At 39.2% G+C, this 230,961-nt stretch overlaps 5 protein-coding genes across 14 annotated transcripts; 3 read left to right on the top strand and 2 right to left on the bottom strand.

Moving 5' to 3' along the window:
- Positions 1-31,923: 31,923 nt before the first annotated feature.
- Positions 31,924-188,878, bottom strand: vti1a (vesicle transport through interaction with t-SNAREs 1A). 3 transcript variants are annotated; one of them, XM_042507708.2, is made up of 9 exons: positions 188,638-188,878; positions 182,121-182,179; positions 181,091-181,201; positions 161,612-161,689; positions 156,226-156,246; positions 147,487-147,571; positions 99,748-99,818; positions 93,841-93,913; positions 31,924-33,574 (listed from the first exon to the last, which is right to left on the bottom strand). In XM_042507708.2, the coding sequence occupies exons 1-8, from the start codon at positions 188,729-188,731 to the stop codon at positions 93,848-93,850; spliced, it is 585 nt and encodes a 194-aa protein (XP_042363642.1). In that variant the 5' UTR covers positions 188,732-188,878; the 3' UTR covers positions 31,924-33,574; positions 93,841-93,847. The 3 variants fall into 3 exon arrangements, with proteins under 3 accessions (XP_042363642.1, XP_042363640.1, XP_042363641.1); XM_042507706.2 differs by having other exon boundaries at positions 93,852-93,913; positions 188,638-188,841; XM_042507707.2 differs by lacking the exon at positions 156,226-156,246 and having other exon boundaries at positions 93,852-93,913; positions 188,638-188,839.
- A 68-nt stretch (positions 188,879-188,946) lies between these two features.
- zdhhc6 (zDHHC palmitoyltransferase 6) lies at positions 188,947-196,268 on the top strand. 7 transcript variants are annotated; one of them, XM_042508581.2, is made up of 11 exons: positions 188,947-189,092; positions 190,751-191,296; positions 191,476-191,567; positions 193,145-193,304; positions 193,434-193,592; positions 193,689-193,742; positions 194,107-194,274; positions 194,497-194,538; positions 195,198-195,343; positions 195,472-195,518; positions 195,600-196,268. In XM_042508581.2, exons 2-11 carry the CDS (start codon positions 191,030-191,032, stop codon positions 195,698-195,700), a joined length of 1,236 nt encoding a protein of 411 aa, XP_042364515.1. In that variant the 5' UTR covers positions 188,947-189,092; positions 190,751-191,029; the 3' UTR covers positions 195,701-196,268. The 7 variants fall into 7 exon arrangements, with proteins under 7 accessions (XP_042364515.1, XP_042364512.1, XP_042364514.1 ...); XM_042508578.2 differs by having other exon boundaries at positions 195,195-195,343; XM_042508580.2 differs by having other exon boundaries at positions 191,473-191,567; positions 195,195-195,343; positions 195,603-196,268.
- A 2,138-nt stretch (positions 196,269-198,406) lies between these two features.
- Positions 198,407-207,649, top strand: coasy (CoA synthase). Its single transcript, XM_042507261.2, has 10 exons — positions 198,407-198,563; positions 200,433-201,191; positions 201,275-201,489; positions 202,550-202,681; positions 203,890-204,079; positions 204,847-204,911; positions 205,014-205,098; positions 205,301-205,398; positions 206,206-206,352; positions 206,468-207,649. The coding sequence occupies exons 2-10, from the start codon at positions 200,507-200,509 to the stop codon at positions 206,552-206,554; spliced, it is 1,704 nt and encodes a 567-aa protein (XP_042363195.2). The 5' UTR covers positions 198,407-198,563; positions 200,433-200,506; the 3' UTR covers positions 206,555-207,649.
- Positions 207,650-208,514: 865 nt separating this feature from the next.
- Positions 208,515-221,342, bottom strand: LOC121959160 (myosin light chain kinase, smooth muscle-like). 2 transcript variants are annotated; one of them, XM_042508365.2, is made up of 18 exons: positions 221,200-221,342; positions 220,640-220,777; positions 218,680-218,826; positions 218,381-218,533; positions 218,138-218,272; positions 217,730-217,783; positions 217,511-217,641; positions 217,250-217,406; positions 216,204-216,515; positions 216,023-216,122; positions 215,739-215,942; positions 214,697-214,914; positions 213,894-214,017; positions 211,581-211,733; positions 211,134-211,263; positions 210,879-210,960; positions 210,552-210,692; positions 208,515-209,190 (listed from the first exon to the last, which is right to left on the bottom strand). In XM_042508365.2, the coding sequence occupies exons 2-18, from the start codon at positions 220,773-220,775 to the stop codon at positions 208,985-208,987; spliced, it is 2,583 nt and encodes an 860-aa protein (XP_042364299.2). In that variant the 5' UTR covers positions 220,776-220,777; positions 221,200-221,342; the 3' UTR covers positions 208,515-208,984. The 2 variants fall into 2 exon arrangements, with proteins under 2 accessions (XP_042364299.2, XP_042364298.2); XM_042508364.2 differs by lacking the exon at positions 221,200-221,342 and having other exon boundaries at positions 220,640-220,912.
- Positions 221,343-225,600: 4,258 nt separating this feature from the next.
- Positions 225,601-229,372, top strand: LOC121958448 (CD63 antigen-like). Its single transcript, XM_042507372.2, has 7 exons — positions 225,601-225,723; positions 226,365-226,553; positions 226,722-226,796; positions 227,310-227,420; positions 228,373-228,510; positions 228,602-228,685; positions 228,992-229,372. The coding sequence occupies exons 1-7, from the start codon at positions 225,667-225,669 to the stop codon at positions 229,061-229,063; spliced, it is 726 nt and encodes a 241-aa protein (XP_042363306.2). The 5' UTR covers positions 225,601-225,666; the 3' UTR covers positions 229,064-229,372.
- Positions 229,373-230,961: the final 1,589 nt, after the last annotated feature.

The raw sequence follows: 230,961 nt of genomic DNA, 5'->3' as shown, positions 1-230,961 counted from the left end.
TTGTGTGAAGGAATTATTTTCTTAAGTCCTTGAGTTTAAAAAGCGAAATGCTCAGTGTTATGTTGACCAAAGCTTTAAGAACTGAGGGCAATATCTTTTCACATATAGAAACTGTAATTGTTCATGCACATGTATAGAAATACAGTGCTTTCTGAAATTAAACAGCTGGACTGCTGTAGTTTTGCAGGAGCATACTATTATTGAAAAGCACCTTATTGTAAATTAGGCAAGATTTTCTGTCTCTTCACAGATCACAATGAAAACAGCGGAGGAAGAGAATAATAGTATAATGAAGAGTGAGTCACATTGGCCTGTGACTCTGCACTCATCTAAAATCAATATCCCCCTCCAGAGACGTCTTGACTAATATAACAAACAGCTCAACAAGCAATTCATTAGGTTAAAAGTTTATGAATCGATAATCAAAATCTCAGCATGTAGAGCATCATTCTTCCCCTCCTAGAAAAAAATCCCAGGAGTGGGATCAGGAGTGCTCTTGTGAACAGCCCGGACGCTCATGATTAATGTAGGCACACTGCTTTTCATATCACTGAAGGACTCGAGCAGGAGCCGAGTGTCTCCAGAACTCATCCACACGCAGCAATCGTGGGAACCGTATTAAGCCAGCTACGTGAGCTGTCTCCCGTCGCCTCCAAAACAAACAGCCAAGCGTTTTTCAGAAATGGACGCGATAGTCATTAATCAAGGTCCGAGGCAGGTCCTGAACTCTCTAAACATGGAATCCACCGGAGAGACGAGGTAACCTACAGTATGAACTCCAGCACAAACACAGCTCACCTGTCCGTCACGGCAGCATCTCGCAGGGAGTGGAAAGCCAAGCCACCGCTGGCTGGTAAATGTTACTTAAAGGTCAGTGGTATACACGCCAGCGGGTTAATGGTTTGAGTCATATTTTCACACTGGCTTTACAGTCAGGTAGCCAAAGGGGTTTTATATGCTGATTTATTTGATTGGGAGAGAAGATGATGCGTGTTAGACTCAATGCAAACTCCAGTCACCCTCCTGCATGCCCTCATGACAGAGCACAGTGTTGATTTTATCACAGAAAATCACTGACAGACTGTATAATGAAACCAGAAAAGGAATCATAGATGGATAAACCCCCCACGGGTGCTCTTCTTAAGAATGTGGCCCCTTGTGAAGAGATGAATATTGAGCCTTTATCTCAGTGTTTCCAGTCTTGATTGCAAGATGAGTTTAAGATGTTTGGTTTGAGCCACTAATGCAGAAGTCAGACAACAAATGTGATCTCTGACCTTTGTTTTCAGGGGTGCTGCAGTAGGGGGGAAAATGGGACTGATTACCCAGCATGGATGTAATAAGAGAACTGGATACAGCATTGAACACAGGATCAGCTGCCACGCATAAAATTATTTGGATGACATGGGGATGATCCGCAGTACTTCAGCACTGTGCGGCCCAAAGAGCAAAGTGCACTAGAGACTTACAGCGGACGGAACTGCCGAGTGCAGCCGAGTTGCTAACTTCCCCCAGATAAATTTCTGGTTTAACACTCAGCTAACTTGAATGGGGGAAAAGTGATTTAATCCTGAAACTCTTCGGCAGGGGAACAGCACCAAATTCTGGGCCCTATGCATAAGCAGTTTGTTTTCTTCCCCATTCCTTTCCTTTCCTTTCCTTTCTTTTTTTGAAACCATGATTTGCCTTTGTTGAGGAAAGACATGACAGTGTACGTTGGTGTTCTAGCAGCATTAGTTGTAAGTCACTTGGTGTTAGCTGAGTTTAAAGATGAACCCTAGAACAATTTTGTCATTTTTAAGGAGTGAAAGGAGCCTCGGAGAGCTCTCACTATTTTTTTTTACACAAAGTTCAGACTTTCTACTGGTTCATCCAGCCAATTTTAAAATAAAAAGTTCAAACAAGACCAAACTTTTCATTTCAGTTTTTTTGAGGCGCCCCCTTCTCAACTACAAGAATTGATCAAATCCTGATAGTGAAACGAAGCATTTTGCAGGGATTGTGACGTCTCTCTCACCACGCAAGTCGATGGCAAAAAGTCTGGGCCACAAGGCATTACATTACAAACATTACATACATTACAAAGTTTGGGCTGTGTTTGCAATTTTTTTTGTCTAATAAATTTGTGCCATAACTAAATTAAAATTGGCTAAACAAATCGGTGGAAAGGCTGAACTTTGTATAAAAAAATAGTGGAGGCTCTTTAAGACCCTCCTCACCGCTTAAAGGCGCAAAATGCTTTCGTCAGCCCCTGCACCAGGATTTGTCTCTGAACGAGCACAATGAGTCACTGTGAATGCTGCTGGAGCACAAACGTACACTGTCATGTGTTTCCCCTAAAAAGACTGCTTATGCATTAGGCCCAGAATTTGTTGCTACACCTCTGTGTGTTTATAAAACAAAAAGCCAAAAGCAGATGCACAGGACAAATACAGAGAAAGTGACTCCCTGTTGACATCTGCTTTGTGTTCGAGGACCAAATAGGAACTTTCCCTTTCTCCAATGGCCTTGTATGCAGGGGCCTCCGTGTCTCTTGGCTTTTAATGAGGGGAAAAGCCCTTTCTGACTGTTGGTTAAAAGACTGGGAGCATCTCCTAGGTGGTACTTTCTCAAAACAGGAAGCAGGAGGCCTTATTGTGAGAGAGGTAAAAGAAGGAACAGTGTCTTCACGTTCCTGACAATGGGGCCATAATTAAAACCAAAGTGTGGGCATGTTGACCTTTCGGAGCCTGAATGAAGGGTCATTATGTGCATGATGGAGGCAGGTTGTCTTTGTCAGAGACCATGTGTGAGTTTTGAGCAAAATGTGGTGCACATGTGCTTTCACTTCAGGCTTTACTGAGGGTTTGTTCTAGTCATCCAACTTTGTACAACCAATGAAATCATATTATATTTATATGGAAAAACAAGATATTGTGCTGCTGTGACTCAGAGTAGTGCTCCTTGAATTCCAGTGCACATTAACTGGTATTAAGTCTTTTATCCAAGATATTCAAGATACTTTTGGTTGAAAATTTTATGCTCACATTATTTCATCATCTTTATAGAAAGTCAAACCACAAAGAGGAATTATAGCAAACATAAATTCACCTTTTTTTCTCCCCTGATCTTGTCACTGCGGCTCGTTTGCTGAGTTATAAAGTAGCGGCTGTTTTTCTTTCAATGCTATAAATTATCGGAAAAGCGTCAGTACAGAGGAACAATTCCATCTTTAACGCTCAGCATGCATGCTCATTAACGAGCAACACAATGGAGACGTGACCTTGAGGCAAATGAGTTGCCTCTCGGTACAAATCAGAGCTCCGTCGTGTTGATTTAAGACTTTTGAACTGTTGAGCTCCTCACCTCATCACTTGACACTCTACCATTATAGCATCAGTTTACCTTTATACACTTTATTTACTCTTTTACAAACTGTTTATACCTCTATGTACAAATATTTATCAGTTCTAATGCCAGAAATACATTATTCCTATTTATATTCAGTGTGTTTATTTGCAATGCTGTCTATACAAATTAATATTACTTTATTTTAATGATAATGTTTATATTTTAGCCTTATATTTTAACTTTAACTATTTTATGTCTGAGATGCAGATTTTGTTTTTACATGTGTGATTTTATAAGGATTGTTGGAGGGAGCCTGAGACCTAAGATTTTCATTGCCAGCAAATTTCTCTGTAATTGTTGTTCATATGATAAGAATAAAGAACTTGAACTTCATCTAGCTTTGTTTCCATTAACAGAAGATGAGCGCTTTAATGAGCCATCAGTCTACATTCTTTGTATAATACGAGTCAAAAGAAAGCTAAACATCCTCCAAGGTTAAGTTGTGAGCAGGTTATAGTTGATGCAAAGGCTCATAATTGTCACATGTTTTTACCATTATCTCCTAACAAAGAAAACTGAAAAATAGCATCTACATCTAAACTAAAATCAATTCATCAGACTATGAACTATGGCAGAATGTATATAAACTCTTTTTCATATTTTATAGTTAAGATTTCACAAGATATTATAAATATGGCTGAACATTTTGAGAATCAACCACTTAATTTCCTGCAGTGGGTTGAGTTTTTTTGCACTAATTTGTGTCTTTATTAAACAATATTGTATTACACATACTTTAATACCTCATACTTCTGTATACCAGTTTGATGCTTAAATTATGTATGCTTTTTTTTTCAGAAGCACATGCAAACTTTTGTATATCGCAAGTTGTTGGGCACATCAAGGTATGTATTGAAGGTTTTAAACCCATTATATCATTAATGCAGTGGTTTGCAACCTTTTTCATTTTAAGGAACCTTAAATTGATAGACATAAGGTTTTGGATGCTATTTTATTAGATTTTGTTCCCAGGTTTTCCATCTGAAAAGATTTTGGTAGTTAGACAGGATTGAGAACCACTGCATTAGTGTGTGATTCAAGCCAGATATAGTATTCAAATAAAAATAATGCATTCAAAATCTTAAGTAAAATTACACGAGTTTCAGCATCAAAATGTACCTCGGTATCAACAGTAGAAGTGCTCATAATGTCCCTTTCAGAGTGTTATGTTATTATATTGATTCATTGGATGATTATGGCTGATGCATGTGAATACTGCAGCTTGTTAAGGTGGAGCTAATTTAACTTCTCTATTTGGATAGTAAAGGGGGGCACGTGTAATTCTTTAGATTTAGAAGTACTACTACAGTATTTTAGACATACCTCTTAAATCCACTTGAATAATGTTCCGAGTTACTTTCCACCAATGTCCACACTGTCGGAAATGCAAGAAGAGTTGAGAGTGTTAGCGGAGGTTATAGGGAAACAAATCAAGCAAAAAATGAATACATTTTAAATGCACAACTTTTTGCAAAACATTTAAAATTATGAACAATACTTACTTTCTACATCACTATGAAAAGTTTGTTAACTAGCTTTGATCTGAAACTACTGTCTTCAAAGAATCCCCAACCTGTTGTCCAGCGAATGGACACGGCCCTCAGCAACAGCTCAACAGTTGTTATTTTTCAGGTAAAAAAATAAAAATAAATAAGAGTATGAAAAGCAACAAGAAAATCAAAATACACTAAACTACACATTTAGTGGTGTGATTCCTCTCATTTTGCTGGCACACTAAACACTCAAAGCTGCTCTGAAAGGTCTTTTTGCCTTTTGTTTTAATGTTTGGATGCGAGCGTGTGAAGTTTAAGGGCACAGTTGGCTCAAATATTGATTACCTCTCAGGTATTTTTTTTTCCTGAAAATTGATCCCAAAATCGTTCTTCATCACAGTTCTGGTTTAGGCAGATCAGATATGGCGTGGACACATACTGTACGCACTCACACACACATCATTAAGGCCCCAAAGCTTCATGCTTCAACCTCAACTAGAGTTTTTTGGCTGCAGCCCTTGTGGTCTTCTTCAAGGATCATAATTGAGAAATTAATGCAGAAAAATCAATTGGCCTCAAGTTTTTGTGTCCAATAGACTCCTGAAGGCTTCAAGCAAGCAGCAATCAATGCTTTCCACATGGGCGGCTCCAAAGCCCCCTCACTCTTTTGTTTATGAGTTCATAGCTGGAGGATTTTGATATGTGAATTTCAATGAAATAAACACTAATGAATTTTCCACCTTTCGAGATCCCACCTGTGATACACAATGTATATTCCGGGGCATGAAATGATCTCTTTGGTCAGCACTTAAGTATCGCTTAACACGAACAAGCTTTCTAAGAATTGGGATATATTGTGCAGAAATTGTGCCCTCACCGGCAACACTTTTGAGCCGGCCTTATTTACACTTCAAAATGAGGATCTTTTAACATTCTGTGATCATCCGCGGCATTGTTGGCGGATGAAGCGGCGTGTTTTGTGCATCCCTCTTGCCTAGAGGACATCAGCTTATTTAGGGCCATTTTAAAGCACTGCACATCGTCATCAGGTCAATGAAAAAGCAACCTTGAATTCCCTTTGACACGTCTGTCTTTTTTCAGCGAGTGTGCATCACTTTGTTACGACTCAAGGCAAAAGGCAAAACGCAGAAAAACGGCCATAAGAGAAAGAGGCTAAAATCTTTAAGTATTTTAACATTTTTACCTCAAACACGACTGCATTCATCCTGCCCTTTTTATCCTTTGTGGTCAAAATCCCAACAAGAATAATCGGACATTTGCTTGCGGTTGTTGCACGGAGGGGAAACGAGTGCCATGTTCTTCTTTGTGCTCGTTAACCACCTTCCAAATTCATCATAAGCCCAGAGATCAGATCACAGTAATATTTGATCAATATTAATAAGGATAGGCAAACTCCTCCAGTAATTACCACAGTCTCTGGGCTTTGATTTCGACCATTACTAACGCCTCTGCATCTTTAGATTAAAAAAAGCGACCCCCTTTTATTTCATAACATTAAATCCCGACATGCATCTTCTAAAAGCTCTAATAAGACAAAGATAAGATTTGCATCCCCATACAAGTGTCTTTTTCAATTGATTATGAAGCCGCCATTGATGTGCGAGAAATTGATGTTTTCCTCTGTTCTTAAGGGCGGCTAATAGAAGGGGCGGGCTTCGAGGAGGAGACTTTGCTACTTTGATCTTCAATCAGTAAAAAATCCCACTTCTTCTTTGTCAGACTATATTTGGTAAATAACAGTGACAATCTGCAGGGCCTAGAGATGGAGAGAAGGAGAGAGGGAGAGGAAGAGAGATGTGTTGAAGTAATGAAGAGGGGTTGGTGAGTGGGAGAAAGAGGGTGGACAATGGCAGAAAAGGCCATAAAGAGGGAAAATCTCGCTTGTTAAATTTAGAAAGTCAAACTGAACATAGCTCTCCCCAAAAAAACACCAAAGTACTGAGTGATACAGTCTCAAGACGCCGAAATAGCTGACGCCGCCTGATGTTCTCACCTCACGCAGCCGATGACGGGAAATATTTCTTGTTTATTTTGGGCAAATCAAATTTTACACAACTGCCTCTGTGTTTCTGTGAGTGACGTTACATGATGACACACGCAGTAGGTTTCTAATTAGGCTCTATGAAAAACAACAGGTGGATGTGAAAAAAGTAATAAATCATTCAGCCAATATGGCTGCCAACAGGACTGTTTTTTTTCTCTCTTTATGTGTGCGAAGAGGAATCGTTGGTGGACAGATGCACAAGATGATGTGTGCATCCCACGCATATTTTACAGCAATTCATTTCTGTGTGTGTTTTGTAATCAAATTCTTGGTGATGTTGCTCCTGGCTAAGTATGTGGACCCTTGGCATAAGAAAATATGTCTCCCATTCTGTGTGTGTATATATATATATATATATATATATATATATATATATATATATATATATATATATATATATATATATAATAACATATAAAAAGAAATATGCCACCTTTACATTTCACAGGCAAAAGAAAAAATAAATTCCAGAAATACTCTTATTGGCTTTCATCTAAGATTTAGATGAGCAGATTGATACCACGCTCATGTCTGTGTGATAAATATGTAGCTGGAGCCAGTAGTTAATAAGTGGTATGAGTGTTGGCGCCACCGCCACAAAAAACCCAGATTGGTTTCTGTTTTCCACAGAGGCTAGCAAATGCCACTTTTCACAGTGGCTTTTGTAATTGTTGCGTTCACGATTTCCACTACTGGGAACAGTAACTGCAAAGAACTTATCAACCCACTATCCTCTTCCTGTTTTGGTTGTGCAGTTGTTGACGTACTTCCTTTGTGCCATAAATCAAGTTCTCATTTTCCTGGTAGACTGTACCTGATGGCAGACAGAGTTCCACAGTAAAAGCACGACTTATACTTAAACTCCCCCACACTAAAACTTAAGTGTGAAAATGACAATTTGTGGTTTTGGAAGTGTTACAAGTTCGACTTCTTGGCTAGGGTCAGTTATTACTATTAAACAGGTATATATTGTGCTTAAAAGTGAGTTTTAGAGGTTCTGGTTGTGTTTTGTTTATGCTTTTTTTAACCTTTGTACAAAGTCGAGCTACAAATTTCCACCTGCTTTTACTCTGTGAACTGAGCTGTCATGAGAATGGTGTATGGCTGTATTAATCTTCAAAAAAAGAAGGCAAGGGTATCACATGACAAACTATTCCTTTAAAGGTTCGATGTGTACCGTGGCCCGAACTTTAGTTCAGAACATTAAAAAATGAACTAACATTGTCAACAGAATGTGAAGAAGTGCCAGTTTGGCATTAAGTCAGACGTGTGTACGTATAGTGTTATAGGTATTTACTGAAATAATCTCACTCTCATTACTTTTACCTCATAGTGAATCGCTGTAGCGTCCAGTCTGATGACAGACCAACTTGAGAGGATGAAGAAGTAGAACTGCCCGAGCCCCCAGTTAGTGACACAGCAAACACTTCGTTCAGCAGCAAAGAAAATAAGTAAAAGAGGCAAAAACAAGAGTAACCATTAGACCAGTTTTTCAATGAGAGCAAAAAACATTTCAAATGGCATCAATATGTGGTTTATGGGGCTATTTTGGTTCCAATTTTCTTGCTAAAACTGCCATATGGATTAAAGATAACAGCACTATTTGGTTGACCCTCAGATGTATTAGCAATTAGTTATAGTTAGCAGTTGGGGACTGTGTGATGACAGTAAATTCAGATTATGTGGATCCTGTAGAAGACAAATGAAATGCTGTCCCTTATTTCTTAGGAGCATGTGGCCAGGCATTACACACATCACCTTTAAGATTTACCACTGTTAAATTTAAAATGCCTTTTAAATAATGTGCAAAAATGTATTGGACCAATAAGTTTTCCATATAATCTACAAGACATTCTTCTGTAATGTTCTCAATTACCATATGTATGTACATATATCTTAAGATAATTAATCCTAAAAACAAAGTTGTTCCAACATTTTTTTTACATTATTTTAAAGGAACTTTAAAGTGTGAAGCTACATTAATTATCATTATAAATTTTAAAAAGCAAAAATTGTCATTATTATTGTCATTATTATCTAATTTAGTGTCCAATTTCTAACTATAAGGTGTGATTTCTTAAGAGCAAAACATAAATGAAACACTGAGTTTGCAATATTGCCTGTCTCCAATTAACATAAATGCTGTAATGCGCACAAAAATTTAAGCATTTTGTTGTTTGTTCTACTTTGATCTATATCTTTTGGAGAAGACACATAAGCAGACAGAAGCTTGAAAACACCCATGAGAGTTGTGAAGAGGACTCGTTCTTGATATGCTATCAACAGGTGAAGTTTAAAGTAGAACAATTAGGCAGTGAAAATTGTCTGAAATGTGTACGTATACAACCAGGGAAAAAGAAAACACATCACCTGTAAAAGAAATAATATACTAAAGCCAAAGTAAGAAAAAGAACAAAAAAGCTACATAAAAATTAGAAATGAGGGAAGGCTGAATGACAAAGACTTGAATAGACGCTGATAAAAATATAAAAATAAAAAAAGCTCACAGTTTAGTTGAAAGGGACATGAGACGGGAGGCGGGAGCTGCGATGGTGAGCTGGATAGACAGAGCTGGAGATGAAGCCAGAGACAGAGGGAGCTCAGTGGGAGGTTGTGGAGAGGCTGGGGGCAGGCTCCAGGCAGAGGAGAGGGCAGGGAAGGATTCATGGCCCAGGATCAACAACAGCACACTCAATAAAACCCCCACAGACACCAGGGAAAAAACCTAATATGCCTTCAACACATGCAAGCACTCATTTACAAATGTTTACAACCTTAAAGGAACAAAAAAAAGGTGATTTGATGCTGTTCGATATTACCTTGCAACAGCCAAACAGCATACTGGGGATAACCTGAAACAGAGGGCAAATACAGCAGACAGTTGTTTATTTTTTGGCATTTAATATTATTTTTTGCAGCTTTTTTCACCTTTTCAGTTGTCAAATTGTCAGTGGAGAAAATGAGAACAATCAACACAGAATAACGAAGGAGGGAATGATTTACACTTACTTTTCAAAGAAGCGTATGAAAGTAGTCATCTATAACTTATGATATTCAAGTTAGAAACTCACAACGTCACAAATGACGAAGAGTTTTAAAAAGTTTTTGAGACATCGCAACAAGCAAGACCTGACAGAGAACACCAGAGGATAAAAGTTAGAGGGTTTGATTCTCTCAGTACTCTAATTCTGTTAATGTCTGTTATATTATTATAATTTACATTCAAGAGACATTTAGGCTATAAATTAATAAACATCAAATATTAAGATGAGATTAACCATTTGTAAACTGAGCAAAGTGGCTTAGTTTCTTTGGAAAGCATGGAAAGAGGGTGATGAGCAGCTGAAGAAATTACCCCCAAATTTTCAAGAAGAAAAATACCTAAAACTAAAAAGAAAACAAACAAAACGACAAAAAAAGAAAATGAAAAAACAGTAGTTTTCTGGGTATTTTCAGCTTGTTTTTTTAAAATATCAAAAAGCTAATTATCAGATCATTTCCTAATCACTTTTTACCGAGTTGCTCATCATGTTTTTTTCCTCTTGTTTTTAAAGAAATCAAAACTATTTTCAGGTTTTAGAGGTTTAAATGTCAGTTAAAGGCGTATGAATGCAGCACAAGAAAACTGATGTTGATTCATATGTTAAATGGTTAATAAAGCTATGGAAGCCCTACGAGGCAAGTGAGAAAAAAAATCCTTATTCTAAGTCTGATTGTTTGTCTTCTCGCCTGTTTATGACTTGAGAACAATTGAAACTCTAGCTACCATTTAAGCAAAAGTAAATATTACGGTAATGTTAGTCATGGTAACAAACTGTCCGAGTAATCCTGACTAATGTTATAGTAAGGTAAAGTTAGTTACCTGCGGTCACCTTAACCTGGTTGTATTTGTTGTATGGTCGCATGAGAGGGTCTGTGGTTAACTTTTAAATGGGCATAAGTACATATTTATGCAATATAGTTACTGATTCATATTATTGACAATGTAATGTATGTATTTACATGACAAATACATAAATTGTTTTCATTAAAACACATTTCAACTTGTCATCTGATTCCCCACTATCCCCACTTTCTGTGATATGGTGCGGTCCATCTGACAGCTTAGGTCAGAGATGCACAGCTAGCCAGAAGACACAGATATGGTATTAAACTAGATGACCTAAGGCATCCATTGGTACCACCTATGTCATGCAACCTTGATGGAAAGGGGGCTTAATGATGCTCCAAAGTTGTGCTTAATTTTAGCAAGAGGGTGGTGCAAATCAGGGGAAGCGCTTCAGATCATTTTTTTAAACACTGGGGAGGGAGTTATGTTTTTTTGATTTGGCCCTGGGACAATCAACTTTAAGTGGTTGTATTTTGTAATCAGTACTCTTAACTGGGTTTTAAAGGCATGTTTTCTTTTAAAAAAAAATCCAAAATTACACCATTTATCATAGCCTGAAACTGTAAAATGTGGTAATTTATGGTAAAGGGAGGGTCATGCATTTTGACAGAAGATCTGATGCATATTCCTGTTTGCAATGACCTTGTGTTCATTACAATCATTTTTATAATAGTTTATTTATTTTGTGTTTAGCTGCATGTATGATTCTAAATAATGAGACCTTATGACCTCACTGCAGTGTAATTGTAGTGTGATATTGATTTTTAAAATTATAAGCGATTTATGAATATGGATTGAAAGAAAAGGCAACAAAATAAAATAAATAAATAGCATTTTAGACAATAGCAAACAGTGCTGATAAGTCTGACTTTATTCCCTCCCTAAGGTTGTGAATGTGGCGAGGTGCTGCTGCAGCTGAAAAGCTCCGGTGAGGACTGAGGGCTTCGTGTAGTGGTTACCGGCTCACTGAAGCCTCTGACCCAGCGACCACCAGCCTCTCAAAAGTAACTCAAGCCAAAAGTGAACATAAGAGTCTCTTTCTTCCAGCCCTGTTAGAGCTCGCATCCATAAAAAGCTCTGCTGGTTCACTCAGTCTAAAGATGGGCGACTCCACCAAAACATCTCCGACCAAAACTATTCTAACTCTTCAGAAAAGAACCCCACAAGCAGTCCCTGTCCCAAAAATGTTTTATATAGAGTAATGAGGGCTTGATAAAAGTGTCCCGTGGCTTATACAGCAGAAAGAATTAGTTTTTCAGCGCCTTTACTCTTAAAACAAAGCGGAAAAGTGCTCATTTTAGTTCTGCCTTTTACCGAGTAGCTTAAATTTAAATAGTAACACACAGACAAAGAAGGTGTTGAAGAAACTTTGTCGTCTTTCTCAGGGAATGAAAATTTCAGAGGGGCTGTTGCTCTCCGATCCCTGCAGGTCCATTAATGGCCCCCGTACCCCACCACGACGGGAGAGAAAAACCTGTGTCAAAAAGTCTGTTTTCTAACGGAGCCTCATCTGCATATTTGAATAATACATAGTGCTTATAAGCATATTAAATGGAATGTGGCCACGCGTCATTTGAAGGCAGAGATTAGACCTTCCCAGTTAATTATAAAGATGTCAAATGTCAGCGGGTGAACCCACGCCCTGGGGTCACCCCCTTTAGTTTAGTGATTATATGCACAAACTATAGATAAAGTGTCATCATACAGGCTATTAAGGTGCTGAGGCTTAAAGAGAGGCTTCCCCTCGCCTTTATTACTATGCAGAATCTGTCAGGGGAGGAAAACGAGACCACGCACTCTTAATGGTTTCTCAAACAGCTACTACACTCAGCCTTATATTTCCCTCACACACTTTGAAACAAAGATTAATAGGGAGGCTCAACTGATGTTAACTTGCTAAATTAGCTGGCTTAGACCTTTAAGTTTCTGAAATCTTTTGAGATAAGGCGCCCTTGGCTAAGACAATAGTGAGGCTGTGTGTGTGCATATGTGTGTGTGGGCTTGTTTTGGTCATTACTGTACCATTAAGGCCCAATCAGCTCAGCAGGGGCAGCCTTGTGGAAAGCAGCGCGGGGCCTGAGAGAGCACCTTGGGTTCACCTTGACAGGACCGCCAGTCAAACGGGGCAGCCCTCTCTGTGTTCCTGTCAATCTGACTCCCCCTCTGAAGTTCATTTAAAGGGAGGAGCAGCGGCTCACTAGCTCCTAACAGGTAAGAAGGGCTCATATTATCAGCCCTTAGAGAGAGCAGGGCAGAAGTCTGATGTGCTCTTTCAACTGTACTAAACTGTCTGTACTGTAGCTCAGCTCGCTGACTGACTAGACACACACACACACACACACACACACACACACACACACACACACACACACACACACACACACACATACAGCAGCTCTGTCGGCTGATTGGAAAACAGAGAGAAAAAGAAAGAGCAGAAAGTGAAGGCGAACAGGCAGAGAGATGAGAAGAACTGATTTGCATGGGGAAATGGAGATGTAAAGAAACGAAAAGATTAAGGGTACGGGAATAAGTACGAGATTAAATCTTGGAGAGCCCGGCTGGTGTGTAAAACAGAGAAGGGGGTGGGGAGCGGGAGGGGGAAGAGGGTGAGAAAACAAGAGAGAGAATGGTATATTTTCAATGGAAGGTATATTGCAATCCACTTTTCTGATTTTAGGAGTACACTGGGGGACTGAAGAGTTTGTTTTGGTTTGGGGGAGCTGACACAACATCCACTGCTTCCATCGTCAGGCAATCCCCACCATACACACACACACACACACACACACACACACACACACACACACGCACGCACGCCCACACACACACACACACACACACACACACACACACACCCCTACATGAGGCCCCAGCCCAGCCCTTCCAGCTTCCTCAATATTTCATGGGATGAGCCCGTGCTGACTAACTCAAGGCCATGCAAGCAACACTCCCCAACCGTCCAAAGCGCTCGTAGTCTGCTGAGGTTCCCAGTTGCCAATATCCACGATCGTGGAAACAATAACATTTAGCTGCAGTTCCCAGGAATCAAATAAATGAGACAAAGAGGAAAACACAGTGAATCCAAGACAACTGCCAGAAAATGTAAATGATGTTATGTTTTTCTTTTACAGCGCAGAAGAAGTGAAGTGTTAACTGGAACCACAACAAATTTTTTAGTGAGGTGCAAAATAAAATAAAAAAGCCAAACAATTTTAGCACATTTTGGAAGGCTGAACCCAAACACAATTACACGAAGGCTCATCTTTGATAGCATCCTGTGGGTCTCAAATAGGTAAAAGTTCTTGAGCTCAAACTTGTTTTTTTTTTAAGTGATTGCGTAAAGTTACCTCATGCAAGGTTCTTCAACTTTTTCGGGGGTGAGCTTTTTGTCTCCTTTTTTGGCCTTCTGGTCTTCCTTTGCAAACCCAGATTTTTATTCAGAAACATATTAAATAAAAAAAAGCCCTAACTGATCACATGCACCAGTGAATTATTTAACACACTGAAACAAAAGGTGCTGATTCTGTGAGTGCTTGGGTAGACAATGGCACTAACACGGACAAGATTTGTAGTTTCATCCCAACTGGAGCTCACCAAATGGTACATAGAAAGATGGGCAGGAGACATAAAACTTGGAGATAAGCATTTTACTGCTCCTGATTCCCTTGTTTTTGAATGGGTTTTGGTTAGATGCCTAAAATAAGGTCTGTGGTTAACACAACTTTAACAGACACTCCCCTTTTGTTCTCCAACCTAATTTGCATCAGTAAATACCCCACATTTAAATTTTGAAGCCTTAACCTGTCTTAAAAAAAAGACCGCTGCTAACAAGTGGTTAAATGAGACTACAGGATGAGATGCCTGATCAATGCACTTGATCAGGCAGAGCACTTTTATCAGATTAAAAAGGTGCATCACATGTCTTTCTTGCTGAAACCTCCAGCCCTGATAAGACTGTTGGTAGGCATCCACCGAATCACCTGTCCTTAGCCTGACTGTTATTTTGCTGTGAAGTTAACTCACAGATTTGTGCCTTTTACTTTATATTTGGCTAGTTAGCTAGTTAGTTAGTTAGTAAGTAAGCTAGGCATAATTACTTAATTACTTACTTATTTACTTACTTACGATTGGTTACATATCTTCGGATACACAGCAACATCCACCGCTCGTTTGTCCTCCATGTTGTCTCTGCTTGTTGTTGTCACCACCACAGAAAGTCCGCCTCTCCATCCATCCATTAGCACTGGCAAAAATGCGATTGACGTTGGCCACTTTTCCGCTCTGAGTTGAAGTTATGTCAGCTGGAGGTGTTTCTGAAAAAAAAAACCAAGAGCAGAAATTAAAAGTTGCTCAGCAACATGAAAGCAGTAAGCAAAAAGTTAAATTCTCATTTAAAACAATGAAAAGCGATCTGTCTAATCGGACTCTAAAGGAATATTTCTGTAAATGTGTACTTATTCCATGAAAAACAACACTGCCTGACTTTTTTTAGGTTGCATCCGACAATGTGGTTACAATAAAAGAAATACAAGTTTTAAAAACAGGGGAAAAAATATACTATTTCATTTTTTTTAAAAGGCCAAATAATTGCCTTAAACATCTGGGCAAAGTAGTTTTTGGCAAATAAAATGCATCATAATTGTTAAATGTCCTTTCAGCCAGGTTTGGTGCACTTCTAAGTATTTATGGCACAAGGCTGGCTGAAGTGCCCATGTTGACCGTGATAACATAGCACAACACTGTGTGTGAATGGTGTATTTACAATAGTTTTTTGGGAAATATTGGAGCTCTATTGCACAAAAGAATAGACTAATTCAGGATTTGGTTACACAGAGGGCAGCCTACTTGTAGTAGGATGAGGTCATTGTTGTTTTATGCATGGGATTTGTTGACACTGAAAATATGTATATATAAAGTATCACCACACTTATCATTTAAAAGTAATCTGGAGAAAGTGTAACATCAAGTGTTTGGGGATAAATGACCAGTGGGCCACAGCAAGGTAACCTTCCAGTCGGTGAAGGTGACATACAGCAGCAGTTTATCTCCTCAGTGAGACTCTGGAAGACATGAGGATAAAGATCACTGTGTTGTTTGTAGATTTTAATGAAAAACCTGAAACTGTATACAGTTTTGGCCTGATCTTTGTTTTCGAATCTATTCAGCGCGAATATCAAACCATCAAACACTCCAATTTTCGCCACTCTGCCTTGTTTTGTCTAGATTTTCTTCAAGCCGAGTGTCATTGGAGAGTAAACTATGTGTATGCTTTCAGTCCTTTGTATTTTTTTTCCCCTCCGCCTCCCTTTTCTCTCGCCGGATGTGCGCGAGAGAGCCAATGCGCGCTTGTGTGTGTGCGTGTGTGTTTGCAAACGAACGTGTGCAGGCTTTGTTTTTCTTTTGAACATCCCTTTGATGTTGCTGTTTATTTATTTATTTCTCTTCCTGCGAAGGCCCTTTCTCGGTGGTTAGGGCTACAGCGGATTGGGCGCGCGTTGCTCTGAGTGCCATCCATCAGCGAGGAGCCTCTCTGACGGATGAACCAGTGACCTCGGCTGCCTATAGCACATCAGCTTGAAGCTGGAGCTGCGCTGGGGGATTTTTTTGTTTTTAAGGAACGTAGTGTAACCAGGAGGGCCTCTGCTTCATCACCACCCTGTCTGGCTGGGTATCAGTGTGCGTCACATGTAAAACAACTATTTCATCTTTGGCCAGGAGGTATTGCTTTACTTTGGTCTCCCAATGATAATGGAGCACTTGTAGTTGTGGGTGTACTTTTTATGGCTGATTTGATACCTGTGTCTTCTTTGCTCAGTTTATGGGCCTTAATATGGTGGGGTTATGGCTGAGGCCAGTCCAACGAACATTTGTAATCATTCTCAGAGCCAGATGGAGGGCAGACCATAATGCTTCACCAAAAAATTTGAAGGTTCCCCAGAGAGACAGAATTAGAGCAGAAGGGACGCTTTGGACATAAAGACATTTTCTTCTCCAATTCCTCCCTCTGAATTTTGCTGGATCTGTCCATGGTGCTGAAACGACCTGCCTTGTGTCAAATGGGGGGTGCATTTCCTGGAATGCAATGGATGGATGGGCAGACAGTTTGGACATAATGAAATACAGAGTCTCTAACCAAACTGACAAGCACGTTTGTTTTTATTCTACAATGTAATGGTACTTTACACTATTTTGTTTTTTAATTAAAGGGATAGCCCCCTTCCCAATCTACACTGTTTTAGTGAGAGTTATTGAGTGTCAGGTTATTAGAGTGTACACATTAATGGTATTCTCCACTAGCTAAGATTTTAAATAACAAAGGACAAAAAAACACAGGACTTTCACCCACGAAAACGGCATTTGCATTCTGAGGTCAACTTTGATTTCCTTTAATATCGACATAACCTAGTATGCTAGTATATGTAGCATGGTATGCTAGTGACATATGTGACATGATGTATGTGACTTGGCCTTAGTGACAAAAATATTTATTTAATGCCAAACCATGATGTTTTTACTAAACCTAACCAAGTAGTTAAGGAGAGGAAATGCAACTCTTTAATGACACGAAAAACATATTTAAAGCATCAAGTGGTGATTTATGTATTTTTGCGGCCTGTCATATGGAATTGGAACTGTTCTGTTTTTTATGTAAGAGAGAGAGCTGGAATAAAAGCTTTCTTGGGTTTAGGTATTTAGATCGAAGAAAACTTCCATGGCTGTTGTGTTTGATTGCTTATTGGTGCTGGGTAAGCTATCAGTAGATGCATGCTTCCCTCTTATATTCAGCAGAAGGCACACTTCTCTCTGGAAAACATATCATCACTTGGCAACTCACGCCAAAACAATATAGATTGACAAATGGTACTATATCAGAAAAAAATTGTATTTTTGATTATGGGCTGAACTGTTCCTTTAATCGACTTAAATTATTTTGCTGATAACTTTATAAAGTTGTATGAACCTGATCTGCACACACACTAAGATGAATCATGTCGTACCCATTATTAAGTAATCTTTAACTTTTAGTGGTGTGCACAAGCAACACATTGTGGAGCATGATGCATTGATTTAAAAGCTAAACCAAGCACATAAATCAAAGACTTCCCAATGGCAAAAAGTAATTTGCTGGCGCTACAGATAATTTCCCCTTATACACATTCATGGAAAAACTAACAAATCACTTTTACTACAACTATACCTCAAGGACTTTCATAAAGTATACGCATGCATCAAAACTTGACCTTCTTTCTCCTCAAAGTTCAGATCCCTCCTTCCCTCTACGTTGAGTTCTTGTTCCTCGAAGCAGATCTCTCAGACCATGGCTTCCAGGCTCATGTTCCGCTTGTCTTTGACCACGTGTCTGGCATTCCTTGGATGGTGTCTTCTCTGGTGGATAGCCATCATCCATCAGTCTGTATGTCTTAACCTGTGGAGTTAAACCTCTGACAGACACCTACCGAGACATCCTGACAGCTGAAATAAACCAGGGCCCTTGTGTCCTTTTGTCTCTGCTTACTCACAGAAGTGTGTCGACTGACGTGCATCAGTCATTATTTAAGAACACAACGGGTATGTTTCAATTTCTATTCAGTTTTACATTTATTTGTGGGTTATTTATTATCCTACTACTGTAAGAGTACTTCAAAAGCCATGTGAGTGTAAGAGAAAGTATCAAGGCTGTTTAATGCACGCTTGAAAACTCCTCCTCAGACGCAGCTCTATTTACTTAGTCCTGGAATTTAAAGCCTTTCAGCACTACACTCAACAGGTAAGGATACATATATAACAAACTACTTATCATTAGATCCCAGAAACTTGAACTCACTGGAATTCCTGTTGGTGCCTTATCAGTGGCTGGGGCCATTTCGATGCCTTGTAAGCTTTTCCTTCTCCGAATTCGAGTGACCCCTCGAACCTGGTGGACAGAGGACAGACGTATGATGCTGGATTTCCTCAGTGCCGCTGCCTTCAGGTGCTGTTAGAATGAGTAATCAGCTTGAGTTCACACAAGTTTTGATAAACAGGTCAAGTTTTCTTTCATACCTGAGTCAGTTCTTCGGGTAAATTCAGAGGGGACATAGTCAAACACACACAGTTTTTTCAGCCTCTGTTTTCACTGCCCAGGAAGCAGTATGACGTTATGGTGTCTACTTCCTGTTCACAAACTCGCTACTACAACTAAGCAGGGTCTCTTGATCAGATTTTGATCCAAGTTTGAGAGAAGGAGAGGGAGGGGTGAGTAACTGTCTTAACTAGCTCCATACTCTTTGTCAGCACAGATAGTGGCACGGTTGGCGGGCAATATGGAAATGCTGAAGTACAGCCTGTAGTTTGAGCAGCAGACAGAGAGCCAGCAAAACTGGCTAAGGGGGGAGATGGGATATTGATGAAGCTTAGATGGAGGGAAGTTTACCACCTTTCATCTACACATACTACCCATATTGTTTTCAAAGCTGGTTGATAATCAGCAAAATATCACTTTAATGAACTCGGTCACTCTTCAGTGACAACAGAAAAGCATCTTTCCTAAACTACTTCATTGTCACAAAGAAAAACTGGGTTATGATAGAATCTCGGTTGCAGGCGCGCTGTCATGTGAAAAATAAAGGTAACCCTTGTGACAAAGCCTCAACTCGGCTAAATGACAGCCATTATTCCATTATTGTTGGGGTTTTTACTTTGTTTAACTCCGCTGACAACAAAGACACATGCTTACCTGAAAGAGTTTAGTGAGAAATATGGAGAGAAGACGACCTGACCGTTAGTCCAATGTATTGAACACAACGGTGCAGATGTCCTCTCTGCGCCAATAGGAACCCAAGGCCACAATCACACAGCACTACACACCGATGGAGAGGAGTGCTCCAGCTACTGACCTCTCTTCATTTTCTATGGAGTGACAGGTACTCACCATAAAAAGTTCTTAGTTACACCATCTTCCACTTTTACTTACTTTTCCATTCTATTGTCCCGTTTCTGAGAGAGACACCAAATGAGAAGACGTTTTCATTTTAATGAGCGCCATGAGTGTCCATTGAAAGGGAATGTTTGCAACTGTAAGATCATTCCCTTTTTAAAAGAGCTGTCCTTCAACCACGGCCATCAGCTCAGCATACAAGATCATATTCGGTTTCAATGGCCGCTAACAGTCGCTTGGTTGAATAAGCAGCTTGTCTTAAAAAACTCATGAAAGAGATTTTTTTGTCCACTGGCATCATTTCTATGGGCTGTACATTTCAAAAATACTAGAGAGCTTTTGCATTGACCTTTGTGTCCACCTCAGTGCGAACATCCTCTGCTACCTTTTGTGTCCCCCACTTTTCCTGAGTCATTGATAAAACTTCCAGACTGATTCAATGTTAAAGATTTATAAGATATATAGAATGTAAACAATTGCCATTTGTGTGGATTTGGAAATGGTGATAGAAAACAGCACATTTTTCTACAGCAACTCAACCAAATTGGAAATCAACAGGCAAGAAACAACAGCCAGTGCTTCAGCCACAATGCAAACATAAGACATTTTTTTCTTTAGAGACAAAGCAAAAGGTGTTTTTGTCTGCCAAAGACTGTTTGACTTGGTTTGAATTGCTTTTGTTCTCATGGTGGTTTAGACTGATTTCACAATATCATTACACAAACAAAGACACAAAAGGAAAATCCTAAATAAATCCATGTGGTTTCAAAGTCTGGCTAAATATTTGATGGAGCTTTCATTCTTAAAAGGCAGGTAAGACAAACAAAATGTCTACCACTGATAGTCAACACTTAAAATAACTTAATGGTACTGTTAGTTTTGAGTCAGGGCACACGTGGACTTCAGTTTAGAACAAGAAGCTAATCCATTTCCCCTCACATACTGTTGACCTAATATCTTATCATTGCGATATTATTCCTAAGATGAAAGTAGGGATGCATTTAAGGACAACTACGACTGGAAAAAATCTACCAGGCCAACACAGAAACTTGTAAAGACTCCCTCCACCCAAAAATGTGTACATATAGCCACAGCTGGCACATTAACAAGTAATAGATACTAACTACAATTACGTCTGCTAGTCAATCATTTTGGCACACAACAGACACCTCGTCTACTGAGGCTCAAACATGCATGGCTAAATATATTCGAAGTTTCCTGCAGCGCTAAGGTTGGCCATGTTGATCACTGCTCTTTCACCTGTCAACGAAACACAAGTTACTGTGGTGAGCGAAGCAGAGGCCACATCCAGCATTTTTTAATGGGGAGAAAGAGTAGGTCTGCTTCCAGCCCCTTTTTAAACTTTTTTTTTTTTTTTAACATTTTACAACCATGTTAAACAAAATATTAATCATAACACAGTACATACTTAAACATTTCTTGAGGGGAACTTCAATTTTTCATGTAGTTACAGTACACAACAGTCAAAAGAGTAGACAGAAAGGAAGAATTTAAGGCAGGGGTGTACAAACTTTTTTGAATGGGTGCCAGATTAGAAAATGCAAAAAGTACCTGGGGGCCAGCTGCTTCTTGCATCAGCTAGGTTATTTTAAAAAATTACAAACAAATGAGACAAACGCAACTGTTTCATTGTTCAGTAAATAAGTATTTAACTTTCCACCGCTCCTGAAAGCGACGGTCTTCACCGTCAACTTTATGCCTCTTTGCTGTGGCCATGTCTGCTACAAAGTAGGAAACGTCTTCTAGTAGGCAACCGTTTCGTTTGCTTGTTTAATGTCTGTTTATGAAAACACATCAAATCTGCATGTATATTGTCTTCCTGTTGCATGTCTACAAATTGTATGGAAGTCCTACCATTGCGAGGTAAAGAGAGAAAATGCAAATATTGCTTGATTAACTAATATTGTGTGGTGGGCCACATTAAGTTAGACATGCAGGGTTTAAGGAGTTGAACGGGTGAATATATTTTAATTATAACAGACGTGGCCTGGATTAAAACCCCAACTCGTGCCAGGGAGCTTCCTACCAAGTCTCAACTTTTCAAAAATTTGACTTGAACTAAAACACTCCTGAATGTTTGTTTAACATCACTTTTAAAAAGTGAGATATATTTATATCAGTTCTGTGCACAGAGCAATTTGCATACCAATCTGTGAAGGAGTAACTGAAGAAAGCTGTCAATCTTCTGTTCCCTGAAATGTCCAGAAAAAATAGGCGGTTTGATCAGTTAAGTTGTCTTTACCTTAAATTACCAGACTAGGCTGCATTGAGAAGTAGTTGGTTCTCCCCCACATTGACGAGGAAATGACCACATTTTATGTTTATCTCTGTAAACACACCTAACTATGGTTTGAGGAAGGGTGATGCTCATTCACATTATTTTTGTATCAGCTATAATGAACGAAACTAACATGCCTTGTTGTTGTTTTGCACCAACTCAGACACGACAGAATGAAGGGGATTGCGTTATTTGGTTGCCAAAGACAAAGCACAAAGTCGTGAGAACCAGACTGCTGGTTGGTGTGCAGAATCTGCCTGGCGAAGGTCTCTGGACATTTTTTCCTCTTTCTCTCTCTCTCTATCTCTGGAGGAGTGTGTGAGAATTCAGCATTTTGATCCCAGAGTGTAATCGAGCGTCTCCTTGTCTGGAGAACCGCTGAGGGATTGAAGCACGATCAATCACCCCTCTCTGGACTGTCCGGCCGTTTTACATGTGGCTGCGTCCAAGCTGCTCGCTGGTGGGAACAATGAAGAAAGAGGGCGTGAAAAGTTTTCAGAACCGTCGTGACAATGCTTGCGTACAAGCAAAGCTGATGGTTTTCTGATCACATCAATGCAGCATGACGTTCTCTTTCACTTAAAAGAATATTTATTTTGTGCACCTTCAGGAGCTTATGTTGGATTTAAACCAACAGTTTATGCTAGAAATATTTGCTCTTCGCTGTATGGAAAAATAAGTTAAAATCTGATAATCTCAAGCAGCATTGTCCCATGAAAGGTCCTCTATTGGGTCAATCTTTGTGGTTCACTTTAACAAGCATGCCAACAGAATAATTAATGCGTTTTGACCCCCTCCTCCGCCGGTCAAAGGAAAGCCTATAGGCCAAAAGTGTTGTTGGCCTGTTTAGCATAAAGTGAGTGCATTAATACCTGGAGACTCAATTATTTTGCAAATGCTTTGGTTGACACTACAGGTTACCAGAAGCTGCCAACTTTGAAGACCTCTAGCTAGACACAGTGCAAGCATTGGCACTAATTATAGATAACAGTATGGCATGGATAACTTGAAATCCTTTTTTTTAATTTAAATTTAATAAATTAATTGAAATTTAATTCAACTTTGTAATAAAACTCACAAATAAAAGGTATGTTATATGCAAATGTAGGGATCATCATTATGTGACTAGATATTTTTAATATTAGGAATCGAAACAATGGAATTCAAACATCACTGGATTTTGTGTAACTGGGAGATTGTGTTGTATTGACATGATTTACGCTTGTTTGCAATCACGTGTCTATTATAACGCGCAATAATAAGATGGGTGCAGGAAGTGATGAATTCAAATACTTTGTGAATTAGAAAAAGAACAACACTACATAAGAGGTTTAGATGAACCTGCAGGCAGCATGATTGTGAGAAAATGGAGCTCATGATGGACGTGACCCAATACAAAATGAAGAGAAGTTATTTTTACCACATCTTGAACAATTTTCCTGGTGTGGACAAGATCATCATTTCAAATTACCTTGTCCTTCAGATCTCCAAAGGTTACCGACATTACATGGCAAACCAATGAGAGCCTACACAAGTCTCGTGGACTATATTTTGAGTGTAGTTGTGTCCACAACTGTAACAACTGCTGTCTTGTCTCTCTTTGTCTCTCTGTCTGTAGCTGTCAGACAGCAGGCAGCTTTATTATCAGTGCTGCTGCATTCAGGGTTTCTGTTATTTGGCACCAGGAAAATCTGTTGAAGTCTGACATATTTAAATCTCTTTTGTCATAATGTCTGGAAAAATATTCCCCTCTGCAAATATGTAGTTCTAAAACCGTGTCATTCTGCAATGTCATGTAAACAAACCACTGTACCTGTCAGCTGTGCGCTCATGTAAACAAGCCATGTAGGTTATCAGCTGTGTGTTCCAGATCATATTGAAGAGGTAACTACTTAAAAGATTGGTAAGTACTTGCTGTCTATGTTTGTACTATTTAAATAGAAAACACACATTTCACATGGAGAGATTTATTAGATATGACTTAGAATTTAGCCAACAGCAAGTAGGTTGTCAGTGATGCTCATTATTGGAACCTCTCAGCCAGTTTGTGGCTTTGTGGTTCAGGTCATTGATTGTCAAATGTTTATAGATTGGGTAAAGAACTGTTATGGCAGTTGATAATGCAGCAAACGTTCACCATTCCACCTTTTTTCCAAGCTGGATAAGATACAAACTTAACTGCGTCATCTACTAATAATCAGTCTGCAGTAGCTGCCGTGTCCTAAAGTCCCGCAATGCTTTGCATTGCTCAGTACGCTCATGACTCAATTCTCTACTTTCTGTCTATTACTGTAATGCTGAATTCCGTTCAAAGCCGTAATTCCCTTGTTGATTTTTTTTTCTGGGCCTTCCAGGTGCACAACACCAAATTACAAGAAAAACATGACAGACAGTGATGAACTAGTGTTTTGTGGCCATAGACAGTTGCACTGTCAGAGGGGCTGCCTATTTGCACATATGAGCGAAACATAGGAAAAACTACTAGGTTTTACTATATGATAGTAGATGTATTCTCTTCATCAAATACATGCAAATATACTTTCCGTTACCTTTTAGTTGATTTCTTACCATTTACAATGTGCACCTCCGCGACCTCCATGGATGCTGCCATTGTTGAGTGATGCCAGATCGCTTAAGTCAGGATACATGGATTTGCAGAGGTTGGACTATGTCCACTTCCGAGTTGTCTGGAGAGCAGCATAAACATTACAAAGATTTAGGACTACCCCTGTCAGCCTACTGCTACTAGCTAACAAAAGCTAGTATTTTTTATCTACAAGTATAATATTACATGGATTTATAGCTGTTAAGCTAATGTTACCAGCTAATAATAGCTAGTATTTTGTGTAACGTTATGTGATTTCTTTTACTGTGAAGACGGCATAACTCGCAATATTACATGGATTTACCATAGACTGTAGGATTTAATGCTGCTAGGCTAATGTCACTAGCTAATGTTGGCTAGTATATTTTACCTTCTTGTGTAACATTACATAGATTTACTGCTGTTGGGCTAATGTTACTAGCTAACGTTGGCTAGTATTTTTTATCTTCTTGTGTAACATTACCTAAAATTCTTGCTGTGAAGCTAATGCTACTAGCTAACGTTGGCTAGTATTTTTTTAACTTCCCTAGCTAAAGTTAGCTATTTTCTACATAGTGTAACGTTGCATTGGTTTAGGCCTACTGCTGTCAGGCTAACATTACTATTTAACAAAAGCTAGTATTTTAACCTCCCAGTGTAGCGTTACATGGATTTACTACTATCAGGCTAATGTTACAAGCTAACATTAGCTATTTTCTTCCAACCAAATCAACTATTCCCAGAGGTCTTGTGAAATGAATAAAATAAATACCATAAATAAAATAAAAATCTGGGTTATGGCTAAAAACACAGAGAAGTCATCACAGCACATTTGAATTGCAAATGCATTAGGCATTTGTGTAGTACTGTTAATGTTTACCTCCAGTTTTCCCGCCCTCCATCTGGACAGCACACCAATGTATGATGTCATATGCAAAAAAAAAAAAAAAGCTGGGAGAGTTTTAAAGTACAAGTAAAATTTCAGTCATCACGATACAGCTCATATGTCTCAAAAACTTTCCATCCCACTACAGCGTTATGATTGCTATGATTCGGGTTCAATCCCACCTCTATGTCAGGTCTTCACTCTTGGCCGGTAGATCCAGACGATTCTCTTTACCCATAATCCCCCTGCTGACTCCTTCCCCTTTCTCTCACCTGATTAGAATTTCTGCCGTGGCCTCTGGGATTGGACGATTTCAACATATTTTATTTAACTGCTTTTGTAAGCCCTAATATTCAGCAGCTGTGATCTATGGCTGAATTACAATTTTCAGGGTCAAGGAGGGACTTGGCTGTGGAAAAGAGGTGGCTACAACTGCTGCACTGGTGGGGGGAGTGTGTGTATGTGTGTGTGTGTTGGGGGGTGATGGTGTTAGTGGGGGTGAAGGAAAAACGAAAAAACAGAGAGAAAAGGGGAAGGAAGAATCTCACGAGTTGTCTTTAAAAATGAATGAGAAAATGGGTAATCCCAGAGTCACAGCATGAAAAGAGGGAAAATCAATATGGCCTCTCAGTTCACTGGGGCCCTCACAAGTCCTTGAGATGAACAAAAAGTTGTGCATTTTGTTGCCACATCCATACGTCTCAATAGAGAGGTGTGTGTTTAGTGCGTGTAAGCCTAAGTGAGTGTGTGTACAGTAAACCTGTCTGTTTTAGGGAGGCATGTGTGCAAGGCTACAGTGAAGAGGCCTATGCGTGCAAGGTATTCCAGGGAAAGTTTGGTTCATAATTTGGAGCTTGAGTGAATTACATGAGTAAATGGGACTCGTGTAGACAAAACTGAGCTTGTTCCAACTTCTAAACTGGTCAAAAGGTTCTGAGAAAACATCCGCCTTATAATGAGAAACAGATAGGGATTCTGCCTTGCACCGTACATGGTGAGTGCATCACTATTTTTCCGATAGGCTTAGGGATATGAGAAGACATCATACAGGTTTTGTAACCTTTGGACTCCTGATTTCATTGACTCCATGCGCCAACCTGAACCAGGCCCCCCTCATAAGAATCCGATTCCACTTCCTGGCCTACGTGGAGAAAATCGTCCGCCAAGCTCCGGGATTGGACGCCCTCTCATGAATAATTAATTGCCACCAACCATCTGAGGCGGAGGTTTTGTAGAAGGGGGGGGGGCTAGGTAACAGGCTGCTGGGGGTATCAGAGGGGGTGCCCTTTTTTCCAGACAATGCAAACACATATCCTGTCTCCCTCTCATCCAGCCACGCTTCCATCCACCTGCACGTCTAGGAGTGAACAAGCACACCTCCATCCATCCATCTGTCCATCCATCCATCCCCCACTCTTCTCCTCTGTGCTGTCATGCTAAGCGATGCCCCCACCTCCCTCCCCTCCCCAGTTGATTAGCGAGCTCTTCAGTAGCCTGTCATGGCGGATGTGCTCCATCAAAGCTGATCGGCTCCCCGTTTTTCCAGAAAGATGTCGCGGGTTATCAGCACACGCTCAGATCTCCGGCTACGGGAGGAGCGTGACTGGCAGGCTGTCTTTTGAAGACAGTGATTCCTCCACTGATGCCTCCCAGTTGGAAATTTAGAATCGTGTCTGCTAAGACACCATATGCAAAGTAAATTACTGTACAGGGGCGAGCTCGGTTAAACCCTCCTCTCTCTGAACGTCCAGGCCACTGAGTGCCTCCAAGGCAACCTCACCTCCTTTGCGCTCACCCTCACTTTATCTTCTCATTTGTCTCTTACTATCAGCCGTCCACTTTTGAAAATGGACAGCAACACAGGGCAAACTGTACTGAACCAAACCAGTCATGAATTTACTGGGTAATTTTGCTTGTATGCAGGGGAAATCCACTCACCAAAAAAGACATTAAAAAACAAATTGTGAGTGTCAAGAACTTGGTAAAATCAACACATTCTCACTTTCAACTCTTCAGATATAGACACTTAGCCAATGGCCCTGCATGTCAAACTATGATGCTACAGGTATCCCTCCAGCATCAGTGCATGCATGCAGTCTCTGTTCAAAATACGCTTCCAATATAGGAAAAAAATCCTTCATTTTTAGGTTTGGGCAACAAAAGCACATCGTTAGGTCTAAAAAAAAAATATCATAGTTTGACTTTAAAGGAATACGTTTCAGGGGTGAACTCTAGCTCACCTGGCAGAGTGTGCGGCCCATATGGCTGAGGCTTCTGCAGCCGCCTGGGTTTGATCTCAGCATGTGTAGCTATACTAGCAATAAAAGAAAAATGCCCCCAACATTATTAAAAATGATGTCTCTTACAACCGTTTTCTAAAATGCATGACATTTGTTACTAGTGTAGTATGCTACACATACAAGCACACTACATTGTTATTAAAATAACTTGGTTGACTTTGTTTCACTCTGGACACCAACTAAGGTCTTCTGGGCCAAAGTCCTGAGTATGTTTGACCCATCCACCTCCTATTGCACCCATGCAGACTTCCTTGCTCTTTATACTACAGCAGTTACTTGGAGCATCAAAATATGGCCCTGCCCAGTGTATCTCATACTGCTGCTAAAGGGTGCCTCTGTGCATAGGTATCTGACGCAGAGGGTCACTGACCACAGGTCGATATTTGATGAATTGGGAATAGCAAAATATGGAGAAAATAAGTAAGTAAATACACCACCACACACTTCTGGTAGGTCATAAGTGCAATGGAGAGGGATCACTTTTGTATGAGTCTATATTGTTTTTTAAGAAAATCCAGAATAGTATACCTTTAACATCCACTTGGGTGCCGCGTGCATTATTTACATACAGTAACAATTTAATCAAAAGGGCATAAAGCAAACACATACTGACAAATAAATAAATAAATGGAAGCAAAAGCGTCTGCCACTATGAAACAGCTCCATTTTCTCCAACTCCCCATTATCATGCAAATGACATTGCTGGTTACAACTGTATGTCTTTGTAGTGGTAAAGTGTTAATTTCAGTTCAAAGGCTGTGGCAGTATTCTACAGGGAGAGAGATGGAGGGTAGGATGGAGATGGAGGGGAGAGGAGGAGGGAGGGGGTGAAGCTGAGTGGTTTACCCTGGCTCAGCCTAGCTCTGACCCGGCTCTTTGTGTTTCTATTGTCTCCGTGGCAAAACAGAATTAGAGAGTCTTCTGCACAAGGCTAGGTGTGCCCTTAAAATCAAAAAGCAGGCAGAAAGTGCTGCTATAGGTTTGAAAATGTCAGCTTCTGGCTTTACCTCCTTACTTCCTGAGGAGTCAGTCTGGTTCCTCCCCGAGTGTTTTTTTTTTTTTTTTTGTCTTGTCTGTTCAATGACAGCACACGGCAGCTAGAGGAAATGCAAGTTATGACACAGCGTCTTGGTTACTGAGATTCAGAACTGCTTTAATGACAAGATGTTAAACAACAGCGACACTGACAGAGATCACGAAAGTCATCTTTATAGTTTTGGGAGCAGCTCCGAGTCTAAGGGAGACAAGATGAACTCCTGGTCGACAAGAAAAACGAGTCAACGGACAGTCATGGACGGACACAAACAGATCTTCGTTCATACACGCAATTCCACATAGTACTTTCTGCACCATCTCAGGGGGACATCTTGCATGAAACATGCACACAAACACATCCATGTAGTATGTGCTGGCGCAGCCCCTGTGACTTCCACAAATAATGGGGGGCATTGTGATTTCTTTGCAAGCACAAACACCATTAAAACGGTCGACAGCGCTGATGGGGGCGAAAGAAAAGACAGATAAAGGAGCGAGGAGAGAAAGAAAGCCATTCTGCTGCGACTGGTGGCGTGTACAAACAGAGAACATGGCTCCTCTTCTAACAGTCGCACACTGGAGCGTGTGTGTTTCTTTTTATCGAGGGGGGCGTCCACCATACGTGCAGCGGCGCGCTTTTTCTGTGCACGCTGAATCAAACAGTGGAAGATTCATTGTAGTTCTCAAACAGTGCCATTGTGGGTTTTTCTTGGGTAGCTGTTGTTGCACGGCCTCCTTTAATACGTGTGTTTGTGTGTGTGTTGAGGGGGTTGGCAGCATCACGGACACTCCTGGAGATGAAGCGCCCACCCTCCCGTCGTGATCCCGCCGCTGGAGCTGTTTATCCCGTTTAAGGCCCGCCCTTCGCCAGGGGACAGACAACTCAAACGATGCTTGTCACAATCCCTTGTCGTCTTAAATGGCTGACAAATATCGGGCTTTTTGTAATGGTGGTGCATCACAGAGGTTCCTTGTTGACGAACCTTCTTTTTAACTTTTATGTAAAGCTACTAAAAAGGACCAGGGGAGGAACAGGAATGACTGCTGAGCCGAGCGCGAGGAGCCTCCTGCAACATGGAGGTGTAAAAGACAATTCCTCTGGAAAATAATTTCAGCTGATGAAATAAAGAGAGCATTGCTATAAGATCACTCGTGTTATCATTACCGTATCAAGCGAGGCACAGCGGAGCGAGGATCTGAATGCAATTCGAGTGGTAATGTTTGAGCTCTCGCAGGACGGCCATGCCGAGGACGTGGTTGGTGTAGGAAATGAACAGGGACACCCAAAGACTCGTGCCTCTCCGTGGCAAACGGGAGAAGGCAGGGAGAGCTTCAAAATCACTTTTCAGACATCAAATAATTAATTTCTCTTCCCTCTCGCTCCCCCCTCGTTTCTCTCCTGGTGTCTGTATGGAAGACACAGCTCCAGTCACTTAAGGAGGGTTAACACCCGTCTAAATTAAATATTAAAAGGTGTCTGTACCTGCTGCTATTGTTGCCCCTTGGAATAAGATATAACCTATTTTTGACAAGTTTTCATCCTCAGCCTTCTACGGTGAGACGCTTGTCGAAAACCAAATCAGCGGACGGGGGGAGTGGTAGCGGGGCGTGGGGGGCATTGATGAATAATCTAGTTCATATTCCGATGACACCCGCCGCTCAGAGGGAGAGAAAGAAAGGGATGAAGAGAGGGAGAAAGAGACGGGCAGGTGGAGAAAAAGAGAGATGGACAGAGGAGGGGAAGATAAAAGCTGGGGGGGAAGTGAGGGATGAGCAAAGAGGAAAAAAGGAGGAAAAGAGGAGAAAAAAGGGAGGAGTGGCAGATGATAGCCGACGTCTGCCAAGGTATCACATGACAGTGCTCCTGTTTAAATAATAAAACAGGACGGGGGCTCTAAACAAATCGTTATCTTCCCACCTCCATACATCCTGCCTTCCCTCTGCCCCTCCCTCCATTTCCCGGCTTTTAAAAACTTGTTTTAATGCCATTTCTTAATGAACATAATAGCTCAGCGCTAATAATGAAAAGAAAATAAAAACATCTAAAAACGCGAAGGGGCCCCCGAGTTGTCGCCGGCGCTCAATTATTTCCTTGTCAAGTGGGTCTGTTTTTAATGAGGCCCTGTGGGACTGACGTCTGTCAGTCAGCCCTGACTTTTTGACACCATTACAACTTCAAATAGAAGCCGCCGCCACGCTGCCTTCCACCGCTCACTCGCTAGCTACTGCTCCGCTCATCTGACAGGCTGGGAGGGAGGGAGTGAGGGAGGGGAGGACAGGGGGGAGGAGAAAAGGTGGCAGGAGAGGTAGAGAGAAGAGGGAGGGGGGGCAGGAGGGAGAGAAAGACAGAGATAGAAGGGGAGAGGAGGAGAAGAGAGCACATCGGCACGTAGGTAAGCTGCACACATACACACACACACCCACCCACACACGCACACACTCACACACTCACACACACACACACACTCACACACTCACACACACACAGGGTGAAAAACAATCACTGAGGGTCATTACCAGATGAGGTTTGTCAAACTGCCAGAGATTTCACCCCCTACGTCTATGCTTCCTTGTTCACTTCCCTCCTTCTCTGCTTCCTTCCTTTTTTCATTATTCCTTCACTTTAATGATAAGTCTTGGTGGGTCGGCCCCGCATGGGACAGTCAGAGGCACACTATTTTGTTGGCCATTAATTTGAGGCTTTGAAGCAGACGGCGGCGCTGCGGCTAGTGAGGGCCTGTGAAATAGTGGTTGGTAGGAGGAGGTGTCGAAAAAGGGCGGGCTTGACACCCCAGACACCCCCGCATCGTGGAAAATGAAGACCGTGGCCCTGAAACAGAATAGCAAATGTCCTCGCCAGGAACCACCACACCGACCACAGGAGACACACTGCAATACTCCTGTGTGTGTGTGTGTGTGTGTGTGTAAGCGTGTTTGTGGCGTTACCTTCATGCATCTCAACTTCTGAAAATCCTCCAAATATGCTCCACACAAATTTAGATTTTCCAAGACCCCCTGAAGAATGGCTTTCCCCTGAAGAATTAAAACAGCAGTAGACTCACTTGCGTCTTTTTTTTTTCAAACACCTGCAAATGTATCACATCATAAGTCGGCGTACAGATAAACACAGAAACAAGGACTGCGTCACAATCTTCAGAACTCGACAAGAAAAAATATAGAACAAAAAAGTGCCAGTTCTAAAACAACTTAGATCCATTTATAAGAACAGAGGAAGAAGAAAAAACATTTATAAGACAAAAAACTTGAAATCCACACATTTCTGTTGGTCCTGGTGTACAGTCTGCATTTTAGAGTCTAATCACTGAACACTCAAAAATCAAGAAAAATAATGCTTAATGTTAATTCTGAATAGCTTTTATAAAATATACAGTCCTAACACGGTTAATTGCATCTGCATTTATAAATAAATAATAACAGAATCACTTGTATTGAGAGCAAAACACTATACATGATGTTAGTACACACAGTTGGACACGTATTATTACATTAAAAAGTCTGCAGGAATAAGTTGTGAAAAACTGTGTTCGGGAGATGAGGGGGAATTATAATGTTCGAAGAAACCTTTTTCTGCGTTGTATTGTATGTGCAAAGGTTGGAGTCAGTTCCCTGTTGTGTTAAAAACATTAAAACAGTCGATTTAATTCATTTTTTCAATCTCAAAACTTTCTTGAAATGTTAACATACTTTGTGGAAACGCTGTGATTGAAAACAAACAAACCTCTTCACCTTGATTGACTGAACAGAAGCTGAACTGACCTTAACCTTTTTTTTTTTTTTTCCTGTGCATCCTCTCTTTTCAAGGCAGCATCTATTTTTGGGCTCTGCTGAGCTTTTTAAAGAAGGAGTGTGAACAGCATATCTTATCTGAAGGCACTGTCCTCTGTGCTTTGTCGGGGCTACATGAAGAACAGCTGAATCATTTAGTTACAGAAGCTCATACATACTACAGTGTGTGTGTGTGTGTGTGTGTGTGTGTGTGTGTGTGTGTGTGTGTGTGTGTGTGTGTCTACTGTTGGTGGTAATAACAAATACCCCCCCCCCTCGATATCCAGGACTGTCACTCATGCACATGCGAATATACATATGTGTGCACTCTTTTCTCTCTGTCTCTCATGCACACACGCCGAATAACACTTGACCCGCCTCCGTCACGAGAAAAAAACAATCTGCATATCTGAATCCGCTTTGAGTTACAAAAAAAAAATTCAAAATCCCCAGGCCTTGTTCACCTGGGGACATGATGGGCTGCAGAACCACGTCGAGGACGACACCATGAAAAATATAAACTATCATAAAAACATCTCCCTCCTATTCTGATCCCTGGAGATGTATGAGAGAGCCTGACAGAGAGAGAAGGAGGAAAGAAAGAAGAAGAAAGAGAAGCGCAAAGTGGACAGAAAGAGAAAGAAACAGAAAAAGGAGAAAGAGACTGAGAAAAAAAAAGCTCCCTGTCAGGCTTTGGAAACTGTGATTCATGGGGACCATTTGTCCTAATTACAGCAGAACAACGCTTTTGTCGCTATTAATCACGCGTGTGTGTGTGTTTGTATTTGTGTCAGGGGAGGAGTGAGGGTGCGTATATGTGTGTAGAGGGGAGATCAGTGGCCCCGCAGATTAAAATAGATGGCCAGGATGATGGTGAGAAGGATGATGGCTCCGAGGATGAAGACCAGGACTCGATTCTGGATGATCCTGCAGAGAGGGAGAGAGAGACGGAGAGAGAGATCAGGCAGAGTTCACAGAAGTCATATTGTGTCTACAGAGAACGCGTAAAACAGTCACATGTTTATGTGCAAACTAAATGACCAGTCATCAACTGGAGGCTTATCGTGTTTAATAGCTACCATGAGGTCTGCATACAGGGTATTTACTAGTACACAATCACTGGCATGGGAGTGTAAAACACACACACACACTTGCAATATTTCTAAAACTGCATCACTTTTGTGTCTGACAAATTATTTCTGACTCCAAATGCACTCTGTAAAAAATCTCACACACACATACAAAAACACTCACAAACAAGCACAAACACACACCAGCTCTAAAACTTTATTTGCACAATAAAGTGGAAAAAGTGGCTCAGTGGTCTCCTGGAGGTAATAAAATCACTGAATTACTGATGGAATTTGCCATAAAACGACTCACTCTTTTGCACATTTAAATGTTCCCACTGTGACCTAAGTAAACTTGACAAGAGGGGGCTTTGAACCAAAAAAACACAAAGCTGGCAAAGAAGGGCTGCAGAGAGAGAGAGAGAGAGATGGAGAGACAGAGAGAGAGAGGGCCTCATCATCAACTCGTCTCATGTGTGTGTTCCCCCAAATTCTCCAGAGTTTGCATCACCACACATGCACGGACAAAACACACAAACTCCGAACCCTCCGCTGCTCCTGACAAATGAGAGAATTATCACATTTGCTGACATGTGGAGGGGTGGAGGAGAGGCCGAGGAGGGGGGCACTGTCCACTTCTCTAAGCAGGAGATGAATAGCCCATGCTGTGGCCATTTATCACCGGGGAGGGAGGTGGGGGAGCTGGCTGGTTGCTCAGTCACCCTGCTACCCTCTAAAGCCCATGTCTGAGCTTGCGGCCTCCGGTCCACCAGCTCGGACCTGCGGCAGCCTCGACACTTTTAAAACCCACAGCTATGGAAGAAAGGATGACAAAAATGCATCACAGCGATGCTTTAATGCTTACACCTTCCCTTTGTGTATGCTGTTTACAGAGAAGTGTATGTTCAGATGCACAAAGGACTCCGGCCACTTACAAAAATCCAATCACCAATCCCTTAACTCACCATGAACGAGGAGCAAGACACATCTCACTGGATAACACCAGAGAGCTCATTGCAACTACTGTTTGTAAGTAGCGCTGCCTTATAAGAAGACAGTTTATCCTTGAATAAATGCATATATTATCGTGAAAGTGTCATGCTGTATACAGTAAACCTTGTCTTCGCGCAACACGAGTTACAGTTATGATATATTTTTAAATCATGCTCCTGTCTTAAGCCATGCAAGAGTTCCTAAGGCAACACAAAAAAACCCAACAAAAATTGTAATAAAACATCAAACTGCATGTGTCATATTAGCACATGTCTATGTTGTGGTAAGAGTTCGGGATGCTATGATGAGGCGGAGATGATTGGCTGAAGTCAGCTGGGGAGGAGATCCCACTGAAACACTAATCAGAGCATGCTTAGCAAGGCCACGTCTCCCCCTATTAATTGACATTCATTATTTACAATGATTATTTATCCCAGCCAAATACCCAGAGGAGGTGCTTGTGTGTGTGTGTGTGTGTTGGGAGATCGCTCTGTGTTGTTTGTTACTTTTTCAGCTAAGGAAAAGAGGGGAGGGTGACGCCAGGCCTGGGGGTGGAAAAATGAACAGGAAGTTAGTTTAAACCTCACGGATGACGAGCTCAGGTGCTTGGAGAGAGACGGGGGGGTTCAATTATGTAAAAAAAAAAAAAAGAAAAAAAAAGCATTCATTAAAAGGAGTCTGATTTGGTGGCAAACAACGCCGAAGAACTTCAAACACTCAAACGTTCAAAGCAGTAAGAAATATGACAGAGCTGCGATTTAAGAACTTTTTCTCAGGGGACAGATATTCTAAAAAATACTTTCTTTGACCTAAACTGATTCTCTGTGCACCAATCTAACAAAACGCGTCTTGAAGTCTAATGTAAAATAGCTGATCTTATTTGCAGCAGCTAGAACCCTTAAACAGAAGATGGATGCAAATGCAGTACTGGCCAATCAAAAGAAACTTTTAAGGTTAAATTCAAGTCTGCCTTTCACTTTTCTTGCAGTGTGTTTGAATCCACTGTGAGCGACAAAACGTCAAGGCTGAACCAGTAATCATAAGCTCTCACATCTCTCCTCTAATGTTCCCAATAATTCAAGAGAAACTACAAGATCTTGTGAAGGTTATTCCAGTGGCCCTGAGAGCTCAACACACTGCAAAGTAAGAAAACTCAAGCAAACAGACGCAAAAAAATGATGAGACATCTTCCACTTGACGACACAAGAAAACATCATATCATCGAAAGCCGAACATCCATCAAACATTAATTAACCATTTAATTTTTAAGGAAAAACACAAAATTTAATACAGCACACTTTTACTTTTAGCCCAGTGCGCCATTGACTCGGTGAGCTTTAGCACCAAATTTTGAAGCACTTTTCATTTAGAGGTGGTGAAATTTGAATGTTTTGTGATATGAATGTCTTTTCTTTTGTTTTCTGTTGGCTTTGCTGTTTGATAACCAACTAAGCAAGTCAGTATGTGTTAACACGCCTGCTGCAACACTCTGGTCTCCACTGGTTAGGCCCAGGAGAGAGCTAGCTAGCAGCGCTCATCCCAAATTCGACCCCATGGTGGCAGGATGGTGTTGCCAAGCTTCGGTCTCACCCCAAGTTGCCACGATGAGTAATGATAATAATAACAATAACAATAACAATAACAATAATAATAATAATAATAATAATAATAATAATAATAATAATAATAATAATAATAATAATGATAATTTTATAATACCTTTAAAAACTGTTGTTTACAAAGTGTTTTAACAGACACAAAGCAAAAGCAGGAACTCAGGGAATAATAAAATAAACATCAACAAACATGCCAAACAGAGAAAGGCCTAGAAAAGTCAAACAAAAAGGCACAAACAAAATATGTATACAAAGGGTCAACAAGAATAGAGCAAATAAAAGAAAAGTAATAAAACTGCCAGATCCCTAAGGCAGCTAAAGTACTAAATGAATGAAGTTTTAGAAATTATAAGAATGAAAACAATAAAAGACGATAAAAATAATATAAGAAATAATATAACAGGATGACATCACATCGGCAGGGATGAAAGAAAAATAAAAACAGGTGAATAAGAGATACAAGAACAAGTAAATTAAAACATGAAAAGATGGTAAAAACAGGACATCAGTAGGATAAAAACGGATAAATAGAGTAAGAGCAGAAAAATAGAGGAAGAGACATTATATAAAAGCAAATCTGTAAAAGTGGGTTTTAAGAAGAGGTTTAAAAGAAACGACTTAATTCATGTTCATTCCTATGAGAGCTGCTAAGTGGCTCATAAAGCAAAAAATGCTTTATTTTAGCAGGGGCCCCGACTTTCAACATTATTGGGCCCATAGAGAATGGGCACTGGAGACTTCCATTGGTGGAGCAGCTGACTTTCGGTTTAGCGCTCTGCTAGCTTGAATCGCGATCAAATAATTTAATCTTTCGGCTCCTCTAGACTTTCTGGGTTTTGTCAAACTGAATGGATTAAATCTTGATAAAATGAATCATTTCACTGAGGTTTTGACACCCACAAAAACATACTCATTGATTTACAGACATCTCCCAATGTAAGTCAAAAGGGAAAAAGTCTTTCTGGGCCCCGTGACATCACATGACGGACCCAGATGCTGTAATTCCACTTTTGGCCACTATGTAAAATTAGCTTCAGAGCCTGGCGCACTCGGTAGGGCGGGATCAGGCTAAACACTCTTGAGAAAAAACATTGCACTGGACTTCTTGAGGATTATGAAATTATTGAAGTCGGTTCTAGCCAGACAGACTGGGATGAGTTACATAGCAGTTATGATTCACTTGTGTAATGATGAAATCTATCTAAGCAATCATTTCTGTCATCCCGCAAAGAGCCACAGCCTGTTTTTCTCTGGCTGCTTGAGAAGCAAAGATATTAATGTCATCACTCTTCTTTAACCACCGGTTTGGTGGTAAAAAAGCTGAAAAGTCACTTCTTAAGTTACATTTTATCCAGGGCAGGAAATTATTCTTTTTGTATTACAATCACACAAAGAGTTACAAATCAACACTTGGCACACAATAGGAAAAAAAATATCCCAAATAATAGCTATTTTACTAATTGTGCATTTAATCTTTTTCCATTTAGTCACTCAAAACAACTGGTGTCTATGACAAGAAAAAACACACTCCCAGGGGACAGATCATTTTCATAATCCTCTGGACAATTTATCTGCATGCTGTCACTTGTAGATTTAATCTACAGATTTATGTTCTGCATCCAGCAAAGCACTTTACGATGAGCTCACTAGACAAATGAGCTTCTACAATAAAAGTCATTTTAGTTTAAACTCTTCAGGCAACAGAAGCAGCTCGAATAAAACTCAAATATAGAAAACCTGCCCCCCTTCAAAACTACCCAAAAATGAAATAAAATCCCAAAAATTGGGAGGTAGGAGAGTGAAGAACATGGTTTTCCTCTGCCGTATGGTTGATCCCATCCTGACACGTGGCCAGACAGAACAGAACTTATCAAACCGGATCCATCCTCCAGCTTTGACACTTGACATAGAGGTGGGGGGTGAGGTGTGTGTGTGTGTGTGGAGGGGAAGATTTGGGATGTGTGAGCGATGCACACATACAAGGCTGCACGCACACTCCTACACACCAAGTTTGAGGAGGCTTACCTTTACCCTGTGCCCTACTATGATACTATGATCCCAAAGTATTTTTCTCTATCTGTGCCCCCCCCCCATCCCAGAAAGAAAAAAACACACCAACAGTAACTGTAACTGAGCCGCCAGCCAATAACAGCACATGATACTGGTCGTTCTATTGGCTCCTGATGTTCCTTCATCGCAGGCAGCCAGTCAGCTTACACCTTACTAGACGGAAACGCACAGATATATACTGCGCTAATGTTAGAGAGACGGAGAGAGAGAGAGAGTCGGAGTGATGAGTGCAAAAGAGGAGCAAGAAAATAAAGCAAGCAGGAAGGACTGAAATGGACAATAAAGCAGCTGAGAGTGAAAAACAAGAGAGAAAAAGAGTAGAGAGACAGAAATAGAGAGGTGGAGAGAGGAAAGAAAGACAGAGAAAGAGAGAGAGAAGTCCGTTTACCCAGGGAGGCAGAGCTGGAGGAGAGGCTCCTCGGAGACAGATGAAAATAATGAGGACTTTTCTGTCAGGAAAGATTTACAAAATCGTACCAGTGTTATTAAAATTTAAAATCTTCCGTTTTTTTTTTTCCTCTTTTTCTCCCTTCCCACCCTCTTCCTCCCTCCCTCTCTTCCTCTCCCTGTTTTTTTCCCTCCTCTTCCAGCCGCACAGCCTTATTACCAGCTCTAATGAGCACCGGGATACACCTCAGCTGTGTGTGTGTGCGTGTGTGTGAGTGTGTGTGTGTAACGGGGTATGGGTGTGTGTGTTGGGGTCCAGGTCCCTAGTGCCAGCTCCATCAGCGCTCACATTCCCCAGTCCCTTCAACGACACACACAAAACAAAACACACAAAGGTGGGGACACAGATACACGCGGACACGTGTGTACACACACACACACACACACACATACATGCGAACATGAATAATAGGGGACTATCTAAGTGTACTATCCAAGAGGGAACCTTTATTAGCAGTCATTTTAAAAATACAAAACTAGAATTGAAAATTTACTTTTTGAGGTCTTCTTTCACAATATTACTTGCAATGTGATTTTTACAATTTTTTAAAGAAATTGCCAAGAGGGGACCTGAAGCCTTGAGCGACGTCTGCCTATCAAAGGGGGGACATCCATATACTGCAGTCAAACTGGTTTATCCTGGTTCTCTCACCTATAGAGTGCTTCTTTTTCACTAAAACTTCATTTGTATCTTTAAAATGGGTATGTAAAACTTTATTGCTTGCAATATATCAACATTTTTTGTGATAATAAATATTACAGAAATAATACTTGCCAAAGCAAGTATATCTTTTAAAGAAGGCTCCATAATCCTGTGAATTCAGTTTTATCTTACATTTACTGTTAATAATAACTTTATTGTTGTCTTGTTTTATATATGTATATATATATATATATATATATATATGTATATTAGACCAGACCAATTGTAACTACCAATGTATCACCAAAATTCAGAAAAATAAATCTATAAGCAGAGTAACATTATACATAAAATGATCAGCAATATAATTACTTATTTTAATAAATAATATATTTATTTTAATTAATTAATCACTATAAAATGATTTAACACAAGTCTGTGACTAGACCTTAAAAGCTGTTTGCTTCCAAAAAGAAAGAAATCAAACTGTGACATGACAGTTGAGCTCAGGTCCCAGAGAAGTCAGTGGCGTTTCTGGATTTTTTGTTGAATCTGGCTTTCACTTAGCATAGTAGAGTCTTAAATTGCATTTATAGATGCAGTGATGAACTGTGTTCACTGTCAGTGGTTTCAGGTGTCCCCAGGCTCATTTTGTGATATCATGTTGGTATTTAATGCAGTGCAGCTTTATGGGTCAAAGGTCTTGGCCATTCATTTTGGTTTTTAGCCTTGTCCCTTTTATGTGCAGAGATTTCTCAAGGTTCTCTAAATCTTTTCATGCTATTATGGCAGATAGTTAATGGATTTGAACAGCAAATATCTTGTTTTGTAATGTATTCCTTTGTGTTCTAATAGTTTTTCAGTGATGGATGAAACACCTGTGTTTGTTAGTGTATTTTAGCATTATCTAATCTAGACCCCCATTCAAAGATGTTTGGTTTTTTAATGACTACAGTCTGTAACACATACTACACACACTGGCATGCAGCATTGTCACAGTGCACAGAGAGTGTGCGTGAAGTGAAAAGGCACATAATAAATGTTACGATAAGTTCACAATGACACTCAAGCTTTACAGGACTTTATATTCCAGTATTGAAACTGAAACTTTCTTTAGCACTTAAAGTTTAACTGGTATGTTAGTGTTTTTTGATGGGCATTGAAATGGTGATGAGCCACCAACAACTCATCTCAAAACCATCAACAGGATACACATCTATGAATGGGCCTTCATAAGTCGACTTCTGTTTGTACTCTTTGAACTTTGCACTCTAAAAAGAAAAAAAAAAAAATGTCCCACACTCCATTTCCTTTGTAAGAAAACTAAAAAGGAGTTTTAAATTAAAATTATGTAACATCAAACTTTGACTTGACCTTTAAAATTGTTCAATTTCAAAATACTTACCTGACCAGTTTTCACAAGTAGTGAATGTCAATCAAGTTTTCAATATGCTTGTGTTCTCAGTCTGTACTTAAAGAAATGCAACTTGTTTGTTGGTGCACATTACAGAAGAAAGGTCCACCCTTGAGTAGGATATAATGACATGAGTCCACTGTTGGCTGGTACATAATGTCACAAGTTCCTTCTTAGATAGCTAATTTGGAGTGACGCTCACACTCAACCATAAAGCTTACATACAAACATATTTAATAATACTTGTGAAAAAAAATCTCATCTGAATAATGTTACATTTCTTCTTCAAATATGATTTGTTAGTATGTTTGTGTAACAGAATATAAAGGCTCAACTTTAGTGGCTGGCTTAACCTTTTTATGGCTTGATACTGTATTAATGGGAAATTATGCCCATTTCTAAAATACATACATATTATTTCTATGGATCTAAGGCAGTCTAAAAAACATTAGTAAACATATAGCCTTTCGCTCCCATATCCAAAAACTGGAGTGCTTGTGATGTCATGTGATATAAAGTGTAGAGTTGCTCCATTGATATGAAATTGTGAAAGATTTTCTAGATGACACTGAGAACAGCCAGAACAATGTTATAAATATATATGGGAACATTTTCTGTTACAGAACTGACAACACCAATATAATAAAGTTCATTTGGGTTTAAGGGATAACAAACATTCTGTTGGTCCCCAAAATTAGGCTCTCGATGAGCAGAAGGAGCAGCTCAGACTTTATACTTCATGACATTACAAGTCTGAGACTTCTTTCTCTAGTGTCTAGATCAGAGATATCACACATACTGGCTGATCCCTTGGCCATGGAAAAAAAAAACATACTGGAATTCCTACTTTAGATGTTCACCTTACAATGAAGGGTTTCCCAGAAAGGACCAAAACGATATTAAGGTCAGCAACAGTATGTTCTGATTAATCATAAAAATAGATTTATTATCAGACTTTACTGAAATTCCCATTAAGAGTTATTACAAGCACAGGATCTTTTTTACAATGTATGTGGTGCTATTAATGTATATGCATAAGAATGCATTTTCTTTGTTGATCAACATTACAGAAAAAGGGCCACATATAGAATAAAGCTGACCCAATCGTGGTCCCAAGTTGGCTGGTACAATGACACAAGTTCCCTTTTGGATAGGACAGAGTGATATTCACACTCCACCATAGATTAATGAAAAGAAATAGAAAGGTGCATTTTGTAAAGAGAAAAATATCTAATACAAAATGTATCTATTCAGTAAAGCTTCTCATTGTTTAGTAAATTGGCACCAGAAATGTTGCCATTGTAGTATTTAAAAATAAAGGCTATAATGTGAACACAATTATAATTGTCTTAGTATTCACTGTGACGTGACAGATGAGCTCAGGTCCGGGGGAAGTTGGCAGTGTTTCTGGATTTTGTTGATATCTGGCTTTCACTTTGCATAGTTAAGTCTTAATTTGCATTTATAGATACAGTGATAAACTGTGTCCACTGTCAGTGGTTTTAGTGTCCCCGAGCTCATTTTGTGATATCCTTCAGTCATGTTGGTATTTAATGCAGTGCAGCTTTATGGGTCAAAGGTCATGGCCATTCATTTTTGGTTTTTAGCCTTGTCTCTTTTATGTATTTCTCAAGGTTCTCTGAATCTTTTCATGTTATTATGATAGGTAATGGATTTGAACACCAAATATCTTGTTTGTAATGTGTTTCCATTGTGTTCAAAATGAATAGTTTTTAGTGATGGATGAAACACCTGTGTTTGTAAGTGTATTTTAGCATTATCTAATCTAGACCCCATTCAAAGATGTTTGTTTTTAATGACTTTACAGTCTATAACATATACTACACACACTGGCATGCAGCATTGTCACAGTGCACAAAGAGTGTGCATGAAGTGAAAGGCACATAATAAATAATATAATAATACGATAAGTTCACAATGTCACTCAGCTTTACAGGACTTTAAATTCCAGTATTGTGAACTAAAACCTTTCTTTAGCACTTAAAGTTTAACTGGTATGTTAGTGTTTTTGATGGCATTGAAATGGTGATGAGCCACCAACACCTCATCTCAAAACCATCACAGCAGGATACACATCTATGAATGGGCCTTCACTAGTTATCTTCTGTTGACCCCATTCAAAGAGGTTTGTGCAACCCAGAACTAAGTTTTTATTATTGTTATATCTATTTTTGGTTGTTTTTGATAACTATAGCTGGAAAACACATAGAGTTGTAAATTAGTTGGATTTAGCAAATACAGGGCTGGTATACAGTCATTGTCACTGCGGCACAGAGAGTGTGCATGAAGGCATGTGAGATTGCTAAAATAAGTTTATATGACACTCAGCTTTACAGGTCTTTACATTCCAGTGTTGTCAACTGAAACAACTCTTTAGCACTTAAAAGTTTAACCAATGTTAATGTGTTTCTGATGGCCATTGCGTTAAAAATTCAGACAAACAGAGCCACTGAGAGCCAAGATGCCCTACTGCTTTAGAGGGCCACTTAATAAATAATTACCTTTCAATTATTTCAGTGATATTACATACATGTGGTTATTATGTCACTTCCCAGCAGATGTTTTCTTCATGAAAAACATGTTTAACTCCTTTTTTTGAATAGCTTGTAGTCAATTGTGCAATTGACGACAAATGTGGAATTCTGCTTGTATTTCTACTCTTTACAGTTTAACATTATCTTACCCAACATCCACTTGTTTAACACAGGAAAGAGGAAAAAAGCCATGTTTCAGTCCAGATACAACATCTAGGATATGAGAAGTAAGCAACCCTGAAGCCCAATGTAATGTATCCGTCCTCATGACCATAACGACCATCGCTGGCTAGAAGAAAACCATCCCCACTGCAGGGAATCAAGGCCTGACAGATTTTCACAGGCTGACTTGCAGAGAATCAAACCCCTCACCCACTGCAGGTCACTCACTTCAGTGGCAGCAGTCTCCACTGTTCAACACTCAAAGTTAGGATCTGAGAATCATATGGGTGCTGGTCACTCCACCTCTTCAGTGTAGAAGAAATTACATATTTTTGTCCACTTCATCAACTGAAGGCCAAGTAAATATAAAATATATCTATAAACTGTGTGTGAATGTAATAAAGACAGATTGCTTTCTAAAAGAATGCACAAAGCCACTGAATCAAATGTACATAGATCATACAGAGATGAATAACATTTTTTTCACACATATGAATACTCGCCTCTTTTAGGGATGCATCTTACTCCATAAATGTGGTAATTTTACATGTCGGTATCATCTTTCTGAAGCTGGCAATACTGTATTATAGGCATCATTAATAACTTGTTAACTGACTGTTAATTATACTTTTGTCAATACTCCTTGATAACCAATGAAGAAATGATAACTAATTATCTTTACTTATTAAAAGTAATGTTATAGATTGTTATTTTTATTAGTCAAATACCAAGACTTATACAGTCTTGTATAAATACATAAACTAAGTATTAATGGTTTCCAACTAATTTGTAAACCTTTGTAAAAACAAAAAAAAGTAAATTATACAATATAAATATCTCTTGGATAGATAGACCAAATATTTATAACACTTTGTTAACTATTAATAGTTGGTTTGAAAACTGTTTATAAACATTGTTTGGATGGTTTCTATAAAGTTGCAACTGCTAATGGTAATAAACTGTTAAACTGTTAACAAATACCATGTAGCAGATCTTGAAATACTATTTGGAAGACCATTATAAAGTTGCAGTTGCTATTTAAATCTTTTTGAGTCACTTAATAAATAATGCTTTTCTAAGCACTTTGTAAAGTATACATACACGTTTGCTCTTCATTAAATTTTTAATAGGTTTCAAAAGTTGCAAAACAACAATAACCCACTACATTTATCTTTGGCTCAAAGTTGCATGTCAACATTGACTTTCTGTTCATATATGTGTTTAAAATGATAATCACACAATCAGGACACAAATATGTACTCTTTATGTAAGCTCACCTATAAAACATTTAAAGTGGGGCCAAATTAGTTTTTACTCATACAATCAATAACCATTGACAACATTTTAACTATCTAAATAATGTTTTGTAGATGCTTTACAGAGTATCTAATTCTGTAGTATTGTTTTACCTCTTTAGTTAAAACAGAACCTTTTATTATAATTAGAATAATGAAATGTAAACTTGAGGCAATAACCTGTGCAACATCAAAATGGTATGTCATGAAATTACAGATGTAATCATTAGGTAACTGAATATGTTCAACTACATAAATATCCATAATAGTACAAGTTTTTGAAAAAAAACAGTATTTAAATGGGAATTAAAGTGGAGAATTGTATGCCTACTCATTTAATTTCAGGGTGTTCTTCCCAATAATCCAGGGATGTTGTACTAACCAAGATAAGCAGTGTGTGCTACTTGTTAAACCCAGGATGGGGAATAAGCCACTGCTTCAGTCCAGTCTAAATCAGATACAGCATCTTGGATATGAGAAGTTAGCAACCCCTTAGCTCAATGTGTCATGTGCTAATGACCATCGTCAGCTAGAAGAAACCATCCCCGTGACTGCAGGAATCAAGGCCTGACAGATTTTCACAGACTCACTTGCATAGAGTCAAACCCCTCACTCACTGCAGGTCACTCACTTCTCAGTGGCAGCAGTCTCCACTGTTCAACATTCAAAGTTAGGATCTGAGAATCATATGGGTGTTGGTCACTCCACCTCTCAGTGTAGAGGAAATTACATATTTTTGTCAGCTTCATCAACTGAAGGCTCATAAATCTAACAATATATCTATAACACCATGTGATTGCTTACTTAATAATGCAGAGCACCACTGAATCAAATGTTTAACATCTAGAGAGATGAACAACAATTTTCACAAACAAATGAATATTTAACCTCCTTTAGGGATGCATTTAAAACCCATAAATGTGCTGGTAATTTTACATGTCAGTGTCATCTTTCCTAAACTGGCTTGTTAACAGACTGTTAATTTCACTTTTATGTCAATACTACTTGATAACTAATAAATAAATTGTAACTACTGATGGTAATGCTGATACACTGATACACTACTGATGGTATATTGTTAAACTGTTAAAAAATACCATGTAGTGGATCTTGACATATTATTTGGGAGGCCATTTTAAAGTTGCATTTGCTGTTTTAAATCTTACAGTCACTTAAAAAATGCTTTGTTTCTCAGCGCTGTGTTAAGCATGCATACACGCTTTGCCCCTATTAAATGTTTTATAGGTTAGAAAACTATTTATTTTCATATATATAAGTTCAAACTGATTTATGACCAAACCTTTTAAATTTATATCACTGCAGCTCAAATGAAAAGGGTTCAGAGGTGAAAATGGACTACATAAATTCAACATTACAGATCAATAACAAAACCTATGTTACAAAACTACAATAATCCACCATGTTTTTTCTTTGGCTCAATGTTGCATTCTGACATTTTATTTCTGTTTCCTGAATATGTTTAACATGATGATCAGATTGATCAATTTTTACTCTTTAGTTTTGTTTTACTCTATAGTTGAAACCAAACCTTTTTATTATGATTAGAACAATTAAATGTTAACTTGGCACAATAAACTATGTAACATCACAATGGTTTTGCCATGAAATTCATATAATTATTAGGTGATTAAATATGTTCAAATATTTAACTATCCAGTAAAAAAGTACAACTTTTGTATCAGTATTCAAGCTAGTGGGAATTTGAGTGGAGAATTATATGCCCAATCTGTAAACTTTTAGGATGTTCTTCCCAATAATCCAGGGATGTTGTACTAACCAAGATAAGCAGTGTGTGCTACTTGTTAAACCCAGGATGGGGGAATAAGCTACGTTTCAGTCAGTCTAAATCAGATACAGCATCTTGGATAGCAGAAGTTAGCAAACCCTAGCTCAATGTGTCATGTGCTAAGGTAAGACCATCGTCAGCTAGAAGAAACCATCCCCACTGCAGGGAATCAAGGCTCGACAGATTTTTCACAGACTCACTTGCATAGAGTCAAACCTCACTCACTGCAGGTCACTCATACTTCTCAGTGGCAGCAGTCTCCACTGTTCAACATTCAAAAGTTAGGATCTGAGAATCATATGGGTGCTGGTCACTCCACCTCTTCAGTGTAGAGAAATTACATATTTTTGTCAGCTTCATCAACTGAAGGCTCATAAATCTAATAATATATCTATAACACCATGTGATTGCTTACTTAATAATGCAGAGCACCACTGAATCAAATGTTTAACATCTTAGAGAGATGAACAACAATTTTTCACAAACAAATGAATATTTAACCTCCTTTAGGGATGCATTACGCTCCATAAATGTGCTGGTAATTTTACATGTCAGTGTCATCTTTCCTAAGCTTGGCTGTTAACAGACTGTTAATTTCACTTTGTCAATACTACTTGATAACTAATAAATAAATTGCAACTACTGATGGTAATGCGCTGATACACTGATACACTACTGATGGTATATTGTTAAACTGTTAAAAAATACCATGTAGTGGATCTTGACATATTATTTGGGGAGGCCATTTTAAAGTTGCATTTGCTGTTTTAAATCTTACAGTCACTTAAAAATGCTTTGTTTCTCAGACTGTGTTAAGCATGCATACACGCTGTTGCCCCATTAAATGTTTTATAGGTTAGAAACTATTTATTTTCATATATAAGTTCAAACTGATTTATGACCAAACCTTTTAAAATTTATATCACTGCAGCTCAAATGAAAAGGGTTCAGGAGGTGAAAATGGACTACATAAATTCAACATTACAGATCAATAACAAAACCTATGTTACAAAACTACAATAATCCACCATGTTTTTTCTTTGGCTCAATGTTGCATTCTGACATTTTATTTCTGTTTCTGAATATGTTTAACATGATGATCAGGCGCATCACTCTTACTCTTTAGTTTTGTTTTACTCCTATAGTTGAAACCAAACCTTTTATTATGATTGGAACAATTAAATGTTAACTTGGCACAATAAACTATGTAACATCACAATGGTTTGCCATGAAATTCATGTAATTATTAGGTGATTAAATATATTCAAATATTTAACTATCCAGTAAAAAAAGTACAACTTTTGTATCAGTATTCAAGCTAGTGGGAATTTGAATGGAGAATTATATGCCCAATCTGTAAACTTTAGGATGTTCTTCCCAATAATCCAGAGATGTTGTATTAGCTAAAATAAGCACTGTGTGCCACTTGCTTAACCCAGGACAGGGACAGACCCATGTCTCAGGCAGTCAGAGTTGATGTAACATTCTAGCTAATATAAATTAGCATCTCTGAAGTTTAATGTGGAATGGCCTATTGACCATCGTCAACAACAAAGAAAACCAACCCCACACTGCAGAGAATCAAGGCCTGGCACAGAGCTGCACACGCTGACCCCCTCACCCTCTCCAAGTCACTCATTTCTCAGAGGCAACCTTAAAGGCTGCACATGGGTGCTGGACACCCACTCAGTCAATGTGGAGGATTGTTTAATGCTTACATCATAAACTAAAAACCCTTTAAGGAATTTGAAATTCTTCATATAAACCAAAACTGTGTTGAATAATAATAAGTCCCTCTGGTCACTGCAGCATGCACACAGAGAGATGGCAAATCATTTAATCCAATACAAAATGAGTAGTCAGCCTCTGTTAAAGACACAATCCATAAATGTGCTGGTAATTTTGCATGCCAGTACACCCATTTAAAAACTCTCAGTTCCCTCTCCTACAACAGAAGACTTTAAAAGGTGGTATACAGCAGACAATCCAATCCAAATCTCTCAGCGTTATTTTTTTATTTTACTTGAAAGTGAATCCTATTTTGATCCTAGTTCTGCAGTTTTTGTATTGTTGGCTGTTTTATATTTCTTTAGTTGTTTTAGTAGTTGTAGTTGTTTTGGTTTTCTTGAGATCTAGTAATGTGTATATACAATTTTGTCTGTCTAATGCAGATTTAAGATTAATTTAAAACATTGAGAGTACATAAAACAAAACAAAACAAAACAAGAAGTGTCATTTTGTACAGGCCAAGAGGGGACAAAAGTGTGGACTGACTTTCCTTTTTAGAATTTAAAGTTAAAGTACAGCCAAAAACCTATAGAATTTGAAATGGTTCACCTCAGCAGTTAAACGGGGGTTTCAGAGGTTAATCATTCCTCTAACTGACTTATCCCTGTAACTGAGACAAACTGATTGCTCACAAAACCTCCCATATTATAAATACCATTAAAGATTGCTCTAGTCATTTATATCATGATGGGTTGTCAATGTGTTTTTCAACACAAGGTAAAAAAAAGGAGCACACACTCTTAAACAGCAACTCAAAAACTTATTCAGGTGCACGATTCAAAAAGCAATGTACGAAAAACTAAAATGATATTTCTATCTCAATTTCCTAAAAAATAAATAATTTTATTATTACATTTTTGGAAGATTATTATCTTTGAACAATAATGCATCTAACTTCTTTTTTTTCCTATTCTTTGTCATTTATCCATGTTGAAATGGGAATGTCACTCTATACTATATATCTAAGATGGAACTTGTGTCATTATATACCAGCCAACAGTGGACTCATGTCACTTTATACAACTCAAGTGTGGACCTCTTCTGTAATGTGGAGCGCATAAATAAAATGGATTCCTATAGATGGGCACATACATTGGATTTCAACCATAACAATAAATGCAAATTCAGCTGATTCCTGTGAATTCTGGAGACCCTGCAATTTGTCAAATCACTGCAACTATACAGAATTCTTAACTATTTAAACCAAGTTAAAATCTGATTTTCACTGTATGTCTGCCCACAACTAATCTACTCAGTTCCTCAGTTGCCCTCTAAGTATTTCTGAGTGGCTCTGATGTTTTACAAAGAAGACTTTGGACCAGCAAAGCTATTTTTAAATTATTTGCTTCATTTTATGCAAATATTGGCTCTGAAAAGGCATCATTCAATGATGATGAAACTTTATTCCTTTTAAAAAAATATAACATTTTTGTTTTAATATTCTTTTTCCCAATTAGAAAAAAACTTTAAATCCTCAAAAATAAAACCTAAAACTTGCATGGCATTTTTTTTTAGCTTGTAAAAACTGTTAAATGGAAGTTTTGAGTAAAATTCCATCCATATTCTCAAGTGATGCTAGCCACAAGATGTATGCAGATGTGCCTCGTGCTTTGGCTGTCTACTGACGTATAATAACAATGCCGCTGGCTCTGTCCGGCTATGTTCTCATCTCACATCATCCTGCTATGATCCAGATTGATGCAGGTATGCCAAAAAGCACTGACAGAGGGAATGTATTTGAAAAGTTAACAATGAGAATGGACTGAGGTAGCCCCTTTTAAACACAGTGTCAAGCTATAAAATGGTAAAGACATCCACAACGGCTGAGCCTTTATATTCAGTTACAAAAATACATACTTACAGATCCTTTTAGAAGCAAAACAAAATTACATGATTTAGTTTAGATATATTTACAAGTAACTTGTGTCATTATGTACCAGCCAACTGTGGACCCTGTTGCTTTATACTACACAAGTGTGGACCTCTTTGCCTGTAGAGTAGATCAGCAAATAAAATGCATTCCTGTGATTATAGAGAAACAAAACATATGTACATTGTAAGATTGACAGAAATCTAGTGCTTCTAGTGCATCTAAAAACTCAAAAGGGAGTTTTGGAGGATTGAGCTAATCTCAAGGTTAAGTTAAATTCTGATAATAAACTAATTTAATAATTCATTAAAATTAGTAAAGATCTTGCTGGTATTTTCTCTCCACATTTTCTTCCTACCATTATTATTATTATTATTATTATTATTATTATTATTGTTGTTGTTATTGTTATTTCTCCTTTCTTTAGATTTTAAAATATTTCCTTGCTGCCTCTGGGAAGCCATGATTGTAAACAGTGTCAAGCTAGATGGTTAAGCCATCCACTAAAACTGAGCCTTTATAGTTTGTTATAAAATATTAGTTATAATTATAATAATCACAGTCATTGTAATCATAGTTGAGGAAGAATTTTTGAATTATTTAGGTGAGATTCTTTTGTGTAAGTCTTATCTATCTCATTTATTTATTCTTTACATGGTGGAGTGTGAACGCCACTCCATGCTATCCAAGAGGGAACTAATTGTCATTATGTACCAGCCAACAGTGGACTCATGTTGCATTATCCCATGTTTGGACATGTTTTCTATAATGTGCACCCACAAACAAATTACATTTCTATGAGTACAGACTGAGAGTGTATATTGAAGTATATTGAAAACTGATTGACATTCAGTGCTCTGTGAAAACTGGTCAGGTCAGTATCGGGGTTAGGACTGAACAACTTTTAAAGGTCTAGTCAAGGTCTGATGTTACATCATTTTACATAATTAAACCTAAAAAGAAAAAATCTTTTACTGCTGATCATTTTATGTAAAGGTTTATTCTGCTTGGATTATAGTTTTCTTTTAGTTTTTTAAGGCTCTAAATACTGATTTCTCCTGCCTTCTGGGAGCCCTTATTTTAATACTGGTATAGAGCTTAAAACTTATGAAATCACCTAAAGCCAAGCCTTGAATTTTAAATGCAAAGACTAATAACAAATCACTGCTTTCAGGAGACTGGTGTCCTTTATTAACCCTATCATGCTATTTGTATCATATTTGATACATTACATTCTGTGGCCTTCATGTCACCTTACATTAACATTACTAAAGCCTGTTTAACGGCCCATCTGCAGTCTGAAAGGCTGCTGGGAGAGGAGTGTTAAAAGCCACGTGTGAATGGGTCGTTCAAATACCAGCTCCAACCAGGAGGAGAGCTCTGAATATGGATATAAACACTCACACACACTTTGGTCCCCTCTTGGCAAAAATCTGAAAAAATTTCACCAGAGGCCATAACACATGATTTTATGATGATTTAGAGCATGTCCAAGTGGGGACTTAAAAATGTCCCTGTTAGTTTGCCGTTCCCTGTTGGTGACTGTGTAACGATGAGTATGTTCCCTGTGTTATATACATGCGCGAGTGCACACACACACACACACACACACACACACACACACACACACACACACACACAGCTTTTGATGGCTCTCAGAGGTGGCTGGACATGCATACACACACGTGCACACATACACACCTTTCAGACAGACAGACAGATAACACCCCCAACCCCAAAACAAAAACAGTCTCAGTCAGACAGACATAAGCAGATAGGCCCAGCCCACCTTCAAACACACACACATAAACACACACTGTCTCCACTATGAAGAAACTTAGCTGCGGAGTTGCATCTCTCAGGCCCTCCCCGATCCCTCCTCTTTCCACAAGTAGACCAATAAAATAAAAATCAATGGCTGTCTGAGCCATTCTGGCTCTCCTCCCTCCAAACCCTGGGAATATACAGCATGGGAGAGGAGAGGGGGAGGAGGGGGGGAGGGAGGGAGGGAAGGATCAATGTGTTCACAAATGGTTTGAGTGATGGACATGGAGGTGGAACGCTGGTGGGGGTAAGTCCTAACTAATGCATCGACTTGTTATCACAAACTAATACAAATAAATGTTTCATTGTAGAATCACGCGTGCGCCAAAATACACACAAACCGGCCACATGACGAAACAAAAGGTGAGCCCGCCGTCAATCCAGTTTGAGTGGAGAAAGGTGAGAAACGTGCGACGTTTCAATATGGTGAATGAAAGGAGGAAGAATGAGGCAGAACGCTCCAGAACAATCAGATGGGGTTCATGTTGCTCTGCGGAGATAATGACTTGACCTGTTTGTTGGAGAGATCTGATCCCGCCACGTATGTTTCGCCTATTGTCCCCAAGGGGGTGTTCAAGATAAATGATGATTTTCAAAACATGTGTGCGCGCACACACACACACACACACACACACACACACACACACACACACACACACACACACACACACACACACACACACACACACAGACACACACAGACACACACACACACACAGCTGGAGCAGGTCTTTCATTAAAAGCTGTTTAGTGCAATTATTTAGAGTCCCCAACATCATGTAATTCCCAAAAGACAAACAGTATTTAAGAACTCACCCACAGCTTAACACTCACACGCACTGTACAGTAAAGACAGGTTGTCCTTTAGTTACCATGTGCAGTGATGTATTACTGTGATAATAACATAAATAACAGAATTACCCAACTCACAACATCCCTTCATTTTTATCTTTTCTAGAGCCTTCCATCACTTCAGCAACTGACTGACCGACAGACAAAACCCACTGTCATTCTTGGTTATATATTTTTTGATTGTGATTGGGTTTGTTTACTTCAGAAATATTGGTAACACCTTTTATAAAGTCTGACTGTAGCATTTGTAGTATGGTTTTCGTGTTTGGTTAAATGTTGTTTTGTATTTATGTTGCTGTGTAATTATTTAGTCATGCCAATTTGTTTGAAAAAATTGATAATTCAAATTTATGATTTGTGGACCGCAAATAATGACTATTTTTATCATCTATTAATCTACTGATGAATTATTTGGTCTACAAAATACGAAAAACCAGTGAAAAGTGCCCCTAAAATTTTACCATAGCCCCAAAAGAGTTCTTTAAATATCTTGTTTTATCTGAACAGAAATCCCAGAACCAAAGATATTAATAATATAAATATAATAATATAGAAAATTAAATATAAATATAGAAAATATGAAAAAATTAAAATATTTTAAAAAGAATACCATAAAAATAAAACAGAAATATGTCAAATTTTCAGATTTTAAAAAACTAGAAAAATCTAATGTCTGTAAATTTTTGGTTGGAAAATACCTTGCTCAAAATACCAACGCAATATACCGGTATTGATAATAACAATGATATTCAAAAATGAACTGATATCACTCTAAAAAACAAAACAAACAAACACACAAACAAAAAAAACACGTACAATGATATTGTGTAAATAATCCAGCACCACTTAAATCATTTCTGATTCTCTTTGTTCTCGCTTTGTCTCCCGCCCCTTGGCCATCTGGTTGCCGTTTCATCATCCATTAAGTGTAATTGCACTTTTCGTATGATTTTGTACACTTGTGGTTACAGAATCTCTCTCGACATCCCTTTACTAATATTCAGAGTGTCATTCATTTGCCAAAAAGAGACTAAATGCTCAATTAACAAAGTTAAAGATGAATTTGACTGATAACATTATTATTCGTATTTTTAAAATATTCTCTAGAAATTGCATAAATATATCTATGGGGAACTTTTTAGCTACAATAATCCTGTAGTGAAAATCTGATATCGTGCCAGTGCTACAGTAAATTCTAACATAAACATTATACAATATTGGACAAATTGTTTTCAAAAATCTTTAAAAAAATAGTTTCCACATTGAAAGATTTTTTTTATCAAATAATTTAACCAGTTTCTAAATATTTCTGTTGAGATTATTGATCCCTAAAACAGACACAGACCTTTTTCTGACCTGTATTGACAAAAGTTATTTTCACAACTGAGAACACTGACATAAAAGATGGACAGGTTTTTGTTCGGAGGACGCGATCTGAGCAAGGTATTTCATGTCAGCCTGATTCTCTCTCTCCCTTCTCTCTCTCTGTCTCCCACTTTACTCCCCCTCTTTCTACCAACTTGATGCAGGAGAACAGCACCGGGGCTCTACAAGTTCATCCATTTTTTATTTGGCGGCTAACAACCCTGGCCAGCAGCAGCAGCCTAGACTGGGACCCAGTTCTCTCCCAGAAAAGTGTTGCAAGAAGGAAGAGAGGGAGGGCAGAAGAGAGAGAGGAGGGATGGAGAGAGAGGGGGAGGTAAAAAAAGAAGGAGGAAATTCAGCGTGGGAGGAGAGCGTGTATATGCAAGAGTATGTGAGAGATAAAAAACAGAGAGAGAGAAAAGGAGATGGAGAGGGAAATGGAAAAGAGACAGAGTGGGTGAAGGAGAAAGAGAGAATACATTGCAACTGTGTCTGGAATTTTTAAGAACTTTTTTTGCCGGCAGCAATTTCTGTAGCTGCTGCAGCTTCTCCTCATCCCGGTGTGATGTACAGGTGGCTTTCTGAGCTCCATACATACACAGATCATTCCCCTGCCTGCTTACCTGCCTGAACCCTCGCCCTCCTCTGTCTCACCGATCTATCTCTATCCTCATCTGTGTCCTCTTTCGTTCCCTGTATCGGACATTCAGCCTATTCATTCGAGTGATATTGCTTATTTTCTGCATTTTCTCAACCCCTGTTTCTACTTTTGCTCTTGCTGGAGGGGTGCAGTGATAGGAAGTTGCTTTTTTTTTTAAAATTATGTTTACCCTACGTTTTTGTCACGTTACCAGTTTATAGTCTACAGGAGGATGTCAATAGCCCATATTTACTGTATAACTGTCAGTGTAGGCTGATGACATTACTCAGGCTTCAGCTCTGTACACTTACTTTTAACGGTTTTCATGTTTAGGAACTCACAACGAAAAAAAAGGTGGTTGAGTAAATTAGAATATTACAATAATAAGGAATAATTGCACCTATAATTTGCTGGTTGTCACTGTAGCATGTTAACAAACATGGAAATTGTACCAAAAGTTCAAAAGCAAGAGTAAAAAGATAGGGCTTTTAATATTGTGTTTAAAAATACAAGATGGTTGAAATGATAGGCAATAATTAGGGATCAGACAATATATGATTTTATTGCAGATCGTGATAAAAAGCCTTCACTGGTAAGTTGATTGTTAATAGAGACTCTGCTAAAAAAAAAAAAGCTTATGTTTATATATATTTTTTTATATTTTATATTTTGATGATTATTGAGATAACATTGTAAATTATGATTATTTTGGCCAGGATAAACGTTAAACAATAAACTTTGTAATCGTTCCAGGCCTACCAAAAATGCTACAGGTTGCACTGAATAATGTCGTGGGGGGCAGATTTGGGGGGGCTCCAGGGGGAAACTTGCTCAGAGTGCCAAAATGTGCTAGATCCGGCCCGATATAAGAGGAAATATTTAACTCAATATTTAACTCATCAGGGAGGAAAGCCACACACACAAGAAGTGGGATTTTGTTATGTGAGCCAAGAAGGACGAAGTTCCCTTTGCCACAGTCACAGGCAAGTTTTTCTGGGATGGAAAGGAAATCCAGATCCATTACCGAAGTGAACAAAACAATATCTGCACAGTATTTGCTGCTTCGTTTGCTGACTCCTTACCATCTGTCTGGACTCTAATTACAAAGAAATAAACATAGAACTGACGCTTCCTTTATTCAACTCGACTTGGGGAATATAGAACGCGTAGATTCAATATTCCTACACCCTGATAACATGACATTCCTCACCATTTTTCTCTCTACTAAGAATTCCCAAAACACAAAATCCCCCTTGTGTACATTCTGCGAGGGCCGAGGGCCAGCTGCAGATCCGATTACTGGCCCCGCTGAAAAAGGGCGTAACATTAGCCATTAGAGCTGCAGGCCTCCAAAACTATGATGTCCATAAATTTTTATTGTTTGTTCAGTATTGAAATCTCATTAAAGCACATAAATCATCTGTGCACACAAGTGCTCACTTTCAGTAAAGAAAGAAAAGGAAACGAGGAAGAAAAAAAGACAGGCGAGGTGCAGCTGGGATGCTTAGGGAGCGCAGGACACCTGAGGCGATTGTTAACGGCATCTGTGTTGTTTGTTACTGGTACAACATGGTGACATAGATTGGGAGGAAAGAGACTGCTTATGCATCACACAGTGTTTTCTTAATCTAATTATTGCACAGCTTTTTCCTTCACATAACTTTTCAAAGCGAGTGTTTTTGTTGTTTTTACTTTTGACAGAAAGATGTTTTTCAGTTGGCGTTCATGTTGGGGAAGCAGGGAGTAACATTTCTGGAGTCTGACACCTAACACCAGCTCTATTGTTGTGAATTTTGACCTGACTTCTTCAAGCAAACTGATGAAATATTTGGACTCACAATGCAAAAAAACCCAGACCTCCATAAAGTTTTTGTTAAGTGTTTGAACAAAATTTAGACGTGATAATTGGGGGAAAAAACAGGACATCTATTTCCTTATCGTCCCTTGTCTCCCGTTAGTTACTAGTGTTTTAAACAAGCTGAATCAAAGCACTTATCTTCACAAGAACTTGTCACGACATTTTTATTTCGTGAGGTGCCTCAAACTGGTTTCCGCTCATAACAAAACCATTCATCAGATAAATGCTTTAAACTCGTTGGGCCCAAAGAGACGTCTGTTTAGGATTCCGCGACAAAGAAGCGACGAGGATATTAGTGTTTATGTCTGAGTCCTTTTTATTAACTGGTAAGGAAGCTCCTCCGCGTGGTGTTTGTTTGCCATTTTAAATCAACCCTCCAAATATTTGCTTCAAGTCCCGTGTGGTTTTAGCTCTGCATCCTGTGTGTCTCCAGATACAGATGATGTTGCAATATTGCCCACCAGCATGCACACACACACATGTACACACAGCGAACACACAAGTACACACACACACCCACACACGCTGACCCTCTTCTTATACAAATGTACAAAGAGCTTGCACTGGCCAAGTCAAAAACCATGTTTTGCCTGCAAACATTCCCTTACATGTGAGCTAAAAAAAAATCACAAAAACATTTTTTTATGATAAAGTTTGTTCACATCACTAGTCTTTCTCGAAAGTGTGCATCTCTGCCTGCATCAATTTTAAACGCATAAAAGAAAAAAACAGGTTTAAAGATCCATTACACAAAAGCAAACTGTTTGTATGATAATAAACAAAAGTCTGCATTAGTGACCCACATAAAATCAAAGTGACTTTAAGACTGTAAACTGTATGCATTGTAAGATGTTGTTTTTCCATGGATGTTTAGTCCTTCCATGAAGAAGAAACATAAATATCTTCTGTTCTTTTATCAAGAATCTGCATTTTAAGTCTCCGGTGCCTCCTCCACACACTGTATGGACAAGGGAAGTCCTTGATTTTGTCAAGCTAAAAAGAATATGGTATATAATGAAGGGCTCCATGAGGAAATTTTGCACAATGTGGGACCCCTTTTTTAAGCACATATGAGAGCTGGACTTTCTAGATATTCCTAAATGATTAACCATGTATTTAAAATTGTGAAATGACAGGCAGTTGTCTGACTGACAACCATTATATCATCTTTTAATATTTTATGTTACTTTTATCATTATACACACATATTTACATATTTTGTTACTGATTTAATTTGTAGTATTTGTCTTGTCTCAGTACTGTCTTGGTTTTGTATTGTTTCTATTTTACTTACTACTTTACTTTTGTTTCATCTCCATTGGATCGACCAGTTATTACTGTGTTTTTTTAACTTTTCTATTTGAAAAAAACAACAAACAGATTGTGGAAAAAATAACCTGAATTTAAAAAAATGTTGATACAGGACTCTTGAGAACTCAAAATAAGGTCACATAAAGAGGACATATTGCGCTTATTTTCAAGTTCATACTCGTATTTTGGATTTCTACTAGAATATCTTTACATGCTTTAATGTTCAAAAAATACTTTATTTTTTTCATACTGTCTGTGCTGGAACACCGATATTCACCCTATGTCTGAAAGGATTCGTTATAGCACCTGTATGTTAAAGCCCTCCTCCCGAAAAAGCCCAGTCTTCTCTGACTGGTCAGAGTTAGCAGCGTCTTTGACAAGGCTATTCAAAAAAGGCCAGGACATATTCTTTGATCCCATGGGAGCTATGGCATATGACACATGCACAGTGTAACTGGGGATGCAATGAGGGGCACCTTAATGTCTTGTGATATTTGTGATGACCACTTTCTTTGAGTAAAGTGAAGTCACTACAGTCATTTAATAGTTGGGTACTCTCATCAGAGATATGACAACAACAGACTTTCAACATGAGTAAAATAGAGAAAATGTTGGAAAGCTGACCTCTTTTTTTTCTGGAGCTGTTAATTTGGATTTCAATCTCCGCACAGATCAGATATCCAGGATAACAGGAAGTCCACCAGTAAAGAAAGCAGCTGAAGCTTGTTTGGTATCTAGAGGGTAAAGGTCACGTTTGTGTGTCAGCGTGGACAGAATGCAGACTAACCAAGCTAGAATTTCATATCAGGGCCACGGGCGAGCAAAAGAAGCCATTTCTTGAACTTGACCTCATGACCGTTGTGCCACTTGCTCTGTCCTGCAGGTATGAAAGGACTAAGCCAGCCAAAGGTCACAGTGTCAGACTATATACACGAACGTATGTGTGAGAGCATCGAGAGCGTGTTGAGTGAAATGTGTGGAAGCTACAGGAACGCGTCTGGCAATCTTGTGTGAAATAACACAGTACAATTAAGTATTATGTGAACCATCAGGTCTATCTTGTTTGGACATGCAGGAACAGATCGGTTTATCCAGCAGGTAAGCAGAGCAGAAAGAGAGAGAGAGGGGGAGAGACAGAGAGAAGTGGAGACAAAATTTCTTGCAACAATGAAGCCAATATTAAGATATTAGAACAAAGTTATATCCAGCAGCATCTACTTGGGGGGAAATAGCGTCAGCACCCTAGAAGCAGCAAGATATTTCAGTACATGTCACGACCTGAGAGACAACCAACACAACACAGAACAGCTGGAGTTCAACTCCGCACAGCTCACACTATTATTCACTATTATTATTCTTACTTTACTTCATATTGTATATATTAATTGCTTTTTTTTCTTGATATAAGATCAATAGATTGATAAAGAGAGGGAGAGGGAGAGAGAGCAATATACTTGTTTATTAATCTCTATTTGTGTTGATATTAGGGGTCAACAGATCAACAACCTGGCCGATGATCACCGATAAAATTAATTATTAAATTAATAAAAAATGCAAAGAAAGTGTCAGCATGGGAGGAACTCAGAGAGCTATTTCTATTTATTCATTTCTTATATCAATTTTCATTTGACTTGATTTTTAAAAAAGTGCTGGAAACTTGCTGTATATGATGTTGAAAGTCTCCGTTTTGATTAAACATTTGCCAAAAGTATTTAAAGAAAGTTTTGTGTCGGAGTTTGTTATATTCCAATTAAAAATACTGACAGAAAGATTTTCAAATTTTATTGGAATTGCATATCAGTTTCAAACATTGGTTATAGGTCTCATTAGCAACTAATATTCCTTATTAGCCCTGAAAAACCAATATCAGTCGACCCCTGATTGATATAGTAATACGTAATGTAAGGACTAGGAGAGAGAAAGAATGCAGGGGTATAATGTCATCCCACAACCCCCCATTTGACACTACAAGGGAGACTTTAGTCAGTCTAAATAATCCATGCTGTTCCATTAAATTTGCAGACTAGCTTCCCTAGTCCCTGTGTCTAAGCTGAGAGAGCCTGAGAGAGGGGAAAGAGGGGAGGGGTCGAGCTGGGAGAGATGAGAAAGGAAAGTTAGATAATGGTTCAGAATGAAGTTTTTTACGTGGAGGAAATCACCTGTTAACCAACCTTAAAGCCAGATTTAGATGTCCAGAGTGGAGAAAATAAGGTTTATAAAGGGAAAGAGACAGAAAGAAAGAGAAAAAGAGCACACCAGGCCCTTTGAGTGACACTGATTTGCTCATGATTGCCTGCCTCGTTGCCAAATCTCTCAATGAAAAAAAAGGAGTGTGCGGGGGGAAGCCACCAGTATGACGGGGATTGCTGCAGTAACAGCGTTATTGACTTGTTGCTCCAGCTACATTTACTTAGTCCTCTGGAGGCCCGATCAATAGGCTCTGTGCTCTGAAGCCCTGCTAATCAGGGCCCGCAGCCATGCAGGGTCAGCGTTCTGCTAAAAAAAAAAAAAAGTCCGAAAAAGAAAAGAGGAGTAGAAAAAAACAAAAGAAAAGACAAAGTGAAGAAGCAAGGAAATGGGAAAAGATAGGGGGCAACAGAAAGGAGAACTTTAAGGGCCCGCGATGACAGCCTGTGTTAATCGACCAAGAATTCTCCTTCAGTTCATTTTCTTTCCTTCCACCGCTAGAGGTAAACTCATGTGGCATCCTCGCTCTCTCTCTCAGCAGCAGTGTGGGCGTGAGGCACCATGAGAGATGCAGATTGCTGCTTCACCTCTGCTTTCGTGTGAACCGCGGTTCAAAAGTCAAAGGGGCAGTTGGGCTGCTTTGGGACTTTTGGAAAATGCAAGCGCCAATCCATATTTGCAGAATCCAGTTGTGAGATCTCGAGAGGACTCCATCGTGCTTAACATAGATACAGGAGCAGAGAGTTAACCTAAAGCGTGTTAGCATGATTATTCAGGAGGGACCCTTAAGGCAGGCCGTTTTAGAAAACAGTGTCAAAGAAGTGCATGCTTAATGACTCTACGAGATGCGGAACATCGAAAGATCTGACTTTTGTGACATTTGCGAGACAGACAAACGTACAAACACAGCACATGTGCACACAAATCATCTCCGTCTGTAGTCTCATGTTCTGCACATCACAGGCCCACTATGGAATGCTATGGGAAATTCATGGGGGAACTGTCCATCAAATATTAATGATCAAGTCGAGCGAAGTGGGTTTTCTTAGTGTGATTTTCCCCTGGTATCTATGGTCACTGCCGCTCTAAGAGACTTCCCACAAGAAACGAGCCAGAAAGAAAAAGGAGAGGATAGACAGAGAGAGAAAAAAGGGCAAAGAAGGGTAAGGGAAAAAGGCGAGAAGGGTGTATGGGTGTTCAATATTTTCTTTTGAGGGGGCCAGAGCCTTGGTTAGCTTCAGTGCAAGCAGGGTCTTGATACACAGGTCCCAAGGTGTAAACACAAACTTGTACACTGTTTGTGTCATTGTTTTTTTATTTGTTTTTCTTCTTTCTGTTGTGTTGTCAGCTGGCGACGTGGGATTCTTGTGCCCAGTGACACAGATGTAAGGGAAGGTGGTTTTCACTGACACTGAGGCTCACAGTTAACTTCTTCTACTCTCTGTGACAAACTAAGGCTAAGAACTTCACTGTAGGATTGAATTAAACAAACAGTGTGTAAGATTTAGGGGGATTGAGTGGCATCTAGTGGTGGGGATTGCAGATTGCAAGCAGCTGAAACTTCTCCCGCTTAGAATTCCCTCAGTGTTGAATGTTCAAGGGGTTCTTATCAGGAGCCAAAATATCTGCAGAGGGCTCCTCTTTTCCAAAGCAAACGGACCTGATGATTTAAAATGGTAAAAACACTGAATAAAAAAGTTTAACAAATCAGTATTTAAAGAGACTGTTTGGCACTTCGGAGACAGGCCGCTAGCTTAGCACCTGCTATTGTGTGCTCATAGATAAAACAAACATTTTTTTCCGATGCTTCATCGCAGAGGGGCTGGTGACTATGGTGGTCAATGCAAAAATGCAAAAAAAAAAAAAAGAGAATGGCCTTTTCTCTGTTTGGTTTGACCATTTTGGGCTACTGTAGAAACATGGCTGTTTACATAAACCACGATTCGTATACACTTAAGTATGCTTTTTCAGGTACACTAAAGAAAATATACTCATTATATCATATTCCACTTCTGCCAATATTTTCCCCTAAATCCTACATAGTGGATCTTAAATAGCTAAATTTAAAAGCCAGTAGCTCAGTTTTCTATGCCAAATATTAACTTTATGAGAAGAAAATTAGCAAAACCTTTCTCTGGGAATAAAAAAAACAATTCTGGCTAATGGCTATGGAAAGAGGTTCATTTTAGAGGATGCAAATCAGACAGCAGGAGGACAAAGAATGAAAAAGAGAAACCACAGAACAAGGACTGAAACAAACTTTCATGCAAATATTCAAACAATTATAAAAAAAAAAAAACTGTGATGGAAATATTGAAACTGCTCATCAATGGAGCCCTGTTCTCTGTCTTTGCCACAACCCTCGCAACACCCCCCGTGGAATACCAACACCCACCATCGCAGCATAAGTGGAAGTGCAGGGTCAGCAGCGTCCCCTCTGGCCTTGCTGACCAACAGATATTCTAATAATCACCTTCCTTCTGTACTGTCAGGCCTGCAACCAATGGATCCCTCGTCCTGCCTTCGCCCTCCATCTCCACTTATACTACGGGCTTTACGGAGCAGCGCTGCTTCGATACATTAAAACTGCTGCCCCATGATCAAACGAGCAAATACCTCCCGGGTCAGCAAAGGGCTACCCCACGTCAGTTAACAATGCAGCATTTAAACATCAGTCGTATGCAAAGCGGCTGGTACACAGGGGAGGAGATGGGCGGCAGGAGAAAGCACAGAAGCAAGGCCTGGACTGGAGAGATAATGAGCGCAGGAGCACACAGGAGAACATCAGCAGCTATTTAGCGCGCTACCGTGTCAGCTCCTACACAGCTTTATGATGAAAATATAAGATGTGAGGCTCCATCAGCATCATAACAAGGATAAGCTAATGGCTGAGCGCATATTTATCTCGGTCAAAACGCAGACTCAATATTATTAGATGGCCAGTTACACTCAAACATTTCTTTGTGCTCTGTAAATCATCCACCAATTCTGAGAAAAATACTTCAGGAATTTCTCTAAGTTTTCAATAAAGCCTGCCACAGAATATAAAAACGTAACCTTCATCAGCGTTCCTGATGCTGTTTTAATAAAGCAGCCTCTATTATCTAATAATTTCAGGCAGACAAGCAGTGCTGTGCATATTCACGCTTCACAAGAGCTCAAAGTTTAGTTCACACAAATTAAAATGAACTGTTGACGTTCAGAATCAAAATTTGAGTGTGAACTAAGTTCACAGATGAACTAGTTCATGTTCATGGCTTCTGTTCTTAAAAATAGATTGTTCTGATCATTGTTTATGATTTTATATTCCTCAGGGTACTTTTCTCCGTTTTTAAGATTTTAAGATTTTACTGTTAACACACTGCACTGCTTACTTTATCTATTAATCAATGTATTTAATTACTATTTATTTAATGATCATCAAGACCTGAGTACTTAATTTTGTTCTTTCCGTGTACTGCATGGCTGGTATGACAATAAGGAATCCTTGACACTTGATCCTAGAATAAACTCTATTTCCCCAAAACTACTCTGTTACTTCAGCTCCATGTGTCATTTTTAGGCCTTGTCTGCAGGTATACAGATATTTTTAGAAAACTATGTTTTGGTCTCCTGTCCACACTCAAATGCACCTCTGGGTCGTTAAAACTGAGATTTTTAAAACGCCTTCTGAGGTACTGATTCTTCAAAACTCCAGTTATTTTGTATCTGTGTGGATCTCTAGGCAACGAGAGGAGACTGCAGAAGACAGCTAATACCGGCAAGCGTTTTGAGTAGGGCTGTCAACGTTAATGTGCTAATTGTTATGTGATTTAAGTCCGTATCGAACACTTTTTATTTTTAAATATCAATAGTCATGGGCCGTAATTAAAGCTAGCTTCTTAGGAAAGGGGCGCTCCAAAGTTAGGCTGAATTTTGGTGACGGAAAAACAGAATCGCCATGTCACAGGGTCCCTTGATCTCTGATATTTAGGATATCTGTATGAAAGTGGTTGTAGCAGGTACCTGCTGTCTTTTGATTCCTAATCAAGACAATCTGGTAAGAATTGCTTTATCATGTCGATATGGACCTTAAAACTGATTTGAAAAGCGAAATAATGGAATGGAAAACGTGATAAAAGAAAATTAAAATTTTAAATTTCAAAATTAATTGTTTTACAGCCCTAGTTTTGAGTCAATTTTGTGTTATAGTGCTTTATGTGGACAGGATTTTTTTCTTTTTAAATGGAGGGAGAAAATATCTTCTTTTTTTAAATTTATTTTTTTTAAATATCTGTACATGTGTAGACAGGGCCTCAAATTTGTTGCCAATGTGTCTGATTTTCTGACTTCAGGCCAGTCAGGCACAGTTAATTGTGAGACTTTTTCTGTTGGAATCTGTAACTGACTTGTTTAAAAACATCCAATAAAATATAATAATAATAATAATAATAATAATAATAATAATAATAATAATAATAATAATAATAATAATAATAATAATAATAATATCCATGAACTTGCTGTCGTAGTAGCAGCTGTGTTAACCGCTGGTGTTTATAAGAATGCCGTACAATTAGCGTTGTTAATTAAATGTTGTGAGAGTCAACAATGCTTAAGTTGATAAGTTGCAAACTGATGCTTTCAGTTCACCAAAAATATGAACGTCCTCGTTTAGCATGTTCATGCATAACAAACACAGGCAAGAATACTGAACAGGTTATTGTTAATAATATTAGATGACTATTTAACATATTTAAGGTAATGCTTTTGTCAGCGCTGGATGTCCCAGAAGATGTAGGCAAACACATAAAACATAGGTCATATTTACCCATGGATTCTATGCACACACTGAATCTGCGGATGTGTAGCCAGCACATAGACATCCCAATGAGAGCAATTAATTCAACGTATTCCCTAATAAAACAAACAAATGTTTGATTTGAATTTTTTGACAAACAGGAGCATGCATCTTTTTTTAGTGCAAAGAACCCTTTAATGAAGCTTAAGGGTGAAGAGGCGAAGACAAGTTTTTTTTCTGGCTTATCCCTCTCTCCCTCTGCCTACTGCTTGGTTAACCGACTGACCTGCTGTCAAAGGAGCCTTTGTGAGTGCGCTTTGGCGGAAGGCCAATCAGATCCTCCGGCTTGTCTGTCTCAGAGAGGAAAATGGCGCCCCTGGTATGCCATCAGCGGCAGAAATGTGCAGACAGTCTGACTGCTGAGGCAGGCTTGGCTTGCTGTGGCCCTTCCAAAACTATGCCGGAGGAATTACCTGTTTGGCCCGTGGCCAGGGGGACTCGTTCTACAAGGGCTGGTGGTTATTTATCTGTTTATTCACTTAAACCTCATGCACACGGGCACTTTAAAAAACATTTCAACTCCTTCACATCCACTTCCACAGGTTCTGACAACAGTTTCCTTTGAACTACACAGGTAGTTTCAAGGGGTTTGAGTTAGGAAACAAACAGTTAAATGTCAAAGGGTTCCTACTCCAAAGCAAACCTGCACAAAAACACACACTGAATGAATGACTACTGGGTTAAAACATATTATTTACTATGTCCTATACTCACTATAGTAGGCTAGAGAAAGGTTTGCCTTTACTTTCTCCACACCTATATCCATCTTTGAATGCTGGTTTCATTAACACTTTATATATGCTTACAATAGGAAGAATGTGAATGACGATCCTGTATTGTAAAAAGTAAGATTTCCATGTCTTTGCAATACAAACCAGATATAGGTGCTATATAAAACTGATAGTATAAACACATTATTTTTTAGGGGGCTAAGTTTTTTTTGCCTTAATGTGACAGGACAACTTCAGCATGAAAGGGAGAGAGAGAGGGAATTACATGCAGCAAAGAGAGGTTGAAATTGAACCTGCACTGAATTTAGAGAGAGGGGGACACAGAATGATACAAAGGACACGTGAAAAACAAAACGGAAAATTTGCTGAACTGCCCCAGACGCCAAGAGCAGACTGGGTGTTTTTGGGTGGGGGGCTTAAACACAGGCACACAGAGGGTAAATAAAATGTTTTTTGATCATTAAAGCATGCAAACAAGTTCTAGTAAATCCAAAATACAAATGTAAAACTGAAAATAAGAATAATATGGAACATTTAATACTTAATTATTTTCTTTGCACTTTTGGAATGACTAAAACAACTCCATTTTTTGCAGTGTTTTTGTGTATATATAAAATGTACAAATACGCATAAGCTTCCGGGTCATGGTACACGCATTATAGTTAGTTTTGAACATCCTGATATTAAATAAAGCTTATATTAAATTTGATGTCAAGGGTATAGTGTCTGGGTGTGACTGTGGGAACTCCCAAACCGAAAAACAAATCAAACACTGAAATGAACACAAACACTACACAACGAGAATACAAGTTCTGACAAAGCCCTGGTTTACACTAAACAGAGATCACAACTTGCTCACTGCACAATCCCTGTTCATTTGCACCATGTAAAAACCTGCCAGAGACGAGTACAACTGCTCAACAAAGTGCCACTTGTGACATATCATCCGAGGAAGCAAGTGTTTCGGCTGTTGCTTCAGAAACAAACTTCTGACAGCGGGAGATGATGAAACGGAGCAGATCCAAAATTATTCTCATACTCCTCAGAACCTGCTAAACCTGCTGCAGCCTGGAGCATGCCCCCCACCCTCCCCCAGAGAGAGAGAGAACGAAAGTAAGGAAAGGGCCAGGGCGACTAGTAAAACAAAGGTATAAAAGGATTGGAGGGTGATGTAGGAATGCTAGACTACTTTATTGTTATTTTGAATTGTAAATTTCCACTGAGCAAACTTTGATTGCTTACCAGCTAATGTAAATCTTATGGCAGCAGTACACTAAGTACGCACAAACAAAAAGTCAATCTTGAGGAAATCATAAACGCACTCTTGTACGTACACACACAAACATCTCCTCAAGCACCGTGACATACTGTTCGACCACATTTCCAATGACACACTCAGCAGATCATAAACCTCCACATGTTTAGACCCAAACAGAAACACCATTCTTGGCTGCGCTCACGTGTGTCTGCGAGCTCCCGGGGTGGGGTGAGGAGGATAGTCGAGACTTGCTCATTTCACACTGTGAGGTGAGCCAGGGAGCAGTAACAGAATCTAGCCATAAAACATGCTGGAAAAACGAGGGGGGAGGGAAGGAGGGTGACTGCAGCCCATGTTATAGTACATGTTCAAATGCCACCTCTTCTAGACTCCCGTCCTCCAAGCTTTTCTCACAGTTATCCATTAACCCCTATCTGTTCGACACGTAGGCCTCCTTTTTGTGTGGCGGTTCTCACCTTGACCGGCCGCTTGCTGACGTAAACAAAGCAGATGGGAATGTAGTTTGATTTTAAAAAGGCTGAAAAATCAATTAGAGAAACTTTTATGACTGGTATTATTTAAATGTATTTATTTAAGAAGGAACAATGTGCATTAATCCACATTTTAACAAATGTAAATGCACCCGAGTCAGTAGTCCCTTTGCCTGATGTTAGAAGGCATCTTAAGTTAATTTAAAAAAGAAAATATGAAGATACGATATGTGCAATAATTAAGCATCTAGTGCTCCACTGAATAAATATTGTGATTTTTGTCAATACGAAAATTTCTTCAAATTATTTACTTGCTATGATGCATAAACATGATTTATCTTTAAAGGAGACCTATTACACTTTTCCTTATTTTTTGTAATATACATATTGTTACAATGTCGGATGTTCTTATGAAATATAGTCAAATAGTTTCAAATAATACATAAACATAAAAAAACATATATAAAAGTAACTACTGTGAGCAAAAACCTCAGGCTCCAGACCATTCTAAATAAAGATTATGTAAGAATATGGATTTTGTTTTAAGGTTATTTGGGTTTTTTGCATCTTCCTCCTCATTTCTACAATGCCTATGTATTTATATCTTTTCTCAGGGCATGTGCAATACTTTAAATATCCTCTGTTTTTATTTTTGTTGTATGTATTTACTATGTCTGTGGTGTACCACTGTACTGTCTTGTTAAACTATGTATTGTTTCAAGCTGACTGCAGCTGGGTGTAGCACTATTGCCCAAGCAAAATTTCCCTCTGGCGAAAATAAAGTTGATCTTACCTTACCTATCTTACTCTGTCTCAAACTGTCTTTTGCTTGTGATGGATTTCTTTATACGGAAATTTGCTCCAGGCACACTACGGCAAGTGTTTACATAAAGTACACTTTCTGCTACGTGTAGCTACATGCTAATGCCAGGGAAACACGTAATCTCAGCTGCAGAATTTGTCATTATCTCCCCGATTTTGGATCATATTCTGCTGGAACATGTCTGGTTATGAAAATTTTGGTTTTTATTGGTGACTTTTCATGGTAAAAAAAGTGCCGCTATACTTTGTTACAGTTATTCCCTAGCAGCAATGACAGTGCAAAGATGCAGAGAAAGAGCTGCTGACCAATCGGAGCAGACTGGTCATTTTCTGGAGAGGAGCTTGAGGAGACAAGCGTTAAAACGGAGCGTTTCAGAGCATGAGTACATTTGTTCACGAGAAAAAAGCAGAAACCCAAAATACAGGTATAAACCTGAAAATGAGCATAATAGGTCACCATTAACAAACATTGTTACTGTCACTTTAAATCATTAGTCAGCTTTCCTTGATCAGCTGGTCAAAGGCTACTTGACGTCATGAAAGCAAAAAACTAAACTAAAACTGAAAATGCTCACATTTACTGACATCGGCTTGTTGGTTTAAACCTGGCAGCACGGATCTCTTCATATTTCTCCCTCAGAAGTTGGGACCCTTTTTAGATTTAACCCTTTCAGCTCTGCAGCATTATCAAAGTCTCTGGTTCTCGGGAGGGGGTCTACACCTCAAACAGTGCCACTGTCGACAGAAATAACCCTTATCCCCAATCTTCTCCTTCATTTGGGTTAAGTGTATCAGCTCACATAGCCCACGCAAGGACAGGCAATTTGACAAAAGGTGAAAAAAGGAGGGGAGTGGGAGGAAAGAGAGGTGGATTTGATGTGAGCGTTTAAAAGCAAGAGTACAGGTGTAAAAGTTTTTAATAGCTGTCCTAGAAAATCTACATAAACTGGGCAGTTTCACAACACACCTAAAATAGGTAAATTATGTAAGACTTTTTTGAGGAAGACAGGGTCATCAGATAGATCCAAAGGGCACTCGCTTGTCAAGTGTTCCAGTGACAGAGCCATTCTGAATCTGAAGCGGATTTCACGGGTTATTCTATTCTCGTCTGCAGGCCACAGTGGTGTGTAAAATGAGAGGGAATGCAATGTTTTGGGAAATCTAATTTGAGGCCCGTGTTTGTTTTCTTGGCCTTATTTTGCAACCAGGAGGCTGGCTCCAAAGCAGAGCAAGTCTCCTTTTCCTCCTAGTTTCACAACAACAATGTCCAACACCAACATCCAACCAAAAAAACCCGTTCTATTCAATGGAGGCGAGGACGTTAAGCCGCTCTTCTCCTCTCCTGGGTGTCTTTCAGTTACGCCAATGAATTAAGCAGACAGTTAATTGGGAGGTTATTCACCATGTCACAGGAACATATGCACACTTACGTACATATAGAGGTATTAAAAAAGCACAAATATTAGCAGCCATCTTTTGGCAGCTAATTGCGACGTGCTCCCTGTGGGAGGAGAGAGGGGTCCTCGGTCGATAATTAATCCGCGTTTGGAAAAGTAAATGACATTCATTAGCGGGGAATCGAGCCAAGTGCCATTATTTACATGGCAATAATCTGGAGCGTGCTGGTGGCGCTCTTTTAATGTTACAGAAATAACTCTGGGACAGGGGACGAGTACAGTTGCTTTCCTCTCTTCTTTTTCTCCGTGTCTTCGCACCCAGGAACAATTAGGCCCAGGCGAACAGATGGGGACGCCTCTGAGTGAGAAAGCTCCTCTGAACGACTCTTCATCTCCTTCTTATCTCACTCCCTCATTCACATGCACTCAGGCATGTGCACACACACAGCAGAAATAAAGACAAATACACAAATTCAGGCATGCACGCGCAAACACACTTCAGAAGTATACACACACGCACGTTCGGGCACACAAGAGAGCATAGCAAGAAGTGAGCAAGCTAACTTTTAACATTAACTGTAGAAAGACGAGACTCTTACAAGAGGCTAAACAAGAACTTTGAAAATGTGGGCACATTGAAAACAGAGCTGTGACGGTAAAAACAAAAAAAGCTGCAGATATTCATAGAGAAAGGAACACTGGCTTTCACTATTGATGAAAAGCAAAGGTTCCTCATGGCAAAAGTCAGCTCTTTCTACCAAGATATCTGTGTTTATCTTAGCATATTTATTTATGAGCGAGGTGTCTATTTTGAAGTTATAATTGTGAAAACTTCCCTGTCTTTGGTTACCATTGTAAGTTCATAGACACTGCATGCTTTGTACACATTAGCTGAACCAAACACAATAGATACATATATGTGTTAACACTGCAGAGGCTGGTGTAATGATAAAAAATGTTACACAATGGGGCCATTTGTTGCACAACCCTGAGGTTTTCTACAATGGTACGAGCCTCTGCGCAATGCACTGTGAGGGATGTACACATGAATGGGAAGCAATGAATGTCAAGACAAAGCAGACCTATCGTCAATAATTTTCACTATAGCTTATCCACTGAAGGCTTGTGTTTTAAAAATTAGAACAGCAGTAACAAAAGGATGCACAGAGGAGAAAAGTGGCAGTGAGCTACACTATTTTTCTACATATGTTACCTAATCAGCTTTTGCTTGTATCACTTAAAATCTAATTAAATTTAAAGGTCCAGTGTGTGGGATTTAGGGGATCTTTTGAAAGAAATGACATATGTTTTTTTATAGTTTATAATCACATGGAAATAAGAATCAGTATGTTTTTGTTATGTAAAAATGAATCCACGTAGAGTGCAGGTTTTCTCCATTGGAGTCCACAATGTTACTTTACAGTAGCCGAGATAGAGCCATTCATGTTTCTGCATATTTGTGCTGACCAACCTCATTCTACGCACTTGGCACACTGGAGAAGTTCCAGTTCTGCAACCACACCCCTCAATACCTCTAAATGCTCCACACTTGACCAGCAGTTCCCAACCTTTTCCTTAAGGAACCCCTTTTCTATCATTAAGTTAACTGACAAACCCTACAAAGTGACATAATTTTTGTATATTTCATTTTTATTATTATTATTATTACTATTTTTGGGCATTTTCCCTTTATTCTATGAGAAAGCGCGAAAGGGGGAGAGAGAGGGGATGACATGCAGCAAAGGGCCGAGGCCAGAATCAAACCAACGGCTGCTCCAGTGAGGATGTAGCCTCTGTACATGGGACACCGGCTCTACCAACTGAGCTACTGGGCACCCAGACTATTTACTGTGAATGTTGCATCATAGATGAGTTTTCCTGATAGTTTTAGAAACTTTTCATAGAATATATATATATATATATATATATATATATATATATATATATATATATATATATATATACACACACACATACATACATACATATATATGTATATATATACAGCTCTCCAAAACACAAAAGACACTGTATTTATTGCTAACATCAACAACATTACTTCATAATTAGAGAGTATAATTAGAGAATATAAAGTATACTTTTAATGCAAACCTTCGAGTACTTTGTACCAGCAGTATTTGTTGACAAGGCAACAACAAACGGTAATAAAAAATTTAAAGTGCTCTGATTTCTTATAGTTAACCTCAAAATGTGATTGAAAAACATTCTTTCAAACACAATGTTTCATACTGCAATGAGATGTGTTTTCATGCAATTTCTGATATGCACTGAATAAACACCAGATGCTTTGATGCTCTCTTCCTTGTCTTCACCTGTAAATATCTGTGTTTGTAATTGTAAAGTACTCTGAGCTACACTCCTTGTATAAAAAGTGCTACATGAAGAAATATTTGCTTGAATAATTGATTGGTGGACTTTGTGGAAAATTTGGGGGTCAAAGACAAGCCTATGTCATCTTACAGCACATCTTCCCCTCACTTAATCTCTCTTCAGGATCGGTGTCCCCGCTGAACTGGATCCTGCCGGGTTTCTCATTCGGTCTGATATCAGGCAGCAGGTCACAGCCATGAAAACCAACACACCTGTTATTGTGTGACCTGTTCCCCATCTTTGTCCTGCTAAGTACAATGATTAAGGTATCAGTCCCTGGGGAGGCAGGTGACAAAAACAGAGGAGACAGAACTGAGCAGATAGCCTCACAGTCTCAGTGTGCCCTCAGCCTCCACGGACACGGGGGACAGTCCCTGCCCCCTCTGGTCACGCTACTAGACAGGGAGTGTCCCATCAGACAGTCTAACCCCCTCCTTCACCCACAAGATTAGGTAACATCGTCTTGTGTTTGTTGACACCAAGGAAGCAGCCCTGAGCCCCGTAGGGCCTCTACCTCCATCATATACTGTTACGTCTCCCAAACAATGGACCCTGTCAAAAAGACAAATACTAAATATCTCTTCATCCCTCCTTATTCTCACTGCTAAATATAAATCCATCCATAAACTAGATGTGAAGTTACCAAAACGCCCAAACATTTTGGAACTTTGTTGCTCTTTCAGTAACTACTGAATTAATGAATGCATAACAGTGCCTTTTCTGTAAATGCAATGGTTGTCTCAAATTTGTGACCAAACTTGAAATTAAACTTATTTGCCCTCTTTCCTCCCTTGACGCTGACTGGATGCCAGGCTGTTATTTTAGCTACGGGGAGGACTGAGGCCTAGCGTGACCTTTCCCGAGCCGAAGGGAAACTTCCTCGAGAAATCCGATAAAAATCCAGGGCGCGGGCCTCACTAATTCGTTCGTCCGGCTCGCCACACTTCCGCGACCTCTTTTCCTTCAGCCACCCCCCACCAGCCCCCCGATCGATCTGCTTATCTCCCGAGATCAAAGGCTCGCACCGCCGTTGTACATTTAGCCTCGGCTGGTTCCTCCCACATCATGTCTAAATATTAATGATAATAAAGTCTCACACCCATCCCTGTGTCAGGCAATTACAGCCAACATTGATCCTCAGCTCTCTGCTCCAATTAGAACTCACCGCTCGTAATGCGTCCTAGCACATCAAAGGATAACAGCCATTGATCCACTCCTGGATCTTAACGTTTACCGTTAGGAGAGAGGGAGGGGGATGTGGCGTGGCGGTGGGGGGAAGCAATATTCTGACTAGAGAAGAAGAGGAGAGAAAAGAAATCATTTTATCCAGCCAGTCAGGTAAAGGAAGTGCTGAAACTCAGAGGGTAAGGCATGGCGGAGAGGGCTCAATAATAATGGACATTCTGACAGTTCAGAAAGCAATCCGGAAAGACTCTTTCACAACAGCATGGACACGCTGAACACTGAAAACTCCTCTTGTATTTTAACATATTGCTCCAAGTGCATGTGAAAAAAGCTATGTTTAGTGGGCAAAAGTTTTCACAGATGCTTTGTGTCTGCCCAACTTAACTGCAGACACGAGATCACTCAGCAGCGATTGAAAAGACCATTTGTAAGTTCAGCTCGGGGACAATAAATCCTTCACTCCCACAGCCAGACTTTCAGGATTATGCCTACTTCTAAATATCGATGACTGAACTACAACCAAACTTAATAAACATGGAGAAAAAAAAAATCTGATCAGTCTTATACAATACAGGTCTCAGTGGGAGGCAAGAAATGCTTCAGTGAACATGAGTTATCATGTCACCTCCCACATCTATGTCTTTAGGCCAACTATCCTTGACAACTGACCTTTCTGACATCTTAAAGTTTGAGGAAAGGGAGATATTTCAAATCAACGTACAGCAGACACTACAATATGCCATTCGACAGCAAAACGCGCTCAGAGAGAGGAACAGAATCAACAACGGGGTAAAATCCGACACATTGAGTCAATAGACAGCGACATGTCACCATTAAACCAGGGACATTCTTTGCACAAATGAAGCTAAACAATCCCAGTGTTGACACCATTATTTGACAGGGCTTGTTGTTATGCTCTTTCTCTGCCGGACTGATAGCTCTGATAGTCCTGGCCTCGGGCACGACCTCACAGTCGCCTTTGTCACAGCGCTGGAGGAAGGCTTAACCATCGCTCTGGGCTACAATGATACTCTTCATGGCACCATAATACACTGAAACGCTGTGCAACTGGAATGCAACCCAGTGGTTTGTATACCTACAATTAATTGACTGACCATGGCTGGCCTCTTGACACTGAGCTGAAATATGTTGAGCACTGAGGTAATAGTGAAAAAGAAATGAAAGATGGGCACAAAATAACTACAGCGATTTAATTAGTAACAATGCTGTAACAGTGTTGTCATCAGAATATTGTGAATACTGCAATACATACTGAATGACAACTGATACCTGAATAGGAAATCTGGACTGTTGTCTTGATGTGTTTGGGTTCATGTGTGGACCTGTGTTAACTATTCAATGCTATTATTGTAATACGTAGTACCGTATTCACAGTTACTGTAAGTGAATGAGCAGTAACTTAAAGAAATATTTTACTGCTGGATGATGAGGTTTTGTTGTGTTTTTTTTAATAAAACTGGGCTATCTATGCAGTAGAAATATGCAAATACAGAGGAAAAGGGCCATGGCATTTGCTTTTGCTCAAGAGGTAGAAAACCTACAACTATCAGAATGCACTGCACAACAGCAGACCAATAAATGCTTCTGCCGGTGGGTGAACATATGTGAGCTCAACCGTTTTTCCACAGGAATCAATATGACGGCCAACTGTTAACAAACCATCTTGAATTACAGTTAAACAGTACACTATATGTTTCTATAAACATTTTAGACAAAAAATAGGCAACACATGAACAGAATCTATGTTTATATTTCATATATCAGCGTTGTTAGTTTTAAGGGGCTTAAGTTTTGTCAGCTCTGTTTTCACAATATAGAATGGTGCCTGCTTCTTGTTCACAAATTACTCGTATTACAGCCAAACTGTGCACTAAAATATGTTTCTGAAGACATTTTAGGTGAGAAATAGACAATACAGTAACATAATCTTGGTTTATATTAGTTAAGAGAGAGAGAGGAGGGACTATCCTTCTCAGTCAGCTTCTATGTCTGTGTCATGGTCACAGGCAAATGAAAAAGGAGCAAGTACAATCTGTAGTTAAAGCAACAGTCCTAAACCAGGGAAAACTGCAGATTTGAGTGGAGATAGAGGGACATTTACCATAGTTAATTTACACATACACTTCTGACTAAAGGCTGGCTAAAAATCAGCAGTGTCCTTTTTAGTCTATAAAAAATGTGACGAAAAATAGCTTAAGATACTCTGAAAATTACAACAAATTCCTCAATTGATAACTTTCCACTACTATCCTCACCAACCAGACGTTTCATCATCACAAAGCAAATAGTTTTAAAAAAAGCTACATATTTAGCCGGATCATCTTCTAGGCCATATGCAACTCATCATAATCTTTTTAAAAAGCCTGTGAGCCTTTAACACCTTAAGTTTTCTTTCAGGATTTGTTTGTGTACGATATTTTTCCCTCTTCTCGACCCACTGTCCTCTGGCTGTGGTATCCCTCACTATTATACGCTTTGCTAACATGGTGCTTTGCTTCAACCCTGTACCTCGGCCTCTACCAAACGATGTAATTAAAGATTGGTGAAATGAAACCGGTGTTTAGAAATGGTTTATGTCAAGTCTGCTCTGAAATGCTATACCACAGGGAAACTTTTAGATGGGATGGGTGTGCGTCGACGTCTTGTTAAATAAAATAGAGTCTTGGCCCGAGGAGTCAGGCGAAAACATCTAACCGACAGAGCCCCAGTGTGAGCCAGGTCAGAAAGACGAAGGCTGTGTACAATAGTAGTGCAATGGTAACGGTAGGAAAACATTTGTTGTTGGCCGGGGTATCGGGCTCCTCACATGTGTGTGATACTCAGTGATGCATTCAGGTCAGCTGAGGAGAATGAGGAGATTGGCGGGCTCCACAAACAGGCTGGGAAAGTGACACTGGGATGCTAGGCCAAGACATCAATGTCCTCACGACTTCCCTTTAACACTGAAGCAATGTTAGCCCTGGCGCCATCAGAATATGGGTTGGGGTTTAAAGTTTACACGATGGCTGACAGGATGTCCATGTGACCTAGCAAACACTCCAAAAATAAACAAAGCGGCTCTAAATTTTGAAAGGCAATGGTTTTCAGGCCCTTAAGTGATAGTTTAGAGAGAATTGGATATTTGTGTAGGGCTTATCTTTGTGACTTCCAGGCTATGGGTGCATGTTGAATTGCATACTAATTCTTTTTACTTTTAGTAGGTGCTGCAGCTATCTTTAAATAGTATGTACTGTTGCATGAAGTATGCACACAGTTGGGACATAATATTTCTTCATGACACTGTGCCCAAAATTTTGACTCTCTTTCTGATATATCCATTACCATGGAGATCAAAGAAAACACCATTCTTTGTTCATAATCTCTATGATCATTTTGTGCACTTAAACAATTAATATAGGCCTATAATACAATTAAGTTAATACTCAACTGGTCATTAGTCACTTGAATGCGCTGTCATCCATCAGTGCAGCTTCTGTCAGCTTTAAATCAGCTGTCATCTGTTTGTGTCTCAGTTGGTGCAACATATCTACCTCTGCGCAAAGGATTGTGGGTAAGAATTGCCAAAAAGGCATGCTGGTTTGCATGCTGCAAAGTCCAACCAGATGTAGTAGAACATCTTGGAATTTTTTGCCATACTACATCTGACATACAATGTATTGGGACATACTAAATCTTTTTCTGGCATACTATATAGTATGGTGTATAGGTATAGGAATACACAGTAAAATACAGGCCATATGCAGTAATTGCAATGGTTGTTGCTCAAATCAGCTGTATGTTGTACATTATTCTTTAACTACTGTAACTTACAGCATCTGGCACACTGAAAGTGTTACCTCTGGTGAGAGTTCAGAGCCTCTTGTTGAACCCAACTGCATATATAATCACATAATCAGAATACTTTTTTAGCTTTTTTTTCTTTAAATTTTATTTAAATCGACATAGTTAGTGTTTATGGATTTTGTAAATTGTGATTAGCATTTATTTTTGCTTTTGCCAGCAGCATAGGAACTAATCCTGAGAATAACACTCAAAAGAGTGAAGTGAATGACTTGATAGGTCAGCATTTTTCATTTTCACATCCCTGCAAGAACTTTGGCAAATGCAATATGGGCAACTGAACTTTTGGGCTGTGGAGGCAAAGTGTATGTATGTGTGTATAAAAAACAATATTTGTGTTACATTATACTACGAGGTAGAAAAAGAATCAAAATATATATTTGCAAAGTTTTGAATGCTGTTCTGTGAGCAGGGTTGTTGAAGCTGAGACAGATCACGATGGGATGATGTTGACCCTTGAGGTGCAAACTAAGATCCCTGTCGCCACAGAGACGTGAAGATCGTGGTGTGAGCGGGGAAGTCTTCTCTCCAGTTGGCAGCAGGCCTGGCCTAGCACCAGGGTGCTCAGCCAACAGCTCCTCTCCTCTGTCAGACTCCCCCCCCCACCACCCCACACCCATCCCTCCACCTCTTCCTCCACAGCCTCCTGGATGCCAGTCTGCCTAGCTGGTGTGGGCCAAACAAGCCCCAGCCATCGGGCCAAAGGGGCAACGGAACTGCTGCCAGCTGGGCCAGCACTTCACGGCCGAGCACCACTCTCCAAACAAACAGTGCAGTGGGCCACAAGCCACGGGCAACATGGAACCTGTCATTACCAGCCGTGCATGGCTGGTTCACTCCCCAAAACCCAAGCCAGGCCAAGGGCTTGAACGTGTACTGCACTTGACTTGGATTTCTCAGCCAGGGTATGTCATGAGAGAATCCCTTTTCAGAATTATCCTAAATAATCAGCATATAAAAGGTATGTGTATTTACTCTTTACCACTGATGCTGACTATAATTGTCAATAATTTTTGAAGCAACAAGAAGAATAATTTTACACTGATAAGTCAGAGACGATTACATATGAGTGGAGAGCTTGAGTGGAAAGACAACGTTTGCCAAACAGTCTCTTAGGATTAACTGCATAACGTCTAATTATACAACATCTAGAATACTTCCTATGGTCCCTGGGCTAAAAATGGACTCTATGGGCATTGGACCTCACTGGGGTTTTCTCCACTGATCACGGTTCTGCAGGCTTTTGTGGCATAACTCTGCTTTGTCCTTACGATTTTGGCTACAACAGTTGATGGTTTGAGGGATCCATCAAGAAAAAGGGCCTTTTCAACATCACTAAATATGAATCAGTCAGAGGAAGGATCGTTATGATTTGATGTCCAACCGTGCTTTCACTGGAATGCACCGCTGGGACAGAGGCATCTGGGCAGAGACTTAGAGTTACAAACAAAACAACCTGTGTCTCAAATTAAGTCTGAGCAATAGTGTTTCAGTGGGTTCAGTGATAATTCAATTGTCTGCATCCACACAAAAGCATTCAACACATCTCAGTGGTCATGCCCAAGTCATTGTCAGAGCCTGCTCATTCAAATAACTCTGTCTGTTTTATTTGTCCCATGCAGTATCTCAAACATCCCTGACGTTCTGGTGCAGCATTTCATTTTCAAATAACACTGAAGCAAAACAAAAAAGACAGGAAGTGGCTGACATGGGCTTAATGTTGACAGAGTGAGTCAGAGCGTCTTTGTAATGAGTTGTGGAAAGTTATGAATCTGAGAAATAATGGGCCCTCAAACCTGCTTAGGTGACATCACATTTGGCCCAGAGCAACCCACAGAGCAAGTTTTAACTTGGAATCCCCACCTTAAGATTGTTTGCCTCAGCCAACCAGTCAAATTGCAGTTTAAATCCATGTCTGTCCAGACTCTTATGTAGCTTTGACAGTAGATAATTCTTCAAATATGGCTTTTGCTGAATATCTACAAATTCTTAAACATAGATACTTTACACACATCTTCAACCTGGCAGCATAAAAGATCTATACAATCAACACTTTAAAGACTGCTGTCACCAATTCAGTATCCAACCAAATGGCTCCCTGTCTGAATAATGGCCAGAAAAGTGTTATTGCAGAATATAATGAAGTCAGAGTATGGTTGACCCTTTTGGATATAAAAAGTCATTACTTTATCATTTTATCCTATTAGATATTTGTGTAAAAATTTGTCATATTGATGTATATATTCTTGAGCTGTGGCCAAAATCATATTTTGTGGGGTCACAGTGACCTTTTATCACCTAAATCGATCAGTTCATCCTTTAGTCCGAGCAGACATTTGTGCCAGATGTAATAAAATTCCCTTAAGGCATTCCTGTGAGATTTCACATTCACAAGTATGGTATGGGTATGAGGTCAGTGACCTTGATCTTTGACCACAAAATCTAATTAATTCATCCTTGAATCCAAGTGGACGCTTGTGCCAAAGTTAATGAAATTCCTGAAAGGCATTCCTGAGGTATTACATTCACGAAAAAGCAAACATTATGCCTCCATATTAAAAAAACAAATGAGAGCAATAATGCTTGTTTTTGGTCTTTACTCGTTTGAGTTACATATATTACTCTAATTATACAATTCAAGCTTTGGGAGTTTTTACTGTATTGCATATGGATGGTCATTTTGTAGAAATAGCATATATCTCCATCAGTATCATGGTTGCATAAAGCAAGAACCACTATTTACACACACAGTATTGCCCAGCACTAACCAGCTCTAATGAACCTAGTTGGAGGATGAGATTAAGTTTGGAAATGGAAAACAAAAAGTAGCTGCATCCATCTGTCCCAGCATGATCTAAGCTACTATGGCAGCACTTTTAATTGAAAACTTAGGCCTTGGACAGCGAGCATTGCAAGGCTGACATTCAGTCTATAGGCAGTTGCAGTGGCAGTTTAAAATGATGGCCTCTTTGTATAGACATCAGTCAAAGGGTCAATGACCAGGCTGGATTGGGTCAACAATGCCCAACAACAGCTTGAAGTGATTTACTTCTGTTGTACTACCAAGATGAAACTGGGACGAAGAGTCTTAAACTTATCCATAGTATTATATATTGTTAACTGACAAAACACTGCAGAATTATTAGGGATTATAGACCAAGGGTGTCCAAACTTTTTTGAAAGGGGGTCAGAATAGACAATGTGAAAAAAAATTGGGGGCCAATTTGCAGGCCAGCTGCTTCTTCCACCACAGGGGGTAACTTAAAGAAAAAATCACAAATTACACAAACAAAACTGTTTCATCTTCAATTGAAAAAGTGTTTCCACAAACTTTCCACAACACTTGAAAGTCTTTATCTTTATGAAAACACATTAGTTATGCCTGCGTTGTTCCTATTTAGTGTATTTCTACAAACTGTATGACAGTCCTTCCATGGGCGGAAAAAATGCAAAGTTTTGCTTGATTAACCAATATTGTGTGTTGGGCCGTTTCAAATCTACCTAAGGGCTGTTACTGGCCCCAGACTTTTGGCATGCCTGTTATAGGTTTTTGTGGTGGTACAATGCAGTTAAAAGTCAAAAACTGAATTTCATTGTTATTGCGAATGAAATTATTGAACTGAAGTGAAATAACCAAAACATTAGTACTTTGCACTTTGTCATCTGTTCTTTTGTTGTATTTATTCTTGTCTGAGATGTGTTTTTCCAAGAATGTTCATATGACAATAGAGGGAATTCAAAAAAGATTGAGATTTCATTTTTGTGTAATAGTAGATTGCATTTGGAGATTGAATCTGGCAAATAAGATATTTTCAAAGCGCAGTTTTCTATTCTTGTCAAAACTGTTGTGTGTTACACATCACAGAATGCCCTTCACAACAAAACCAAAGTAAGGGATGGGTGGGGTGACGGGGTCCGTCCTTTTGCTATCCAGCCTTTGCGATAGAAAAAATAAAAATCTATTTTTGTGTTTAGAATAAAAGCACTCAAGGTTAGGCATTTGCTTAGAAAACAGACCAATCCGCTGTTTAAGTATTTTGACAGGAGTTCCCGTTGAATCCTGATGCCAATAAATGCCTTGCCTTACAACCCTTTCACTTTCTTGAAAAAAAGTAGTCCTCTTTTTTATTGTGTTGCCCATTGTGATAAAGGGGATCTTTTATGCCATCAACAACATGGCAACAATGTACTGCCTTTGTTTCATTGCACCATCCTGGGGGTCTGTTAGGATGAGATACAGACATACAGAGGCGCAGTAAATGATTGATGGGTTAGAAGAAAATATTAAAAAGAAAAAAAAGAAAACAAGTCAAAATTTCAGCATTTGTAAATATTTCAAGCTCTTGCACCCTGCCAAAGAGAGATCTGAGGGGCAACAACAATAACAGCAAAACTATACTTAACCATCCATCGTGATGCAAACGCAACTTAGACAGCTGACTTATTTTGTTGAGACTATCACTGTTTTCAAAAACTACTTTGCTGGGAATAAAACTATACACAGTAGCAGGACCTTGAACCCCACTGGGCATGCTTGTCTATTAAGTTATCATCTGTAACAATTTAATTTAAAGTAGTTTAAGAGCACATGGAGATGCGCTCCTCTCTTGTGCGCCACTGTATGTTTTTAGCCAACAAAATACACTGCGCAAAGATGGTAAGAGAAAGAAATAAATGAGAGCTGACTGAAAGTGCAGGGAAGGTATGTACAGTGCAAGTGTTTGGGCCATAGCCACTTTATCCTGGCAAGCAACGGAGCCCAAGAGCAACTCATCATGGCAAAGGGATCCCGTGTCCTGGCATGGCTCGAGATGGAATGGTGCCTGACATGCGCATATGGATGTGAGTCTATTGCAAAGATATAGACAAAATAGCCAATTTTTTCGCCTTGACACAAATACTGGCATCCAGTAACACTGTTGCATTCCACAATATTCCATGCAGCTGTTGCATAGTATGCACAGAAGTATGCACAATGGCATGCTGGGAGGGAACAACAGTCAAATGAGAGACAATGTGATAGGTTCTAATTGCTTCAAAATGTCCTGAAGAAGGCCCCCTATTATCTATTTAAATCGGCTGATAATGGGAGGCTAGGAGGAGGAGGGGATGGAGAAGGGGAGGAGGAGGAGTAGGAGGGGGCGACCTAGGCGGAGGGAGAAAGCTATCCTCTGCGCTGCTGTCGCCTCATTATTTTCCGTCTTGACGGACGCCCGCGCTCAACCCCTGGATGAATGGCCCTGTGCTGAATAAGTTATCGCCAGACACACAAAGGGAAGAGTGCCACAAACAACACAGCAGTACTGCAAAGCATGAATCTCTTTTTCCTCTCCTTCTCAGCCTCCCACCCCCCTGCCTTCCCCTGCTCCCTCTAGACGAAAGGCAGGCCCTGCCACAGACTGAGATCTCACCTGTAATTTCTACAGAAGCTCACAGTAGGTGGGGGAAAAAAATGTAACGGATATAGGAAAATGAAAGGGAGGAAGGATACAGGCGTCTATGTTTGCTGAAAAGATATATACCTCCAATCCTCCATTTTGTTTCATCTGCCCTTTTTGTTTGTGCAGCTCCTCAGTGAAGACAGGGACCTCCTTTGGACAGCATCTGAAGATGTTTGAGAGGATGTTTTTTTGTTCTTCTTAAGACAAGGCCCACAGCATGATCAGTGAAAATGGTTTGGTTTCATCTGATGTTTATTTTGTATCCTTTTCTGTTGTTTGGACTGCTGGGGCCTAGCGTATCTAGCGTATCAAATCAAGATCACCTCTATACAATGCTCCCATGAGGGTGTGTATGAGTAGACTCCCTAAAGCTGCTAAATGCGAGCTAGGAAATAACGGTAACAGGAAAAGGTCCATTCCCAAACGGTTATCGCTTCGGATTTTGCTCTACAGCCGCCGATCCCTCTCCCTCGCTGTCACTCAAAAGTAGCAGTGGAACTTTTGGACAGGAGAGCCTCTTTCCCCTCTGACCGGGAAATCAGAGGGTGCCGTGGCCCGACAGGCGCTCGACGGCAGATCAAACGGGGCGGGTACCCTTGGAGTGACACCTGGAGCCACTTCAAGGGATGAGAGCGCCACTGATCTCCAGTCATCTCGTCAGAACGACAGTCTGTCAGGGTTAAAGGAGGGGGAAAAAAGAAGCTCTATCAGCTAGGATGGTATGAGCGAGGTCGAACGAAGCATTGCCTCAATGTCGTGGATGGCTGACCCTCGAACATTTGTAGAAGTGACGGTGCAAAGGGTGTTTTCTTTTGTTGGAATGCAAACGTTCAGCCTTGATGCCCAGTTCAGAGACTAGGTTGGACTAATTGTGCTGATTGCACAGTTTCATGTGGCTGTAGTTTTTGCATGTTGCGCTTTGATTGCGAATACCTTCTACCTTAAAATGAATTCGACAGCATTCACTTTTACTCCTTTCTGTTAAACTCCTTTAGATGATATTAGTTCTAAAATCTAAAAAATGTCTTCACCGCTACATTTGGAATAATTGCAAACCAACTTTGTCCTGACCTATCAAAAAACAGAAGCTGGCTATGAGCTAGATAATAGAGAGAGGGAGATATGTAGGAGAAAAAGGGGGCTTTGGCAGCCAGTTAAGCGAGTCAATCCTCAACAGACAAATGCATCCCTTATATAAAACAACAACACGTCTTTGCCCTTGTCAACAATCCCTTCTTCTACAGCCCAGGCTTGTGTGTGTGTATCTTTTCCTTTCTGCAAAAAGCGTCCCATCAGCACTCTCTAATGGGCGAGGTGGAGGAAGAGAGGAAAAGACAGATATAAAGCAGGAGGGAAAGCACGAGAGAAAAAGAGAGTGAGAGCAAGAGAGAGAGGTGGCAGTGGTGCTTGTTTGGCTCAGGAGCAGTGAGTAATGAGGCTGAGGCGCACCCTGTCATTGTCCCAGCAGCAGCCTGTAGCCACAGGCGCACACACACACACACACACACACACACACACACACACACACACACACACACACACACACACACACACACACACACACACACACACACTGAAACATTAAAAAGTATCTCCTATCTCCAACAAGACACTTAACTGACATTCAAAAAGTAAAATAACTTGATAAAAAATAAAAGTGTAGTTTACTATCAAAACGTATTGATTATTTTGTTTCTCTATAAAACAACCCTGTCAGTGGAAGATAACCTGTTGGTAGGAGGTATTCTTCAAACATTTGTGCTAACATGGTGTAAAATCTCATGTCATCATATCTTTATAACTCTGGATGATTCAGAATGATGTGGTATGCCTTTTATAAAAAGTAGAGAGTGAAGGTGAGACCGAAGATGTGCTTGCTTTTAACTATGGCTTTGTGTGCGAGTGATGGCTGCCTCACATATCTTGCGTCTGTTAGGAGTAGGGGTCAACCGGTATTGGTTTTTCAGGGCCGATACCGATTATTAGTAGTTTATGAGACCAATAACAGATATTTGGAGCTGATATGCATTTACAATAAAAATGAAAATCTTTCGGTCAATATTTAGAATTTGGAATACAACAAGCCCCAACACAAAACTTTGCTTAAATGCAAATATTTTATCAAAGCTGAAAGGTTGTTGTTGCTTATAGAATTTCTTGACAATTTTTTGTACTTCAGCTGCCACAATATGCTCACTGTATGTTAGAAAGAGCAAAAACGATCCAAACGACTCCGACATGTCCATGTCCACAGATAAAGAGGTCCATGTGCTTATGCACACATTACACTGAGTTTCGGATTATGCAGTCAGTACGCTCATGACAGCAACTGCATAGTTTGAAATTTGAGAAGTCGACAAGAGCAGCTGATGAAATTTACATTATAACACTGACCAACGCGACAGCATGGATGTAGAAAGTATATATTTGCCTTTAGAAAGTTATTTTTGCTTTACTTGCTAAAGCAAATGGTCCTCAAAGCCCAGCGAGGACTTCCAGCATTACTTACATGTCTGCCAACAGTATCAATTACCACTATCAACACAAAATACCTTAACAGGCTAACATGCTGTCATTAATCCACTGAACATAACCATAATGTGCATGCATGCACATACACACAACAGCTGCGCTCATCTCGACATGTATAAAGTTTAGCTAGGGGTTGCCGTGAGGCCATATACGATTCATGCTTTGGCACTTTGCTCCTTTGCCAGAATAAAAACAGACTGGACATAAAAAGCACAGAATGCTTCCCTGGAGGGGGCAGAAAAGGCCAGGGATAGGACTGACCCAGAGGGATGAAGCAATATGGGGGTAGGGGGGTTGAGCGGGGTGGTAATGATGCCAGGCTGAACAAATTGCAAAGCAAAGGGAATGTGTTTAAATGGAGTACATGGAATTATCGTGGCAGCAACATGGAGAGGAGATCAGAGAGAGTGGGATCCACTGGGAGCGATCTGCCACTCTCGGGACAGAAAACACGGAGCTCGGCTATGGCTACTGTGATGAGTTCAGCTGTAATACAAAGTAAAATAGAATATAAAATAGGGCAGACATGTCTTACACAGTGCCACAGACATGGAGTAGAGTCCAATATGCTGATAAAACACAGAATAAAAGCGAATATAGGCATGTGCAGACTTTTAAATGCCTGTGATTATAGGTACAATGGTTGAGCTTAGTGCCAGAAACCCTGTCACTGTTCCACTGGCTGACTCTCTCCTGACCCCATCACACTGTGATGACGTCCTCACCCTAAAACAGGGCAACACAAATAAATAAAAGAAAAGAAAACTGTTAAAGGGGAGCAAGAAAAACATCTAAACTGCAATCTGCCCCATCTTTCAGCTTCAATTAAAAGAAAATCAAATCTTTTTGTTCAACTTCATAACAAGACTTCAAGAGGGCCCCAAGACTCCGATCCCACCACAGCTCACTGGTAGAGTTGAAGTCTATTAATTATGTGACCTACATATCCCAGTAGTTAATATTCCAGACAGACGGATAGAGAGGAAGTGCATATATTTGCCAATAATACAGTGAAGAGGCAAAACTTACGGATCTTAGGGAATCAAAAGTTTCCGTCTCCAGATGCTTTTCTGGGGCCATGAACTTTGGTCTCTTGGCTCATGAAATTGTTCTCTAGCTGGTTTATTGGGCCAAGCAAACAAGGAAAAAACTCTCCTGTGTGAAATGAATGCAGGAACCTTTTTTGTTTTTCCTAAGCAAGGATGAGTTCTTTTTTTCCCAGTTAGTCGGATTAAAAGGTTTAATTTCCATTTCAGTTAATGATCAACAGTATAACAGGACTCAGAGGGTTGTTCTTACTATATTTGCCACATGTAACTCCTAACTTAAATTAAAGGGGTGAACTTGGCCACACATTAAGACAGCTTGTCCAGACACGTCTCAAGAAAGGAAGTTGGTGTCTTGGTAACAGTGCGGCTGCATCAGCCTGTGAGCCACTGCATCATCCTCACCCCAGCTCATGGGCTGATCTCTTAATCAGTGTCCAGAGTGTGCATGAGTCCTCTTCTGAAGGCTGAGGCTCTGTCCGTCCAGCCTGCCCGTCGCTACTGCCAGTCCGAGCCATGAATATGGAGCTGTTCTGTGGCTGGGAGCTTGCTTATGTTTTCTGTCTGATATCTAGGCCCCATTCCCATTTCAAAGGGAGGTCCACCCGGGGCCTTGACTTTTTGATCTGCCTGGCGACTGAGTCGACCACCTGCATGTGGGATCAGCTGCCAGCGAGAGCAGACAACCCCTCTGCTTCAAAATATACATCACCCCCCCTCCCCTCGATTCGTCCTCCCAGCTTCATTGCCCTTCACTGTGCCCCCTCCTTCCGTGAAGCTGCCAGTAGCCCCAGTGGTCCTAACTGGGTCTGGATCTGCATCCCATTCCCAACTGATCTGACCGTAGTGGGTGAGATGCTTGAGATGTTCAGTATAGCAGCAGGAAGGCTCTCGCTACAGTCACAGGGCCATTTTGAATTTACGGGGAGCCATAATGTCAGTTTGCCATGGAAACAACAGACGCCTTATCAAAAGGTCTGTGATACTGATCCACACTGTGAGCTGTAACCCTTCCCAATGCAGATTTTACCAAATCCTTGCATCTAGCTAACTTGATCAACTCGGTGGGTAATGAAGACCAATTACTTGAAAGGAAAATTCACTACACAAAGTTTATGTACATAAATGCTTTGACACGAGTTCAGATGATGACTGTGAGCCTGATCAAGTCTCAAAGACAAAAAATAGCCGGTGGGGATTAAAGTTGGTGGGCTCGGATGTTCTTTATTCTACAGAACTACTGAAAGCTTTGAATTACAACAAATAACCATGCCCCTGGTCTTATTTGGGTACATTCAGTCCCAAACAAATGGAGCAATCTTAGGACATGTTGCTTGATCATGGCAACAAAGACTGCAAAATTAGCGTGTATATGCAGGTTTTTTAAACATGGGAAAACCAACTATAAATCAGCAACTGACTGTTTCGCATTGCCAGTAACACAGAGCCGTGTACAGCAGGTGAGAAGCCTACACCTTATTGTTTTTTTGTTTTTTACTGGTGTGTCACATTTGGTGTCAGAAATACATTAGTAACAAGGTAACAAGGCTAGTAAAAGCAGAAAGCAGCATGTATTACAGTGAAAATATTACAGTGGTCTTTTTTATATCAGTTACTTCTACAATTTCTTTTTCAGACTCGATACCAAATTTTTTTAACGATGTTTGAGCACTTCTAGGATGAAGACAGACAGTATTTTGTGGCACCACATCCCTGCATTGCACCAGTAAGTGGCAGAAATCAGCGCATCAACCCAGGAGTTGTATTCCCGTCCCTGCCAATCACAGCCAATCAGAGCTAGAGCTGATAAATACCCGTAACTACGGCAGACATTTGTCCTGTGTGTGAATGATGATTGTAACCTTTCCATTAAATACAAAGCCAGATCTAAGTTGTTGTTAATGGGGTTTATTGCATTTCCCTAAAACACAAAGTATTTATCATATATCCTATCAGACAAGACATCTACACTACAAATCTACATATTTTCATTGGGAATGCAACCAATAAAAATAGCTGATAAGGAAATGCTGTAGCAAAAACAATTTCTTTATGGTACAAAGGGACTGGTAGTGGTGCTAAACAGCAACTAAATGAGATGATAATAGATCATTTGATGATCATAGATATTAATATAATATCAGGATTCCCTTTCTGCCTCACTGGGATCACTGTGCCTGTCACGGTATAATTAAAACCCAAAGGATTTCAGAAAATTGAATTAAAAATTAACTAAGAGTGGATGCCCTGGATGCCCACCACTAGACCACTGACATCCACTGAGTAAATGAGGACGGCTGACATGAGACAGAGGCTATGTTTGTGGGACTAGTTATTAACCATGAGCCAGCCAATCAACAGTACCTATACATAGTGTTTTACACTAATTACCCTCATTGGCAGTGATGAGTTTCACAGTCAGAAATTTGTAAAGATTAATTTTCAAACAAAGCAACAGCTATTTGAGATGTGTGTGTCTGAATGTTTTCAACAATAAGTGATATTCGCAGAGTCTTTAAGTTAATTGGCTTTCTTGAACTCTGACAGCTGGCTTAATGAGTGTCTAATTGTTTCTCAGCTGGGGTGAAACCCCAGACCATGAAAACCCTTCAAGAAGAGGTGTGAATTTAAAAGAAACTAAACTAACAATGAGAAAGGCCACTATTTATTCCCCAGATCACAATAAATCCCTCCACTTACACACTGAAGTCTATTTGTCTGAACATTGATCAAGGCCACTGTGTTCATAATGAACTTAAAATTGCTGCAGTATTTATACTATCTGCTCACCACCACAGGTCAGTGTCTAAAATGCTATATTGTATCCCTCTGTATGAAGCCTCTTTACACATCCTCCCAATAAAATACTGGGATAACCTTTTAGAGTTGAAATTTGAGCAGTTTTTGTCTGGTGTTCCCATGTTCTTGACATGTGTTTAAAGGTACACTATGCAGGATTGTCACTCAACACTAAACACTAAACAAACTCACCAATAAAAGTAAAAGCAAACCCTAACCCAGATTCACTCTCATTTGCCATTTTGACATTGCTATATTTGTGTTTTTTCTGCATTGTGTCTCTAGATGCCTGCTGCTTAGAGTCTGGCACCTGGCTGCAACCTTTTTATTAAGTCTGGACTTCATCTGAGTGCTTTGGGGGTACATAAACGTCCCAAAAACAAAAAATAAGAAGAAAATTAAAAAATGCAGACAGAGGACAGAGCCTCTGCAAAAACAATACACTGCCACACACTTCTGAGTCTTAAGTGATGGTGAGAGGGAATACTTTTGTATTGGGGTTTTTTTTCAGGAAAATCCTGCATAAGATATGTTTAATGTTCAAGTTTGCAAGACAAGTAATGTTGGCATGAATGCTAAACTGTAACCATGTTGTGAATTTAATATGTCAGAGTCCTGGTGCTCCCTGGAATGTCACTGCTTTCATTCACAACACAGCCATACCAGCATTTTGTTGAAATGTTACTCGGTCTTGAGATAGTAAAGATTTCCCTGAACATTGATCCTGGTTCCCATTCACACATGTTCCCATGCAGGGAATGTTCCTGAACATTTCAGGGGTAGACTGCACGTGTGAAAGAGGCTTTATTAATGTGAAAAAATTGTCCAAAGCACTTGGCCTCAAAAATGTAATACTGGCTTCCAAATGTATCCAAATGCTGCACTACCACTATGGGAGAATTTAATTCACTTTTAAAAGACAGAGAAAATAACTCTCTTGGTCAATGTGATTGCTACTCTAATTCCCACTGAAATTGAAAATTGCACATATTAATATATCTGACTGTTCTATGTTGTATTTTAACTGGAGGTTGTGCTTGCTCTTTGTAACATATGACAGTTGTATTTCTCAGCTTGTATTTATTGTTGTATGTTACTATGTTTTATGCTGTCCTCTTGGAAAAGAGATTTTAAATCTTAGTGAGTCTTTTACCTGATTAAATAAAGGATATATTTACTACAACAAAAAGCATCACAAAACTGAAATTACTACCACAGGGCTGCATGCCTCTGCACAGCGGTCAAGTTGGGTTACGGTTTCCATCCCTCACTGTGAAAACCTAGATGTGTCACACACATCTTCCCCCAAAGATTTATACAATCAGCACAGTTTCAAGGTGGGCACCCAAGATTGGCATCATCAATTAGGTATCAGACCAAATGTGTCTGACCTTTGACCTTTTATCATAATTAGCATATGAATTCTTGGGTTATGGCCAAAAGCATGTTTTGTGAGGCCACAGCAACCTTTGACCTTCACTATCAAATTCTAATCAGTTCATTCTTTAGTCCAAGTGGATGTTTGTGCCAAATTTGAGGCAACACCCTCACAGTCTTCTTGAATAAATGCATTTACAAGAATGAGACTGAGACAAGGTCACAGTGACCTTGACCTTTGACCCCCAAAATCATATCAGTTCATCCCTGAGTCCAAGTTAATGTTTGTGCCAAATCTGAAAAAAATCCCTCATGGAGTTTTTGAGATACTGCGTTCATGTGAAAGGGACAGACAGATGAATAACATAATGTCCCTGGCCACAGCTATCACTGGCAAAGAGGCATAAAAAGATTAAACAAAACATTACGTGTTTTTCATTCTTTGCATGAGTATTAGAGGTTATAACAGAAAAAGAAAAGGTTGTCTTCACTCTCTCACCTATTTGTAAAAGTCCTTTACTTACTCCTGGTGGACATAAAGCAATACACTACTTCTATAGCTTAGACAAGCAAGTGGAGAATGACAAAGCAACCACCCCCCAACCCTAACAGCAGTGTAAAGAAACTACAATTGCTCTGACATCGTACACAAATAAACAATTAATCAAAAGGCAGAAAACCAGGGGAGCAAATAATGAAATGAATGGGGAAATGAGGACGAATTGCCTAAAAGGGGGTGGGGGGTGATATATCATTGAACCATCCTGAACTTACTTTTCGCTCTCAGTTCTCAATCTCTGGTTATAAATGATTTCAGATTTGACGTTTCTACTCCACAACCTCACAACAAAACACACTTTGTTTTATTCAAACAGCTAACAAATGAAAAGAAAAAAAAAGACTTTTTGTTAAAGAATGACGGGGGGTTGTATGTTGTGCTGCTCCCATCAAGCAGAAAGGCGGGCGGTAGTCGAAGGGGCTCGCAGCCGGGCCCCACTTTGGAAGGCCCTCATAAATCCTGATTTGAGCGGGGCGCTAACCAGAGGAGGAAAGACACGTCAAGAGAGGAGGCTGGAGAGAAGGAGGAGGGGTGGCAGCTTGCCTCTTAAAATGCTACGTCTGATTAAGTCTTCCCATTAGGTGACAGCTGAACTTTAACATTAATATGATAATATTGAAATAAGTGTGTTATTTACTTCGGCACCAGAGGGGGGTGGAGGGAAGAAAAGAGAGAAGGAGGAGGGAATGATGAATGATTTCTGGACAGCTTTGGGTGACATGCCAGGCGAGCTGACCCCCCCGCGATCCTCCTCCTCCTCTTCCCATAATCAGACTTGACAAAATGGAGACATATGCAGAAATATTGGTTACAGTCGGCGTCACAGCCCTTCTCAGGCCTTCCCTCTCTAGTAACTGCTGGCCGCCCTGTGAGCCGCCCTCCAAATTGTCTGCGGGCACTGAAGCATCTATTTCAATTGGCACTTCCTTCCTGGCCCCAGGATTTTACATTTAGTCGGTGTCATTTACATATTACTCTTAATCAAAATCCACAGTGGGCGACAGGGAGAAAAAAAAAACAAGAAAGAGGGAGCGAGAAACAAAACCGTGGCGTCACGGTTCAGGGGTAGGCACACAGGCACTTTATAAAATGGAGATGTGACAAGACATTACGGTGTGTTTGTGTGTGTGTGTGTGTGTGTGTGTGTGTGCGTGTGCGAGTGTGACACTGTGCACATGTGTGATTCAGTTAGGTGGCGGGTGCATAAGATAATGCAAGGACTATTGAAATATTTGCGTGTGAATGCTGTGTTTGTGTGATTGTTGGGGACTGCCTCGTGCATGAACTAGCAAGCGAGAAAGACAAAGACAGCGAGTTGGATACGGGCTGTAAGTGCATTTTGTGAAAAACAAAGGCGAAGAGAAGAAAAGAATGGAGACGTGTACAGTGCGCACTTGTCTTTTACAGCATTTTTCTGCAAGATGCAGTACTGGGCTACTCTTTTCTCTCACTCTACCCAGCCACTTAACAACAATACCACTGCATATAAGAGAATAGGCATTCATACTGTTTGTTTGTGTAGTTCAGACATACAGTAAGTGTCATATTGATGGAACATACTAATCAAAATAGTTACAAAGAAAAATCAAAGAAAACACAACCCCCAAATTTATGTAATTAGGATGTCATGAGAACTGATAATTCAGAACCAAGTCAGGGCAAAATTCTAAAAAAAAAAAAGTTATAGTTGCAGTACCAAAGGTACCGGAGATACAATTCTTCGAGATACAGTTTTTCCACACACTATTCTAGTGTGCTGTTAAATGCAAAAGGAAGAGGAGAAACGCCCACCAATACGGAAGAACGACAACATGAGGAAGATGTCGACAAGTGCAGTTTCAGCAGCAGCAACAGCTCCGCTTCGACTTGTTGTAAAGAAAAGCATTTTTTTTTTCCGAGGCCATCTTATTTTGTTATTTATGTGAAACGTTAACGTACAGTAGCACATCTACACTATGTTATAAAAAGCTGCAGCGTGACAAGGCGCTGAGCATCTATTCTGCACTGACCGCTGCATGTTTGCCATTTTTTGCGTGTTTACGAGAAAATTTTAAACTTTGGGTAAAAACAACGCAGCTGCATGTCACTGTCACATTTTAGCCAGCCGGCCATTCTTAGCAGAGGAAGGGCTGGAAAAATAGCCTACAAACAAGATCAACATCTTACATCGGAGGAGAAATACTGTATGCTCTTATACTGTAGCCTATATACTAATATATGTTTCCTCACCCACAAAATCTCATGAACCTGCTTAGATTAGTACTTTGCGTTCCAGGTGATTATCAGGAGTAACTGAATAAAATTTAACAAATTCATTAATTTAACTGAAATATTTTTAATAAAGAAGTATATGTTTTAAGTAGATGCTATCGGATTGGGCATTGAGAATCATGGAATTTCACTGGCATCGACTACTTAATTTCTGTTAGTGTGACATGCCTAAGATCACTAAATATCTCAGTTGTTTCTTGTGGAGTAATTGTTCATCTATCTATTGACATGTTTGTTTTTTTTATCCTTCCCCACCTGTGTGTTCTGAAACACAATGCAATGCAATGTGGGCAACAGTGACACAGTGTTTCAGACTAATCATGAAGGGAAAGATGGATATAGTTGAGCTTATTATAAACGATGATGACTTGGAGTAAGCTCACAGCACAGGTACTCACAGAGAGGTGCAGAAACAAGGTCCGTACCTGCCTCTTACCTTCTCAGCATGCCTGTGAGGATACGAGAACTCTTGCCCAGGTTGGCGTCCGTTTCTCTCAGCTGGGGGGACAAAAGAGGTGAAAGACATATTAGTTTGCATTCTGATTCAGCAACTCAAAAGGTTCTTTAACAGTCTATGAGGGGGGTAAACTTAAAGAAATGCCTACTGTTATTGAAATCTTTTAACAACTGCTATGCTCATTGTACAATTAAAAGTAAGGGATAGAGGAAGGTAATTTCTTTCAGAAAAGTTGATTGATGCGTTTATTTTAAGCTGACTGGACTACTGTCACGCACTTTATACACGCCTCCTAAAATACAGCATTGAGAGACTCCCGCTCATCCAAGAGGAGAGAGAACATAAAACCAGTTTTAGCTTCTCTCCACTGGCTTTCTGCGACTTTTAGAATTGATTTCAAGGTCCTACTCCCTGTATACAAAGCTCTAAATTGGGCTCAGACCAAACTACATTGCTAACCCCCTTGTTAACTATTTACCTTCGCGAACACTGCAATCATCTACTGTTGGTTTATCGGAAGTTCCCAGCAACAGGCAAAAGAAAATTGGGGATGCAGCTTTTGTCAATTAAGCTCCAAAGCTTATTTAACACATTATTTATAGATATAGGTGAAGCAGCTCACAAAAAAGAAAGCTAAAAACATATCTGTCCACTCAAGTCTTTAACTGCCTCTGACTATCTAAAACTCTTGTTTGTTTGTATCTTAATTTAAGGTTTTATCAAATGATTTTATGATTTTAAAGACCTATTCAATGTTTTAAAACTGTTTTTAAAATATCCTTTTACGCTGAATTGCCTTCCTGGCCTGTTTTATGTTTATTCTGTCTGTTTTTATGTGAAGAACATATAATGCCCTTATTGTACAGCACATTGTAATGCATTTGTTGTATGAAAGGTGCTTTATAGAGAAAGTTTATTATTATAATTATTATTATCACATAATTGAGAACAATAGCAATGAAGACACTGCATCTTATATCAGCAGAGACTGATGGATTAATGGCGAGGGGACCTACTACATTTACATACAAATTTCTTGCCAACAACATTTAATTGCTGAAAAAGTGTGAAAAGTCCTCACAATTATTACAGTAGTGCTGTAAGCTTGTGCAAGGCTAGACTGTTGCACAGCCTGGTACTGCTGGCCTTAAGGCAAAGTACCTTGCTCAAGGGCAATTTGAGAAGGCACCTCTAAAGTTTGACACTCTCTCCTTCCACCTAAAGTTGTTGGTTACAAGCAAGAGAGATGAATCAGAGAACCTTTGATAAGAAGCTTGCCTCTTTTTTTACCTTTAGGTTACTGGTTCACCTGTCTGGAGACACCCTCCTCTTTAAACATACTTTTAGATCCACTTTAAAGAGCAGCAAGATTTACCCAAATAATAATTTTAACACACATGCCTTTCTTAGATGTTTTTTTGAGAATCTCTGTACTTTAAACAAGTACTTCCCACTTAAAGGAGATGTCACTCTAACAGCTTTCTGCTCATCTTTGCTGCAAAGCAAACATTAGAATGGTGTAGACAAATGAGTGAGAAGGGTCCTTTACTGTTAATGTACATAGGAAGCACAGGGAGTCCTTGAAAGCACACTTGAAATAATGAACATGGCCATTCAGGGCTAATTGCCTTGGATATTTTCCTTTCTCTCGCTCCATCTTCTCCTTTTTCTTTCTCTCTGCCTTTTTTCCCTCCGGGGTCACAAAGATGTTTTCATTCATTCCTCTTTATCAGGTGTGGAGACTTTCACTGGGAAAAGGGAACTGGCAGAGATGTTGCCAACAAGGTGTGAGTGTGACTAAAAAAAAAAAAAAATGCTGACACCGCACTGAGTGAGCTGCCACTAACGTCTACCTGTAGTCGCATTTCTAGAGGATGATGAGGGAGTGTGGAGAAGAATTTTTGCAGAGAGGTTCTCTCAGGAGTCAGCAGGGAGTCATTCATCCTCATCTCTCTGAGATAATAACTGCTTTCCCAATAAAGCCACTCTCACTCAGTGTGTTTTCATCAGTGTATTACACTGGAGCCTATTCTATTTTTAATTCCCCACTTTCACATCTCTTCTTCCAACCTTTCTCTTCTCTACAGTGGTTCCAGCATCACTCTTTTTCCTGTTTGTTCTGGCTCATCTTGCAGTCATCTCTCTTGCCTGCGATTCGCCCTCTCTTCCCGCCCCTCCTTTACTGCTACTTTTTTCCTCTTCTTCCATCCATCCTTCCTTCCCTCTGGCAGCCTGGGTTGGTGCGATGCAGGTTGCGAGAGCCAAGGATACATGTGGTACAGGGTAGGAGGTGGGGGACCTGGGGTATGGGCCCTCTGGCAAAGACAACAAGTCCTGCAGTTGCCTGATGTCTGCCTCTACCCACAGATCTGTCCCCTAGATACTTCACACTTTCTCCCAAAATACATCTCTCTGAATCATTCCTTCTTTCCATTCCTCCCTCCCTCTCTCTCTCTCTCTCTCTCTCTCTCCACAACCTCTCCAAATCTCATGCTTCCCTCCTTAACCTGAAATGGAAAGCAACTGAAATTTTAGTGTCTAAAATTAACTGTGGTTGCCTATATGAAAAGAGGACGTTGTTGTTATTTTTTTCATTTTTAATGTACGGCTCCATGACAGAACATTTTCCAAGGACATCCTCGGCCCAGCATTAAAATACACACATATACTTTACTATTATTTCCATATCAAGCTAATGTGTGTGTAAAATTCAAATATTTAAAATATTCAAAAATTCAAATTCTCTGATCCACATCCTTTTAATCTGTAGTGCCAAAAGGCTTTCGGTAAAGAAAAAAGTTTTACCTTACAAACCAAATCCTTTTACATTAATAATGAGCTCTCAACTGATTTTTTCCCAGGAAATACATATTCCATTACTTAAAATTATTAGCTATTAAATGTTTTGACTTTTGCTTTGCAAAGTTTCAGACCCTGACTGAAAATACACTGGGCCTGCAAAGCCATCCTCCATATCACGAGGGGTTCCTAAATCAGCTTAGCCAGTCTCTGAAAATCCCCATGAAGTCAGTCTTGCTGTTATCTTGCTCTTAGTCTATATAGCCTATTTATTTATTATCTATAAGTCTATATATTGTATTTATTTATTTGACGCTGCTTGCAGTGAGGGTTCGGGATGCATATAAAACCAAGAATATTATTTTATTTTTATTTCTTATATTTAGTTACTCATTTTGTCATGTCGCATCAAAGCTGTTTTGTTCTGTGCTGTATATGAAAAATGTAATAAATATATTCTTAATTCATTCATACATTGTTAGGTATTGTAAATATTGTCACTGAAGTTAAAGCTTGTTGTGGCCTGTCTGGTTAGTTAAGGGGGAAAAAAAAAAACTAAAGCCATCAGAAACAGTTTATTGCTAGGTAGGTTTTCACATATATGAAATTTAACTTGGGGATTTGTTGCAAAACAATACACAGTCCAAAAGTATAAAGACATAAAATAAATTAAGGAAAGGAAAAAACTGTACATGGGAACACATAAGATTACGTAAAAATATATCTGTTATTTAAGTGACTGTTTTTAAGTCTAAAGTCCTGTAGGAATGTGCAAGTTATTGTCCAGGGGATGTTTGAGCTCACACCATGTGTTTTAGTGATAAAATATAAGCAAGAGAAGAGAAAGTAGGGACGTGCTCTAATGCTTAACACCGGGAGTGGAGTTTGTGTCAGTGTGGGTCATGGGCCTTGTTGAAGAGTCCAGCTACAATTGGGAAGAAACTGTTTTTGTGACAGGAGGTTTCTGCTCCTGATTGGCCACAACCTCCTTTCAGAGGGGAGTGGTTCGAGTAGACTACAGCGTTGAGGTGACCTTAAATTATTTAATTTATAGTGCTTAAATTTGTGACTACAGATAGATGCCTAAACAATGCAAAGATTACGGTATATGAGCAAAAGATGTATGATTAATAGAGAAGAGAAAGGAAAAATGTGGCAACCTAATAGCAAGATTTTATTTGTTTGAAGGCGAGAATTATTCATTTGGGGGCGAAAAAATGAATAATTTAGCTTCACAAATAGCTTTTTTTATTCCCCAAAATTAGTCATTCATACCCTCAAATTAATAGTTTTATGTCGTGGAATTATTGATACAAGGATATAAATACTAATTTTAGTGAATAAATACTGATTTGTTTCCCCTGCTACCTGTCAGCGTCTGTATGAGCTCGCCTGGAGAACTGTTAAATCACATTCTTCAATCCACTGAGTGGTTCAGAGTTTACTGAGTGTACTGCTTTGACCCAGTGTTGAAACCCTCCATTGACTTCTTTTTGTACCATAAAAGAAAAACAAAAGGCCACACCCCCTGCTGGGCATAGGGCTTTGTGTATGTGTGTGTGCTTGTATGTGTACAATAATGTGTGTGTGTTTGATTGTTCTTGTGTTGGCATTTATGCTAAAACTATACCTCCTTCACCTTCTTTTGGATGCAAAAGAAAAATGTTAACCTGCCCTTCTATCCTGTGTCTTTACATCTTCATTTCTTTTTACTTCACTTTTGCCCCACAAACTGCCTTTAAAGCCCTCTGAGTGTGTGTGTGCATGTGTCTACATGTGGTTGGGGGGGGGGGTTGAGCAAAGAAGACTCATGGGAAGGACGGAGTGAGAGAAAGCAAAAGAAAGAGAGCAGGTACTCTCAGTAGACACTGTGGACCGTTTTTGAAAGGAGATGTTTGATTTCCTTTGAAATCGCCTGTGCAAGGCCCGCTGCCATGTTGTGGTCTTTAAGCATTCTGCGTTGAGGGTGCCGTCAGGGCCGGGCCCCCTTCCTGTGTTTGGTCTTTTCTGTCTCTGCCTACCTGTCTGTAAAGCTGGTTGTTTGTAAGGAGGGGCATTGGTAGGAATTGGAGGGTTGGTGTGTGTGTGTGTGTGTGTGTGTGTGTGTGTGTGTGTGTGTGTGTGTGTGGGGGGTGTTCTCTGAGGGAAAGTGGGAAGGAGAGGGGGAAACTGGAGAAAGGTGCTGAGAGGTAAAGGAGGGTAGGTGAGGAAGGATGGCAGCTGGCACAGTTATCCCCATTCAGGTGAGAGGAAGAAAGCGGGAAAATCCTGCAATATACAGCCACAAGCATTTACTACATGTGATGTGGCAGGGTAAGCTCAACATTATACTTCTTCTCTTGTTTTTGGAAGAATCAAGCCAATTTGCTCAGGTTTTAAAAGGCTAACTAAATGGTTAATACAATTCTGCTAACTCTGAATGCACAAGTGTGAGCATACCTGCAACCCGTTGGTCAGAATAAATGTCGGCATTGTACATTTCTGCTAATGAACAATATGTAATATTTGTACATTATTTGGGGCATTATGTTGAAACTTAACATTTCTTTTCATTTTAAATATGCTGCTGTTAACGTGTGGTTATATTCAAGGTACAAAAACCACTGAGTAAAGGTCCTGTTTTGACTTACCCATTTGTGGTGCAATCACAAATGGAAGTGTACATGTCTCATTAAAAAATAATCACTGTTTTTGTTTGTTGGTCTCAAAAAGTGGTCTGCAGCTTGGCAACTGTCTCACCTTGGCGTCACGCTGCCCGCCATCCCCTCCATCTTCAAATAACAAAGCCAGCTCATATACCATATCACTTTAGAAATGCTGATACAATACATATGCCATGTACGAATGTAACAAATCTGTGGTTGGCAGAAATGTACAAAACCAACATTTTCTTCTTGCAACTAGGCTGACACTCAAGACAGTGTGTGTGCCATGTTTGTGTGTGTTTACTGCAAACCGTGCAGAGGGTGGTGAATGTTGTCGATGTTGCTAACCAGCTGTAACACCTTTTACAGCCTCACAAACACTTGCTAGAATGGACAGATGGGTGTGTGCAGGTGGGCATGTGCGTACTCACCCTTTCTCTGGCTCTTTGGATCTTCTCACGGTCACTGTGCAGGTTGGAAAGAATCTCCTGCCCCACTTGCTCTGTAAGAAAAGCAGATGCAGTGTGAGAGGAGATGTGTGTCTGACATTTGCAAAATGGAATGTAAACAAACAAAAAAAGAATGGAAAATGGATTCACTTGCACATGCAAAAATGTCATATCCAAATTGTTGGGATGACCATAACATGGCAAAATGTGGAACAATCTCAACAGTATAAAACACTTCATTCCAGGGCTGGGCAATATGGTTTATAAATTATACTGAAATATTTTTAGGCAGTGTTGCAACACACGATATAAATATCGATATTCTAAAAAGTTTATAAAGTAGTCATACTATAGTTAAATAAAGTACTGTTATAATAAAGCTAAATAAAATGCTCTTATAATAATATGTAATAAAAGAGTGTAACTAAACAAAAAATTAAGTGCTGTTTTCATAAAGTACTATTATAATAAAGTTAAGTGAACACAGTTAAAACAAAAGTTATAATATTGTTTATCAAGTACTATTATAGTACAGTTTAAAATAGAACTGTTAAAACAAATGTTAAAGTGCTGTTATAAAAACGTTTAATAAAGTAATATATTTAAGTTTTAAAAAGCACTACTACAATAAGTAAAGTGCAAGTAAAGTTTGATAAAAGAGTGTTACAATAAAGGTGCTTACAATATCAAAATGTGCTTCCGTCTAAGTGGACGCTGTATTGAGAGTGTTTTCATCGTGAAGTTTCATTTCAGTCAAATTGCATAACCGCAGCTAACAGCACTTTCTGAACCAAACAGCTGAACGACGGCGGACAAGAAATGTAGTGCCAGAGGAAAAGACAGTGTGACAGTGAGGTAAGGCGCTGAAAATACTCTAAATAAAGTGTCCACATACACTGATATTGATTTTTTAGGTAAGTGGTTTAAACACATTTTGATACCAACCCCTGTGGGGTGCACGCCTTGTCTGTTTCTACAAACCAGGAGCAAGCCAACCGCCAGCTACAGTATGTAATACACTGACCGTACAGAAGTATCTCATACAGCCCCACTTCAAAAATCCAGAACTATTACTTTAAGTGTTGATGTTTTTGCTTTTAACTTGAAGCTTCAGGTCAACAGTTAGCTGTTGGCAAAAAGTTAAACCGTCACTGCTGTGCCGTTAACTGTGAGGATTTATTCACTGTGAGCAGGAAACAAACTAACAGCTCTCCAGTTCAAATATTTATAATATTTGCAAGTTCCACTGGTGCCCCATGGTCAAAAAAAGTGACTATAAAGTGAGGGTCTGGAGTCTTGTAGACGCAAAAACACTCCTCACCTGCTTATACAATTGCCCAATGATAATTTTATATTTCCCACATGAAACAAGCCATAATTCGCTGAGTACAATTGATATATATATATCTATATATATATAAAATTAACGTGGGATAATACTTTTTTAACCTCGATTCCCTCTTTTTTTTAATGCAATGAACATTCTGCATGCAGTCACTGCACAAAATGTTGTACATTAACTGTAGAGTGTACAGAGACAACACTGTCTAGAGAGAGTGTCAGGCGGGCAGATAGCAGAATATTGTAGCAATGGGAAGTGTTTTTTTGAAGCCTTCTTAAAATGCTGAAGTAAATAGACAACAAGTTCTAGACAACAATACCCCAGCATCCAGCTTGCCAGTGGGGTCCACTCAGCCAATGCAATATTCATTAAGCCATTCTTTTTAAATGCCTCTTTGTCAGTTGTAGATGTAAACACATTAACGCACAGTTATAAAACATCCCCGACAAGGCACCTGACAAGCTTGTCAGTGGTCACTGTCATTTTCCTGTCCCTTGGGTTGGGGACGAGAAAAGAAAGCAAAAAAAAAAAAAAAGAGATAAACCAAATAAGCTGCCCCCCCAAACAAAAAAACCCACCGCTGCCATCAATGTAACCATACTGCTACAGCATTAGCGTTTAAAAATGAGGGAGGCTGAGGATGAATCAGGGAAAAAAAGGAAAAGAAGTGAAGAATCTTTGCATGGATCAAAGACAGGCTTTCAAGCGCACCAAACAAATCCGGAATAAACAACGCAGTTGCTGACTGTATTACACTACACAGGTGCCGCACACCAAAGGGCCCACGTGCTGAGCGCCTGTTTGGGGGGAGCAGTGCAAAAATGGGCTACATCTGGCAGCTAAACAAGAGAAGAGAGAGCGAGAGAAATAGAGAGAATGATAGAGAGAGAGAGAGACAGAGAGAGGGGATCAGGGAAAAGTACAAAAAAGAGAGAGCACTGTCAAATGAACGTCGTTCGTCTCCCATTCATCCCGTCCCTTTTACCCCCCTACACTGTAAGTGACTCAAATGTGTCTCTTCCTGCCTTCATTAATTTCTAATCTGGGACGAGACAGATTGAAGGATACCCAGATTAAACAGTGCAGTCAGACAGTCACATGTGACAAATAGGGCAGATTAAAAGACTGAGTGCAGGTATTAATAACCATAAAAATACAAGCCCTCCCCCGTCCCCATTGGAGAAGAACAAGGCATAAACAGGAAGGGAGCTGTTGCAGAAATCTTCTGTTAAAGAGACAAATAAGCACATCTATCCATCTCTGTCAAGGCTGCAGCTTTTTTTCTTAAATAAATGAGTGTGACAAGGACTGCAGCAGCAGAGGGTTTTTTTTGACTGAAAGTGCATTATTGGAAAGGTTTGTAAAAGATGGATGAGGTAGCAGGAGAAAAGGCCTCCGATGATAGCTTAGCCTGAGCACTGAGCAATCTTCACACTCACTCTGTTGAGGTACGTTTTGAAAGACAAGCATGGTTTCGTGAATGTTTAGGTAACAAAGAAAACCATTAAAAAAAAGAAGTGATGAACGGCCTTGCCGAAAAAGATACTTTTCAATGGATAAGAATGGAACCACGCTGGAATCAGGTTTCTGTCTATTGAGAGCAGAGTGTTCATGCTATCTAAAGAATGATATGACACCAAGGTTTTCAGTTGTGCTCTATACTGACAGGTCGCACAGACTGTCCACATGCGAAAGGTTGCCACTAAAAATTGTGATGGCTGCTAAAGAAAAATTGGGACAATAAGTTTTTTCGCTACAATGCAAAACCTTGATCAAGACAGAGACTTGTCTACACTCTAGAGAAAAACACACTTGCTCATAAAATGTTTATATTGATGGATGAATAACTAATTGTATGACACTGAAGATACCACATCTCCTCGAACCCAGCATTGTCAATAGATCTATAAGGGTTGATTAACATTTTTTTTAAATAAAAAAAGCTTAATCATAGCTTGTTAAAAACATTTTCCTTGGCTGTGTGGATAATAAGGTCTTTCCACAGTCCTCCAAAATCTCACATTATTCCCAGAAAGGAATGATGAGAGATTTCCCCCCTCCCAACCAAACTGAGCCATTAGAGGTGGACACCATGTCTCCCATGGGAATGCACAGTGTTTATTGTCTTTATCATGTATCTTCTCTTACATTACTCATGCTCTGGCATGTATCTACATTTCCATTCATCTTATTTAAGTCATGCTGTCCACTGGTTTGTGTAAAACATCATTAGTTACTGGGAAAAAGAAGTTGCTGGGCAACAAATGGCGCAAAATATTGAGTTAAAATCAAAAAATTGAATGACGAAGAATAACGAAAGAAGGCGACTATTCGCTCAACATCATGCATCATTTCATCGTCGTAATAATCATACACTAGATCTAGACAAGCCTTCCACTCCCAAAACTGTCAACACATTTCTGAAAAGTACAGTGAACCTGTCCCTCCAGTAGTAATATCTTAACTCATGTTGATGTGGGAATATTTTTGGTAGTTGCTGACCTTAACAGAACAGTTACTGCAAAATGACCTTTTGTATTACATGTCTTGAATTTGTGAAAAAAAAAAACTTTTTCAAATGCCTTTACTGTACTGTGAATGAAGAATCCAAAAAAATGCGTTTGTGCAATACTTCCCAAACAAATGCAGTTTTAATAAAACATAACACTTTAAAAGAGTGTAAACAGATGCTTTGATATAGTTTTGCGGTTGTTTAATGCGGCCCGTTTATTTTTATTCATGAAGAATGTCTTTTTTTTTTTTTAATTCTTCGTTCGCCCTGGAGGCAAGCATGAAAAACTTTTTCTTCATAAATTCAACACAACACACATTGAGTTTTTCAATATAGTAGTATTAATTTTTTTATAAAATTATATGTTGATGTGTAAGATTCTGACTTTTAGGATGTCAACATATACAGTATATTCTGCACAAAAAGAAAATAAATATAGAATTTATGACCACAAAAAAATGGGGCCATTACATAAATGTACAGCTGGTAAAACAAAACAGGAGGAGAGAAATAATTTAGTGTTAATGCCTCTGACTTGTTGCTCGTTAGTGTTTAAAATATTCCCCTCCTGTTTAAACGGCTATTAACAATTTAAATAACCCTAGCCCAGAGGCCTTGCTCTGACTCACTTGTTAAAAATCCCCATCCCCAAAGGTCCATTTAACAAGCCCATTATTCCATTACATTACACTCACACCAGCACCAGCGAGCCTTAATTCAACTCATCCCTCTAATGTAACTGTAGAAAAGAATTAGTATAGAAAAGTTAAAGGCGCAAATTAGGTTGAGGGGGAAGTAAAGGCTGGATCAGGAATCAGACACACAACATAACACAGTCCAGCTCTGTTTTATCTCAGTTCAAAACTTCACCGATTTGTATATAATGACACAGTGAACGGAAAATGTATTTACTGGACAATTAATTTTACTAGTGAGAAACAAGCGCCATAAAACGAGCTAAACGGAGTTGGAAAGAAACATTTCTGTCTGCTCTGAGCAACTATTTCGTTATTAGATCAATTGTTAAAAAAAAAAAAAGCCCAGCTTTTTACAGTCCGAGCTCATCTAAAAGATTTTCTGCTTTTCTTAGTCTGATGTGTTAGTAAACTGTATGTCTTTGGTTTGTGTTTTTTTTTTTTCCCAGCGGGCCACACTGTTATTTGGTTGGGTAACCAAAATTCAGATGTCACTGACATTTTACTGGTTTTAAGTTGTGTTAAGTAACCACAATCCAAGCTCTTTCAGATGTCTCATGCCAACTTTATCTTGACATAGAACAATGATTTTTTGTCATGAGGTATAGAGAACAAAACCTAATGTCTGCAAAATATTATAATGATAATGTCCACACAACATCAAATTCCAACATTGTTAGACATTTAAACTACCATCACAATTTTCAGCTAACTGAGGAAAGAGTCTGACATCTTTCTAACAACAAAAGCAAAATGATGACTTTATCCTAAGCTTTATGGAAATTGTGAGGCATTTTCACAACTTTCTGAGACTTTCTGGGAACCAATCGTTAGTTGCAGCACTGAGGTTCAAACAAAGGTTCACATATTTTGCCAGGTGCTGTAAAGAAAAGGCTGAACTGATCATTTATAATTCTGTGTAAAAGGTAAATATCATAAACTCCCTATGTCCCAGCCCAGTCTAGCTTGGGACGACACAGCTCAGAAAGCCAACAACTCTGATACCATCCAAACCTCCACAGCCTTCAACTTTCTCCAGTGCATGGGCACATTTAATTGGAGGCATCATCTATTTTACAGGAGCTGTTTCAGAGCAGTTACACACTGTCTAAGGGCTCTGACTCTCTTTCTGTGTTGCGCTTTTTTTTTTCCAACTTGCTCCCCTCCGTCCCCAGAGCTGAAAGGGTACAAGACCTGACAGTGGTGTGCTCTGAGGCTCAGCACAGCTCCTTTTCATTAAGCAGTTGAGACCACTTTTTGAAGGTTACCACACACACTTGTATCCGGACACAAGCCACACACTCCAACAAACGGGGTATGGAAACCCACGGGAGGGTTGAGGGGAAGCAAGGAGGAGCCTGATAAATGTTAGACCATACATTTTCTCCCTCTTTCACTCTCTCACTCGCTCAAGCTCGCACACACACACACACACAGGTACATACACACACACTCAGTGCAGTCAACTTATATGCCTGTGACTCCCAGGTGAATAAAGTTACCTGTCTTTGTACACTTCCAGAGAAGCTTTTTTTAAGGACTTCTCAAGTCTACAACTGCCTGGTGACATACTTTCATCACCTCCATCAAAGTTGTACCCACACTGGGATGTATTTGTAATGCTGAGCCCACAGGCCATGAGGCTAGCGCCTTCGCACTGAGCTATAGCTCAAAATAAAGAGGTGCCAAGTGCTAGGTCACAGGGGGGGCATGTAGCATCTGGGGGCTCAGCGATGTTATGACAGGTTACTTATAATAATAACTCTATCGCATGTTAATCAGGAACTTTTACTTTGCAGGACAGGCAAAGTAATTAGAGTTAAAGAGATTTCTTGGTCCAATCCCATTTTTTAACACCTTAATTCTTTGCCCCTTGAAACAGATTTACAAGGAGTATCGGTTGAAATCTTCTCCTGTGAAGTGGGACAACCCTTTAAGACCCTGATACAACATCAGTAGCCTTTCATAGCCTTTACGTAAATAAAACTGACTATGGTAATAACAGTGTCATCACGACTGCATTTGCCATGTATCTGTTAGCAATCCGTTCACTTAAGTTTCATGCAAACAATCAATCAAAAAAGTAATTTAATCAAAGAAAGCTGTAGGCTGACATTAGCAACTAATGTGCCTCACCTGTCAGTCTGCACTGATACTGGAGGAAATATGTCAAAATTTGGGACTATCAATAACAATCAGAAAAAATAATGTAACATTAGCTGGCTAGCTAGTGTTAGCTGGCTAGCTAGTGTTAGCTGGCGAGACATTAGTATGCTTCTAGCAATTTCGTTTGTTATGCTTGTTATAAAGACGGCCATAAACACATTGAGATGATACAAATCTAATCTAATACAGTGGTTATCGTAATTTTAAAAACTTTACTAAAAAGAAAATACAACTGTAGGTTTCTTTTCTTGCTTGTGCAGCCTTCTTGCGATGACTTTTCAAAACACTCGATTCACCTCTATTTGGAGGGCAATGCATCCCTAAAGGCCCACAAACACGCACCAAACCGACATTAAGGAACTTGAGGCATTGAGGATGGACTGCTGCTTTGCCTCACGTTGCCTGTGTCACACGCAAAAAGTTTGAACATTTGAACACAAAGCAAAGACTACAGCCAGCGGCCGACTACCATGTGCGTTCTGCACCAGCATGGGAGGAAATAATTCCCCACACCAGCAGGTGATGGAGCTCCTCATTCAGGAGCAACAAAGTATATTTACCGTGCACCAGCTCACAATAACACATAAAACACATATAACACACAAAAAGCTGTGAAGAGTCAAGTAGCATCGACGAATGCCCGCAGTACGGGACACACTGCAAAAGCTAGGGCAACTGACGCTCACTTACAGCCCTACACTGCCTATTGACTTGGCGTATCCCTAACAAGAATATGTGCAAAACAGAATATGTGCAAAACAGAGGGGTTACACCAAGTGGTGATAACAAGGGGTGCATTGGGATGAGCCCTAGCATTTCATGAGAGGAAGTGCATTGTCCTCAAAAGTTGGATTTTTCCATCTCGTGTGTTTAAAATGGCTTCCTCGAGCATACTGTATGGGTAGTTTTAGGCACTGTTTGTTCTTTCAAGAGTTTGCGCACTTAAAAGGCCAAAAACAAGTAATATTCTGGGCATGGAGAAGCAGAGCCAGTCCATCCTGACTTAGCCCATGCATCGGCCCTTCCCCTTGCATGTGCATGAGTGGTGGTGGGCAGTCAGGGTGGATTTCTGGGTCCTTTCTTCACTCCGCCAGGCTCTGTTTTATTCATCGCCTGCGCCCTGACCCCGCAGAGCTCCTGTTCTGACAAATCACTTCTGATTAAGACAGATCTCAGTTAGTCAGCCACTCAACTTGGCCTATTCATCATTCCATAGAAAATATCCCTCTCTCCTCCCCCCATCCCTCCTCCTCCTCCCGGCTCGTTTGCCTGTCCGTCAGACCGGAGCAAGGCGCAAAAGAAATTTCCGCTGCTGTTTTAAATGGCTGATTATAGACAATTGGTGGATGGAGAGACGTAAGAGCGTCTTATGGGTGATAAGACGCAAGTTTAATGGGTATAAATGACTGGGTCGGTAGGAGAGCAGCTGGTAATAGAACCATTTGTTTAAAGCTGAACCGGGGTGGAGAGAACTAAAAGCTGTATTTTGCCTTCTATTTGAGCTCCCCCTCCTCTTTTCCCTTCACCTCAGCATCAAATTCTTAGATCACCAGATTTACATTTTTTTTTTAACAGCAAAGTCCCCTTCACCCTCATTCAATGAGAATTGATGAGGCTTGGAAAGGAATAGCTGGTTTTACATTTATGAAATCACCTACACATCCCTGTGGTAACAGCTGCAGATACGTAACAACAAACAAAATATTTACTGTTAGTGTAATTACAATACAGTCAGATGTCCAGGGGCATTTATATGCAAAGATATGCCATAATAAACTACAGCAAACTCCTTGCGCTGTGCCGAGGCATCTAGACAGCCACAAAGCTATTGTGTTAAAATTTCTAACAAACCAGATTAAATTAACCTGAACGACAACCCTGCTGGTGGCAGCGCTCTGACAAGCAGGCGGGGTGAGTGGAGAACGAGGGGTTCCTACAAGCAAATTGCCTGGACTTAATCAACCAGTCTTACTGAACCATCCAAATGAAAACTAATGGACTTGGGTGCTTGCTGTGATTGCCCCACATGCAACAATGTGTGAGCAGGAGCGTTGCTTTCTGAGGTCTTCAATTAAAAAAACACGGAATTTCTACAGACGGCTGGTCAGCCCTATACACCTATTCTCTGCGTTACCCGATTGGTCAATTGTGAAGCTCAAACAGAGCGGACTTATTAATTCCATTTCCAGTGCTGGGAAAATGATTTTTTTATGTGTTGATTAAACTTGGTCAAAATTGTAAAAAATGTATGAAGTGTAGAATTAAAAGTCATTTCCGAATGAGCTAATTTGTGTATGCATTATTCATGGTGGTGACATTTGTGTCACACAATTGCGCTGGCCACATTGGAACTAAAATATAAAAAATAAATACTACATGAATAAAAAAATTTTAAAAAACAGCTAAAGAAAATGAGTACATCAAACTTTTTTCAACCACAGTCAGCCTTAATAATAATAAAAAAAACAAGAGTTTAAGTGCTTTAGTCTACAACTCAAATAATCTTATTATCAGCTGAGTGGCTGTATAAGTGATGGTGCCACAGCATATATTGTAATAACATAATGACCATATCTAAGCTGAAGGTCAAAGTTATGTAAAAATACAAAAGACCTGAGCAAAGGAAAAATTATTTTGCTGGATTTGGAAGACAAACACACTGAGCAAATTTGAGCTCCAAGACTAGAGAGACTAAAATGTCGAAGAAAACAACATGTCAGTTGGTCCTAATCAAATACAACATCTGATTTAACAACCGTTGAGGGAACTGACGGAGGAGAAAAGTTTGCCAGTTTGTCGGAGACGGACGTGGGGAGAGATATACGGAGGAGGAGGGAAGAAGAAAGAGAAAACTTGACGTTCCTCTGGTTCATTTTCAACAGTTTAGGAGCGTTAATCATCGCATTACTGTTGATTAAAGGCTTTTACGTCTCTAATCAGAAAGTTGACAGGCAGATCAAAGAGCGAAACACAAATTTCTTGCCTTTTAATTATCTGTACAACACCACACCTCGGGCTGCTCTTCCCTGCCTATCTCCTCAAACTCAGCGAAAGACTGCGAAAGGAGATCTAACACTCTACAACAGTTCATTATCCAATAAAATGGGAGATGGGGGAGAGAAAACACACACGCACGCACACACACACACACACACACACAAAGCTTTTAGGCTTTATGATTAGTGAAGACCTGGGGGAGGCCTGCAGTCTTCTTTATTAACATGTCCCGAATTGGAACACCTTAATTATGTTTGTCAAATTCGGACTTGGCGTCAAGCTCATTTGCATGTTTTGACAAGGCCTGTTGGGAGCCTCCCTCTATTTTTCTTCTCCGAGTGCTCTGAGTATTTAGCACTTTTCAGCACCTACTGACAATAGATTCTTGCTGCTAAATGAATGAAATAACTTGTTAAATGCGCTTTGTTGGAATCGCACACCCAGCCCCACTGTTTGAGTTAAAAGTTAGAACTGACGCAAACGCCGAATGAAGTACACACAAAGAAGCCTCAAGACCGTCTTGATCAACACTTGATCGCCACTCCTGTTCAAACTGATGAGGATGTGACTGTTCCTGCCCAGCTGTTCCCTGTCAAGTGGTTTGGACATGAAAAAGAAAAAAAAATCGGTGCTACTTTTAGAAAAGATTTGGCATCGCTTTGGAGGTTCTGAAAAGTCCTACATGTTCCTTAGCGCATTCAGCACTACAACAGATTGCTACCTGACTCGTGATCACATCCTATTTGAATATAAGAAAGCAACGGACCACTCCCTCCCTTCCCCCCCATTAACGGCTCACTAAATGAATCCTCGTTACGTCGATGATATGTAAAACAAGCATGGTCGAAAACAAACAAACAATCTGTGGGGACACATGGACTGTCGACAGCAATTTAGCGAAGGAGAAAAAGGAGGGCATGAAAGCGAGACATCAAACATTAGCCTGAATGGAAGGCGCGGGCCATTAGAAGTGGTTGCACTGACAGGATCTGACAGTTGGAAACACTTAAAGATTATTTTCCTCAAACTTTGAATTCATTAATACTCATGAGCTGAGGAAGAGCTCCCAAAACATGGAGAAAAAAATAAGAGAGCTGGGCTAAGTGTTGAAGCTGGCTGTAAAGTGACAGGTTGCACCACAGAGGCCAGTTCAGTCTCTGGGAATGGAGTGGAGTTGGGTGATTGGAGGGATATATTGGCTTGTTTTTAGCCAATTTTTGTCATTTTATTATGCTAATGTCATGGTCTGCCTCCAAAGATTGAGTGAGAGCCACTGCTCAACGGGCGAAAACGAGATGTGGAGACATGTGCGAGACTACTCAGCAACTCTGATGGCAGAAAGAGACAGCGGGGAAAAACTGTTTGTAGAGAACCAAAGTTGGTGATTGTTGGAACAGTGTAAATACTAATTTCCAAATTTTCTTGGTGCTTATTGGTATTGTCACTAGTTTCTTGGTTATATTTGCTTCATCTCTTCTCAATGACAATGTATTATGAAACATAAAGCCTAGTTTGCTAACAGTTGTCAGGGTGCAAAATATGTTGTTTTTTTTTGTTTGTTTATTTTATTTATATGCATAGGTGCAAGTCAGTTTTAAAATGACATGCACCTTTTTTTTACTGCACCTTTTGTTGTGTTTGGCTTTGTTTATCCGCACTTCTGCCATAGCCACAATCAGATCAGACTGAAGTTACAGTAATATTTCGTAAAACTACTTCAAATTTTGGCACGAGAAAGATTTTGACCAGCTTCTCAGCAAACCAAAGTTTCTTCTGTTTGACATACATGTTCATATTAAGTGTGTGTGTACTGTGCTGCTGTTGTACCATGTTGCTCTGTCTTGTCTGTCCATGTGCTGTTATTGTCCTCTTTTCACGCAACGATGTAATCGGTTGTAAATTTGTTTTTCACTGCATGAAAAAACAGACGTGTGACATGCATAGACTGTGGCATGGGAGCAATATGGAGAGATTGAAGATGTACCAAGTTACATATACTGGTGCATCTAGGGCTGAGAATTACGTACATAGCTTAAATTTTAAGCGTACAACCAAGCATATGCACTTGGTATTTCGAACCCTACATTTCCATAAACAGTCAGTATATCAATTTATACAGACAATGATAACTTTGTATAGAAAAAACTCAAGAGCTTAGCAATACAGTCTTGCAAAAGAAAAAGAAATATGAAAATGTCTGGATTAATGCCAGCCTGGTTTCTGCCCTGTAAAGACCATACCTCAGGTCTGGTGATTCCAATGGGTCTTTTATACCGTTTCCCTTAATAAGAGAACCAATCAGAGCCTCTGATGGGACCATAAATTGTGTAAAACTTTTCTAATCACTCTAACGGACTTGTATTGCCTCCCAAGATGTCAGGAATTAAGTTGTTAAGTAAACACAACAGATAGGACTGATGGCCAAAACTACACATTAAAAGACTGCAAAAACCATCACTTTCCTAAAGGAAGAAAGGCTTGTTCAACTTTCTTGGTGACAAAGTAATGAAAATAAAATACTTGTCTTCTGGTTGTTGTGTATGACAGAACAGAATATAGAATGCTACTTTCTTGTATTACAGGATCACTTTAACTTTTTATGTGTGTGGCATGCATTAAATTCTTTTAACAATTCACTGCCAAGGGCATAGTTGCCCTCTTATGCACAGATGATACATCAAATTCTCTTTGGCAAATCTAAGGTGCTCTGACAATTTCGTTTGAGCGAACAACAGTGGAGCCTGTTATCAGAACACTGCGTCATTGTGTCTGCTCTGACAGACGGCACAAACAGAAGTTTGTGTTTTACTTTGGGGTAATACCATCGCACTTCCCTGGTCTGGTAAAGGGAAAATAATACTGCCATTATAGGGGGAATACGAAGCACAGAGGGAACTCACAAAAGAGAGACACATCATGCGCCTCATTTAACAATGACCGGGGCCACAGAGTTGAAGGCAGATTATTGTCAGCTTCCACTGTGAATACACACAACATGGCACGACATGTGAGGGCATGTCAAAGCTCTTGTGTACAGTATACATTGTTTGTGCTTACTTAACATTGTTCCTTTACAACATGTAGCTTTTTTCCAAGCGATTCAATTTTAGTCGCCCTCATTGAAAGCCTCATCTAAGAAAGTTAAGAATGAAAAAAAATCAAGGGTTTGCTTACAATATACTCATAAAGTACAATACATATGACTTCAGTGATTCCCAGTGAAGATGACATTAGAGCATAGTGAAACGTTTTTTTTTTTACAGAACTGAAATGCAGCTTTCACTCAGCATGTATCCACAGTTGATTGGGCTGTTATCTAGCCATTAAATAGATGTTATCAGTAGTGATAATATCATAGATATCGGTTAGTAGGGCCATGCCATATCAGGCCATTGCATGAAATTTTCTGCCATAAAGGCCTTTCTTCCAGAAAGGGTTTTCTCCCATGTGAGAGAAAGTTTGGTTTGAGTCCCATTTGAAACCAATATTTACGCCCCAACCACGATCCATTTCTAAACCTAAGAAAGGTAAAAGCAAAATAGCAAGCTTACAACCACTGGTGACAGCTAGGCCAATAATATCTTGTTTTGGCTTAAGGCAGCTTCAAGCCATTGCTTCAGTACGGATGTTCTACAAAAAAAACATTTGTCTATACATATTGCATTAATTGAAATCCAGAAGCTTATACACAAAGAGGCCAACAATACACAGACACCAACAGACACAGAGGAAACAATGAATTCCTGAGTTTGTCTGTACAACACACATAAATGTAATATAACACTGTGCATCACTGCCGGGGTGATAAGGTGTCTCCTGATCCTCATCATTAGCTAAAACAGGCTTAAGTGAATACTCAACACGTCTGCCACCATCTCCCACACTAATGAAGCATATCTAAGTTTTAAGACATGGCAGAACTAATTTAATCTACCTTCTGAGGGGCCTTAGCACCATCAAATTAATTATTCATAAAGGACATGATATTATAACTCAATTGTCAACTCAGTAGCTGGCCCTTTTTTTAACCTCCCCCTGCCTGTCGCTCTCTTTTGTCTTCGACTCTCTTTCTTTTAAAACGAGTCCTTCGCTTTTAATCTATAACTGAGCAATACAGATTGTCATTGTAGCTGCAGAGCAAAATTATTTCCTCTTTTTGTGTTTTGAAGTTTGCAGATGAAGGTGACAATAGGGTAGGGTAGGAGAGTTTCTGCGATTGGTGTGGCTCCCTGTGGGTTTTACGGTATGCTGATGGGGCCAGCTTCACCATAGAGAAAAAAGAAAGACACACAGAGAGAATCATCAAGTCTGTAATAACACAACCTTAGATACATTTATTTTCCGCTCATGAATAATGTATGCCACCTGGCAAAGCTAATCTTGCCATAATGTTGCTTAGACAGGTTGGCCACAAGGAGGTGGGACCAAATTTCCTTTACACTCAGTGGTTCTTTTAGCTAGGTGTCATTTTCTCTTCAGGGGTAGGATGATGGCATGCAACCCTGTCATGACTGACAGGAACAGCAGCAGTCAGGCACAGCTACAACACCCTATAGTGAGAAGCTAATACTAATATGCTGATTCCTCATATAAGTATGTAGATGCTCTGTGAAAGTCAGCATGTGGTCCACACACAGCCAGGCAACCAAAAGAAAAACTAACCACCAACAACACTCATGTGTTTCATATTTGTATTGTGACAAAATCCATGTGCAAGTACAAGCTCTGCACACAAGATCAATCATGTCACAGAACACTTGTATATACACACTGTATTTGCACCCCATAAATACACGTTGAAACACATGCAAAACACATGAGTGTGTAACAACTCTGCAGCTGGTCAGACAAGAAGAAAGAAGTACAACACAAGTAGTCTCATAAACAGCCACAGAGGAGCTGCCAAAGGCTGTCAACATTGACGGCAACATTTTTGAATCGATCAGCAACTAGGTGTTAACACAGTTACCAACAACCCAAACAGTTTTTTTTTTCTCTCTTGACTTAGTGAGCCTGTAATGTTGAAAGGTGCAAGTGACAGCCAGAGCCAATGAAAGTCATGTCCAAAGTCTGGCCCAGGGGCCAATTGTGGCTCTCAAACCGATTTTAAAAGGCCATCGACTTGTTTATAATGAACACAGCACTGGTTAATTAAGAAAGCTCACTGCATTTTTTCCAGAAAGAACTACGCAGGCAAAACTACTGCACTTTCATAGACAGACCGTAAACAAGCAAACAAAGAATTACCAATAATTAACACTAGATATTTTCAGCAGATATGACCGCAGCAAAGATGCATAAAGTCAAAAACAAGGGTCACTGCTTTCAGAAGAGATGGAAAATTGAATACTTTTTTAATTTGAAGATGAAATTGTTGTGTTTGTGTCATTTTATGTGATTTTTAAAAAATAATAACCCATATGATGCAAGAAGTAGCTGGCCCCCAGGTATTTTCAAGCCCCTAGCCTATACTACCTGCTGGCATGGCTCATCTGTTTACATCTTGTGTCATTAGAGAGTATTTAAAAAATGTGGACTGTCGAATATCCACTGACTTCCAAAAGGACTTATATTACCATTCTAACGGTTGCGGTTTTAAACATGTCCTTAACATCGTGAAACAATCAGTCTCAATCCAAAACTTATCCCACTGGATAAAAGTGTTATAACAGCTGTCTACCGTTTAATGTAAGGACTTGATGGAAGCAGTGAAACTCAACATTTCAGTCTATGTGCAGACCAGAGAACAAAACAACTGCAACTGCTGACCGCATTCTTAAAGGGACCTTCAATCTGTAGTGTTTTTGACCCCTAACAGTGCTAAGCAGCAACATTTTATGAGGTTGTAAAAAAAATTAATTTAGTTATCTCTCAAGGTTTCACATGGAAACTTGCATCAAACACAAAATAACTTTTTTTTATCTTTAACATGAGAAACAAATTGAAGAACTGAACAGGAAAACACAGTTTAAGTTAATTAAATGTGCATTCTTTGACTGAATAAATACACATCCCAAGGTTTATAAGTGTTGTCACGGTCAGCAGGTTTAGTGGAAAAGAAATCTTTTATTATGAAAACCAATTCTGGACACAGCAGTGGGTATTTTTATACTGAACACTATTCTGAAACTAAATTGCTTTTTAAAGGCTTCCTATAGTGTATGGCAAGCTAGCTTTAAAAGTCTGGACTTTATTCTTAATGCCACTCTGAATTAAATTTGAAAACAATTTTTCCATGAAAAAAACTGCAGAAAAGAAAAACATGAACCAACATGATATACATTGATAAATCCAGGAAACACTGCGCTGAATAAGTCTCCTAGGAGCACACCCTAATGTTGCTCAGAGATCTGTTGCTGCTGACCTGTGCTGATATTGGAGATGGGTATGGAGGCATGGTGGAGACGGGCATAGAACAGAAGTAGAAAATACCTGGCGTCTCATATGCATTACTTTTTACTGGCTTCAGCCATGCCACTAAAAGTTGGCTAAAATGCCAATTTTCGATTAATCTGCGCTTCCCCATGTAATCCAGGGTGACAGTGACAGCTAGCTAGCATTATCTTGGCATTTCTAAGACTCTTGAAATATGGATTTAATAAGTTTTACTAAATCCTTATTGATTTTGAGGTTGGGGTTGGTGGGGATCCTTCAACTTTCCAAGTTGGAAATCCAACTTCAGTGGACATTCGTGATGAAACTAAGATATTCTAACGCTTCAGTGCAAATGAAGTGCACCATACATGTATATAAAAGGTTCTCTTGGTTTGCCAACAATGGAATAACAGCAAAGGAAAGAACTTCCATTGGCAGTACATCACTTGCAAACATCATCTGCATTGGAGGTAGGATATGATTCAGTGCAGCTATAACAGTGGGCAGCCTTTGCATGCTCCATCCCCTGATTGTAATTGAGGCCGACGCGTGACAGCCCCCTATGTGCCCTCTCCGCAGTGGCCTGGGGCATAGGGCGTGCTGACGGAGGAGGCACTGGAGACAGTGGCACAGGGTCCTGGCCTGGCACGGCCATGGCACGGTACCCTTAGGGGCACTGACCCTCCCCCTCTCAACCCACGGCAACTTTCGCTGCCTCACCTTTGTCACCAGGCATCTCGGAGGCTAACGAGAGGGCAGCCGAGACTGCTTAACAATTCCGCCACATCCGTTGGCTAGATATGCAAGCAGCTCTTTTTTTTTTCCTCTCTTCCCTCAGTGTTCCTCCCCCCTCCCTTGCTCTGAGACCTTTGGTGAAATAAGTGTCAGCCTGAGGAGACAGGCACTCATCAACACTTTATACCTGGGAGGTATATTAATGCTGTGATGGTTTCCTGGAAGAGGGGAGAGGAAAAAAAAAAAGCTTTGTCCTCGTAGAGAGAGATAAAGGACAAAGCCTTGGACAACTTTTGAGGATGTTAACTTTGGCAGTGTTTATGTGGATATAATGTGAAGGGTATAAAGGCAGAAGCAGCGACCGAAAATTATCTTATTTGTATAGAAGTATCTCCAAAGACACTGAATACTTGGTCATGTGTTTTTAGAAGAAGCTTTATTTATATAAAGTTTCTCTTGATCAATAAGTAACCCAGAACGATAGGAATAACATGATGTTAGATGGAGAGCAAGGGAGTTTCACGGAGAGAACAAGCATGAACATTTCTCTGTACAGATCCTCCCCACCAGGATCCGAGTTACAAATGCAACTTCACTTCCACAACAAGTGGAGCTGGGAGCCTACAGGGGCCTTCTGGTATCCAGTCAGAGATACATAATTAAAAGAACACGGAGAGGGAGCATGTTATTACCAATGTTTTCATTAGGCCAAGTTAACACATTGGTCTCCCCTAAGACCCACAGACAACAGGCAAGGAAGTGGATGGAACAGGATGTTGTCTATCGGGGTCTTAAACTCTGTTCAAGAACTGCTCACATTAGTGCTGGTTCTGCATCTTCCCATTCTGGCCATAGCGGTACAGCTATATAAAAACATTTAATTTTGACATCAGAAATATGAAAAAGCATGCACGGGCCTGCTTTTTTTTTTCTCATGATATTTTCACTCTTTTCCCCAACATCCAGGCTTAAATTAGCCAGGATTTTTAAGATCAGGGACTGTTTTTTAGGCTATGAAAAATGGATTAAATGAAGAGGAAGTCTGGCCTAATGAGCTCCCTGGGCTATGGAGCAGCAGGGACCGTGAGGGGAAAGAAGGGAGACGAGGCAAGCCTTTGAGGAAGAAGGGGCCGCAGCCATGCCCAAAGTGTGCCAGCTTCTCCTCGCTTTAGCGCCAATGGCACAGACGGCACCTGGGCAAAGCCTGGCCACCCTTGTCCTGTGCCAAAGGAGAAGAGAGGCAGAGCAGCAAGTTTGTGTTGAACCTGAAAAGTTCTTTTGGCCGTCTTGTTTTTCTTTGAGGTACTTTTATATTTGTATTTTTGACTCCTTTTTTTTCAGCCGATGGTTCAGTCTGTTAGTGGGGGAATGAAAAATGTGTTCTTTATTTTGTGTCGTCCTATATATGCCCTTTCATTACCAAACAGGGAAGTATGAACAGTGGAAATAGTAAAGTGGAAGATTGAGTTTGGATCTTCCAATGAAAAATATCACCTCTACAACTCACAATGAAAATAGCTCAACACAGGTGAGTCAAAATGGGTCAAATACATCATGAAACCATCTACAATAAAAAAAAAAGGTACAGACCCTCAGCAAATCAGAATCTAGCTGTACTGTAAGTTTCTTAGAAAACTTTTATCGGTTTTCACTATTATCTTTTGGTTTGATTCTTCAGATATTCTGTTTCAAGTCTGATTTTTAGTGAACTTATCTCTCCTCTCTGATTAGCCACAAGATGTCGAATTTAGGTTACACTCCAGCTGCGAGTCATCCACAGCCGAGACACAATACTGCTGGAATTTCATTAATTAACTGCAGCCAAAATATGACTTGAGATGAATTGCATTTTAAGACAATGATCCTGAATAAACACTGAAGTTCCCATTAATGGTAATGGCTAATAGAGTAACTTAATTTGTATTTAATTTGACTGTGAACCCGACTTTGGTTCCCTCCTTTCATTGTATGATTGTATACCATATATGGAGAAAAAGTTAAGGCTCATGTTTTGCTAACACAGATGCAGCAGCAGCAGTACGATTGACACAGACTGCTAAATTTAATTGTTTGTATTTTCCTACACTTTTCTCAATTTCCACTTTCTGTTTACCTTTTTAGTTTTGCTATATTTAAAATATTCTACAAGTTGGACATTTACACAGGACTTCCATTGCAAGCTTTTTAACAAAATACCTCAAACTGCAGCCTCCACAAACTACTACAGCATTTAATTTAATTTGAATAGATACAGAATAGATCTGAGAAAAAACGTAACTTTAATTGCAGGGCTCAAGGGTGTGGGTTTCATTTTAACACAGGAAAGCAACATTTGAAATGAGGGGGAAAATTCTGCATCAAACAGTCAATTTTATTCCATTCTGATAAGTTAAAGCAAAATGCACCAAAAAGTGCATTCAGTGCATCAATTCATGGTTTTAATGGCTTAAAATTTGTAAAAAAAAAAAACAAAAAAAAAAAACAGTGGTCCTACAGTACTTTCATATTTTTATTGCAGGCGAGAAATGCCCATGTTCTGCATAGACTGTGGACATGTCCACTGTGCCAAAATCGAAATTAAGACAGAAAGACGTATAGTTGCTGAAGTCGTATTTTCACATTTCATTTATCACATATTGGCCAATTTGGCAAAGTCTAAACCAGGCAGGCTGCCAGTGAGCATGGGACACATTGGGACATGCCGAGTCTTTATGCCTGAGGAATGTCAACAACTGTCCACAGCAGTGGAAAAGAGGAGGTTGGGTCGACAGAGGGGGGAACAGAGGGGAAGGGGGAGGAAAGAGGAAGGAATTACACTGGCAGGTAGTGGCTCCTGGATGCCAGCCAAAATAAAGGAAGAGGGGAAGAGAAAACAAAATAGGGGGAGACAAAAATCCCTCACTGACCTTAAAGAGGTACAAGTCAAAAGAAACAGAAAGAGAGAGAGAAAGACAGCAGAGGACAACAGCAATAGGAGAGGACAGGAAGGGGAGGGGGTTTAGCTGGCACATTCTTCAGCTACTTTTCCTGACAGCGATTAGAGCCTGTCAGAGCCTCTCAACCTGCCACTCCTCTGCGCTCATAGGAGGCCTGTCATTACAAATAGCCCAGATTAAAATACCACAGTCCTGGGGCACAGGCCTTGACCTCCACCTATCCCACATTGCCACATGTCTACCAACACAGGCACCCACCCTGTTGGAACGGAGAGGGGGGGAGTAAAGAAAGCTGACAAAAAGTGAGACATTAAAAGACAAAATGGATAAAGTAATGGGACTTTTGGTTAGGCTTCGGTGGTATCACGGTATTACGGTATACAGAAATCCTGACAGTGTGATCTTAAATACCATCAAAAATACAGACCCTTCGTACTGGAGTGTCTGTAATGAGCATGTTTTGCATGCTGTGTGCATCACGTGCCATCAGAGGTCAGTGTACAGCAACAGGCGGCTGAGCCGACCGCAAATATTTAAAAGAAAGAGACTGTAAGCAGCTGATCAACAACGGCCCGCGTCATCCCCGCAGCAGTTGAGAGAGAGCATAGAAAACACCTTATTTTCACATCTAACCCAGTGAATTAAGGGATTATTTCCACCAAACCAGAGTTGCAGATCGTTAGAACAGTGTAATAACCAACTAAATGACTAACGAGTTTAACAAACAAAGTTTTGGGAAGTTTTGTTTCTGTTGAGCTTGAATGAAGTGTGTTTAGCAATTGAACAAGTTAACGAGGCAATTAAGATAGCATCTTAGTTTAGTAAAAGAGAGAAACATGAATTCAGAAGGTGAGTGGTTGTCTTTCTCGGTTTAATAGGAAAATGGCTGTAAGAATATTAACTTTTGTTGACATCTTGTAAATGTGTATTGTGTATTGGGTACGCTTAAAGTGGCGAGACAGAAGCATGCAGCCTGCAGGGCGCAGCAAACTCACCAGTCGACAGTGGGGGTTGTTATTAGCACCACACACTGATTCCATCATATATCGTAGACCCAGCTCAAATGCTAGGATGGTATGAAGGTATGAATTCTAGATACTGCCAAAAAAATAAAATAAAGTATGATGTGAACTCCAGGTCTAAAAAAAAAAAACAGGCATCAAGTGTTGCATGTACTGTCTTTTATGGGACCTTCTAAGCATTCATCCTTTCCATTCGTCTACTACACTGCTAATAACTACGACAGCGTTGTATTAGTGAGCAGGGTATACATTTTTGGATTTCTGTCATATTTCTTGGTTAGTTAGTCTCCATAAAACAGCGGCCCAGAAAAAAAAAAATCGAGGACATCGTGATTTGTGTGAAGTGCCGAATAGTTCTTTCACACTTGTACCGCACTTGAGATGCACGGCAATGCAGTTTGATTAGGCTAATGGCAACAAAGCTCTGAGAAGTGCTATAGGTTTTCAGCTCAAGCCTCCTGTACACGTCAACTTGTATTTCTGTGCAAAGTAGACATATGCAAACACAGAATAATGAGTCCAACGTGTCCCGGATCTATCTGGTGCCAACGTGAATCGTCTGTCCTGACACTGAAAAATGACCTATCTCAGCAAGATTTGGAAGAGGGTGTGGGGGGGCTGGTGTGTGTGACAGTCACCAGCACCGTGCTGACAGCCCAATAGAGTAGAGGAGGGAAGGCATCATTAGGATCACACACACAAATGTACGAAAACACACAGCATCAACGCACAAATATTCATGTACAGAATACTCGCGTACACTCCATCAGACATGGGAGAATGTGTGCATGCCTGCTTGCACAGAGAGAAAACATCTCGACTGATATTTTCTACCTCAAACAGAGCATGAAGTTGTGGCCGCTGTCATGTCACAGTGGCAAAGCACACTGTGGCAGAGCCAGATGCCGCTAAACACAACCAAAACAGACAGGAAACCGATTATATGACATCTTAGTTATACACAGCCTTAATATAAACACATGACTGAGCGCAACTCCACGGGGCATGACATAATAGAATACACACATCACTGCCAGAACATTTTATTAAAATAGATTAGCCTGAAATTACCTGACAGTCTTGCAAGCTAACGAATCAATGTCCATATGGTGTCACAAAGAGAGGCACCTGCAGTGGGTTAGAAACTGATTCAAATCAGTGTGAATGCCTTTGGTGGCTCTAACAAAAGAGAGAAATGAAAAATTAACCCACAGGGAGTGATGCCAAATACATCAAAACAGATCTTGGCCTAAAACTCATTTTTTTTTTTTTTTTTACTCTAAATAGCAGAAAATAATCTTTTAATCTTTGATACACGGACAGCGTGTGAGAGAGACTGGCCTGACAACAGCATTAGCTCACCATGATGAATTTAAATGAGCAAACTTGGGGAGTTGACAGACGAGTTTTGCTCACGAGAGCCTGTCTCCTGAGAGGAGATGACAACTGAATGATGAGCAATTAGGCCCATCACTGGTTTAATTGTCCAAACAAGGGCTGAAGGAGACAAACAACAGGGATAAAAGCAAACCTACGAGAAAAGTTTTTACATAGATGCTTCTACAAAGTCGGTAATAAGCAAAAATTGCTTTACTGAAACTCTGACCAGTAAAAACTAAAGAATGGCTCAAAGCTCAACATCCAAACATTTTCTGACACATTCTGACCTGACAAGCACCAGAAATATTATAGTGTCTAGGATGAATTTTTTGGGGGCTACAGCTTGTGTTTTTGCCAGAAAGAGTGAGAAACTTGGATTTGTGTATAAGCCATATTTTGAGAGATAACTCGGGTTCCTATCCTGTTGGTGCGTTCTGTATTCCTCATTACAGAAGAGGAAGCAAGGGGGCGAAGGAGGGATACAAGGAGGTGACAGAGAAAGACGGAGATCTCCAGTGACATGTTGAGACATAAACAGCTGATAGTTATCTGTGCACCAAGCCCAGGTTATGTTGCTGCGAGTTAGGCTTACAGCAATGATGTCTGAGATGGGAAAAACAAAATCCGGAGACATTTTATGACAGACAACCTTCACTCTGCTGCAGAGTTGTCAAGTGGCCACAGCCGAGGAGTGGGTCGTTTTGATTGCTGACTTTGAGCTATATTAGGCAGAAAACTTAAAGTGGAAAAAGAAAAGTTTTTTGCTTTAACTTATCATTATGAAGTAAACGTTGATTGCACAATGGATTGGCAATAGAATAATCAGGGTTTAGACTGGTTTCCCATAAGCCTCACTTTCACTCTAAAATCTGATAACAGGTACAAACTCTGGGGGAAATGAAAGCTTCATTTACGGCACAAATGAAGTGCATCAACCATTGTGTGACCAAAACAGGAAGAGGGTAGCACTTTTGTTTTCACCAGGTAGCTATAATGGGGCTTTTTCACCAGCAGGTGGGTTCAGTTCAGTTCAATACACATTGTTTGCATTTCCATTTTTAAAAGTTGTGGATGGTATCATTAAGTACCTCTGGAACTGTCCCCATGTTTGGTTACCCCTCTGCTTGGGGCACCTAGCACACTGATCCGGTACTAAAAGGTGGAGCTAGAAATGTTGATTGTTACTTATGATGCACAGTAAAAAAAAAGAAAGTTGGCAACAAAACCAAAATAGAGGTCTGGTATTGAAATCAGTACTGGCAGATCTCTCGCTACGCGGGAAAGTGAAAAAGTTATCTGTTTCCGCTTTAATCCAAAGCATATGTTACATGAAGTGAACAATGAGTGATGTATCTGACCTGACAAGACTGCTTAAATTGCTAAAAGCATTTGTTGAGAGTTGTTTTACCACTGTAAAACTGACAATGTTCCAAAAATACCAAAATAGTGGAGTTTCTAAATCCAGAGGTGGCATGACCTGAACAGAGGTGTGTCTAAGTTTGCAAGTCAGATTACCTCAAGACAGCGAATTGAATTTCCACCTAGAGGTGGGAACACCGCAACACATCCTACACCCTCTTTTCTCCACTCAGGTCATGCTCTCCAAAAAAAAGTACTGAAAAAGCCCCTCACCTAATTAAAATAACAAACAAAAACCCCTGACTGCCAACTGCACAGTATTCATACAGTATATCATACCTAGACTGTACAAGCATATAATGTATAATGTATAGCCCACTCGCCCACCACACGTGAAAAATATGTACATATTCCAAAACAATGAGGTGGTACACAAGTGCAAGTGGCAAGAGGGAGAGGAAAGGAGTGTGTGTGTGTGTGTGTGTGTGTGTGTGTGTGTGTGTGCATACATGCATTTGTGTGTGTGTGTGTGTGTGTGTGTGTGTGTGTGTGTGTGTGTGTGTGTGCAGACAAACTCCTGATAGTGACCCCGTACCTCATCTCCAGGGCATAAATAAACATGTGTGTGTGAGCGCGCCTGTGGATTATAATCAGAGAGAAAAGGGAATCAAATTTATTCTGCAGCTGTCATTAATATTTCAGGGCTGTTACTGTAGCCCATGTGAAAGAGCATGAATGATTAATTTAGACATCACCTCTGTCACAATCCCTTACCAGGCCTGGCCCATGATCCACCTTTGAGAATAGTAAACAAAAGGTGGGTTCTCCCTCGTTTTTGTTGTGGTCTGGCTTGGGCTGTTCCTGTCTGGCGAGTAGGAGGGGAAGGTAAGGAGCTGTGTTGTGTTGTAGGACAAGTTGGCTGTCTTTGTGGTTTGGCTGTGACATTCAGGTGTTAAGTGAACAGCAGTTGCTAGGTGTAGGGGGACAGATCCACAACTGGAAGGAAAGTGATTGTAGGATCATGCATGAGTGAAGAACTTGTGTGCACAACAGTGAATGTGCATGTCTGGTTGTAAGGGAAGGTCTTAGTCACTATCAAAAGAAGTCAGTCCCTCCAGGATTTTGCAGTCTGTTTTTGGGGCTGTTGCTGCCTGAATTGCCACATTTCATGGCAACTTGGCAACAATTGCAATACATGTTGCTATGTGTATAGGTGTTTTTTTTTGCGATGAAATTGCATGGACATGTAAAAATGACTCTCACGGGTGGTGGAAATCTTTTAAACAGTCAAATTTGTGGTCATGCAGACTTCATGAGATTTGGCTGAATTTGCCGTAATTGTTGCAATCACAACATGGCAACATCCTGGAGGGACTAGAGGTTGACCAATTCATCTGTTTGGCCAATTAACTGGTGCTGACAGGACCTTTTACAGAAAATTGTTATAGATGTAACTTGCCTCAAATGTGGTCTATGGCACAAGTAAGTGTTACAAATTAACAGAAATACCGCCAATTTTTGATTTTCTCAATTTCTCAGTTTTGCATGAAAGCTCCTCAAACAGAGTCAATATAATGTAAGTCCCACTTTTTGATTTTCAGTTCCAGATTTGTTTACTAATTATTTTTAATTTCATTTTCAATTCCAGATTTATATTTATATGTCCATGTGTGTTGCAGTGACGTGTGACAGTGAGGTTGCAGCTACTGGGGAAGAGAGCATCACGTTAAATGAAGCAGTGCATTGTGAATGAAGTTTTTAATATCACTGAGTCTCTCCTGAGTTAGAAAGACAATAACTGATCCCAACTCGAAATTTATTTTGCTGCTATCAGTGCAAATACTATTTTATAGCATTATAGTGCTAAGATGATTTATTATGTGAGTGATATTTATATATTTAAGTATAATTTATCCTGTAAAGAGGTCATGTATTGTTTGATTTCAAGTTCAAACTTCTCTCTACAAAAAAGACATTCTTTCCTGTAGCTGACCATCATTTTGTGCTTTATTTTCAAAACAAATGAAAGAAAAAAGTATCAGTTCAGGCACGGCTTAGACACCGCGCCCATTTAGCGCTGGTATCAGAAAAGCCGAACTGATACCCAGCCCTGGTCAAAAAAAAAAACGTGAGGAGGCTATTATCTTTCATTAATTGGCTATTGGCTTTTCCTGTTACAAACTATTGTTATTATGTCAGACTTTATAAATCCACTATCGGTTGACCTTTAGTATCTGCACTTCTCTAACAGTGCATACTGGGACAAATGCTACAGAAGTCCTGCCACTCCAAAACCACTGTTAACTCTATGTGTTTCTCAGTGACAACAAAGCTCAAGATAACAGCACTACAAACCAAACACAACCGTTCAACCCATTAGTCTGCAAACAAGATACATCAATAGCCCAAAGACTCTGACAGGCACCCTCATTCCAAGTCAATGGGTGAGCATCTTAGCTGCTGATGGATGGGGAGGCATCTGCGAGGTCCTATCAAACTGACATGTGCCCCATACCTGTGTTTTTGATTTGTGTTTGGGCTTTGTGTGACACTTGTCTGACAAGTGGAGATCACAAGGAGACAGGATCCATCTATCAGACCGCTGATGCCATTGCTGCCGTCTCCAGGGCCTGAGGGCGTGGTGCATAAGTCTGTGTGTGTGTGTGTGTGTGTGTGTGTGTGTGTGTGTTTTGGAGAGTGAAAATAAGTTTTTGTGGAGTCTATATTTGAGTCTATATCGGAAAACTACTTACTGTGTTTTTTTAGTGTGTCTCAGCAGGAAAAAAAGCAAATTCATAAGGTTTATGTATGTTTTATAATATTACATTGTAAGTGTTAATGTGTGTGTATGCGTGTGCGTATGTGTGTGCGCATGTGTGGCTACCTGCTGAGCAGCGAGCCCACGGGGGCAAAGCGAGGAAGGATGACACTGATGCGATGTGTTGGCATGTGCCCTCGGGTGGTTTTGGTGTGGTTGTCATTTTGTTGTTTCCGTACAGCTCCCCCTTCGTCATACCCCGCATTATTCAAATAACGCGCTTTAAAGTTCCATAAATAAATAATGATTTCACAACTAGATGGATTGATGAACAGTGATGGAGAAGTATTTGTGTGTGTGTGTGTGTGTGTGTGTGTGTGTGTGTGTGTGTGTGTGTGTTTTTTTGTTTTTCCACAGATTTCTCGTTGTTTGGACAAAGTCTTTGACAGGCATTTGTCTCTTGGGAGATCGAGCTTATCGGAAAAAGAAGTGCTGGGTTAGAAGGATGCCGTCTCGCTGAGCTGTGTGTGTGTGTGTGTGTGTGTGTGTGTGTGTGTGTGTGTGTGTGTGTGTGTGTGTGTGTGTCTATCTATTCTAATTCAAACCATGGCTTAGATTTTTTTTTTTTAAATAAAGAAGTTCCACTCTCTAAAATAGTTATCTGGATAAACTGGCTGCGTCGGTCAATAACTTGAAAGAAACAACCAAGTGTGTCAAGAGGTCAAACTCAACAAGAGGAGCAGAAGGATACATTATACATAATACACAATACAATGGAGCACAAAAACACACATGTTCTCTCTCTGTCTCTCAAAGACACACAAAATACACATACACACAACGGAAATTAACATGATAGAGGATAACATATGGGATCATACACTCCTGAACTTTTTTCTCACACATATACATGTTACAACACCCTACCCCTTTCTCTAAACAAATCTCCATAGCTTATGGGACCCCAGGAGGTCAATATGCATCTGAAACTTCCTTGTCTTTCCCCAGAAAAAAAAATGTGTGGGACTTGAAAGCAGCGGCAACTCGCTGACTCTCTTCTCTATAGTTCCTAAAGCCAATGCAGATCAATACGCAGCCATACATACCACAACTGGAACAACTCCTGTCAAAGGTTACTCCTTTTTCTCTCTGTTTTTCCCTCTTCATTTTAGCAGGGCGGAGGAGGATGAGGAGACTGAGAGAGAGAAGGAATGAGAGGGGGAGAGAGAGGAGACGGCCACGGAGCAGGAAAGGGGAGAGCAAGAAAGATAAACCTAAAATGATCCCTCTCTATAGTTGCGGAACTCTGTGCTAATGGGTTTTGACACATCGCCAGCAGGCCAAAGAGAGCGGGGGCTGGGGGTGAGTCGATAGTGGTGCACGGCGGTGGCCAGAGGCTAGCAGCAGCGGCTAGGCCAAACCCCTGGTACTAGCATGGGCTGGGGGCCTGACCACTAATCATTAGAAAGTCAATGAGTCCTCTAGCGCTTGCAGCTACGCTAGCCTTCCCAGGGAGCCACACCACCTAGTGAGGGCCCTATTGTGAACATTCGTGTACGCACAGACACACTATATATATACTACATACACGCCAATCACTGATAGAAAAGTGTTTTGCACATTCGACTACTGCAGGTGCACATAACTACAGACATGTGTGTGATATAAGTGCACAAATACAACTCAACACAAGCTTACACAGAAGTAAAGAGCACTGACAAAAAACTTGACACACATACACACACGGGTTTCATGATGTACGCCATGTCAGCCAGCAGCAGTCCACAGCCCCTTTGATGCCGTGGTTTTATTATTAAGCGCGGTCCCTTTTCCTGCCCTACACTGGACATAGCCTCTCCTGAGACGCCACATAAACTGATCCCAGGTCACATCGGGGCTCGGGCACCTCACCTGGACCCCATGCATTTTTAAATGCTTCAAACTGATCCTGACACGCAGCTTCAGACTAGACTACGAAATGAGGCAGAGTTTCTCTAATTGGCAAAGGCTTCATTTAAAGAAAAGTTACGTGAATGTAAAATAACACAGTTGACCAATAGCAATTTAACTCATGGAGCCTAAAAATGAATGTGTGTAGTTGTGTTTCAATGTATATGTAATTATGCATGTGTAGGATTACACTTCATAACATGAATGATGGTTCAGTATAGATGTGGGTGTTGTGGCCTGAAATATTGTCACAATATTTCAGGGTACTTTTGCGATTAAGACATTCTTGATGATATAACAAAATACTGAAAAATATTTTATGAATTTCTAGAATATGCAGTTGCAACAAAACAAGCATTAAAGTTTTACATGTAACAGTTTGCCTTCAAATATTCAGTAAAAACTAAAACAAAAATGATTTTGTCATTAAGTTTGCAAACAGCAACAGTAACTAAGATTCAGATTATGTATAAAATATAAATAGTACATCTAAACAGATGCCATATGAAAAAAAATGTACCCTTGAATCGTAACTAGTATATATATAAAATAAATCAACAGACAATTTCATTCTGTTTTGAAAAAGTCCTTAAATACTGAGTTGTTAAGGTCCACCTGGACCTGCACGTTCTGTCAGTTCTCCTCTACTCTCCCTGCTGCAAAGTGCGTTATTCAGCGCTGACCATTCAACCAATTATGTCAACAATTTGAAATATTGTCAATATCACGATATGAATTTTTCTTATTGTATGAAAAATTATACCCGTATTATCGTGAACAATATGACATGGCACACCTCGAGTTGAGTAAGTTTTGGTAATCATACAATCTGTATCTGCTTCTGTGTGCTTATAACCACACTCCATCCAAACATGTAGACAAGTGAAAGAAGATTAAAAAAAAGTGCAAATCTCAACCAAAAAAAAAAAAAAATCAATAGCCTTACAGCTTCTTAGCCTCACTCTGATCAATATGCATGCAATCAAACTTTTTGCCAGCATTACCTCCACCACTACACCCATTGATTGAGCCCATTGATCCTGACGCTCAAGCTCCTTTTAGGAGCGGAAGGTATGGATATTTAGCACTAGAGACCCCATCTGGCCATCTTTGTCAACTTTGACCTTTGTGTTAATCCTCAAACAAAAGATAGAACTTATTATAACCTATACAGTCTGACCTGGGTATCGTCCCAGGGGGTTCAACTCAAGCAGCAGGGTGCCAAAACACACTCTAAAACTCAAAACAATGCCCCCTACTGGGGCTTGGGCTCAAATTGTAGAGTTGGGACTCACAGGCTGATTTGGAAATAAGAAGAATCAGTTTGATATGTAACTTCAGTGCAAGTTTGCCTCGACACAGAAACACTGGTTGAACGTGACGGTTAAGATCAAGAGCAAAAGACGTTAAGACAGAGCAGGAAGGGGAGAAAGAGAGACTGACGGAGGGTCAATGAGGGTGGGGCAGCCAGAATCAGGGTCTAGCGGGGGGATTGGCGTTCACTGAGGCTTCTCACTGATGTGCCGCCAGGCCCTTTGAAGGGATTATTAACACATTTTGATTACTCTGGTCCAGTTGTCACAGAAAATATAACCTCCATCAGGACTATGAAATGGACGGCCCTTTTCTTCTCTAGCCTCCCTCGTGTTGTTGCTCCCTTCGCTTCCCCACAGTCCCTCCCACCGCACTTGGCTGGCCCGACTCAAAGCAATCCACTAATTACAGTCTCAGACATCTTGAAGAATGGACTAACACACTATTAGTCTGATAGAGAAAAGACAGCCTCTTCAGCACACACGCATTAGCGGACACACACTCATACCCTGAGTTGGCACTGCGCCGACATTTAAGAACATAAATTGTGTGGGTTTTGAAAAACTTTCTCAATTCTTTGTATTGATTGCGCTACAGATAACATAAACATGGGAGGTACAATAATTAAACAATAAACTCCACGTTTCACATAAAAATAGCTTTACAAATATTGCCATACCACTTTTGAATCCAGGTTTCAACCTCCACCTTGACTGTAAGAGCCAAAAAAAAAGACGGGCATCTCAATTACAGCAATGCTGCAGTGTGAGGGGGCAACTTTCTATCGACACCACTAAATCTGAGACATCCACTATGTCCCATTAATTGCCAGGTTTCCCATGCCACTAGTTACAATAGCGGACCACATCATGCTTCGCCCTATTAAGACCAGTTTGGATCAATTAGGTGTTCGTGTTGACCACTAAAGACACCCAGCCCGTTTTAACCTTCCAGTAGGAAACCAAGGCAACAAGTGCTTTATCTGTGCTTTAGTCCAGAGGAGCTGGCAACAGGGACACTGATTAGCACTTACTTTTACTGTATATTGCAGCCTTTTACCTTGTAGGGTCAACTCTTGTTGTGTGCTGGAGTTTTCCCAAAAAGCAAAGTGGTAATGCAGGGCTGAAAATAATAAATTGTAAATGTATAGCCAACTGGCCTTGTGTTTTAGAGTTCAGAGTCTATTATAACTACAGCTGGTCAAAATATAGTCACTCCAATACCAAGATGAATGTGAAGAACTTTTTGTCTTTCATGGATAATGAGCCTGTGTTATCCAAAGATATAGAACGTAATCAAAAACAGAGCTGCAAGATTAGTTGTTAAATGAATAAATTGATTTTTTGATCAATACAAAATTATATATATATAATTATATATATATATAATATAATTATAAATTATATTATATAACTATTTTGATAATCCAATAATCGTGTTAGGGATTTTTTAAGCAAAAGAGTTTTTGAAAGAAGCTTCGAACATCTGTGATCATACCATTACCCATTTCATTATAACCCAAAACACACACACACACACACACATATATGTATGTATTCCTCAAAAAAACATTCAACAGTTGAAATAAAATATATATTTTTAGATATATTTAGTTTTATATTCACTTTTGTTGCATTAGATTACATGCTGAATTGTAATAAATGAAGAATAAATGTCACTTTTTGTTGATCTGAGTTTGTAATAAGAACATCTGAAAATAGACATACATTTAAAAAAATATCACTCAGATGAAATAATCGAGCCAGTAACTTTCACAGTTCAGGACTAAATTCACCATCATGAAATAAAAATCTTCTATTAATTTTTGTTCGGATTAAAGTATTAACAAGTGTGCATTCACATCATTCATACAAGTCCTTCCATCTGAACCAACGAGGACCCTGACTGGTCTGTGGCTTATTTCGAAGATTCTGTAAAAATCTGCTACAATATATTTATATCCATGTGACAATATTCTCTGATACAAAGCCAAACTGACCAGAGAAATATGAATCCTGCTGATTCTGAGTTGATTTTACCTTCAGAAATAAAGCAGCCAACTTGGTGTCTTGTTAGTGTTTGTGCTTTTGACTTCTGAGATGCACACGCCTACCCAGCTTCACACCCTGTCACTTCAAGACTAAATGAAAAAGATGCTAACAGACAAGCAAACACACATTTCCTCCCTGAATAAAGCCTCTTTTCCAGGAACTGAGTTGGGAGATTCGTAGGGGAAAAAAACATCAACAACAAAGGCAAACAAACTCAGCAGTGACTCAAAAAGAAATGAGAGAATCAAGTAAACGGAAGAGTGGTTTTCACTGCGAACCTTAGCATCATTTACTGTGATAAGCACAGCTAATACATAAGAGAGAACGCTTCTCTTTGTAGACCATTAACTACATATCCTGTTTGTGAAATGTATATTCATAAACAGACTGAGGATTGAGCAAAGGGGCCATTTCCAAACATACACATGATCTGTGAAAAGGGCCAACACAGTCAACATCAAAGGGTCCAGAGTGGGAGAGGTAAAAGTAGGCCAGGCCACGGCCTGGGAGAGCAGCGGAGAGGATACAGAGGGTAGTGAAAGACAGAGAGAGAAGAAGCAGTATGGATGGAGAGAGCGAGAGAGGTTGGTCCCAGGCTGGGAGGAGCTCAGGTGTGAGTTGTGAGGAGGCACCTTCTGTTCGTGGCTCTGAGGCCCCATTGCCCAGACAGACACGGGCCCCTCTTGTTTGGCCCAAATAAATCCAGGTGGCTCAAGACGCATGCCCTTGTCACTCAACACAACTTCACCCCCTACAAACACACACACATGCACACACACACGAGCACACGTGATGACATGTACATACACTCAGAGACACTCGAGCGCTTGCAGTTCACTGGAATGTGTTCATTTTTTAAAGGGCTTTGTGAGCATGGCTGACAGGGAGACAATATCAGTTTCACTGGAGATTAACAACTGTCAGAGATTCAAATTTCATTTCATCGGACAATATTCGTTAATTCTACTGATTCATTTATTGCAGTTTACATACCCCCAAAAATGTCAGATTTTCAGCCAATTTCATTTTCTGATTAACTTTTTTTTAAAGAGACAGTTAAGGCCAAATTAAAAAAAAAAAAACATATTTTCCCTCTTACCTGTAACACTGTTTGTCAGTCTAAATTGTTCTGATGTGAGTTGCCAAGTGCTGGAAATATCAGCCATAGAGATGTCAGCCTTCTCTTAAATATAATGGAACTAAATGGCACTTGACTTATGGTGCTCAAAGAGCCGAACAATTTCATTTGAAAAACTCAACAGCAATGTCTCTTTCCAAAAACCACGACCCGGTTGGTCAATATAATAAACAGACCTTGTTATGAGCAGTTTCATGTCGGAATTATTTTCTCTCTGTACCTTCCCTAGCAACCACATCACCGGGCAAAAGGGAGATGCATCTATTCATGGACGAGAGACTCATGCTTGTGACAGCACGCACTGTAAACATTAATGGCGTCCTCTTGACTGAGTTGTAACAGCAGTAGGTTTACACTCTGCATAGTGATACTGTTGACAAGTGTTAAGTAGAAAAAAAATAGTTCCTACATGCAACTGCTCACAACAAGGTCTTTGAATTATCTTGAGTAACCGGGTCATGATTTCTGCAAAGAGAGATTGCTGTTGAGTTTTTAAAACGCATTTCTTTTGGCGCTTTGAGCACCAAAAGTCAAGTGCCATCTAGCTCCATTATATTCAAGAGAAGGCAGACATCTCTACGGCTGATATCTATACACACTCTGCAACACACACCAAAATCTACACTGAAAAACAGCAATGCAGGTAAGAGAGGGAATTATGTATTTTCTGACTTTGGAGTGAACTGTCCCTTTAATGCACTTCTTTTGTTTTTGTATATTACACTGATGTGCTCGTTCCACTGCAGTGAAGTGCTTCTTCACACACTTTTTTTATAAAACAGATGCAACATCCAAGCTAAAGGTGTTGCAGAGGCAGTAAAAGCATCAAAGACGAGAACAAACAATAGATACACTGTACTTGAATCTCATCAACAAAAATGGCCGCATTTGCTCTAACGCCCGGCCCACAAAAGGTCCAACGTATACATGAAATGCAAGACTTGCTTGTACTCTGACTACCTTCCTAACAGTTTATATCAGAGGACTCTTTGATTTCTGTTCTGCTGTTGACATTTATGATCACTGTACAAGCAGGCCTGGGCAGATGGATTGTGCTACTGTGCTGCTGCTCTGCTCCAGTTTTACAGACCTGAGTACACTGAGGCCACACATGGCCATCCTGATGAGTTTTCTGAGGGGTCATACTGTAGCTGACACACAGGCAGAGGAAGCATGTTTTACGAGGGACATTCAAGCACAAAAAAAACAGTGCAGATTACGTGAAATATGATAAAAGATTTTTTTTTTTTTTTTTAGTTTAAAATGTGACAGAAATGACCCGCATCCCTGTGAAGATCATCTTGACACGTCTACCAAAAAATTTCAACTTCTCTGCAAGAACGATGCTCAAACCGCTCAAATCAGTTACATCAAAGATGGAGCTCACATATCGAGACTTGTTAAGTTAACTGTAGTCATATTGCAAAGGTAGGGTGCCGGAGCCATTGCTGTCACTTGACGACGCTTGCGTCTAAATTGGGAGTGAAGGCCTCCCCAGGAGAGATGGGTGAACCTGTCACAGAAGACTGAGGGAGCAGGAACGTTCAAAAAAACACACACACGTACACACAAACACTAAGCCAACACAGTATCTCCATATGCTCAAGATCTTAATCATCATCACCATCATCTGTTCTGTCCTTTTAGCGTGCGTGCGTACGTGCATGTGTGTGTGCGTGCACATGGTTCACATAAAAGAAGGACATCTGGAATACAATTATTTCAAGACACCCTCACACACACACACACACATTTTCCCTTTGCTCTGAATTTGCATGAATTCCATACATCTGGCCTTTAAGAGGCAATAACAATTATTCACTGAGCTGGTTGTTACAGCCCAAATGCAACTGGCCACTAGTCTAAACAGCTCATTAAAATAGCACAATAGCTCACTTCAAGCACACAGGAAAATTGGCATGCAAGTCTATCGCTGCAATATCGTATGGTTCTGAATGTCCATTCCGGATAATATAATGAATTCTGAGTAGCTTTGTGGAGAAAGTGAATGCACGGTGTGTTTCTGTTTGATTCTCTGGCACTGTTTTCTTGCACTGCCTCCTTTGTCTGCTCCCCTCTGTCCATATTGTCTGAAATTTAGGCTGTGCATTTTTCAAGTAAGCTTCATTTGGGACGAGGTACATTTGGCAATAACATTCAATGAATGCATTGCCTGCAAACGATTTTCCAAGTTTATTTTACAAAACGATCACCTTTGTTTATGGAGTGAAATATGCCATACTTTCCTCTTGAGCTGCAACAATTAATCTTATGTTAATTGCCAACTAATTTGATTATCGATTAATTGGTTAGAGTAATTTATAAAGAAAAGAAATCTCAAAATTCTCTGATTCCAGGCTTCCTGGTTTCTTTAATCCCAAGTAAAAACAAATTGAATATATTTGTGTTGTGAGCAAAAAATTTAAGGATGTCATCTTGGGGTCTGAGAAACAATAATCGATATGTATAACCATTTTCTGACATCTTATAGACCAAGCAACTAACTGATTAATCAAAAAAAAAAAATCAGCAAGTTAATCAACAATGAATACAATTGTTATTTGCAGCCCTACTTGCATCTAATGTTGCTTTGATAATGTTTCGATAAATGTAATATGTAGGAAGAAAAGAAAACATCCAAATGTGTAAGGTTAACTTTTGATATAAAAATGAAAGTTTCTACTTCATTATAATGTGTTTTTTTATTTCCTCGTCCGTTTTTTTTAGACATATATATATATATATATATATCATTTACTGTATACATCCTTTATTTAACAAGGTTTAAGAGTGGCTGAAATAAAAATTCTGTAGTGACCTGACCAAGAGGGCAGCATAAACACTGTTACAACTATAAATACAAACAGACAAATACAACTGTTACACACTACAAAAATTCGATTAATATACAAGGTCAAGGACAAAAAGAACTAAGCATTAAAGCTGAAAATAAACAGAATTAAAGGAAGAAAACGTCAAACGAATAACTGAAAAAATGTCTCCCGAAAATATTTTAAAAATTCAGAGAAAAAAAAAAACACTAATAAAAATCACATTCCTATTATCAGGTGGCCTTCACCAAACATTAAAAAAGTCCACATCAATACGTCGACTCTGCTCTGTGTGTAGTCATAACTACGCACATATTCACATCAAACCTGAGATGGGCCAGACCAAGGAAAGTGTCCCCTAGGCCATCTTAGCCAGTCCTTCACAACTGAGCTTTAAAAGATGGGCGACAGTACAGTACGCTGCAGTTGGCCTTGATTGATGATTGAGTAACCCAAGATCATAGATGTGCTCAGGGAGGACTATGCCGGTGCAGAGCTGTGCATACATCAGCCCTTCAGGACTACCACCACTACAGTACATACATCATGCGGTGAGACTGACTGATGTGAGCGTGGGGACTTTGTAGACCACTTAAGGGAAGCTTTCTACATGGCAGTTAACAGTCAAAGTTGACTAAAAAATGATTACAGCACAGGAAAGGGATGACTTTGTTGTTGTGAATCGCATTTTATCGGAGTCTGAAACAACTGAGGTGCAAAGCACGTGCAACATATTACTAGGAGACACACACTTCCAGATGCACACGCACAAAAGCACACATATTAACTTGTGCTGATATCCTTGACAGGCACAACTACAAAAGCATAACTCAGTGGTAAATAAATAAGTTCATGCTGTCTGCGTGCATTTTCTTTTTAGGAACTCTTGGGCTCACATAGACCCGTCCAAAGGATTATGTGCGTGCATTCGCGCATGCACAGAGGCCCCCTTTTCAGCACCTTCTCACAGAGCGAGAACAAGCGGCTCCTCCCTCCTAAAGCAGCTCAAGGGCGCGGCCTATCTACCGAACGATAGAATGCATGAGTGGAGCTGTGCTTCGTTTCAACCAGCCGGCCAGCCTCCATCCACTCGCTTCATTTATATGGAAGTCAAACTGTTTGTACTGTCAAGGTTATGTTATTTAACAGGGGAACAGGGAAAAGGATAGAGACAAGTTCCAGGCCATTTAAAATTCTGATGAGTGCTCCACCAACTGTGTATCCATAAGAAGCGAGCAGATCTGAAATGAGACCAATTAACTTCAATCCAACCGAGGACAATTCTTTGAGACCTACACATTTTTATTCCCTTGAAATGTCTGCCATTCAAAACTGTTTGTGATAAACACAGCAGCTATTTCACCCTGATCTGACAACAGAGAGCTCAAATTTAAATTTTGGTCATTTTCGTCCAAATACGACAGTCCTGTATGTGCTCACATAAATTAAAAGGACAATGTCAGCATGTTGTTTGTGGCTCAAAAAAAACTGATGCAGAGTCTCCTGTCCCCAAAGCAACATGCACACTATGCACACACGCTTGAGCAGCACACAGAGCACTCCTAAGGTTACCCCCCAGGACAAAAGCTTTACCATCCCACTGACTGGCAGATGGGGCAACCAGCTGACATCTCGGCCCGGCTCTGTTTCATGTTCCCTGGGTGTCTTAAACGGGCGGGCACCCTGTCTGATGGGCACAGGACAGCCAAGGAGGAAGCTCCTTTGACAGGGGGAGGGAGGGGGGTGCTCCTTGGGGCTACCATTGAGGAAAAGAGGAGCAAAGACAGACGGAGATGGCTAATGTGCTTCAGCGTGTTTGTACAGTATAATTGTGTGTCTTGCAGGGTGGGAGGCTCGGGGAACGTCTACAGAAGATGCAGATTAATAAAGAGCTAATGACTGCATTTAGCCCTATATGGTTTTCTAACACAGGATCAAAAATTTTTCCTCAAGGCTAGAGCCAACACTTACTGTCGCAGGGATCACGAGCAGTTGTACTTTTCTTCTTTATTTTAGATTTAGACCAAGTAATTTAAATCTAAGAGTACAAGCCTTGCTTATTGTTACACAAAAGGTGCCACATAGCAATTTGCAGACGTGAGGCTACAGGGTCTCTATCTGTGCAACTGAAAAACATCTGTGTTACTATACGAGAACTGACACAGTGCATTCGCTAAAAGACTCTGACAACAAAGCAACAGCTACACCATCTTAAGCTAAAAAGGAGTCATTGTTGTTGTTGGGTTGTTCCCTTGCAGACCTTTGGATGCGGTCCCCAGCTGGGAAAGTTACATTCAATGCAATCTACTAATAACTTGTTCAAAACTATAATGAGCAACGAAATGCTCCAGATTACTCAAGAGCAGTAATCCCATCACCTAAAACATATTGGCACTTATATCAAAACACATTAACAGATGTGATGTGACTATTGTTACTGCCATCATCTATCACAGTAATCGACCATATGTCCACAGGTGTAAAACTTTTATCTACAATTCAGCAAACAAAATGTGTGTTGTCTAAGTATTATAAGTATAAAATTGTTTTTTCAGGAACCTTTCATAATAAATTATTTTATTACATTATATCATTCATCACTCTCCAGGGTGCATTTCAAATACTGGTATGAAAGTGATGGCAATATGAGAGACACAAAGTGAGTGCACATAGCTTTTGCTAAAAATAAAAATACTGTAATACCACTGCCATTGTAGTGGATATTGTTTTTGTTTGCGCTAAGATAATTAATGCAAATGCAAAAGTAATTGTTTACTTTTTAATGAGAAGAGACAAAATAAAAATAAAAATTGTTGGCACTATGTAAGCTTAAATTTATATTTACTTTAAAAAGTGATAACCATTAACAAAAAGATTTTTAAGATTGTGAATTTATAGTGAGAGCAATGGTACATGATATTATTATTTCAAATCACATTTATTCTACATTCTGTAACACAGTATTTACGTTTATAGTAAGTATTATGTTTTTAGTTGGGTTTTTTTTTTATTTCCATGTATTGAGTTTTTTTAATTTTACAATTACATTTAGGCATCGGCCTAAAAATAAATCTTTTCAAACTCTAACTTTTATGTTGCTATCTACTGTAAGTGAATGATGGTAGGCAACTTACATTAAAATGTCATCAGCAGTTAGCTGGGTGGCAAGCTACTATTAGTAACTTTGTCTGCTTACTACTGTTTAATCTATCACATAAATTTGACTGTATTGTGAATGTATTTATTTATTTATGTTGTTAATTTTTAAAAGATTTATTGTCTGATAATTAAAATTTATTCTTGTGCCATTAGGGTCAGTATAAATTAGGTTATTCCTATTGTGAAAAAAGTTTATATTGGCTGACAGACATAGATTCATTAAAAATTAGGTCCTAAATTACAATCCATAACAAAAAAAAGTTACAAAAAATAAGTAATTAATTGCATTCAATAAATGCATTTGTAATATTCAAAACAAATGCACAGAGAAAAATATATTACTACTCATGCCATGACGCATCACAGTTATGTGGCTAAAACTTGTTGGCTGTTAAATTATAATTTTACATAACTACATGAAAAGCAAAAGAGAAATGTTTAAAAAAAAGCAACCACTTTCCCCTTAACAATTTTCTTCCTTAAAACTGTTGAATCTGCATGAAAAAAAAATTGCCCATTTATGTCTGCCAGCCTGACAGAAGACACACTGTTAAGACACACTGTTAGTTGTGGTTTGACTCTGTTGTCATTACTCAAATACTTTGTAGTAGCTGCCTTTTGCCTCTTTTTAAATAAAAATGGTTGTCACTTTACTATATTGTAAATGAGAACAAGTGTAAGGGGGTCACTGGTCAAATGTAAAGCCAGTGGATTTTTTTGTTTTTAATTGTAAAGAAGAGAAAAATCATTTTATGTGAATAGAGTCATCTCCTCCAACATCTCCATCTCTTGTTCATATACAGCAGCATATCCACACTCACTCTGATAAATGTCTCCTTGTTTTTTGCACCTTTTAGGGTTTTAACTGACATCAATCCTCTTGTCATCCGGTGCGTCATTCTCATCACCGAATTAATATTTCTGATACGCGTCCTCGGGTGACAAGGTGGCACATTTTTCTCTCACTGCCACTCTTTTTCTTTATTTCACTATTTCAATTTTTGTTTTTTTGATTCTCCCTTTCCATTTTTAATATTTCAGCACCTCAGATGTAGCGGCTCTTTAAAGCGCCCATGGGGGCTCCAAGTCCTCGCTTTTGTCTCCCATTTCCTTCTGAAACAGTTTTTCTTTAACCCTATGCGGCTCTTCACAGTTGTTGTTTTAGCTCTCTCCTCTCTGTCGTGCTTTCTGCCGCTTTCCCCCACCCTCCCTCAGCTCTCTCTGTGTCAGCCAGAGGTCAACGCTACACTTTTTTCTTCTGCATGCAAGAAGGCAGGGGGTATCTTTTTAGCTATTGTAACCTAAAAATAGAAAAAAATCTGATTTAAGGTTGGGACGAAGGTGTCTTTTAAGATACAGTGGCATACCGCTATCTAGCAATTGAAGGGTGTTTTGTATGGTGAGATAAGGACTAGATTATATCAATAAATTATTTGAATGAGGTTTGATCGAGAATATAGAGCAATTTATAAAAGGTTTTAAAATGACTTAATTTTAAAGTTTATTTCTAAGTGACAGTATGCATTATTTAACCCCTGAGCATGATTTGATGATGAGCTTGATTTCTTTCAAAAGCATGAGAAGAAAGCAATAAACAACTTCACAAGGAATGGCCAAAAATTGCAAGAAATTAGTAAAAAGCTAAAAGAAAATTGTCTTATATATTTTATTATATATATTACCCATACACACACACACACACACACACACACACACACACACACATATATATAAATTATTTCTGTAACATAAATATAAATAAATACTTTTAGAAATGTAGTTTTCTGCACTTTTTCCCTTGTTTTTGATTATATTTTTTTTCATTTTAATGTCCAGCAATTTTGCGGGACATTTTCTTGCAAAGTTGCTCATTGCATTCATTCCCCTTGTGTTACAAAAATAAATAAATAAATAAAAAAATCAAACCAATTTTCAGAGGTGTCAGAGTTTAAATGCATACACAAGAAAACTGATGTTGATTCGGGTATTAAAGGGTTAAAAGTAATATTAGCAACATTTATTTTTTTAATTAAGTTTATTGTTGCTATATTCATCTGAAGTGTAGAGAAGTGTGGAAAAACACCAAAAAAAATATACTGCATTTACCAAAGCTGGCAACATTCTTCGATGTCTGCTATGAGAAATACTGATCATGTTGCTGGGTTACATGTGCTCAGTGCAAGGGCATAGGTTTAATTTCAACATTAGAGGACAAATATGAAATTGGGGGTTTGGGGTTCCTCCACTAGAACCTTTTAAGCATCAGATACTAAATTTAATGAATTCTGGTGATTTTTTTAATGCAACAATTTGTGCCTTTCCTGCGTAAATTTTTGGTATAAATATCTTTAATTTTGTCAAAATAAAAGTCCTCTACACCCATGACTTTCGCAGCAAAGCAATCATAATGATGGCATATAAATGTGCCGAAAATTATGGATTAAGCTTTAGGACACATCATAATACATATATTTTTCATTAAATCTGCTAAATTCTTGATTGAATTTAAATTAAATCTCGCAAGTTTCAAAATTCAATCTAACAATGTAGGCATCATTTTAAAATTGGTAAACCAACATTTGTCTTAGCAATGTTGCTTCACTGAGCCTGAAAGCTCCAATGAGCTCTCTAGTCAGATCATTACTTCCAAGAGACTCATTATGTTGAGAGCCTTGTTGAAGCTAATAATTGACTAAAGGTCTAATTATTAGATTTTCTCCTAATTTTATCAATGCTAGCTAACACTTTCTGCAGACCCAACAGATGGACAAAGGGAGGCCAGTAGTTGCTGCAGTAGTTGGTGGACACTATTATTCAGTAAGAGATTTCTAACAGACATCCATCTTTGGTGTAAGGTTCATTTAATTTTATACAAACATGACACTTATTGTCATGTTCCTAGCGCCACTTAACTTAAGCTAATATTTGGATGTTTGCGACAACACCTGTCGATGCTCGGGGAAATCCAGACTTGCCCACTCACACACAGGGAAAACAGGCACACACACACTCAAGTCTGTTGGTTCAGCTCTTCCATTGAGGGTACGTATGCTAGCCGGCCATTGTGCGCGTTGGGCCTTTTGTCTGTGCTGCCTGAAACTGGCGATTGCACCTTAGCTACCGCAGTTCAAGCGTAAACAGTGTTTTCATGCCCTACGATATACACTGTTGCCAGTGGACCCCTAAATCCCTGGAACAGCTGAGTCCTAGGGTGTCAAAGATAATGGCGATTTATTGCAGTGCGAGGCTTTCTCATTGCCCTCCCGCCCCTTTCCAATCGTCCCCCCAACCCATCCCTCCCCCTTCCTCAAACAGATTAAAATTAAGCCTTAAACATGTGAGGATGGAATTAACACATTTAGCGAGTCTCCTCTTCCCACATCCCATTTTCGCTCCAGAGCGGCTGATCCCCGCTGCCGAACGCGGGTGCAATTTTAATGACTCGCAACGTTTTTGAAGTCCACATGAAAAAAGCGTCGCTCGCCGTTTGTGGCGGCGCTAGATATGGCTGGGCCACGGCCGGCCATGATTGGGGGGGACACACGCCGCCGACTCGGACTCCAGGCTCTTCGATAGGATCGGTGTCATTTTCCTCTCCACGATAAGACGCCTTGCTGACAAGGTCCGATTAGGAGAGAAAAAATCATTATTGCTATGCCTTTCATCCACCGGGGGTTTACCGATAAACAGCTCACCCGCGGCTAGATTTTCTGAGAGCGAGATGTTATGCGTTGAAGCATATATATTTAGGAAATATGGTTTCAAGCGAAATTTTGGGAGCCTTTTTTAATAATTATTTTCTTCTTTTCAACAGCTATAGAAAAACCTACTTTTCCTTTAAAACGGATTTCACAAAAGGCCTCCTTTCTCCTCAGCTGAAAAGTCAAGCTGTGAAATATTTAAGTCCTAGCTCTCGGCTGCATTAATCAAACAATTATCAAATGACTTCATATTCTTTTTGAACACAATGCAACATGCTGATTGTATCAGCCAGCAAAAAAGTGATTTATTATGCTATACCTAAAGGAAATCCACTTTAGCAAACTGATCCTTAAAATATTCAAACTACATTGTAGAACAGAGAGAATAAACTAAAAAATGGAAGCCAGAGAAGATTCAGCTACATGGTGAAAAGAAAAAGATTTACATTGCACATATACTAGATATAATTCTACAAATCATTCATGTGGTGAATGAAAAAAAAATCCTTAACAATAAGTATCAAATTGTGGAGTCACACAAAACCTCAAATTAAAAATATTAAGTTATTTTAAAAAGAATCTGTTTAAAAGCGTGGGAATTAACAAAAAGAGAGGAACACTTTTCTTTAAAAACAGTAATTGTAATTAATTATTTGGAAAATAAATATTCCAAAAATGTCTATAACCAAAACAGCTTTTAATTTGTAGGATTCCAATTTGTGCAAATATGTTTTCTTAATAATTATGTTTTATTTGATAATTCAGAGGGATTTTACATCGTTCTGGATTAGCCACATATTGTATATATTAAAAGAATAAGATAAAAATTACTAAGCAGAGGCTAATAATAGCTTCTGCCTAAAATATCACTTGCGCTTCATAAATGTAACTGATTATGTCATTTGCTAAGTGTTTGCTTATGGATTTGAGGAGCGAGCACCACTTTGGTGGCCCAGCACCAAAAGAATCATCGAGTCTGATCTTTAGAGGGAACAGGGAGAAATAAAGCGAGTGGGAGAGAAACAGAGAACGAGACGAAGATGGAGGGGGAGAGATAGAGAGTCGGGACAAACGTGCGCTGTGTTACTGGGCCACTCCAGCGCCCGTGGACTCTCAGCAAGACTCAAAGCCACACTCGGCTTCAAAAGGGAGCCATGAAGATTTTTTTTTTTTTTTATGTTTACAAAAACATATTTATTTATTTCCCGTCACTCCGTCATTTATCTATTTATTTCTTGCTGTCCCAGCACCCCTTGCTCTGCCACTGGAATCATGTTCGATGACGCCGACACGCTCGCCCTCCCCTCGCCACCCCCCCCCTCTCTTTTAATACCACTGCAGTTGAAAATCAAACTGCTCTAAAACAAATTGATGTACTCTTTAATATAGTCGTCACATCATCACAGGGTCCCCACGCGTCTGCCTTGGTGACAACTGCAGGGCTGCTTAGCTTAGCCCAGCGATGGCTGCCACTTTGTTGGTCGCTTCAATGATTTATCACAAAAAAAAGAGAGGGAGATTGTGCGAGTGGGAAGAGAGAGAAAAAGGGGAGAGACATAAAGAAAAGACCCCTGGATCATGATTGAGTCACTGGCACCTTTGATTGACAAGGTCTAATCAGCTTATCTCCATCCTAATAAAGTTGATAGCCTGCGGTGCTGCTCTCTACCTGGCATGGCGTGAACTTTGGGCTAGGCTGGGGGCCCCTGGGGGCCGGGCCCTGGCCCTCTCTGCTTATCTAAACGGGACTGAAATCAATCCCTAATGAGCTGTTTTCATTTTGCAGGATTGATTACAGGCCCCTAAACACCATGAACAGTCGCCTAAGAAGTGTTCTCAGCCTCTTGCTGGCCACCTTTAAAATGCAGAGTAGCAACGCTTTTGTCTGCGTCTGTCTTTGTTTCGGCGGCTCATTTTGCTGGCATTGCTAAGTTATTTGTGTCAACTGAACAAGTATAAAGGGGGATAATTTTTCAAAGTACTTTCTCTCCACATTTGCTGGCTGATTTATTGAGTCGTGCAATTTCTAAATGTTGCCTCTGAGATGCATTCATTCATAATTGTAAAAATTAAAAGCTTTTGCATTTCATGCTGTAATTAAATCTAAAATTTTTAGTCATGTCTCTGTGTGCAAACTACAGACGCTTCAAGAACACACATAACTATTGCTCCAGAATTCAAGTTTAAAGTTTACCTTTGCCTACAATTACTATTAATGTCCTAAAACGACTGCACATTTAAAGCACCATCAGCAAAGACTCTTCTAATTCAATTACTAGACTGATGCCAGTAAACACAACAGAGTATTTTTATTACCATAGCTGAAAAATTCTGCCTGAATTTTTTTCGCCACGTCTTGCATGAACTGTCGATCAGTATGTAACTCTCTCCCCTTCAATGAATAATAATCAAAAAGGTGGAACAGCTAATCACTGCAACTTAGATGTCTTATCTGACATGCTATCTATTTCTAAACAAGCAATCATAAATCATTCAAAATCTTTTCAACTGTGGAGGGAAGGACTAAAAATCTGGCATGTCTTTGATTTTAACATCAGTCAAGCCTCCACATTTGGGCATTTCAAATGCCCCTGACTCAAATGTCTTTAAATTGGCTAACTGCATGCCCTCCCTCTTTATTTAGGGCCCTCTTTAACTGGGCTAGCCCCCATGTCTGCTTGTTGCTATGCCTGGGCTTTTAAGTCGGTGCTCTTCACTAATGAAGTTCTATACTTTATTTATGAGACAAACAGAGGACCGTAGTTCTTGAGGGTGCATGTGGTAAATAGCTCTGCATGTCCAAAGAGTCTCCTCTATATCCCTCTGAGGGCTCTCACTGCTTTTGGCAGGCCTTTGTTTTCACTAAATACACTGGAGACATTGAGAATGGTAGAAAAAAAATGCTGAAATCTGATAAAATGGTACTGTGTGAAGATTTATCTTTTCTTAGAACTAAGAGTCCTCTTTTTTCCCTTAAATGTGACCTAGAAGCATCCTGGCTTTTTTGTTCCTGGTCATTAAGAGATATATTGTCGACGCTGAAGAGAAAAAGGGGGCAAAGCTGAGTTTCGACGCCATTTCTTTGTTCAGGATCTATCTCTTTGAAATAAAATGTCTTTTAGTTCCACTTCCCCCATTGGTCAATTACAGTTCTTAAGGGCTACTGTGTCATTGTGGATGGAGAATGCAACTTTGAATTACTGCAAAATAACGATGCTAAACTGCTCCTCTTTACAAAGAAAAAAAAAGTGCAGCTTAGATGTCTGAGGAGAGTTGAGGTTTGTGGCAAGAAAAGTATTTACAATATGACTGTCTGATTGGAGAAACACTTAACGCTCTAATTATTCGTGTTTAACGTCTATGGATGCCACACCTCTGTGTTTTAAAACTCAAAAGCTTATTCCTCAACAATTGCCATTTTCATTACATGCATGAATAAAGCACGCTTGCACTTCTTGGGAGTTTTATTTCATTATTTTGTATTTGTTGATGTGAAAGAGAAGGAACTACAATAAATGGAGCTTTTGTTCAAAAATAAACAGTTTGCAAAAAGACTGTACTGCGCCTCTATACTCTTAAGAACTGTGGCAGGACTATGATCTAAATAGTGCAGGATTTCATGAAGATGTCTGGGAAGTGTTGTGACTTGCCGCACAAGAGTTACCACAGGAGTAAATATATAGTTTGAGATGGGCGAACAACACTAAATTAAAGAGCAAACTGAATTTGGGATCAGATGGCGAAGCCTGTCAAATGGTATAAACCAGTGGATAAATATGGCTACCTGATGTTTGTGCCCAGTGTTGTTTGTTGAATTTGAGAGGTTGGCACATATAGTAATTAGTCTGGTGGCGGCGTGGATATTCCCTGTGTATCTTTTTTCTTTGTGCAGATGTATCCCCTGTTTGACCCGCAGACATCGCCATTTCAGGTTGTGCATCTGAGCGGAGGGTTGGTATCGACAGCGGAGTAAAAGGAAGGGGTCATGGATTAAAGACGAGGGGGCGAAGCTTCCCCACCAAACCACAAACACACCCCCAGCTGGTGTGGACCAAGCCAAGTGTGTGGGACCAAGGCGGGATAAACGAGCATTGTTCTTAGCTAGACGCACACACGGTGGATGAGAGAGCCACCGGTGACTCGGGGTCAAGGGGGCATGTGGCCAACTACGAGGAGAAACCAGCGGGCCCAGGAGGTACTGAACACTATTAAGCCATGGCCCACTTCTTTAACACCAACCAAGCTGTGAGGCTTAAAAAAAAAAAAAAACACTAGTGAAAGATACAACTGGATAGAATTAAAAATCTGTCGGCTGTCGCAGAATTTGACACCGTCAAGAAACTCTGGATCATCTGAGGCATTTGAATCAACGTTTTTAAGCAGAGAATGCAGATTGTATTTGTGAATTTGTGAATGCAAGTTACAGAGAACATCAAAAGGCGGTGGTCTGCGTGCGAACCTTCCTTGACTTGAATTATTAAATCTGTCGATGTTGCACACGCCAGCCACCCCGCGATTATAGTGTAAATTGACAAACTTTTTCAAAACTACAACGGAAGCCACAGAAAGCTGGTTGATACTTCAAGAATGAGCTTTGATACATCTCTGAGGAATACACTGTGCCTCAATAATGTGGTGACTGTCAGGAAGGAAGACAGGAAGAAAGAAAATATGCTAACTGGTTAAATCTATTTAAGATCCCAATGAGCTTTTTTTTTTCCTATTTTAAGATAAAAACCATCCTTGATAATGAGGGAAAAAAAGGAAGTTGTGTTTTTTTTCGGGATGGTTTATTTAGAAAGTGATATTATGTTTTTTTTCCTCTTCTGCACTGCTGAATTAAGAACTTCAGGAGGAACGCTGACGTTGTTTATTTTCATAGACCCCCTGTCTGTTTGTTTAAAAAAAAAAAAAAAAACAGCCAACACACACACATGCACAACACACACAGACACACATACACACAGTTGTAGCAATGCACGAATTTTCTTCGGGAGCAGAGCAAGGAGAAGCGGCGCTCGATCTGTTGCCTGTACACCTCTCTCTCCCTCCCTGGCTCGCCTTTGATGTGCTCCCGAAAATGTCATCAGGCGTCAAGGAAAGAGGTTTTTTTTTTCCCGACCCACCCTCCAACCCCCCCCTTCCAAACACACACAAACACACATATCCACCCACCTCGCATATGAGCAAGACAATTTGCTGTCGCTCACTCATCCTCACCACTATCTTGAACCCCCCCCCACACACACCTCCCTCCCGACACCAACCCCACTCTTTCCAATCCAAAACAGAATGCGTACCAGTTTCTACTGCTATCTGGTAGCCGGCCTCCAGTCTCCGTGATGACCTTTCCAGCTTCTCTGTGTTGTCCAACAGATGCGCTCTCTGCAACAAATAGAGAGAGAGAGAAAAAAATAAAAAATAAAGCAGCAGAAACAAACACACACACACACACACACGAAAAAAAAATTGATTGAGAGGGCTGGGACCCATTTCAAAGAAACACATCAACACTGTCACCTAAACAGACAGACCACATCCACAGCGACAACATAATACAGCCAGGTTGGCAATAACCTTCATGGATGACAATGTGTTATATGCTGATGGAATATCAAGCATATGCATGTTGAGGCTGACAATGTAAGAGGTGCTGCTGCCTCATCTTGGACATAAAAACAAGAACTACTTTGAGGTTTGTTGCCTCCTGGTACTGTTTCACAGCGCAGCCTTCTGCTGCACACACAGGAAAGTTAAGGTAGGGAGGTTGGGGCGAATTAAGAGACAGTAAAAATAACATTTGAAGCTTTCCAGTTAAAAGAAATCATGTCCAAGTGGAGGAGAAATCACCCGCCCCCCCATAATTGTAAATAGCAATGTAACCTAAAAAGTGTAACATTTCTTATATAATAACAATCCAACATTTTCATTTAAGTAAATAAAATGACCAGTATTAAGGTGTGTATTTTGATATTTTTCTCTAAACAAAACCATCATCTTCTCTGCTTCTTGTTTATCCACATTAGTCGACCAAAACATTAATCCATGATGCATGAGTTACTGCATCATCCCCCCCCCCCCCACATGGTTTACGCACACCTATCAACAATTGACAAGGCTGTCCATTGAACGCGTGGAGCTAAGAGAGCATATCAAGAAAAAAATGTGTTTCATGAATAATTAAATAAGCAATTTGATCATTTTTTTCAAAGTGGATGCTTGTGAGTATCAAGGTGTTATCTAGGGCTCTAATATTGTGTGTAAACATATCAATTGATAGCAGTTCCTTGGATACCAAGAGAACGTGTGGTTTTAGTTTCTTCGCAACAGCTCAACAATTCGAGTCTGAAAAGCAAGGCGAGAAAAGAGCTCATCTGTTGACTGATGGCCTTGAGTTCCATCTTAAAGTAGGGGCCCTTGAACGCAAGAATCTACCATTATGTTGACATTTTATTGTGTGCATGTATCCAGCGGCTGAGCCATCTATTTACAGACGCAGGCTACTTATGATGAAATAAACATGTAGCTCTATGAAAAGGGGCAAATTATTTCATATCTTGTTAGCTCTTTAAATGCTTTCAGTCTGTTTTCTTAAATCCAGATAGACAGAACCAATACTACATTTACACATAAACTCATATTGACAAGAACATATGCTGGTGTCTGTGTGACAATTTGTATTGCTCAATACCATGAATGCTTTATTTTCCTGAATTAAGTGAATTATAAAGTGGTAGTTTATGAGGCGGGTGAAGTACACGTTAGATGGGTTAATTAACAAGAAGAAAATGGGTATACGCTCCAATATATTCTAGTTACTTTTTGGCTGATAGGTACTGTAATTGTTTAGAAGGGTATAGCCTGTTACCTGCATATACTCTCTACTACACCAATGTTTACTTGTAAGTGATTGTTTTAAGTGATTAGTTGTGGTTACTCAAATTCTGAATGTTTTCCTATTTGATTTAGACAGAATTATTTCTTCTTTCACCATCAGTGGACCCTAAATATTGTATCAACTAACAGCTAAAGGAGGTCAGTTTGTCAATGACTAATGGAAAGCATTTTTTTTAAGAAAGCAGAAAATCTCTAGCTGGGAATACTTTCTAGGACCCTACAATATGAGGAACGTAAGATACATCTTTGAATATTGTGATAACAATGTTTCTTGTGATAAATTTAAAAAAAATCAAAGTGCACTCAGCTCTGCCTTTCTCCTGCTTTCACAATATGATAGATTAGATTGACAAATTTAGATTTAATAGTCCTTTCAGATATGCATCATATGCAGACAAACTATGCCTAACCCTTGCAAAAGAAATACATTTATAGTGAGACACTGATCAGGGTTAAGGTTACGGGGAAAGATATGGCTAACCCTAACCATAACCAAAACGTTGCAGTAAAAGTAAATTTTTTTGAAGGTTAGACAATGTTCCAGAGTTTATTTACAAATTGTGTTCTACTCACGCACCTCCAACGCATCTGTTTTAAAATAAATGTGCTCTTTTTGTGTGGATATTTATACAACAAATTGCTTGTTGAACTAAAAAATTAAGGAAATTATTTTCAACATTCTTTTAAAGAGCAAATCAAGAATTAAACTGAACATTAAAAGGCTGAAATTAATAAAAGAATAATTGTGACATTTTGAAATGCAGTTTTTTACTGATACTCTTTCAACTGAGTGCAATATAGACATCTTGAATGTGTTTATTTCACAAGTTTACATCACAAAAGACAATTAAAAAACAGTACGTGTCTACTTTAATGTTTTCAACATAACAATGTTAAAAAGTAAGCTATGTAAGACTTTCCTACAAAAGAAACAATGCATGGACCCATAAAAACATAGCCTTCAGTTGAGGTCACAGGTTTATAAAAATGTAGTGAGCAGGCGCTTGACTGTAAGCAGCACCCATCCAAAAGGAAGCTACAAAAATCGTGCTGAAAAAACTGCAAATACAGCAAACAAGATTGTATTTGGGGTGGGCCTTTACTTTCACTATTGTTGGCGATACTGTTTACGGTATCAGTAACCAACATATCCTGTGTAGTATACTTAAGAAAATCATTCAAAAGAGGGTTCCTAACTGTGACTGTTGCTTTGGTTGTGGTTGCAATATACTGCCTAAAAAGCACTTTTGTCTAAATTTTAGACAATCATGTAAGACTTTCTTCAAAAGGATTATGTTTAAGGTTCTTTTCCAATATTTCTGCATTAAGTTTGATTCTGTGTTTCTGACCTTTTATGTTTTAACGCGATTGGCAAGATCTAATAGACTATGTCTCTCATTAAAAGATTCTGGTGTACTGCATCACAAGGGGGTTAATCATGGAAGCATCTGTTTGATCTTTCGTTGTTTCAGATAATGCCTGGATATTATACTGAAGTTGTTTTATTCAATGTAATTATTCTATTTCATCAGCATGGTTGCTTCAAGCAGATTTAAAATATTGCCCAAACTGTTATTTTACTGATTGGTTAAAATCACTAACCAAACATTGAAGTGTGTAATTTAAGTTTTGTGTATAATATCTATACAGATTTTTTCTTATAAACTAGTTAATGCCATCATGCACTCCATCTGTCTCATAAAGCACAGGCACGGTGCGATTACAATAAGATCTATTGTTAATCTGTGGTTGTTCAGTGCAAAGATTCAACCACCAATTTAACATACAACACAGCTTTTAAACAACATATACAGGCGCATATTGTCCACTGCAGAGACCCAGCCTTCATTAAATCCAAACTGAATTCAGAAGAGAGGATCACAAACAGCATAAACACGAACGGCTTAAGTGTTTACTCGAATGTTGTTGGTTTTGAAGGCCTTTCTAATATGCTATGTTAAGAAACTGATCAGATGCAACGTATCTGACACTCAAAAAACAACCCGACGAATGACATCCGCCTCTCTGACAGGGGTTTATGCCCATCACATGAGCGAAGGGGACAGGGGGGGAGAAGTGAAATCTCTAGTTTTGGTAAGGCTGTCAAAATGTGTACCAGCTAATCACTCAGAGGAAATAAAAAAAAAAAAAAAAAACGTGGAGGGGAAAAAAAAAGTCAACGACACACTTTTCAAAGTTTGACAATAAGAGGGATGGGAAAAGAGCAGGGAGGAGAAAACTCCCTCTGAACTCTTTTCTTTCCCTCGCTTCCTTTTTCTTGGCGCCGCTGACAGATGTCATTTAAAATTGCAGAGATACTTTTCAATAGTTAAAGGGAGGGCAGGGGGAGGATGGAGGGATGGGAGAATGGGTGGGTGGATGGGTGGTAAAATGGGCTGACGGTGGAAGGAAAGAGACGAGGAGACAGCGTGTGGGACGGGATGCAAGGTGTGTTTTTGGTGAAGGGTGTGGTGAGGAGGGGTTACACGGGTGTGGAAGTGGTAGTGGCACCAGTGGAGACGGTGGCAGTGCGCTCGTGGGAGAAAATGGATACCAAGCTTGGGCTATAATGAGCCCCTATGGATCAGAGGGGACGTATTGACATGCAATGCTTAAGCTTATACACCTAGACCATGGCTGCAGTGCCTGTGTGTGCCTGGGAGCATGAGGCAGCCAGGGATACTGACAGAGTAGCGCACTCCCCGGGTTCTTCAAAGAGCTCAAGTGATTAGTATGTTATCATTACCATTCGAAACGTGATTTTCCTATTCCCTCTCGGCAAAGGTGACACGTCTCGGGGAGACGGCCGGCAGACTCACTGCGATGGAAAGCCACTTCAAAGCTTTCTCCTCCTGAATTTCTCTCTCTCTCTCTCTCTCTCACTCTCTCCCTATTTCTGTCTTCTTTTAGGGCCGGGGGGAGGGGAGGGTGAGTGTGGGTGGGTGGGAGGTGGGGGGTTGATGGGGGGTAGTGGTGGCAGTGGCAGTGTATATGTGTGTGTGATCATTAGAATAATGCGCCCCGAGTTTGACGGTGACAGAACCTGAAGGAAAAGGTGAGAGTTCAGCCACTAAGAATCCAGTAATGGCACACAGTGATGGCCCTAATAATGAAACAACCCAGCAATGGACGCAAGATGATACGGTGGAAAATAATGAAAAGGAACGCTTACAATGAAAACTAAACATCCTACACTAGTACATAGTCACAGTTGAGGCTGATAAAGAGATTATGTCTACAAACTTCATCGAAAATGAGGTGACTATTACTCTCCAGAGAAGCAATTTTGTTCCGATATACAAATATCATACAACAAAAATGTGGATCGCAGTGTTCTGCTTTGGTTTCATTCTGCAGTTAGCAAGCAAAAGCCGAGACACACTTGTCAGCATTTTTGTCTGAGGAAATGCAAAGTGGCTGCCAGCCCCTACTGTGCTACAACGTCACATATCAAGGCTTGACCCCTGCGGTTCTGATATAACCATCATATCCTCAGAATAGACACACATGCACTTGCACCTTTTCTGACTCAAACGCTGGCTAAAAATTCAAACCTGATGTTAATTAAATTAAGAAAAACTGAGGATTTCATCAAATCATATTTGATTGTCTAATGGAGCCTTCTAGCAAAGGATTTAAATGCAATATATGCTAAATACTGTGCATCCCTGAGTGCACTGGTTCACCCCACCGCCACCATCACCACCATTTCTGCCTATGCATGTATGCCTTTTCATCTGACACCTACATTTTGAACAAAGATCTTCTTAGGAACCACGAAAAATTGTGTTTTTTTGTTGTGCTTTTTTGCGTCAAGAAACACTCTTCAGTTGTAAGTTATTAACAGGGAGCCCCAGAACAATGCAGCTGTAGCTCAAAAGAAATCTCTCCCCTCTTCTTTTCGCTCTCCTGCCTTTTTTCAATATCAAACACAGGCGGTTACTATCACCATTTTCCAAAGTTCAGATGATTTCCTTATTATTTCAATAAGGGTGGGGGAGAGTCAAAGTGAATAATGATGACAGCTGTGATTCAGACTGACTGTGTGATCTTCTGTGCCGTTTGTTTGGGACTTGTAAGACGAGGAATTACAAGTGTCAAACAGCTGTGAATATGGGTGCTAAATATTTAAACATGTTTTTCAGCTGAAGAAAAAAAAGTATAGTTTTTTTTAAAGCAAGGCTTAAGTGTGTATAAGCTGTGCCAGCCTTTGATTCAAATGCAGGAGGAGCAGAAGGGTAGAAGACTGCGATGGAGGAGTGCAATGGCGAAGAGGGCGCAGAATCAAGCCCGATTACACAGATAAGGCCATTCCAGGAGGGGTAGACAGGTGAGGTAACTCAAGGTGTCTTCTGACCCTCAGGCGAGGAGGAAATGCACAAAAAAGAGGTGGAAAGACAAAGGGGAAACAAAAGTAAAGCTAAATAAAAGAAAAAAGCGTGATAACATGGCATCTGGGCCAGGTAGGCGCTCTAAATTATGGATAGGTGTGAATGGTGAGCCTTTGATAGGAATTGAATTACACTGCCTCAGCAGAGGCCCTTTTGAACATCGTCTCACTCAAAGACACATTTAACAACATACTGTAAGTGCACCTGTACATACAAGTTGAGTCATGCTTTAAAGGACATGGTATATAATATAACCTACAGAAATAGCAAATAAACAAAATCTCCAAAATATGATCTTCACAGTAAAATATTTTTTTAAAGTTAGCTCATATGTTACATCACTGTAGAGATGCTGATATGATTCATATGTGATGTGCAAATAACATATTCATGGATTGCAGAAATGTATAATGCCTACATTTTCTTCTGGCAAATGGGCAGTAGTGTGAGGAAGTAAAAACTCTGGCAAATTAATTAAGGTGTAATTAAGGTGAGCTGATCCTTTAAGAGTTGTTTGTATCTTAAGCTTTCAAAAAAATCCTAAAACCGTCCATCATATCCAACTAAAAGAACGGCAAGCTTGTCAATCTTCAATAAACTGTGACTTTGTTAATTTAAAATAAATAAAATATGATCTTCATGAGGTGTTACAACTACTATTACATGTGTTAATTTTAAACATTATCATTATGAAAAGCTAAAACTAATATGTACTTAATATCACTTATTTTGCTGGACAGCTCAAGAACAAATGCTTTTGTTTAAATCTAAATATAAACTATGAATGCTTTTTAAATACAATCATGCTTGCTACATTACAAATCTCAATGTTGTTTTGAGTAGACGTTTCAGTCGGAAAAGGATAAAATGGACAGGTGTCCATGGCAGTCCTGTTATATTTGCAACAATTAGTTAATTTGAATTTAATCATGAGTGCAGCAGCTCAGTTAAAGCATCTGGATTAGAGTTACAGCTAATACCACACTAATCCTGCAATGATGTAAAAGTTCAAGGAACCATGATCTTATTCCAACGTAGTGCTTTTTGCTTACCACCTAAAAAAGACTGCCAACTTGTTGCTCAGGGGAACTCGATACTGGAAAGTTTGAGGCAATCAAAAGAAAAACAATCATCAGTGCCAATTAGTGTAGGTCCTTTTTGTTGCTGTAAGTAACAAGCTGACTGTGATTTTCTTCTTTTGGAAGGCTGTGTATTGTCGCTAACTTTATCTGCTAAACCAAAATTACACTTTAGGTATTGCATGTTTAAAAATGGCCATGATCTAGAAGCCAGCAATATACAGTACCTAACAGAGTCAAGCATTTCAAGAGATATCAACATTTCTTAGTTTTTTGCATATTTTTGACATAAAAATAGTGAAAGTAGAACAGACATCCCCATAGCAGGATGGTTAGAGGGGTAGTCACTTTTCATAGTACCATTGCCATTGCAATTACTTGAGCATAAAGCAAAGCGACTTGCAGCAAGTTGCGAATCCACTTACGTGAGGTAGTAATGATGAGTGATGGAGTAACGATCAGTGGAGTCGTACTTTGTCAAATTAGAAATCAGTTACTTTTCAAATATCAGTGTAACTGTTACTTCTGTCTCTTTTGACACCATTATTTTCATGTTTGTTGAAACATGATGTACTGTAGCTGCCACCAAAGAAAAAAGCAAGAGCCACTGCTCAGCAGACAGAGACCCCAGGGATAAACAATGTGCAGATCAGCATATTTTTACATCCAACTCAGTGATTTAGGATTTGGGTTTTTTTTTTTGGTTTTTGTTTTTTCGACCAAACCAGAGTTTTATTTTATTTTTCTCAAGTTTAAATGAAGTGTGTTTTACGATGAGTAAGGGATTTAAGCTAACATGAGTGTAACTTTGGTGAAAGAGAGAAAATTAGATTGGTGCATGGTTGTATTTTTTTTGTTAAATAAGGAAATTAAGAGTATGAATATGCCAAAACACTTATGAGTGTGATACACTTCATGCCCCACCGTGTTATCACCATAACTAAAAACAACCTCAATTTCCTTTTGCATTCATCAAATGACAACAGCAAACAGTTTCTTTTGTTCTTTCTATTTTTTCTATTTCTATGGGTGTTCAGCAGCACTTGAGTTGACACTAAATGACTTTCACTACATTACTGTGCATGGTATCTTACATTGCACATTATGGAATACGAAGAATGAAATACATGAAAAGATTAAAATGTTGTGTATGGAGTTCAGTAATCTTTGGAAATGGTGATGTTCATGCAGTGGTGGATGACAAAACAACACCTTACAGTCTGTTGTCTAATATAGCCCCAAATGCCTATCATATAAATAACAATAATCTCACCCCAGTTTATTACAAAAGGCAGAGAGCAACTGGTGTGGCCCCATTCAAGAAATTTAAGGGACAGTAAATCTTACAGGCAGTAAATCCATCTTGAAACTAAGAAGTTGATCAATGTTTGATCCAATAATCGAAGCTTCACTAGGCATCCAGTCCCTTGTATTTGTCTTTAAAAAGGCACATCAGAAACAATGTCTTTTCTTTAAGATATTTAAGGAATTCGGAAAAACTGGCCTTCGATGAATCCATTATCTCTGGCTTAGCTTGTAGACTGTTCAACCAGACATGCAAAAAAAAAATGTCCAAATGATCAGATTTTAATTTTCTACAGGAGAGGGGAGGGCAAATTGAAATTTCAGAAGGAATGCAGAATTGAAACTGTTGGAGCAGAAAAGCACTTACCTCTTCACGTAACTTTATCAACTGCATCATGAGAGCAGAAGGGAGAAAAGAGAAAAGATGGAGAGAGTGAAGGAGAGATAAAAAAGAGGAAGCAGAAATATGGCAGGGAGAAGATCAGTCATGTGGCTGGGTACAGAATTAACCTTGACGATTCATCTGTTTGCATGTTTAGCATTTGAAAATCATGAGACAAACACATTAAACGGAGCTAAACACGCCACCCGGGCTGACTTTTTTTTTGAACAAACAAAGATCAAGTCCTGGCGCTGTCACATTAAACAAAGACAGGGAACGGATCGCTCCACTCGCAATATCAACTAACATTATGAAGGAAGTCACATCACAGAAGTCGATATAGCAAGAGAGAAAAATGAGTAAAATATAGTGTGCAGTTTAAAATGTTGAGGAAACATATTTCATATCTGTCATTTTGCTGAATTATCTGGAAAAGGATAAAAAGAGATGTGTGCCCTTTGGAACCGAGCTGGAGAAATGCTGAGCCACGCCATTTGTACCGCTGTTTATCAATGCTGATATGCCGTCAATATTTCATTTTGCATCTCTAGTAAAAGGTGCATGCTGTTTAGATTATGTAGAAGTAAGCCATGTGAGGCTACCGCTGCATATACATACAGTGCAGCTTATTATTGGGACAGCCACAGATCATGAAAAATGAATCTTAGCATAGCTATACATTTTTGATGAAAGAGAATGGCAAATTTAAAGTGAAGTAAATAAGAAATGCTAGTCTTATTCCCTGTCCTGGAAAACCTTGCATCTCTGATAATGAATCAGACATTTGAGGGAGGGAAATAATCCCATTTGCCATTAATTATGCCTAATCACAATTTAAAAGGTTGCTTCCCTGGCCTGTTCTTAAGAGGAGGAGGAAAGAGAAGGCGGGGGCTTATCGTGGGAATGCAACACAGTTGGTAAAAAAAAAAAAAAAGGGGGGGACGACAAATTTCTAGATTTGCAACCTTTTAGAGGTTTTTTTTCTTTTTAAATTCACATTTCTTGGCCAACATTAAAGGTTAGCAGATCTAAAGGGAGGCTCAGGGGCACTTTTACTTGTGCTGTTTATTTTTGAATTTTTGTAAGCCTGGAATAATTTTGCATCATATAAAAGGAGAGTTCTTAGATCTTGAGTTACAAACTTGATTGCTAACTTTAGGGTGAAAAAATGCTAAGAGGAAGGTCAGAAAATTGCACGTTTTCTTCAAGTAATTCAAGTGACAAACAGAAAATAAAGCATCAGCTCCTTCCACCAGCTCTTATGACCAAAATAAATCAAAAAACTTACGTTTAACATTTGCACCCATTATACTGGAATCCTAAAATACTGTACTGCATGCATTTGTCTCCTCTATTTTTATTATGCCACGAGTAAACACACTCGAAGAAATGTGTCGTGTGGTAATAAATTCAGGAATCTACACTATATAAAACACAAGCAAAAATATCAATTGCTTCACACATTACAATCTTTGTCACAGCACTCCCCCTGTAATTTTAGAAACATCTCCAAAATAGTTCTTGCATCGTTTTTGTTTTTTTTCCACCAATCAAAAAATACTACAATATTGCAAATATAAAAATATTGTCGATATCTGTAATGTGGGAGGTAAACAAGTATAATTGCATGTTTTTCTAAAGAGCTCCTACCCTTGAAAACAGCAACAAGACGCACTTAAGAGTGGAAAGTGTCTCTTCTAACTTGAGCAACAACTCCCCACTAAGAATGCATTATTGAAGAGGCCAAAGTTTAAAACTACACTGTGGATGTGCTTATTTGAGGGGGGGGGGGTTGAAAAAAACCCCCAGCAGATCTTGCGATCCCTCACCCCCAGCTCAGCCATCAGTCAATGGGTACCAAACAAAACTTGTTCTAGCTCATTTGTGCTGCCTGACTGATTGCAAGTCCTCGTGGAGGATTTGTTAAAACTATACGAGGGGCCATGTTGAGCTGTGTTTCTTACTGTTTTGCTTTATTTTTCTTTGGCATCCGTTCTTTAGTACAGCCAACGACGCTCGCGTTGCTCAAGAGATATAGAGCAGTAAATACAGAATATTGTAAATGTTATAATTACTCCTGCATGAGCGCCTTGCCTTGTGTTTTTGTGATGCCAGCCAGTATTCAAAATTGCACTGCTGCAATTTTTCTGTTATGATAATCAGCAATTTTTTTTTTTTTCAAACAAAAGATTTTTTTTTTTATCCAATACGGAATTCGATACAAGTGGTAATCTGCTTCCTTTGTAGCCTGTAAAATCTGGTCCATGCCGGCTCAAACCAGCACAATCTCTTGTGGCCAAGCCTTCTGCTGTGACTGAAATCGAAACTATTCCGTATAGTGCTCGTGTGTGAAAAATGTGTGTGCATTTGCTGCTTTGTGTGTGGCGTCTGTGTGGTGTCGGTGTGTGTGTGTGTGCGTGTGTGTGTGTGCGCTCCAACATTTGTGCGTGTGTTGCATGCAGAGGAAAGAGAAAGAAGAAATGTGCAATGGTAGCCTACCACATTATTAAAAAAAAAAAAACGAGTGATAGTGCCAATTCAGTCTCTGTCCGCATACAGATAACGAATAAATGCCGAACTCTATTAAATCGTCCTTTAGCCATTATCGCAGGGCCAATACGCCATTTTCAGAACTTATGACGGTTCCCTATTTACTTAGCTATAAATCCTTGCCATGTAACCAACAGATTTGTGACTGGTAATGATCTGCTCAGCCAGGGCTATATGAAATGATCCTGACCTCTTTCAGATCGTCAGGAATTAAATTGACCGACTTGCCCCGGCCCCCACCATCTTTTCCCCTCTCCTATCGCCGCCGTCTCGTTAGATAAAAAACCCTGAAGTTCCGAGTACTCCACTCACAGCAAGACCAAGACAAGTATTATCTGCACAAGTTTTAAAATGAAAATGAGGTAAATACGGCACCTGGGAGGAAAAAGGGAAAATGTATATCATCTATTTGCTTTGCTTTTTCCCTCAGCATGAACTCTTTCTAAGGTTTTGTGTGTATGTTTTAAATACACTGTATAATTACAATGTTCAAAGTTTCATTTCTGACATTATTGTTGCTAATTATCACTGTTTTTTTTTCATAATTTAATAATTTATAGTAAATGTTATAAGCAAAATAAGGTTTTGAGTCCTGGTAAATTTTTGCAAAAAAAAGATATTGGGAAAATAAAATTAAATTAAGATTGGTTTAAAAATAGTAATATGTAATTTACTATAGCTGCCATAGCATTTTAAAAGGATCATGTTTGGCCTTAATTCCTAAAGATACATTTGTTTTATGATAAATATATTTTACACATTTTACCATTAATTCAATTTCATTATTATTATACTAAATTTCATAATTTGAATTATTATGTTAATGTAAACCGAACATTTAAATAATGAAGGTGTGTGTTCACAGATTTAAATGTCACATTCTGCTGCCTCTAGTACTTCTGACATGTGAGCATGCATGGATTAAATTACTATTTTGTATTCTTTATATATTTTATATATATTTAATTTACTAATACAACAATTTGAAATAAATCAATATAAAATTAATTTTAGCATTATTATAAAAAATGTAATGTTTTTAAATGAAATTAGGATAATAAAACAGTAATATCCCAAATTAAAAATAAAAATGTCATCATCAATCCAAACTATTCATTCTACACTGATACTTTTTAGAAAATAATTTTCTTTTTGAAATGTGCAAATTCTAGATTGATCAATATTTCTTTAAAATATCTGCGATGCATTTTTAATGAAAGAGAAATAAGATTTGAGATAAAATGTGATATTTTTTCTGCTTTTTCTTGACAGGATTTGTTGATCGAACTCCTCAGTGTCTCAAACGTGACATTTCTGACAGCAAATCTCCTTCCAACTTCTGCAGAAAATGTCAGAGTCACTTTTGTGTCTTGCTAATTTGCCGGGAATATGCATTTCAATTACACATCTTGGTTCTTGATACATATGTTTCTAAGATGTGTAGTTCATGGGTCATCATTGAAATGGTAATAGGAAAACGTTCAAAAAAAAAAAAAAAGACAACTTTATCTAGCTTTGCGTAGCTGTGAATCGTCTAAATATACTCACATAAAGCACTGAGGGATTAAATGTGCAAATATGCATTCGAGTACTCATCTTTGTCTTTTTTTTCTTTTTTGATTGTGCAAATGCAAAGTATTTATTTGCATGTGAGTGTGTGTGTGTGTGTGTGTGTGTGTGTGTGTAATGGTGTGTGCCTTGAGACGCAGTAACCCTTGCAAGTTGACAGCCGACTGTAAAGGTAATATATAATTAGTCAAAAGACGTTTGGTCAGAGTTGAGAGTGGCTGCGTATGAGTGGCAGCTGTGCAGGTGAGCAATAGGTAAGTGCGTCTTAAATGTTAAAACGCTGTTTGCTGAATCTGTTGATGTATCATTGTTTTTGATGCATTCCTACATTTATTCATAACAACTTACGTTTAAAAGAACATGTGGCATATTTTGGGCAATTAAGATCACAATTCGAGATAATTGTTTTTCTTCTTCGTTGCCACTTTCACAACTGCTGTGAATGAATCTTTTGTAGACATTGCAGACAATGAATGAAAACTGCTAATGTGGCCTTTATCTGTTGTTTCTATCCCTCGAATTCAACAGGCTGAAGTGATACTCAAACAAAACGTCAGTCATTGTCTTTTAATAAACAATAAACCAATTGTAAAAAATGCTGATAGATAATAGATCAAAACCATAAAGAAGTCAAATAGAATTTAAGATTTTTGATTAGGAGCTGCTAATAAATAATAAATAAAAACATTTAGGAGCTAAAGGATAATTTGTATGGAGTGCTGCAAAATGTGGGTTGTTTTTTTTTTTTACGGGCAAAATGAGAACCTGTGTTATTATTAATTTTGAGCATCTGCATTGTGCAGGTTCCTCCCTTGGAGTTTAAAGAAAGACCGCAGAACAAAATTTAGCAATTCCGCGTGTGCGTGTACTTCTGTGTATGTGTGCGGACCTCGATGGAGGATGGAGGATCTATTATTGGCCTAAGTCCACACCCGGCTGGAGAACAGCTGTGGGACGGTTGGAGTGGGGAGGCCGGGTTTTTCGGATTGAAATGTGTGTTGGGTTGTGCGTTTGTGTTTAGGTGTGTGAATGTCGATCACAATCTGGCTTTGACCAGACGCTGGTCCCATGCCCTGAGCCCACTCACTAGCAGCCCAGCTTTGCATTAAACAGTGTTCCTTCCGCATGACTTGGTGACAATACTGTGGTTTCGGCTCTCGATGGCCCCTACGAGGGGCCCACCTCCTCACCCCTTGGGGCCAGTCAGCCACCCACACTGGTGTCGTTTGGGCCCCCCTGATTAGTGCCTCACCTGGTTCTCAGAGGAGCTGGCGTCATCCCCCAGGAGCTCGTTGCGCACCTCATCACTGTAGGCAATACGTGACCTTTTCTGCAGGGGGAGGAGGAAGAAGGACAAAAAGAAGAAGAGAAGGGGGAAACAGGGGAGAGAAAAAGAGAAAACAAGTGGGGAAATATGGCTTAGTACTGTTGTTGATGCAAAAACACAACAGGCATTCCTTAAGCACGAGAGCCCCCTAATGGAACTTGGTGACAAACTGAGTCATACACTTGCAGGTTGTGTGTATGTGTGCGAGTCTGAGTGTGTGCCCCAAAAAGACATGTACTGAAAACAAGCACGTCTGGGTTTGTGCCCATGCCTCCCCTCCAAGGTGATCTACTGTACCTAGTGCACTTGTGCCACAGAAGTGATGGCAAAGAGCCCCCCACCTTGCCCACTTAAACAAATATAAGTTGAGGGATAAAAAACCTCATCTTGTGTGCATGGAGAGATTGTGGAACAGGGGGACAGGGGAGAGGACCAGGGAGATGTATTATGAGGAAGTATCACTTGTCAGCGCTAAATCTTTTCTGGGGGCTGTCACCGCTGTCATCCCAGTGCAGTGGCAGGCTCTGTGATAACACCAATGCTGAGACTCAGACAGGGAATAATTCATCACCCATTGGCGGCCCATCGGATTTGGGGTTGCCTCTCTCTAACACACACACACACACACACACACACACACACACACACACACACACACACACACACACACACACACACACACACACACACACACACACACACACAGAGAAACCCTCTCTCTCTCTCTTCCTCTGTCTCCAGATAGAGCTTGAATAAGAGGGAATGCCATGTCCAAAAAGAAAAAAAAAAAAGGAACCCAAAAAGACAAACACTCAGACACACACATTTCATACACACTTCAGAGTGTGCCACCTCCGATTGTCGAAGAGTGGGCTGCCGTTGTACCGCTTGTTTACAGACGCCCGACCCATGGAAAAACAGCCTCTTGGCATGCCCTCTAAACTAAATACACACCAGCAGCAGACACAGAAAGTGTTTACTAAGCCTCCTTCGCTTTCTCTCCCTGCCTTGACAGGGTTTCTAGGTGGGCTGCAGGAGGTGGGCAAAATCAAAGACAAACACCAGCACAGGAATGAAAATATCACTTTTTCTCAACACGAATTCTTTCTATTGTCTATATTTACTTAGTTTTCGACTCTAAATAAATAAAACAAAGTAAGGGAATCAGTGGAGGAACACCAATTACCTGGTGGGGACATTTTTTGTTCCTCAAATACAGTATCCTTTCCCCAGTATCTTTCTATTATCAGGAAAAGTTTGAAGAAGCTATCGCATGCAGCACTTTGATGCTACCGTCCGTAAGAGAAGCACAAATCAAACTTGAAAAAGGCAATTCTAACCTCATGTGTGATGATATCAAGTTCCTTGATTGAAATAACTTTGGAACCAATCACAAGCAAGCCAGTTGATTTTTTTTTTTTTGCTATTTGTCTCTCCTCATAATCTGGAGCACTGAGTGGAAAGTCATGGCTGATGTGATTTGGCTGTTATTATCGTGATGGTGAGGGCCACAGTTCTCTGGAGTAATTACTGACTAGACTGAGGGCCTGATTGACCCAGGCCACAAAACCCATTAGATAAAGAGCGCACCCAAACAATACTCAACCGCGGGGACCTAAGCTAACCACAGAACGCCCACTGTGGGGAAGAGAGAAGATCGGCAGCACGGACTGAAAATAAAACACAATGTTGCCCCCCTCCCCTGAACACACATTACACAGGAGCACTGTGTCAAAATGTGCTTTTAAGATGTTTTTGTAATTGTTTTGTGATTGTGCCATACAACGCGTCAAGTCAAATAGTTAACTTTTAAGTTAGCGATAATTGTTGGAAGACAATTACAATTAATACCAAAAGATCTAGAAAAACTAGGTAAAACTAAGTTTTTAAAAAATCAAATCAGTTTGTTTCCTTAACAATTTTGACTAAAAGTGATAACATAGATATGGCACGCTATGAAAAAATATAGGTGACATAATACAAATGTATATTAACACATAAAGTGAACATATTTTGTCCTAAAAAAAAATAAGATAAGCTAAAAATGTAACTGGAGAGTCCACAGGTATCAGACACATACATTTAATGGCTTTTAAGACTTTTTCAAGATGATTTTTTTAAAACTTAAGATTTAAGATTTTTGGACGGTCCTCCTTTTCTTATTTAGACAGTGCATTTAAGTATAAAGGTTTAGTAGTATATATGTAGTTTTTATGTAGGCATAGAGTGAGTTGGGTTAATCTACATTTTTTCCAACAGGTAAGTGCAATTACAAAGTAAAAGACAACCTTAGACGCCCAGAAGAGCTTGACTCATGTTCACAAAAAAGAAGAAAAGAATTAAAAAAAAGAAGCAGGATAAATAAAATTAGATATGGGAATTACAACGTCAGAAATAAAAATGTATGACTACTATTTAATAACTGTTAAGGGCTAAAACTTGAAAAAAAAATTAATTTAAGCATTTTAAGACTTTTTAAGCACCCGCAGTCACCCTGAATGTAACTTAATTTTATCAATTCTAGTGTCAGTAATTTTTCTTCTGTGCAGAGGGAAATAAGTGGTCACTGAGCTGCTGTCAGGACATTTAAAGGAATTTCAGATGTGAGTAAAACCAAATAGACAATAAGCATCAATTTGAAGACAGCAACGTACACTTGTACACAAGGCACACACACACACACATACACACACAGATATTTGTTGCCAGGAAAACACCCACATATTCCATTTAAGTCGAGTTTCATCTTAAAGATCTGCAGTGCAACTTAGGGGGAAAGACTTCACCAGTAATTGAGACGAGGAAGCCTGGGAGAAGCATTGATTTGAATGTTAAGGCTTACGTCGCCTTCAAACCATATGCAGGGATTTTTTGGTATTTCTAAATAGCTGTCTGTTACAGATGAATGTATGAAGCGTTTCTGCAATGAGAACAGTGTAGATAACAAAGGAAAAGTATAAAGAATGGAAAATGTCATTGAAATGAAAGTGTGCCGCTACTTCCCCTGTACCCACAGTATACACTCCGGTTTTTGGATTCCCCCTCAGGAAAACAACAGATTCCTGAGTGATTACTGCCTTCTCATTTGATGTGAAACATAAACAGCTGTGCAATATTGACTGCTTAATACAGGAGCGAATTTTGATTATAAGTTAGGGGTGTTATGAAAAAAAAAAAAAAAAAAAATTGCTAAGTGACAACAGGATGACTCTTGAGGTCAGGAAAGCAGATAAAAGATACCTGTAGTGAAAAACCATCTATTCTATAAAGAAAATGCATTGAAACTCTCTCATTCTGGTTACAGTATGTAAAGACTGAGCTCCACATCTTAAGACGAAACCAGCTAATCAGGCTTTGTAATCTAAAAAAGAATGAGCGCTTTCAGAAGATACCTTATTGCTCAGAAAAGAAAAAAAGGAGCTTTTTTTAATCCTTTTGAAAGGTCTGTCTTTTGTCACTTTTTTAATCTTGGGTGAGAATTTGCTTCTATTCCCGGAAGCACACAAGAAAAGTACAAAGGTACATCTTAACTTTATGCAAAGTGGCCTGCCTTTAAAAACTCTACACATCCCGTCAAATGCAAGCGATGGAGGTGCTGGTGTCCTGTCAAAAACACACGTTTTACCACTGTTGACATGGATAGCAACGGAGGAAAAAAACACTACTCTTCTTTACCCATCAAAATGTAATTACATATGCATGCATAACAATTCATATCAGATATGCAAATCAGTTTGGCATAATCCTCTGAGCAGCAAATGATATTTATTTAATTATAGCAAATATATGGATCTTTCCTTTGTGTGCAATTTCTTTCTAGTATATGGGCATGCATGAGTATATATTGCCTAAATTAACATGACGATTTTTAAGTTCCTCCATAGACCAGGAAGAAGAAAGAAAATCTCAAAAAACATCTGTTTACAGAAAATGTATTGATGATTATAAAACAATGACCTCTCTTAATTTCAAGCACTCAACAATCACGGAAAAGAAAAGTTCCCCATCTACCAAAAAAAAATTGCTATAATTAAAATCAAATAAAGCGAGATTCATATACACATTTCAATGCCCTCCAACTCTCCTCCTTGCTTTTTGCCCAGTGCATCGAGTGACACAAGGACAAGTGCAAATAATTGTGGCGCCTGGAAAGCTGAAAAATGTAAACAGTTCATTAGATGGGAAATAAAAGGCGTAAAAATACCCAGGGGCAGAGTGTAATGAGGGGCCCTGAAGTTCCTCTGCAGACGCTTTTTCCCTCCACTTTCCCCGAGCTTTTTCCTTTTCGCCCTGCACACACGGCTGGTGGCATAGCATGAAGAGTAATTAACCATATTCAATTTACAATACTGCGTTCCATTACAGGCTTTTTCAGCAGTAGTTGAGCAGCTGGGCATTTCCAAATTTAGACCCAATAACACTTATGTCCTGCTCCGTGTGCTGGTCTGAAACTGGGATTCTACCTTTTATTTTATTCGCTGTTAGAGCTGCTCTGAGAATGTGGGAACATATCAAAACCACTGTTTTAAAAAACAAACGTTCAGGTGGGCACAAATTGAAACATATTTTTAAAAAACTAAAAAAACACAAAAGTCTAAACTAAAATAGGGGTGGGAATCACTAGAGGCCTGATATTATCACAGATACTTTAGTCACGATAGAATATTATTGTGATTTTAAATGTGTTGCAACATATTGAGTATTGCAATAAAATATATTGTAATATATTCTGAAAAAGTACCTTTTTATCAAATAATGACCCAGAAGGAAAACATCAGTTTTATCTAATAACATTAAGTTTTCAGTCTGTTCATCTCACTTTATTTTTATTGCAATAAATTATTTGGTGGACTAAAAAAACCAACTGATTTAATTTTTTTAGTAGGCAACAAAAAGTTTAATTTGTATTTGTAATATTGATATAATTTACATCATAAAAAAAAATAAATGCGACATCCATTTATCGATCCAATATTGGTGCGCAAAAATATCGCGATCCTATTCTGTAACAATTTTTCTGCCACCACTAGTAATAAAATGTCTTTCTGTTCACAAGAATGTGTGCTAAACTCAAAGGTTATCCATATCACTCCCTTTCCTCCCCCTGCTGTGATATTTTCCCAGGTGATGTGTGGACCAGTACCAGCAGGTCCCACTCTGGTTCCCCCTCCCACAAGCGGGGGCAGAGGTGGACCGATGCGGCATGGCGTTAAAAGGAAGCTGAGACCTTTAAGCAGGCACAAGTATCACAACAGCATCTTAAATAATGCATCTCTGCTTGGCAGGGGTTTAACACACACACACACACAGCACAAAGGAAAACACACACAAATTGTTGTCTAGTGTCTTCTACTCTCCTTTAACACAAACAAATTGGGAGAGGTTGTTCAATTAAGTAAGTGCTCTTTTTTAATGCATTTGATATATTATCAGACAAAGGCAAGTAGCTGCAATTGGGATTGTCACAGGAGGGTGTCATTTGTGCCTTTGTTTTATTGCGGTCTTTGGTGCCATCGAATCCTCCGCTTCTGCGTGTGTTTGTGTGGGTGTGCACGCGCGTGCTCGCGAGCCACTGTCTGAACGACGGCGGCTTCTACAAGCCTTTGCATCCCGGGGAAACCTCCTTTAGAGAACGCGCAACATATGTGAACGGTAGCCCGGTGTGTGTTCTCTCCCCTAATAGAAGTGCAGCAGTGGTAGAGAAGCCGGAGCCTTAGATAACAGCATGGGGCCTCTCATTAGCTCACAGGTTGGTGCTTTGGTGGCTTCCACGCACACGGCATTGTGTTCCACTTGCATGGAAAACCTGAAGGAGTCTCGGAGAAGTCATTGTCGAAAACACAAATAAAGGTGAATGATCAACCGAGGCAAGGTAATAAATGAGTTTGTGACATATCTTAACAGGTTTGAGGTGAGGAGCCGGTTTTAAGGGCGACGGAGAGTATCAGTTTCAAAAAACGGTCAGAGGCAACTGTGAAAAAACTTCTCTTATTAGTTCAATTCAATATAAAATTAAATTCTTATTTCCACATTGTATCCCTGAATCTATGAAATTCTTTTATATTACAGCACAAGTAAACATTTTTATCTCTGGGGGGAATTACCTAGCTGGTGAAAGAGTACACTATTCTGATAGAGGCCTTTCATGCTCGTACCTCTGTGATACCGGTGGTGTATTTCCCTGTCAAAGTCATTTCTATTGCTAAGTACAGCCGAGATCAGTCAATAAGCCTAACGACTGTACCCACAAAGCAAGAGGCCGAGAGGCGGCAAGAGAAGAGAGGAGGAAGGGTGGGGGGGTTGCAAGTGAACTCCAAACAAAAGAGCAAATTCGAGGAGGGCTTTGATTGAAGAAGCGCCATATACTTTTTGAAGGCCGAGGGATCATCTCTCAATGGTTATTTCTTTAAGGCATGAGGGCCCGATTAAACCCAATATTAAAATATGGAGGCGCTTCTAATGAAAAATCAAAGGCCCCGTTTCCCCTCCCACACCCCCGTCCTTCCATCTCTCTTTCCCTCCTTCTCTCGTCTTCTGTCAGGTTTTCTCCCTTAGCCCAAGGAGGGGACAGAAAGAAAGAAAGTGTGAAAAGGAAGAAGGGAGCGAGAGAGGGAAAGAGAGGAAAAATGGGGAAAGAAGGGAGGGTTATAGAGATGAGGGATCGAGGTGCTGGTGGTGCAAAACAGAGACAGACAGCATTGGTTGGAGGAGTAAATCAATAGAGCAGAGCCGTCGGGGAGGCGGGCAGCCAGGGCAAGGAGAGAGGAGAGGAGAGGGGGAACCAGCGCAGGGGCTCGGGCTCCGATCACAACGCTGGCTTCTGGCGTGCAGTGGGGAATAAAGTGGGCCTCCCCGGGTCAGCACCAGAGAAAAAGGTGAGATTAGAGGAAAGTGGAGGAGGGATTTTCACAGAGTGAAGGTGGGAGGGGTGGAAGAGGTGGGTGTTGGAGGATGACGAGGAGAGAGAAAGTGTGTGTGGAGGAGGAGGGGGGGTGTTCGGAGATGTGCAATGCAGGATACCTGGCAAGCCAGGGACCAACCGGCCCATTAGCCTGTGGCTACCTACATATGGTTCACTGAACCCTCTGCTGAGAAGAGCTCCTCTCCTATCAGTCTTCCCATCTTTTTTAAAGAAAGAAATACCTTCACTTTTAACCCTTTCTCTGCTTTGGAAAGAGGTTCACTCCTGACCTCGATTTATGATTCATTTTTGTTTGATGTCTATTCTTGGAGTGTTATCTAAAATTGAAAAATGTAATAAAAAAAATAAAAAAAACCTAGACACAAAGGGAGCAGAGTCGGGCCTGCTGAGCATGTGCACGTCCGTCAGTGGACACGCACAGAAGACTATCTCCTTCACTGCTTTGCCTTTTCTTGTAATGTGACCATTGTTGGTGCTGAATGGCTGGCTCATTAACATAAGAATACGGCAGCACATATAGGGACTTAGCCAGATCATTATCTCTATATATTTATGTATACTTTGTTATTTCAGTAGCAAGAACACATTCAAATGCTGATGAGGCCAGTAAGGCCCCCTTCCAAAGCCCTTCCAACATGTGCCCTCCTGAACTTCCCAATACACTTACCAGTTTCCTGGGAGTCTGCAGGTTTTGTACTGGAATTTACAACAGAAGTTCAAAAATAATTATGAGAAATAGCCAAGTGAAGGCTACAGAGAAGACATGCTTACACCTCTTAGGCAGATTAAAAAAATTAAAGCATACCAAAAAGAGCAACCCAGGAATAAATAGTGGAGTTAAATAATTCACAAAAACAATAATCTACAGTTCATTCTTCAAAGAAAAAGTAGCAGAAAATATATAAAAGACCACTGCAAAGTAAAAATTACATAAATAACATTAATTTAATGAGCTATGTTGTAATTTGATTGTTTTTTTTGAATGGGCAACAGATTTTTTTTCCTACTGGGATTTTTTGTCCATTTGATACAAGCACTTAAAGCGGAGACTGTGTTATGTGAAACAGATCGTTTCACAAATAAAAATGTACAAAGGCAAAAAACATACAAAAAGTTTGACAACGCAGAACAAACAAGTGCTCTATGGTAATGATGGGAACAAAACTAAAGAGTTTAGTCTCACTGCAGGAGCAGGCTGATGCTCTAATGGTGGCCAACCTCTGGGATAATTGAAAAAGAAACCCTAATTCATCTTCCACAATGTAATTCTGATCAAGGCCACAGCCAGATTCCACTGCAGGCTTCAAAAAACACCAGAGAAAAGGCAAAATTGTTGGTCGCTGAGAGCAAAAAAAACCCACTTTCCCTTTCTTTCTGGCATGCTCGCTCATTAGAAACACTTAGGATGAGAGGGAGAAACTAAGTTTAATTGTATGTCTGCGTGTGTGTGTGAAGAGGGTGCGAGCAGGGGTTAAAACATTTGTAAACACGGAGCTTTAACTATAAAGAAAACGCCAGTAAAGATGCAATGTAAAGAGTTCTTCCTCTATTTACTCCACTCCTCACTTTCGCCTTCTCTGAGCCTTACTTATTAAAAAGCAAATGCCACTGCCTAAAATACAGAGGAAAAACACAGACCCAATGATTCATAATATATTTCATAAATACTTCATGAACCCCTTCACCATACTTAAGCCAGTCTGGCAAAAAAGAAAACATTGTCACCTATTCTAGTACCCGCTTGTCAGCACATCACTGGGGAGTGGGTGTCACATGTCACTTCTGGTTTACACTACTGCGTGGGACAGGCTCGGTGCACGGAAATCGGGGGTAGGACAGAAAGAAGAACAGAAGGAGAAGTGAAGGGGAGGTGGAAAGGGGAGTAAAAAAAAAAGAGGGGAGCAGGGGGGAAGGAGGAGGAAGGGGGTGTTATCATATCATCGCCCCATGTCTTTATATTTTCCCCCTTATTATCTTTGGCCCCCACTCACTCCAGTCACTCAATCACACAAGCCCCGAGGACAGCGAGGGGACCTGGGAGGGCCTTCGCTTCATGGCAGACTCAGCCAGACAAGCGTCTGAAAGCTATACTGATCGCTGTCAGTGTGTGTGGAAGTACGGCGACTTTGGAGGGGCCAGGAGAGATAAGCGAGAGAGGAAACGATCGCGTGGAAGGATAACGGCCGAATTTGCACACTGCCAAACAAAAAAAAAAAAAACCTGTGCTCCAGGCATAATGCTGATACACCCGTCCATACAGACAAGTGTTAACATAAAGAGACGGAGAAGGAGTCGGGGGTGATCTGCTTACAAATTACAGGCTATGTGATTTCTGCGAGTCGACTACTGACAAGAACTCATCCTGTTAATGACCACAAAACTCGTAATAAGGATGACAGCAAAGCAAATGTCCCCAAAAATGTATTCCGACTTCTCCTTGTCTGTGACACTTATCTTAATGCTTATTATATTCATAAAAAGGGTTGGTAAAAATCTTTTAGGGATAATTTTGTACTTATATTTCCTGTAACTTAGATGTCAGGTCTGGACAAAATAATAATAACACTAATGCGAAGACTTCCTGCTTTTCCAGCATAGAGGACTTCTCTTTATAATTCTTCTAGTGGTCATTAACAGTGCCAAAAAGTACTGTAGGGATGCACAATAGTGAATTTTTGCAGATACCCGAAATGCCGATATTTGTTTAAACTCATTTTGGCCAATAGCCTATTGCGTTTCACGACATTTTTTTCTACCTAATTGCATAGAACATCAAGTTTCTCTTGTAGTTGAATTGTAGTTGAAAGATATTATTGTGCCTACTCTTATTGTGATGTCCTGCTGGCAAATGTAGACATAAAATAGAATGCTTTACCAAAATGTGCACATTCATTGGGCAAAATAAAAAAAAGTACTTCAATTGAGGTTACGTATAAAACATGTCATATACATTTTATGTGACATTTTCAACCAAAACAACCAAAAAATTCAGCCTAATTTATCAGTTTGAATGATGTACTCCCTTGGCAACCCTGAGAATAACCACAACCAGGGTGAATTTGACCTATCAAGGTTGCATAATTAAACTGAAATAATCATATAGGCCTGTCATGTCAGCAGCAAAGTTTATTTTAGGCTGATGCCTATTTTATTAGGCATTATTTATTTATTCATTATTATTCATTATTTATTTTATTAATTTAGTCTTTTTTTTTTGCTGATACTGATTACATGCCAATATTGTTGTGCATCCCTTCTTAATTTAACTTGAAAATACACTTTTAAGAACCTTTCCCACTGGAAAAAAAATCCCCACTACCATTTGACATTAATGAGAAAGGTTACAATTGGCATTAATTCCCGGGACAAATGGCTCTGCAGTAGCCACGGGTATTTATCGGCTTCAGCTCTGATCGGCTCCAATTGGTAGTGATAGAAATATGAGATCAACACTCTAATATTTTTTGCTGCGCAATGCAATGGCACACCACCATAAATTTAAGCCAACTCTGTCTTAGCAGCACTCAGAAATTGTTCAAAATTACTCAGCACTAAATTTTTAAAAGGAGATGTAATAAATAACAGATATAAAAGAAATGAGTAACTACTGCAACATTTTCACTGGCCTCCATGCTGCTTTCTAATGTTTACTAACCCTGTTTTCTGGCAGAGAGGCATACTCGACTACTGCAAGGCATCTGGCAATGGGATAAGATTTAAGAAAATTTTGGTTTTAAAAAAAGGGTTTTATAGTAACAATGGAGCTGAAGACTATTGTAGAATCCCCTCTTGATGCTAAACTGTCATCACATCTGAAGTCATGGAGTGACATAACCACTCGTACTTGACCAAAAGCGGCATTGTGAGCATTAAAGACATACCAATCAACCATCAAGAAAATCTCCATTTGGAAACTAAATGATTACTAGAATTACGTATTTATGATAAGTCAGGAAATAACAAAACAACCAGCACATTTAAGTGTGGCTGGTTAGGAGACAGTGTCACCTTTAATTTAAACATGTAAAAAAAACTTGTGTTTTAATTTATGTTTAATAATACTTTAAACTATTGCACATGGTGACATTTTGTGTTTCATTGGAATTTTTCTGATAATCAAATATGAACACGGCACTTCTGGACAACACATCATTTTGTCCTTATTATGACACTGTCCTTCAACCCGACCCACTGCTGCCATTACACCATCAAACCCATGAAAAATGGTTTCAACTTGAGTGACAAAAAAGGCTAATCCGCAAATGAATCCCATCTTCGTGTCCATAAAGAGGACATGGAAAAGCCTCCAACGCCACAAATCCACAAAGGGCTCGAAGAAGACATACTGTGCACAACAACTTCCAAATGAAAGCCACAATTCATAAGAAGAGAAGAAGATCTATTTGTTTACATCTTAAATCTGCACTCCGAGAAAAAATATACGGGAAAAATCCCTGTCAATTGGGGGAGTCCTTTCAAAACTGGTTATGGGTGATTAGACTTTGGTGTCATTGATGGGTTGTTAAGCAACAAATCATGAAAAGAGTCAATCTGCCTTCACTCCTCTATGTTTAATAAGAACAAGTAAGCCGAGGCAACCTAAGGCGATTTAGAGTGTCTTACATCCAACTAATGTTGGTTTGTCATGTTGTCTGCATGCAGGAGTCAACATAACGAGGACAGGGGGCAAACAACAAGAACCCTTCAAGATGGATTACAACAAGGCTAATTTATTTATCACTGCTAGTGTGGTTCCAGTGTGCAGAAGTACAGCATTCCTTAAATCTCCCATCAAAACCTAAATCTCAACATAATTATCAGCATCTGGTTTTAAAAACGATGTTTATGATTTAGGAGCTTCTTAAGACGAATACACAACTTTCGGATAAATGACTTTGCAAACTCTTCCTTCTCCATTTAGGTTGTTAATTGTACCAAACATAATGAGTTTATGGCCACTATCTGCTAAAGTTGGATAGTCTCAACAACCTTGAATTGTCCGTGACCACTTATTTATAAAAACGACCATAAATATTCATACAGCACCTAAATGGAGTTTTATTCTCATCTATTTGGCAATATTTGGAGGGGTGTTCTCTAAATACATATCAAGGTTATTAGTATGCTTCGAGTGTAGCGTTGCAATGATTAATCAGTTAATAGACAGTCAGCTAGTAAGGTAATGGGCAACAAATTAATAATCAATTAATCAGTTTTGAGGTTTGTTTGGGGGGGCAGGGGGGTTAAGAAAAAAAAAGTAAAAATTCTTTGATTCCAACTTCCTAAATGTGAATATTTTCTGGTTTCTTTACTCCTCTGTGACAGTTAACTGAATAATTGTGGGTTGTGGACAAAACTGGAAATTGGGGGACTTCATCGTCTTATGTCAAAAGTAATTGACATTTTCCATTTTCTAAAATTTCCAAACAACTAATCGATTGAGAAAAAAAAAATCGACAGATTCATTGACAAAGAAAATAATTGTTACTTGCAGCCCTGAACAGCTGCAACAAATGATTTTTTGCAAATTAATTTGATAACAGATTAATGAGTTTGGAAAGTTAAAATTCTGCTATTTCAGCTTCTTAAATCTAAATATTTTCCGCCATCTTGGGCTTTTGCACCAATTTCTGACATTTCACATGCCAATAAAACTAATCAATCAATTTGTTTAAGTATTTTTCTTAAGAAAAAAAGTTAAAATTCTCCTATTTTGCTTTGTAATTAGGATTATTTTCTGGTTTCCTTACTCCCCTATGACACTTAACGGAATATCTTTGGGTTTTGGAAAAAACTGGGCGTTGGGAAACACCAATCAACATTTTTCTGACATTTTAACAACTAATTAATCAAAAAATGATTAATTAACAATAAACATAATTGTCATTGAGTGAAGACTAAAAAACAGTTCACACACTAAACTGCAACCTAGAACAGCATGTACATAGAGACAATACTCTATACTTCACATGGCATTTCCAATACCCTGGAATGTTAAAATGCTAAAATGTTAATTTATTGCCAATGATGAACAGATCATGGATGACCTTCAGATGCTGAGGCAACAAATAGCTCTGGGGTTTGGAAACAGGAAAAGAGGCTTATGGAAAACTTGTGATAGCATTCTTACTGGCAACTACAGCCTGAGCTGTGTGTGGTAAAGTCAAGAGTCATTCATTAGTTCTTCTACAACAAGTTAATTCATTCCGATAATAGGGGACCAAATGAAAATCACGAGTTACGGCAGTTTTCCTTGGCCTCGTCTGAGGTATGTTCCCGTTTGATACACATCCGATTGAATCATTAACTGATCTTATTTGTATTTCCACATTTCAATCAGACCATTTCTCCTCATTTACAAGTTGTTCTTAAGAAGATCCAAAGAGCCCATTCATTATATACAGCACTCATTATTTGCTGCAATTGAAAGCTAAATTCCAAGTTATCTCTAGAAGGTCACTTATAACCACTTGTGAAACTCATATCTAGACATAAAAAAAGAAAATCAAGAAACGAAAAAATGGAATCAGAACCAACAGCCTTTTCATTTCATTCACCTCTATGTACCTGGCAAATAAGCTGTTCAATATTTCAAGGTTGACTTTCTCTTTGGAAATGCATTAATTGTCTCCCTGGGCAGACACTAGGAGGCATTCCATCTGAAAGGTTTTTATTCAAAGGAAAAAGTCAGTCCAGACGTTGCACTTGACCGTGACTGTAACTCCAAACAATACCTCAGTGGACAATCAGAAATTAGGAGAGGATAGTTGTATCCCTGTGACAGTTGCAATAACACAAACACAATATCTATAATGGAATGAATGAAGCTAGGAATGACTGAGAAAGAATACAATTATTTCATTGTAATTTTAAAACCTTACTTTTAAAAAAGGTATGTACTGTACTCACGGTGACTCAAAAGTTGACCATATTTTTCACATCTCGTAATTACTTTTTGAATTGTGAATAATCTCATATAAAAAATCAGGTAATGATATGCATTTCAAAAGGAACACTGATGCTTGATAATGAATGGTATTTGGTGACATAGTATACAGCATATTATGAAAAATCAACAATAGCTTTCTTTTTATTAGGGATGATAAAATAAATTAATCTCTCGAGTTATCGACAAAACTGCCTTGACTTTTACTTGCACCCATTCCCACTGAATGAGAATTAAAAAAGTGAAGTATTCTACAATAAAACTTGTCGGAGATTGGTATTTAATGACAATTCACTATTATAAGGAGTCATGGATCACTGAACACGAAGCCTCTCAAATTTGGACCTGAAGTGTTTTTGCTATATTGAAAAGACAACAAAAGAAAGTAAAATGAATTCAATTCAACACCTTAAACATAACCTAACTAGGGGACATTTTAGAAGTAATACCTTATGTCAGAAAGATTAATTGGAAGAGTAGATGAGAAAGTTTAAGCATGAAATGTTTACAGTTCTCTTTACCAAGGAAAGGGAACTTTAACATTCATATTATGTTTTCTTCCATATTTAACTTTCAGAGCTTGACTGGGCAGAGACAAACTAGAGAAAATATAAGTTGGAAACCAGACTACTACAAGTCACTTTGTATTAAAAAGGCATTTACAGCAAGGACATTTTTGGTAACATTATTTTCAATCTCTATTACAAAGCATGAAGGATGAGGTCAGGCATTGTAATAAGTGGAAGGATTTATCATAGCAAGTCCACTCATACATCAGAAAGGCAAAAGTAATTGGCAAACGTGCCCAATATTGTCCTTGTCCTGGACCTTAAGAGGAAGAAAATTCTTAGAGCAACAGCGCCATCTGCTGCTAAAAGAGATCAACAACCAAAGCAGTCAGCGCGCGTGGGAGGTATAGCAATGCCTGACAGTAAAATCAACACATTATGAAGAGACACTTCCAAAGGCTGCATTGAAAATAGGATACAGATGTTATTACTAACTTTGAGAAGTATTTAAGAGAGAGCGGAAAAGTTGCTTGTAACTACTGTCAAGGAAAGCTCTTATCAAATTCAACTAATTTACTAAACAAGCTGTAGGATTAGACATTGTTGTTTCAATTTTGTTTAAACAATGTCGTCATGGCATTTAAAATCAGCTAAAGCCAGGGGTACAGCTAACATTTTTCTCCATTGTCGATTAATCTGTCGATTACTTTCTCAATTTAAAAAAAAGTTGGCTAGTTGGCAATTAATTTAATAGCTGACAACAAATCGATCATCACTATAGCTCTGCTCGGCAGCAACTAATGATTATTTTCTCCGTCGATAAATCTGTCAGTTACTTTTTCAGTTAATCTGTTGGTTGTTTGGTCTTTAATATGCTGGAAAATGGTGAGAAAATGTTAATCGTCTTTTTCCAAAGTTCAAGATGACATCTTTAAGTCTCTTTTGTCCACAACCAAAAGATATTTATATGTTTATTGTCACAGAGGAGTAAAGAAACCAGATAATACTCACATTTAAGAAGCTTGAATCAGAGAATTTTGACTTGTTAATTCTTAAAAAAGTACTCAAAACGATAAGTCGATTAACAATTAGTTGGTTGTTAATAGATGACAACTTCACAATTAATCGTTGTAGTTCTAATTAAAACACAGTGTTAACTACATGTTCACTTAAATCTATAAGACTAAAAAATGTCTCTATTTACTGACAATATTTAAGAAAAGACCTAACAACTAAACCTGGAATATCTTTAAAAAGGGGAAGAAAGAAAGGGCTTTGATAATAAACTTTGTACTGACAATAGAGTTTCCTGGAGTGACAGGACACCTCATTAGGCCCATGTCAGTGGCGTCACACAGTTACAATTAGCAACGGTCTATCATATGACCCACATCCTCAAAAGTGGATTGTGTTTTCTGAGACACAGCAGACATCTGCAGACCCCCACCTTCCCTACTGGGACGGACCAAGCGTGGCCCTTTGAGGAAGGTGGCTCTGTTTACCCGATAGATTTCATTAAATTAAGCTTACATTGGGCCTCTCCTTTGCCTGATCAAAGGCACTGCTAAGAGCCATGCCATCCCTGCTTCCCCTGACCAGGACAAGACGACTCCATCAAATGGGATTTTCATTGTTCTTTTAATTTTTTTTTTCACACTCTGACTTGCTCAGGCTGGCATCCCCTTTGCAATGCCTGTTTGTCACGACCCAGCACCTTTAAGACCCCCACTGTCCCCTCTATTATCGCAATGAAGCTGCCGGGGCAGAGCCAACAAAGCTACATCTCATATATACACCTTTGGGATGCCCGTTTGATAAGTTGTCTTCCTGGATGAAATGGCTGGGTTACTGAGGTCGACTTGGGCCCTGTCTGGAAAGGAGCAAGAATGAGGTCTCAAGCTGGCACACCGGTGGTAGGAAGACTTCAAACCACGGGTGAATGGGAGGATGAGAGAGCAGGTTAAGGGGGGAGACACCCATGGGAGGCCAGTAGGGGGTGGGGTTGAGGGGGGAGCTTGGGTAGTGAGGGAGTGGAAAGGCCTTGATATCCACGGAAAGCACAACAAAGCCGGAGCTTTTTACATTAAAAAGAAAGGAGATTGCCTTTTTTCCACTAGACGCCTTTCGAGCCGAGTGTCATGTCCTCCCCGGGCCTGCAGGAAGTGAGAGGCTGAGCTCGGCTATAGCATTTGGCACATCTGAGGCACATCTGAGGGGGCTGAAGTTCTTGCCTTCTGAACACTTTACCAGATTTACGGGAGACCAGATGTACTAGATGTTACTGTGTGAGGTGGGTGATCCTGGTTTAAATGCACGCTGATCTGACCACACCACACACAGAGGTGTAAAAATGAAAATGACTCTGTTAAACTGGGGAGTCACAGCTACAAGCAGGGCAATGCTCTTTTATTCTTTATCCACTAGGACTATCCTACTGCTACCTTCTGCTTTGCGTTTCAGTATTGCGAGCCATGACACACAAACATGCAGAAATAAGAAATAATCGTGCAACATTTTGTTTTATTAAGTGGTTGAAGGAAATTAAAACTTTTTCCAGGTTAAACAAACATTTTTTCATTTTGCCCCTAAGACAGGCGTACAAATGCAAGTGATGGAAAAATTTGCACCAATACTGGCCACAGCAGGTGTTAACTGCTTGATGATTAAGCACGGTAAGTGTGGGGAGAAGAAAAGTTAAAGATTAATCGTCAGCCAATTAAATGCCCATGGCGAGGAAAGTAAACTGTCTTGGCTAGGAGATCTCCTCCTGTGATCTCGGTTAGCTTGTCGCTGTGGTGTTCTCACAGACCACTAACACATGATATCGCCATCCAAATGGGTTGTTTATGCGTGTTTACTTGTTTGTTCTGCAGTTGGAGCAGTGATGGACTGGGATGGAAATGTTTTTATAATCCCACATTTAATTAAATACACATTTACAAAGAACGGTGGTGAATGACATTACGTATTAAGAAATGTTTGAGATACTGATTAGGGTGAAAAAGTGGCTGGTTTTAATTAAGATTATTTTTGTTGGTCAGTGGCAGGTAGGCACATTAGCGATGGTAGTATGAAACACGAAATGTTAAAATACAAATGAGAATTTTCTCATAATTCACTGCATTATTTCACAAAAAAGGTTAAAAAGAACATTCAGTTTCTCATTGATAAGACCACTTTGTTTAAATGTTTTTTTCTTACAATTTGCATTTTATTTTGTAACGAACACAAAACATTTTATAGTTGCTAGTCTTTACTTTGAAGTGGTGTTGTCAAAAATATTGATTCACCGATTCTAATTTAAATATTTAAAACAATTTCAGTGCTCATTTTCTGCAGTATCAATATACCAGCTGCACTATCGTGCGCTCCCTTATTGTTCATGTTTGCTATAATCCTGCTAATAACCAAGAAAAGAAAAGTCATCCTTGTTATGTTAGTCTTGTTATATTTATATTTTGATTAAGATTTTTTGAATTTTATTCCCTAAATGAGATTTTTTTCCACATGGTATCTAAAAATGGTATCCAAAAACAAATATCAGTTAATCGAGTATCAAAGTTAAAAGTTCCAGTATCATAACAACATTACTTGAAGACAGAAAATCTAAAATTTAGTTTTTAATGATACGTTGATGATCACCATCACTTCCTGCAATCCCTTCCCTCAAGCATTAGCAAGCCAACAATATAGGGCTGGGCAATATATGGATATTATACCGATGTTGTGATATTGCCATGATATTTATCAAAAATGTCATTGTGTAAATATTTTGTGAAAGTCCGCCCTCCAATATTCCCCCAAAAAACAATAGAGGTATTTAGTTAAAAAAAAGTGATATTTGATTTTCTCAATATCTCCCATCCCTACAAAAATAAAGAAAAAGTTAACATTTGAGAGGAAAGCTACACCTTCAATTCATTTTAATGTTATAAGAAAGGTTTGTTGTCAATTGGGCCAAAGTCAAACGCAACAAAACTTCATTCGAGCCACATTAACAACCGGGTATAAAGCTGCAGCTATCCCTCACGTTCTGATCTAAAAGTTCTTAAACCTCCTTAAACCTTAAATATTTATTTTTCTAGCCCAATCTAAGGTAGTGGATTTATTTCACATCACATTTGACTCGTGGAGGGACTCTGCTCACAAGCTCAAGGTCAGTTACACTTACACTACGGGTTTACTATAGTGTTGTGAGCACCAGCACAACAAAACTGACAACAGAAAACAATAACAGACAACAAAAAAAAATGAAGATATCATTAAAGATAAATAATTTCGCGAGGTTAAGATTTGAATGCAAACAACAAACTAAAGATCTTTTTTCAATTTAGGGTTAAAGAAAAGGTTACAAAAAGTAAGATAAAAATGAAATCTCAAAAATTGGAATTACATTTAACAACGGCTCATTTCTGCTATATTATTGATTAAGTGAAATACCTTGAGTAATATTGGTAGCCAACAATGTGGACTAAAAGCAAAACGACCCATAAGGCTAGGCTGTTCATTAAGCTTTGATAGAGTTTGGAGATCAAGTCAAGACATACAGTGATTTATGAATTACTAAACAAGGCCAGATTCTGCAGCAACAACACAAACACACACAACCTGTTCTCAATAGGCATTACTTGCAAGTTCAAATATGAACTCAGAATTAACCTCAGTGGATGTACCACTGAGCTTCAGCGTCGGGCTGTATGGGTGTGTGTGTGTGTGTGTGTGTGTGTGTGAGAGAGAGAGAGAGAGAGAGAGAGAGAGAGAGTGAGAGAGAGAGAGAGAGAGAGAGAGAGAGATAGCGTGTTAGCGAGAGAGGGAGTTTGGTTGAGGGGGCAAACAATGGATATGTGTGAACCACAAGAGATTTGAGATGGTGGCATCTTGAGACTACAGTATGTCATGCATAATAGTATATTTTAGATGCACATTTTGATAGTTGCATTTCAAAAGAGGATTTTCTATATGCTGATGATGCATGTTAAATTTTAAACATTCAACCAACCATTAAAAAAGATTTTATAAGTACTTACGAAGTCTTTCTCGAGCTTCTCTACCTCCTGCTTGTAGCTCTTCAGTCTGCTGTTGTACATGGCTCGGCTCTGGATGGGGATCTCCCGCACCTCCAGGTCCATCTGCTCCAGCTAAAACCCACAGTTCATACAGTTACCACACTTTACCATCTATGTCACAACCAAAACATAACTCGGAATATAAAAAAACCACAAAAACGACAGATTTAGAGTTCATTCTGATCCAAATTTACATCACAGTGTTAAGGAACCAACCTGGTGAGATGTGCATGATTGAACAGATGCTGAAAAATCTAGGCCTCCCTATCTAATAATGAGCATTCTCTTACCATCTATGCATTTCTGTAAATGTTGTATTGCAAAGTCTTACACAGAGCTGCTCAAGATAGAAATTGTGAAAACTCTGAAAATATTAAACTTTCTGAAACGAGTTACTTCAGCTACATTAACTTTAATGTGTTCCAATGTTGATTGTAAAAAGAAAAAGCCTCCCGCTCACGTCGCTCAGCCGTGATAAAAGTTGCGACAGAGGAAGGCTGTTCTGTAAATAAATACACAATCAAATATGAGCGCCCCTTCATTGCAGCGACATGCACGGGCCCAACGATGTCACGGCGAATGAAGTAAAAGTACATTTGAGGCATGGCTAGACAGGTCTCTCTGTGGCGGATTTGGAGGAAACTAATCACTGTGACATAACAAGACAACTGCAACAACAATTTGTCTCTGTCAGGTGACTTTGCTCATTTTTAAACAGCAACATGAAGACTCCCACCTCAAGATAATGGCTTGAAATGTGTCATAGGGGTGTCACTTAAAAGCAGATTACTGGAAAGTAATCATGTGAGGAGGAAGCCTCCTTTCCGCCATGTGAAGTGTGTGTGTGCGTGTGTGTGTCTGCATGTCATGTCACCACCAGGATAATACAGGTGCTGTTGTCTGGTGCCAGTGAAAATTGTCCCCTCCCTCTTTCCACAAATTCATTATTTAGGAAATGGGAAGAGGAGAAAATTACTGATCAAAGACATACCAACTCTCTGACTTCTTCAAGCTGTTTGTCGACATTTAGAACCAGCTGTGTCTTCTCCTCTGAAAGAGAAAAAAAACAGCAACATATTGATCAGCCGACAGAGGAACAGCGCTTCATGACAACAACCTAACTCCCCCGCAACGGGGGAAGAGAGGGGGAGAGAGAAAGAAAGACTGGGAGAAAACAACACACGAGGACACATTTGAAGATATATTTACACATTCTCTCTACACGACGAGCCAACATTTGATGTCTCTTAGTTATTGGCGTCTATGAGGCCTTTGTTGGTTTCTGTTGAGGAGCAGTGAGACACCTCGTGCCAACTCAAAGGGAAGGGAGGTGTCAGCTTTGCTCACTTGCCAGAAGTATGAGTCCCACTCAGAATGACTAACGCGCCGTTCTGCTCCTCACCCCGTGGCTGCTCTTCCACATTACCCATTGAAACTCATTACGACTTGCGAGAGCTCCAAAGAGGCATGTAAACCACAGTACATCCCATCGTTATTTAAGGCAGCAACACTAACACTTAATTTCCGCACATTCAAGAACTGGTCCTTGTTCTGAAATTAGATCTTTGCCATACAAGTGAAGCACATGGAAAGTAGAAGTCTTTTGAAGCAAGCATCATTAACACAACATGCTTTATCTGATTTGATTTTTTCAGTAAAGGACAGATTTACCCAGATATTGATATACATGACAAGGTGTGTTTGACTGGTCAGAGATTAACAATTGTTAAAGCCATATATCAAGAAATACCTGCTGGTTACAAACTCTCAAATGAATTACATGTTTTTTGATTGCTGGTCAGACAAAATAAGCTATTTTAAGAATCAGTTTGAACTCTGGTGAGTAATGTCATAATTCTTTTAAACATGTTTAAGATGATTAACCAATTAATCAAAATTTTTAAAAATAATGTACATAGAATGGTTCATGGATAATGTTTTGGGTTTTGTTTTCATAGGGCAAACTGAGGCTGGAGTTGCCCTGGTTCCCAGATCAAAGAGCCAAAGGTACTTTTCCACTGGATTTTGGATTGTTGCAGAAAGCTGTGGCAAACAGAAGCTTATGATATTTAAACACGTTGTCCAGCAAGATCATCTTCACAAATTAAAAACAATTTTATGATTTTTGAAGCTTAAATGCAATTGCCACAAGTAAAAAGCTAACGTTGGGCTACAGACTAACTACTCCACAGTGGCATGAATTCAGCATCACCACCACAGCGAGGCTGTCGACCTGTGATCAATGTGATGACGTTCTGTAGTCTCATTTAGTCACCTTTAAGCAGCCATCTTTTTCTGTGACATGTAAAAGCTTCAAAATCCACATGTGGGGTATTTACTAACATATTCTATGTAACAGAGCAAAATGTTAAAGTCTCTTCAGCTTTTGTTAACCACTGAAAAAAAAACCATTAACATCCAGGTGACAGAACCAGGAGTGCAAAAGCACTTACTCATTACTGCATCTTAAGACTTAGGACAGCAGTCCTAGTACAGAGTTTACAGTAGAAATACTAAACATTTTACAGTCTTCAAGCATTTAGTTGTTAATATAAAAAATTCACTCAACGAAGCATTAGATATTGCAACAATTGATGGGCCTTTTAAACATTTTGACTGATAGTAGGAAAAGTACAGGAGTTTTTTTAATAATACGAGCTATGACTCAGTGTCCCAGAGTCATGACCATTGGCACGTTTCCTAAACTCATACTATATAATAAGTCAACATATGACATTGATTGGCATATTAAAGTGATTATGAGTTAGTGTACAAAAAGAAACAGCATATACAGAAAATGATTCGATGCATTTACAAGTTAAAGAAAAGTGTCTGTTTTAAGACTTTATGCTTTGAGCAGCTCCCTCATTCTTTCTGTTCATTGCATTGCGGGAAAATAGCATCCATGGAAAGTTCACAACATAAAGTACATATTTGCTATGCATACTGTTTGATTTAAGTATAAGTCATTGTGTCATTTGCTGTGTTCAAATGGAACTTGTGAACTCGTGTTTAGGATATGGGAAGTCATGTAAAGTCATGAACTCAGAGCTCTCTGAAAATTTCCACTTGCGAGGCCAAGAATATCACGTCATGGGGGGTGCTCATATGGTTTGTGCCTAGATTTTATACAGGAGTGTATGAATAAATTAGTCACAAATCAAAGTTCAACGAGTCAGTAATTTCGGGCCAGATAGTCACAACTTATATTACTTGAAAAACTCTGTTTCTCCTCTGAGCCCTTCTTTTGCAAGTGTCCTTGAAATCTAAATCTGAGACAGTTTGTTTCTAGTGTGACTAGAACTACAAACCGCCGTAGATAACACACACCGTGAAGTGACTGTCTGCTGAAACAAAACAATGACATTTCAGCAAATTCAGATGATGACTGGCAGGAAAAAAGGGAACTACAGAAAGCAATTAATATTTTTGAAAGACAGCCAATCTTAGTAAATAAGTTCTGTCAGATTTTTTGAAAGGACAATGTTAATATTAGCAGTCAATATTACAGGTGATCCAAGACAGATTACAACCAATCTGTTTACTCTCTTGAAAAAAAAGTCATTCAAAAAATTCCAATTATATTCCTAAACTAAGCAGTAAGTAAGTATCTATCTGTTAAAACAATTATTTTGGATTAACTCAATTTCATATATATTTATAAAAAAACAAATAATTGAAAATATATTGTAATCAAATAAATCAAGACTCATGAGTCGAACCTTTACGCTGATAAATATTTGACATCATTTTAAATTACTAAAATGAAAAGTAAACAAGTTTCAAGGCAAACCACAAGGCTATCAGTTGTGGGACTTTAATATCATAAAAAAAAAAACTAAGGCAAGATCTTCATTGCTCAGGCACCAAGGGCCAACATTACCTTTTGCCTGTCCTCAAATTCATTTTTAAAAACTGTGTTCAGCCTCACAACCTACACAGTGAACGGCCAGAGGCGATTCACTGAAAGGTGAGATGGTGCTTTCTTGCTCAGACTCAGGCCCGGGCTGCAGGGCTGTGAAATATGTATGGATATTTACCAAGACTACAACCTGCTGATGGACGGATGAGGAGTTTTGTTCACAGAAGTAAAGCAAACAAAAACGAAGTAGGGTTTGCCAAACAATTTTTAACTAACAAATGTTCCATATTTGAGTTGCAATGATTGACAGGCACTCTCTTGCCATAAACACTCAAAGGTAAAACAAAAATGTCATTCATGTTTCATGGAACAAGGCCTAACATTTCACTGTATTCTTATTCAAATCTTCCTTGAACCTGAGGTTTAGGGGGATGGTAACAAATAAATATATAAACACATATTCACTTGATTGTTACATGAATGAAGACAGTCAAGGACATTTTTTCCACACGCTCTGGCCATTATCAGCAATTGTGCACATGTGAAATGGAGAGATGCAACAACAGCAATGACAAAAGCCCTTTGTCTGGAGCTATATTAACGTATTAAATAGAGGGCTGTCAAACCACGGGAAAAATTCAGCCACTTCAGGAAAAAGAGCCAGAAGGACTTAAGAAAAGGAAAGAAGAAAAACCTTAATGAGGAGGAAGGGAATTGAAATTCAACTGTAAACTATTCTGTTGGTGGCAGAAGACATTGAACGACTACTTATGGTTGTAATGTGTTTCCTGGCTTTGTGCATATTCATATGGGCTTACTCTGACACAGTCAACAGATGGTGAGAGGAAGCAATGTGGAATTACACTGTGGAATGGGCTGCCATGAAGCTTCAAACATGCCAATTCCAAACCAGAAATATTCAGTCAGGCAAGGTTTTGTGAGAGGCAGTGTCCTTTGAAAAGCCAATGAGCAAGTCTGAGATAAATGTTCCAAGTCGGGGTTGGAGGCAGCTTTCAGCCGTCAAAACTGAAAACAAACTAGTCGTGGACAATACAATGAATTGCATATACAGTAGTTCATTCTATAAGCAAATATCTATGCTATGCATGATATTTATCACATCTTTATGGCTTTGTGCAGTTGATCTTAATTCAAAATCATGCAGTGTATACAATGCAAAATACCACTGAATTTAAAAATGCATTGTCCATAACTGCTTATCCTCTTAAGCATCACTGGGGGGGCTGAAGCCTATCCCAGGTGCCATTGGGCGAGAGGTAGGGTACACCCTGGACAGGTCACCAGACTATCACAGGGCTGACAGACAACCATTCACACTCACATGCACACCTATGGCCAATTTAGATTCACCAATTAACGTGCATGTTTTTGGACTGTGTAAGGAAGCTTGAGAACCCAGAGAAAACCCACACTGACACAGAGAACTTGCAAACCCCCCACCCAATGTCCGACCCTCGCCTCAACTTGGGTTTGAACCTGTGACCGTCTTGCTGTAAGGCGACAGTGTTAACCACTGCCCAATCGGTGGCACAATGAATTTAAACACTGGCTGTTACATTCAGATAAGCTGCGCAGAATGGCTCTGTTTCTGTGTTTTTATTTTAACATACTTAGAAAAATGCAACCTTCATGACTATTTTACCTACACTTCTAAATGTATTTACTGACATTTTGTAAACACCAGGCTAGAGCGCACAACTGCGTCATACTGGCACAGTGATGGCTTAGTGATCCTGTCTATTTTTAACGGCTATATGTAGCAGGGGAACAGACTCATGTATTTGAATACAAGAGTATAAGGTCTGAGTGAAAAAAATAGGCCAATGAAAGTGTGCTTACTGAATAACATTAAAACCTAATCAATAATAAAGTTTGGTTGGTAAAAAAGGTCAGCTCCACACTGAGGGACACACTTAAGTTCACAAAGTTATGATGTGCAGCCTGTATTACGTAATTACTCCCCTTCAAACGGCTGTTTGTCTGTAACACTCTTATTGGTGACCTGAATAATTATGGATGAACTTAGGCTTTATGATAAAAAAGGGAAACTTTTCTCAGGCATAAAGCCTTTTTCACTCTGTGTGAGATTAAAGCTTGTGCCACTAGGTTTCTCATGGTACACCACTATGGCTGCCTATTATTATTAAGACACCGAACCTCACAGTGTTTGCTTTGGTTGAAATATCAAATATACATTTGCTAGATTTGACAAATAAGGGACTTCTGAACAGGACTCAACATTTGTGATCAGGTTGGAAGTTCACATCAGACTGATCATTTCTGCTGTATGTCATCCCCATTTCTTCCACCTATTTATTGACTTAATACACTTAATATTAACTAAACAAAAATCTGTCAATGAAAGTTATTAAACAAGACACTGATTGCAAAGTTCTTTGGTAATGAACATGTATCCATCCAATCAAACAAGTAAAATAAAACATGAAACATTTGAGAATTGCCTATACTTTTGACTGCCACTATGAAAATTAACTTACAGTGACAGCATGCTGTTTCTCAGCCTTTGAAAATACGCTGAGATGCTGTACATCAGTCCCAGCCATGTGACTATGGAACCTACATTGGCTGCATAAGTACAATCAATGTAGAAAATAGAAATATAATAATACTAATACTTTTATTAAAGCAAACCCAACAAACAGCAATAAATGAATAAACAATAAATGTGGACTCAACTCTCACTTGAATACTTCATTGGCAATTTGGCTGACATAGAATTTTTCATTATGTCCTTTAACCTTTTATTTTTCTATTCATTTTCTATATAAACTTTTACATTTCAGTCATATGGGTTATAACTGATATAGCATTTGTAGCATCTACTGAGCAAAAGGCAGTCCATTGCAGACATAACACAGATCCAAGGACAAATAACTGTGACCCAATCACCTCACTTATATGTCTGTGAAGTGTTGAAAGAAACCACATGCAAATACACAGAAATCTGACATCCAAACCCAGGTCTGATTTCTTGTTATAAGATGACACCCTTTGTTTGATAATGTTTTCATGGGTGTAGTGTTATTTTGGTGCAGAAGGCTGCTGTTTTTCACGGTGGGTTCCCTGTAATGTCCATTAAAGTAAAAAACATTTAGGTTTCATCAATATAAGTCAAAGGGATGACGCTGTGTTGGGTGTGCCACCTAGAAATGCCAGTGAAAATCAATTTCCTATTTATTAATTTCTATGCTCTTAAATACTTTTAATAAACTAAAAAAAAGTGAGTAAATACTTCTGTCCGCCCCTTAAAACTAAAAAATAACTGAGGCAGTAGCTTAAATAAACACACATACCTCAACTGCAGGAAAAAATACGATGTTATTTTGCCACTAAGATGAGTGTTACACATTTGTCACACAGGCTAAATTCATTAGAGTCAGCAACACGTGAGTCAGCTTTTTACATAAGAGTCAAGAATATACTCGAGCTGCGTTTTAACATTAATGCTTTTACATTTTCTTCTACACAATAATATAGTAAATTATTGAAATGACACACCATTAAAGTAGGCTACACCTGTTACCGTTAGCTTCTGAGCTGAGAGATACCAGCTAACTGTTAGCTAGCTCCAGCTCAACGAGCTCAGCTAATTTGTTTAACTTACCTCCGCTTAGTTTGGGAATTCTTCCAACTTTGTTGGTTATTTCTGCTGTAATGGTCCCAAAGTCCTGCTCGTAAGATTCAAAGTCTGACGACATTTTGGAGTTTAGGTTTTAAACAAGTAGCTCTCTGGTTGACAGTTAGCTCAGGCTAATAACAACAAGTCTCGAATGGAGTCCCTTCCTTGAGTCGCAGTGTAATGTGCCCGGCAAGGAACTTGACTTTTTTTTATTTTTTCCGACGCTAAAAATGGTTCAGATAGCTGATAAAAAAAATATCAGTCACGTTTATTTTTAGCGAACGTCATTAAATAAAGTATTTTTGAAATTCTGCAATGGTTCAGTGCAATTTGCTTCGATTTAAAAGTGTCCACAAGGGGTTGAGGGCATTATTTTCTGAGACACCATAAGGAAGGTTCCTCTCAGAAGAAATTGAAGAAAAAACCAAGGAAGTGGCCAGGTTGGTAATTTAAAGTGACAGTTTTTTTCCCCATCCATACAAAATATGCATATACGTATACCAGTGAGCATTCGTTATGTCTTTAAGATGCAATATTATCCGTGTTTCCTCTCTGCGCCTCGAGGCTGTTATCCCGCCTAATACGTCTGTGTTTTCAAGCCGGCTAACAAGCTAGCTAACAAGCTAATTGCTGTTACGTTAGCCCCGGTGCAAAACCGAATCAAAATGTTTGTCAAATACATAATTATTTACGTAGTTTATTTATGTATTTACCAGAGAGGTCACACTTGTGTGGCCTGTGGAACGATGGATAATGCGTACAGTAGCAGATAATGTAGAAATGCTATGTTTGTGTATTGATGCGAATTAGCTAGCTTGGCTAATTAGTTTAGTTTCCGTTGGGCAAATATTATGGCTGTGCACCCACCCTGTGAGTCACTTATCTAGAAAAGCAGCTTAAACGGTACTTACTTTAAGATATTATTATGTGGTCACGTTTGGTGTGCTGGCTTTAAAGTCATTAGCTTTTTAGCTACTTGTTGATGTTTCTTAGGGACTGTACTTTATTTATCAAGGTAAGAGGGTGGCTGTGGTGTGACTTTTTTTTTTTTTAAATATCATGACACTCAAGTATTTTTCCTTGAGCCTCCCTAAATTACTGGGGGAAAATGCATGACCCTTCCCAAATCATAAATAACCATATTTCAAAGTGACTGGCGATGATAAATCATGTATGGAAGCCTCTTGTTATGTGTTTGTTTAAATTTTATTTAACCAGAAGTAGTTCCATTTAGACTCCCAAATCTCCTTTCAAGGGATTCTTGGCCAAGACAACAGCCTAACAAATTTAACATAGAAGACCAACAGATTAAAACACAGCAGCAAAAGTTAAAAACAAACAACATAAAGATTTTTTACAAACAAAAGACTTAAAACAATCAGCCAGTTTACAACAACTCAAATGAGTAGCGTTTAATAGCCCAAAAACTGCATTCATTAAGTATTTAATCCTGTTTTGAAATGTCCCAGGCTTATAGTTTAAGGTGACACCAAAATGAGGGCAACAACTTTTTTCATTTATAATGCACCCATCCTTTGAATTTTTGGGTCCTAAGGGTTATTTCAATAATAACAAAATACAACCATTTAAAGTTAAATGTCCTTTTCCGAAGCCAAATCAAAAAACTTAACTCCCTCCCAGTGTCGTTATTTACACTATCACAATATGGTAGAGGAGCCTAAACACAATATATATATATATATATATACATTTTAAAAGATTAAAGTTTTGTAGTCAGCGTAACCCTACAAATCAAAGATTCTGTAAAAATAAGATTGAAAAAAACATAACATACATTCTTCATCTCATTTATGTTAATAAGATTGTATTAAATATTGGAGTAACATTAAAGTCCAACACCACCACAAGTTATAGTCTCCAAAATGACCAAAGTTAAAGAAACGCCTCTAAAACACAAAACTGAACATTATAATCTTCACGAAGGTATTACAGGGCTGTTATATTTGACTGTATTATAGGTAGGTGCACTTCATAAACTGAAAACTGGGTGTACATATACAACAAACTTGGTCACTGGATCACAAGATGCAGTTAACTGGTGATTTATAATGTCTCTCTCTCGCTCTCTTTCTCTTAGATGGGGAATTTGAGTCTGTCACAAGGATAGTGTGCTCCATAGATCGGCAGGAGATGATGCAGCTTTTTGCCAGGGCAAGGAACAATGGGACACAGAGAGCCCCAGTGACCCAACACCAGGCTAGCTGCTGGGTACTCAGACGACGAGGAAAAATATGTGCATCACCTGCACCGCCGACTTTGCGAGATAGCAGAGGAAAAAAGTAACACATTGAAGTTTGGTCGTTACATTTCAGGAACTTAACCAAAATACTACTACTAACCTTGTTGGGGGAAAAAGATGAATTTCTTGGCAAGTTTTGTGACATTTCAGAACCTCCATGAGGTTCGAAGATTGTGCCACTGGGGCCCAGTCATAGCCCTGTCTGTCATTGCTATATGCTCCACCATGGCAATTCTGGACTCCATTATCTGGTACTGGCCGCTAGACACGACAGGAGGCAGCATTAACTTCATCATGCTCCTCAACTGGACTGTTCTCATCCTCTACAACTACTTCAATGCTATGTTTGTTGGACCTGGATACATCCCTCTTGGCTGGAAACCAGTAAGGATCCTTAAGGACTCTGGCTTTTGACATTTTCCATTGGTTTTGTTCATATTGACAGTGTAAAGAATAGGCTGGAACCATGTTTGCAAAATTACCATTTAAAGATGTTATGTAGAGTGAAACAATTTAATCACAGTAAAGATGGACATTTAACTTATTTGTTTATCCCAAAGCAGGAGAATCCACAGGATATCCAGTACCTACAGTACTGCAGAGTGTGCCAAGGGTACAAGGCCCCCAGATCCCACCATTGTCGCAAGTGTAACAGGTAGCTACATTTATTACCAAAGTAGGAATAGGTTTTATCTCACCTGTGTGAGATTAACTTAAAGGGTAACTTAAGTATATTTCAACCTGAACCCTATTTTCCCATGTTTCAATGTTTCATGTCCAAGTGACCAATGGGGACATCATTTTTGAAAATGGTCCAGTATTGAGCAAGAGGGCTGCAGCCAGCAGCCACAAAAAGTGCTGTGATGTAATCACTCAGGGCATTTGTGCTCTGTCAATGTATGTCCACAAAAAGTGCTAGTTTGTGCCACTAATAGGCTCAGATTGTTATTATAAATCTCCTGTTTGTTAAACCAGAAACAGTCCTGAAATCACTACTGCCAAAGCCACCAGAATCCCATGAATTAAACAGCAATTTTATTATCATAAAACACAGTTCTCTCAAAGTGGACAGAAACAACATAGGACTCAAAAAACTGTCTTTGTTTGTCTCACCACTGTTCCAGCGATCACAAACTCTGGTTTTGTTGAAATAAACACTTAATTTGCCCAGTTAGATATGAAACATCTGATACGATCTGATATGATACACTAATACACTGCAGCACCTTTGGTCAATACGGGACCTATTTAAAAAATTGTTAACTTTTTTCACTTAGACACAAAAACAAAAATATGTTCCTGGTTAAAAAATACAGAAGTTATCATTTGGGGATATGTTTTTCGGTTGAGACCCTGAAATTGCTATTTCTAAACTCACCAGACTCTTTGAATAAACAGTTATTTTAGTGTATTTAGAACCAGCATATTTTCAAAGCTAACTGTGTGAATTAAGGGTTTCTTTTAGCTGAAACAGCTGGTGATTGTTGGAACAGTGGAAAGACAAACAAAGATGACTTTTGAGATTTTTATTTTGTTTCTGTTGACTTTGAAAGAATGACAAAATTACCTTTTATTTAAATTTAATCTGGTGGGTTTCTCTTTGGCTATTTCAGGGCTGTTTCTGGTAAGGCAAAAAGGATCTTATTCTTTAACAAATATGTGTATCTCTGTAGAGATCCTTTCAATAATGTTGTCAGACATTTAGAATAACAACCTGAGCAACCTGTAAATTGGCAGTGCATACATGTCCGACATGGTCACATTGCAACCTGTTTTGCTGCTTCTGCAGTCTTGCTCTGTACTGAACAACAGTTAAAAAATGATTTTTCCCTTTATCCATGACCCATGTAGACAAAAACATGGAAAAATAGGTCCCAGGCTGAAAAATATTGAAGTAACCCTTAACAGAAAACAAATCAGCACAGAGACAGCGCTACTTTAGCCGGAAATCAATGAGCCATTGCCAACTGGCTTGTGCGTTTACACGGCCTGCCCATGTTATTTCCTCTTTTTATTCATTTTTAGGCTGCACAGAGACACATCACATAATCGATTGTCATATACAGTATGTGATGTTAAATAGATTAACACCACATGCTTGTGATGTAAATCTATTTTTTTTTTTTTAGATTCAGTGTGACTCGCTGATGATGAACTTGTCACTCTATGTCCTCCCAAACAACCAGTCAATTCCCCCAGCACTCCTCTCCTCCTCTGCCTCCCTTACCCTAGGTGCGTGATGAAGATGGACCACCACTGCCCATGGATCAACAACTGCTGCGGCCACCTGAACCATGCCTACTTCACCAGCTTCTTGCTGCTGGCTCCACTGGGCTGCTCACACGCTGCCATTATCTTCATCATGACCATGTACACGCAGCTGTATGAGAGGGTCAGTAGTCCTCTTACCACACCACACCATGCTTTTGATAGGCTACTACCAACACGGCTTTTCTCCAAGCAGCATTCATGTTATTATTCCTTACTGATGTTACCATGTCAACCTGTCTCCTCACTGCAGATATCATTTGGCTGGAGCACTGTGAAGATTGATATGAGTGCTGTGCGTCAGTTCCAGCCCCTCATGCCATTCAGTGTGCCAGCCTTTGCTGCCACACTCTTTGCCTTAGGCTTGGCACTTGGCACCACTATTGCAGTTGGTATGCTTTTCGTCATACAGGTACGCCTTTCATTTCAGCGTTAACCTTGCAAAGCCAACCATTTATTTTGGAAAATATAATTTGACTCCAGTATTGAAATAGTTTGTCCTCTTCAGATGAAAGTCATCCTTAGAAATAAGACCTCGATCGAGTCCTGGATCGAGGAAAAGGTCAGATGTGTCTTTTATTTCCAGTGTTTGTTTTGTGATGACATTTTGTAATGTCGGTGTAATTTTAGATTAGGATTACTTTTTGTGTTTTTCATTGTTTGATCTACAAACAATAATATAGGACATCTGAGTGCTATTTTATTCACTCAGTATTTAAGTATTTTATAACTAGCATGTTTTCAAACTTCATTGTCAAAGTTCTTTAAATTAAAAATGTACCTTTTATGACTAATTCAAACATGCTTCACGATCATCCTTCAGTACACCACAGCAGGCCGATTACAGAAACTTGACACCACCCCTACCACACAGTCCCATTGACACACTCACACGCAACCATTGTCCGTGCCTTTTTTTCCATCAGGCCAAAGACAGAATACAGCACTACCAAACAGGGGAGGAATTTATCTTCCCTTACGACCTCGGCACCCGCTGGCTGAACTTCAAGCAAGTTTTCACGTGGTCAGGGACGCCCAAGGGTGATGGCATCGAATGGCCAGTCCATCCCAAGTGTCACCAGCACACCTTAACTGTAAGTTCAGTTCATTGTTGGGTGGTGTTTGATTTATCTATTACTTTTCATATTTGTTTATTAAATGATCAATTATTTTAAATTTTCAGAATGTATAAAAGGTGTGTAGCAGGTTTGTATTGTAATGAGTCCTACTCTTAATAGGTTTGCTGTTTAACAGTGAGATAAAAGTTACATTGTCGAGCAATGGAGAATTTAATTGTCTTGTTCCTCTTTAAACAGATTGAGCAACTGAAGCAGAAAGCAGATAAACGAGTGAGAAGTGTAAGTACCTGTCAAATCTGTACTGTGACATCCTTTTTTTTTGCGATTTACATGTAGCACAGACACACACACGAGTCGGTTTTAGGCCGGACTAGCGAGGATGTGTGTGACTTCAGAGAAACATTTGTGTGATTTAATAAACTGTACTTCATGTTAACAGAAGCGATTGGATGTACTTTCAATAGAAATACTTATGCAATGCAGAATGTCAGAAATGTTGTCAGAGGTTTTAAGTCATAGAGGGGAAACAGTGTTTCTCAGCATGTTTTCACAGTTTTGTGTCTACATTATTAATTTTTTTTTTTGTTTGTTTGTTGTTTTTTTTTGTGGTGTGTGTGTATATGTGTATATGTATGTATGTATATATATGTATATGTGTACATATGTGTAAATAAAATTTAAAAAAAAAAAAAAAAAATGGAGACAGCAATTTTTGAAATGGGGCAAAAACAAGCACTTTTACTTGGATGTAAATAGACGGTGCACAATTGCCACTGCTGGTTGTCACTTAGACACAAAAAAAATGTTTAAAAAAAAAAAAAAAAGGTCCAGGTTAAAGATTGACATTATAATATAAACATTGATATGTAACTTGTCTGAATTCAAGTTTTGGTCAGGGCGGTAGAATAACCAGTTACTTTGTATGCCTCGGTCAGCAGGTCCAGTACCGGGCAGTGGAGGACTATAACGGAGCTTGCTGCCCTCTGAGCAAAGGTCTCCAAACCTTTTTCAGAACCCCCTGCACTGAGGAGCCCAGGATCCCCCTCAACAAGGGGGACACCATCCTGGCCACTCGTGGCACCAAGTGAGTTAATTCAAGCCGAACAAAAACGATCATCTACAAGTCTGGATGGTTGGGCATTTAATTGAGGATTCAAACTACAATTCTTTTGTCCATTTGAATTCTCCAAATTGTTTTTTCTCTCTCTTTAGATGGTGGATGTATGGAGACAAAGTTTTGAATGAGGAAGATATGAAAGGTGAGATAGTGGACTTATTTAATTAAGTGGCTAAATTCACTGAAACAAATGTCAAACTCTTTTTTTGTTTCGTCCTTTTAGCAGGAGAGCGTGTAAGAGGATGGTTTCCAAGGCGATGTGTGGAGAAGTGCCATTATGACACAGCTGCCAGCGATAGCACCAGCGATAAGAAAGTAAATTAATATATTTGAACAGGCTTTATGTAGAGCTGGGGAGTTAAACTGAACAAAAGGTGTGTGTCCGTGTTCATAAATCCACTGAAGATGTCATGCCTGATGCTGCAGGCTCATCATCCAGAATTTTTGATTACAATTTTCCTCACATTTTAGTACCAACTTGAATTTTTTAAAGGCAACAGTTCACCAAGTCTTAATGTTCACCTCCCTGTCAAGCTACGTCTTGAAAGAGGACAACAGAGTTCACGAGAGGGACCGGAGCCGTGGGTTCAGTTTGACTCCTCTGAACAAAAGTGAAACCCAGCAAGAGTCTTAATTTTCCAATATTGCCACCAGGCTTTAATGTGACTTCATTGTGATTACATGACTTTTTACTTGAATCTGTTGTTTTTACTTGTGTTGATGTCTGTTTTTTGCTAATTATGCAATGCCTCTGCCAAGCTAACCCCGGGACTTCGTCATGCAACTCTTTCTACAGTATGGAGATAACACTTAATTTCTTTTTATTATTTTTGTAAAAACAAACTGTTGGCCTCAAACTATAAACTGAAATTAAAAAAAAAATCTTCTGCAAGAGTTGTTGTTTTCCTCTGTCCTTGTGATTGTTTAAATGTGCAAGCTTTAATACATAATAATTTCTTAAGTGCCTTGGGCTTGATTTAAAACAGAAATTTGGCTTTTTTTTTTTTTTTTGGTTAGCGTCACACACAAGTCTGGGATGCTGCTGTTATTTGTCCTTACATTTTCAAGTTTACATTGGTTGGCAATGAGGTATTACAAGTTAACATCTCACTGTTTAAAAATTAGTTAATATGAAAATGTGCATACATTAAAATCCCCTATATAAATTAACCTTAACCCCACACTTCTTAAACACATTCATATTGTGGTTTTAGTCTTTATAATGTCTTGTTTTTCTTTTTTTTAAAGCAAATATCATGGATCAGTGTGGATGAATGTAGATAAATCAGATTACTTCCCTTGTTTTTTGATATGCCTGCAATGTTGTAAATTTTGTCCAACAGATTCTGGCATTATGGATTCTCAGCTGGTCTTAATTGGTTTTAATGACAAATGTAAGAGCAAATAGATTGCTTCCAAAGTTCTGGGTTTAGATAGAAACAGGTTCATTCGGGTTCCTTTATCATTTGTGTACTGATCATAAAAAACACAATCAGCAATCCAGTGCTGCCAACAGCTGATGAGATCAGGGATAAGATATGATTTTAATCATTTCTAAGATAGTTAAAATTTATTATGATCTGAATGTCTCTGTATTTATGTAACATTTGTGTTTAATTGTGTGCATGGGCCATCACAAATCTTTTTTTTTTACATAGATACAATACTGGAGAAAACACTGTATCTCCTCTTTTGTATTTTCTACCTATTAAATTTAAAAACATGGCACAAAATATTAGCCAAGGTTCTCTAAACATAAAAAAACAAAAGTTTAAAAAGTGACAAAAGGCTGTTAGTCAGTGGCTTAAAATGTAACCCAAACATACTTTAGTGCCAGCTCTACAGTTAAAGTTTGGTTAAGCTGAGGCAACAGAAAATGCTTAGTTAAGGTTTGCAAAATATTTGTCATAAATTAATACATTTAAAAATAAAAAAACAGGATTGAGAACCACTCACAGCTGTACTGTCAAAAAAAAAGAAAGCATCTAAAGCCCTGCTGTTGCTGTCAGCACACATGAAGAAACTCCTAAAGCCATGGCGACATAAAGTCAGACATGCCTCATACCAAAAACAAAAAAACAGAAAAAGTGGTAGGACTGTGGAGATGACCCACAAGAGTTTCAAAAGTGCAGCATATCTGAGGATTTGATTCCTCCTCGTGGCTTTGCTCTGCTGGCTCCGGGTTTTTCCCCACAAGCTCCACAGTGTGGGAGGAGGGCCCTGGAGAGATTTGACACTCTCCCTAAGAGGTCCAATCAGGCAAATAATTGAAAACACCTGTCTGTGAAGTGCGTGTGCAGGATCTTCAACCCTATGAAAGCTGACCAAATTGGCTTGATTTCTCTTTTTTTTTAAAAAATGGAAAAATACAATGAATAATGTAAAAAAGAAATTACCTCAAAATTAGTAAAAAGTACAATACAAAAAAATAACCTGCAAATTCTTTTAAAATGAAAAATAAAAACTCATGATAATTCTGTAACATAATTTTTAATTATGTAAGTAGGATAATTATGAATTTAGTTTAGTTAGCTTTTCCTTTTTAACCAAGACATTTTTCACTAGCTTTTTTTTTTTTTTTTTTGGCCTTTTTTCCTATGATTTTGAAAGAAATCGTGCCAATGTGTTAAGGGTTTAAAGGGTTAAACACTTGTGAAAGGTGTCTTAAAGCAGCACAAGAAAAGTGATGTTGATCCAGGCTTCAAATAAACACTTGTGTGTCAAGGCTTTTAGTCATTGATATAGGATATTAAGTGTACTTTATTCCATTTTACTGTCACTAAATTTGATTGGTTATTGTAAGACAGTTGTGAAGGCGCTTTTAGTGTTTGTTTTTTTCTTATGGGTCGACCTGACAACGTCTTACGCAACAAAATAAAGACACAAAGTGCGTGCATCACGCACCTGACAGAAAGCAGGAGAAATGTCCCCGGGGTATCTGTCGAGGATCTCTCCCTGTTGCAGAGCCCTAATGCAATACTTCCCTGATATTTTCTGGACTACGTCTCCCAGACGCCCCCGCTTTTCCTCTCAACCAATCAGAATGCATGTGAAATACCACGTGATTTTCCAACCCAGTTCATGTGTGAGTGCCTTCCACTAGTGGGTGCTTAGCTATTTAGACTGGAGTGGACTGGATAAGACAGTTCCTCCTTCAAGATTAAAAGGGAAACGATCTGTCTAGTAGGTATGTGGACTGTTTTATTGATTTAGTACACGATTTATCCGTTATCACATCGCCGTGCTCCACAAAGGTATACTCATGCTGCATTGCAAGGTTGCTAATCTGCCAGATTGTCAATTCAAAACGAATTATAATTGCTCCATATGTTTGTGGGTCGCACCAAATGCTGTTATCAACAGAAATGTAGACCGTTGCAGCATTACAAAGTAATAAATTAAGCGTTTATCGTTGCTTCCAGATTCTCGATCCTGTAGGGTCACTTTGCGAAGGCTTTTTGATGCATTTTGTTCAGGCAATGTAGTGGTAGTACTACATAGCAAGGGAGCTACGGTGCTTTGAGTACATAGAAGTGCATGCTAGCTCTGATTGTCAACTGTTTGTGCAAAGCTTAAACGTGTTAGCAACAAGTCGTAGTGGCTAAACATTGATTAATTTTCAACTCAAATCATTTTAATATACTGTGCTGTCATGTTCATATTTGATTGGTCAATGGCTGAAGGTGTGTCCAATAGTATGGTCAGATTAGTTCCTTGCTGGTTGAGTGAGGAGTAGTGTGGCAATAAAAATATAACTCATTTTATTCACAAAATTATCATGTGACTCTACTGCTGAATTCACTTTTTGAATATATTTATTTTTTGTAGCCACCTCACTGCAGAAATTTAAGACCTCATTCATGAATTGCATCAAACATTGACTGTTGGCTTGTTACAGTGTAACAAATGACTTGACAGCATAAGGTTTTAGACCTTTGAAACCTGCATTGTCGTTACTTGTGTTGCGCTTGGACAACTTTGACAAGCATTTAAACCTTTGAAAGCCAAGCAGATTGGTTTGATTTATTTTGAAAACACAGCAAAAAGGCAATGAGCAACTCGGCAAAAAAAAGTCCTACAAATTGCCAGAAATTAGTAAAAGGTGACAAAAAAAAGAGCTGATGAAGAAGAAAATTATTAGAAAATTAAAATAATGTTATATATATATATTTATAGTTATATTTATTTTAATTATATATGTTAAATTATGTTATAGATAAAGACATATATTTTTAGGCCTTCTTTAGGGGTGAGGTCATTTCTTTGTTTTTCTTTATTTTGCTTTTCTTTTGCAAACAGACAATGTATGGGGGCTCAATTCTGGGGACCCACAGAATATTAGTTTTCTTTTTTATACCCAAATGAGCTTTATCTTATGTAGTGTTTTCAGTCCTGAAACAGAAAATGTGCCGTATACTCAAAACATTTCCCTGAGCGCTCTCAGTGTCATCTATTAAATTGTTCATTCATTGTCTGTGAAGCAGCTCCAGACTTTAAACCCTATCACATCACAAAATTGAGTTTTAGTACTTTAGTTTTTGGATTTTGGAGAGTTTGTGTTTACCAATATTTTTTTAACTGTCTCAGACAGTGATAAAGTGTATGAATTTTGAGAAGAGGCGTGATTTCCCTACAATAAAATACAAACAATGATAAAACAATAGTGGTACAAAGTTGTAAAACAGGCATGCAAAGACGTACAAATTAAATAACATTTAATTTAATATTTAATTATAATATAATGATAATATTCTTAGCAATTCAGTAACAATATTTCAATAAAGAATTGTAATTATTTGCAAAAGAATCACTGATAAAATGAATGAGAATAAAATGTCCTGTTTCTTATTAGTAATATTCCCTTCGTGTGTCATGTTGCGGACGTCTAATAATGGTCAATATTTAGTTTACAGAAACATCTTTGCATGTTAAACAATACATATTTCCTCTGTAGTAATTTAGCTGTGTTGCAAAACCACTACAGCAAAAGAAATGAGCACCACTGACAAAAAAAAAAGAAAGTGTGTAGTTATCTTGTCTTTCTCTTTCCTTCCAGTGTCTACCCGCCCCCTCACAGTGACTCAGCACATACTGTGACAACTGTGATTAACCGTGATATCAGCAGGTAACATGTCCATGTTCAGCACGGGCATCCTTGTGCTGACGTCTCCTCTCCACACCCTCCCCTTGCGCATCGCTCCAGTGCTCAGCTCGGCTGCTCAGCTCGTAGAGCGCACGCTGTACGTCCACCTCCACCCCGGACTCAACCTGGGAAGCGGGACTCAACCTCGACCAGTTTTCATTCCACCCGTAGTGGACCTGTCCTTGCTCATTACCCGCCTTTACAGTAACGCAGCTGATATATGTGGCCACCTGGATGTTCGTGTTTTGCTGACTAATGTCCGCGCTCAGCCGGCTGCCTACGGCGGAACCACCATCCCAAACTGCCCCTTCCCCACACCACAGTCTCTGTCTCACTCCCCGGAGGTGGTGCTAACAGACTTTGCTCTGCAGGACCCAGGTCAGTCCCCTCAGGTCACACAGTGTCTGCAGAGGTACACAGGCCACTGCTACGTCTGCAGCCCGAGCCTCCCCTCAGTGCTGCTTCACCCACAGCTAATGAAGCTGCAGCAGGAAGAGGAATCGCTGAAAGAGCCTGAAGAAAAAGCAAAACCCTTAGAGACCTACAGTGACGTGGTGGTAGGGGGGACGTTTGACCGGCTCCACGGGGCCCACAAGACGCTGCTCAACATCTCATGCCTGCTAGCAAACAGACGGTTCCTCATTGGTGTGTGTGACCAAGCAATGCTGAAAAGTGAGTAGTTAATTTCCATTCAGGAATGTGTATATATGTAATATCTCTGAGGATATTGCCTCATATTTTGATTCTGGCTTCAGAAAAGGTGCTAAAGGAGCTGGTGGAGCCATACTCTCTGCGCACCCAGAGACTACAGGAGTTCCTGAAAGACGTCAAACCCTCGCTGCAGGTGGAGATCCTTCCCCTTGACGACCCCTATGGTGTGTCTGTGGTTGACCCCTTGCTGCAGTGCATTGTGGTTAGCGAGGAGACCAGGAAGGGAGGCGAGGCTGTCAACAAGAAACGCATTGAGAATGTAAGTCAGGAAATCAGTGATACGTTTTAGGCCTTTCCCTTACCAGTTCACCTGTTCCAGTGCACTGTTTACGGCAATGGACTGGGACACAATCCATACATCTTACCGTACACTTTTTTTTAATACATTAAAAAAAGGTACACTGAAAAAGTAACAAAATCAAATGTACTATATTATATATATAATATACTACCTATTTAATTACAGCAATGTTTGTCGGGTATGAGGCTCCTAATTAAGGTTTTTGGGGCACATTTCTTCGCTAACATATCAAATAGTTTGCTACACATGGTCCTTTTAACATGGACTCAGTTTGCCACTTTCACAGAAAGACAGGAGGCTAGGGGCAAATTAATAAATAATGATTCATGATATTTATCACTGTATATTATAAATGAATTGCCTTTTTTTCAACATTTCAGTCTTTGATGTCCTCATTCATCTTTGCCAAGAGACAAATCCAGTTGCATCAGCCCCTGAAAGATCAGGTGTACACTGGGGCATTTCTAGGATTTGATGACATTGGGGGCTAAGCCTGGAACTCTAGTGGTCTGGGGGCTTTTTATTTATTTATTTTTCATATAGAAAACTTTTTTGAGGCTTTTTATGCACTCTGACACCTTATTGACATTTAAAATTAGAAAAAATAAAATAGATTTATTGTCTTTTTGCATTACAAAATGGTCAGCAGGCTACCCAGAAACCTATCTGAGGCCAGATTTGGTCCACGGACAGTAAGTCAAGTATTACTGTCTTATGTCACTATCATGTTGCCATAGTGCATTTTTTCCTCCTTATGCTCATTTTTGAATGTACATATGTCCTTTTATTTGTTCATATGTCCGGAGATATCTACTATTGCTTTCTAAACATTTATTACATAAATATTCTCATCTCTCATGCAAGTTTCTATTATGAGAGTCAGAGAGTGTTATTTTTAAAGATAGCATAGAAAACCGTTTTAGTCTACATTTTAATCTTTGTACAGCTATAGGCGACCCTAGCTTAGGTACACATAGGCGCATATTTGATGTTTCGTGTTCTCTGCTTCTTAAACCAGGGCCTTCCGGTTCTCATCCTCCACGAAATCCAGCTGCTTAAAGACGCCCACCACACTGAGACGGAGGAGGAAAAGATCAGCTCCTCCAGTCTGCGCTCTCGTCTTCTGGGCACCCTGCTTACGCCACCTAAAGTAGGTCATGTTTAAAAATGTTTATGTTGTGACAGGGGATTTAAAATGCAGGATGAAGGACACATAGAAGTATTACTGCAGCATCGAGGATATCACAGGAAAACAACAGAGAAAGTGTATATCCGGACATCGGAATCATGAATTTTTTCATAGAGATTAAGTTTTCAATAATGTATGCATGTGATGAAGGAGAAAACATCTGAAACAATTTTTTTTTTGTTTGTTTTATTTTATTTTATTTTATTTTATTTTATTTTAAGTTAACACAGACCATCAGTCTTTTTGGTTCCTGTTTAATGAACTTCCTTTTCAAATGTTAAAGAAGCTCAGCATAGCCTTCAATCCCGCAAAAATTAAATGTCAAATCATGTTCTACAGTGCATTTAATTTTCATTCACCCACTGCAAAACAACAAAACATTTAACTTGGCCAGCTGTTTTCTCACAGCTTTTGAGTAGATGGAAGAAAAGAGTTTTCATACAAATAAAAAGTGGCCACTGGGCATTTTGTAACAAGGGTCAAACACACACCTCAGTATCTGGAAACTTTAATGTTTATCTGTTCAAATAGGAGCTATCTTGTGTAGGTAAAAAAGTAACAGCTTCTCTTCCCAGAAAATGCCAAAGTACAATGTCTTCTTAGGTGTTAAGCAACAAAAGAATGACATAATATTAGGAGATAGCAGGAGATTACAGAGTTTATGTGTGTGGAGAGTAGAAAAACCGATTTATGAAGTGTTAATTACTTTACTTACTGAAAAGGAAGGTGTGCAGCAGGCTTTGTCTATGTAAAGAAAAAAAAGGCAAATGAACGTCACTTTGTTTGTCACTGCTTATATAAACTGTTTCATTGCTACTGTGTTGCTGTGGCAACCGCTTTGGTCTCTGTTTACATCCTGTCAGCTGCAATAACAAACATTTGAACAAGAAATACACTTGGACCCATGTTTAATGCTTATGCTGTCATGTTTGAAACGGTCTATTGACTGTTATATTACGATATCAGAATATATTTGAATATATTTGAGTCATCATTGCAAATATACAGTTTGGTCCCATCATCACCTCCACCTTTTGAGTCTTGACGCTCACATATGTAGTGCTGCTATATTTGCTGGTGTTCTTCAATTTGAAGTTATCAATAGATTTTCAGTATTTTTCCTCCTACCCTGCACTCAACTGTCATATCTCCTGTTACCTCTGCATCAGGACATGTCCCATCTTGCTCCACTTCCATATGTGATTGGCCTGACAGGAGGCAGCGGCAGTGGAAAGAGCTCCATCGCCAGGCAGCTGGAGGCTTTGGGTGCCGTCCGGATTGACTGCGACAAGTTGGGACACGAGGTGTACCAGCCAGGCACTGCAGCCTATCACAGAGTGCTCCAAGAATTTGGGTCAGGTGAGGAAGCACTGTGTGCTGAGGTAAAGTAATCACTGGAAGGGTTGGACTATGGTTAGAAATGCATCATCCAGGGCTTCATAATTAATCAAAATATTATCAAAATCCCAATATGGCCATTTGTGATATCCAAATTGGAGAAGTTGCAATTTTTTAAAAAGTAAAATGTGTCACAGCATAATATAAATGAAGTATTGTGGTGCTACAGAGATGCTCCAGCCCAACAGTCATTTTCCAGTTTTAATGGAACATGCTTATTTGGCACAGGCATCAGCAAAAATCACATTAATGTAGTTTTTATATATTTTTATTCACTGAAAATAAAATGCAAAAATGATCGTTCCCACTGAAATTGCAACTTGTATTGCAGATGTAATGTATGTCAAAATAACTGCAATATGATTGTTCTTGATTGTTGTTAAAGAAATTAGTCTTGAATATGGTTTCTCAGACATCACCAGTGCAATTTCTGACTTTGCTTTAAAGAATATTTTAATTGTAAGACATCACTATTAGACCTGATATAGGTGGGAAAATGAAATGTTGAAACTTTGAAAGGTCTTAACTGCCCTGTGTGCTAGAGAAAAAAAATACACTCACTGGATCAGTAGTGTCTGAGACTAAAGTGTGACGGCACAGAAATTATTCTGGCACCCAAGAATCACATAGCATCATTTTCAATAACTAGCACAAAAAACAGGTAACCAAATTGCTTGATTTTCATGTTGTCTTCTAAATGTTGAGCTGAATTTTTTTGTCACTTTTAGATCTTCAGAACGAGGATAAAACCATCAACAGACGTGCATTAGGAAGGAAGGTTTTTGGAAACCAGGTAATAAAACGAGTATGAATGATGTTTCAGCACATTACAAAATTGTAAATCACATCGCCACATTATTTCAGCAGTTTACCAAAGATGCTGTCTTTCATGTAGGAGCGCTTAAAAGCCCTGACAGACATTGTTTGGCCTGAGATTGCACTTTTGGTGAAGGAAAGAATCAGCCAAGCCAGAGAGGAAGGTATTGTATGGACTTACATTTATTCATCTTGGTACTAAGAAACTCTGTGCTGATATATTTCTGCCTTGTGTATTAGTCAAATGTTTATACCCCTTTTTCCTTTGGCTTATATACTGATCTTGTTGACACAGATGATAAAGAAAATGTGCTAGGTTTAGGAACAGATTGCGACAGTGTTCATGTGATTTGTTGCTCTTTGCAGGTAAACAGGTTTGTGTGTTGGATGCAGCAGTTCTTCTGGAGGCCGGCTGGACAGACATGGTCCACGAGGTCTGGGTCACCGTCATCCCTGAGGAGGAGGTAATACATTTGTACCCGCAGCCCTCAATGTGACAAACATGGAGTCATGGTGGCTTGAGTGAGGGAATTATGACGATGTAAAGGTGACGAGTGTACACTTGGTTTTAGAATATTGACACTGTCAGTGGCAATTGAGCAAAATGGAGTTGCTGCATCAGCATTATTTACTGAAAGTCATGGCTACAGAATGCAGCAAAGTGATAAAATGTTTAGTTTAGCAAATGTTTAGCAAAGTCATAGATAAAAAAGGCAAAGCTTCTACATTTACAAATAAGTTTCAGTGCATAAGAATTCCCTCTGCAACATTTCTGATGGTAAAGGAGTGTATGAATACCACCACAGGCTTTTTATTAATTCTCTGTTTGGTGCGTCCTTGTCTCCTTTGTCCTTCCGTTTGAGACTCAGAAATTGATCTCAGCCTTCCCCTATCTTGAAGGCTATCTCAATTCCTTAAATGCATTTTGAGGGACGGGGAGCAAGGAGTAGGCTTGCTGGAAGAGCTATTAGCGAGTAAGCACACCTTTTTGGAAGTCTTTCCTGGCACTGGTGATGTTTAAAAGAAGCGTGACATTCAGCTGCCATACGTCATATTTAAATGACTTCCCTGAAGCATGTTTGTCTGATTTTGTTTAATGCCCGTTGCCTTCACTCCTCTCTCGTCGTATCTCTCCATGCTTCCTTCGTTGGCATCTTAGGTGGGAGTGGGAGAAAATCCTCATGCAGTTTTTTTTTTAAACGACCACTGGGGGGTGCCAAAGTGGACATTTTACCAAAATAAACACTTGTTAACCTAAGCTGTCCTACCAGGCCGTGTTAAGGATAACAGAGCGTGACGGTGTGACGGCAGAGGACGCCCTGCGCCGGCTGCAGAGCCAGTGGTCCAACAGCAAGCAAGTGGAGCACGCCAATGTGGTGCTCAGCACACTGTGGGAGCCAGAGGTCACTCGGAAACAGGTCAGACGCTTGTGCAAAAAGGGTCTACACATCTGCATAAACTGTAATAATTTGATCCTGGGAAATAAAAAACTGCATTTTTGTAATAATTCTCCCATGGTCTTCTATTTTGAAGGTACTGAAAGCTTGGAATCTCCTTCAGAAGAGAATCCGACAGAGGCAAGAGAGAAATGTGTGTGTAACTACATCATCTCATCTGTGAAGCTTGCATACAGGCAAGTTTCGGGCTCAGAGACAGGTGCGCACAAATGACTGAGCCACGTAAAGAAATGCTGCCTTAGAAAGAAGCGAGAACGGTGTCTGTGCCATCGCAGCAAACCCAACGAGCACTCTCACTTCTTTGAACAAGACTCAGTGCCTAATCGACTTTCCACAGGTTTTTTAAATTTTAGTTTTATTTTTAGGATGCTGAGTTGAAAGATGGTTGGACGGATGAGGAAAAAAAGAGACCTTCATTAATGATCCCCAACAAAATGAATTTGGAACTTGAAAGCTGGAATCGTGTTTGGGATCAATAAAGTTTTATATATTATCCGAAGAATTGTAGGTCTGTTTTCATCCAAAGATTTGCTTTTAATTGGTATGGTCAAATGACATGCCCAACAATCAGCATCCCAGATCAATTTCAACACCAAACCTCTCAGCAAAGTCTAACATTGTGGAGACTTTGTCTGCTGATGACACTTTACAAGTTCTGTCCTCTTTCTATTTCCTTTAAGTATATTAAATGTGAATGTAGCTTAGAAAAGCAACTCATGGTAAGGGATAACATATTGAAAGTTTGTATGATTGTCAAGTCATAGCATTATTTATCTTAACGGTTTCAAGGTTGGGAGAATATTTTTAACAAGTTCGCTACCACTAACGCATGAGGAAATATGTGCAATAGGTTAGGATATTTTGTAATATTCTAAATATAGTTGCTATGCTAAAATACACTGGGCACTGAAAATGACTGATACAATCAATGAAATGGTATATTGACTGATTGGATGGAGAAGGTACCTGGGGAAAAAAGCAAAACTGAACAGCAGTGTAACTAAAATATGTTTAGCTTGTTGTAACTTTCATGTTGTCAGATCCTACAATGAAATTATAACAAATGTTTACATGCTTCATTGCTTTAGCAATACCTTCTATATTTCAAGAACTTTCCAGTGAAATCAGAGAAGTGTCATTTGCTCACAAAGTTAGTGAGAAATATCAGACATCTGATTTCATCGTCTTGCATGTCATCTGGAATCTCAGTGGCACACCTAAATTGGTGCAACATTAAACAAAATGTTTTCAACCCAAAGGTGATCTCTTCCTTTTCTCAGTAATTTTAGACATGTGCTAATGGGACACATTTGTTTTCATTCATTGATCAATCTATTAGAGGTCTGGCCATAGTTTTTATACTTTTGTATTTTTCATTAGTTGTTATTTTGTTTATTTTTAATTCAGTTTAAGTTAAATTCCAGAGTGGATTTGCTCATTTCAGTTAAGTTTTAATTTTAGTTGGTTTTTTTTTTGTTGTTTTTTTAAATCTTAGTATGGATTATATTTTTGGGGGCAAAATTTAGGAAGTTCAGATGAGGTATCACAAAAACAGCACCATGTGAAGGTAATTGACTCAGTCATGTAGACTGTAAGTCCACAAGTGTCAGTAAAGCATTTATTTATGTTGAATTATTCATTGATGGATTCATATTTTATTTGTGTTGGGTTATTTTTTTATAATTCCTTTTATTATTGCACATTAAACATCAATGGATTATTTTGTAATTCAGTTTAATCATAGATTAATAGATTTACAAACAATTTCATTGATGCTTATTATAACTGTAAAATTAGTTATTAACTAAATGCTTTATTACTATTTTCTTGACACTTGAGGTCCTCCATACTAGACATCCCAGTCTCAACAAACATGCCTCCTCGTTGTGGTGACAATTTCCTGTATAGTGATATTATTTGTCAGTTTTCTAAGTGCACAATGTAGTCTCAGTTTCTAGGACTCATTTTTATTTTTACGCCAGTTCACAAAATGTTTTTCAAAGCTAGTTTTAGTCAACTATAACAACCTATGCTGGTATGTTGTTTCATTAAGTCATACAACAAAACATGGGGAATTTTAAGCTTCGTTTGCAGTTAATAATTATATTAAAGACTCCCTTCCATCCAGTTTTTCCTCAAATTCAGCCTTTAATGGTAATGCCTTTAAAATCCATCTACATTTCAATGATATTAAAATGTGCAAAATCTACAATTTTCAAGTGACGTGTCGTGTAAATGGTGCGCAGTAGCATGATATCACCTTTATTTCAGTGCAAAAAAAACCAAAGAAACTTGTGTATTGGTGGCTGAACATGTTAACTATAAACTACTAAAAGAATACAGACTGTGCACTAAAGTAACTGGTGTCTTATAGGTATGCATGTCCACACCTTATTATTCCCTTAATGGTAAAACACAACACACCCTTTTGCCTTGAAATTATGTGTAAGCAGCCTTTTGTGTGGCAGTGAATAACTGTCCCTCCGTGTGCTGATGTGTCAAAGTCCAGGCTTTATCCAATTATTCACATCAGTTTACTTCTGAGGAGTCTCCTTCCAAATGAAGGAAATCTGTTGCCTTCATTTCTTCACGGTCACATCTTTACTGTCAGCTTGGCAGAGCACATTGCCGCCCCCAGCTTGTTGCTGGCCCTGCACACATAAACTCCAGAGTCAGAAAGATCCAAATCCGCCACAACCAGAGAGCAGAGTCCGTCTTCATGTTGCTCAATGGTCACTCTGTCCGATTCAGACACCGGCTTCTTATTCTGAAGCCACTTCACCTCCGGCTGCGGGTAACCTGGAATTCCGGCAAAAAGACATTAAAACCGAGAACATAAAATAATAACATAAAAATATCAGAATCAAATGTCTAAATAGTTTGTATGCCTGAAATCTGGTTTTGGTATAATAAACATATTCCCAAGCCTATTGTAGTTGCTTCTCCACTAAAGCAAGCCATAATCTGTTGGCAGCTGTTTCATATAAAGGTATTGTAAATGCTTTAAGTTTGATAGTACAGTTTGAAGTTTTTGGAAATATGCTTATTGGCTATCTTGTCAAGAATTAGTTGAGAGGAACAACACTAAATGCACAATGGTACAGTCAGTGACTGAGTCAGCTAGTTAGCTGAGCATGTAGCCTGGCTCTAACCAAAGTTTACAACTACTGTGTGGTTAACCAGGCAACCAAAGGAGCAACCCATATTCACCCTCTGTCTGAAAAAGTGAGTTTTAAGCCCCCTTCCTGAAAAAGCTCGGTCTGCTCCGATGGGTCGGTGTTTCTAGGTCTTTCACAACTTTGTGTCTCCACACAGTCAATGCAGAGGCTAATGACTGTAGCGGAGAAAAGCGGCCAAAACCATCTTTTTAAATGAAAATCCTCTCCTGTCCAACAGGAATATGATTTTAAATCAGGTTGAAATTAACAATATAGGCAACCAACCAACATTACATGTTTCTTTGACATTAGCATGTAAGTAGCAACATGTAGCAATGTATTTGCAGCCGGGGATGACCGTGATGGAGTGTAGCAGCTCTTTCTACTGTTACTGATACCAATAAAAACCTCTAAACCAAAATCTTAACAATCGGACATGTTCCAGCAGGAATATGATCCAAAATCAGGGAGAAATTAACAACATCGGCAACCACGATAACATGTTTCCTGATGTCATCGTACAGCTGCATGTAGCAGTGTAGCCTGTGCGGTATTAACTTTTTTGGTAGTGTGCCTGGAGATGTTGATCACATAAAGAAATCCAGACTGATGACATGTCTCATCGCAAAAGTAGAAAATATCATTGGAAACAGCATTGAGAACAGTCTGACGCCTGAGGTTGCTATCTGTGACTTTGCCCATGTTTTATATGAACATTAGACACTGCAAAATTATATGTATAACAGAAAATAAGGAAAAGCATAACAGGTCTCGTTTAAACAAAGGAATATACTCTGTAATGCAATGTAATCTTTGGATTTGCCCCTTCAAATAATTCCTTTTCAAAATATGTAGGGATTTCATCTATAGATGTTATAAATTTAAAATATTTGCATGTCTCATTTTAATGCAGTCGAAGTGACAGTATTGTCTATTCTGCTTTTCATGTCGAATGTAGTGGGGCGTTATTTAATGAAGTGCAGCACAGTTCTGTCACTGTACCATTGACAAGGCATGTTAGCTGAGCTGTTGCTCCTTTGGGGAGGGTGGCGTCCTTCAGGGCCTGCTGGAAGCGAGGTTCACTCTGGAGCTGCTTATCCAGTGACTGGATGGCCTCCTCTGCCTCTTGGCTCCAGCCTGGCTCTGGATGAGAGGGAGGATGATGATGAATAAAACGGAAACAAGACTTTGCAGATCACAAAAGGGTAAACTTGAAGTGACAATCGGAAAGTGTGAGTCATCTGCCATATGTATGTGGCTCCGGGACATAGGAGGGCATTGTGTTTGTATGTGTGTGTGTATGTGTGAGTGTCTTTTTATCAGTCTTACCCTCTGAGGAGCTGCCAGGAGAGTCTGGCCTGTTAGAGAGATTAGCCATCCGCTGTAGGGCCAAAACAGCCTTGCCAGTTTTCTAGAAGTTTAAAGGACAAATAGCACTGGATGACAAACTACACTCATAACCAAGCTTAAGGTCTTTGTGGGACAATAGATTGAAAGGTCATCACAGAGGAGGACTGATAACAAAATTGTCCATCTGTCCAAGGCTGAGCTAACGGCATTGTGGTCATTTTTCAGTTGTGTTACCTTCCACTTGCGCCTGGCCAGAAAGTGTCTCATCTTTCTCTTATTGAGGGACTTCGTGCTTCGGAAGTTCAGTGGGGTAAAAGAGACCATCCAGGGGTGGGCAAGGGCCTCGGTACATGACAACCTGCATCTAGAGTTTAGGTGAAGAGAGAGAGAGAAGCAAAAGCTGTCAAATCTCCTGAGTTCACTGTGATGCAGCCGTGGATTGTCTACAGCATAAATAAAACCCTGATTCTGCCAGACTCAACTTCAAAGGGGGCCAAATGGTTTGGTACCATGCAAAATGTCTGCAAATAATTGGACATGTCACAAGGTTATGTTGCTCATAGCATGTCATCATCAAGTGGAGAGAATACTCCTGTAGCTGCTTATCATAGAGCTTGAAACTGTCTTACTGCAGCAAGAATTTGAACCAAAATGATTAAAAAAAAAAGAAACCAGCCAAACCTTCGGTCTTTCTTCAGCAGGGAGTTGATAAAGTCTTTCGCTTGATCAGAGATGTCCTCAAAACTCTCCTCGTCAAACTTATAGGAGGCAGCCATCACAAGAGCCAATGTTTCAGCATCGCTGTTTCCCTGAAAAGGAGATTCTCCACTGAGCCTAGGAAACAAAACAATAAATAAAAACATATACTCAGAGTCAAGCAAGCTCACCTATGTATCATGTTGCTGTGCAGTGTTTGTACCAAAGCAGTGGGATGAAATCTGAAATGAAGAAGCTGCCTTTTAAATATTATGCCCCACAAAAGTGGAACGATCTACAGAAGTCTCTAAAATTAGACGTGCTAATCCCTTTCGATCCATTTAAATCTCCCTCGACTGACAGAGTATGGTGAATGCATGTGTTTTCTTTGAGTGATGTTGTCCCATGTATTGATGTTTTGGGCTATTTATTGATGTATGCAGTGTGTTTTTGCTTTTAATGTGCACTTTATTAACAGCAACATTTCACATGTTTTGTCAGTGTGTATCGTAGAGTGCTTTTGTTGTTTTTTTATGTAATGTAATCAGGGCATCTTTGTAAAACAGAGCTTGCTCTCAATGGCCTTCCCTGTTTAAACAGAAAAAAATGGGGTTTTTTGTCACAACTGGCCCAAGGTGACTCCTGTATGTCTGCGTAAATGTGATTTGTTTATTTTTTCCAGTCACTTTTGTGTGTTTGGTGTATGCCTGTTGTCTTTTGGTTTTGTCTCTCTGGTTTTGCTCTCCTACCAACACTTGCCTGTTCTCCTCATTCTACACACCTGATGGCACTCATCAATCTACACACCTGCCTGCAATCAAGCCTGCAGAGAGAGAGCCAGCTCCACAATCATTCCCTGTCGGATTGTTGCCCAACACAGCACAAGTCCAGCTCTGTTTCTATTTTTTTTTGCCCACTTGCCTGTTTGCTATTTTTGCTAAGGTCTATTTTGTGGTCGCTGCCAGGATTCCCTGCCAGCCATCCTGTCCGCACCTCCAGCTGAGGAAAACCACAGGATCACATCCGTTTGTCTGTTTGCTTTTGGATCCTTAGTCCCAAGCGTGACATTTTATTATTTCTATGTTTTGTACTCATCAACAAGGAAAATATTCTTTTTACCAGTGACCTCCAGTTAAATTGTCTTCAGTTTAACATAGGTACTATAATAAATAAAATAAAACATAGGTACTGCAGGGTTTGATTGAAACTATGCACACTTGTAGTAGGCTTATGGCCTTCATTACACCTCAGGTGACAACAGCATTAATATATTTTTACTTGCAAATAAAATGTGCAGTGAGACAGTCTCTGTGTCTCCGATCACTCATCATAATGGCTGTAAAAAAAAATGATTGCAATTGCTATTCCTAAACTAAAATATTGTTCTTATGTATTTGTTATCCCTGCCCCATTCTAATTGTCCCTTGTCAATTTTTCAAATGTGTTTGAATTTATCATGAACCAGATAGTATTTAACACATTTCACATTTTTTATACAATTTGCACAATATCTGAAAATATTTTTCATAACATTAAACTGTCACTTTTAAAGGTTAGTTTAGTCAACTTTGCATTTGTATCACTAGTGTTACCTGCCAGACGTAGCCATGAAACCATTTTGCCAATACTTAAAGCTAAGTATTCTAACTGCAAATTCATTAGTTTTAGATAAACTCTTTCAGCCATTTTATTTGAGTCATTCTATTACTTTTAGTGGGCGAATGGATATGCAATTGTCAAGACACAATGTTAACTCCATCATCATTTTTTTAGCTACATTAAGCACTGAAGCAATATTACTTTTAGCCAACTGTTCTAGCTAACTTGCTCGCTAACTTTCCACACACTCTAATTGCAACACATTGTGTTTAAGTTACAGCTGACTCAGTACATGGATAAACTGCATTAATTAATCCTTTAATCAAATTGTTATTAAATGTTTTCAAAATAGTTGAGCTACATTACAATATTAGCCTGTACCCCCTGGTTGGGAATCACAGATGGATGGCACTAAATAAATACAACATCACCAGGAGATGGCGCCATATGTGCATTTGTAGAATCATTTGGGTCATGTTTTCCTTTTCCTTTTATGTAAATGTATAATGTGCACAAGCCATAACCATAGTTGTAATATCTCGGTAAAGCCTTAATTTAGAATAAACACTAGGCATTTTTGTTTTCTGTCTTGTACAAGAATTTAAAATGCCTTTAAGGATTGCTGTTTTTGCCTTCACAAAGTTTCCAGTTTGTGACTGTGTCTTTAGTTTATACCACTACGGCTCTTGTTGGACTTACAAGATGAAGCAGATAACTCCGATGCTCCACATGTCAGTCTCCAGGCCCACAGGGTCATAGTTGATCACCTCAGGGGCCACAAACTCGGGCGTACCATGCATCACCATCAGAGGTTTACCCTCCTCTATAGAATAGGATGAGCATTAGAGACAAAAATTCAAAATATTACATTGAAGCTTTGTATTTGCCTGTTTATATCAGTCTATTTACAGACGCCTAAAGTCATCTTTAAACAGACCACCCAGCGTGGAGATGCAGCTCCTGGAGTGTCACCAAATTAACTGCCTGAATCAGATTCACAGGCTTTGCTGCATTAATTGATATGAGATAGTTTGTCCATTTAAAGACTTGGCATTGTGTTATGGGCATTGCAGACATCTAGGAATTTAGAAATAATACTCCTTTATGTTATCTCTGGTTACGTTTTTGAATGCATTAAAATGAGTGATCAAGTTAAGTCTTTGCTGTGTTGTCTGATTAAAATATGGTCATATTTAGAAGCGGCCAAAATACTAAAGCATGTTTGTATCAGTTAAACTTTATGCAAAATTTTATGAAGCCTTGAATGTTTTAAATGTATTTTTGTGAACCATAACAGGAAGCATTTAGTTCCCTTTGTTTACAAGGCTGCACAGCATTAACTTCTGCCTTATAAGGGACTGTGGATTTTCCCAGATTGTAACTTTCTCTTAGAATACACACAGGATTTGGCACTGGTAAGACTATGCACTGGGTGATTTATTTACTGTCCCTTGTAAACAAATATGACACTTATTTTAAAAACAAAATTCCAGCAAACTCACCCAGTTCACTAGCCAAGCCAAAGTCGATGATCTTGATCTGTGTACCAGTTGTGTCCACGCAGACAATGTTCTCTGGTTTGAGGTCCAGGTGGACGATTTTCTGCTTGTGAACGTACTGCATGCCCTCCAAGATCTGCTGCATGTAGCGGGCACTGGTGAGCTCTGTGTGCTCAAAGTTGTCATCCACAATGTGTTCAAAGAGCTCCCCACCCGCAATACTAGGCAGACAAATAACACAGGTCCATGCTTCAGAAATAACTCTTAAAGGGTAACTGCTATTTTTCAACTTAGACCCAGTTTTTTGTCCAAGAGCAATGAAACAGGCTGCAATGCAATTAGTCGAAGCATATTCACACCGTCACATAAAAGTGCTTTTTTTTGCCACTGACAGACTCAGATCAGTGTATCCTTAGGTGTCAGAGAAACATTTTGCTTAACCAGAAACAGCCCCAAAATTGCTACTACCTAAGACACTAGACTTCATTTAAATAAACAATTATTTTATCATCATAAAACACACTTCAAAGTCAACAGGGCCAAAGCAAAACTCACAAAAACTGTCTTGGTTTGCCTTTCACCGTTTAAATAAAATCACCAACTCTGGTTTGCTAAAGTTAATTCTTAATTCACCCAGTTAGATGTGAAAATATGCTGTCTGCATACATGCTCAAATGACAATTTTGGGGGTGTTTCTGGTTGAACAAAAATTACCCTACTCCTTAACAAAAATCACTGTAGGGATCCTTTCCATCATGTTGTCAGACACTTAAAATATAATCTTAGCCTGTAAGTGGCAAAAACAAGCACTTTTAGTGGACGTACATTGACAGTAAGAAGTGGTTACATTGTTGCCTGTTTTACAGCTGCTGGCTTAAGCACTCTTGCTCAATACCTGGAGCAGTTTAAGAAAAATATTGTTACCATTACTCATTGAGACACAAAAACATGAGATAATAGCGTCCAGGTTGAAAAATACTGACGTTACGTCCACTGTAGATCTGGTTCTCCATCAAACTCACTTTTCATATCCACAGTTACTTACAACTCCATGATCATGACCATCTCGGTGCGACTTTCATATGCAGCCAGGCATTGGACCAGTTTTGGGTGGTGAAGACAATTCATTAGTTCGATCTCTTTGCGAGCTGCTGCCCTATCCTTGGAGGTTCGGCCTCGGTAGAACTTCCCCGCAACCACCTGACCCGTCTCTTTGTGGGACATGCGGTATACCTGACCGAACTTCCCACTGGAAAGTGTTCAAAAAAACAATTAGGAAGCATTACAACTTTACTTTGCATCATTTTATATAAAAGAATCGATGCTTACACTCCCAGCTTCTCATGGAGATCATAGTGGTCTTTGGCCTTGTGTTTGGTGTCAATGGTCACTGTGATGTACGTCCCAGAATCTACCTTCATTTCTTTTTCTAACACAAAAAAATGACACAGGAGGTGACAAATCAGCACATAACTCCTTACAGATAAACATTTACCAACATATCACTTACTTCTAGTCGCCATCTTCACACACTCAGACTCCTGGCTTGGTTCACTGACCCCTGCCGAGTTGTAGGCCCTGACACGGAAGCGGTACTGTCCCAGACGCTCCAGGCCTGAGCGAACGTGGTATGATGTGCTTTTACATCGGCTTGTTAGTTCAGTCCAGCTTCCTGGCTTATCCAGGCCTTCCTGTCTGACCTCCACTTTGTAGCCCAGCACTGCTGTGCCTCCATCATAGCTGGGACCCGTCCAGGATAGGACCAGGGACTGAGTGGACAGCTGGGAAACAACAGGTTGGGATGCTGGTGACTCTGGCCGGTCTGAGGATAAATTCAAGAACAAATTACCTTGATGCAATAGGTGTATTTGAGTCATTGATAGATAGTACTATTTGATTAGGGGATAAATGGATTATCAGCCCGACCAATTATTGGGGCCAAAATTTGGCATTTTGCCAATTATCTGTATCTGCATTTTATTTAATGATCATAGATAGAATTCATTGATGAAAAAGTGGACGCATTACACTCAACACCAGAAAAGGCAGTCTGCAATACATGCAAAAAAGTGTCAGCATGGGAGGAACTTTTACTTTGTAAAACCTCAGGGAGCTATTTTTATTACATATTTTTTTTTTTTTTTTTTTATTTAGATATAGACTGAACTTTATAAAAGGCTTGCAGGGAATTTACTGTAGCTGTATATGATGTTAAAAGTTTCCGTTTTGCAAAAAAAGGCATTTCAACATAGTTTTATGTTGGAGTTGTTATATTCCAAATTCTGAATTTTGAAAAAAGTATTTTCATTTTTACGGTAGATGCATATCAGTTCCAAATATCTGTTATCTGTCTCATTAAGTACCAATAATCTGTACTGGCCCTGAAAAACCAATATCGGTCAAACCCTTACATTTGATGCTTTTTGGAACATTTTCCCACCTTCATATCTGAGTAAGCATTTAAAAAAGACAACTAACACTAGTGTTGCATCACCTCAAGACACTGGAGAACTCTAAATATCTAAATACTGAGCTGTGGACCAAAATGAGTCTCACCTATGACACTGAGGGAGACTGTATGCTGAGCAGAGCCTTTTTGGTTTCGCACTATGATGGTGTATGAGCCTGTGTCTTCTGTACAGGCCTTGGAGATCTCCACACTGCTTTCTGTCTCACTGCTCTGGACAGACATCCTCTGCCCTCTTACCACCACCTAAGAAGGAAGCAAGTTGGAAATACGCACCAAGAAATTATGCTTTACTGGATAAGAATTTCAAAGTAAGAGAATAAGGATCAAACTTTTTATGTTATTATCACCTTCTCTTTGTTGCAAATCCAGCAGCAGGCCACAGGGACAGATCTGCTCCTGAACTCGCAGTGTAGCCGGGCCTGCTGTCCAACTCGAACCTCCACCTGCTCTGGTGGGTCCACAAACTCCACAGGAGGCCCTGAGGAGACCCAAGGTTTGCTGAATCAATGAATTATGACTGAATGTAATAGAATGTAAGCTTACATGTTGTGGTGCCCTTCACTCACCTTGGCTAGTGGAGACTTTTGTTTGAGGTTTGATATCACTGCTACCTGTGGAGACTGAAGGAGAAGGTGGACTTACAGCTGTGTGCTGCTATAGGCAGGTTTAAGACGTATCTAACCAATCACATGTGAGCAGTTGTGTTTGGTTGCAGCAGACAGCAAATGCATTGTCCTCTTGAATGAAAAGGCAGGCACAGTTTTCAATAACCAGAAACATTTGTGTGGGCAGAGTGCAATGGTGGAGTAGGTATTCAGATCCTTTACATAAGTAAAAGTACTAATACCATACTGTGAAAATATTTGTTACAAGCAAAAGTGCTGCATTGAAAATGTTATTTAACTGAAAGTACTGTAAAAATACATATATATATATATATATTTTAGGAATCTCAGATACAGTTTTCAATCTACCTTTGTTGTCTTGTTTGCTGTTTTGGCTTTTCTGTTTTGAAGCTGAAGACAATTTATTGTTTTCAGATGCCGCAGCCTTGAGGGTGACTTGACTTTGCAGCTCATGGTTGCTTGTTCTGAGAGTTTCCTTTGTTGCTGTTTTATTGCAAACAGAGCAAAAATAAATAAATACTGACTGTACACAGAGGAATACAATATGGTTAATTTACAGATAAATCATCTCAACCTCGACCCCTTCTTTACCTGTGATACGTAGAACAGCACTGCTTGACTGTTTCCCGGCTTTATTCTCAGCTATGCAGGTGTACGTCCCAGCATCTCCTGGTGAACAACGAGTCAACGCCAGACTGGCTACACTGTTTTTGAAGGAGGTATTACTTGATTGCACCCTCCCACCTAAATGACAGTACATCAACAGGGAAAAATCTGTTTTTACTATTGAGGATTCTTAAAATCCCTCTAAATGCAGCACATTGTGACTTGATCCTTGCTCATAATGGAGAAGGGGGAAATATCTGAAGGGACGGTAATCAGACATTTACCATTGTGTAGCCAGGAAATGCTCAGAGGTCGACTTCCTGCGATAACACCTTGAAAAGAAGCATCACTTCCTTCACAGACTGTACAGTCCCTGAGTGTCTGTTTGAAGTGAGGTGGTTCAAGTCCCGGGATTTGTTTCAGTTTGGAATCTGAGGAGAAATGTGGGACAATGGGGTCTTAGATAAACTGTATGTGCACTCTACCTCTGACCACTCAGGAACAGTCATCAGCCCATGTTTCAGCAGAAAGTTAGGGGCCTTTACACTCCACACATGATCCGACTGATCAAACTATGGATGAACTTTAAATGCACCATGTGAGGCAATAATGGTGAAAAATGATCGTATTTAAACTGTAGAGATTTCATAACAGATGTGAGTGTTCAGTTAATCAGTTAACTGTTGCTGTATCTACTGTAGCATCTCTCAGTTGTTAAGTGTAAGCATGGGGAATGTGACATTCTGTTTTCAAGATAATCCCGCCATGTGTGTTTGCACAAATGTATGCGGGTGTTGGGTGTGTGTACACTTTAGGTAGACAACTGAGGGTGGCATTTACATGTCACTACAATATACTCTGGGTGTCTGAGGACATTTCTGACAGCAGCAGTGACTCCATAAACAACACATTTAATAATAATCTAGTTAGACATATGGGAGCTGCACCTTAACAAACATTCTGAGAAGTAGCCAAAAAGCCTTTAGGGGAGCAAAACATATAATTACACACCCAGTGTGACAGATACAAATACTTCTGTTTTCCTTAATAGGCCTTGCATAGGTGTAGATTTTGGGCGAAGAAGCAGGGGACACTCCATATTTAGAGTTGTATTTGTCCCCACCAGTAAAAACATGAAAGTAGCTGAGTACTTTAAAATGCATCATAAACTGAAACAGAAAATTCAACATAATGCAGAAAATCAAGTGTTTGATGCTCAAAATGTTCAGATGGAGGGCCCCAAACCCCCTATTTCATGTGACCCCCCCCCCAAAGTTGAACCTACGGCCTTAGGCCTTTTCCCAACATTCCCCCGGGCTTGAATCGGGTGCTAATTTCCCTATTTCTATATGAAATTTAACTGACACTCAAGTTTTACTTTCACTGTGCTTGGCGCTCTGCTGCTTCATTTCTTCAGTCTCCTCAGATGTTCCTGCTCTGGTGGTCAGAGTGACTCTTTCTGAATGCACCATGTGTCACACATGTCTGAAAAGTATTTAGATAACTTAAGGTTCTTTTTTTTTGTTTTGGCTTTTTTTTACAGTGTAAATTCTGTTTTTTAATTGAGCTCAGCACAAAACTGCTGCCATGGTTCAGCCTTGGATCGGCTTAGACAGAAACTGTGGGTTCATGTAGGGTCAGGACTAATTTTTCAAGCTCTACTTTGCAATGCCCTCATGTAAATGAAGTTAAAGAAGTTCAAATTTAAAGGTGACGCGCCTGCAGGTACTGAAGTGGACTGTGGTCACAGAGGGGTGTTTGGAGGGGATGGGCTGCTAGTTGCATATGCATTATATGGGAGGCCTACGTGTGGTGTTTTAAACATGAGAAGGCGTGTTCCCAGTAAATGTTTTGTACCCTACAATCAACATATTCCTTCAAATTAAAGCCGTATATTTCACTTTTTTAAGGAAAAAAGCAACAAGCCTGTTTGAAGAAAACCAATTGCCAAACATATATACATAACACAATTAAACAAGACTGTTGTGGAACTCAAAATGTTAATCATATTCATCTATGCACATCAGATAATTAGTAATATTAAGTGTAAAATCACCCCAAGATTTTCAGTTATCCCATCTGGGGATTTCTGGTGGCGCCACTAGCTGAGACACAGATGGGACTTAACTGTAGTAAATGTTCTGAATACATTTCAATTATGTTTCAGTATTAAACAAACAGTCTAGTTTATTATCATTAAAAACGGACACATTACTAAGCAACTTTTCTGCTTTTCTTCTTTACCTGTTGCTGATGGGACTCCCAGTTTGTTGTGTCCATCTTCTGTTTTCTTCTCCACACAGAAAGTTCTGGCATTGGGATTAAGGGCCAACCGGAAAGTAGACACAAAAGACTTTGGCTTCCTGCCATCTTTATCCATCCCTATGCAGAAATGAGTTTAGGATAGTCACTCATCAGCCAGGCCTCCTCTTCCTCTCTTGGTTATGCTGTAATATACTCTGAGCTGATGTGTTCGCCCTGTCTCTATTCAAACGTCCTATCTGGGATGCTGACAGGAGGAGCCTCTGTGTTCAGTCTGCCCCTGAAATCGCTACCCACCCACAGCCCCACAGTACACAGGAAACAGCTTTTTTATCAGAAGGCCAATTAAAAACACACATGCACAGCCCCCACTGTCCCACGGTGCTGAGAACAGAGAGAAAGAGAGAGACTCATGTGATAGAAAACAAGCATGAGAGAGGGATTGGGAAACATGTGGGAGAGACAAAACACTCCAGTTGAAGAGAAACAGAGGTGGATAGTGACTAAATAAACACCAAAGAAGTATGAAGAGCAAAGTTTACCTGGTGGTTCTCCTCATAAAAACTGCTTTTCCTCATTCAGATCCCCACTGTCAGCTTCTGTTTTCCATTTTACCCCCTGTAAACACTCATTCCCTGGAAACCCTCGAACAAAGGTTGAGCAACGCTGCCAGAGTCACCGCAGGAATCAAGTAGAGCTTGTAGGGCAGCTTTCTGTGTGCATTCACTCTGCTGTGAGGCAGACAGCATGCAGAGAAATCAGTGAAGTGACTCCTTTAAACTGTGGACTTCCAGGGGTTTGAGTTGCTTTGAATGAAAGTGTAGAAGTGGAACGATGAGACCACAAACAGTAAGCTGCACTTGTAAATGAGACGCCTTTAATTCTATTGATATGGGAATAATAATGACTGCCGGCTGGGTGTGTCTCCAAGGTGTGCTCTCATTACCTTTTGTTGCGTGAGCGTTACTACAGACTGGTTTTCTCTCATCCACATTCAAAGCAAAGTCAAGATAGCTGACAGCTCTTTAGAGTTCTCTTTGTCTTTGTTGCTATTCTGGAAAACACTGAATGTCTGTGAAAGCCTCATTGACTGGGATTTTATTTTATTTACAGAATGTGATAAAAGATTTTGTCTTGTGAGCATTTTGCTGAGTGTTGCTCATTTATTGTTTTTTTTTTCTATTAGGATAAATAAGGACATTCAAATCTATATAATTACTGCATTAATGTTATTAATGTTATAAATGTTATGTCATCAATGTTATTTTGGATATTTATTTCTTTATTTGTTAGTCAATGTGCTATTCAGTGCAATAAACCTTTGAAATATGTCATTTGTCTGCACATCATATGTCAGGCTGCTCTCATGTACTGTTTGAAATCTTCATAGATTTTCAATGATAAAAGTAAAAACCTTTTTTTCTTAACTTCGCTGTCTCTGTAGTTAGTGCTCTCTGCCTTACATCTGGCTTATTTATTTCTTGAACCACATCTGTATAAACTGTTTATGCATATGTGTGTGATTTGCATAACATTTGTTACTTTTCTTTACATTGGAGGGCATAGGAGTGTATAGAGTCTTTCCATCAGTGAGCAGTTTTTAAAAAAGCTTTGGTCAATGTTTGCGCCATCTATCATCATACTTTAAGCGCCAGGGGAAATGTAATTAGTCTTAAGTAAATTGTGTGCCTCCTACCATATGGTACTACTTAAGCGATAGCATACCAGTCCATGTAACTGTTTCCTTACATTCTTGCACCAACCACTATTGAGTGAAATGTGTCCATTTAAAACCACAACAAAGTAACTCAATTGTTTAAGGGTAGCTTTTAGGGGGAAAAAAGCAACAATTGTTATTGTTGTTGTAGCAATGTGCACAATAATCATTTGGTGTTCTTCTTAATCAGCCACAAATACAGCAGTTATTAGCTACAGATTTCCAAGTTAAAATGTACAAGAAATCATCTGTGGTTTATACCAAATCCATATATCAACACACTTGTAGAATCCCATATCAATATGTGATGTATCTTTTTATTTACATTATGTTTTTTGGCTTTCTGTTCATTTTGAATAAAAAGAAACAACGTCCACAATGCACCCAGTTTCTCTTGAGATAATAAAGTTGAAGTTGAAGTTGAAGTTGAAGTTGAAGTTGAAGTTGAAGCTGAGTTGCTGTGACAGTGTGATGGTATTTGACGAGTTGCCCACTGCCTCTAAAACTGATGAGCCCGGTGCATTTCATACCACTGTGAAAGCTGCCTCTTTCGGTCAGTGTTTGATGCCAACATCACTGTCAAAGTGGCGGCATTTGACAAATTGGGAGTCATACAATATGCAACAAAATACAAAACAAAATAGGTTGTAGGCTCTACTGGATTGTTTTATATTCCATTGGCAACTGTTGTGTTTTTCGCCATCATGATTAGATTGTGTGATTAGATTATATTATTTATAAAATGCATTTACTAAGCTGTTGGTGTATCAAAAGTGATGTTTCAATTACAGTTACTTGCAAATGAATGAAAACTATACACTTCTATTGCAGATTGTGGTTCTAACTAAAATTTCCCACTGCATGATGGAAAAAACGATTTATTTCTGTTCTTAATATTTATGTTAACTAAAGAGTAAGGTCAGAATTGTAAAAAGATAATAAATAAAAGAACATCAAAACACATGACATCACCATTTAAAACTGTGGACAAAATTAAATGATTGATTGCAAGTCCTCTGTTTTGGCACAATCTCTAGAAAGAGCCAAATATGGTAAAAGATTTGCAACTGAATTACAGTTTCAGTGCATTTTTTGGTACTTTTCTATGACCATATTTGGACCTTTCGACCATATATTGCAGTTATGGTAAAATGTATTTCTACCTTAGTATTCCTCAAAAGCCTCACAACTCCACCTCTTTCCTCAACAATTATCCTTATCAGACGGAAATCATACAAGGTTTTGGCTGAGTGTTGTGGAATTCATAACAGGAAAAGCAAAGACTGGGAAGGACAACGTTCTCTCCCTGAGCTCCAACTATGGTTATCATTTGACTCCCCGTTCCTAAGAACAGCTTCAAAGATATTCAGGCTCTGTTATCCTGTTTCCCAGAAACTCGTTTAAACACATACCATTCTCCATCACTCCATTAAGTCAGAGTGATGGCAGCCCAGATGCTAGACACATTTGTTTTAAAAAAGTGGAATGGGGCCCTCCTGTGGTTGTACATCGCACATTGCAGAAATGATCAAATAAGGCGGTCACAACAAGACCACCAAAGTCCACTAAAGTCCTCAATTGAACTGTGAAGATAGCAACATAGATTGCATTTTGTAATACAGTGAGAAATGATGCAGACTCTGCTGCAGTAATCCAAAATACTCCCTGTCTCTTCAGCACGAATTTCTTTGCAGGCAAATAAGAACAAGCAGATAAAGCCTCATGGACAGAGTCAGTAATGAGCAGAAGAAAGATAAAACCACACTCTCGTGTACACGTAAATGAATTGTGCTTGAACAGATAAACAAGTCTCTGTATGTCGAATAATTACAGTTCTTTCTTTTTTGGTAAAACCTCGTGACTTGGCCTACAACTGACTTTTTTTATAATGATCTTTCTCTTGCATACATTCAAACAGCCTGCTGTGATTCCCTGCTTAATGAGGACAGAGTGAAAAACAGAATTTGGTGTGTTATGTCTGAAATTAGAAAGCAGCATGGTCCCTCACAGCCTGATGCACTTTGGCTTCAGTTCTAAGAAGCAGAAAAACACTGAGTAGATAAACACAGAAAAAGACATGAATGGAAATAGACATAGATGTGAAAAACGGAGAACGCACTGGCAGTGTGTCACAAGCATCCCTGGCCACTCACTCTACTGTGAGGAAGATTATTGTGCTGCAGCCAGAGGCCTCGGTCCTTTTCCAGCCGGTGGTGGAGTCGGGTCAGGCTTCCTGCAGCCGCTCCATATGTTGGTGGTGGAGAAGCTCTGGGGGAGAGCTCGGTCCTCAAAAGGATGGAAGAAGCCCCGAAGCAGGTTCCAGTAGTCAGACTGCTCTGAGTGTTCAGACACTTTGAGTTGTGACAGAAAGAAACTGCATCTCTGTTTTTCTGTAAGAAAAAGATTCACGAATTGAAACCCAACATTACAAGCTGTGAAACAGTACAAAAAGTGCCCTGTATAAAGAACATTTCTATTCACTCACCTGTGAACAAATAAAATGTGTTGTTTACAAACTTGACATATGCAGGAGTCACATGCGGTCCATTCAGGAGGGACCAACAACCCACTTTTGGACCAGAACCCAGCAGTTGGGAACCCTTGGTCTACTGTTACTGCTACATATAAGTCTGGACAGACATGGAGGTAAACTGTAACAGCAACTTGACTGGTTTGTGGAGGCATACTACCATGAGGAGGCTTATGTTAATGTCTGGTCTGATAAATGGAAATGATCTGAAGTGTTTTTCTATGTGTTAATAGACAAATATTTTATGGTGTGTGTGATCTACGTGCATAGCTAATCAAATGTACTAGTAAAATAATAGCTCATAAGATACAGTCACCGGAATTTATATTGGAATAAAAATGAACAATTTCTCAGATAAATAAACAATACAAAAAATCAAAGTAATTACTTGCAGAAAAAAGGTTTCTGATAGAGCAGCAAAAGGAAAAAGCTTTCCACAGCTGGTATAGGTAAAATTATAATTTTAAAATGTGTGACAATACCACATAGAGGCTAAAACCTGATATTGAGATTATCATATTTTATGGTCCTTTTTGCACTTGATCAAATGCTACTATTCAAATCGCCTGACAGGGACTCCTTGCTTCCATGTGTGTTATCAGGCTGCCTGTTCATTTTCATAAGGTCATATGACACACTTACTACTGAATTACATCTAGGTGCTCATCCTGTGTGTCTTCACTCTCAGACTAGGAAGAGCTGCTGCTTTCTTTCTGCCTGTGTTCATTTATCTTTTAATTACAGTACAAACAATTCTTCATAATGTGCCCGTGTTGCAGCATCAAATGTTGCTTCGTTGGCTTCAATTTGCTGTTTTTGGTAAGTAATTTGGGTAATTCTGCTTATGAATGAAACTCTTGGGAACAGTGATGATAATGTTGTAAAATAATAATGGGCTACATAAAGTGTGATTTTAAAAAAGTACTGGTTGAGGAGACCAGGATTGGGGTTATTCTCCAGCCTTTTGAAGGACACAGACATGAGAATGTAACATAAAAATGTTTGCTTTTTTTTCACTTGCACTTGTCCATGTTAAAACATCTGAAAGTCAGATTTTTTTTTTTTTTTGGTGAAGGTGACGTGTGATTAATTAATAATGATTGAAATTAAGAGTGGTTGTAAAATTAAGAGTTGTAACTATAACTGTAATTAGATATATTAAAACTTTTTTTAAAAAATAAAACAATGTTAACAATTGTTTTTTATTATTTTGAATGGTCAATGGCAAAAGTAATTAGACATATCAATTGATGAATTACTTAAAAATGTTGTTTTGTTTCAAAAATGGGCAGATATTAGGTTGTTTTTCATCTTTTCTGGTTTCTGTTTAAATTAAAGCTTAAAATTGTTTCTGTTCATAGCTACTTTTTCATTTTTGTAACTGTAGCATTTAGTGCTATTTTATATTTGCTATTTAAAGCATGATGCATTAATGTCCAATTGTTAAATTTATTTTTTAGGCTTCTGGGGTTGCTCTCATTGTTATCGGAGTACAGCAGCACTCGACTTACAAACAGATGGGTGCCTTTGCAGGGAAGAGCCTGTCTCAAATCTCTGTAGTCCTGGTTGCAGTGGGTGTCACCATATCCCTGGTCTCAATCTTGGGTCACTTGGGGGCATTCTTTAACCATTATAATATGATGGCCTGTGTGAGTATAATAATGCTCCATAATGAGTTAAATGTCTCTGAAGAGATGATTTACCAGAGGTATTTCAACACGTCACTGGAAGTTTATTTTTAACTTTCTTTGCTTTTTTAAGAGATATGGGACATGACTGACCTCTCACACTTCTCTCTCTGTTTCTCTATGAACTAGTTTATCTGTATCCTGATCATCATTATCATTCTGGAGGTACTCACAGGGGCCGCCTTTTACATATTACGCAAAAGGGTGAGACATTTAAATCCTGAGTTTAATGCCAAAACATAATGTGTCTCAGGGCATAGAAAACGTGGTTTGACATTACCATGGATGGATGACTGAAAGAGCCAGCCGGGCACAGACTGAGGGGCCGCTAGTGTCAGCCCCCACCCCCACCTGGCCTTAGACTGCAACATGTCACAGAAATTAACTCAAAACAACCACAAAGAGACAAAAATTACCAAGAGATAGAAATAAACTGCAAAAAAAACAGACAAAATGACAATGAAAATGATAAAAACAACAACAAAGAAACACAAAATGACAACAAAGTGACACAAAATGACTAGAAAGAGAAATGAAATAAAAAAAAGCATAACTACATAGAGACCTAAATGCTCAAATGTAGGAGAGGTAGTGGGGCCTTTTGCATATCTGTGCCCAGAGGGCCATTTTCTCATAATCCGCCCATTGCCTTTACAATAGGTAAAGCTCTTGTGCCACCTATATAAAACTTTTAAATCTTTTTTATTATCTCTGCAGACTCTCATCCTACAGGTGAAGAATGCTATCGACTATGACGGAAAAGCACGAAAAGTGATTCAAGAATACAGCCCGGAGAAGAGACATGCCATCAACAGAGTTCAGGAAATGGTGACATGCTGAGATTTATGTTTTTTGGGCGTTTGATAGATTAATTAAATCAAGAGCCAAAAAATCCTGCAAGCTGTAAGACCCTTTGAGCCCCCCTTTATTTTAGTTTATTTTAATTGCACATTTAGATATAAAGAAAAGAAAAACAGAAAAGGTATATAAACATTTTACATGTGCAGGTGAAGTAGAAACCCACAATGGGCTTTTCTGAGGACCTCACCAAAAGAAAAGAATAAAATATACAAACATTTACAAAATACAGCATGATGCAAAGTAAAATATCAATATAAATGCATATCTTCCACCAAATCATCACCACTGAAGAGAAATAAACACAACATCAAATTCAATAGTAATAAGCAAAAACACAGCTATGATCTATACAGTACCAAATCTTTTTTAAATATCAAACTAAATTTGTTTTTGTGTTGGAACAAAGACAAAGAATCTGTTAAAAAGTTCATGTTCCATAATTTGGCTCCACAGTATTTCAAGAAGTACTTTCTGCTAGATGTACGATGCATTGGTAGGTAAACATGTTTTGTTTGTGTAGTTAGATAACAATTAACCTGAGAATTATATATATATATTTAAAAATTATTAAAGTTGTCTGGTAAGTCTGTTTCCATATGCAGCACTTTGAAAAGAAAAAAAATATATATTTGGAGAATATTAATACCATAAATTATCAATACATTAAAGAAAAGAGGAGAAGTTGCAGCATATGACTTGGAACAGCTCTCTGTGCGATGTGATAGGAATTAAAAATCAGTTTGTTTTAATGCGACTAAAGGAATCTGCACCATGTAAAAGGATAATATTTTTAAAAATAACACTCACATGCACTTATGTAGCCTATATTTAATTGCTTTTACAATGCACAATGAATAAAAAGACAAACCCAAAAGCACCGGAGGCAGCCTGAGTGCACTTTTCATGTACTGTGTTGCAGTTCAAATGCTGTGGTGCAGACGGCCCTGATGACTGGGCCAACAGTGTGGGCTGGGGGAACCAAGACGCTGTGCCAGATTCCTGCTGTGTGGTGAAGGGTCAGGGCTGTGGACAAGACAAGGACAAAGTGCACCCAAAGGTCTGCTGGGAAATCTCATTTCAAATTCATATCCATTTCATCTAATTTCTGTGAACAAAGATACAGTATTTTGAGACTGTGGGTTTTTCAGGGTTGTATCCGCGCCATTAAGCTCTTTCTGTTGAGAAGCCTGCTGTGGGTCGGCGCTGTCTGCATTGCTCTTGGAATCACAGAGGTAAATAAACACCTGACATATCAAAATGCCATAAATATATCTGTGTAAAATAAAAATTGATTGACAGTAATTTATTAAGTTTTATCTGCAATTTCCAACAATTTGCATGAGAAAATGTCCATGGCAAATGGTAATGCAGACATTTGAAAAGTAAGTAGAGGATGACATGAATGATAATAAAGCCTATCTCATGCCCCAGGTGAAATCCAGAATTAATTTAAATTTACAGAGAGAGAAAAGAACCTTTTTGACCCATCTTTGAGTTCATTTGCTGCCAGTAACTTGTAACCTTTCTACCTGTTACAGGTTTTTGGAGTGGTAGTGGGGGCTTTCTTTTGTCTGAACATAAGAGGAAAAAATTATGAAAACATGAGCTGATGTGTCATCATGGCGAAGCCGACTTCCCACATCACTGGCATTTTTCTCTTTCTTTGGCTCAAATTTGATTTATTTTATTTGCTCGTCCAGTTTATTCTTTCTAAAATGCAACATAAAGATTAAACATGTCATCAATATGTTTGAAACAACTGGTACCTTATTGCTACCTTCATGCTTGCAGAATGTGACTTACAATTTATCTGACAATCTTTTGTCTATTATGGTCTGTGTCAATACCATTATGACCTGTTATGAGTCTAATATTTAAAATTCATGCTGCAATGAATATTTGGAATAAATGTGTGATACACTCTGGTTGAATGGTTTAATGTGCATTTTTGATAACTGATGTGTGTGACTTGGTGGCATGTGAATCCTTGCTCTGCTAAACACAAAATGACTTCTTAGATTTTCTTATAGGTTCATTGTGTAGGATTAGGGGATATATTAGCGGAAATGGAATATAATATTCCTAACTATGTTATAGAGCCAGCCTAGAGCGAGCCGGTTTTATCTACATACAGAGCACATGCTCCTCAATGAAGTCTGCTATGTTGTTCTGCAGAAGCCCAGAACGGACAAACCAAATACTGGCTCTAGATGGGGTCATTCGCATTTTTCGGCAAATATAATTCTACTACATGCTTGGTACACGGATGAAGTTTCAGTCTGCAACCATATCTGTCACAGTCTTCTCTGCCTCTCTCCTCCTGTTGTGGGATTTTGTCCGCTTACTCCAGCCCCACCTCTCTCTTTACCCGGCCACTCCCCCTCATCAGCATCATTACCTCCACCTGGTATTTAAGCAGCTTCACACTTTTCCAGATCGTCTTCACTTTAATGACTGACCTTCCAGTACTCACTCTCGGACTGTTTTCCTGGTTTCAACTCGGCTCGCTTCTGACCACCTCTCCTCGTCTCTGCCCCAGTAAATCTAATAGCCTTCTGTCTCCGACCCCGAGTTTTGCCTGTGCCCTTCCTGGTTCTAGTCTTCCTGTGGCTGTGCGGTGTTTATGGCTCCATCAAGTGAGATCGCCATTCTTCCTGACATCTTCAGAGCCCCCCGCCGAGCGAAACATCTCTTCTGTGTGCGTGCCTTTGGTGTTTATCGTTCTGATGGTACATCGATTCCCAGCCTGTCCTCATTGTTCCCGCTGCCTGCTCCTACTGGATTTGTCTGCTCCGTTGTCTGCCTGCCTGACACCAACTCTGCTTCCTCCTTGGTCAGCATTTCTTTTCAGACAGGAAAGTTGACCACAATGACAAAGGCTCGGTCAGATCTGTGAACATCTGGAGTTTGGTTCAGACGGGACATCTTTGGTCTACAGTTGACGCTGAGCCATGGGTCATAGCCAGGAATGTTCTCACAATGTTGGCTAACATTGCAATCATGTTTTAAAGAAAACATTTTGATCTAATATTCAAAGAACTTTTAAGGATATTCGTCATGTAAAATAATGTCCCTGTAAGATTAAATGCTATGGTTAATGCTTAGCTAATGCTAAGTAACATTATAACTGCAACATTCTGGGGATGTTTTGGTGAAGAGAAGTGACGGATCACAGAATGCTCTTTTATAAAATGTTCCCACAATGTTACATGAGAACAAAGGAGGAACATTTTCAAAGCAACATTCAGAAAATGTTATTGAGGACTGAGATTGCATTGCACCATTTTTAAATGTAAATTTAATATAATGTGATAACAAAAAAAAACAACTTAATAAAAACATAAAACCTTTTTTCACATTTTTTTGATGATGAAGAATGCTATGGGAACTTGCAGCTGAAAACATTACTAAAACATTGCATTGGTTGAATTGTACCATTCTCTGAACGTTTTTAAAACCAGAAATAGCTAGCTGGGTGTGGGGTGGAATAATTTCAGGTTTGCTGTGA

Source organism: Plectropomus leopardus, chromosome 19, assembly GCF_026936395.1.
Source record: "Plectropomus leopardus strain MGB_pleo_1.0 chromosome 19, ASM2693639v1, whole genome shotgun sequence".
Lineage (NCBI taxonomy): Eukaryota > Metazoa > Chordata > Actinopteri > Perciformes > Serranidae > Plectropomus > Plectropomus leopardus.
Note: the sequence above shows the minus strand (reverse complement) of the source record. Positions and strands in the feature narration are given on the sequence as shown.

Excerpts from the sequence above, each read along its gene's own strand:
- LOC121959160 (XM_042508365.2), bottom strand. The coding sequence starts at position 220,775 with ATGGATAAAGATGGCAGGAAGCCAAAGTCTTTTGTGTCTACTTTCCGG. Across the intron at positions 218,827-220,639 it reads GGGAGTCCCATCAGCAACAG|ATTCCAAACTGAAACAAATC; the intron begins GTAAAGAAGAAA and ends ATTTCTCCTCAG. Across the intron at positions 214,915-215,738 it reads ATGGTCATGATCATGGAGTT|TATTGCGGGTGGGGAGCTCT; the intron begins GTAAGTAACTGT and ends TTGTCTGCCTAG.
- vti1a (XM_042507706.2), bottom strand. The coding sequence starts at position 188,731 with ATGTCGTCAGACTTTGAATCTTACGAGCAGGACTTTGGGACCATTACA. Across the intron at positions 93,914-99,747 it reads TCCAAAGAGCCAGAGAAAGG|CTGAGAGAAACGGACGCCAA; the intron begins GTGAGTACGCAC and ends TTGTCCCCCCAG. Across the intron at positions 33,575-93,851 it reads CTCACAGGCATGCTGAGAAG|GATCATCCAGAATCGAGTCC; the intron begins GTAAGAGGCAGG and ends CCCTCTCTGCAG.
- zdhhc6 (XM_042508577.2), top strand. The coding sequence starts at position 191,030 with ATGAATTTCTTGGCAAGTTTTGTGACATTTCAGAACCTCCATGAGGTT. Across the intron at positions 191,297-191,472 it reads TCCCTCTTGGCTGGAAACCA|CAGGAGAATCCACAGGATAT; the intron begins GTAAGGATCCTT and ends TTTATCCCAAAG. Across the intron at positions 194,275-194,496 it reads GTCACCAGCACACCTTAACT|ATTGAGCAACTGAAGCAGAA; the intron begins GTAAGTTCAGTT and ends CTCTTTAAACAG.
- coasy (XM_042507261.2), top strand. The coding sequence starts at position 200,507 with ATGTCCATGTTCAGCACGGGCATCCTTGTGCTGACGTCTCCTCTCCAC. Across the intron at positions 202,682-203,889 it reads CCCTGCTTACGCCACCTAAA|GACATGTCCCATCTTGCTCC; the intron begins GTAGGTCATGTT and ends CCTCTGCATCAG. Across the intron at positions 205,099-205,300 it reads CAGCCAAGCCAGAGAGGAAG|GTAAACAGGTTTGTGTGTTG; the intron begins GTATTGTATGGA and ends TGCTCTTTGCAG.
- LOC121958448 (XM_042507372.2), top strand. The coding sequence starts at position 225,667 with ATGTGCCCGTGTTGCAGCATCAAATGTTGCTTCGTTGGCTTCAATTTG. Across the intron at positions 226,554-226,721 it reads ATTATAATATGATGGCCTGT|TTTATCTGTATCCTGATCAT; the intron begins GTGAGTATAATA and ends TCTATGAACTAG. Across the intron at positions 228,686-228,991 it reads TTGCTCTTGGAATCACAGAG|GTTTTTGGAGTGGTAGTGGG; the intron begins GTAAATAAACAC and ends TACCTGTTACAG.